This window comes from Dermacentor variabilis, unplaced genomic scaffold, assembly GCF_050947875.1.
Source record: "Dermacentor variabilis isolate Ectoservices unplaced genomic scaffold, ASM5094787v1 scaffold_13, whole genome shotgun sequence".
Classification (NCBI taxonomy): domain Eukaryota; kingdom Metazoa; phylum Arthropoda; class Arachnida; order Ixodida; family Ixodidae; genus Dermacentor; species Dermacentor variabilis.
The window spans coordinates 29,510,437-29,798,794 of record NW_027460291.1 but is presented as its reverse complement, the minus strand read 5'-3'; the positions used below and the strand labels follow the sequence as shown (position 1 = coordinate 29,798,794).

Sequence of the window (288,358 nt, the reverse complement as noted above, 5' to 3'; positions counted from 1 at the left end):
GTCCCAGTGAATTGTCCCACATTGATGAAAAATCCTCATTTGAGACATTTTGGCTTCTCTGGATCTTTCGCTTTCGTTTCGCCTTTGTTGTGTATGTGCTTGAAAAGTCCTGTAACCGCATTACGGCTAACAGCTTGCACAGCGCGAAATATGTCTCTGCAACATTCACCTCTAGTTTTCGAGGCGCACCCCGTTTAGATTCGAAGACGCGTTTGTTTTCTTCTAGGCTACTGCATATTCATCGCGAATGTTTCACAAGTCATGCAGAATCACAGCTGGACAGCTGCTAACATTTAAACAGTGCTGCTTATCACCGTGCAAACCGGGGATGTTTAATATTATTGTTGCTGACACTTTTGTAGGCCTTGAGGTGAGTTTATTACCTGTGGAAATTATTAATTTTCCTTCAGATTTCGTTGCCTATCACAAGGAGCTTCAAGGCGGCTTTGATTTTCTTCACAAGCTGCCCGCGACAGGGACGGAAAAGGCTCTCCGCCGAAAGCTTTGCTAAGGAAACTTCAAGTGGATTAGAGACGACCGAGACTGCGTGAATAGCAAATAAACTGTATTAGACAGACTAATCGCAGCTAATTTAGGATATTCGTCATCAACTTATTTCCACCTGTAAGAAACATAAAATTATTTGATTTGACTTGAATTTCAATGCTCAATCCAGGCATTCTTGATGCCGGGTGCACCTCTCTGCTATGTCAGACGGTAGCGGCCTGCAACGAAGTTTTGACGAAGTTTGAGTGATAGCGCATCACGGCAAAAACTATAGTGGCCGGTCGCGGCATATGTCTGACAGTACCAGCATCTGCTGCAACTCGCCTCGACGTCTGCTTTCATCTCTCGTCGCGTTTTTTTCGCCACGGGGCGTTTCCGAGTGATATTGGGCCGCTATTTTGTAGCGATGCCTTATGCCCTATGCTATTCTTATCATCCACAACACATGGCCGCCTGATGCCATTGATAATGCGGGCAGACCGTCGCTCTGACCACTGGCCAAGCGCGAAAAGCCTGAAAAAGCATAGAATGGGAAAAGGCATCGCTACATAATACCGGCCCAGGGCCGACTTTTGTGCGCTCCCGGTGCGCGCGGCTTCGATATTGCCTGGATTTAGCGTGGCAATTCGATGAATAATAATAGAAATTATGACTGATTTTTAAGATCCTGAAGAGGCGTGCTGAAACAAAATGTGACTACTTCCAAATTTGCCCTTAATTAGGTGCATCTAAAGCACTCATAAAAAAGATAATCCACAAATGTAAGCTAAAACGCTTTATTTTCCTCTGACTACTACTGTTATCATGAACAAAATTTCTCAGAGTGAACCAATTGCCTATTCCAAAAATGCATTACTTCTGCTGGCAACACTGTCCAAATAAAGAAACATTGCTACGACACGACCACAAACATGGCTACGGCTGCTCTTTTGCTTGGTGCTGTGCGCACGTTTCTCGTTTCTGGCGTAGAATCAGATTGTTTCGTGGAAGCTTTAAATGTCCTTGCTGCTTATTACCTTATTTTTTTCGGTCTTAAGGGTTTCAACCACGAAACCGCATAAATCTCTACGCTGTGTGTGCAAACGTCCAGCCTGGCTAGTGAATCACATCAGTCTTTTTCAGAGACAACGAGCCACTCAAGCGAGCCGGAGGTTATAAATGGAAGCGCTTGTACAGAGCGGGCCTCCGACAGGTGCAAGCAATTGTTCGCGGCGTTGCTCTGCTGCTGCAGATACGGTGCTTGACTGCTTTCGACCTGCATAGGCAACTCCGCGCTATCACTCAGGTTGAAGTATTATCATTTTGATTTCGTTTATTTGCCCCTTTCTGTACAGGAACAGAAACTGGAGGAAAAGCGAACGGTTTAGTAGCCTGACAGGGCGGCACGCAGGCCAGCCTACATACTTTGTCAAAAAGAAACAACGCATATACAAACGTATGTCAACACAGGAGAAGAAAGAAATATCTTAAAAACATTAAATATTTTTTGAAGTTTGTACCTGTTTCAAAAACGGTAAAATGAATCAGTGCATCTAAAATGGTGACCTTGTATACAGCTACACGCACTTTTACAATACAACACTTGTACTGTGAAACCAGTGATAATTGCACCAATAAAATATAATCATCACACGTAATTGAAGAAAAACCAGCAATTTACATGAAGCACGGGAGATAATGAGGAAGATATATGCAAGTATAGTATCGCGTAATGCTCTCGAGTTTGAAAATTCACAAGAAAACATGCACGCTTTTAAAAAACATTTAAAATAATAAATATTATTTTCCACCAAAGCCATTTTAACATTTTTTTTATAAGTTGTGCTGTCTACCTAAGAAGCAGTCGATTTTATTTAGCAAGGCGGAAGGCAGCTGATATGCAGTGTGCGGCCGTCCATAAATAGTTAGTCCAATGGGGGTGTTCGCCTAGCAGCACTAGTTTAGGCTTGTAGCGGTAGGCAGAAACAAGTCGGTGCTACAGCGAAACGGGCAAGCAAGCGTTTCTTGTCGTCTTCCTCTCTTCACCAGCACCATGCCCACTGGCCAGTGCATTCAGTACAATCACTGCCCACCGAAACAGTCGCCATCCTGGCGACTTAAGGACAGCAGAACACAGGGGGGGCCATGGCACTGCTTCAGCACGGAGACGTGCACAATTTCCTGCCCACGACTACGCTGGTCGGAAGACGCTTCCACTGGCTCGAAGAGGTAGTTTACCGCGGATGTTTGTTTCAGTACCCGGTAAGGACCGTGGTATTTCAAGAGCAGCTTGGAGGAAAAGCTGGGAGGAATAGACGGCACCCACAACCAGACGAGCGAGCCAGGAGCAATGCACGTAGCCGTAGTAGATGAACCGTGGTGTTGCTTTTGGCTGGCCAGTGGTCCTGGGAACGAACGAGCGAGCTGGCGACATTCTTCGGCGTATGCAGCCGCTCTAGAAACCATCGCCGACTCCGAAGCATCTGGGCGGTAAGGTAGAATTGTGTCCATAGTGCATGAAGATTCGTGTCGTAAAGGAGGAAAAAAAAGGGGAGAATCCCGTGATGCTTTGCGTGGCAGTATTGTAAGCGTAGGCAACGAAAGGGGCAGAAAGCGATCCCAATTCAAGTGGTCAAATGAAACATACATGGCCAATATGTCTCCAAGGGTGCGGTTAAAACGCTCTGTCATCCCGTTAGTTTGAGGATGATATGCCGTGGTAGTGCGGTGAATGATGCGGCACTTCTTTAGCAATGCTGAAATGACGTCGGAGTGGAAAACGCGACCGCGGTCGCACAGTAATTCTCGAGGTGCTCCACGGCGTAAAATCAAGTTTTGAAGCATAAAACTGGCGACGTCTTTTGCTTTGGCAGAAGCTAGAGCTGAAGTTTCAGCGTATCGTGTGAGGTGGTCGATAGCAACAATAACCCAGCGGCTGCCGCTTGGAGTGCTGGGAAGCGGACCGTACAGGCCAATGCCGACGCGGTCGAACGCTCGCGAGGGAACTGCTAAAGGTTGCAAGGGGCCGGCGGCATGTTGAGGTGTCGTCTTGCGTCGTTGGCATATATGGCATGACTGGGCATACTGGCGAACAAAATAGTACATACAGCGCCAGTTGTACTGAAGCTGGAGGCCATAGTACGTATTTAATAAACCAGCGTGGCCGCATGTTGACTCATCTTGGAACGTAGCGCAGATGTCGGAGCAGAGTTGTCGGGGAATAACAATCAACCACTAGCGGCCGCTGTTGTTGTGGTTGCGGCGGTACAGCAGGCTATCCCGAATGATAAAGTGCGCGCAGTGGCGTAGCAACAGGGAGGGCCGGGGGGCCGTGGGCCCCGGGTGCAAGGGGCCAGTGGCATGGGGGGGGGGGGGGTGTCATATGCCTGAAGACACCCCTTTTTCCGCCGACTTGACTGGGCGCAAATGGCAAAGGATGCTCCGGTATCTAGTAGCCCGAGCTCATGTACCCGATGCGTTGCGCCGCAGAATTGTCGGCTGCAGCTCTATGAACACCCCCCAAAATAATTGCATGAATGTGCGGGCTAAGAAATTTAATGCCCAAAATGGTCGCTAAACTATTCGCCTTAGCGGAATGTTTCATGTGGGGTGTTCCTTGCGTTCATGCTGGGAGCAGGAGTCGCTAAACATACAGTAAGGCGTTGAGGCTCTTCGGTCCCTCTTCCGTTCAGAACGCGCAGCGAAGACGAACAAAGACAGCAGTAAGAGGGCCTTCAACGAGCGCGCCCGGCGCTCTCGTTTACGGCGAAGCGTTCGTTGGGAACGACGTTGCATAAGCGCGGCCGTCAAAAGTCGCGAATGAGATTCTCTGGATCGTCTTTAGACTCGGTGCGGCCGAAGTGTTTGGCGGCGTATGACTCGACAGGCTGTATATAGTCGCGGGCGCCGCGATGTTCTCGCTTTTACTTGCCCTCTCCCGCTCGCTCCGAGAAGCCGCTGCGACACCTGCCGCTTTGTTTCACGCTTTCCTTCTTACCCTCGAAAGTTTCAGAAAACTGTTATTGTGTGACTTCATGTCAAGTACAGTGTCTGTGTCAGCAGCACAGAATTAAAAAAAAAACGTGAATTTTGTAAGGATATTTCCGGATATTCTATGAAGTTATGTGTCAGTGATTACTAAGGACTCGGTAGCTTGAAAAATATGGCAGGTAAGTAATAACCATATCCTCAATATTCCCCTAATTAGTACTTATAGAGGAAGTACTTCAATTCCGGAATTGAGGATTCAAAATCATATTATTAACTCAACAAAAACTTCTTAAACAAAATCGTTTTGGGTGCTACAACCTACAATACTTTGGCACTGCGGGCGGCGCCTCGTATGGCAGTAGCGAAAGAAATATGAAATAGTGGACCAGTGAAGTTGATCCCTCAACCCTCTCCATTGCGAGTGCAGACCAACAGGTTTCGCTGGCACGGGCTTCATCGAGGTCCTTTTTTTTTTTTTTTATGGTGACGCCAAGAATCGACGCGAAGCGTGCTCTATTCTGTTCCCAATCTTTTGGTGGTACCGCAGCTAGTATAATCGCGTTTGTCCGTATACACCAGAACACCGTGAATTCAAAGCGCGCCGCCATATTGATGAGCGCTGGTCGCGCCATCTATCCCAAGCGCCGCGAAGTAGCAGGTCTGGGCTGCCACGCCGGGAGATGCGACCCAGCGCAAAAGCGAAACTTGGGCTTTTCAGCTGGGCGGAAGGCATGTGTCGCGTTTTTTCTAACCTGTCATTTTCGCTGTCTCGATCCAATCAAACTTCAAGACCTCATGCAAGTCCGCAATGGCCACACTGAGTGCTGTGCAGGCTGCAGAAGCGAATACATCGGGCAAGTACGCTATTACGTTTGTACAAACTGCGCGCTATATGCTAGAACACGTGTGAGCTGTAATATCTCCGCATTTTTGGCACGTAACCTGTGAAAAAATATACAGCACTGTGTTGGTGCCATATATTAATAAAGCACGCAGAACATTGTCCTCGGCACTTTCAGTTTGGTCTTGTTTGTCATGGTCACTACTGGGTTGGCCGCGCTTGGCAACCAACTGGCGAGGTCGTATGACAGGGCTTATAGACTGCCTGATTAGCAGACGCCTGCCCTTCACCACCTGCACATTGAAAACAATATATATGTTATAGTAAGAACGGCTGTAGTTCTTTCCCATGCCATCACTGTTGCGAAGATATAAAGTCCTCTCAAAATGAAAAATACACCAGGCCAATTGTATCGTGCAACCACTTAAGAGTACAACATTCAGAACACAAGCCTACAGCACTCGAACAAGCAGTATATGAAGCTAAACCGGCACTCAATGGAAAATGAGGAACTACAGTAGTTATAATGCTCAACTACATGTGCAGTCAAAGCCCGTATAACAGGGTGAGCATGACAGATGCAGGTGTTGTACAGCTGCTGCAAAAACCATGACAGGGCACATAAAATTACCATCCCTACTTAAAGCTGCATCATCAGGGACCCCTTTGTACAATACAACAACCACACCTGCATTAAATTAGCCCCACCAACTGCAGCTACCTGGTATCAGACCTGTTTCGCCTGTGCGAGGCCATATCGCATTGTTGGCGCTCCCTTAGAAAAGAAAACAGTAAAAAAAAACTGCCGAGAACGAGCAAAATTTTGTTACAACATACAACAATAACTAACCATCTTATTTTCCTCGCTATATGAACGGAAAAATCAAGCGCTTTACCCCGCATAACAGCCCGCACGCAGTTTAGAGCTCAGGAAGCTCAAATGAATTCGTTACGAATGACACCTGCAACACCGGCTCGCAAAGACAGGCGCGCTGCACGAACACCTTCGGCGACGAGCAGTTGTCGTTTACGTTTTTGTGGACGCATGCTACGTGACGAGTAGACTTCGGTTTACTTTGATAGCAATAACGCTCACCAGCAGGGCAACATTCTATTGCCTACAACTTGTCATTCACGCTTAATGGTCATGCCGTGCACCAGCTGCAAGTATCGCTAACCGCAAACTCAACTGTTCCGCTTAACCGTCGGGAGCTCTGCATGACTGAAAACACGAAAAGGCCTGTCTTTTTGTTATAGCCAAGGCGAACCACCGGCACGGAATTCTGCTCTGTATGCTTGTTGTCCAGAAAGTGTTCGGAGCAAACCTGCGTGTTATACATATTACGTTCGTAGGGCGCAAAGTTGAACGTGGCACCAAAATATACACAGATCGAATACTCACTCGTGCAATTTCACTGGGTTGGTAGTTCTTCCTATTCACTGCAGCTATCCACCGGTGGCGCAGCTTGGCATTCTTCGTTGCGGATGGAAATCGGTGCAGGCTCAAAACACCGCACCGGAACGATTCCCTACGTGTGTTGTGCTCTTCGCAAACAGCGCTAAGCAACCTGCTCCTTTTGCGCTGGTTGATTTGACATCCAAACACGACGCAATGATGCCCAGATGACTTCTTGTACTTTGGATCCGCGTGAACGGGCACATTTCCGCACTTTGGAGTCCTAGAGCTGACGCTTGCCATGTGTGCCGGTCGCCGGCGAACACACTTCGGCAGCCCAGTACAAAATGGCGCCGGTGGACCGGGCTACCCGGGTGCGAGAGTATGCGTTTGGTTAGTCTGGGCGCGAGGCTATCGTGTTCTTGTCTATACACCTCGTGAACCGCCTATAGAGGCGCCACTGAAAGCCACCTAGCGGACGCTTCCAACAGTACACGCGGGAGCAGTAGCAGACGACAACCCTCTGCAGCAAGAATGGCTGAAGTTCGCGGCTGCGATTTCTCCTTTGTTCGGGTGCCAAGCTGCTGCTTCCGCTGTGACAGCTGTAGGGAAGATGCTGCCCTCTGTGCGAGCGGTTATGAACACGATGTCACCGGTGTTTGGGACAACATGGTCCACATACGTGCAAGGTGTGTCCCGCAGACAAACGCCATGAACTCCACTTACATGACGTGGAGCTCATGTTCACTAGCCGATAAATTTTGTTGAGTGGTGCGATTTCTCAATGGTTTTTTTTTATTCTACCCTTGCCACAATGCTGCTTCTGTGCTTGAATAACAAGCACCCGTCGTTAGTGCAGACTTATATCAAACAAATCCGCACGGTGCAATCTCTGCATATGCCGTTGTGATTTTTCTGCCGATGAGTACATGTGACATAGCCGAATAAGTGCAGTCGAAGTCGCCTCAAGAAGAGTAATTGCCAATTTATTGATGGAAACGCGTACACTAGCCAACGAAGTCACCAAACACACGGGTTAATAAAAGCGCGTGTTAGTGCTGTACCGCCGATGCAATGCTGCTGCATACGCCGATGAACTACCGTTCCCGCTGCAGTTTGTGCAATTTTAAATTCCCCAAGGGAGCTGCTTGGAAACGTACAAATCTAAAGACTGACTAACTTTTCAGTACTTTTTTATATTACTAGAGAGAGGTACCACATGATATATTTAATGGCAGAGCAGCGCCAGTCAAAGTAGATGAGCGCTGGCGGCAAGGCCCGGTTTAGTCGTCTGCAGCGTAAGTATAAGAAAGAATTCAGTTGAGTGCAAACTCACATGCAAGAAGGGACTACGTTGTGAAAAAAACAAATAACTCGGCGTGTTAAGTTTGCTCAGGCACCATCGAGGTGTGATGACTTCCCAAACGGGACGCGAACTTTTCAGCGAGAAATGGAAGAAAAATACCATATGCAGCAGCTATTAGCAATTCTCGCTCTGAACTACCTATTTTCTAAACACATTTCCAAAAACGCAAACAATATCTAAGATGCCCTCGGGCGAAAAGAATAAAGCTGTTAAAGAAGCACTTCCTTGGTATCATTCCGAAATGACACAGCGTGATTTATACCCTTTAGAAGCAAGGCAGGGTGAAAACTTCGCAGCTCAAAAGAATCGACAAGAGTTATGCATGGAGCAACTAGCAACAATTAAACATGTGCAAAGCCACGCGAAAATAAACGTAAAAACATGAAGTGCGCGACAGCTGGTGCGAGGATTTACCGCGCCACGTGAAACCAACCATTTCAGTTCTTGCAAACTTCAGTAGCTTTAGCATACGACGCAATGCGCTCGTGCAGTCGTGCTGCCTAGCTAGCGCAACGCGGTAAAGAAGCAGAAAACAATATGAGCGGCAAACAGCATTCCGAACTTTAGCGAAATGCCTTTAAACCTCATGCTGCACTGCAGACGAACTTCGTTGGTCACGCGTCTAACTATGATCGAGGGGAAAAAAACACCGAGGAGACAAAGGAAAGGATGAGAACAAGAAATTTGCCTTCGAAGCGACGATCCATTTTTGCTACCGTTGCTCCCGCTGATGAGGCTTTGCCGGGAATTATTAGAACCGTATCCCCGGCACGTTTTCACCGCTATTTGAGCCCCCCACCCTGCAACAATTCTTCTTCGACATTCCCTGAAGCTTTGGCCACGCCACACGTGCGAATGGTGTTGCCTATCTTGCTCTGAAAACGTGAATAAGACAGAGAAGCACGATCAACGACACAACAAACTACGGCGCGCGCCAGGCTCCTCTCCCGCGTGTTTTGCGCAAGGCCGCCACCAGTGGCGCGTCCGTCCGCGTGCACGGCGCCTATAGCAGCAAATAAAAACAAGGCTTTATTGATCACAATAAAGAGAAGTCGTAATTGTCATAACATTGGCGGCCGCGCAGCAGGGAGGCAGGTGGCGTTTTCCTTTTTTCTAATATGGTGGGGAGATCAGCGTCACTGAGCCACAATTTAATTTTCGTTTTCGTTCAGGGCAGCCCACAGCCAAAATACTGCGGGCCTTAGTACCTACCACGATTTTTGTGAAGTTGTTGTTGGGCAAGATATGAATGTCGGCCTTAAATTTCGCAAATGCAATGTTGCCGCAAAAATTGGTCATTAACATTTTATAATTTCTTTTTACTTGTGACGTGAGCCGTATTTGCCACGATGCCGAATTTGTATTGGTTGCCAAGCCTTACAGTCTCACAGAAGTGCACATGCGCTTATCACAAGTTATCAGTGCAGCACACTGTGTTATTTGGCGCAGAAAAAAACAGCGTGTATTGGCCTCGAGCTCCACTATGGTATAGCTCCACCACTGGAAAAGCTGACGCCACCGTCGGCGTGACATGCTATTAGGGATCACGTGGACATAGCGGCCGCGTCGGCTGCTTCGGGAGCGCCGAAGCTAGCTGAAAAGGAAAGTTTAAGTGCCCTCGCACGCTGCGGTCCTCATTTATTGGCGTGATTTTCCCGCTTCGAGTGTCTCCTTTACAACAATTGAAAGCACTAGAATAGGTAGTGGCTGCCATTCAAGGTGCGCAACATGGTAGGCTACTGCTCGGTGCCGCAGTGCCGGACGTACGCAATGGAGCCCGGTGTCAGCCTTATTCATACGTAGCCGCAGGACAAGAAGCTGCGTGAAGCTTGACTCGCCAAACAAAACCGGCAAAACAGTCATCGGCTACAACTCGGGTATGCAGCAAGCACAGACGCGAGGAAGATTTATGCTTCGGCGCCGGGTCGGCAATGTTCGAAAAACGCGCACTGAGACGCTCGCCCGAGTCCGCTGCCCGACTAATGTCATGACGTTTTGGTCTATGAACTTGTCGATGCCATACACACTGGAAAGTTCACTGGAGTGGATAGGGAGCGGTAAGAAGCACAAAAAAAAAACGCATGGCATATGGCCATGTTTGTGTTATGAATTAATGCACTGGATTACAAAAAAAGAAGCAGCAGGAAATCGCACGCTGAGAACACCGATAAACATATAGTGCGACGCAACTCGAATCGTCACGACGTCCGGCACATCAGTCCCCGTAGGCGTTGAAGTCTCTACAATGAAATTATTTTTGAACAGGGGCCCTATAACGTAAAACTATTCCAATACATTTCTATTTCAATTTCCTGACGTCAAATTTGCGTAACCATCGACGCAAGCACCGGGCGCTCACGCGCAGGGTTGTCTAAACAGACCAATCAAACGCTCTCCTCTTTCATAGGAGGTCACTTTTGTTTGCTTGAAAAACGAATAACATTGCCTACACTGAGCGGCTTGTCGTATCTAATTGGCTGACAAGATGCGAGGACAACGCTCAAGTGGAGAGGGACTCACTGGGGCTGAGCCAGTGCACTGAAAATCGATAACCGGATGAAGAGGGTGGTTCCGGCGCCTGCGATTGGTCGGCTTTCCCTTACTTAGCTTGTGATGGCTGGTCGCAAATCGCGGCGGCATGCAACGGAAGGCAACGCTAAAGCATGCAACGCTAAAGCTGACCCCCAGCAAAGAAGAGTTGGCAGAATGAGATAGTAAACGTGCCAAAAGTGCTTGAAAACGTTACACGGTCACGCAAGAAGTTTCATTATATGCAAATACACCCATGCTCTCCGGCAGGTGCGAGTAGCCAGCGTCTCAGCGATCTGCGGCAGCCATCTTTTATTCCTTTCGGAACGGTACAGCTTGTGGCTATTCCGAAAAAAAATTCAGTTTTGTTCGGCATATTAATGCATCTTTATCGCGTACACGTCACTTTGACGCGGTGAGTTTGTACAGTTTTTTGACGTCGCGTGACAGGCAGATGAAGTGGGTGCAGCCCGAAAACTTTTTTACCAATAGCCGAGGGCTAATGGCGAAAAGGGGTCGAATCAGAAATAACTGTTTTTCTTTTTCAGTCAAATCATGCATAATCGGTGTGTACACATCATATCAGATGGGGAGGTATTGCGGCTTTCGTGACGTCGCGTGACAGACAGGTGGAGTGGGGATGGTCGAAGAAAGTTTTCGACCAATCGCGGAGGACTGATAGCAGAATTGGGGTGCTATGCAGGATGCGCCGAGTTTCTCGTTCACCCGAGTTTTACCCGAGTTTGCTCGACGGCAGTCAGTGAACGGAGATAGCGTGAAACGCGCCGAAGCTGTAGGCAAAAAAATATGTAGACAAAAAGCCGCGTATGACAACATGAGCGCACCCTGCGCGGCACACTGCTTCCACGTTTCAAGCGCAGAAGGCTGCACAACGAAACGCGCCAGCGCCGCGTATTGTTATCAACGGATTATCGCAACTCAGCGATTCCGTGACTGTCCCGCTGTCTGTCTGCACACTTGCCGTGAGCCGCTTGCCACGCCTTTCCCGGGCGCGTCAAGGGCGTGCCTCCTCTTTCTGATGCTATCTTTCTTTCCTCCGTCGAATGCGAACAGGGTACATGCGGTGCATTTTCGCACCTACACTTCCACTCAAACGAATACGTTAAAATACAACATATAAAATAACGAACATTTTTATTTCTTTAGGTATCTGTTTTTCGTTTTCAACGCTAGAAATTTGTGATGATAAACGGAGATCGAGCAAATTATTAAATTTTGCACTTCTTGCCGCGAGTGGCGACAGTGAGGCGAAAGCTTAGAAGCGGTACATTGAAGCGGGTCGCACGCACCAGGGCGTTCATACGGGGATAAGTCGCCTAGGGGCGCTGCAGTGCTATTCTCAATAAAGTCCGTCATGATACATGAAGGGTCATGGCCACTCTTTCTCTATTAGGGGAATAGACACGCAGCGCCGCGGTACGGCTGTTCATCGCAGGCGCTTCACTAGGCTATTAAGGCCCCCGCTTTACCAACTAAAAACGACACAACGGCTGTCGCTGCAAAATGGCGGCATGTTATTTTAGAGTGCGGAGTGACGCAGTTCAGTGAAAATGTACCAGTTTATCTTTGTGCGCGAAGCCTCTGCGATACTTTGCGAAAAGTGCGTGCTTCCCAGCGACAAAATTCATCGCTTGTCATCGCTTGCCCAGTGAAGGTGCCTCTGAGCGCATGTACGCAGTATATGAGTGTGTTGTGCAGTCGAACGTGCTTGCGGATTACCACTGCTGGAGCCAGCAGCGATCGCAGATGGATATCGTAACGACACCGCAGCACTCGCATTTTGGCAGGTGAGGGCTCTTGTGTGCAGTTATGAAATCAGACTTCGAACGGAGAAAGGTGTTGGAACTGTTGAGTGCGCAGTGCTTGTGAAGAAATGCCATTGCACTGGGTCTAGGAGAGCGAGTGATTCTCGGACGCTGATCGTTTTTACGACGCTGTGGCTCCGTTTCATCACCGATGACAGAGCAGCCATCTCAAACGACTGCTGCAATACGCACTCCTCAGCATCGTCGTCCCCATCGGCGCATCGACGCCTTGCAAGCAGCTACAGTGACGTGCCGATAATTATTTAGTGTGTGCTACGCGCCACAATGCAGGCAATGAAACCGTATTGTGGGGCCATCTCAGCCCGAGAAGGTGTATGCATAAGCCAGCGACAGTCAACGCTTTGTTTTTGATAGTGGTGCTCAGTACATCACCGATGACAGTGCGTTGTGCGTGTTTTATGTCGGCGGTCAAGATTGTTGATGCCTCTCAGCTCGACACCGCGTCGCTGTTGCCGGATGATAAGTTGGGTGTGGCCCAACTGTAGTGGGTGCGCGCACAAGAGTTACACGCCTCGCGCGGGGCGTGACCTCTGGTTTTGATTGACAGGCGAACTCGTGCTAAACTCGTACATCGCGAAACCCCCTCCGAGTTCAACTCGGGAACATGGCGGCGGCAGCAGCAGCCTGTTTCATTGCATCCAGCGGCAGCAAGCGGCAGTATGACCGTCCGGACCCGTTCACCTACATGACCGACGGGGAGTTTCAGCGTCATTTTCGCCTGTCGAAGACATCAGTGCGCTGGCTGTGTGACGAGCAAGGCGAAGACTCTCGTCTGCGGAGACAGCGTGGCGGGCTTCATTCGCTCACCGTCGTAGAGCAAGTCATCTGTGCCCTCCGTTTCTACGGGACTGGGAGTTTTCAGGGAAGCGTCGGCGCCGAGCGTTGCATTGGACGCCATCAAACTACTGTTAGCCACTGTGTCAGAGATGTGTCTGACGCGCTTATCGATGCGGCAGTGCGTAAGCGGTGGCTAGCTTTCCAGAATACTGCGGCTGAGCGGGCATATATAAAAGAATGCTTCCTACTTCGTGGGAACATTACAAACGTAGTCGGGTGTGTCGACGGAACGTACGTAGGAATTAAGGCGCCTTCAGTGTCAGCGTTACTGTGATTAACATTGAAGCAATGTTTAGACACGCCATATTGCCAAATTTGTCACTTCTGTGTTGCCGACTTAAATTTTGTGTTAGCGACATCTCACATGCGGCTGCTTATGATACTTTTTCGCTGGTTGATGACTTTTTGCCGATTGTACTACTTGTCTGTCAGGGTGCCTTCCAAATGGCTCATTTTCTTGGGAAAGAGGTTAATTAAGTACAAATAGATAAATGGATATCACAAATTGTGTGAAGTAACCTGTGAATCCTAATCTCATAAAGAACTTGGGGTTCTTCATTGGTGAAGTTACTTAGTATGCACAATGCTGAATTTTGGTTATGCGTAATCTATCGGCCGCACTATGAAACAGCGAGGCATTGCACAATTTGTTGCAGCGCGAGATGTGGATGTTGCACCAAGCCTGTTGTGCCTATGCATGTGTGGCGAAATGAAAATGCATTGAGAATCTTAGTGTGTTGGCTTGCATGAAGAGAATACTTCAGATTGTTTGCTCTGTTCATTGTCGATGCATGTGCCAGAGGTTCAGTGTATCTTCATTTTTTGGGGGGGCGGCGTTATTCTGGATGGATAAATTGTAAATTTTCGTCTCATAATGGGGCTCTAATTCTTAAGCAGTAGAGCAACGCACACCCAATGCTCTGCAGAACTCTCAGTACGTGAAGATGTCATGAACCACCAAGGCAAAATTACATATCGGGAGAAATGTGGTGCAGATGCCAATGAAAAGTGGGTGTTTAACCCACCATGATAAAAATAAAAATTGCAGAGCAAATAGACCATTTGTACAGCTTTAGAGCAATGATTACACAAAACGTGATATGCTCACCACAGTGCCAAAGTAGGATGAGTGTCATGCAGCATATATTGGCATTGAACATGTCTCGTAACCGTTATTTTTATTGTAAGCCCTCGCTGTCACACCTTTCCCTTCGGCACTCCCTTTACTGAAACGTGGCACTGTCTTTCCATTGGTGTCATGATGATAATGGTAACGGCAGCAGCAAGGCTGGTTAATGCTTGCCCCTTTGATTCCTGTGAGTTTAGTGGTAAAGAATATGGCACGTGCGTACATACACCTGTGCTGCAAAATTTAACACTTGTGATTTTTTGGAGAGCTAATTTGTGTTAGGAAATTTCAAAGATGTGCACCATTGTGGCCTAATAACTAGAGCATTGGTGAGGTTGAAGACTGGGTGTATTGGTATGGAAGCTTGAAGTTTAATTACACAACAATTCGATGGGACACAAAGAAGAAAAATACACAGCAGAATGCTCTGCTGTGTGTGTTACTCTTCTTTGTGTGCCGTTGAATTGTTGTGCGATCCAACTTGAAATATAGCATTCGGCTTCTTTGGTGCAGGACCGAGAAAGTGTGAGCTATTCGACAACATGCCAGTGCCTTGCCACACAATTATGGAAGTCGGAAGGTTTGCAAACAAAGCTTTGCTTTCAAATCCACCTGCTCATGTAATACAAGCACTGATTGAAAGAACCATCATACAAAAATAATGGTGAAATCAATGGCCCGTGAAAAGTGTAATTTGTATATTGACGCTGTTGACATAATAGGTGCCATACCGGCCTCAAAATTGTACTGGACAGAGGAGTTTGTATCCTATGTGAAGCACAACCTCCCATTACATGCTGTGCAGATAACCAAGCTCAGTTTGTTTTGACGTGCTACAGAACATTCACTGTAATCTGTTTTTGATTCTAAAGAAGTGCCAAACACCACCTCTTTTTCAAGAAAGTCATGGGAATATTTGGCGAGACCTTTTTACAGCCCCTCATAATGGAAGTGTGGCCAGCCAGCTTTGCTGGGATGCCTTTATAGATTTCTGCTCCTGATCATTGTGTGCTATCAAGTTGCAGAAGCCTATGCAACTGGTGCTAGGCATTACGTGTTTCTATAGTCGGATACAACTTTAGGAGGCTGCGGAATCTGCACTTTAAGGCAGGTGAACACAAGCTTGCACCAATGGGCACGCACTCTAGACTGATATCGTGCCGCCAGACAGACTAATACCTGCTCGTTGGAGAGGGACTATTTCTTTAGACGTGGAGGCAATCAGCTGCTGCGCTTTGGTCATCTGGGCGGGGCCTCTCTTGTCTTCTGAAGTTTTATCCGACTGTAAAGGATGCTGCTTTTCATACAACACAAAAGGACAAAGTGTACAATTATTTGGCCTATAAAATGGATACATCAGAAGTGTGCTATTGAAGGGCTTAAGATGTGTGAAATATAGTACATGCAATTATAAGACAATGTTAAAGAATATGTGGTATCGAACATGCATGTAATGGCACATTTGAATCGGGGAGTGTTGCAGTCATATGCACAGTCTATAGGTGATAGCATTATTAAGCTCCTGCTGTTTCCTGTCTTCATTGTGAATTACACACACCGTTCATCTTGTGGCTAATCAACACACACTGTATTCTTGCACATAGAAAGAACAAACAGCACAATGTGTATGCTGCATTAGTGTATTTTTTATTTACATGGTCCAAGAGTGGCACAGGTTGTCTTATGTTTTTGCCTATTTTGAAGGGACACCAAGTGCATGTTACAAGTCTCCTAATATGCACAGCACAATGTTTACTGCAATAATTTTATTTTCGTTCTTGAATAATAAACAAAATATTAAACTGAAAGCTCCTTTATAAGGTGCCTTTTGTGGTTTCAACAGGAGAGCAGTGAGGGCACCGATACTACTGTTGCAGAGCAGCCCTTTGGACCTCTGCCACACTCTCAAGAGCACGTGCCTGGCGCTCGCCTACTGCCACCAGGCAGTTGAGTGCCACCAGGCAGTTGAGTGCCACCAGCAGCAGAATGTTTTGCTGCAAAAAAAGTGTATTGGAATGAATCGGCCGCATACAAACCATTATTTACAAAGAAAAGTGCTCGTTGCACTATTAGTACTAAGTGCCCTTAACTGTGGAAACCTTTATGTAGTATGCATAATAAAACAATGTGTCGGGACAACGTTGCTTTATTTGTCATCACTGGGGTTTTCTTTTTCAGAGCCAATTGTCATGTTGATTAGTGTGCCAGCAGCTAAGGTGGCCCTGCACCTTCACGAGTCTCTACTGTCAGCACCACAAACCTATTTTTGCTCGCTGCAAAACAAATGCCTCACCCTACAATCGCGTCTTATGCAAGCTGATTGCATCCTATGCCTACAAACATCATATTTTTGTCCCATTACGCAATTTTCTACCACCCTCGGCTGTAGTTCTCTCTCCTTGACATCCATTCTGTCATGCTTATGTAATCACCTGTTATGAATTGGCAACAAGTGATCGAATACGTGCATGGCCTGCCTGCCGATTCCTTTCTTTTTTCTTTATCTCAACTAGCATATCAGTTGCCACGGTTTACTATGCCACTGTCTTGCTGCCTTAATGCTATCTCCAACAATTTTTGTTGCTTCGCTTTCTGCACAGTCCTTGACATCTCAAGTTTCTTTGTTAACCTCCGGGTTTGTGTCCCATATTGCATAACCGGTAGAATGCAATGATTCTAAACTTCTTTCAAGGATATCGGTAACGTGGCGATCACGATTCGGTAATGCCTTCCATGTGCTGTTCAACCCATGAAACTTTTGTATAAGTTTCCTGCTTTATATCAGTACCTGCTATTGATATTTCACCTGGGTAAAGATACTCTTCCATAAATTTTGCGCGCTTAATGTCACTCATGAATTTCTGTTTTCTCACCAAGTTAGTGAAGGTTACCTTCATCTTTTCCATATTTTCGCGGGCCCACTTGCATGTAAAAGCACGAACACTCATTGGTTCTCACTGCCTTCCTTAAACTGCTTTAGTTCGTTACTACGAAAGTGACTTAATCCGTGCACTCTTATTATGCTAAATATGAAACAGTAGAAATATACTTATCTGCAGTTTGTCGATGTCTCCTTCACTGTGTTGGTAGCGAGATCTATCGTCGCTACCACCTCCTTGTCGCATCGTAGCTATATAGGGTGTCTGCCTTTTGCCCACACTATGTAATGTTCGTGACGCTCGCAGTCACGCAGATTGGAGGAACTCGGCGCACTCGCAGAAGCAACACCGGACAAGTTGTTTGTTCAGCACTGCGTCGTGAACAGTAGGTGCGCGTTGCGATCTGTAAAATCTCCGAAGCTATTGGGAGTCTTACGGGGTGCACGGAAAGATTGCTGACGGAGGAACAGAACTATCCAAGAAATAGTGGTCATCGTCAAGCCTGATCACTAAGTCGCGCACTGCAAGCTCGTACGAGTTTGTTTACACTGGGCCTCTTCGATGTTTAGCCGCCATGCTCGCCCGGTGAATGGATGTGATGACGCCACCACAGCGTTCCCTCGCGGTATAATGCGAAGCGTACTAAATTACAAATTAGTCTAATGCACATTCAGTGTAATGTAAGTTTTAAAATGCTTCTAAACCACGTTAAACTAACTAATAATATTGTACTAAATGCGTTTGTTTTATAACTCGCTTGTGCATGTAATGCACTCGGTGGAACGACAAACAAGTGAAAGAAGGCTCGACCATGCACCGACGGTATGATCACGTGAGCCCCAGTTTGTCGACCGCCCAGAAGGCAACGCCCAAGGAATGATAGCCAGCCAGAGTGAATCTAGATAAACCAATGAAACTGGAGGCTTGTCGAAAGATAAACTGTGTCTCGGTGCCATTTGTGCTTTCATCTTGGGGTGTCGCCAGAGCTCGTGAAGATCCCGAGTTTCGCCAAACTCGGCGCATCCTGCATAGCACCCCTGGAATAGAAAAGTTTGGAATAGTTTTACGTTATATCGCCCCAGCTCTGATAGCGCTCACGCAACATTGGTTGCTTGTATACTGTCAAATGCTCATATTCTGCAGCCTAAAGCTCATGACACGGTGCGAAAACGCGCACGCGACGAAAGTGAAACAGTGCGCGGACAAGCATGCAGACGCGCAGTCGGTCGCTGCGAAGCTGCACGATCGTTGCATTGCGGCTTCATTCTATTACGCTCCATTTAGATATACAAACACTATAAGACCATATTTCACATAGTTTGGTCTCGGCGTTTGCCTACCTTTCACTCAAGAAGCCGGTTCGGGAGACTAAATCGCGGCGACCGCGCGCAGTGGCGTTCACTGTACGTATTCGGTAAAGAGGTAGCGTCTGTAAACGATTCTGTGCTTGCAGTTTGCCCCAGATTAGTATTTAGACAGTAAAAAAACTTCTCTCGTTTCAAAAGTACTTACAGAAATTTCGGGGAGAGCTCCGCGTGGTGTTTTCAGTGAGCGCTGACAGCAAAACCTATGGGGAGCGCGCCACGTGATCCCTCATACTACGCCAGCGACGCGCTTCCGATAGATGGCGACTCCGTAACTCCTCGCCGCCAATACCTGCTGCATTCGCGACCTCTGGGAAAAAAAGCGAAGGAGAGGGGGACCCGGGGGACGGGCGCGGTGTCCAAGGCGGCTGTACTGGTGCTGAAACCCGGAAATTGTTGATATCCTCGCCTTCCTCGACTACACCCGGGGGCGGAGGGCGGTGACAGAAGACCTGTGGGCCCCGGGTGCCAGACGAGCTAGCTACACCACTTAGTGCGCGGCTTGGCGACGCAGCATCCGAGAGATCAGTGACAGCGACTGACTAGACAGGAAGTCAATGGGCGAAGAGATCAATGGGTCTTTGCGCTGCTCTGCTGGCATGACGGAAATGTTGAGGACGAAGGCACCGCAGGTGGAACTAGACGAGTGGACAGGACCAGAAAGCAGGGGGGACCGGGATAAAGCGTCCGCGTCTGAAAGCTTTCTGCCTGAGCGATAAACAACGCGGATGTCGTACTCTTGTAGGCGCAATGCCGAACGGGCGACCGGACCAGTTGGATCTTTTAGTGAAGATAACCAGCATAGCATGATGGTCGGTCACGATGTCAAATGGACGCCCATACACATAAGGACGAAATTTTTCGATAGCTCAAATGATGGCCAGACATTCCTTCTCAGTAACTGAGTAGTTCGTCTCGGCATTGGTAAGGGTGCGGCTGGCATACGTGACGACGCACTTTTCGAAGCCATCCTTGTGTTGTGCAAGAACAGCGCCGAACCCGACACCACTAGAGTCCGTATGCATCTCAGTTGGAGCAGAGGAATTGAAGTGTCGCAGTACTGGAGGCGAGGTGAGGGTGCGTCGCAGTTCTTAGAATGCGTCGTCGAACGCCGGGGACCTGGCCTATAGGCCAGAACTCTTGTTGAGAATCTGTGTCAAGGGGGCGATGAGGGAGGCAAAGTCACGAATGAAGCGTCGCAAATATGAGCATAGGCCGATGAAGCAGCGAAACTGTTTAATGGCGGCTGGTTTAGGGAACTCGGATACGGCGCTAAGTTTTGTAGGGTCCCGGAGGATACCGTCTTTTGAAACTACATGGCCAAGAATAGTAAGCGCGCGAGTGCCGAAGTGGCATTTCTTCAAATTTAGTTGCAGCCCGGCAGTGGAGAGGCACGCAACGATTTGCTCGAGGCGGCTGAAGTGCGACGCAAAGTCGCTGTAAAAAAAACCACAATGTCATATAAATAACGCAGGTATGTTTTCCACTTCAGCTCTCGAAGAATGGTGTCCATCATGCACTCGAAAGTGGCAAGCGCGTTGCAGAGGCCGAACGGCATGACGGTAAATTCATATAGCCCATCAGGTGTTGCAAAGGCTATCTTTTGGTGATCGTCCTCTGCCATTGGCACTTGCGAGTACCTGGAGCGCAGATGCAGTGAGGAAAAGAATTCCGCTCCCTGTAGACTGTCCAAGGCATCGTGGATGCGCGGCAGAGGATAGACACATTTGCGCGTTAATTCGGTTAAGGCGGCGATAGTCGACGCAGAACCGTATGGCGACATCTTTTTTTTTTTTTACGAGGACAACCATAGATGCCCAGGGACTGTTAGAGGGCTGGATGATGCCACGCTCCAGCATGTCGTCAACCTGCTTGTAAGACGAGTGCAGAGGAGGATCATGACGCGGAAGTCGAGCAGGCCTGTAGCTCGAGGTAAACGGAGAACTGTCAGGTAAACGGAGACTCCAATGGCCGCAGAATCGTGCTACGTTGCCGGGAAAATGGCAGGAATAGGATGTTGGCCGGTTATCAGGTATTCGTCACGGGTTGGGCTCCAGCGACAGAGTAAGGTACGAGAATCGGACGTGAAGGTGGCGGCGGCACATGAAAGGTGCCGGTTGCCCGGTAGGCGTCAGGAGCCGGAGGAGCGTAAGGCCAGGCGACAGCGTAAGCGTAAGTTACCGGTCTAACAGCAGGCTGCGGAGGAGGCGCAGATGGCAGCGCCGCGGCAAGTTGCGTCTGAATTACGTGACGAAGCGAAGGAGCCAAGGTTGTCGACGACTCGGGTGTGCTAGTCGCCAGAGAGCGTTGGCGTACGACTTCCTGGCAGATGAACTGCTGTGTATTCGGAATTTAAGCAGAGATGCCGGCAGCGTTCCTGTCTAAATCCAAGGGAGATATATCCGCGGTGTCCTGCTGAGCGGCGCGTGTTGAGGCACGCTGCTTGCGCAGCTTATCGCACTGCTGACAGAGCTGTATGACCTCGGCAATCGTCGGGGGACTCTTCGCTACGAGCATCCGGTAGGCATGGTCATCGATGCCTTTCATGACGTGCTTGATTTTGTCAGCCTCGTCCATAGATGAGTTGATTCGCTTGCAGAGCGAGACCACGTCTCCAATGTGACTGGTGAAGGTCTCGTCGAGGCGTTGAGCTCGACCACGCAAGCGCTGCTCAGCGCCAAGCCGGTGAACGGCAGGACAGCCGAAGACCTCTGCCAAAGTTCTCGTGAAAGCCGCCCAGGTGGTAAGATCAGAACCATACATCTGCCACGTCAGTCGGGTCAAAGATCACATTAGTGAGCTTGGCGCGGTCGTCCCACTTATTATAGGCACTTACACGGTCATATTCGGCGAGCCAGTCCTGCATGTCTTGGTCGTCTGTGTTGCTAAACATAGCAAGATCGCGCTGCCGGATGACGTCAGAGCAGACGATGGCCGAGAGCACGGAAGCAGCAGCCTGGGATGGCCCCGGATCGCCCATTTAAATAGCTGATGGTAGCGTCCGACTGCGGAGTTCCAGGATGTCGAAGAGAAACCCACCGCCTCGAGCAAATCTAATGGCGGTGTTCGCCAAGCAGCGCAAGTTCTAGGTTTTCAGCGGTAGGCTGAAACAAGTCAGTGCTAAAGCAAAACGGGCAAGCAAGCGCTTCTCATCGTCTTCCTCTCTTCACCAGCGCCATTCCCACTAGCCACTGCATTCAGTGCAATCGATTCTTTGGACTCTTTCTAACATGGATGCAGAAATGATACGGAGAACCGAGAAAGCGTTGCAAGCAAAGAAGGTTATTGCATTTATGCACTGGAACAATTTCAAATAGCCTTTTGATTGGCTTTTAACATATGGTGCTTTACATAGAGCGTTATTCTCTGCAGCTCATGTATGGGCTCATAAGAGTCTTAAATATTCTCATCATCTTCTTTTTTTCAAAACAACGAGTTTGCCATAATTGGTCTACATTGCTCCCACGATAGCGCACAATAAAAAAGTCGAGAGTGAAAGACAGTATACCAGAGCGTGATTTTGAACCACAGCTGCATTCATGAATATAATATTGTCGCAGCACTGCGCGACTGCGGCAGAGAAAGAAGTAGAGTGTGCGCGCGTGATCTCGGGGTACTCTGCGCTGGCTGGGCCTGGCCTGTAGCTTCCCTCTCGGACCTCATTTCACCTTGCAAATAAACATCATTCGTAACATCTTCGGTGGAGGTACGGGGTAAATCTTGGACGATCCTGGACGGCCCAGCTCTACCAACTGTCCGACGGAGTAGACGCTTGGCCGGTTTACGACCACAAGTATCGGACATGGCCGATTCTGGAGAAGGCAATGATGACCCTACCTGCGGCGGACCAGACAGCAATCACGCTGGTCAGGCTTGCTACTGTACACCGCTGCGAGAGCCACCCACCTTTTCGTGGAAGACGAACGAAGACGCCGACGACTGGCTTAAACACTACAACAGAGTGAGTCGCCACAACCACTGCAGCACTACGAAGCAGCTCAATAACGTGGTTTTTTTTTCTAGCTGGAACCGCGCTCCTCTGGTTTAAAAACCACGAGAACGTTCTGACAAGCTGGGATAATTTCGTTGAAGAATTCACCAACTGCTTCGGGGACCCGATCTCAAAGAAAAAGAAAGCTGAGCAGGCTCTTTCCCGACGAGCTCAATTGCCTGGTGAAACGTGTACAACGTACATAGAGCCTGTTGTGAAATTATGCGGAATCGTCTGCGCTACCATGACAGACGAACTCAAAGTAGAACATCTGCTTAAAGAAGAGCTTGAACGCCTTAAAGTTGTTGACGACGCTCATGTGTGACATCAGTGTGCATTTGATCATCGCTCTCGTGTGCCACCGGCCACCTGGGCACCTGAGAGTTACCGAGAACCCGGCAGGACCTATGCTGATCGTACGGAGAGCAGCGACTTGCCACCGCAACCGACAAGTCTGGGACGCCGACAAGATGCACCACAACGATTTGTTCCGCGGGCTCTTCCCTCCTACATCCAGCCTGAGAGCACCTTCAGTAACGTGGAAAGTTGGGCTAGTTGGTGAGTGATCATAGTACCTTGCTGGTGAAGCAGCGCACAAACACGGACACAGTGGAGACAAGCAGGAATAGACGACACTCGCTGCACTCGCAACTATTTTTTTTTTTGTTGCGAGTGCAGCGAGTGTCGTCTATTCCTGCGTGTCTCCACTGTGTCCGTGTTTGTGCGCTGCTTCACCAGCAAGGTACTATGAGCACCTTTCTACCCACGACACCCATGTCACCGGTGTCACACGCGACGAGCCGCGACTCCCGCATTTGCTACAGCTGCGGTGCGCCTGGACACAATGCTAGGTATTGCCACCGCCGCCAGCAGCGTGCTCCACGGCTTAATTCCTACACTTCCCGCGCGCCCGCTGACGAGTCCTGGCCGTATCCCAGTTCCTTCCAGCGGCTGCAGCAGGGACGCGCGAACCGCTGCTATCTTTTCAGGGTCTGGTCGTATGCCGTCTTTGTCGACCAGAAAGCCTAGTACGAGGGCTTGACGCTCTCGTGCTTCTCCTCGTACAGGTTAATGCGTTCAAGAAAAATGTGATAGTCTCTCGCTCCCTCATTGTCACCACTGATGGTTGTATTCGTTTGTGGACAATGAACGTTTCAACCCAATTCATAACATTGCCGCTAGGACTTAAACTGGCAAGTTTTGATGAACAAGCCATTGTCAGCATCGGAACGGTCGAAATGTCAACTTCTGAAAAAAGATCCAACCCCGATTCCAACCCTGACAATTCTGCTGACTTTAACCGCATGATTAACAAGTCGCTGTCTTCTAGTGAGCAGTGTCTGCTGGAAGCTGTGCTCGCTCGCTACGCCACAGTGTTTGATTTCGCTCAAGGCCAACAAGCGTCCAATACACCACCGGCGTCTCGTATGCAACACCGCATTCCTACAGGGCAAGCAACGCCAATTCGTCAGAAGCCCTACCGCGTTTCACCTTCAGAGAGAAAAGCCATCGCCGAGCAGGTCGAAGAAATGTTACAGAAAGGAGTGATCCAGGAATCATGTAGCCCTTGGGCTGCTCCTGTGATCCTAGTCAAGAAAAAAGACAACTCATGGAGATTCTGTGTGGGCTATGGCCGTCTAAACACTGTCACAAAGAAAGACGTGTACCCCCTACCACGAATAGACGACGCCGTCGACTGCCTACAATCCGCGTCGTATTTCTCTTCGGTTGATTTACGGTCAGGATATTGGCAAATCCACATGCACCCCTCAGACGAGAAGAAGACAGCCTTCGTGACACCTGACGGTCTCTTTGAGTTCAACGTTATGCCCTTTGGCTTATGCAACGCTCCAGCGACATTCGAGCGATTTATGGATACTGTGCTCCGCGGACTCAAATGGGAAATTTGCATGCGCTATTCAGACGACATCATTATCTACGGCCGGACATTTCAGGAGCACAATCAGCACCTGTCGATCCTTCTTGACTGTATCCAGCAAGCTGGCCTTATTTTAAACTGAAGAAATGTCATTTCGGTGAGCGTCAAGCCCTCGTACTAGGCTTTCTTGTCGACAAAGACGGCATACGACCAGACCCTGAAAAGATAGAAGTGGTTCGCGACTTCCAACAGCCACAAACGGTGAAAAATCTGCGAAGCTTTTTACGCCTTTGCTCATATTTCCGGCGCTTTATCAAGAATTTCGCACAGCTCGCCTCTCCCCTCACGTCTCTCCTTCCCAAAGACACCCCAAACTTGTGGACTGCTGACTGCGAGTCGGCGTTTCAACAGCTGAAATTTTTGTTGACTTCTGGACCGGTACTGCGGCATTTTGATCCGGAGGCGTCAACTGAGCTGCATACTGACGCCAGTGGTGCGGGAGTTGGCGCTGTGCTTGTTCAGCTCTGCGGCGGCCGTGAGCATGTGCTAGTCGGACACTTACAAAAGCGGAGACAAACTGCACCGTTACTGCACTCGAGTGCCTAGCAGTCGTCTTCACTATTCAGAAGCTCCGTCCATATCTACATCGCCGCGCATTCACGATAGTGACTGACCATCATTCTCTTTGTTGGCTGGTTGGGCTGCGTGACCCATCTGGCCGGTTGGCCCGCTGGGCTTTGCGCCTTCAAGAGTACAGCTTTTCCGTTAACAACAAAAGCGGAAGCTGTCACACGGATGCTGATTGCCTATCCCGTCTCCCTTCGCTGCACACTAAAGCTGAGGATGATGACTTCGATGACTACCCAGTTTCCATCTCTTCCGACTTTCCAGACCTGCGTACCTTCGAGAGCGAGCAACGTTGCGACCCTACCTTGATATCCCTACGGGCAGCTGCACGTGAGCCAGCAGGAACAACACCGTTTACTTTTCGTAATGGTTTGCTGTACAAAAAAAATTACTCGGCTGATGGTTCCCCATTGCTTCTAGTTGTGCCCGAAAACCTGCGCCCAGCTGTCCGCTCCATGCATGACGATATCACGTCCGGGCACCTTGGCTTTGCACGCACACTACACCGACTTAGACAGAGATTTTTCTGGCCCAAGCTCTGGAAAACAACGAAACAGTATGTCGTAAAGTGTATAATAATAATAATATAATATTTGGGGTTTTACGTGCCAAAACCACTTTCTGATTATGAGGCACGCCGTAGTGGAGGACTCCGGAAATTTTGACCACCTGGGGTTCTTTAACGTGCACCTAAATCTAAGCACACGGGTGTTTTCGCATTTCGCCCCCATCGAAATGCGGCCGCCGTGGCCGAGATTCGATCCCGCGACCTCGCGCTCAGCAGCCGAACACCATAGCCACTGAGCAACCAAGGCGGGTGTCGCCAGCTGTACTGTTTTCCAGCGCCACATGCACACGACGACGGCCCCAGCAGGCTATTTACAACCAGTTAGGCCCCCGACGTTACCCTTTGAATAAGTCGGCATTGACTTGCTTGGCCCGCTCCCAAAGACGTCAGCTGGATACCGATGGATTATAGTATGCGTAGATTACCTTACTCGCTACACGGAAACGGCGGCACTTCCATCTGCCACTGTAGCAGACGTATCTGCATTTTTTTTGCATCACATCATACTCTGTCACGGCGCTCCCCGTGTTGTCATCAATTACAGTGGACGGCAATTCACCGCCGACGTCGTTGAAGAACTTTTACGGCTTTGTGGTTCTGCATATCGTCATTCCACTCCTTACCACCCGCAAACCAATGGCCTCACGGAGCGAACGAATCGAACCCTTACCAACATGTTATCAATGTTTATCGCCGCTGAGCACAAGACTTGGGACGCCGTCTTACCTTTTGTAACGTACGCGTACAATAGTGCCAAACACGAAGTTACTGGATATGCGCCGTTCTTTTTGCTGTACGCACGCGCTCCCCAGAGCTTTCTGGGCACTATTCTACCTTTATCGTGCCAAGAAGATCCTTCCCTCGCCCAAACTCTGTGTCGTGCTGAGGAAGCACATCGACTGGCGCATCTTAGGACGTTGTCCTCACAAGGCAACAGCAAGATTCGCTATGATGCGCGGCATATCCCCGTCAGCTTTAGTGACGGCAAGTAATCGTCGTTCAGGTGCGACGCAAGTTGTTCACGTGCCCAGACTCAAGCAGTACCATCACAGGTCCCTTTAACTCGCTCAGCGAGCTTCGTCTGCCCCCGGGGAAAATGTCGCAGCGCTGCGCGACTGAGGCAGAGAAAGAAGTAGACTGTGCGCGCGTGATCTCGGGGTATTCTGCGCTAGCTGGGCCTGGCCTGTAGCTTCCCTCTCGGACCTCGTTTCAACTCGTAAATAAACATCATTCGTAACAATATGAACATGCATCCAATGCCTCTGCTTAATTTGTCTTTAGCTTTGCTATGTGTTCGTTCCAAGATAAGTCTTCTTGAATCCACACTCCCAGGAATTTATGTATCGTAATCTGTTCTAATATATGACCTTGGTAGGAAATGCTCATTCTGAAACTTTGCGCCTCGTTGACAGGAGCACCTAGTATGTGTTTTGTTTTATTGGGGTTCACGCATAACTTAAGTTCAACCAAGAAGACAATTGATTCAGAAAAAGATTCACATTTTCGTCAAGATCGGAAATCGTGCACCCGCAAAAAAGATATTTGTGTCGTCTGCGTACATTACTAGTTCCGAGCAAACTGGAAGGCGGCATAGGTCAGTTGCGTATAATATAAATACGAGGGGACTAGGGGCGGGGCGTAGCCAGGGGCGGGGCTTATGGGGCTTCAGCCCCGCCCCGAAATTTTTTCGTGCTGTCATGCGCCGCCGACTAAAACAACCCCCGGCGCCGAAAATCATGCTCGATTTGGCCTAGAATGTCCTTTCCATGCCCGAAAAGACATTTTACAGCAAACATTGAGAAATCGCGCTGGATTTCGCGGCAACGCCCATGCACCGGGATTCACACAACGCAAGGAGCCCCCTCTGAGCACAAAGTCTCAAAAAGCCTTGGAATCTAGGGATGGGAACGCTTGGATTTCAATTCTGAAACTTTATGGGTATAAAGTTCTCGTAAACTTTTGACACGAAAGGTGCATTGATATTTCCAAAGTCGAGTTTAGATGTTCGATTCCGGAATTTTGTGAGTTTAGTGCTGTTATAAACATTTGACGCCAAACATGCATTGCCTTTTCTAAAGTCGTACATTGGGCCATATAACGAGACAAGCCAAATCAACACACTATCAGACAAGCTGACAAAGCACGCAGCGAGGTCTGGTGAGATTTTCCGTCATTTGTTTTTCCACGTGCGCCAAAGCAAGCATGTGAAGGCACTGATGCCAGCAAAGGTAACTACATCGTCGTTTTTTTTAGTTTGACTTTTATTCTAGAGGACAGATTGAGCCTCTTCAATTTTCTTGTTCTCGCTACCCGCGGGCTGCCAGATACAGCCAGAACGCATGCGTTTTTCTCGTGTTGCCCCGACCAACGAGCAGCGCATTTCGGTGCGCGTTCTTCTTTCTCTGGTCGAGTGGATTTTAGCTTGGCCGAGTTTTGGACGCTTTGTAGCTAACAGACCATGAAAAGAAACAATGGTCGCTCGTCGCCATCACTGTGGAGACTCAACGGATTGCAACGCGTTCGCTTGAGCGCAACCTCTCCGGAACGCTTCGTCTCGCCGGTGTAGGATACTGAGCAGTATGAGTACGGTTTCGATGGACCAAGTGTCTCACGTTTTCTTCGATATTAATTCTGTAGCCCAACTAGGTGCCCATTGTAAACATTCGAGTGCAGCCAACATGCTTTCCTTTCCGTTATTCCATTTAGGTGCCGCCCGCAGCACAAAAGAAATAGAAAGACATTGTTGCGGCGCAGCGAATTGTCGCATGGTGAAAGTTCGATATCGTTAGTTCATTTGCGGAAAGTAATGGGCCACGGGACACTTCATTTGCCGGATATCCATATTATACCATTGCGATAGCAATTATATGGACACTCCAGGCGCATTCCTGCTGTCACGGTCGCCCTCATGTTCCGTATAATTTCCAAGGGCGGTAACATCGTGACCGCACACCGCATGCTGTATGTGCGACTGAAAGGGCGTGGGTGGAGGCGGCATGGGTGAGCCGGCGATGGTGGCTCTGTCTTGTGTGCGCAAGGAAGAAAAGCGGGGAGGAAGTGCACCGGGGAGGAAGTGGAGGGAGGGAGGGGGGGCTATGATACGTTAATCTGTTCTTGCGCAACATGTTTATTTGCCTTGCTTGACGCATCATATATAGTGACTTTTTCTTAGATACGTAGATTTATTCGAGACTTATACGCATATTTAAATATCTTTTGGCCAGGTTTTGTGTAAATGTGCACTGAACTTTGTTTCCAGCGACACTTTTTTGCCCTTTATCAAGCTATATGTTCGCATTCTTATATTCCATTGTATCGTCGCCTTTCCAATGTACGAAGGCGAGTCAAATGAAAGTGAGCCAACCCGCCCCGCGCAAAGATGCTACGGTTCATTACGTGCGAGGCATGCGCGTGGCACAGAGGCACCTCTCATTTACACAATCGACACGCAGGTCTGATGATCAAGGTTTTTTAATGCTTTTATACACTGGGTTGAACATGGTTGCGTAGCATAATGGACACTTGAAAAGTTGAACAACGTGGTGTCGTGAGGTTTTCGACAGATGATGTTTACCAAAAAGAAATTAGTCACATTATGGCTTCCTTGTACGTTGAACATTGCATTTCATTGGTCACTATGAAGCATTGGAGCAAACGGTTCAAAAAAGCACGTGAAAGTTGCAAAGACGATACAAGACCGGGCCAAAGTCACCGTGCAATCACCCACAACCCAATTGCAAAGGCTAATTACACAAGAACGGAGGATAAGCAACGATGAATTCGCAGGGCGTGTGAACATCAGTCACGGTTCGGGTCACACCATAATTCATGAACATCTCGGTTATCGGCTCTTGTGTGCTCAATGGATGCCCAAGATTTTGAACCACCGCCAGAAGACGGAGGTTCAGCGCTGCCTTGACTCATGAAGTCCGGTATCATGATGAGGATGATGACTTTTTGTCTGCGATTGTGACCGGGTATGACCCACGGTACCACTACTGCGAGCCTGAAACACGATGGCAAAGCTTACAGTGGAAACATTTAAATTCAACACCCCCAAGGAAAGCAAAGGCTGTCATTTCTGCAGGAAAGGTGTTGTTGACTTTCTTTTTCGATGACCAGGGGCCATTATTGAACGAATTTGCTAAACCTGCAGAAACTATCAATTGTTTCCGATATTGTGAAATATGGAATCGGCTGCGTGTCGCAATCGAGAACGAACGACGTGGAAAATTGAGGAATGGAGTCATCTGGCTTCACGACAATGCCCGTCCCCACGTCGTTGATATGGTTAATACAAAACTGGCAAAGTTCAAGTGGGAAACACTGCAACATCCGCCATACACCCCAGACCTGTCGCCTTGTGACTTCCATATTTTGGAGCATTTGATAAAACAGCTCAAGGGAATCAGATACAAGTCGGACGATGACGTGAAAGAGTGAGTTACAGACTTTTGAAACAGCAACCCAAGGAATTTAATGAGACGCGAATCACGCGACACGTTAGTCAGTGGGACAAATGTCTAAATGCTCCTGGAGACTACTTCTAAATAAAGTACCCCGTTTGTCATATATTCGCATTCGCTCACTTTCATTTGACACGCCCTCGTATATTTTGCAGAACTCCTGCTTTTTATATCTTATCCTCTGTTGCAACTTTTCGGAATTTCGAAGCAATTACACAAAATACACGACCGGTTACAGCTGCTTCTACGCAATACATTCTAACAAAGGACGGCGTCATTGATATTTTTGTCTGGTCGTTGCATTGGGACGAATTGTGTTCTCTGGTTGATGACACTGATGCTGACATAATAGCGATAACTGAAACTTGGTTGACTAACAAAAAGCCAACGAGCAATTCTTTCATAGCCGTCAAAAATACGTTGTCTATCGGAACGACCGTACTGACAGATTTGGGGCGGTGCATTGCTTTCTGTTAGTAAAAACGTTGAGTGCTTTAATGCACCGATAATCAGTGAAATTGAATCTGTCTGGAGTTGTTTAACAATTTATTTCAAAAAAGTTATATTAGGCGTCTGCTGCCGGCCACCCTCGAATAATTCGTTTTGTGATCACCTGCATGACTGTCTAAGTCAATTAACAGTAAGATTCCCCGGAGCAAAGCTAATTCTTATGGGCGACATTAACTTTCCTAACATAAATTGGTCGAGCACATGTCCCTTGGCTAATCCATCATCCAGTGAGGCTAATCAGTTTATCCCTATTTGTTCTGACTTTACCTTAGTACAAACGGTTGTTATTCGAACACAGGGGCCGTATAACGTAAAACTATTCCAATATGTTTCTATTCCAATCTCCTGACGTCAAATTTGCGTAACCACCAACGCAAGCACCGGGCGGTCACCCGCAGGGTTGTCTGAACAGACCAATTAAACGCTCTCCTCGTTCATAGGAGGTCACTTTTGTTTGCTTGAAAAACGAATAACATTGCCTACACTGAGCGGCTTGTCGTATCTAATTGGCTGACACGAGGCGAGGAGAACGCTCAAGTGGAGAGGGATTGGATGGGGCCGAGCTACTGCACTGAAAGTCGATAACCGGATGAAGAGGGTGGTGCCGGCGTCTACGATTGGTCGGCTTTCCCTTACTTAGCTTGCGGTGGCTGGTCGAAAATCGCGCCGGCATGCAACGGAAGCTCAAGAATGACGCTAAAACGGACCCTCAGCACAGAAGAGTTGGCAGAATGAGGGGGTAATCGTGCTGAAAGTGCTCTAGAACATTACACGGCCACGCAAGAAGATTTATTATACTCCAATACACCCATGCTCTCCGGCAGGCGCGAGTAGCCAGCGTCTGAGCGATCGGCGGCAGCCATCTTCTATTCCTTTCGGAACGGGGCAGCCTGCGGCTATTCAGAAGAAAATTCAGTTTTGTTCGGCATATTAATGCATCTTTATCGCGTACACGTCACTTTGACGCGGAGAGTTCTTGCGGTTTTGTGACGTCGCGTGACAGGCAGGTGAAGTGGGTGCAGCCCGAAAACTTTTTACCAATAGCCGAGGGCTAATGGCGAAAAGGGGTCGAATCAGAAATAACTGTTTGTCGTTTTTTCTTTCAAATCATGCATAACCAGTGTGTACACTTCATATCAGATGGGGAGATATCGCGGTTTTCGTGACGTCGCGTGACAGACAGGTGAAGTGGGGGTGGTCGAAAAAAGTTTTTGACCAATCGTGGAGGGCTGATAGCAGAATTGGAATAGAAAAGTTTGGAATAGTTTTACGTTATAGCGCCCCAGATGGCAGGCACTACGTCATCATTACTTGATCTCGTGCTGACATCATCAGCTGATATTATATCCCGAGAACGCATTTACCTGGCGTAACGACGACGACACATTACATTTTACAATCCCGATATCACTGCCACGGAAACCTAAACTATTAAAGAAATAAAAGATTATAAAAAGGCTAACTTCTCTGCAATAAAGAACGAACCTGCTTGCTTTGTTTACACGTTTCTACTCTGCCATCTGGATCGTTTTGTCGAGGAAAATTGGCGGCTCTTTAAAGAAAAATTATCTGATCTAATAAATCGTTATATTCCTGTCCGACGTATATATTCAAATCGTAACGCACCGTGGTGTAACCGATACGTTAACAGACTAAGTAACAAAAACAAACGCCTATGTCGTGTCACTAAACGTTCACTAAATCCTCAACACTGGTTCTCATAGAAATCTGCTGACGCCACGTGCTTTTGAAACTTACGGTCTGCGAAGATTTCCTACTACAACGTTACCCTTCTCAAGCTGCTGAAAACTAACAGTAAGGCATTCTGGAACTCCATGAAGGGAGATAGCACCAGAAAGATCACTGTAACATCACTAACTGGGAAAGCAATCGCCGACCACGCATGCGCTGACGTGCTAAATGACACATTCGCACAGGCCTTTTCACCATGTTCGCATGTTACTCCTTCTCCCGAGATACGACCGAAAAAATACCCCCACATGGATCCCATAGCATTTAATAGTAACGGTATTAAATCAGTGATCAATCAATTAGAATTGAAATCGTCATGTGGTGTTGATGGAATGAACATTAAGTTTTTACACAGTACTAGTGAGTGTTGTTCAATAATTTTACAATTACTTTTTCTCAGTCGCTTTACAACGGCACATTGCCTTTAGATTAGAAAACGGCTAAGATTATTCCAATTCATAAGTCTGGTGATACGCATAACCCTTCTAATTATAGGCCCATTAGTTTGACTTCAGTGCCCTGTAAGATAATGGTTGGTTGGTTGGTTGGATAGTTTGGGTTTAATGGCACAAAGGCAACTAAGGTCATGTTGCGCCAGACACAAGATAAAGTTAAACGTAACGTTAGAGCAGGTGAACCTGTATTACATTATAGTTGGTCTAAATCGACGGTGTTTTCTAAAAAGTCGAACAGGTTAGCAAATGGCACTAGGGGGTCATCTGTTAGTAATAGGGCAGGGTGTAAGGGAGTGTGCAAATTATACAGGCTGTGTAAAAACCTCCGTTTCAGTGTGTCGATGTGTGGACGTGTTATTAGGATGTGCATGACTGTAAGAGGTTCATGGCATTTTTCGCAGGTTGGCGGGTTTTCTTTTCGGAGCAGGAAATTGTGCGTCAGATGTGTGTGCCGAATTGAAGTCGACACAAGATCACCTCGTAGAACCGTTGCTGGAGACTGCATGATTTCCCCTCGCCAATTACAGATTCAATAAGATGTAGCTTGTTTTCTGTACAATAATCCCATTCGTGTTGCCACTTTGATGTTAAGGCCTTCCTAATGGCACCGCTACTATCTTTATATGGAAGTGTTGTGTTTATTATGCTCTTTGTACGCTGCCATCGATGCGCATCTATCCGCTGCTTCGTTACCCGGCATACCAACATGGCTTGGTGCCCAGTAAAACTTGATTGACCTGCCGTATATGTTTATTGTTATCATGTTTAAGGTATCCTCTATCAGGGGTTCACATTCGGATTTCATGTGAAGAGCCTCCAGCGTGCGTAATGAATTAGTGTATATGATTGTGTTTTCGTGTTTTTCAGCGATGATGTTTTTAACCACAGTCCATATTGCATAGACTTCAGCTGTGTATACAGGGACGTGCTGTGGCAAACGTATACTTCTTTCCCAATGTTCTGTTACGGCGCCCACACCCACGTGCTCTTTTGTTTTAGAGCCATCAATGTAAAATTTCGTGTAATTTTTATATTTGTCCTGTAGAACGCAGAATTCTTGTATAATGCGTTCTTGTGGGGTGTCTTTCTTTTTTAAATGTGTCAATGTCCAATCACATAACGATGCGAGATCCTGCCACGGGGGCTAACGCAGTGGCTTTCTCGCAAGCTGAAGGACTTCGCGAGGAATGCCATAATCCCGAATATATTCCTCATATCGTAGGACAAGTGGCTTAATCATGTTTGGTTTGTTTGTATAGTGTAAGCGTGAGTTACACTGTGTGACAATGTTGAAGCATATGTGTTGTGGTGAGGACTGAATTCTGAGTACGTAAGAAAAAGTTAGTAGCACTCTGCGCTGCTGTAAAGGAAGTTCATTAGAGTCAATATACAAACTTTGGACAGGCGATGTTCTGTAAGCACCACTTGCCAGTCGTAGTGCAAAGTTATGAACTGGATCAAGTTGTCGGACGTAAGACTGTCTGGCTGAACCGCATATTATGCTTCCTTAATGTAATATGCTGCGCGCCAAAGTACGGTAGACGCGTAGCAGGCATTCACGGTCAGAGCCCCAGCACTTCCGGGACAGGACTTTGAGGACGTTAAGTGCATTGTTCGCTTTTATTTTAAGGCTCTTTATGTGAGCGCGAAAGTTCAACTTTTTATCAAACAGAGCACCGAGAAACTTGTGTTCTTGTTTTACTGGAAGTGTGGCTTTTTGTAGCTTAAGGGTGGGATCTGGTTGTAGCCCTCTTTTTTGTGTAAAGACAACACTAATAGTTTTTTCCCTTGAGAAACAAAAACCGTTTTCAGACACCCACTGTGTTAGTTTGTTTAATGTAATTTGAATTTGCCGTTCGCAGGATGTCAGGTTCCATGCACGACACGCAATTTGTAGATCATCCACATATAATGAATGCATTACAGAGGCTGGAATTACCTTATTGACCGAGTTCATTTTCCCCACAAACCATGTTGTTCTTAATACGCATCCTTGTGGCACGCCATTTTCCTGAATGAATCCACGTGACAGCACCGTTTCTAAACGCGCCTGGAATGTTCGGTCCACATGAAATCGGCTAGCCATCTGAGCATTCTACCTCTGATTCCAAAATCTGCTAAGTCTCTTAAGATACCAAACCTCCATGTTGTGTTGTACACCTTTTTTAGATCAAAGAAAACAGTGAGACAATATTGCTTGTATAGAAAGGCCGCACGTATCTCGTGTTCTAGCCGGACTAGGTGGTCCGTTGTCGAGCAATCTTTCTTGTACCCACACAGATGGTTATCTAGCAGGCTCTCCGTTTGAAGGACGTATGTCAATCTTATGTTTATAATGGCTTCATAAGACTTTGCCAGACAACTTGTGAGTGCTATGGATCTATAACTAGTTGCTGTTGTGGGAGCTTTTCCAGCTTTCAAGAAAGGGATTATGATGGCTTTCTTCCACTCTTTCGGCATTTTTCCCGTTTCCCAGATTATATTAAAAAAAACGAAGCAAGGTTTCAATTGCATTAGGCGATAGACAAGCGAGCATTGCGTAATGTACTCTGTCCGAACCAGGTGCTGTTTTTTTCTTGTCACTGGTGACCACTCTATTGATTTCCGGTAGTGTTAAGGGGGCATTATACGATCTCTCTGAACTTCCAGTGGTCGGAAGCTTTAGTCTTTCTGCTGATGGCTTATATTTTAGTAATGCAGCAGAATAGTTTACCGAGCTTGATATACCATGAAAATGCTGCCCTAATATGTCTGCTCGTTCTTCTATATCTGTTTGCGTGCCTGGAGGTGAGAGTATGGGGATAGTGTAAGAAGCATAGTCGCCTCTAAACTTACCAACCTGATACCACATTCGTTTGGTTGTTATTCAGCTATATATAGACACCCGTCACATCTGGCGTTCCACAAGGTGCTGTGCTTGGGCCGCTGTTGTTTTTGATCTACGTTAACGATCTACCTGATAACATTTCGTTCAAATTTTGTCTTTTTGCACATGACTGCGTATATATCGCAAAATTACTAATGCCACTAATATTTCATCTCTTCAAGACGATATAAAAACACTGCACAACTGGACTATAAAATCGCACATGCAGCTTAATGTCAAGAAATGTAAATCGATGCGAATATCCCGTACTAATGAAGCTTGTACTGCCTATTTACTTGATAGCATTCATTTAGAGAACGTAACAAACTACAAATATCTTCGAGTCCATATAACCTATAACTTATCTTGGAAGTACCATATCGACTTAATAACGAGCAAACCTAATCGCACACTTGGGTATCCTAGCAGAAACTTCTCGCTCGCACCATTATCACTCAAACATTTCTTATACACGACATATGTCCGTCCACAGTTGGAATATACATCATCGGCATGGGACCCACATCCTTCCATCTCAATTAACAGCCTTGAAAGTGCCCAGAATCACTCTGCTCGGTTTAGACTAGCTAATTACAATCGTACGGCAAGCGTAACACAAATGAAGACTACACTGAACCTACCTTCGCTTTTAACCCGCAGGAAACAATCGCGATTGTGCTTATTTCATTAGATTTACTACCAGAACGCAGTGCTTCGGTCGGCATGGATTAATCCAGCACCATTCATCACCTCACGTAGACATCATACGCATAAGGTACATGTGCCTCACTCTGACACACTAACACATTCGCAATCATTTTTACCCAAAACATGCAACGAATGAAACAGTCTGTGAGCATCTATCGTTAGTATAAGTCATCATCATCAGCCTGGTTACGCCCACTGCAGGGCGCAACTAGGGCGTGTGAGTAGTCATGTACTAATTGTGGCCATGTAGTCCCTGCAAACTTCTTAATCTCATCCGCCCACCTAACTTTCTGCCGCCCCCTGCTACGCTTCCCTTCCCTTGGAATCCAGTCCGTAACCCTTAATGAGCATCGATTATCTTCCCTCCTCATTACATGTCCTGCCCATGCCCCCATTTCTTTTTCTTGATTTCAACTAAGATGTCATTAACTCGCGTTTCTTCCCTCAACCAAACTGCTCTTTTCTTATCCCTTAAACTTACACCCATCATTCATCTTTCCATAGCTCGTTGCGTCGTCCTCAATTTAAGTAACACCCTGTTCGCAAGCCTCCAGGTATCTGCCCCGTACGTGAGTACTGGTAAGATACAGCTGTTATATACTTTTCTCTTGAGGGATAATGGCAACTTGCTGTTCATGATCTGAGAATGCCTGCCAAACTCCCCCCTGCCCATTCTTATTCTTCTGATTATTTCAGTTTCATGATCCGGATCCGCGGTCACTACCTGCACTAAGTAGATGCATTCCCTTACCACTTGCAGTGCCTCGCTACCACCTATCGTACACTGCTGTTCTCTTCCGAGACTGTTAAACATTGCTTTAGTTTTCCGTAGAATAATTTTTAGACACACCCTTCTGCTTTGCCTCTCCAGGTCAGTCAGCATGCATTGCAATTCTTCTCCTGAGTTACTAAGCAAGGCAATATCATCAGCGAATAGCAAATTACTAAGGTATTCTCCATTACCTCTTATCGCAAATTCTTCCCAATCCAGGTCTCTGAATGCCTCCTGTAACCACGCTGTGGATAGCATTGGAGAGATTGTATCTCCATGCCTGACGCCTTTCTTGATTGGGATTTTGTTGCTTTCTTTAGGGAGGACTACGGTGGCTGTGGAGCCGCTACATACGGCTCACCTATATCCTGACCCTGATTTCGTAGTGCCTCCATGACTGCTGAGGTTTCGACTGAATCAAACGCTCTCTCGTAATCTATGAAAGCTATATATAAGAGTTGGTTATATTCCGCATATTTTTTTATCACATGATCGATAATGTGAATATGGTCTATTCTTGAGCACCCTTTATGGAATCCTGCCTGTCCTTTGGTTGACAGAAGTCTCAAGTGTTCCTGATTCTATTTGCTATTGACTTAGTAAATACTTTGTAGGCAACAGACAGTAAGCCGACGGTCTATAATTTTCAAGTCTTTGGCGTCTCCTTTCTTATTGATTAGGATTATGCTAGCGTTCTTCCAAGATTCCCGTACGTTCAAGATCATGAGGCATTGCGTATACAGGGTGGCTAGCTTTCCTAGAACAATCTGCCCACCATCCTTCAACAAATCTGCTGTTACCTGATCCTCCCCAGCTGTCTTCCCCTTTTGCATAGCTCCCAAGGCTTTCTTTACTTCTTCCGGCGTTGCTTCAAATTCCTCTAGACTATTCTCTCTTCCAGTATCGTCGTGGGTGCCACTGGTACTGTATAAATCTCTATAGAACTGCTCAGCCACATGAACTCTCTCATCCGTATTAGTAATCATATTGCCGGCTTTGTCTCTTAACGCATACATCTGATTCTGGCCAATTTCTAGTTTCTTCTTCACTGCTTTTAGGCTTCCTCCGTTCCTGAGACCATGTTCAATTCTATCCATGTTATACTTCCTTCTGTCAGCTGTCTTAGGCTTCTTGATTAACTTCGAAAGTTCTGACAGTTCTATTATAGCTGCAGGTTAGAGGCTGTCATATATTGGCGTTTCCTAATCAGATCTTTCGTCTCCTGCGATAGCTTACTGGTATCCTGTCTAGCGAAGTTACCACAGACTTCTATTGCACACTCCTTAATGATGCCCATAAGATTGTCTTTCATTGTTTAAACACTAAGGTCCTCTTTCTGAGTTAAAGCCGAATACCGGTTCTGTAGCTTGATACAGAATCCCTCTATTTTCCCTCTTACCACTAACTCATTCATCGGCTTCTTATGTACCAGTTTCTTTCGTTCCCTCCTCAAGTCTAGGCTAAATCGAGTTCTTACCCTCCTATGGTCACTGCAGCACGGCTTGCCGAGCACGTCCACATTTTGTATGATGCCAGGGTCAGCGGAGACTATAAAGTCTACTTCATTTCTAGTCTCGTCATTCGGGCTCCTCCACGTCCACTTTCGGCTATCCCGCTTGCGGAAGAAGGTATTCATTATCCCATATTCTGTTCTGCAAAGTCTACTAATAACTCTCCCCTGCTATTCCTAGTGCCTACGCCATATTCCCCCACTGGCTTGTCTCCATCCTGCTTCTTGCCTACCTTGGCATTGAAGTCACCCCTCAGTATAGTGTATCTTTTTTAACTTTACACATCGCCGATTCCACGTCCTCATAGAAGCTTGCGACTTCCTGGTCATCATGACTGGATGTAGGGGCGTAGACATCTACGACCTTCAATTTGTACCTCTTATTAAGTTTTATAACAAGACCTGCCACCCTCGCCTTAATGCTATAGAATTCCTGTGTGTTACCAGCTATATTCTTATTCATAAGGAATCCGACTCCTAGTTCTCGTCTCTCCGCTAAGCCCCGGTAGCACAGGACGTGTCCACTTTTTAGCACTGTATATGCTTCATTTGTCCTCCTAACTTCACTGAGCCCATTATATCCCATTTATTGCCTTCTAATTCCTCCCTTAGCGCTGCTAGACTCGCCTCACTAGATAACGTTCTAGCGTTAGCATAAGTAGTACTGTTCAATTTAGAAATGGTTTAGTTAACTACATTTAAATCATGAAACTTGCGTTCAATATATGATGTGACTTTTTATTGTATAAATAATATATTTGCAACTTAACTATGTATGTATTGACTTATCATTCCTAACTTGTGTATTGAAAAGTGTATCATGAGCTTTCTGTGGTGAACTACCACTATTATTTGTTTATGATGTGTAAATTACCTAGCATAATTTTTCATTGTTACTTATACTGTGCCTTTTCTGTATATCATTTTGCCTCGTTTATGTAGCCTCTCCTCGCTATCATGTATACTTACACTGAAGGTACTGTAAATAAATATATAAATAAATAAATGTGTACAAATACGTAAACAAGGTTCTTGAATGACAGAGAGATGCAATTGAGTGAAAGACAGGGAGGCTAACAAAGTTTTATTAAAATATTTCTCTTCAACTTGTTCATTTCCTGGCCTTTACATGTTTCATATCAGCGGTATGCACTGATTTGCTGGTTTCAAACAGATATAGTTCTAAAGTTCGTGTGATATTTGCTCTATTTATTAAATATACAGAAAACATAGAAGCATTTATATAAGTTAAGTTATTTCGGGGACAATTTTTGAGTCGTACGAGTATATTGTTTTATGAAAATTACAAAGAATTTGTTTGCAGCATCTTTGCCAATGGCAACGCAGGTATTATTAGTGTTTAATGTATTTGATCCTTCGACAATTTCTGTAAGGAGGAGTCCGAGCTGCAAAGTGAGCCCCCCCCCCCCCCCCACGATACGAAATTTATGGCTACGCCAGTGGAGGGGACCCAAATGGAGCCCTACAGAACTCCTTTTTTCACGTCAACGTAGGCTAGTGTCTCCTTATTGATTCCATGTATTGGTACCGACTGGTTAAGTAGCTTTGCAACAAGTCACCTGCAATGCCTGTATACGACATGAGCTTAGTTTGCCTAAAGGAACGTACGTTATGACACACGGTGTCAAACGCTTTGCGTAGGGCAGTAAAGAGTGCAACTGTGTATAACCTTTTACAGCCAAGCTGTATATGGCAAGTTTCCAGCGGATCGATGTTCGTAGACCAAATGCCGTGGGCTGCCGATCGCGACGATAGTGCAATACCGGGACGCCTCACGCCGGAGGGAAAGCAGGCTTCAAGCACTCCGCAAACTTGCAAAAATAAGTTACATATGTTGGGTCCAAACACAACCGGCATCTTATATTAGGCTGATAAGAAGGAATGCTACACTTAGACCCGCGTCGGTGATGTTTACGTTCGCAACGCCTTCTCTTTGTCGGCGTTCCAAGCGCTTGCGTATTTCTTTTTCCTTCCGCTCTCACGTGGCCGTGGCCCCTTTGAAACGTCACGCGTGTCCAGCTTCCTCCGGCTCCTCGGAGCGGTGGTCATGTTGTCCACGGTAAACGAGTCCGTACCTATGTACAAAATTCTGTGTCACCTGTGTGTCGTAAGCTAAACAGCTTCGTTGGTCAGTCACCTTCGCAAAGTGGTATGGCTCATGATTTCTTTCTCACAGTTATCTATTATATGATCCTTTATTTTAAGTAATGCTAGCTCAGCAGTTTCTTTTTAAGCCTAACTGGACATAATTTATAACATTATATTTTCAAGCAATAGTTGCGCAGCTAGACATTTATTGCGCTTTCATTTACTTTGGCCAAAACACGCAGAGCATATATTGGACGATAACAGGACATTTCTTTTTAGTTGCCTGCTTTAAAGATAAGAGATACGCGAGAAATAATCTACTTATCTGGAAGAATGACTGTAGTAAAAAATAGGTTGATAACATGTGCAAGAGAAGCTGATATTACGTGGGCTACATACTTTATCGGTGCGGGTTTTACTTCGTCATATGCAGCAGCTCAATTGTTCTTGATACTGTTAACAATTTCTTCAATTTCACAATATGTAACACGGTTTATTAAAATGCAGTTGCACAGTGCTGTAATTACTTAACATCAGATGACGTCCACCTCGGTCACAGCTAATGTGGTAATCGCAGCTAGTCACAAAATAATTGTTCATTGGCGCTGCTGCATTGTGGCGCCTGAGAACGCCCGTTTTTGTCTATAACTGCTGTGCGCTTTCTGCCCAACACCCCTCTAGCCACGTCCCAGATTTTCCTTGAGCCTACTATACCGAAGACATCTTCGTTATAATTCATTTTGGCCTATTTCAACTCGCGACCAAGCTAATTTCTTAACTTCTTGAACTCGATTAATATAGGAATGCCACGCGATTTTATAAAAGCATGAGACATGTGATTTTCTTTCGTAACATTTTTACGTAATACATTGGTAACCGATGGCTTCCTTTTTTTTTACTTTGAAGAATTTTAGCAGCTCCAGGAAAGCCAGACTTTTTTTAGTTTTACGATGAATAGGTTATATGCCAAGTTTGGGTTAACTTCCTCAAATATGCATTCCCAGTTTTCCTCAATAACTCGGTGACGAATTAGCTCCAACGTGCACACGTCGATTTTACGAAATATGGCCGTTTCCATTTTATTATCCAGTTAGTGACCACGAGACGACAGCAAAGTGCAGAACGTGGGCAAGTGATTGCTTATCTCTAGTGAAAGTAATCCAACAACGCATGATGGCGAGCACATGTTCATGATATAAATATCGAGCAAAGTTCCTCTTTCAGCCGTCAATCCTGTTACTTCCGTGATATCGTTTTCACAAGCGTTTTCATAATTCTTGATCTCCGTTATCTGCCTAGCTGGGCGTCTAGCGAAAGCATAGCAATGTTGTTCTTACCCTATTACCGCGAAAGGTAATCCAGAGCCACACAGGTAATGCAAGATACTTTCTAGTGACTCCGAAAAATCATACTTACTACCCGAGGGTAGCCCGTAAAGCACAGTAACTACTGCCATTTGAAGGCGTATCACGAGACATTTTTTGTTTTTGTTAAATAACACCGCAATGTTGAATGAACACCGCAGCTCGATGAGTTCTAGCTGCACCGCGGAGTCGCATTCTTTGGGTGTAGCCGAGAAATGGTCTTCCAATAAATGATCACACTGGTTTTCGTGTTGAAATGATTTTAGACGCTGTTGGAGCCACACCAAGAAGTTGTCGACCTGCATTTGTAGGAATGTTTATCCGTGAATTGAGAAACGTTTCCCGACGTTAAAATTATTGAAAAACATAGAAAACCGCATTTCCCATTGCAGTCTTCCAATATGATGCGGATAAACAAGGTTCCATTCTTTACTATTACTTAGAATTCTTCTTGAAATCCAATATTATGAGTTATGCTATATCGTCACAGCGATAGATAGCCTTGGTCAGTTTATTACGACATCATTAAAATGCGTCACATAAGAGACGCACGGTATTGTATCGGCCCAGTAGAAAGTTTCGCATTGCGCGAATATTACTGCTGCTAGATACACATCACTGAAACTTAAACCGGAAGCGCTGTCATTAGAGCAAATATTTCTTATGTTTCAAACTAAGGCGAATATCGACAAAAGCATCGGTTCGCAGGCCTTGGCATCCGCTGCCATTCAATAAAACGTACTGTCGAAGTGGCTCTTCGACCGAATTATGAACGCTGATCCAACAATGCGGTATTTGGACTGGCGGCTTGGAGGCAACTCTTAGCGGTAGCGCGCCTTATCTCTAACGACGGATAAACCCCACACTCCCACATCCTATTTTATGTGCTTGCCGCCGCATTACGTTATGGCGTGTATCGTGTCTAGAGGCAAACCTTTTTTTTTTCTTGGTACGGTCATGCGCTCATTGCAACACGAGCTATCACATGACTCTGGAATCAGCCGCAGGGCGTTAAACATCTGGTGAAGGGCAGCATGCCGTATATTTTGCTAGTTTGAGCAGACAATGCGCGGAGACCTCTAGCGACAAGGAGACAACGATTGCGTCCGCAGCTTTTCCCCAAAGCTAACAGGTGGCGCTTGACGCTGTGTTATCACAAACCGCCTATTCGAGTGTTTAGGCGTTGGCTGGGGCGGCTAGCAACGCCCCTCGCGCTCTCCGGTTTCGCGCACTGTGCAACCAGTGGGAAGTATCTTCATTGCCGCAATTAGAGACCGCGTCCGCTCTGATCCGCTTGTCTGGCTTGTCGCGAGGCTGTCGAGACAGACCGGGAAGTGCCGGCTTTAGTTGGCGCGCGGCGACGAGGTCGTGCGTAGTTTTCCTAAAGAAAAAGGCACCGACCAAGGAAAGGACTCACTCTTCTGCATATCATGGAGACTCGACGACCGACCTACAAACGTCACGAAGCTACGGGCTGGGTCTTTCCCCGGGACGGATTTGAGTGGTCAGAGTTCGAAGGTGCCTGCAGCTACCAACCACGCTGCGACGACATACTGCTGATGACGTACCCGAAGTCAGGCACCACTTGGGTCCAGTACATGCTGTACCTGCTCGTCCATGACATGAAACCCGTGCCTCCGGGAAGCCGACTGGACAGCTTCGCTCCCTTCCTCGAGAAGGGGGGCCTCAACCGCATCGGAACCCTGGAGAAGTCGCCTAGGCCCATCAAGACCCATCTATCGTTCGATGTGATGCCGTGGCGTGCCGAGCCCCGTTACGTATGTGTGGTGCGAAATCCAAAGGACGTTTGCGTGTCTCTGTACCACCACGTACGGGGCTTCGAAAAGTACTATCACTTCACGGACGGTAGCTTCGACGATTTCTTCGAGGCTTTCCTGGAAGGCCAAGTGGACTCCGCCGACTACCACGACCACCTGCTGTCACTTTGGCACCATCGGAGCAAGGAGAACGTGCTTCTACTGACTTATGAAGACCTAATGGAAAAAACCCTGCAAGAGGTCGGTAGGCTCGTTGAACACGTCAGGCCGTGCTTCCCCGCCGACTGGAAGGCTCCCGACTTGGGTTCTCTTGTGGCCGCAGCGAGCTTCGACACAATGAAGGCGCAGCGTCCCGAGCAGTGGGCCAGCACCAGACCGGAAAACATGCCGGCTTTCATACGCCGCGGTCGCGTGGGAGACTGGCGCAACTACCTCACCGAGGATCAGAACGAAAGGCTGCAGAGCAAGTTCGCACGCAAATTGGCTGGTTCGGGCGCCGAGTTGCTCTGGCCAAAGGAGATGGAGGGACGTGAAGGCGCGTGAAATGGCAGTGGCCGTGTGTTTTGTTTGAGACCGGTTGCATTCGGTGTTGGACGTGAAAAATTAGGGGGCGAAATGCGACACTAGTCCACACAAAAGCCTTCACTTTTGTAGTCAATGCGTGGTTGCTTTGGCGAAATAAATAAATTAGGAACCGAAAGGAGGAAGTTGTGTGCGCCTGAAATGCGTGCTTTATTCACGATAAGATGTTCGTTCCTAACAACTGTTTCTCATCAGCAAGTTAGCTTTGTTAATAGTAGGTTGCGTATCAAGATTATTCACTTTTTCTTGGAGTGATACTTCCGTATCAAGATTATTCATCACTTGCTCTTAGAGTAGTACTTCCGTAGAAATTGTTTTGCGAATATTGGTCAAAAATTGCAGCCATTCTTTCTTTGTTTGACTGATGTACTCATTACCGCTCTTTTCGTCGTGGCTGCTCGGCGTAAGTGCGTCAAGCATTCACGAAGTAAATGTTGTAACCTATGATCAGATTTACTTGTCTGCGACTATCACGAGCCCCATATGTGCATGTAGTACGATTGCCGCCCTGCACGCCGTCCATATGTTGAACTCACTGCGAACAATAAGTACCAGGCGTAACAGAAGTACTTTAGGCAGTTGTGTTCTTGAAAGTTGGAGCAATACCGAAGTTAAAACAGAATATTACCCAGGCGTCTTCCAACAGGTCGGCACTCCACGCTGGGCAAGGAAAGCGTCCAAAACTCAAATCTCAAATGGTTTGTAGCGAAGGACGCAAAATCGTAGCAGAAAGATAAAAACTTCGAGCTCGCCCTGCACACCACCGATCTCTACTTCAAGGGGCAGGGCATAGTACAGATCAATGCTGTACACTGTGTTTTTTGTTATCGTCTTTTTGGGATACGCTTCTCCACTATACCAAATGCGCTTACTTTTCTTCAAAAAGTAATGCCGTACGCTTTTAGTCTTCTTTATTGCTAGCGTCATGGATCCTTTAGCACAGACGGTTGTCCCCAACGTTAAAAATTATTACATAAACTGACCCTGCCTCTTGCGAGATATTTACCATCCATAGCGCGTATTTTCCGACCACTACGTCACTGGCTTTGGCCATTCGTTGAATCATCCTTGAGGTGCCTCCTGTGAGGACCACAAAACACGATATCTTAAGCGTAACAGAGACATCCATTATCACAAAGCGATTTTCAACGAGCGCCAATAAATGATACGCAAACAACGACAGCCGCTATAGGCCCCGCAGAAACCTGCACTTCACGCCAGGCTCGAACCTAACGATGCGAGCTCGAATGCACAGTGCCTATTCCTGGCTACATTTTGGTAAATATTAAACTCGCAGCGTGCATTCTTAAAGGCATTCGTGCGCGTCTGTGAAACTCTACGGGTGCTTCTACTTAAAGGAGTGCTACAACTCTGCAGCGGTGGCCTGGTCCCATCTGTAGAGCCTTGTGGTTAATTTAAATATTTGTGAGTGATTAGTCCTTGATATCAATTTAGTTGAGTCAATTTGTTTTATTCCGTGTCTAGACGTGTGCCCAGTCGATTCATAGTCGGGATGGTTATGAATATGGTCTGCACTTAGGCCACAACGAACCGACCATATATATTTCGAGAATGATGGCATGCGAGTACCCGCATCCTAGTAGAAGGGCAACACATTAGGCGAGACTACATTTTCTATCACGTGTACATAATGATTTGGACAGTTTTCTCACTCATACAGTGATTTTCAATGACTGGTCAAATTTGACAATGAAGTAAGCGTTTGGTACTTCAGCCTTCGAGGTAAACAAGATTATTATTTATTTTTTTTTATTTCGGAATACTGCAGGCCATTGCTTGGCCCAAGCAGGAATGAATTTACATTTTTACATAACCAAGAGAATAAAATTTATACAATATTAGCAGCCACGCATATCAAAAGAATAAACCAAAAGAATAAAATTGTACAATATTAGCAGCACACGGATACCAAAAGAATAAAATTATACAATATTAGCAGCACACGGATTCAAAAGATACATATTATCAGGTCAGTAGACGATGTAACGCATCTTAAAGATTTTGTGAGGAAATAACAGATGCCGGTAATGAATTCCAATCTTGCACTGTTCTAGGGAAAAACTGTATTTACAACTGTTAGTTTTGGCGAAGAAGGGAGCAAGTGAATACTCATGAACGCTCCGATTCCTTCTCACTAGAGGACGCTTAATGCACCCTGAAAGCTGGAGCTTATTTTTTTCTGTTAAACTATTGAACAAGAATTTCAATCTATTAATCTTTCTGCGGGTTTCTAGTGTATGAATGTTATTTGAGATCATTAACTGCGAGGGAGAGTCTTCCCTTTTGTATTTTCCGTATATAAAACTAACCGCTTTCCTAATGACTTTTTCAAGGATCATTATATCTTTTTCCGTGTATGGGTCCCGCACTACTAAAACATATTCAAATAAACACCGCACACAAGTTCCGTAGGCCAATTTTTTATGTGTGTAGGGGCAGTTTCTAGCTTTCTATGAAAACCCATTGCTTTCGAAATGCAGCTGTAGAAATATTAGTAATGTGAGCCGACCATTTTAACTTATTGTCAAGTGTTATACCTAAATATTTATATTTCACAACTTCCAAAATCATGTTGCCGCAAAGAAAGTGAGGAAGCAAACTGGGCGACTTTTTTCTAGTTATACGTAAGAGAACAGTTTTTTTTTCACTATTAGGTTCCATAGCCCATTTCAGACACCATTCTTCAATGGCAAAACCTGCTTTTTGTACAGAGCTGTGGTCATGTTCTGAAGAAATTTGTTTAAACACAACACAGTCGTCTGCGAATAACGCAGTAGTCATTATCGATTCTAACGTTTTTCCCCTTTAGTTTAGATACATTGCTCCAGACTGCTTGCTTTTCCCTATAGTCCTGAAAGTACATTATGACAGGGCGATTAGAAGAACTTTTCCCCAGTCTATGGATTCGAGCTACATATGAACACTGCACTCCCAATTTACCAGAAAAGAGATCATTGATAACTTTTCTGCGCAAGTCCGACTCTGATTCAATATGATCTTCCTTTACGCCAAAAACAAATAAATTTCACCTCCGACTTCTATCTTCTAAATCTTCGAGTCTGGCCTGATGCCCTGTAAGTGCATCCTGCACACCATTCAAAGCTATGCTTATGTTGTCAATCGCATCTGTTTTCATCTGCAGATCTTTTATGTTTGCCTCTGTGTTATTCAAGTGATCAGCAAAGTTCCCCAGTGCCCTTTCTGGTGCCTCTAATCGAGACCTAATGTCTTTCTGCCCCTCAATGAGTGTCTGAAACATTTCATCAACTGTTGGGCCTCAATTCATTTTTATATCTCCACAAACAAGCAGCATACATGAGCAATAGCACCTATAGGCACAGCCTAGACATGTGCGTGGGCATGGCAGGAGAACAAGAAACCTATCGTCAGATCGTATGGTGCACACATAACTAACCTGTACTAGGAAAAGACGTAGCATTTTGAGCACCTTGCCCGCAGCGCTTTCGCTTTGCCCACTGAAGACGGACGAGTGTGGTGCCGGATTTATAGGGTCAAGGGCTGATGACGTCACGGTCTGTGACGTCTGATATCCATGTACCTGTGGCGTCCCCACGGTGACGGCGCTGCCAGATGTACTATCTTTGGGGACGAATTCTTCTGTTGAAACTTGATGAAGCTCGGCGATAGTCTACGAAGGTGCATGCGTACTTGACAGCAGCAGGACCTGCACCAGGAAAAGGCGTAGCATATTGAGCACCTTGCCCGCAGCGCTTTCGCCGGGCCCCCTCAATGCATTTTGAAGTGCTGTGCAGCAAAACACTTAAATGTAAGTAAAAGTAAGCATTCATGATGAGCAACAGGCATGTTCATGTATATGGAGCTTCTATATCTTGCAAACCCCTGCTCTTTTACATGTGATCTCTATTTGTAGTATTTTGGTGTATACTGAAGAACCATTAAGTATTAATGATACAAATCTAGAGGAGAAACTGATAAGCTCATATTAAGACTGCAACCAGTAGCTCTATAATTACAACAAATATAATACGAGCTCTGCATAGGGTTGTGCGATTATTTCATGTTTTGAAAACGAATAGAATAGTACCTGCTATTTCATTCAAGACTTCGCTGTTGGCATTTGTGAAATGTTGCTTCTTGTCCCAGTATAAGGGATAACACATTTACGAGTCTCGGGGAAGACAGACTGAGGCAAGCGGGATTCTTGCGAATGCTACTGCTTGAGGACTACTGCGAATATTGCAAAGTGGCTACACTATCACAGTAAGCACACAGAGGAACCAACATATCTACATTAACTCGCACTTTTTCAAAAGGAATAACTGGCCTTTAGGCTGCTATGAATTCATTGTTTTGATTCTACAAAGTGAGAGAGAAATAAGTGTTTATTGATCAAAATAGTGTCTCGAGCGAGGCCCGATACCATCTTAAGGCGAGATTGCTCTTTAGTCCAGGAACCCTATGGCTTCGACTGCTTTCTTGGCGCTGGCGACGAGTTTTCGTTGATGCGTTAAAAAGTTAACCTCGGTAGCGACCATTACATCATTACCACCACACTACAATTCAAACACAAACTCTTTGCACCCAAACGCCTCAGCCTTACCAAATGGGACAATTTTCGAGAGGCCCACCAGATATCAGCTCCCACAAACATTCAAGACATTTCAGAATGGGTTCAGCAACTACACTCCGACGCCCCAGACGCACACTACCACTCTGCCCCCCGAAACCGCTCTCACTACGGTTGATTCCAAGCTTCTACACATGTGGGAAGCCAAACAGTCTCTTCTCAAACGGTGGAAGAGGCAACAGTTCAACCAAAAACTAAGACTCAGAATTGCCAAATGAGACCTCCACATCCTGGAGCACGCCACACAACTAGCCAGCCAACAATGGGGCCAGGTACGTGAAAGCATGCATGAAAACCTCGATAACAAGCGCACATGGCAACTCTTGCGACACTTATTAGACCCTACCACATTGTGCACAAACCACAACCATAGCTTAAACAAACTGCTACATGCACACGAAAACAATCTCAACGGCTTCTTCGACGACCTCCGCCATAAAGATCTGCCTCCCGCTCAGAAGTATGACATGCCAAAATATACTGGCGAACCCAACGAGCTACTTAGCGCCGCTATCACGGAAGCAGAAGTTTGCCATGCCCTCGCTACCCAGCGCACAATGTCAGCACCAGGCCCCGACCTTATTAACAATAAAATACTCCGCAATCTAGATGACAACTCTGTCACAGCCATCACGGCGTACTTCAATCACTGATTTGACACTGGCACCCTCCCTAGTTCGTGGAAAGATGCCAGGGTAATTATTATCCCAAAGCCAAACAAACCACTCAACACTTCTAATCTCAGGCCTATATCACTAACCTCTTGTCTAGGTAAAACACTCGAACACGTTAATCCTCAACCGACTCAGTAAATACATGGAAGACAACAATCTTTATCCATCAGAAATGATAGGTTTTCGAAAATGTCTCTCATGCCAAGATATCATGCTTCGAATGAAGCATGACATCATTACACCCAATAGCAGTCTAGATACGCAAGCAATTCTCAGTCTGGACCTCCACGGAGCCTTCAATTACGTTTCACATTCCGCCATCCTCCGAGAGCTTAATCTCAATGGGGTTGGCGGAAAGACATATGACTACATATGTACCTCATTATCCAACCGTACCGCAACGATACATATAGGCACAGAGCAATCCCTTTCGTACGCTTTAGGTAGCTACGGCACGCCCCAAGGCTCAGTGCTGTCCCCTTTTCTTTTTTATCTTTCTATGATGCCGATGGCGCAAGCATTGCGGTCTATTCCCAATCTCAAGTTTTCACTCTACGCCGATGACATCACTCTTTGGAGCAGACGCAGCAGACGCCGTCGTGGCTCATGCCGGGGCTATGAATCTCACATGCTCCCCTCAAAAATCCGAGCCACTTCTGCCATCCCACCGGGCGGGCTGGAAAACACATGTCTAGTATACAGGTCATCCCAAACCACATCCCCGTTACTAGAGTGGACAGGCTCCGGGTGCTCGGTTTGCACATTCTAAGCAACCAGCTCAACACATATACCCTACATACACTCCACACCACAGTCGATCACACCCTGCGCCTTCTAGGGCGAGTCTCCAATAAAAATGGCGGACTAAAGGGGGCCAAATTTCTCCGCTTGATTCAGGCCTTCGTTATCAGTAAGATTACATTCGCCTCACCATATCTACATTTCCTTAAATCAGAATCGTATAAGACTGACACTCTTTTACGCAAAATATAAAAATTCGCTCTGGGCGTCCCCATACGTACCTCCACTGAAAGGCTCATGCTTACTGGAACTTTCAACACGCTTACTGAACTCACAGAAGCCCACCTCACATCCCAATATATCAGACTTTCTAACACCGCAACAGGTCGACACATTCTACAAACTGTTTCTATCACTCCGGCACCCATCATCAAGAGTAAATACACCATTCCACATCACATACACGAGAACATCTGCATCCCCCCACTTCCTAAAAAACATGCACCCTGTGCACCACAAAGAGCGCAGGAGGCAGTGAGCAACGGTTCTCCAAAAACAGTTCTCTACCTCAAAAGACGTGCTCTATGTTGATGCCGCCGAATATGAGAACAGAAATCATTACGCAATATCAGTGATTAACTCTCACGGCCAGGCCGCTGGGGCCGCCTCCATTCTTAGCTCTTCCTCGGAGTAGGCGGAGGAAGCGGCCATAGCCCTGGCCCTCACAAGTCGAAATTCATCATTTAGCGTTAGCGACTCCAAACCAGCCATACATATCTTCGGAGCGGGTAGAGGCTCTAAGCCAGCCATTTCTCTCCTCTTGGCCCATCCTTTCAATCAAACTGTGGCATTAATCTGGACTCCCGCGCATGCGGACTTGCAGGAAATGAGGCGGCTCATGCCAGTGCCTAAGGATTTACAGTGCGGGCTCAGGTATCAGATGTGTCGGACCTCGCCACGCAGGAGGCGCCGTTTACAGCGCGCGAACGACTTATTACTTACCACGACATCTGCACACACTACCGATTAGACCGCTTAACCTTTCCGCCACTTATGGGCAAATCCACGCGCAGGCGTGAAGTTCTGTGGCGACAGCTGCAGACTCGCACCTTTCCGTCCCCTTACCTCCTCCACCGCATTTATCCCGCCATTTACCTTTCTCCCTCTTGTAAATTCTGTGTCTCTCCCAAAGCAGACTTAAAGCACATCATGTGGGGGTGCCCTAAGCACCCCCTTTCCTCAAGCAATTAATATCTAGTGAGGAGCAGTGGGACGCTGCCTTGCGCAGCTTCAGGCCCGATCTTCAGGAGGCCATCCTGGAGTGGGCTGAGATGATAAAGGAGGCCTACTTCAAGTAGTTCCTCCCCCACCCTCTATTCCATTGCCGCCTTCCCTTTAAAGAGGAATAAATAAAGTTTTTCATCATCATCATCGTTGATGCGGCGAACTTCGGCTCCCGCGCTTCGGGTAAGTGGTCTTCGTTTGCTTGTGGTGATCGGGTTGTGTCAGATTCTGGTAGCATTTCGCGGTCTTCACGCCATGGGAAACGCCGTTTTTTTTATTTCAGCAATCTCTTTTCGGTTGCACAAACGACGTGCGGTGCTCAGGTGTTGTAGTCGGTTCCTTCAACAAACACAGCACTCAACGCGCGTGCCATTACTTTCTGCCACGGTTATGCTGCTGCAGAGAATTGAAAGCAGTTGTCATTGACGACCTCAGAAGCTGACCGGAAGCGCAGGTATTAGCTGCATTGCATGCAAGTATCAAGTCCCAAGAGTCATCTTACTATACTGACTCAACGCATTCTTTTTGTCTCACCTTGTGTAAACATTAGGAAATGTTCGACATTTAATTGGGAAAGTTCGCTATTTGCGCCCATACAAGTTGGCAGAACGAAGAACAAGGCTTGAACTCTTCGGTGGCCTCATCATGGTTAGCTTAGGCAACGTATCATCAACTAGGTGAAGGTTCACTGTCTTGCACGATGGGCCATGCTTGCGTCCATTTCTTATAAATATAAAGCCAGCGAACATAAACTTACAATGATTTCGAACTGTGGGCCGGCCATGCGCGCACCAAGCAACTTCACAAACTTAGCAAAAAATTTTCTTCTTTCTCTTGTATGTGTGTGTGTGCGCGTGAGAGAGAGAGTTTGCACGGTGAGTGTGGAGTTTCCTCGCAACTGGTTGTTCCGTTATTGGAGAATCATTCAGGAGTGCGTGGGATCTCATGAGTCAAATCCCCCTCTCCCACTGCCTCGAGTAGCTGCGTGCCAGCTTCTCATTCAACCGCATTTATGAGGTGACGTCCAAGAAATCAAAGCCGCTGAAGTAAAAATGGTTGAACGCGAAGCTTTCCCCCAGTGCAAACTAAATCAAAGTCTTAAGCCAATGACCGCGCAATGAACCCAAGAAATGCTTAGCGATCCGATGCTATGCATATGTGGTAGGATTGCATTTTTTGAACGTTGAATTTGAATAAAGACACATTTCGTTAAGTTGCGTATCCTTTAGATTATCTAGCCATTGATTACACGCACATATTCGCTTTCACGGACGACTGTATACTTGCGCAGTATTGCCTTGTGATCGTTGTGGCCGCGGATCAGAGACTCTGCCATCGCAACGTGACAAAGCCTGCTTGCAAACGTGAGATCAATGCTGGAACGGTATTGCGTCGTGCATGGGTCCCTATAGCGACTTCAGTTTCAATGAGTAGCGATCTAGCATGAAACTCTCAATCCCTTTGCCGTTCTCTTTCGCCACATCGATGTTAAAATCAGCGCAGAAGAGAATCGGCGTGCTATGCGGCTTTAAGGTCTTCATCGCTTCTGCCAGGAACGTTTCCGCGTCACAACGAGATGTGTTCTGTCTGATGTACACGATGACGGTCACAAGACTAGTCATCACGACTGCACAGGCGTCTCCCACGCGGCTTCTCCATGCCATTGCCGATACATGGGAACGGCCTTACGGGCAAGACCGCGCTCGCGCCTACGTTCCCGTACGGCGGCCTCTTCTTCTGGCGTGCGCTGCATCCGCAGCCTACCCTTGGTGACGGCCGGGAATGCATTGCGTGACGCGTGTAATACAGCGCAGGTATATAAAAAAAAATTGAAGGGGTTTACGTGCCAAAACCACTTTCTGATTATGAGGCACGACGTAGTGGGGGGCTCCGGAAATATGGACCACCTGGGCTTCTTTAAAGTCCTCCTAAATCTAAGTACACGGGTGTTTTCGCATTTCGCCCTCATCGAAATGCGGCCGCCGTGACAGATATATACTTTGCCTGGGTAGCGTTGCGTTGAATCATTTCTTTAAGAAAGGGGCTTTTTTTTTTCCCCAGATCTTAAGACGAGCCCCTGTTCACGCGCACTTGTCGTCTCCGATAAGCAGGGAAGCTCAGTTAATCGCGACAGGGGTGGTGTCATGCCTAGCAGACGCTACTTGCGCTTCCAGTGAACTTTGTGCGCATGCGCTACTCTTGCTCAGCTCGTCGCTTCGTGCCATTATCAGGCGCTGACCGGCCGGCCAGTCAACGCTGGCCCGGTACTGCGAACGTAAACTGCAGGTTTGTAAGTTGATTTCCGTGCAGTGCGTTTTCGGCGCTCACGGTCGAATCGGTGAGACATAAATGTTTGCGTTAAAACGCTCGTGTACGTAGATTTACCAGTGGCTTAAAGGGAAGCTGAAACGGTTTTCAATTTCCATGAATTGCTGGGATTGGGAAGAACATACCTAATAATTTACGATTCCGAAATTTTTTTTCTTCGTTTTGTTAATATAAGGGGCGGAAATCGCTTTCTAAATCACCCCCGCGGACACGCCCCCCTCGCTTCCCGGAGCGCTGGGTGAGGTGGTTGCCAGAGGAGAGAACCGGCGAGAGTGACGCCATTCGCGGGGACCGAGCTGCCGGAACGGCGTGCTGGCATGTGCTGGCATGCCTCTTTCCGTCCTGCGCTTTACTGAACGACGCTACGAGAGATCTGCCGCCGCCGCCGCTCGCGTTTGTTTTCTTTTGCGATTTTCGTAAACTGTTCTTTCCTTCTGTGCTGCGTGAGTGCCTACAGCCAAGGGCGCCCAACATGCTTCCGTTCTGTGCAGCCTTCGGCTGCGCGAACACAGGCGGGCGAGACGATGTGGTGTTTCACAGGTTCCCGAAGGACAAGAAGCTTGCAGCGAGGTGGGTCCGTGCGGTGAGGAGAGATAAGTTCGGGCCGACGAAATCAACTGTGCTGTGCTCGGACCATTTCCGTGATAGCCGGATAGCCTTACGACAAATGCGGAAGCGCGTTGTTGCTAGCGTTGCTACACTCCGTTTCAAACATCAGGTGCAACGCTGTGGAGGCTTGAGATACATCTTGCAGTGGCTGCGTTCGCACTTAGAAGAAGTTCGGTGTTTCTTGACCCAATTTTTTAGAAAATTTTCCATATATGAAATGAAAAAAATGAAATGAATGAAAAATGAATGAAATGAAAAAATATGAATGAAATGAATATGAAATATATGAATATGAATGAAAAAAAAAGAGTTTACCCATAGAAATAATCCGTGTACTTATACGGCTGCTAACACGTTCTTTTAAATCAATTTTCTTTTCGGCATTTTTTAATTGCAGCCCGTCGCGGCAGCTTCACGTGCATGCTCGCGCGAGCAAACGCCGCTGGCACGCTGCGAAGCATAGACGGGAACGCGCGCAGTAATAAATTTTGGTGACCGGACTTCGTGCGCAGCTTCTACAGCGTTGCACCTGAGGTACGAAATGGAGTATAGGCTTGCCTAGTGACATTCGACGTACAGTTGCAGTTATCGTGTTTACCACACGGCGGTGCTAAAACTGCCTAATATCTTTATGTCAACACTAGCATGGAGCACGCATACCGATTCTTGATCGAGCCACAATCGCAAAGTCGTCGAACCATAGTATGAATATCGCACATATAATACCTCTGGCCATCTCTGGATGTGTAAGATAAGCAACTTCCATGACTGTACCTCCCAGCATTGCATGTGCGCGCTTTGAAACGCGGCACTTATGTTCGCGATCGTGTATCAACACTCAAAAAACCACGGGACTTTAGACAAGCAGCGGCAAGGTGCTTGACATCGCGGAATTGCACCCGTGTTTACAATCTAATGAGAAGTTAGAGCTTCGGCATTCTTCCAGCAGCATGTTCTCAGTGACACTTTAGCTCATTTTTTGTCCCGTCATTGGAACGTGCAGCTACATGAAAAAAAAAACATACCTACCAGCTAAGATTTCCAACGCGCGAGAAGGTGCACACATCGCTCTCGCTGTTGGCACACTCAACATCATCGTTGCCGCCATCGTTTTCTGTATCGGCTGTCGGTTCGAACATGTACGGCGAAAATACAAGCTGTCCGAGACAGCGAGAACGTTCCATAATGCTTACAACTCAGCTATGAAGCCAGAACAGAACAGCGTGCTACGCCATGCTATGCTCTGAAACGGCAGCGCCGACCGGCGACTGCCGCGAATGACGTCACAGCGGCCCCGACCAATCACGGGCAACAGCGGCGTTCGTGCGATGCCCTGAGGCGCTGGTGCGCGTTTTTATGAAAAAACAGCCGCTTGGGTTTGTTTCCGTCATTTTTGAACCAGATATTCGTGTTCAGGGAACTCAAAACTGTAGAATGCCGCAGAGAACTCATTTTTTTTTCGAAAAGTGTTTCAGCTTCCCTTTAAAGAGTCCTAAGTGGCCAAATTTATACCACCGCCCTCCGCTATGTCGTCGCTCATATAGAGCGACGACATAAGCTTCGGGGTGTTAAACTGCAGGATTTAATCAATAAATAATTTTGCATTGTCCACACCACAGCCTAATTAGCGGGCATATAGGCCTGTGATCCGCTGATTGTACACAGAGCACGAGCAATTGAGAGACTACAAAAGAAATTTGCTAGAATATCATTCCATCTGGGTCAGTGTGCCATCGCGACATAAGTGAAGTTCTCACTCACTAGATTGCCTTGTGCATGTCAATTGCAAAGGAATCTCTTTCTAAAAAAAATTCTGCGATGATTGCGATACTCCTTAATGCAAAATTTGAGCGCAGCTTATAGGTGTTTCAATTTCGCGATTTATTGGCTGGCGTGGACAATCTGTCTCGTGTGGCCCGTTGCAAACGAAGGGAACCGTCGCGAAACAAGTAACACTCAAGCACAAGGATAGCGGTGAGCAGAACCAGCGATAGTCGAAAATCTCAACTGCGGGTAAAGCGCTTCGGCTTTTATACATGACTCGTCGAAGCTTCCAGAGTAATCGTTGGTGCCTACGTGGCTTCCGGAAAGTACTACGCAATTCGCGTCGCGCATACTGTCAGATTACGAAAAGCTTTGGTTACAACAGCCAACGGATACAACTATGGACAGCATTCGAGATTCTTCTGATAAATGCAGGCCGTCGTGCGTCCAGGGTTAGCGTTTAACATTTGTTAGCCCATGAAAAGCAGTGACCGAATTAAAATATGGAATTGAGCAGACGACACGTGGTACTCTGGCACCATCTCGTAGCAATCGTCGTAGAACACGTCGGGTGCAGCACCACGGTGCGGTGCGCCAGGCACTACTACCACAGACAAATTCAACAGCAGGTAACAGTCGGCAAAAACTAGCAACAGGAAAAACGTTACGCTTAGTGTTAATCGCATCCGTTAGCTGACGCGAGCATCAATGCAAAAAGAATGTGAAATTAGCATAGACAATGTTTTGTTCCTTTTTATTCTTTCCCGCTTAAACTGAAAAGTTTTACGTATAAATGAATTTATACGTTGCGATTTATTTTCCTGCGTTACCTGGCAGCAAGCTAATAGCACGCTAGACGCTCCATACGCATGCCTCATGCGCCAGACACGCCGCCGAAGCGAGCGAGGCCGGCTGTGTTTGTGAAGTTGGCCTGTTACGCGACCGTTTCTTTTGGACGTAGCCTGTTTGTTGGGCTCCCGGCGTATTCTCGCATTCCTTGTGCACTTCGGCATGGCGCCACTGCACTATTGGACTACGGCTAGGTGAGAAATATTGTTTGACAGTCTGTGACGCATTTCAAGCAATTTAGCCTTCTACGGCACGGAACCAAGACTTGTGACGCCGTTATCGACAAGCAGCTTGGCCGTCCTGGCGTACCTAATGTGAGCTAATGGCTCGTACTGCGAGATGTTTACGACGCTTTCTATGAGGCCAAACATTATTTCAATTTTTTCGGTAGCTTTTGGGCAGGCTCGCCACAACCGGTTTCGTAACGCACTTAGTTTCGCGTCTACTGAATCTTACTGGGACAAGTTCGTGACGCATCTCGGTCCCCCAATATTATTATAATTAATTTCGTTACTTTTTGGGATACATTTGAGGCACGCTCGCCGGATCCGGCTTTGCCACGCAGTTAGCGAAAAGCAGCTCGCCCGTGTAACGCAGTTAGTTTTGCGTCTGCTAAATCAAGTTCGTGACGCATTTTCTGACTCCCAATATTATTGTACTTTCGTTACTTACTTTTTCGGGATACTTTTGAGGTACGCCTACCGCACCTGGCGTTGTCACTCTGTGGGCGAAAAGCAGCTCGGTCGTGGTGAGAATGTAAGTTAGGCATGTACTGAATCTCAATGGGGCAATATTGTGACGATTTTTCTGTCCCCGCATCAACGCATACTTCTTTTCGGGACTCACCTTGCGAAAACGTTAAGACAGATTGGCAGGAGTGATATAACTGGAGTGTGCTGCTTGCGCCGGCAGAACGCGCAAAAGATAACGCCGAGAAGCTCAAAGATCAAGAACTCGAAAATTCTGTCTTCTGAACGACTACAAACAGGCTTTGCACCCACGCATTTGAGTGCGAGTAGAAGGAATTTTTCTAGCATCTAACATGGTCTGGCTGAGACCCAGTGTTGTCGTCACTTCTGTGTGTGTAGCTCACCATCGCGTCGGATGAGGTCAAGCTCTTTCGGAAACGCGCAGTCGATTGTGTGTTTGTGTTCTTAAAGTGTAGGAAATAATGTCAGGGAACGGGGTATGCTTGGCAAATCAGATGGTTTCATATTTCATGGTATTGCTTGGGACGAGTCAGGTATTTTCTACGCCATGTGTACGTAGAAGCGAATTGCTTTGGTTTGTAGTGCCGCCCATTCCCTACTCTCGCACGCTTAGCCTCTACATGCGCTATTCCTATAAGGTCTAAGCACCAAAATGACACTGCTTGTAATTTTTTTCAGCTGATGCCATTCGGTGGAGCTTCGTACGAGTACTGCTGCTGCTTACCTGGCGCCACAACATTGGATGAACGCACAAAAATTTCGGAACGAGCATTTACATAATTAGAGCGAAATAAACATTTCCTCGAGGCGTCTTGCGTCTACTTTATGAAATGCCATGTGGTACAGATTCGATGGAGGCTTGTAAAGATCGTTCGCAATCCTTTTAATTTAACGATTCGCACTAAGACCGCGCGAGTGAGCAGCAAAAGCAAAAAAAAAAAAAAAAGGCGCCGAGTAGAGCAGCCGCCGCAACGCGGGCCCGCTACTAGCGTCCAAAACGCGCGCGCCCTAAACCATAACCGTAATAATAAGGAGTTAATCCCATCCGCTTGGTGCGCTACAGTGAATTGGGCCGCTGCAGGCTCTATGGGAGTGTCCGCTCTTGTTGAGGGACTTTCTCTATTGTTCTACATTTTCTATTTCGTCCTCCGCTGTTGTGCGCGTTCGCTCGATTACGCCGCCGCTCACCGCAGGAACGGGCTATTAAGAGCTGCGCTCTACAATCCTCGGCACAATCTCGCGCAATATTATTTCCTTTCACGGTCGGCGCGTACGCGGCGTAGCGCTCATTATTGATTTCCTTTCCTCAGCTAGGTTCCTTATCTTAAGGGTGCATTTAATCGTGTGACTGTTAGCCACGTGCTTATCTCACGCGGCTTCGGTAAACGTCGCTTTCTGCGCACTCGAGAGGCCCGATAGACTCTTATTGGTCCCTGTCATCTGGCCAAAAGTGCTTGTAGAGAGTTCCACTTCATTGCATTCCTGTTTTCTAGATCTTGCGCGCCGTATTGCTTCAGTCATGCACCTTCGCGCCGAAAAGAACACGAACACCAAAAAACGAACAAAATGTAGCAGGCGCATATGTGACACATTGCCGTCATTAAATTCCACGTTCCCATCCACGTTCACATATTCGTCGTTCCTCTGTCTTGCGCCAGGCGACAGCGCCGCATATGCCTACTAATTTTATAATTTCAACTTAACGTCTAATCTTCTGGCGCGGAATTGTTTCCCTGCAGTTTACAAGCGTTCTGTCGCCCTTACTCTCCACGGGTTATCTGCTTTACGCACTGTATGTCCTGCCGGCTTCTTCCTCTCAATTTCAACTATAGGCGCCTACTACGCGATGCCTAGCATTCCCCCTTTCCCCACCCCCATCCCATTTACCGAAATTTGTCATTGCCAGGCTTTTGTCATCGACATGTGAAGTTTGTTTTAAATGATTTCTGAACCTGCCTCAGGCTCGGTGAAAAGAAGAGTCGGCGGATAGCATACGCTGCTGGGGAAAAGAATTCTGAAACTGCACGTGTCAAAACCATGAGCTTACTTTGAGGCAGGCCATAGTGAGGGACTCCGGAATAATTTCGACTACCTGGGCTTCCTTAACGTGCACCCAATGCACGGTAGACCGGTGTTTTTGCATTTCGCCCCCATCGAAATGCGGCCGTTGCAGCCAGGATTCGATCCCGTGACTTCGCCCTTCGCAGCGCGATGCGAAAGCAACCACGGCAGTTACGCTGCTGTGAACATTTCCGCCAAATTTTGCAGTCGCGCACGCCGCGTAGAGCTCGCAAGCGGAGCGCCCGAAGTCGCCTTTCTCTCGAAAGCTCATTTCAACAGAAGCCTTCTCCTCACTCTTTTCGGGCTGCTATATTTCGTCGTATAGCAGATGGCCATATGCAGCTGCTATTGGCCAATAGCTGACATCAATCAAGAAGGGCGTTTGGATTAGTGTGCTTCCTTCTACAAAAAAAAATAATTAAATCATGTGGTTTTACGTGCCAAAACCACGATCTGAATAGATGCACGCCGTAGTGGGGGACTCCGGAAATTTGGACCACCTGGGGTTCTTTAACGTGCACTTAAATATAAGTACACGGGGGCTCTAACTTTAGCCAGAGTTTAAAACTATGCGAAAGCCACGTAGCTGGACAGAACCAAGGTAATGTCTGCACTCGCTTGGAGATGCTCAGGTTACTTTTTCATTCCGCCTAATGAGATAGTCCTAATTAATTAGCCAACTTCAGTAATATAATTAAATTAAAAGTGTCAATGAGAAAATTGTAGAGCAACATTAAAAACTCGTGATACAGCTTTCTGTTCATCAATACGTAATACATAAAAATGTTTTTACGAGCATGAAAGAGCCCGCGAATACACGCAAAGTTCGTCGAGTGATCAGTCGCGCGGCAATTTTGCGTGCATTTACGGTGCGCCAACTTCGCTTCCGCTTTGTTCTTCGGCCAAATGAAGAAATGCTTAAATTCAATGTTTATTGTCAAGTGAAGTAAAGCCATAATCGCTGTTTATTCTTAACAGGTTTCAAGCTCAATTTCCGAGTTGCAACATACATTATGTGGCAGTCATTCGGCAACATCACTTTTAACAATGGCCCCCGTATTTCCCGTACGTAGTTTCAAAATTTTACTGTTAAATGAATGATTTTTACGTGGCTTACAATTTATGCCGTTTAATGTCGTTGCTCTCCTATCCTGTCCTTGGTTTTTACAAGGGGCGATCTTTTATGACCATTTTTATGTGGTATATGAAGTGACCTCTAGACACTATGGATGTGGCCTCATCTTGAAATTCATTTAGACCATGCATTCTCTGCTCTACACTGAGGTTCTATAATTCACAGCGAGGGAAAAAAAATGCAACAAAAGAATGCCACAGCTTATCATGCTGCACCAGAGCGACTTTAACTTGTTAACATTGCCTGTCCGTGTGATTCAATATTTTTCGTCCAAAATTCTTATAAACTCCTCTTCTGTCGATGTATATCCATTAACTTCCCAGCTTTATCTGTCTTCTGGTCCTTTCTATTTTTATTTCTTTTTTTCCTTTGCTTGCCTCTGATTGCCTATATACCTTTCCCTCACTCTGCTTTCCGGTGTTCACATTCCTTTCAAATGTTGCTAATATATGCGTGGCAGCTTTGTGCCATGTGAGTAGTGTCCCAGTAAAATCCCGAAAACTAGTGTAGTTAAAGCAACAAAACCGGATTTGAAGGGCAGCGTAATAATGACTAACCACATTCGCTCTCTTTCAAAAAGATCAGATGGACCACTTCATCCAAAGGTACTCGACGCGCGTGCGCCTTGAGTAGTTTTTGCTTGTGTCAGTGTTGTTCCCGTGCAGTTACCGCTCCATATTGGGCAGTTCATATTAAGCATAAATCGTCTGATGTCCGTGTGAAGCGTCTCCGTCTTTAAAGTTAGTAATTTCTCACTCAAGTAAAACAACCTTCTACCTTTCTGCGTCAACCAAAACGCACAGTTCCTCCCCACCTTTCCCACTATGTCCGATGGGGGTGACGGGTTCGATTCTTGACCGCGGTGCCTGCATTCTGATGGGGGCGGAAGGCAAAAGCACTCGTGTATTGTGCTGCGGGCCGCATCAAAAAACCCAGGCGGTCGAAATTAGTCCGGGCTCCCTCACTATGGCTCCCTCCTAACCGACTGTTCTCGATGATGGGAACTGGTTTCGACGGTGGCAATCGCCTTTGTCGCTATATTGATTTATTGCGAGAGCATTACCCTCGTCGACAAACATCGTGACATGGGTTCCGTCGCGTTTTTTTAAGCAAAGTGAACATTGTATATCTTTCATAATAATGTTTATAAGATTCGACAAGGTAAGAATAGCGAAGAAGTGAACTGAACACGCTGCTATAAGTTAGGCGTTGTACTATGCACCGAATTCAGCACGCGCTGTCCAGCTATGACAGGCTTCGTCAAACTTGAGCTATGACTCGGTTCCTAAATATTCAAACGATGCACGTCTGTAGTTATAGGCCTACATGTCTTCTAATCTGAGCTTCGTTCACTTTAAGCTTCATCGATACTTGCGCATGAGGTTGGCATCATGCGGCTACCAAAGCGGAGGGGAAATTTCAGCCCAAGCGTTTGGCCAACCGTACCGGCTCCATACCCGTGTCGCGGAAAGGTACTCGTAGATATCTGATACTTTGCATCTGAGTATCGATCTTCAGCGATATTCTTCGCAAAAATAATGCGTGACGAAATGTAAGAAATTAAATTACGTGTTTTTACGTGCCAAAACCACGATTGGATAATGAGGCACGCCGTAGTGGGGTACTCCGGAAATTTGGATCACCTGGTTTTTTTCACGTGCACCTTAATCCAAGTACACGCGTGTTTTCGCATTTCGCACCATCTAAATGCGGCCGCTGTGGCCGGTATTCAATCGCGCCACCTCGTGCTTAGGAACCCAACACAACAGCAACTAAGCCATAACGGCGAGTGAGGAAACATCACCATGACAGCCTTATCAATACTGCACAATCAACGAACTGCTCGTGAAACAATAGGCCACATTTATCCAGGCCAATAGATTAGTGCTGCCTTGACGGCTGTCCTAGAAATCTGTATTTTCTGAAGCCTAGTGCAGCGGCCCAGCGTGCTTCCTTCCTGCGGCGAAGGTATTTAGTGGATCTTATCCTTTCCATTTTGTCGTGATATCGCTAGCGCTGAACTTGGTTTCACAGGGTAGCAGAGTTTTTCAACTTTAGGAATTCGACCTCACGTACGTGAACTGCATCAGATGTCGCGAAGACCATGTATCAGCATGCCTGAAATCACCATCCAACTGAGGAGAGCCTAATTTTTTGCGCTAAAGTTATATTATAACCAGCTTACCACAAGAAATTCTGCCACTAGCATCGCTCTGAACTCTGAAAACGTTCTTTCTCGCGTTCCATATTTTCCACTTCTGACTAACCCATAAAAGCTCGATGACCATAGTTTGATGTTCTTTCTCTGATTATGGCGTACTGTTGGTGAAAACAATGCCTCGACTGGTGATTTCTGTCAGAATGAAACAAAGCTCGTGCACTTATATTTAAGGGCCTCGCACGACATCGATGTTGCAAAAGATAGTCTGGAACTGTCTAATGTCACGTCTCGTAACGGACGCGTTGCTTCGAAACTTTAAATTCAATCCATTGCTGAATTAATCAATTAATTTATCGATTAATCTGCCGAGAGATGTTGCAGCGATTTGAGAGTTTTTCTTACCTTGAATAAGCTTCGTCTAAAGCGAAACGAATCACTACATTAACGAATGTCAAGCTTTATTGTAGAGAAGGTATCATTTTGAGAACTCTTATTCAGGTGAATGCAAATGGATACGTTAACAATGCTCTGAAAGTTTTCAAGTTACTCACCGTGTTTGCTTAGTGCATGTGGCATTGCGCTGCTAAACTCAAGCTCGCGAATTCGGTCCCAGCCGCGACGGATCCATTTCGATGAGGGCGAAATGCAAAAAAAAAATAATAATCGAGTACTTTGAATTACGTGCACGTTAATGAATCCCAGCTGGTAAAAATTTATCAGGAGTCCCTCGCTACTACGTGTCTTATCATACCGTGATTCTCGCACATAAAACCCCAGATTTTATTTTTTTGCATTTACAATTTGCCGACTGAACCTATTGCTTAAGGATTAGGCAATCTCCGATACTGTAGGTTGAACGAATTGGTTGGTGTGTTCCATCATCCTTTATAGGTAGAAATTTAAAAGTTCTAGTCATGGTCATCCCACTATTTTCAGTTCATCATTGAAATTCAGAGCAGAAAAACCAATATGGTCATACACACAAAAGAAAAAAGCTGGGCTCTCCGCAGGCATCCTAATTTGAAATTTCAGTTTGAAATCACTTTCTTTATGCCCCTCGCTCCGACAGTGACCGCCATTTTGGAATGGATTGTGTGACGTCTGTGAGGTTCGAGGCTACCACTGTAACGCCTGCTCCGGATGAGTCTGAAACCACATAGAATGCCTTCCTCCGCATACTCTGGCACTCAACGGCGAAGCAAGAGCGCGTCGTTGAATTGCGCCAGCAATTCTTTTACTCGCGCTATAAAAACAGCTGAAACCAGAAGACGCCTGCAGAGACTACATCGACCTGGCCGCCAAAGCGAACATGCAAAAGGCTAACCGTCGCTTAGAGACCGTGACGTATATGCGGCTCCTGCAGTTGCTTTCGGTTTTTGCAGTTAGTAAAGCACCACCTTCGAGAGTGGCTTCGCTTACTTCGAGGAAGCCGTTATGGAGGTGCGATTTCATTTCGACATAGTCAGTGTTGGCATGGTGTTGTACGGTTCAACTACGATGTAAAACTTGCAAAGAAAAATATTTCAACACACCGAATGCAGTCAAGCTTTGCAGGTTTACTGTGGGACGCGTAAGCATTAAATCCACTGCAGAATTCAAGCTCGAAAGTTTAATGGCATGATCACTTTCATTTGTTGCTTGTCTCCTAAAGTTTAGCTGGTCTAGCTATTTTATTTATATGGTAATTCAGTTTAGCCCCGTCAGCCTTAACCTGGTACCGCATTAAAAGTCAGTGAGCCTAACTAGATATTTGCCGAGCACCACAAGTAGATGCATCATATGTAAATGGCACCGACGATCACGTAATTTAGCCTTAAAGATACGCAGTCCTTAACTAGTGCGCACAAGCTTGAGCTTCCAACACTAGACCAAGGTTTATGAAAGGCGTCACACAAATTTTGGATAATTTAGCCGTCGCATTATTTGAGAGGCGAAAAATAAACTGTATGCCCATGGGTGAATAATAGTGCTTTTGCAGCCTTGAGAAAACAGACCAGGCTCGTGTCTACCGACATACGACCAACGAATAAGCGGCGAATATTGTTCGTTCTAAGGACCGCTAGAAACCGTCTAAATGCTATGAGCGACAGAAAACCTAGTGACCATGTATTTCTTTTTTTTGCGCTGCATAGCATATATGTTAATAATAGACACCAAAATAAGCGTTAAATTTCTCTTTGTTTAGAAATCAAATAAAAAACAACAGATGCAATAAATAGCAAGAAAGTGTTATGCGAATAACGACATGTGGAAAGAACACAGCAATACTGTGGTAGACGAAACTAACTTTTGTTGGGCGAACCTGTGCCCACAAGAGCAGGCTACACTTAAAGAACGGCGGCAAACATAGTCCGCGATCGTCAAAATCTGGTCGGCGGATCAAGCGCGTCGGCTTTTATACATCAGTCATCCAATGTTCCAGAGTAATCGCTGGGACCCACGTGTCTTCAACAAAGTTCAAGACTATTCGCGTTGCGCATACATGCAATCAAATTACACAAGGTTCGGTTACAGACAGCGGATGGAACCATCGATGACATTCCGGAAACTTCCGATACATGCAGGCACGTCCTGCGCTGTGCGATAACATTTGCTGGGCAGTGAAACGTGGTCGCTCTGTAAAGATAAACAAGTACACGTGTCAATACCCTCCTCTTAAAGAGCATCGACCCGATGCTGCAAACAAACGAAAGTAATAAACAAAAACACTCGTAGCAATGACAACACAATTAGGAAGTTCGTCAGAGTGGTAAAAGGGCTTAAGGCGCACCACGTGGACCACTTCAGATCGTGCGCGGCGCCGCTGTGAATGCGAAATGCTGTCTGGCACCACCTCATAGTCCAGTTCACCAATACGTCGGATGATCTTGCAGGATCCGATACAGCGTCGCAATAGTTTCTCACGGAGTTCTCGTCGGCGTATCGGGCTCCAAACAAACACGGTCGTCGGGCTGGTACTCGACGTAGCATCGTCGGAAGTTGTAGTGTTGGCTGCCGGTACGCTGCTGGTTCTTTATCCGTAGGCGGGCGAGCTATCGGGCTTCTTCGGCGCGCTGGAGATAGGTGGCGACGTCAAGAATCTCTTAGTCGCTGGTTCTTTGTCTTGCGTTGCAGTTAGGTCTTGGAGTTGGATCACGGCTGCATCGAGTTGACCTGTGGCTGGTACGTGGCATCGTCAGGTCGTCTTTCGTCGACGTATTCTTTGCTTCCAGATTTCGTCGGGACGGGGGCGTATGGTTATGTCGTCGAGATAGCCTCTTCGGCGTCTTCGTCGGTGGCGGAAGATCTTCGTCAGTTCGACGAACAGCAACCGCACCTCTATCAGTTGCTGCTTTTAGTTTTCCGGATACGGGCTCGCAGAGTGGTCCCCGGGCTGGGCCAGTGTATGGACGGCGCTGCGACGACACGTAGCGGCCTCGCGATGTCGACGGGACGGTCGTCGGCAGCTCCACTGCGTAGTGGCGAGGTAGTCGGCGGTATCGCGAGGTCGCACCTTCCCCAGATGTCACGTGGTAGTGAAGTATAAAGAACACGGTAGCAATACTGTGGAAGAAGAAACTAACGTTTATTGCGCGAACCTGTGCCCACAAAAACAGGCTACACTCGTTCTTCTGCCTTTTATAGCTATACAGTCGACGTCGCTGCTTAACCTGTTGGAAACTCAGACCACGAGCTTCGCACTGCGGCCGTGATCAGCGCATCGTAAACCACGGTGCATCGACGCAGCTGTCTAGAGCGATCGCTACGGACGGCGCTTGCGTCGACTTCTCGCTCACGTGATACCTCATTCGGTACCCGCCGGCGGCGATCAGCTATATAAGGGCCCTGTGGATTGTGCATCGTTGGTATTTGCGGCGGTTGTGAAAAGCGCTAAACATCGTTATTCTGCCTTTGATATCTGAGTGCAGGTTGATAGCGTTGTAAACATTATCTCAGTGCACGCCGCAAATCCCAAGCCCAGTGCCTATGATTATATGTGCACAGTATGGGTGTAGACATTGTTACATATCGAGCGTGGATAGGTAGCCATAGCCAAAGACTACAGTGTAGCTGTAGTGAAAGGGTTCGTTTTTATGCAGCTGCTGGTTTATTCATTACATGATGCCCGAGAGGGCGACTGATTGTTCTCATGTTTTCTGCGGCTCATCTCCGAATCTGCTGTGGTGACATTGAAGTCAATCCCGGCCGTGACAAGATCGACAAGGTTCTTGATGATCTAAACGATGCCGAATCTGCGCGTGAAAATTTTCAAAAGGAAATTAACAGTGAGATGAAGGACATTTTATCAGGTATAACTGACCTTAAGAAACGCCTTTCGAAAGTGGAAGATTTGCTAGACGATTCTTTGAGAAATGCCACAGTGTTATCCGGAGTCACTAAACGTGGCAATGACATCAAATGCGATCTTTCATCCTATTCTGATAGGCGGGATTCTGATCCTAACATAGTTGAACTTGTTGATGACATCAACAATCGCTTCCGCAGAAAAAATTGATATTCAAAGGCTTGCCCGAGGCACAGAAAGAAGACTACGAGGCTTCTCAAGTTGTCATTGAAAGCTTCAGCAGAGATCACTGTGGCCTCGAGGTAACGGATATTGAACGTGCACATCTCATTGGATCTCGCAGGCAAGGGTAGCAGCGGTCAGTAATAGTGAAGTTTCTAAACACAAGGCAAAATGCAGTATTCGGGCTAATTCCTACAAGCTACAAAATTTAAAATTAAAGGTTTGGATAGATGACGACTTTTCACCTCGAATACAATTCATGCGCAAACAGCTTCGCCACTTTGCTCGAGCGAATTGTCAACCCGATGAAAGGTTTAAGCAATATTTTGATAAGCTAAAGATAGGCAGAAAATTATATCGGTACCAGCATTCCGAGGGCAGGGTTATGGAATGGGTCCAGCGAAATGCAAACTCATGACGCAGTTGCCACGCACAGAAGACAGTGGGACACCTACATTTTCTATAATTTCCGCCAACTTTGGTAACATCCCTAACAAACAAGATCAGCTTACTTCGCTCATTCACGCTTGTAATGCAGATATTATAGTCGGAACGGAAACGTGGTTAACTCCTGAAGTTAGCAATTCTGAGTTACAAATTTTAAATTTATTCACTATTTTTCGTAAAGGCCGTGTGGATAAAAAGGAGGCGGTGTCGTAATAGCGGTACAAAGCATATAAAGGTAAAACCCATTTCTACCGAAAGCATTCTTGAAACTATTTGGGTTGCATGCTATTTACCAGCTGTAACTTTGGTTACTGCAGCATGCTATAGGCCACCTGACTTTCTACAAGATATTTCTGAGAAACTGCAGTCTGTGTTAGGCTCCGTACAATCCGAATATAATACCTTTTGGCCGGCGATTTTAACTTTCCAGGCATAGAGTGGTCGGCTTTAAAATCCCCTAGCATGCGCCAGACACGCGATTGTGCAGATTTTGTTCACCTTTTAGAATATTTTCAGTTGTCTCAACTTATCAACATTCCTACGCGGCACAATGCTATTCTTGATCTGCTTCTAACACACCCCGAACGTGCTACCATGGATGTACTAGAGTAGGTTAGGGACCACCGTTTCATACATTGCACCTTTAAAACGCGAACCCGGAAGAAACCGCGACAAAAAAACATTTATGACTATTCCAAACCAGACCCCAAAGGCTTCAACTCTGAGCTGTTTGAATTTTACCTGTCATTCATGCAAACGTATGAAAACTGTTTGTTGCAAGATAACTGGATTCGTTTTGAAGACGAGCTATTAAGACTGCGGCAGAGACACATGCAAAAAGATGGACCTGTGAAACAACAGACAAGCTGTGGTTTACCGGAGAGATTAAGCGATAGTTGAGTAAAAAGAAACGTGTGTTTCGAAAAGCAAGAAGCGCAAAATCTGTTGAAGCTAATTCAGACTATTTATCGCTTTCTAAGGAATGTGCATTACATATTGAGGACGCCAAATGTAAGTTTTTCAACCAGGATATTTCGCAATTTCTAAAAACAGATTAAAAAACCCTTTGGAAGTTCATTTCTGCCGCACCTACAAAGAGTTACCTATTTTTGACACTGAGTCTGGTGCTGCAGTTGATGTCATGTATGCTGCTGATCGGTTTAATTTATTCTTTTGTACTGCATTTAAAGACGAGAAGCCTCTAGATATGTGAACACAGTTTTCTGTTGGTTCTCCATTTATGGAATATATACCTGTTACAAGTGATGCTATTGTGAAAGCTATTGAGCATTTACCATCGTTTTCTAGTCCTGACCCTGACGGTACTTGTACTAAGCTACTAAAAATGACAAAGCACAATTCTACTTTTTATTGTTTCAACAGTCTCTCGACACTCTCGACATTCCAGACGACTGGAAATGGGCACATGTGATACCAATATACAAAACGGGCGACAAAAAGAAGCTAAGAAACTATTGGCCTATATCCCTTACGTCTGTTGTATGCAAACTATTTGAACACGTCTTCTCAAATCGTGCAGTACATGGCCAGCGACCACATTCTATTTGCAAACCAGCATGGTTTTCAACGAGGCCGGTCGTGTCAATGCCAGCTTCTTGAACTAACTACAGGCATTCACCTTAACCTTCACGAACTTACACAAACTGATGCCATATTTATAGATTTTGCTAAAGTCTTTGACCGTGTGGCTCATAACCGCCTCATATATAAAATGAAGCTGATTAAAGTTGACGAAAAAGTAATAAACTGGGTTAAGAATATTTAAGTAACAGACGACAAGCTGTCGTAATTAATAATGCCCGTCCATCATTTCAACCTGTTCAGTCCGGTGTGCCTCAAGGCTCCGTTTTGGGACCCATTCTGTTTTTAATTTATATAAATGATATTCATCAAAGTATAGCCTCGGAAAACCGGTTATATGCCGACGACTGTGTTCTGTATCGGCCATTAAAATGTAAGGCTGACTGTGATAAATTACAAAATTCTTGAACAGATTGAAAGATGGTGCTTAGACTGGCAAATAAGAGTAAATACCTCGAAAACTAAACTTATGAGATTTACTACTTGCAGTGAAATTACGAAACACACATACTTTCTTCATGGTGAGGCTGTAGAAGCTGTAGAATCATTTAAATATCTAGGTGTTCATTTTTCTTCGACTTTGTCTTCGCATAATCATGTGGGTTGTCTTGTTTCCGCTGCATGCAAATCTCTTGGGCTTCATTCGTCGAACGCTTCGTCAGGCTAATAGTGATACCAAGCTTCTTGCATATACCACCGTACTTCGTTAAAAGCTTGGGTATGCCTTATTTACATGGAACCCGCACCAAACGCATCTTATTAACAAATCAGAATCTTTTCAGAACAAGGCAGCGTGATTTATTACAAGTAACTATTCACAGCATTCAAGCATCACCAAAATAAAACATCACCTAGGACTCGTCCCATTGCAGACTAGAAGAAAGATATCTCGGCTAACTTTCTTCCATCAGCTTTTTCATCCCCCAAAATGTCTTCTCTCAAGCACACATGTTACCAGCCAAAAGGAAATTCCCACGAATTGATCGCGACTTTAAGGTCGAACAACCATTTGCACGTACTAAACTATTGCGGTTTGAATGGCTGCTCTTAGCCATTTCAGAATGGAATCATCTCCCAAGTAATATAGCCGAAATAACTGTCCATATTACATTCAAACAAGGACTTAATGAAACATACGGAAATTAATAATATTAACATTTCTTCCTGCATTTCTTCAGATGTCAGCGGATGTAAGATTATTCTTTGTGTAATGTGAGAATAATTGGCATATGATGTTGCCGAATGAGAAGTGATCTAAAGGTTGCATAGCATGTACGACTTCATATAGGGACATTCGACATACATGCACGTTGCCTTATACCTCTGTATATCATTTGTTCCCCCCCCCCCCATGTAATGCCAAAGCTGGGCCTTTAGGATAAATAAATGAAAAAAAAGAACGGCGACAGCGGCGAACATAGTCGACAACCGTCAAAATCCTATCGGTGGGTCGAGCACGTCGGCTTTTATACATCAGTCGTCGAATGTTCCAGAGTAATCGCTGGGACCCGCGTGTCTTCCACAAAGTTCTACACAATTCGCGTCGCGTATATATGCAATCAGATTACAGAAGATTTTGTGACAGACAACGGATAGAACCGTCGATAACAATCCTGAAACTTCCGATACATGCGGGCGTGTCCTGCGCTGTGCGATAACATTTGCTAGGCGGTGAAACGTGGTCACCCTGTGAAGATAAACAAGTACACGTTTCAATATATTCCTCTGCATGTCAATGGTGCCCTTTTAGTCATCCTATTTCACTTTGTGCTTGCAGTAAACAGTTTTTAAGCGCGCAGTGCTCCAGGCTTTCACTAGTTTTGCGTGTAATGTCGGCCAAAAAAGTAAACGGACCACGGCTGAAGTGGCCGGAGCGGCAGCTGGGCCACACCGAGGCGCTGCTATCGCGCTCCGCGCGCTCACGGCGAGAGTGTCCCGAGTGACGCCAGACTTCGTCCTCACTCTCGCGCGGGGCCTCGTCACGCTTGATAAATTTCTAGTGCACCGTTCGGTTGCTCTGCTGCTGACGCTCGCGACGAAGGGGACCTTGCGTCGCCGGTAGGCCAGCACATGGCGCTGTCGTGCAGTAGCGGGCGGCCGCAGCGCATCAAAGCGCGGCACTCAGACGGAACGAAGACCCGTTCTGATTGTTCTTTTGCTTATGTTCACCTTCTCTTTCATATTAGGGCATGTCGCCGGCGTCCACCGCTGCTCGATTTTAGGCTGCATAACACAAGTAGCTGCAACAGCGGTTATAGTGATGCGCGCTTTTTCACGCCAGCCCGATAAGTTACAAGCGCAAAGCTTTACTCAGGGCACGGCTTTTCTGTCAAGATTACTTTTACGGCAGTGTTTGCAGCAGTAGGTTTACTATTTACATGAAGGACGCCTCTGAAAACTGATTTAGTTAGCTACTACAATGCGTAGGCTTTTATGAAACTTAACAAAAGTACGGCCAGGAAGAGATAATTGGGAAGACGAATCGGAGAAGCTAGTTAGTCGTGACAGTTCATTCACGGAAGCATTCCATGGCTTGAAGGGGTCCTCAGTGCGATGAAAATTTGCCGTCGACCGCGATGACTTGGCTTACTCGCCTTGGCATCGAGTCGTAGAGCGCCGCCTGGCGCCGCCGCTATAGCTTCGGACGTCCGCGCAGCGCTTCCTACTATCTAACTTATTGCGCCGACGTGAAAGAGCGCGCGTCACCGTAGCCGCCGTTGCGGCTACTTGCGTTATGCTGCCTAAAATCGAGCAGCGGTGGACGCCGGCGACATGCACTAATATGAAACATTAGGTGAATATAAGCAAAACAACAATCACAACAGGTCTTCGTTCTTTCTGAGTACCGCGCTTTGATGCGCTGCGGCCGCCCGCCACTGCACGACAGCGCCTTGTGCTGGGCTACCGGCGATGCACGGTCCCCTTCGTCGCGAGCGTCAGCAGCAGAGCAACCGAACAGTGCACTAGAAATTTATCAAGCGTGACGAGACCCCGCGTGAGAGTGAGGGAGAAGTCTGGCGTCACTCGGGGCGCTCTCGCCGTCAGCGCGCGGAGCGCGATAGCAGCGCCCCGGTGTGGCCCCGCAGCTGCTCCGGCCACTTGAGCCGTGGTCCGTTTACTTTTTTGGCCGACAGTACATCCCGGCCGCGGCTGTGGCATTTCGATGGGGGCGAAACGTGGAAATGTCTTTGCAACGTGCATTTGGTTCCCGTTAAAGAACCCTAGGGGGCTGGAATGAATCCGGAGTCCCCCCTCCCCCATTGCGTACCTCATAATGTGATCGTGGTTCTGGCAGGTAAAACCCCACAATTAATCTTTTTTTGCGGGTATATTGCTGGGGTCATTCCTCACGTAAACATTTCTCTAGGGAATGTCATTAAAACTGCGGCGAGGCAAAGTGGCCTTACTATGACCTTGTAACAAGGGATCTTATACTGTCCTGTGACTTGCGCAGCATGGCCTCAGTCGCTTTTGCGCCATTAAACCCGAATTAACTAACTAATAGGACCTTGTACAGGAGAATTTGTTTATATGTTCAAGTAGTTTATTTTATTTATTTATTTGTTCAAGGTACCCCCAAAGACCCTGATGACGAGAGTATTACAAGGGGCAGGCATTGTTCACAGATCGTACTAGTACAACAAAAAGTCATTTGACTTAACAGTTCTGCGGAAACCCGCAAGGTGGAGAGAAGTAATTAATAAGGAGAAAATCAGACATCCACCTTTCGTAGCAATTTCTACGAAAGAAACGCAAACGGGTTCCTCGAAAGAAAAGCCTCACAGTTGAAAAAAAATTCGTCCCGGTCCGGGGCTCGAACCCGGGACCACCGCCTTTCCGGGGCAGCTGCTCTACCATCTGAACTAACCAGGCGGCTAGCAGACGGCAGAACGAAGTCCAATTTGTCGACAACACGAAGCAAAGGATTATTATTATTATTATTATTATTATTATTATTATTATTATTATTATTATTATTATTATTATTATTATTATTATTATTATTATTATTATTATTATTATTATTATTAAAAATAACTTAAAAAAGAGCAAAATAACAATGGAGTGAAAATGTAGGCATTATACAAGATGAATCACAAATATTGCACAGAAAACACTGGGGCATATTAGGAGAACATAAGGTAACTGTAATGAAAAGCAAACCTCCACAGATTGGAAACGAGAGAGAAAAAAAGAAGCACTGCGAAGTCCCAAAATGATAATAATAATAATAAGATTAAGTGGCAAGTCGTGAGCGAATTAGATCTTGAAACTTAGTTAGGTCGGGCAGAGTGGCAATGTCTGATCGCAAGGCGTTCCATTCAGTTATTGTGCTCGGTAAAAATGAATATGCATGTTGCGATGACTGGCAGTTAATGTGTTTGGCTTTATATGAATGGTCATCGCGTGGAAAGATAACTTGTGGTGACTGAAAGAAATCAACATGAAGGGAAGAATGGTGATAAAGCTTCTGGAAAAGTGACAGGCAGGAAATGTTACGACGAAGTGATAGGTTGTCCAACTCAGCTTTATTCTTTAAGGAGGCGAGGCTGGTGTAACTAGCATAATTTGAAAAAATATATCGCGCAGCAGGATTTTCTAACGCTTCGATGTTACTGATGATAGTAGTTAGGTATACCAAATGACAGACGCGTATTCTAGTTTGGGATGGATTACTCTCGTGTACGCTAGATATTATTATGCATTAGAGCTTTTCTTTAAATTTATGTTGAAGAAGTCCGAGAGTACGGTTAGTGTAGGCAAGGCTAAGGTTAATATGATTATTCGATGATAAGCCTCACTGAAGATTGATACCAAGTTACTTGTAGCTTGTGGCGAGTGCTACAGCGTTGTTATCAAAGGAGTAGGTGCTTGGGATTCGTGGCCTATTGGTGAAAGACGAGTTTAGCTTTGGAAATATTCGATGACATTATCCAATTAGGATACCATGCATATATCGCATCTAGGTCCGTTGGTAGTCAGCGGCTATATGTGTTATGTGTTACACATCGATAAACTACACAATAATCTGTAAATAGACAGATTTTTGGCGTCACGCGACTGGCTAAATCATTAATATAGATTAGCAAGAGTAAAAGTCCATGTACGGTACCTTGAGCAGCTCCAGACGTAACATCAGCATAACATGAGTTAGAATTGTTAACTCATGTAAACTGAATTCTAGCTCAGAGAAAATCGGTTATATATTATATTATATTAGGTGATTATATTAGGTGAATGTTAAGTTCTGTAAGTCGAAGTAACACCCTCTGGTGTGGAGCGCGATCAAATGCCTTAGAAAAATCTAAAACCATTGCGTCAACTTGAAACCCAGCATCTATCAGTGCGCGTATGTAGTTATGAAATCCTGCAAGTTGGGCGTCGCATGAGTAGCCCTTGCGAAGACTTTGCTGATGCTTGAAAATAAGGTTGTGGTCTTCAAGGAAATTGATGACTTGACTGTGTATGATATGCAGAACAATGAGTGTTTTGTTGATTACTGTAATAATTCACCGGGTTAAATAGCAGCGTGTTGTGCACATCTGTAGCACTGGAGGGTGCCTAAAAATTACAACTTGTTCTAACGTCAAAAAGAAGCAACCTGAAGCTGCAAACCGCGAAAGCACCCGTCATCCCCAAAAGAACACTTTTACCTGCTGAACAACGCAACAACACCGCTAAATTTAGCACCAGGCTCACTATACTTGCTCCAGTGGTTAAGTGCCCACTCGCAGCTGTGCTGCAGCACCCGCGGCGAAAACTTCGCGCCATGATCAGTCTACCATCGCACTTATCTTTTAGGATCGCGTGACCTCGAAACTGGATGTTGCAACAAAAGTATAGGTAAAGTACCAGCGAAGCTTCTGTAGGAGCGCACATCAAAATCTATCCACGTAGGTTGCAAAGCACGGACCGAAAAGCGTGCAAAAACTCATTGCCATGGACATCATCCAGTGCAGCACAACTGCAGCACAACTAGGTTAAGAGGGGGGAGGGAGTGAGATGAACACTCCAGCAAGTAAGCCTATGGGAACCACAATGTTTTCAAAAATGTTGAATGAGAATAGTACAAATGAAAAACAACAATTGCGTTAGAAATGCTTTTGGTGAAGTGTCCTTGTGGTTTGAGTTGTCGGTTAATTCACCATCGCGCTGCGTTCTGCTGGCCTCCTGGTTAGGTCAGACTGTAGAGCGACCACCCCTGAAAAGCATTGGTCCCAGGTTCGCATCCCGGACCAGGACAAATTTTGCTCTAAGTACGAGGCTTTGTTTCTGAGACACACGTATGCGTTTGCTTTGCAGCTTCGTGCTACATACGGGTGGATGTCAGTTTTCCTTTAATGAAATGGATTAGTTTTCCAAAAAAGAAATGTTGGTTCTTTTTTCTATTGGAACATTCTATTGCCTGTAGGACTTTACAGGCAACAAGACTGGTAGGTCGAAATATTTTCTGAATGATAATATCGTACAACGCCGTCTTATTTGATAACTGTTGGATATGAACACATGGCGTCGTAGGCAATCGTGCAAGCTTCACTCTGCGCAAAGGTTTCGCATATCTTGGCGCTGCCATAGCACTTTCCATCTATTGAAACTCATGTTTTTTTTTTCGTCGTTATATTCAGTGCATAATTCTAGGCAAATAAAAGTGAACTTGTTTTGAAATCTCACCGGCACTGTCATTCATTTCCATCCTATTCCCTCAGTCTCAACGAACGTATAAAAGCGATTGCCGTGATTAACAGCCTAATTATGTTTGCCTTAAATACAAGCCACTATAATAAATTGTTGACACGCTGGGGCCTCAGCTGAGGCTCGTCGTAAGCTCAGAGATGAAAAATAACTGCTCGAGTGCAGTCGAAATACCAGACCCTAAAAAATTGAAACGTACACACCAAGCAGTATAAGATCCCGACGTCACTTTCATTTCCAGGAGTGAAGTCATACGCTGAAGACACGCTGGAGCCGTGTCACAAAATATAGGACTGCCCTGTATCTTAAGCTGAAAATAATTAAGATGTTATTGACGGCTATTACTTCTCTACGTTTCGAATAGGATGGCAATGTATGACAGGCCAGATAGGTTTTAAAAGTAACGTCACTTTTATTCGCCTAGAAATATGCTCCTAATATACATGACTAACAAAACCTGTTGGTGCGACGAAATGCGAAAAAGATACGTGGAGATCAGAAAGGAAAGAAGAAAAAAAATGACGAAAGCGGTCATTCCTTCTGCTCGTAGCTGGCTTCAAGGCTTAAATAAACATTTTCACTGTGCTCGTAACAGTTTCGTAGAGGTGCGGTGTACATCTCCTAATGCCGCAGGCTAGGTTGCTGCAACTTTGCCAAAGCCGCCTATCTACTGGGCCTCCGCCGCCCTCATTTGACATGCCCGATACGTCAGCGTCTTCAGGCCAGATTCATGTAAGCACTACCGGGAGCTGCACACTTTTGGAGAAGCCGGAGAGAATATGTCGACGAGTGCCTCACGAACTACGAAAGGGTAAGCCGGTCGAATACTTGGGCTCCACCGCACAGGTGTTCAATGCATGCTGTGTTTTTCCTTACCGACACAGCGCTGATTTCTTACGAGGACCAAGATGACACGCTCACTTCATGGGACTTTTACGTTCAGAAGCTCAGAGCGCTTTTTTGAGACTCAAGGGAGAAAAAAGAGAATACGCCCAGAATAGACGCTTTCCCAAAGGGTCCAGGTTCCCGGTGAGGACTGTTCTACATATATTCAACAAGTGCTAAAAATGTTCGATATAGTCAACTCTCAAATGTCTGAAGACGGTAAAGCTGGGCATTTGCTGAAAGGAGTAGCTGAAGACGTGTACAATTTCTTGATCAGCGAAGAAAGTTTGAATTACGTGTCTGACGTCATTCCTCACTGCAGAACCTTTGAGACGCTGAAGATGAGACGGATAACACCGAAGTTTGGTCGGTTGTCTAAATTCATTACGGTGGAGAGTGTGCATACGAGCTCACGTATTGACCTTCCGTCAACCATACGGCAGACTGTTCGGGAGGAGTTACTCTGCCAAGAGATATCCCGCCGCACACCCGGCCTCATTGCTGCGTACTCACTCCACGAGATGATAAAGACGGTTATTTCAACCCAGTGGAAACCGACGGTTCACGCAGCGACCATTGAGAATAAGTCTAACTCACAGTCAAGAGGGACCACCAGCTATCAGGCACCTGATTACGACCAATGCTCTCGCCGCATGTACTCCTCCCGGCGGCCGATGCCTAGCCATGATGAACGTAACCCATCTGCTGGCTACGCGGTCGACATCAACGTGCCTGACTTCATTGAGAAGCATCGAAATTTTGGGCCTCTGCCGGTATGTTTCCAATGCGATGTGGTGGGCCATATAACGAGGTTTTGCAATCGTTGCTGAACACGGTCCAATGGTCGATCCAGGTTTTCAACGGGGACACATTTCCTGTGAGGACCCCTTTACTGTCGTACTGCACCTCTTGGTCAGCTGGCGCTCTTTCCGGCAATTATTACTGGCGCAGAAGCTTGCGGAGCCGCTCGCCGGCTTCTGACTAGAGTTTGACGCTACCAGAATCTTCTCGTGCACCCTGTTTACCTCAATCTCCATTGCCACTTCGCCGCGCCTTCGCGAGCGGAAAACTAGGTACCGCGCCTGATGTGGGCGAGGTCGCTCGGCGCACACTATCGACAAAAAGGTCCCTGCAGTTTTTATGACTAAGAAAAAAGCGCAAGTACGTGTTGGCGTTTCTACAATGACTTTAGTGGATACAGCAACTGTACGTATAATGAGCCTCGCTTTTAAAGCTTTCTTAGGGCTTGACGTTTCATTTCGGTGGGACCAGGCTGCCTCGTTTCAAGGAGTCAGCGGCAAGGTGTTGAGCCCTGTTTGTGTGTGCACTGCCCACGCATCTTTCAGTGGTGCGTTTTCGGATTGACGTACGGCGTGATTTTCAGTAGGGACTCTTTTGCAACAGTGTGGTATGGCCATTGACTGCCACACGGAGGAAGTTTTCGTCGATGGCCATGCTTCAGCCGGGCTCTTGGAGCCAACGGGCAGTCAAGATGAACTTCGAGACTGTACAGGTATTGTTGTGCCGGCGTCACCGCTGTGTTCGTGACCGATGTCTGTCTTTACCTACTTTAATCCACCATTATGCTTGGGTTAAAGTGCAATACCTACATGTGCTATCTTGACGTTATTTTCGGAAGAACATTCATTCAGCACTATAGGCGCCTGGATATTGTATTACGCTGCATCAAAAACGCTGGCCTGGCCCCTAACTCAAAGAAATATCAATTTGGTGACTGTGAAACCCTTGTACTAGGTCACCTTCTTGACAAGGGCGGTATTGAGCCTGATCCCCTCAAGGCGGCAGCTGTTGAGACATTCAGTGCACCGCCATCAGTGGAGCAACTTCGTGGTTTTCTGGGTCGTTGCTCTCATTTTCACCGATTTATTTCTGGTTTTGCTAAGGTTGCCTATCCTTTGACAAGTATTCGGCATAGGTGTGTGTGTGCTAATATTGGAAACTTTCGAATAATGAATCGAACAGACTGCTATAGAATTTGGTCTTTGAACCAAATGGTCACTATTCATAAATATGAATATTTTTTGAATACCTTTCCAATATTTCAAAACGTGAACTGCACCATATTAAACATAAAATTGGTGCAAAAGTGAACTACATTTTCATCCCCGTGGGCATAGTATAGACATGAAACGTGAAACTTGTGCAATGGAGCAGGCTACGTCACTTAACTAGTTATACTTTACAGATTGCACAGCGATCATTCGCGCTCTCTGAAGAGCCCTCTACATTCGAAGGAACTACTTGTTTGGTTCCAATGCTCTATTGGCGCTTTGAATAAGCAACACTTCATAACGTACTACGTAATGTTAACTTTAAAAATACTCGGAGTAAACATTGCGCTAACGACCTGTTTATTCAAAAGCTCTTCGAAAACTATTCGATATTCTGTTCCCTTCTGCCACTATTCGAGTTACGTTCGATTCAATCACAAAAATCACTATTTGCAGACCCCTAATTCTGTCGAAAGACGCCCGGTTTGAGTGGAAATTAAAATTAAATTATGGGGTTTTACGTGCCAAAACCACTTTCTGATTATGAGGCACGCCGTAGTGGAAGACTACGGAAATTTCGACCACCTGGGGTTCTTTAACGTGCACCTAAATCTAAGTACACGGGTGTTATCGCATTTCGCCCCCATCGAAATGCGGCCGCCGTCGCCGGGATTCGATCCCGCGACCTCGTGCTCTGCAGCCCAACACCATAGCCACTGAGCAACCACGGCAGGTGGTTTGAGTGGAAATGTTAGTGCGATTGCGCATTTCGCCAGATGAAATTCCTGCTAATATCCCGACCTATCCTCCCCCGCTTCAATCCTACAGCGCCGACTGAAATGCACATAGATGCTAGTGGCCTCGGTCTGGGTATCGTCATGGTCGAACGCTATCATGACCGTCAGATCGTGATTGCTCATGCAAGCCACTCATTAAGCAAACCTGAACGCAATTACACGGTGAGAGAGCAAGAATGTCTCGCTGTAAACTTTGCGGCTTAGCGATTTCGTTCTTGTACGGACGCCCATTCGTAGACGTCACTTACCACCGTTCCTCTTGCTGGCTCATGAACCTGATCTACCCTTGCGGGTGCCTTGCGCGCTGCGCTCTTAGGTTACACGAATGTGGTTTCACTGTTTCCTACAAGAGTGACCGAAAGGATGCTGACGCAGACTGTCTTTCCTGGATGCCGCTGACCACAACCAAAGACAACGCAGACGATTTTGATCATCTAGTTGCCTCGCTGGCATTCGCTTTTCCTTATATCGATGTCTTCAAAACCGAACAAAGGACACATACCGAATTGGAGCCACTCTTCACTACGGCCCACTCTATTGCAACAAGCAGCTACTGTGCATGTGACGGGCTCCTGTAAAAAAAGGACGGGTGAACGCCTCCTTCTAGTCGTGCCAGATCGTCTCCGGCCGACAACCCTTCAGGCTGCACATGATAACTCTACCTACGGTGTTTTAGAAACAGTGCGGACCCTTTATCGCATTCAAGCAAGCTATTTCTGGCTGCGAATACGAAATTCGGTTAAGTTGGATGTGACCAGCTGAGCGCGGTGTCAACGTCGGAAACCTCTAAACACTACCCCATGTGGTCTTCATCAACCTGGGCGGGCTCCCAGCTTGACTTCAGCGACTTGCCATTGATGTGTTAGGCCCTTGACATCAGTGTTAGAATGTGAACCGCTGGATAATTGTGTGCAGTAACTACGTCACCCAATACCGCGAGGCGGTGGTCATACCATCAGCCACTGCCACCGAAGTGTCGCTCTTCCCACTTTACTTTATTTTTCTGCGACATGGATCACCTTCTGTTATTTTAACCAGCTGCGGGCCGCCAATTCACAGGGACATCTTGGAAGAGCCCCTACGGTTATGTGACTCGTAGTTGAGGCACTCGACGCCGTATCATCCATAAACGTACGGCTTCACTGAGCGCACTAATCGAATGATCACCTATACGCTTTCAATGTAAGTTGTGTTCGATCACAAGAAGTAGAATTTGCCAAGTAAATTTTACCTTTTATTACTGACGCATAGAATGCCGCCAAACATGTGACCACCGACTACAGCCCGGTCTTCCTTTTATATTCTCGCTCCCTCCGGTATGCACTTGGCACTGTCCGCCCCTTTTTATCACAATGACAGCCATGCGGTCGTGGACACACTACACCTCGCTGAACTGGCTCGGCGACTTGCGCATCTGCGGACTTTGGCGTCGCGAAAAAAATGCTAAAGCATGCCACGATGGACGCGATGGGCCTGTTACTTATAATTCCTACGTTATAGTTCGGATTTGGAGTCCCACAAGGAAGCTTGGTGAGTGATAATAGCTCGTGGCAGTCTAGGGAGGACCGTATGTTGTCCTTAACAAGATGAGCTATGTGAACTATACCCTGGCGCGCATTACGAACTCTGGTAGACGCTCCGCTGGGGCACAAGTCGCGCATGTTGCCAGGTTGAAATCATACAGACTACGACAATTCAGTCGACTCGCCAGGTGGGCTTTGCCTGCGAGCAAAGGTATGTTGCGACGAACTATGAAAAAGAGACGTGGAGATCTGAAAGGAAAGAACAGAGAAAAAAAAACGAAGGCTGTGCAGCGGCATACCTGCTGTTCGTAGCCGATTTAAGGCGTAAATATTTTCCCGTGCTCGCAACAATATGTTTCAGTGGATGAAAAGCACTATGGCCAGAATACAGCATCATATCTCAAAGTTTGGGAAACATTTTTTCTTGAATCATTGAAGCTCTCACAATTGAAACCAACACCTTGTATATATATCCCGCAGAAAAGACAGCGTTGCAGCACATTATTATCTATAAAGCATTTCAAGCTACCAATTTTACTGCCTTTAGGGCGCCTAGAGCTTCTGCCATGGAGAGTGAACGAATCTAACGTGACTTCTGATCGCGTGGCTCTCCGTATTTATCGTCATAACTGTTTCACTGGCCTAGCGCAACGTGAAACATGAGCAGTACCTGTTTTATTTTTAACTTCTTGCGCCCTAAAACTCCTTTCAATTTACATGTGACACGTTAAGCATGGAAGCATATCTCATTCATAACAAATTATGATGGACTGTGAATCAATGTGTCGAAGGTACATAGGTTCGTTCCGAGGCTCTGCCGACTCCACGGAAAGGAGGGAAGGTGGTAGGATGATGTTTTGTTAGTCCTTTCCAGTGAGTGCTCTAATCATGGAATAACTATCCTCTGATTGTACACAGTCAATTGCATTGTGGATTTGTATTATAAGAATTGAATCACTTGGTCGCAGCATTTTCACAATTAAATTATTTGCTGAAAGCGTTACGAGGAAGAAAACACTATACCTTCGCTATTATTTACGCAACGCGCCACATACAACATACCGTCAAACACGCCAGTTCCTTGAACAAACTGGTCATGCATAGCAGTACTCAGCACATTGAAATCAAAGGAAGCAACGTGGAAGTGTGCGATCAAGACGGGTGACCCAGAATGCCAAGTCATGCTGGCAGAATTGGCTAACCGCGTCGCGGCCACATAGCAACCACGCTGGCTCCTCTGCCAGGGACTCAACAACTTATTTGCCCTTCCAATAAAGTTTACTTCTCTCTCTCTCTCTCTCTTGACTATGCATGTCACTTAATGTACCCGAAGCTCAATATGTTTTTTTTTTCCTTGCTATCACTGTACGGAAGTTGCAATATAAAGTGAAGCGCGCAAATGCCTGCGCCAGACTGAAGGGCATATAGAAACCGTTCGAACGATCCCGCATTTTACTTCAAGAAAAACGACAAGTTACTAGAAAATAACAGCCTTTATTGAAGTGCCCGAACTGTTTCACAATGTTCAAACATTCGCTTTCGTACAGCTTCAAGTGTGCGTAACGCTACGATCAAAACGCTGTTCCGAAAATTTATCTCTTGATAACTTACCTATATATTCAAGTGCAATAATAATAGATATGTCTCTCCGTGGAAAATCACTTCTTTGGTGCCGCGACTTAGCAATTTTGGAGGCGTCAGATCAAACATCAAACGTAGTAGCGCCAAAAATTAGCCTAATGTATTACGGCAACTAATCGCGAATCGGTGGACAGCCTCAAACAGAAAAAAGACAAGGACATGGGATAATTGGTTCTGCATAATTCTGAATGCGACAGGCCCACTTGCGACGAAGTCAAAAACCGAGGAACTGACTAAGTTGACGCGTTTGTCGCAAGTGGCGCTGCTGCGTTTTACAACTCATTTCGCCAGCTGTACTCGCGCGCTTGCCGAATCTTTGTTTTGCCGTGACTCAGCCCACTTCACCAATCAGTCACCTGCAGTGAACTATGTCACTGTTTACGTCATCGCAGCGTGGTCGAACATATAAAGCGACGGCACATCGCACGACACTACAGCGCACAAACTCAACCTAATACACACGGTATAGAAGTGGAAGCGTTTTTGACAAACGTATTTATTTGTTTACTTGGAAAAATTGCAGCGCTGTGCAGGCGTGGTTGCAGGGAGAATATAGTAAGCATACAAATACATAAAAGCCATGCGCGTACAGCATAATATGTTTGGGAGAAGGTAGTAAAAGCACGACATTCTTATTAAATAACATTATTTATAAATGGCAGCTACATTGGACATCAAGTGAGCCACTTCTGCAGAACCCTTGAAGGCGTTCTCACCTTCCCAGTGGCACAAGCGTTTTCTGTAAAGCTTCAAATCGCGCTGTAAAGCACCGCAACTGGCCTTTAAAATGGGCAGGAAGCTTACAAACCACGGTTACATCCGCTCATCAGGCAAGCGTACTTCATTTTTTTACTGGGCGTTCAGCATTACATTTCTGCTTTCTTCTTTTTTTTCCAGGCACATAGCGTCCAGCGGCTTTGCGATGAAGACGCTGTTGATACCCTTGCTCATTTTGCTGAACTCCTTTTCCTCCACGACGGCTGACTTTCATGGTTGGATTCGCAAAGTCCGCGAAGATCCGCCTGTGTTCGAGATTGTCGAAGGGGAGCAGGAGGGCACTAGCCCTGTCTGGGGATCATTTGTAGACAAATACTCAAGTCAAGGGTATGCACATTAAAGTGTTCATTCATTCATTCATTCATTCATTTATTCATTCATTCATTCATTCATTTAAACTTCAGCACCTGCAGGAGTTGAGATTTCAACAGCAAGCTTAGTTTCAAGCTGGCAGCTTGTGTTGCTACAAATGAGGTGAAAGTTTGTAGAAGCCACCGAGATTGTGCGCATGAACAGCATGTGTTCGATATTAATTCCAATTTCCTGAGAAGTAAAGAAACGGAGGATATTCTCATCGGACGATTGTAGCAACTATTTTCTCTGCTGTGGTATGGTGACCTTGCATTACAGGTGTGCACAGCGCTAGTCTCCGGCGATATGATGCAGCAAAGACACTGATGGCTATACTCGAGCTTTATTATTAATTTCATATTTCTTGTGTGTTCTTGTCTATAGTTTGCGTCCGCTTCAGAAGAAACTATTCATTTGCAAGTTATACGTTTTTTATATGTGTGTATACGCATACACTTCGCTTGTGGCTTGTTGTTTTTGAGCTATCCATCGTTAAAACAGAAGTCTGTTTTTTCTGTTATTAGTTGTATAGCAACTGAGCAGGAACACTTCGCCTCCTAGCTGTGTTGTGGGGGAATGGCTGAGGGAGAGGCTTTTAAGAATATTTTATCCAAAATTGTATGCCTTGTAATATAGGGGCTCTCAGTCCCGCATTGATTTCTACAAGCTAATATATGTAGTCGCAGTACTGGTATAAAAGAATGGTGCTTCTACTGAATCTTTTTTGTGTTAGCTGTAGAAATATGTAAGAGGTATTTTAATCAACAGAATTTCTTTTCTTCATCACTGCTCATTCAGCACTGCTTCGACCATGTTGCTCAAATACGCATGGCTTGCTTTGCAGATTCGCTACGACTGTTCTTTACCACAATATCGTTCAAGTGATCCTTTTCTTGTTGTTCTGCCGCTCCCAAGCAATTGTTTTGAACTTTTGAGTACATTGTGGACGTACTTGACGTCTATGCTTTCCGGTGACGTTGAGACCAACCCAGGCCCTACCATAGATGAATTGCTGCTATTTTAGAAAAGCATGCGCAAATTGAAACTCCGCTTGCCCATATCGAAGACAAACTTGAAAATTTCTCTGAGCCATGGGTGAAAGTGGGAAATGTCGAGACCGCAGTTCAGGGCAATGAATGCATAATTCAGCATCAGTAGCAACGATTGAACGAACTAGAAGATATGTCACGAAGAAATAGCCTGATCGTTTTCGGCGACCCCGAGAGCACCTACGAAACGCAACAAGATGGTGGTAACAAAGTCTTAAAAGACATATTCGTTGGGCGTCTCAGCATGACATTATCGTCCGTGGAAAATATTCACAGAATCGGCCAGAAGAAGGGCGGCCAACTAAGACCAGTAATCATAAGGCTGTACGATTAAAGGGAGAAGGTAGCCATCTTTAGAAACTGTAAGAATTTGAAAGGAACCAAGATAAGTGTATCTGACGATTTCTCGAGGGAAACACTTGAGAAAAGGAAATTGTTCTGGCATTCTGCTGAGGGCGATAAGGGAGGTGGTGTGAAGATGAAGCTTCTTCGTTATAAGTAATACATCGATGATGCAGTCTACGCATGGGACATGCAGTGAAATGTTCGCATCAATCGAAAAAAGTACAAAGAGTGCTCCATTTTGCACTAATTGACGTATGGAGACAGATTTCACGCTGTCACATGTGAATGCACGAAGTGTCCTGAACAAAATTACTTAACTGGGAAACTTGACACTAACACGAGCCCGATTTGCTCACGGTAACATAAACTTGGCTACAACATATTATTAATGATTCCGATGTTTTTCCATGCTCGTGCACTGTAATGCGATATGACAGAGCAACGAAAGGCGGAGGCATAGCAATATTAAGGAGGAAATTATTGAGATATATGCAGCTACCCTACATTGATGGAACTGGAACGTGCGGTGCAAATAATTTATAAATGAGACTGCCTTAATTGTTCGTGTTATTTACAGAGCCCCAGGAAGTTCTAGCCATTTCTTTGAAAAACTTGATGATTACTCAGTTCAAGTTACTAACACTAGGTGGAGGTCAATTATTACTGGAGAAATTCATTTGCCTGGGTTAGATTGAGATTCACGCATTTCAGGAATTAGAAACAGAAAAGCAGCTAAATATATGCTAGCTATTATGCTTAAGCATGACTTAATTCAAGCAGTCGATCGAACAACACGAATACAAGGCCAATACCGGGAGATACTAGATATGTTATTTTTGTGTCGGGATAGTTTTCACTGCGAAATTGACGTAACAAATGGAATTTCAGATCACAAGCTAGCCGTAGTTGCTTTAGGTTTTAGTGATAAGTACTTACAAGAAAACTCAAAAGGTTACCTGCACAACTTCAATAACGCAGATGACACTTCAATAATCGACCGCTTGGAATTGGCCTATGATGCTATGCGAGAAACAATGATGTAGATGCTCTGTGCAACCACTTCACGACTGTTGTAAGGGAATTCTTATCACTTTTTGTACCGCTGAAGGTGAAGCACTCACAGATATCTAATCGCTGGATAACCGGCAACTTGATACACTTGATGTGGTGACTACGACATGCCCGGCCGAAAATCCCAAGAAATCCTGAGATGGCTGATAATCTTAGTAGCAATGTTGGAGCAAAATTAAACGCATCGCAAAAGCACTTTCTATCTCGAACATTGACCGAGTATATGAAAAGCTCGCCTCAGAAGATCTGGATATATTTGTGAGGTTCCAAATCAGTTATAACAGAAGTTAACATAAACGGAGCTACATGTAATGATTCCGCTTTACTTGCCTTCAATAATTAATTAATTCAATAATTCAATAATTACTTGAGCTCAGTATCTACTCGACAGTCAATGCTCCGCTTCTAATGGCGTGCAACAGACAGAGTATCAACTTCATTGTTATTACGACAGAGGGCATTTTGTCTTTGTTGTTACAATTAGACACCAAGAAGTCGGTGGGTCTTGATATGTTGCCTAATGAGTTTTTAAGACGATACTGTGAATGGGTCTCGCATTTTCTGCTAAGAATTTTTAACGCATCACTGTGAGAAGGAACAGTGCCGGGTGACTGGCTGATAGCAAGAGTTGTGCCAGTATTAAAATCAGGAGATAAACTGACGGTTCTTTATTATTGCCCGATCTCGATCACATACACCACGTGTAAAATATTGGAACACATAATTTAGAAGTAATTGGTCCAATATATTATAAGACAACAATCTTTTCTACGCGAAGCAACACGGTTTTCGCAAACGCTTCTCAGCGGTTACCCAACTTCCTGAAACAATCCACACCTTCGTCACTGCAATTAATTGTAGAGAACAAATTGATATAATTGGAATAGACTTGTCAAAAGAATTTCACACGGTTTTTCATGGCCAACATATTGAAAAGAGGCGAGAGCTTGGTGTTGATTTGGAGATAGCCAACTTGGTTGAAGCCCATTTGCCCAACAGGCGCCAGTCTGTAGAGATTTCCGGTGCACGTTCACTTACGTTGCCTGTGACGTCCAGAGTACCACAGGGTTCAGTCTTGGGACCTATTTTGTTTCGGCTATATATTATTGATATTGCAAAAGATCTTCATTCTTCTGTTGATGTGAGACTGTTCGCGGATGACTGTGGGCTATTTCCTCGCGTGAGAAGTGTCACTGACCAGGTCTTGCTAAATGCTTCCTTGAGATCTGTTGAGGAGTGGCGTGAAACACGGGATATGAAAAATAATTTTTGTAAAGCCACATCTATGTCTGTATCAAATAATGAAGAACCACTGGAGTTTGCATATAAATTGAAAAATAAAGCCGTTAGGTTGTCTTGTCAGTTAAAATATCTCGGTGTTTCAATTACTTCGAATTTAAATTGGAACAAGCACACTGAAAAAAAAACTTGCGGCACAGCTGAACGCAAGCTGGGCATATTAAGGCGAAAATTAAGAGACAAGCCTGATACAAAGCTGATGGCTTATAGAACAGTAGTATGTCAAACCTCAGCGTATGCTAGCATATTATGGGATCCGCGCAGTCAAAAGCAAGCTGATGAGTTGGAACGGCTCCAACAATTAGCAGCCAGGTTTATTTACTCATGTTACCATATGACTTAGTAAGTGACCGCGTTACGTCACAGGGCTAACCTCTAAAAACTGTCTGCACGTAGACAGGTTGCACGTTAGAAATTGTTGTACCAGCTGTATAATAAAACACTAAACTTAGATCCTAGTTTGTATTTGCGCATTCCGGGACGATTGTCAACGCGTAATAATCACATTTATGGCATTTTACCCCACACTACAAGAGTACATGCGTTCAAGATTTCTTTTCTGCCAGGTACAATTTCACAATGAAATAAACTCGATTGTGGTGTTTTTGTGGACTGCCAATCACTTGAAGCGTTTGAGTGAAGTTTAGAGCTGCTTGCTTTATATATACCATTTATAATCTTATCCCCACTCCTGTAACAGCGCGAAAGGGCTAACAATATTGTAAATAATAATAATAAATAAGACTAATAATCAGGCAGCTGCGTTGACTCATGAACAAGAAAGGTGGTATCGACTGGAACCACCCCAAACTGCCCGTTACTGTCAACATTTTCCCCTATACTTGTAAACCTAACGTCAATACATTGCCCGTATATTGCGAAATGTGTCAGAAAACTACTTTCCCTATGGTCTGAAATGTTACCAAGTTTCGGAGCATTTATGAACAAAATGACCTACTACCGGATTGCAGTGTCCAGAATGCCTGCTGCGGTGAGCGTTGAGCGGGTGGCAGTTATTTTATATCGTGATGCACCGGAAATCTCCGGACGTTCACGCTATGACGAGGCATAAGGCATAAACCGCGTAGAAAGATTTTGCGCGCAGAAAACTCCACATAGAGATTACACGTTACAACACGCCATGGTTCATAAATCAATCAATCACTCAATCAGTAAATATTTAGTATTTCTCATAGTTGTGTACCAACTCATTCTTATGCAGGCAGAACCCCATAATCCCTTCAAATTTTGTAGCGGGTGTCTGTTAGTCCGGCATTCATTACTCATATTAAACATCGCAGTTGTGTCTGGTACTATGTCGCCGAGACCTTCTTGAGCTGAAAGCAATAGCTCGACATCAATACCAGCGCAGATTACAACTGTACACGTCAAATTTCTACCTTTGCCAAAAGGCTTCACGAAGGGTACGCATGTGTTGCTTTACAAGGTAGGCACTGGAGCGGCGCTGACGGACGGTTTTCTTGTAAAATGGCGTGCCTAAAAACCAAGAAGGGGACGCCCACCAAATATAGAAGCAGCTGGTGGCAAGGAAACTTCAAGACTCGAACAACGGCAGTCTTCAGCAGAGCACACCCTGCTGGCACCGATAATACAGACTTGCAAGTTAAAAAAAACACAGCACTTGGACCTCTTTATCCCGTTTTCAGAAGCCTGGACTACATACAGCCAGGGAAGACACATAAACAAGAGACGGTCCAGTCTTTGTGTGTGTATGAGCGTTTGGCTCTCGTGAACCGTCGAATGTGAAGTTTGTGTGTGTGTGTGTCCATCAAATTCTCTATCGATATAAATGTATCCATCAGGAAGTACGAGCGCTCTCTAAAAAATACAGATATTTGGGATGAAGCAGCGACTCCCTTTAAAAGGAGTTGCCAATGCTCCATTGTGCTCAAAATATGCAAATGCTGGCGTATACCATGAAGCACGAGTTCAATGCAGTAATAGCACTTCCCCTGCATCAAGCACTACATTGTCTCCTTAGAGCATTTTTTTCGTATGATAGTCTATTTATACCTTTTTCCGAATAGAACTAACGGTACACGACCACTGTCAACTATAAGTGGTATAAACGCTATATTGAGCGGCCGTGTACTGCGAAGGTGAAGAAGAGAATATCTCAGAATGCCAGAGAAGCATGCGCTTTCGTTAACTTAGTAAAATGTAGACTTCATTCACTCGGTTCTCCACTGTGTTTACTAAGCTATCGCGTATTGAATTAGACATATGATGCCAGAAAAAGCAAAATCAGCACTCGTATAAGTTGTCTCATCTCCTCTTTGTTGATGCTCTTTCGTTCGCGAGGTCCACAACATAGTATATCATGTACACCCACGGCTAGGCAACCTCCACTAAAGAATACCAAACGCATCAGTGATACTATTGTTACATTTTCGTAATCGCGGTTACTATAGCGGCATGGTGCTTCCTTCCCACGCAAAGCTGTTGACGCATAGCCCAGTTTGCAGTATTTCATTCCTGTCACGTATTTCATATCGAGGGAATAGTGAGCCCCACTTAGCATTACGTCTCTTCTCCTTAACCATTGCCACATATAGGCCTCAAAGCACCATTTAAATATATTGGAATATATTGGAGGACGACGAGGTGCGCCTATCGAGATTGCTGTTGAGGCGCATACTGTTGAGATTGCTGTTGAGGCGTATACCTACTGTTGAGGCGTATAGCCGCTGCGCACGTAAGAATATCACAATATTATTCTCTCTTGATTTTCTGCAGCTACGGTTTTCTCGAGTTGTACACCAACGAAAGCTACTCAGACCGCGACCAAGCATTCAGCGCGGGCATCTTCGAAGGTTATGCAACGGCAGACAGAGCGCTGATGCACTACGACAACTTATGGAAGCAGTACTGCGCTCATCAGGCCGACGGCTGCGTCAAGCTGTTCCAGTTCATAGGTGCTACGCTGAACTTCATGCAGCAGCAGGTCACAGAGCTAGCGGAAAAGGACCCCTACTGGCACCAAGTAAATAGCAATTTGATTGTTTGCTTTTCTGTGTGTATTTCAAAAACCAAGTTCACGCGAAATATCTTGCACTTATTTCGCGTGACAGGTGTGCATTACGGAAAAAAGTGTTATCGTGAGCATTCATTAGCCGTGTTACTAATATCAACGGACAAAGGAATGAGTCAAAGCAGGCAAGGAAAACGGTGTTCTCTTACAGGGACACAGAAGATAAATACTGAATCAGTTTAGATTTCCAAATTTTGTTCTTGAACAACTCTAGTTCCCTTCATTTTGCACGTAAGAGGTTGATTATGACAAAATAAACTGTAGGCCGTTGTTTCAATTTTCACATCTGCGTGGCAAGCCCAGGGCCGGTATGGTTGTGTGACTTCAAGGATTGCAAAGTAGTCCTCCCGTATTTCTGCAGCAGTGCTCCTTAATAGTTCTTGAAACTTCCTAAGCTCCGTTTCTGACTATTTTAGAATACAATGTAAACCATGTTTATCAATAAAATTTTACGTAATACCGAGCAAAATGTATGATCATTTCAAGATGGCGTCGCTTTGAAATTCGGGCTTGCGAAGCGTGTTCTCGCGGTAAGACTGGCATTTTAATAATGTGGAAGTGAAATGTTCTAACACAGTTAAAATCATTTTTTTCTTAATTATGCCCTTTATGTAATGAAACCAGTCAGCGACCTTACCGCCAGAAGCATAAAATCAACAGGAATCCACGAAGTTGGAATGCGTTTCTCTTTCGAGGAAATGAAAACAGGTTAGAGCCCTCCTTCAGGCGTTGTAGTTATCCACAACAAAAATTTCAATTGCCTTCCTCAAGGACTATAGTTTTTCTGAGGGAAAGTGTTCTGTGAAGTCACTTTGCTTCTTTCACAGCTGCCATGGGTTCGTCGGAACTTAAGGACGGGACCGGCGAAGGCCTCTGTTCTAAAAGTTGGGCTAATCGTGTTCTCATATTTCCTCAATGCCTCCGTTCACAAAAACGACATGAGCCTGTTCCCCACTGAACTTATCCTTATGTAGATTGGTCACGCCAGTAAAGGCATTGCCTGCAAAAGAAATGATTATATATCAAGAGGACAAGAGTACATCATCGCTAACTGCATTTAGCAAAAATATTCACTTGTACATGCATCAAATAGAAGAATACGACTGAAGTGGCACTGGGACCGTAAAGGATAGTTTATGTTATTTATTTATCAAATACTGCCGGCGGCCCATTAGCGGCCAAGCAAGGAGTGGGTACAAGTGGAAAGTAGAGCAAAAGCCAACACACGACTAGTGGTAGCATAAAGTTACAAAAATAATACTGTCCATGACACAAGGCAAACAACGTTGACAGAAGTTTAGCAACATTTGACAATTCACCAATGAGGACAGCATATATAGTTTATGAAAAGTAAGCAAGAATACTGTTTTCATCATTTTTCTTTTTTGTTTGACCACTTCGACAAATCGAAGGTGGTAAATATCTCAACTATACGTCTTTCCAGTTTGATTACTTACACAATTTGATAATATTGTTGCGATGCAGAACAGGACGTGCGGACAAGAGACGATGACGAAGAAGTGTTGTGGTTGCTGGGGCACTTCGACCGCCATGTTCTACTGTCAGCGTGTGCCTTCACGTTCGCCTTGCATAGACAACATTCGTGCTTGACTCCGCCTGGCAACATTTCGGATGCTGGGTACCAACGGGTAGCTCCGCAGCAGCCGCCGCGTGAGGCCTGACACGATGATCGACAGCCAAACCGCCACAATGACCGACCTCCCACCTCCGGTGCCGCAGACTCTGACCTCCGTCGTGTTGTCCCAGCCGAGAGACCCAGGGACCTTCAACGGCATTGATGGTACGAACGTTGAAGACTGCAGTTCCTGGTATGAGCGTGTAAGCGAAAATAATCGGTGGGACGCAAAGCTCTGCTAGCGAATGTGATATTCTACCTCCGAGACACAGCGCAAGCATTGTACGAGACACACGAGCACGATATAACGAGATGGGACTTCTGCAAGTAGAAGCTTTCAGACCTCTTTGGAAAGCCCTTTGGCTGCTAGCTGGCAGTGAAAAAGGAGCTATCGACCCGTACTCAAACGTCGACAGAATCTTACGTGGTATATATACAACACGTCCTCGTGCTCTGTCGTAAAGCTGACAAAGACATGAACGAGACCAGCCAGATTGCCCCCATACTGAAGAACATAGGAAATGACACAATTAACCCGCTTATCTGCGAGAACGATGATTCGGTGGACAGGATCATCAAAGGGTGCCGCAATTTCGGATTGATAAAGAGTCGCCGCATTACGCAGCACTTCAACAGACTACCAAATACGGATTCGACGTCTTCGTGTGTAGGAACCGCCACATGGAACTCGTCTGTCTGGACAAGAAAATTTGACGCGGCAAATTCGTCGCGAGTTCGAAGCCATGTCTCCCGCCATTGCTCGTGAGCCAACACATGTTCTCTCTCGCTTATACAGGCCGTTGGCACACAAGAGGTAGCGAATTTAGGCCTCTCATCTCTCTGCCCCATTCGTGTTGCCGCTGTCAGTCAGGACCGGCCCCACCCAAACACTACTTCCCCGTTTTCAGCGTATTCAACTCGCCGTCGTAACCTGGCCGACTAGAGAAAACTGTACGATAGGCCGATTTGTTTCAATTGCTCGCGTGTTCGGCATATCGCTCGTCATTGCTGCCGCCGTTGGTCATCGCCCCCTATCATCCCTTCCCGTTCGACCGTCCAGATCAAGATGCTCCTCGTTTCTGCGTGCTTCCTTCATCTACCAATACCGCCAACGTAGCTCCGACTTTCCGAACCAGCCCGTCACCATCGGCCCTAAGTCAGCGGTTTCCTTCGCCGCAGGCCCGCCGTTCTTCTTCCCTCGCGTTCGTACCACAGGAAAGCTATTCGGTGCCGCTCTCGGGGGTGACGCTGCATCAACGACCCGGCTTGCAAATCCTCTGATCACATTGCCTACCCTTACAAGTATGTTAGACGTTGACGTAGATAGAGTCCCAGTCAAGTCCCTCATCGACACTTGTGCGCACATGTCTGTAATGAGTGCCGCCCTTCGCTAAAGACTCAGAAAGGTCCTCGCGCCTGCCTTACCGTGCACAGTACGGATTCATACCGATGACGCAAGTCCCGTCCATCGCCGCCCCTACCGCGTGTCTGCTGGAGAGCGCAACATCAAAACGAAGTCGCTAAGATGCTGAAGAAGAACATCATCGAGCCTTCTGCAAGCCCACGAGACTTACCAGTTGTCCTGGTCAAGAAAAAGACAACATCTGGAGATTTTGTGTTTATTATCCCCATATCAAGAAGATCACCATGAAGGACGTGTAACTATTGCCGCGTATCGATGATGCACTTCCCTGTCTATCTGGGGCGAAATATTTTTCATCGATTGACTTCCGCTCGGGCTACTGCAGATCGCTGTTGATGAGAAGGATGGCGAGAAGACAGCCGTTATTACGAGTGATGCTCGTAATAAAGTCATGTTCTAATAAAGGCGTAATAATTCAGAGTCATGCTCTTCGAGCTTTGCGATGCCCCAGCGACGTTTGAGAGAATGATGGACACCCTTTTCCGAAGCTTACGGTGGGCCATCTGTCTGTGTTATCTCGATGACGTAATCGTCATCCCTCCACACTTTCGAACCCACGTTAAATGTCTCGCGACTGTCCTTGCTGTGTTCCGCGCTGCGAAAGCTCAGCTCAACTCGTCGAAGTGTCACTTCGGTCGTCGTAAAATAACCGTTCTCGGGCATTTTGTAAACGCCACCGGAATTCAACGTGACCCGGCCAAAGTTCGAGCCGTGCAAGACTTTCCTGTGCCGTGCTCAGTTAAGGAAGTTGGCAGCTTCATAGGCTTATGCTCGTGCGTTCGACGCTTTGTTCAAAATATCGCTTACTTTGCGCGCCCTCTCACCCAGCTTTTAAAGAACGACGTCGCTTTCGCGTGGGGACAGCGGCAGGCCGAGGCCTGCACAGCACTCATCAGAATCTTGACGACCTCCACAATTTTAGCCCATTTTGACCCTTCAGCACCTACTGAAACCTTCGCAGATGCTAGTGGCCAAGAACAGGGCCGCTGTTCTTGGCCAGATTCAGCGTGGCCAAGAGTGCGTTATCCCTACCGAAAGTCGTCTTCTGTCCACGGCCGAGCGCAACTATCCCATCATGGAGTGACAGTGCCTAGTGCTGGTTTGGGCGATAGCGATATTTCCACCGCACCTACTTAGTCGCCACGTACGCGTAATTATCGACCACAGAACGCTCTGCTGGCTCTCCTCTTTGGAGTACCATACAGAGCGTCTTGGGCGTTGGGAATCGCGCTTGCAAGAGTACACTTTCTCTGCGGTGTACAAATCCGGCCTTCTACATCAGGACGCTGACTGCTTGTCCCGCCACACTGTTGACCCACCGGAAGCCACATACCTCGAATCCGACACGAGCGTTATGTCCATCTCAGGTTTTCTCAACATTGGCGATGAACAGTGCCGTGATCCCTTTTCGCGAACCATCATAGATCGGTTAAGCTCGCTACCGCCTTATCCACCCATTCGTATCTTCAGTATTTCTGTGAAGTCTTGTACGAACGCAACTTGCGTCATGATGGTGCTGACCTACTGCTGGCCGTACCGGGGCGCCTTAAATGCGCGATGCTTCAACAATTCCGCGACACGCCCACTGCGGGGCATCTCGGTATTACCTACACCTTTGACCGAGTCCGGCGCCGTTTCTTCTGTCCTGACCTCTACTGCTCTATGCGCCGGCATGTGACAGCTTGCGACCTGTGCAAACGCCGTAGCCCATTCCCATGTCTCCAGCTGGGCTTTTACAACCCACCGATATTCCTACAGATCATTTCTTTCGCGTGGACCTACTTGGCCCTCTATCTTTCTCAACTAAGGGCAACAAATGGGTTCCGGTTGCAACAGATTACACCACGCGCTTCGCTATTACGGCAGCTCTGCCTACAAGTTGTCCCACTGACGTCGGGGATTTCCTCCTACACAACGTCATCCTGCACCATGGTGCTCCACCTCAGCTGCACACGGATCGCGGACGTCACTTGTTGTCAAAGGTCAGTGATGATATCCTCTGCCTATGCTCTACTGAACAGCAAATAGCCACTGCTTACCGCCCACAGGCTAACGGTCTCACAGAGCGACTGAACAGAACGCTTAACGACATGCTAGTTATGTACGTTTCTCCGTACCACTATGACTGGGACGTCGCTCTGCAATATGCCGCCTTCGCGTTCAATTCGTCCAGCCATGACACCGCATGTTACTCACCGTTTTATCGACTGCGTGACCATGATTCCGGTTGGCCCCTGGACACTGTACTTTCACAAGTCACACAGTCGCACACTGCTTATGCCCGCGATGCAATTTCTGTGGCAGCCCAGGCCCGTCAGATTGCCCGCACTAGCCTCACTAATTTCCAGGCTGCCGAGAAGTCCCGTTACGATAGGCATAATAGGGACGTGCAGCAATTACCTGGCTCTATCGTGCTCCTGTGGTCACCATCTCGTCGTGTAGGCTTATTAGAAAAACTTCTGCCGCCATATTCAGGTCCCTACCGAATCCTGTGACAGCTTTCGGATGTGACGTACGAGATTGCTACCAAAGAGCGAGGCCCGTCGTCCGTACAGCGAAGTACCGATGTTGCTCATGTTTCCCGTTTAAATCCCTACGTGCGTGGCTTTGCCAGGCCATAATCGCTTGTGCCGGGTGGGCGTTCCAACTCCAGCGGGGTAGTGTCGCGATGCAGAAGAGGACGTGCAGGCAAGAGACGATGACGAAGAAGTGTTATTGCTGGGTGCGCTTCAGCCGCCATGTTCTAGTGTCAGCTGGTGCCTTCAGCATTCGCCTTGCATAAACAACATTTGTGCTTGTCTCCGCCTCAAAACAATATTTTCGCTGGGGATCACATTGCAACTATATATAATCATCATGATAACACTATTCCCTGGTAATTACTTTATGGCGTGATTATTTTCAAGTGTGTACGTCTTGGAAGCGCACCGGCTACAATTCGTAAATTGCATTATTTGACGAAAAATATTTAAGAAGGTAATTGAGAATTTTTGTTAATTAATTGAATATGTGTTTCCATTTCCCGTGCTGTTAATGTCCACCTATTCGAATAATCCAGTTGAAGGACAATAATTATGCTATGTTCCAACGGGGATCTTTAGAAATTCCGGGAAAGCTATGAATGATCACCCCGTATATGGCACACGTAGCAATTGTGTAGCCGACGCGGGTCAGTGCTGAAGGTGTTTTCATATAGCAAGAATGCTGACGGCCTGCCCTAATTCTGTAAGAGTGATGCTCTTTAAAGGGGTCCTAAAACATTGTTCTAAAAAATTATAGAATGACATGCTGAGATCGGCACGGGCAACGTCGTCGGCGTGAGCATTCGTAGTCATCATGTCGTCTTGATCGGCGTTAGCATTCGTCGTCGTCATATCGTTTTCGTAGGGAGCAGGGGGGGTATTTTTGGCGTCTCGATACAAGGCAACCTTCCCCCTGGATGTCGCTGCCATTAGTTTCCCTGGTGCGCACTAGGGGAGCGACCAGCTCTGTCGACGTCAGTGATGAAAGTATGGCGGTTTGGTGTAGTGACACACAGGTTATGGGGACTGCCAGTGACGACGTGGTGAAGCTGCTTGGCGGGGTGACAGCTGATCACTGTTTGAGACACGACGATCGTCGAAGTGCAGAGAAGCGGCAGGCGAAAAGGAGCAGGCTCCAGCATCTGGATGGGAGCAGTAACGGGCAATGTGACCTGGTTTGCTGCAATGGAAGCAGAGTGGTCGACTTTCGGCCACGCGCCACAAGTCGGTACGGCAAGCTGGAGGTGTTCTCACCGACTCCAGTTTCGACCACAGCACGGGCACGGGCCCCCGTGCCGTGGCTGAAATGGCGTCACCGGCGGTGAAGGGGGAGGACGTCGGACCATGCCGGCATAGGTCGGCGGACGTGTTGCTGGACATGGGGCTGGTGCGATGCCTTGCTGCAACTCCTCGCGCACGACGTCGGCAACAGAAACGATCGGCGACTCTGTAGGAGGACTGCCGAGGGCTCACAGCTCTTCCCGCAGGATGTCTCTAATCATGTCCCGTAAATAAGTGCGGTCAATAATCTGGGCTGCGGAGCTGATGGGCGTCTTGTTTGGTTGGCGGTCGAAGTGGCGGCAACGTTGCTGAAACGCCCGCTCGATGTCAGTCACTTCGTTGATGAATTCGTGCACCATTGTTGGCCGGTTTCGTACAAGACCGGCAAAGAGTGGTTCTTTAACTCCCCGCACCAGATGACGCACTTTCCTTGACTCGGTGATATCGGGGTGAGCTCGACGAAATAGACGGGCCATACCTTACGCATACATGGCGATGGTTTCTTTTGGTTTCTGTACCCAAGCCTCAATAAGTTGTTGCGTGTAATTGCGCCGGTCCAAGCTCGAGAATGTATTGAGGAGCTGACGACGAAGATTGCTCCGTGTTTGGAAGCTCGCTTCCCTGTTCGCATGCCACGTACCAGCGCTGCTTTCTAGCGCGAAATAAGCATGGGCGAGTTTTTGTTGGTTGTTCCAGCGATTTACCAGAGCGACGCGTTCGTACTGGTCAAGCCCGTCCTCGACATCTTCAAAAGCATCGCCGTGGAATAATTTGGGGACGCGAGGGTGTTAAAGAGTCACAACGGAAAGGCCAGCCGCCGTCTGTGAAGGAGGAAGAAGCGCCGATGATGTAGTCATGCGGGTGGGAGTCGGAACGGGAGGGAAGTCCGGGCTCAGGCCGAGCAGGCGCCGACTGAAACGGTGCACAGGAGTCGTTACGAGAAGTGGAGATTCGGAACTGGGCGTAAGGTTCCGAACAGGGGTTGCCCGCATGGGGTTGCCAGCACCTCTGCCAGCGTCGCAACGTCAAAAACAGGGGTCGTAGAGCGCTATTCAGGAGGCACACCGGCGGTTCGCCTTTTTAATACCGAGCGTAACTGCAGCTTCTCCTTCACAGCGCCTTGACAAAACGCTCATGCGTACTCGCGTTGTCCTCTTCTTTATGGAGTACTGGCGCGGCAATATAGTGATTCCAGGACTACAGAAGAAGTCAGATCTACCGGCCCCTGCTCTAAAACAACTAAGCTTACTCCTCTTGCATGGAAAGTACAGCAACCACGTGCACATCTATACCGATGGATTGGCTACGTCGTCCAGTTCTGGTGGTGCGGTAGGTATACTAGCGCGAGCAATGACACTGCGGTTCAAGACATCGCATGTCATCGCCTCAACGGAAGCAGAACTAACGGCTCTGCGTCGTGCACTGGAATTCATTGATTCTGTAAGACCTGCAAAATGGACTATGTTCTCTGACTCAAAACCGGCATTACAGTGCATGCAGTCACTTCTTCGACGCCGATGTCATGAACAGCTGACATACGAAATCGTGAAACTTTAACATCACGTTTAACAAAAAGGTCATAAGGTTGTCTTTCAATGGGTAGCTGGCCATTGTGGAATCAGTGGCAATGATTCCGCTCATAACGCTGCTCACGCATCACATCAAGAAGAGCACAGCGTTCCATTTCCGTTTTCGAAGATAGACGCCACAAGGCAACTTTGACACCTGGCTCGCAGTCTCTCACTGGCCGAGTGGAACTCGCCAAACATAGGACTTACACGACTGCATCGATTAAACCCCTCACTGCAACTCCGACCTCCATTCGGACTTCTTCGACGTGAAGTTACGCTTCTCGGTCGCCTTTGATTAGGAGTTGCCTTCACAAAGGCATACTCTACATTAATTGGAGTGACCGACAGGGCACCATGCGAGGTCTGCAGCACCGAAGAAAATAAACCATCTGCTGTGCCACTCTCCACAATATTCCCCAAAAAGACAAGAACTTGCTAACGCTCTCCAAAACCGGACAGTCGGCCTCTTTCCGTGCAGGTGCTGCTGGAACACCACCCTTATCGTTCATCGGCCGATAAAGCGGTGAAGGCACTTTTGTGCTTTTTGAAGACGACGGGCTTGGGTGAATGTCTGTGACTATTAGTGCAATCAATAATAGCCCACACGCGTCAGGGAACTCAACGCTAAATTCCTTCTTTCCTTCCCTTCTCTCTCTCCCTGTCATCTTTGTCTTCCCCTTTCCCATTCCCCCGGTGTAGGGTAGCCAACCGGACGTTATTCTGGTGAACGTCCCTGCGTTCTGCTTTTCTCTTTCCTTCCTTCCTTCCTTCCTTCCTATGTGAAAACAGTCGCAGAATCCACTTTTGGGCAGCACCTCGAGACATAATGTGTTGACGTAATTTCGTTAAAAAAATCGTTTGACAGGGAATTTGTATATAAACTAGCTGCATAATGTGAATTCCAATACGAGCACACTATTTCCATGTTCACGTAATAAGCACGAAGGCGCGATTTTCATAGCTGCCTTGAGTGATTCAAGAAAAAAAGTACCTTAGAAAAAAGAAACAGAAAACGGAAGTACTTGGCTATGCACACCAGCCAGTTTCCTTCGTTATCAAGCTTTACAAATAAAGAAGCTTAAAACACCTCGATCGGAAGAACCGTAAACATGGAGTACTCTACAAAACTGCCTGATGACAGTGCTTGCAAGTATGCCACAATCAACTAGGCGCACGCGACGTGTCCATAGAATGTGCGCACTCTTATGTCTCGACTGGTGCCTGTGCAAGGGCACATCGCCGACTCGAAGGAGCTCAAAAATGAACAACTATCTTTTTCAACAGCAACTTTATTATCTGAATTAATACAGCGGGCTGATGCATGGCCTCGGCCAGGTAACTTGCCGGCAAGGTTCGCAAACCCGGAGAATCCACGTGATCTATAAGGCGGCCGGTACACTGTAGGCATGGCTTTGATTACGGAACGAAGACGAAGACAGCGTTACTTTCTTACTCGGCACGCACTGTTCTCATAATACGTCCTCGGTCATCGGTCAAATTCCACCGGAGCGTTGGTTTCGGAGCGTGCTAATCTTGGAACACATTTGAACCGAATAACTTTATTGTGCGCGCTTGGACAAGTAGTTTACTTCGTCTATTGGCACTAGTTCACGTGACTTGAATACGCACATTTCGTTCATATCTCAGTTAAATCACGAATTCCGAGTTCGTCTCCATGCGCTCACTGGAAACAATCTTCTGAACGTAGACGTGACGAAGCTGATAGCGTCAAGTCCTTTCTGTTTATGGTGGCGATCCAAAGCGGACGCTCCTCCGCGGAGTCACCATAAAAAAGCGGTGTCTAAGGAGTCATCGCTCAACATGCACTTCACATTCACTTGCCCAAGTTATTTTTGCAGCCGAATACAGCGCAGTTTTAACCATTTAGCTTGAGTAATCTGTCATCGCCGCAATCGCAGCCGGAACACGTTACGATCGCACTACTTCGTAATGACCCCGCTACCACTCCTAACTGCCGCGGGAAGAAACAACGATCCGCACATACCAGTGCGAGGAGGAGAGCGGCGCGGCCCTCTGGTTCGAGGGTACGTTCCTCCTCGCCTATAAAATGGTCTAAGCCAAGCTAGCGTTTTTATGAAAGAAAAATATTCTCTTTAAGCGGCGCAGAAAAAGGCATCGTGGAACAAATATATAAGCTAAAAATGCATTCACTCAAATTTTAAGCATTACTTAAAAACATTTTGTGCGCAAACAAACAAGGACAAAGAAGAGGATCAACACAAGGGCGAGGGCTTTCTAACAACTAGTTTTATTTTCGAAGAACTTCCTGCTTAAATTCCTTCCTGAAAGCGCTCGTCCTTGTGTTGATCCTCTTCTTTGTCCCTGTTTGCGCACAAAAAGTATTTAAATAATGAATCTATTCCAACTAGGCTGACTCGCAGTTATGCTTCAAATTTTAAGCCTTTATATTCATTTGTTTGTTTATTTAAAACATGAGGAGCGGGCGTTTACATCAGTGGAAGCGCGGGTCGTAGGGCAGCCTTGAAACATTGTAGATTGCAGTGGAACACGGTGTCGGTGAAAAGGTCATTCTAGTCCCGGACAGTCTTAACAAAAAAGGAAAGAAGACGTGCACTACACTGAGCAGACCGGAGTACACCTTTTGGTTACTTATCTGGGACAAAATATCTGCACTGCACTGGTACAATGGCTGAAGTACTAGAAGAATAACGATAAACTTTGGAATCCAGACACAGCCGGAAAACAAAACGAGTTTCTTCTGGGTTAAGCATTCAGGATTTCAATTTTAGTTCAGAGACACGCCTACGATATCAATAGTCCAAACAAATTAAATGAGCTGCGCGTTTTCGAACGCATTTTAGGGTGTTAGGAAGGGCAGGTTGGTGCAGGCACCAAACAAAACATGCGTATTCTAGCGTAGGCCTGGTGAATGTTAATTAACCTATTACAAGAATAAGGCGGGGTGGGATTCATCACGAAACTGATGCTGTAGCCACACTTTCTTGTCGAATGGGTATGCTTTCTCTACTTGCTCACCTGAGTATTGCAATTACAGTTACCCCACAGAGCCGTTATTTCGGTTAATTAGTTAATTTATCTAAATATTTTTTTAATTCTCGGTCATCATGTCTACGCACACGTCCACCGCCGTTAATGTTGTGTTACCAACAAAATGTTCTCCTACTCTCAGTTCCACTGACATTCTCGCTTAAAGCCTCATGATACACCCCACCGTGTAAAAGAACGGTCTTTCAAAAAAGAAGGATGCTAAAAACGTAAAAGGAGCATGATGTGTGAGCACGCACTAATGACTGCTTCCTGTGCAGCTCTGCCTTGTTTGCATAACTAGAAAACGAAACAATATTTTACGAGTAAATAGTCATTTCAACCCTAATTATTCACGCTCTTATTAGAGGTAGGTTAGCTTATGACGTTGGCTTTATGACAAACACAAATTACTGTCTTCGCAGGTTGACATGGTTCTAATACAGCTCCACGCCATTAGCGCCGGCATCAACGCTAAGAAGCAAAAGAAGCGCTTCCTCTCAGCGCAAAACCTCAACAACGTCGATGCCAGCGTGGTGTTGTAAGTCCACTGTTCCTCCCGCACCCAGAGACATCAAAACGAAAAGCAAAAAAGAAAGTTAGAAAAATGCAGTAATTGCTTGGTTTCGTCCCGTCTTTAATTGTTCACTTACTTTAAATATACCTTTTAGTAGCGAGAGGAGCAAGCAATCAGTGTGGGTGTTCAGTTAGTAAGCCCACTAAGCCGATTAAGAGTGAGACTAATTAAAAGTGAAGCGTTACTGTTTAGACATAACAATGTTTTTGGCTGATGACCATTTTATAGATCGGTGCTCATTTCCTGAACCCAGTATAGCCAACAGTTCCAAAGATAGAGCACATGACATTCAATACTCGTGAGAGAGAGAGAGAGAGAGAAAACTCTTTAATGAAAAGCAGGGTGCGAGACACTTATGCGCTCACTGTCCCTATCGGTGTTCTTGAGATGGCACCTAAAATAATGTTGAGGAATCCGCGGCACTCACATGGTCCCGTAAAGTTGTTGTTATTCTCTTTCTTGCTGTGATTACTTGTGCTGACCCATTACGATGCCGTACTTGGTGTAATCGCGGTTCATTCGGTGATCGTCTGATAAAAAAAAACTGCGCATTGTACGTATGCAACCACTTATTACATCCTACTGTATGACTAGAGAAGCGGATCCTCATTGGTGCAGCGAGCTTGCCTATCAGTTGCTTCGTTTTAGCATTTTAAGCTTGCCATTACTAGATGCACTCTACTTAGAACAGAGCAATGCGTGCGACATGGAGCTACTAGTTTAATGTTAATCGGTGTTCGATTTTGGTCAACGGCTTGTATGAAATGAAAAGTGCAGGTAAGAGGCAAGCGCTACATAGGCCATATTATTTCCTCCGCCTTCTTTGTGCTCCGGCACTTCCGCGCGAAATACACCTGTAAAGGCCAGCCTGGTCATAGTATATTGTACTACAAAATTCTCTAAAGGCAGACCATTGACTTCGCGACCACAAGAAAAAAAAAAGGTCAGCCGCCTACACCACTCATAAACGCGACTAGAAAGCGCGCGCCATTAAAGAGCTCAACTAAATAAGTATTTCTACTTTTGACGTATTTCAACTTGCTCGTGCTTGCACGTCAAGCGCGAATACGGTTTTTCACCTTTTTCGCCATTTAATAACTTAGCAGTCAAATTTATTTTACCATATCAGACCGCATTAAGTCGGTGAAATATTTACTCAGGCTAATAATCAGATTGGGGTGCCGTTATTTGGCATCGCATTATTATTTGTATCGCGTCGCTATGTTTAGGCGCACAGAAGACTTGCATTTATATATATTGAGAAAGAAAGACAAAGCGGTACAGAAATTGCGCCGCGCACTGTGAAAGATGCCGTATGGTAGATAACTACTTAATAATAACCTCATGGTATTTCTAAACGGCTCCTGAATATAAATACGTAGAATCTTTTAGCCGTTTCTCAGTGCAGCCGCGATACACGGCAGCACCGCACATCTTATACTACGCAGTCGAACGCCATAGCTTCTCATAGCCACTGGGGCAGATAATAAGCAATCCTGAATTTTCATGCTTCATTCCAATCGCAATAACGATTTCAATAACTGATTTAAGTCGGTTTTGCTTGGCAAACGAGGGCCGAAAATCATGTTCCTGGTATTCCATGTGTATTATCATAAAATAAATTATATGTGCTCTCATATGGTCAGTTATATAAATTATCATATAATATATATTATGATAATTTGGTGTCAGCCTATTGTGTCATTCGTTGCATTGTTATGCACATGTCCACGTTTATATGTAATCAAGCGTCGGCCAAATAAATGAAATGCAAGTGTCCGTTTGTGTGTGTCCTTTCTTAGTCCATGTTTAATTTTGCTCTCGAAACCATTTCTAACTTATGTGATCATTATTTATTGCCCTTTTTGCAATAAACCCCATTGGGAGTAGCAACATGTTTTTAGAAAATATGTACCTTGTTTTGGACAAATTCAAATCCAAGTTCATTTGTATAAGCAATGATCGCAGGTAGCCAAAATATGTACTTATCATATTCTCGGTTTAACTAAGAGAGTTAGCTGTAACGAATATATTGGGGTCGTCGGCGTGCCACATTAAATCGGGCGAATTTCGAAACTTAGTAATGTCATTATTAGGTATTACTAACAGCAATGGATGGATGGAAACAACTTTCTTGTACGTCCGGCAAGGTTTAACGCGACCCGGGCTCAGGTCTCCCACGGGGGAACGTCAAGGCCCTGCGCCAACGCCGCCTCACGGGCTTGCTGGACTGCCCACGTCTAGATTCCGAGGTATGAGCTGCGCCGAGCGTCGGCCCACCTCGATGACAGGGTCTCCGAAGCAACTGCCATCCGTCCTACAACTACAGTGCACTCCCACAGCATATGTTTGAGTGTTGCTGGTCCTTCCTGGTACAATTTGCGCGCGTCGTCCTGATGTTTATCTGGGAAGATACGTTTCAGACGGAATTTATTAGGGAAGGTGTTCGTCTGAAGCTGTCTCCAGGCGACAGCCTGCCTCCTGTTCAATTTCGGACTCGGAGGTGGGTATATCCTTCAGGCGTTTTGATATGCGTTGGTTATGTCATTGTATCTGGTGAGCCTGTCCCGTTCTGCGCGAGGAGTGTTCGCTATCATGCGAAAGGCGTTGCCCTGTTCGGCGCGGCAGGTCATGTCTCGCGCCGTCCGGTGCGCCGCCTCCTTTAGGTTCGGGAGCGCGTCGCCTTCCGTGGTGACGTGCGCCGTGGTGACGACCCTCGAGCTTGCAGTTTTGGATCTGCCCACTTTGGCCAGAATACTCAGGGCTTCCTTGGAAATTCTACCTTTGGCTTAATTCTTTACTGCCGTTTTCCAGTCTCTTAGTACGACTTCGCATTCCTGTTCTGTTAGGGCCAGCCCTATCGCTACTTCCTCCGCTATTTCCGAGTGGTCGGTGTATACACTGCATGCGATTCTGATTTTGGAGTCTATGTCCATGACTACAGCAGTGTATTTATGGTCGTTTGGATTTGCGGCTGCGTCGACAAAGCGCGCGTTTCTCTCCGTGCCGAATGAACGCAGCAGAGCCTTGGCTCTTGCATTTCTTCCGCCTCGGTTGTAATCGGGGTGCATGTTTCTTGGAATTTTTGTCACTGTAACAGTTCCTCTGATTTTGTTGGGGATTTGCATTTTCTGGCTGCGCTGGTTGTGGTACGTTATGTCGAGCTTGTTCATAATGTGCCTTCCCGTCGTGGTGGTCGACAGGCGTTCGAGCTGCGAGATGCGTCGTGCTTCGGCTATTTCTTGTAGGCTGTTGTGTGTGCCCAGCTGAGCCAGGAGCTCGGTGCTCGTCGATTCTGGGAGGCCCAGGGCTATCTTGTACTATTTTCTTATGACCGTGCTGATCTTTTCCGCGACGTACCAGTTGTGGTAGGCGGCTACGTAGGCGATGTGGCTGTCAACGAAGGAGTGGATCAGTCGAATGCCGTTTTCTTCCTTCATGCCCGCGTGTCTGTTGGTTATCCTCTTTATGAGTCTCGTGGCACTAGTGACTTTGCCTTCGATCTTCCTCACGGTTTCACCGTTAGCTCCGTTGGCCTCAATGATCATTCCGAGGATTTTGATCTTGTTTACTTTGGGGATTGCATTTCCGTCTTGTGTGTACAGGCCGATTTCTTCGTACTCTCGGGGTCCCGTGTAGCTCGTTGGTGGTATGCCTCTGTGTGTGGGCCGGTAAAGGAGCTCTGTGGTATTTCACAATGTGAGTAATGTCATCATTAAATATTACGAACAGCAATAGTCACAAAATGGAGCCATGTAGGACTCCACACATTACTGGCAACCGTTCAGAGGAGACTTTATGATATATATCGTGATATTTATTGCGTTAAAGGAAGATGTGAGTTTGAAAGCAAGCACTTGCCACCGCGTTTCTCTGACGCCCTTAATTTGCAAAAAATAAAGGCTGTCCGAAGGGTGCCAGCACATCGCTCGGGAGTGGGACCCCTTGACTGCACAGGTGGTGTATCACAGGCTGGAGCGACTTCCCCCGGCCCAAGCGTGCCGTCTCGCACATTCTTCGACATGTGGAGCGCCATGCCCACCGGCAAACATCCCGCTTTTGGAGCACGGAACTAAATCGTGTTTTCTCACAAGATGCGTTTAATTGACGACGAGGATGGGATTCGAACCGAAACTAGAACGCATGGCTCGAACACCCTCAGAGATCTACGAGGCTCATGACTTCACCTTCCCTAAGAAGACGCGCGCTCTTCTACTCACGTCTTGTGGTGAGTCCGAGTTTGATATTAGACGAGCCCTGCTCGCACGACAGCGACATTCAGAAATCGGGTTTCAGGCCATACTTCAACGCCCTAACGAAAACTTTCATCCGAAGCCCAACGAGCTGTCATGCGTCGAGACAAACAATTTCTGAATACTTTGCAGTCCTATACAACACAGTACACGACTGTAACTTCTGAAGAAGCCTGATATGGACACTGCCAGCTTACACGTCGCCAGCAGCAGTGGGCACGGCCACAGTCCTCGACGCAGCCGCGTCAGCAACACGATCTAGGTTTAGTGGGAGGTGTTTCCCACTGCCTCCGGCCTTCGCGCTCCAAGAACGCTTCATGTGTAGAATGCGAAATAGTAATCTCCAGCAATTGCTGCTGGTTGAATTGCCTTGTAGGCGCCCTCGCCTTGTAAGCGCAATCAGCTGTACAACAGAGGATATTTGCCAGCCGGCAAATGAGAGGGCACAGTACATAGCATTAGGTTTTTAACTCCAGGCAAGCGAAACGTGACCAACAAACCGTTTTTCCGATGCACCGGAATGCATTTGCTAGACAATTACGAAAAACAAACCGTCCAAGTGCGTGTATTGCTCAAAAATGACCGCGCCACCGAAACTTGCTTCCGGAGGAAGAAGCATTTCAAGTCTACAACACCGCAAGATTAAGGGCACGCATCCAAAACACTTCAGGGACACAAAAATCATCAACTGGTGTCCCAGATCAACTCAGTGGTTTATTTTTTCAACACGAACAGTAAGCATCAGGGTTCGTCAATACCAATCATGCTCGAACTTGCTGTGAACGGGCGGCCTCTGCTAATGGAGGCAGAACGCGGCACATATCCTTCGGTAATCAGTGATGCCATTTTCCACACCTATGGCCTGCATGCTCTGCACAGCTGCAGCCTAGAGATCTTGCTCTACACGTATGGACAGGACAAATAAATGAAGCACCCTAGGGCACTGTTGAGTGAAAGCTTAGTTGAATGCAAAGACGGAACAGTTGTTTGTCCTTGCACGTCGTACAGGAAACTAGGCGCCTATGACGACTGTTTCCAGGCTCTGGACATTGTAATCACCCGAATCGAATCCTTGGCTCCATCAACACCGGGAGAACTTCCTCAGCGAGAGGACGACGTGTTCAACGGCCAGTTGGACGGACATATCGGGGAGCCACTGCGCATTCACTTGCAACCGGAGGTTCCACCAAAGTGTCTAAAATGTCCTAAATTACCGCTAGCTCTTCGCACAGCCGTACACGAGGAGCTCGACCGACAAGGGGCGCAGGAAATTCGATAACCCGTGACATCATAACCCTAAACAGTCACCGGTAGTTCTCACAGAAAATCTTATGCTTGACAAAATGCCTTTACAAGTTGTTGAGTCTTTCAAAACACTTGGTGTACACATCAACAAGCATATGTCCTGGGACACGCATATTAAACACATTATTACCAAACTTTCGAGGACTATGGGCATTTTGGCTAGATTACGTTTTTTTCTACCACCCAATATTAAACTACTGATTTACAACGTGTTATTTTTGCCCAGCTTAAACTACTGCTTTCTTGTATGGGGCAAAACTACGTCATCAAATTCACAACAATTGTGTGTACTTAAAAAAAAGCCCTTAGACACATAGCTGGAGTGCCCTTCAATGCACATACAGAACAGCTTTCAGTCGGTTTAATGTAGTACCTGTTCGTAATCTATATTGATATATGCAAAAATGTGTCGCAGCCGCAATGGTAACGGTGTTCCCAGCAACCGGCGAGTCCATCACGCGAAAGCCTTGGCGGTGGAAGACGCCCTTTCAGAAGAGGAGAACAGCGATAGTGCGCACATCTGGACGTTGGCGTCAGCACGAAAGAATGCTCTTCAGCCACCAATTAGACGAACGTTTAGTTGGGGAGACATGGATTTATCCATGGAAGTAGATACCGGTCCCCCGGTGTGCGTAATATCGCGACAGCTTTTTGATAAACATCGCAAATGCTGGCCAAGCTTGCAACCTTCACACGCGAAGCTATCCTGCTACAATGGAAGATTACCGGTGGTGGGCGAGCTTCAACTTTGTGTAAAATACCGCGATATTTCTGTTAACTGTGCCCTTGTAGTGCTAGACTGCCCCGGACCAAGCTTATGCGGCCGAGACCGGCTAATGCTCCTGGAACAAGCGGGCGTTCCGGTACTACAAATGACGGGTGAAGGCGAGGCCACGACGAATCAAGTGAACTGTCACAGGATCCATGCCATCCGCGACACATACCAGGACGTTTTCTCGGAAACCTTGGGGTTGATCAAGGGACCACCAGCCAGCCTCCTGCTGAAGGGCGACGCTGTTCCCAAATTCTGTAAGGCGAGACCTATTCCATATGCTCTACGTGACAAGGTATCGCAAGAACTTGACCGGTTAGTGTCGCTGGATGTAATATCGCCAGTCAAGCACTAGAATTGGGCGACGCCTATTGTACCCGTTCTGAAGAAAGATGGCTCGGTCAGAATTTGCGGTGATTTTAAAGCTACTCTAAATCCTGCTTGCGCCACGGAGCAATACCCACTTCCGGTAATTCAAGATATCTTTGCGTCATTAGGAGGAGGCCAGTTGTTCAGTACGCTCGACTTGCGGGATGTTTGTAACCAGTGCTTTTGGACGAGGAGTCTCGGAAGCTTTGCGTTATTAACACTCACAAAGGCCTGTTTTGTTACAATAGGCTTCCGTTCGGCATTTCCTCGGTTCCAGCAATTTTCCAAATAAAACTTGATACCATACTGTCTGGGTTACCTGGCGTTCGGGCTTACTTGGATGACGTTCTAGTCGCGAAAAAGGTTGAAGACTGCGGAGCTCGATTGCAGATTGTCTTAGAACGGTTCAGAGAGCACGGCGTGAAGCTCAAATACGATAAGTGTAAATTTAGCCAGCCATCTGTCGCTTATCTTGGGCATCGTATTGATCGTACCGGCCCTCACCCAACTGAGAAGAATGTAGATCATGAATGCCCCTAGTCCCGCAAACCTAGGTGAGCTGCGTTCGTTCCTTGGCATGATCTCGTTCTATTGAATGTTTTTGCCGAATATGTCAGATACATTGTTCCCATTGTACCAGTTGCTAGAAAAAAACGCACGCTGGCAGTGGAAGTCATCACAGCAATCTGCATTTCGCAAGGCAAAGCAGCATCTTAAGGACGCCGAGGTCCTTGTGCATTTTGATCCATCGAGGCAACTGAAGTTGGAATGTGACGCATCGGCTCGTGGTATAGGCGCGGTTCTTTTTCACACAATTGGAAGCACCAACAGACCAGTCGGGTTCCGTTCAAGAACCCTGACAAAAGCCGAAAGAAATTATTCTCAAGTAGAACGTGAAGCACTGGCACTTGTCTTTAGAGTGACTAAGTTCCGGGATTATCTTTTAGGTCGAGAGTTTGTCCTGATTAGCGACCACCAGCCACTTCTAGGACTGCTGAGGCCCGACCGCCAGACGCCTGCCATGGCTGCAGCTCGCATCCAACGCTGGGCCCTCTACCTGGGAAGCTACCGTTACAAGCTCGAATATGCTCCGGGAAGACTGCTATTGAATGCGGATGCACTGAGCAGACTGCCGCTGCAGGGCTCCGATCTCGTTACGGAACCTGACCCTGAAGAGTACGTATTTTGTTTGAAAAGCCTGGATGAAGGGATAGTCACAACACGTGAGCTGAAGGACGTGACCGCCAATGACTCAACCTTAGCTCGCGTAAAGCAAAACGTGTTACACGGGTGGCCGAAAGGCGCAAAACGACTTGACCCTTCCTTGGTCCCCTTTGCTGATCGCATGTTGGAGCTATCTCTGGCACACGAGCTCGTCTATTGGGGACACCGTCTCGTCATACCTGTCGCAGCGCGTAAGCGCTTGCTACAATTATTGCATGAAACGCAACAGGGGTCCTCGGCAATGAAAACAGTGGCGCGGTCCTTGTTTTGGTGGCCAGGAATAGACCGCGAAGTAGAGCTAATGGCAGCGCAATGCGAGAATTGCATTGCCAATTTGCCTATTCCACCAGCGGCCCCGCCGTTAAATTGGTCTCAAACGCAGGAGAGATGGTCGCGGGTTCATGTCGACTTTGCGGGACCAATAGAGGGTAAAATGGTTTTCGTAGTAGTAGATCCCTACACTAAGTGGATAGAAGCAGTGCCGCTGAACCAGGCTACTTCGGCAACCACCATTGACTGCCTACGGGATATATTTAGCCATTTCGGGGTGCTAAGAACCCTCGTATCCGACAATGGAACACAGTTCACCAGCCAGGAATTTGCAACGTTTGCTGACAGGAATAACATTACACACCTAAGAACCGCCCCCTTTCACCCCCAATCAAACGGAGCGGCGGAGACGGCAGTACGGACAATCAAGGATGGTCTCCGGAAGATGCCACGCGGAAAGCTGGAGCATAACCTTATGCGTTTTTTGCTTAATTACAGAAGGACTCCCCAGAAAACCGGAAAGTCGCCAATCGGAAATACTGCTGGGGTACCAGATACGATCGCGCCTGGACACCTGCTTCCCTGCGGCGACTGTGTCTAATTCTAAAAAGGAACACGACGAGTGGTTGCCTCCAACAGACTGTAGTGTACATGTCCGCAACTACGGGTCAAATGGTAAATGGATACCAGGACGGGTAACAGAGACATCGGGAGGACGGATGGTCACTGTGGAGACTCCTCAAGCAATCGTGCGGCGTCACATCGACCAAGTGCGCACCCGTACTGAATCTTCTCTAGATGAACCACCAGGAACCGACCCAGGCTCGACCAGCAGAGACAGTACTCAGAGCGCACCGTCACTCTGCCAAGAGCCATCCGCGAGCTCCGACGACGCGGGAGAATCTTCACCCCAAGAAGTGTTTCGGGACTTGGACCACCAGGTGCCTGTTCCAACACTCGTGGCATCCGGGGCAGACCAAGTAACCATGCAACCTGTTCGACGCTTCACAAGATCCCGCAAGCCAGTGCAGCGTTTTTAAGAGGGAAGAAATGTTGTAAAATGTGGTATCAAACCGCCGCATCATGTGCGCGCTGGCAATACGCAGGTGCCACGTTCTTTTTCTATATTCACTCCTCATTTTCCCTTTCCTCTTTTTGCTTTATATATACGTGCATTAAACTCTTGTGCGTTGTTCTCGGCTAACCACTGGGTCGTCAACGTCTCCCTTCTTACATGACGGCAGCAACGATGCCGCTGCTATGTTACAGTTTCCATAAAACCTATCAGCGAATTCGCAGCCGCTTCTCTTGGCCGAGACTTGCAACAAGCGCAGCGAAACACGTGGCTTCCTGTTCGCTCAGCCAACACCGCAAACGACTAAAATAACACCGGCTGGACCGATCCAACCTGTCCCGTGTCCTGAAGCTCCTTTCGCAGTCATTGGTATCGATCTCTATGGACCGCTACCCTTAACCACCGGCGGTAAACGATGGATCGTCACAGCTGTAGACCACTTGACACGGTAGGCTGAAATAGCCGCACTATCTTCGGGATCCGCAGAGGAGGTTGCAGCCTTTTCCTTGGAAGCCATCTTTATACGGCACGGAGCCCCACGTGTCCTTTTGAGTGACCGCGGCAGGACATTTCTCTCTAAAATTCTCCACTACGTTCTCCTTGCGTCTAATACCACCCATAAAACGACTTCCAGCTACCACCCTTAAAATAATGGTCTCACAGAGCGCTTTCAAAGCACGGTGCCCGACATGATATCTATGTACATCAACCCTGACCACACCAATTGGGATGCCATTCTACCATTCGTCACTTTCGCATACAACACGGCCGTCCAACGCACTACGGGGTACTCGCCCTTTTTCCTAGTGTATGGTCGCCAACCACTCACTATCCTCGACGTTTCTTTCTTCAGTGCCCCCGTGCCTTGGTCCACATCAGTGTGTGAGCAGTTCGTTTCGCGCATTGCCCGGAGTCGCGAATGTGCCCGCCTCAACACCGACGCCAGTCAACAAGACCGCAAAATTCGCTACGATGCATCTCACCGTGTCGTTTCCTTCCTCCCAGGAGACGAAGTGTTACTATGGACCCCAGCTCGCGCTCCTGGATTGTGCGAAAAATTTCAGTCCTGGTTTATCGGGCCCTACATTGTTCGGGAACAGACCTCGCCAGTTAACTATCGTGTCACTCCAGTTCCGCCTTTGGACGGCCGCTGCCGTGCCACAGAGATTGTGCATGTTTCGCGTTTAAAGCCTTTCATACGGCGTTAAATTTCCCGTCATACCCAGCGTAACGAGCGGCCAGGTTGGCCACTTCAATGCGCGGGGGACATTGTGTGAGCATAATTTTACCCCTTCATCTTCTTCATCTGTATATATTCATCATCATGGCCAGCGTCATCGTCTTCCGCGCGCGAGCTGCGAAATAAACTGTGGAGGCTTAACATCGGTCTCGCAAGATATATATATATATATATATATATATATATATATATATATATATATATATATATATATATATATATATATATATATATATCCATGCATATGTGTGTGCGTTTGTGTGTGCGTGTGTGTGTGAAAGTTTCTCGGCGGCGTAAAATCTCTGAAGCGTGTCTGTTACTTGCGCATGTATAATTTATGTTCGATGAAGTCCTACATCGTTTTATGGTGCGGACTTTAAGTCCACAGATGATATGAGAGGGAGAGGCTTGCAGCCACAATGTTTACCGATAGTGGTGCCTTCATGAGCGCAGTCGAGGAATTTTTTTTAATTTTATTTTCCTGTTAGCAGCTTTTAAATAGCATCTAACTAGGTGAAGGGTGTACTAGTGGTATGCACATATGACGCGTACCGCAACCATCACCTCAGAAAATTTGTGCGCGCCGGGAGCACCACCAGATTTCAAGCGCCATGCCTTATAGTCGCGCTGGTCCTTAATGTTGTCGGTTCTGCGCCATTAAGAGGAAGCTTTAGCTCGGGTGCCCCAATCTAAATACATGTAAAAGGAGACTTCGTTTTTCTCGGCAACCACTGCACCAAATGTGACTAGGTTTGTTGCATTTAAAAGAAAAACTTAAAATTTAGTGACTGTTGGTTTCGGAATTGTGACTTCTGTCCTCATTTTTTTATTAAAAATTGGCAAATATCGAAAATTTTCAAAAACGAAACTATCAAGTTTACAATTCTGTAACTCAACAACGAAAAACGACAACACACGTCTGTGAATTACATCTAATAGTACATCTAAGGCGGATAAAATTGATATGTTGAAGAAATAAAACGAAGGACACCGACCAACATAGAAGTGCTAAAAATGAAAAAATCTAAAAGACGTTTCGGCTTCGCTACGGAAGCCTTGTTCACAATGGGAAGGCTTCCGTAGCGAAGCCGAAACGTCTTTTAGATTTTTTCATTTTTAGCACTTCTATGTTGGTCGGTGTCCTTCGTTTTATTTCTTCAATGCTTCATCCCGACCAGACGGGCTTCCGTCGAACTCTCGATTTCATAAAATTGATATGTTGCACATGAATCTAAAAAAATAGTAATATGTAAATACAGCTTTTGCAGAACCTTCGTATACAACGTAACAAATTCACGTAAGCTGTAAAATGACAAATAGAATTTGTCCGCTTTTAATGGTCTAATGGATTCCGTTTACAGAACCGTGATGTCTGCTCTTGATGCGGAGCTATAAATTTGTAAGCTTCGTGCTTGTATTTTTTTCATACTTTGGAATATTTGAAAATTATTTTAACGAAATTCAGGGCCTAACTCGAAATTCCGCTCCCAACAGTCACTAGAATTTAACTTTCTCTCTCACATGCAACAAATTTCATTAAAATCGGTCCGCGGGTTATCTCAGAAAAACGTTTTTGCGTTTTACATGTATTTGAATAGGCCGCGTCGGAGTTGGGCCCGAGCTAAAGCTTCCTCTTAACGGTGAACGGTGATGCTGCCGTTTTCTTTCTCACTTTTGGTATTGGAAACGTTTGCTTCTCGCACTACCTTTGTGATGCATTCATTCGTTCATGCTCCTTTACGCGTAGCTTGCACTATATCATCGATATTTTAAGCTACGTTTCTTTTTTTACCATGTCTGAAATTTCGTTGAACTTGGCCTCCGATGCTTCTCATTACGAAGATGAGAACACTCAAATAACTTATTTTGGGGGGGAACATGCTAAGTTGAAAGTAAGGTTTGTTACAGCGCAACCCAAGACAAGGACAAAAGAAGGTATAAAATGACGAGACGGCGCTGTGTTATCATTTTATACCTTCTTTTGTCCTTGTCTTGTGTTGAACTGTAACGAACCTTACTATGAATCCCAATCAACTGGCCCAACTTGCCGTCTTGGTGCTAAGTTAGCAGGAAAAGTGCAGTTCCCAGATGTGAGCATGAGTTGTTGCAAGCACCGTTTTATGCCCGCGATGTGGCAAGCTCATGCACGACGGTGCTCGCCTCATCCGGCTCGAAATTATAGAAAATACAAAAATAGTCTAGCCATTTGTACGGATGCCAGATTGTGCGCGGTTTCATCAGTCAACCTGCACTCTCTTTTCTTCTCACGTTCGTTCTTACCCGCCAGGTTTGTGAACCTGGACGGCGAAGTGGAGGATATAGAAGCCCGCCTACGACCGGTGGTCACTTCGGACGTCCCCGACGACGAGCCAATGGCCGGGCGACGCGCCGACTCAGCGCTGGTCAAACTGCTGCCCGGAAACAAGGATCTCCTGCTGTCGCACGTCAGCGGCGGTCCGTACGCCGGCATGACCAAGGTCCTGAAGAAGTACTCGCTTAACTTGCACACCACCGCTAAGTCTAGTAAGCTGATGCTTCCCATCTTCATTTGAAATCCTTTCCAGAGCGCCATGAACATTTTCTTGCCTTTAGCTTACAAATTATTTTGCCAAAGTTCGCTTTGTGTTGACATAGTGGCCTCACTTGTGTATTTCCCCGTGTTATCGTTTTCTTCTATGCCATACGTTCTAGTATGCCAAGTAGCAGCCATAACTATTTTTCTGAGGAGGCTACGGCGTTCGTGTGTGCGTTCGTTCTTGTTTTACTGCCCGACACTGTAGCTCGGCGAACGGGTTCGCGGGTTCGACTGCAGCCGCGGCAGCCGCCTTCCAACGAAGGTGGAACGCAATGAAGAACGCCGTGAACCGCATGCATGGGGGGCGCTCCAGAAAAATTCAGGTGATAAATTTTAATCCGGGGTCCCCCACTACGCCGTACCTTACAAAGGGAGTTTGGTTTTGGCACACGAAACGACAAATATTTAACCTCATTTTTAGCCCCATCACAACGTCAAGTCGCTAGTACATATTTCGTAGGTGGTCTCCTTGTTAATATACAATGGATAGTAGCGCTCGTCCTTTGTTTGGTTTGTTGCTTGTTTCTGTCAGGCACATCGCGCTAGGTATTCACGACGCTCGACTTTGACGCTCGAGAAGTAAATGAACTTGGTGAATTCTGCGTAAATTCTCAGGCCGTTGCCGATAAAGTGCTTTGTATGCAGTTTCTTAATCCATGAAATTCTTAAGTTGAACAGCACAATATCGTCAATAATACAATGGCTGTTCCTTCCTGTTTTTCTTGGTTTTTATATCTCATTACCGATTCGGCCAGTGCACTGTTCTCGGTTAATTGCTGTTTGACATGCAGTTATTTCTAACGTGCTTTCAAATCAATTCGTGGTGGTATGCTTGTTCGAAAGATTCCCGAAATTTCCTCTAGTATACATTTCCTTTATGAGAGATTATTTTTTTAAGCTTACTCTATGACATTTACACGCTGAGGAGCACTTGTCTCGTCTGGACGATATGCCGGCCTATACTTGAAGCACCGCCAAGGTGAACGCTCAATTTTAGCACCTATGGTGCTCAGTCGTCAGAGGTTTAGCGCCCGAACACACTAGCTCTTAAAATTGTATCTTTCTGGGGTTTTTAAATATTTTTTTCGCTGAACAGCTTGAATAAAAGTAGCTGGGACACCCTGTGTCATAACGAGATTGACAAAAAGCAGTCCAGTGAAATCACGAGTACAGATATATTGACCGTGTACTTATCTTTATCGGGAGACCACGTTTTGCCACCTAACAAATGTTATCGCACAGCGCGGGACGCGCCTGCATGTATCCGAAGTTTCTGGAAAGTTATCGATGATTTTATCGGCTGTCTGTTGTCGCCGAACCTTGTGTTATCTGATTTCATCGCGTGACGCGAATGGTGTAGAACTTAGTGGAAGGCACAAGGGTCCCAACGATTACTCTGGAACATTCGACGACTGCTGTATACAAGCCGATGCTCTTGACCCGCTGATCAGATTTTCGACGATCGCCGAGTGTGTTCGCCGCTACTGTTGTTCTTTGAGTGTGGCCTGTTTTGAGGGCAAAAGTTCGCCCAATAAAACGCTCGTTTCGTTAATCACAGCTTCGCTGCCGTCTTAACCATCACTACCACGTGACATCTGGTGGAGTTGCTGGGTAAGGCCGGTCATGAACGGTAATTCTTGCCGGGCATATTCCAGTCGGGGTAATGAGATGTCTGAGTTTGGGGCCCTCCCGTGCAGTATTAACCTTCAACTGGGCGGCGATGTGCCCACTCATGACGGAGTAATCGGCCCCTGTGTCGACTAAGGCAGTGATTGCGTGGCCGTCGAGAAGCAGGTCGAGGTCGGTGGTTCTTTGTCGTGCGTTGCAGTTAGGTCTTGGCGTCGGATCACAGCTGCGTCGCGTTGACCTGTGGCTGGAACGTCGCGTCCTCCGGTCGTCTTTCATCAGCGTGTTCCTTGCTGCAAGATTTCGTCGGGACAGCGGTGTGTCGTCGTTGTTGTGTAGTCGAGATTGTCTCTTCAGCATCTTCGTCGGCGGCGGAGGATCTTCGTCAGTTCGACGAACAGCAACCGCACCTCCATCGGTCGCTGCTTTTAGTTTTCCGGATATGGGCTCGCAGACCGGCCCCGGGCTGGGCCAGTGTATGGTCGGGACGACGGAATTGTGGCGTTAAAGGTCCCTGGCGTGGTCGTGCAGGGGGGCCTTGGCTGCGGGGGACGGCGGCGTTGGTCATCGCTTCCGGCTGGGGCTGCGGTGATTCTGGTTGCACCTCAGGAACTCCAAGGGATCGCTCAAGCTCATCTTTAACGATTTCGGCGATTGAGGCTACTTGAGGCTGCGACCTAGGGTTACAGCTTCTGCAGCTCCTCCCGTACGACCGCTCTGATAGTCTCGCGCAGATCGTCGGTGGACAGCGATTGAATTCCTGTGTAGTTGGTAGAGTTCGTGCGGCGGTTGAATTGCCGGTTTCGCATTTCGAGTGTCTGCTCGACGCTGGTGGCCTCGCGAAGGAACTCTTCTAATGTCTTCGGTGGGCTTCGTATCATTGCGCCGAAAAGTTCTTCCTTCACACCACGCATGAGAAGGCGGACTTTCTTCTCCTCGGGCATATCTTGGTCGGCGTGGCGGAACAGACGGTTCATTTCTTCCGTGAAGATGGCAACGTTCTCGTTGGGTAGCTGCACTCGGGCGTCCAGCATAGCTTCGGTCCTTTCCTTGCGCACGACGCTCGTAAAGATGCGCAGGAAGCCGCTACGGAAGAGGTCCCATGTCGTCAAGGTCGACTCGCGGTTCTCAAACCACGTTCTGGCGGCGTCTTCTAAGGCAAAGTACACATGCCGCAGCTTGTCGTCGGAGTCCCAGTTGTTAAAAGTCGCGATTCCTTTATAGGTCTCCAGCCAGGATTCCGGTTCTTCAGTCGCTGCTCCATGGAAGGTCGGTGGGTCCTGAGGTTGTTGTAGGATAACGGGGGACGCTGGGGCAGCCATTGGGGTTGTTTTGACCACGATCTTCTTTGTCGACTCAGGTAAAAGTCCGTGCTCTGGGGGCAGTCCTTGCAGTCTGCGGCTAGCACGCTGGTCGTGGGCGATGTTGGTTTTGTCCTCGGGCTTCGGGCTTGGATCGCGGCTGTGCGGGGGCGTTCTGTACATGAACGCACTAGCACCTCCACCAGATGTCACGTGGTAGTGACGGTTAAGAAGGCAGCAAAACTGTGATTAACGAAACGAGCGTTTCATTGGGCGAACTTGTGCCCACAAAAACAGGCTACACTCAAAGAACGGTAGCGGCGAACACACTCGGCGATCGTCGAAAATCTGATCAGCGGGTCAAGCGCGTCGGCTTTTCTACAGCAGTCGTCGAATGTTCCAGACTAATCGTTGGGACCCGCGTGCCATCCACAAAGTTCTGCATCATTCGCGTCACGCGATGAAATCAGATAACACACAGATAACGCAGCGACAATATTTTAGTCGCTGCCTTAAGAAATGCGTGACGAAATCAAACGCGAAAAAATCCTCCAACGTAAATGCTGTCAGTCTTCGGCGCCAACTTTTTGTTGACAAAGAACGAAGCTTTGCCAAAGCGCTTTTGTAAAGCACAGGCTTGTGCCATTGACTCCAATGGTCGTTTGGATGACGCAGCCGTGGCGCTGAAGAATATGCAGATCTAACGATCGGTAAAATGATAATTAAGAACACGCTTTATCTAGGGAACTCTTATCCAAATACATGGCAAATGAGAAACCTTTTTCTCCTCATCCACTGCACACGTTACGTTCAAGCTTGTTGTAATTAAAGAAAAGTTAAATATACTGACTGTAGCGAGTGAGTTTTCTATTTATTTCATCAATTGTTTTATGTGCCACAAATTATTTGTTGAAGCCACTCCTGGCGCAGCTGTTTTCTGTTACTCAGATTGGCCTTGTCGAGGTTAGTGTTGGATTTACTTACTTGTGTCGGTTGTGTCTGGTTTCTTGCTGAGAAACCAGACAAGACGGAAAACTAGAGAGAAAAGTTCTTGAATATCGCAAAATAAAAAAAACAGAACTACCAAAACAGTAACTCTGTAACTCAGCAATAAAAAAAGATATCACAGTTCTGTACACTCCCCCTAATATGCATCTTAGGCGGGGGTAATTGGTGTGTCATGCACCGCTCGCATATATATCGATAATTTGTGAGGAGGATTTTTGAAACCTTCGTAAACACTGTTATAACTTCACTTCACCTGTAAGTTCACATATAAAATTTGCCTGCTTCAGATGCTCCACTACAAGCAGTTTACAAAACTACGGTGTTTGCTTTTGGTGTAAAGATAAGCATTTGTAAACGTCGTGCTTATACTTTTTAAAACTTACGCAATTTCAGTAATTTCTGTAGCGACTTTGATGTCTTGTTGTCGTTGCTTGTGTTCTGGAATTTAAAATTCTCTACCAAATTCACCAAGGGCGCTATATTGTAAAACTATTCCAAACATTTCTATTCCAATTCTGCAATCAGCCCTTCGCGATTGGTCAAAAACTTTTTTGGACCACCCCCACTTCAGTTGTCTGTCACGCGACGTCACGACAACCGCCTTCATGATCAAGCTACGTCGCGGAACGCAAAGCGGACTGCCTATTCCAAACGGGATGCGTTGATTACAGCTGGAAGTCAATATAGATTGCGGTGGTGTCCTTGTGCCGGCTGTGTGCGATTTCCCATCTGGTACGTAATGCTCACAGTTAAAGCGTTGTTGTACTAGCGGAGATACCACTTTAAAAGAAATGCTCTGGTGATACCTTGTGACACTTTGTTCAATCCAAATGAGTACAAATTACGGTACAATGGGTTGCGATAATCACTCATATTCTTTCCTCAATACTTCCGCAGCAGTAAATAGTTCTTTGAAATATTTTGCTACATTTTGTTAATTTGCAGGGTCGTGTGAAAGAAATGTTTCGACAAATAGGGCTTCTTAAGAGCGTTTGCGGATACCGCTATCAGCGCTCTTTTTTTTTTCTTAGGTGTAGTTCCTGCATCACAATAATGCAGTGATGGTGATGCTTTACGGCCTGGTAAACGTTCATGTGACAGTGAAGCTACCGGTTAATGAGATGACCGGCAATTACCTCCTGTTACGTTTCGCCTACGACGCGCGGTTTAGCCGGCGCGACTACAACAAAGCGGCAGACATTTTGGCCCGTTCGGCGTCGCCGCTACGCCTCCCCGCCAAGCGCGTCCAGGCATGTTCCGATGCCACGTGTCTTCATGTGCGTGTGTGAGTGTATGTGCATATTTGTGCCCGACCGGCGGCGACACGACAGTGTGAGCCACCTGCTCCTCCCCATTGTGCCCGACCGGCGGCGACACGACAGTAGGAGTCACCTTCTCCTCCCCATTGTGCCCGACCGGCGGCGACACGACAGTAGGAGTCACCTGCTCCTCCCCATTGTGCCCGACCGGCGGCGACACGACAGTGTGAGCCACCTTCTCCTCCCCATTGTGCCCGACCGGCGGCGACACGACAGTATGCGTCACCTTATCCCATTGTACAGTCACGTGCTCGTCTATAGAGGGGTTCCTTCTTGCCCTCAACTGCGAGAGTATAAAAACATCTGCCCCCGGACGCCAAAAAGAGGGCTCCGATTTCTTCTGTTGAGTAAAGTGCTCTCCCGTCTCTCTACTTCGGTCAACCTGACCGCCAACTCTTTGCGATGTTAAAATAAACAAGTTGTTTTGTTGTTACCAGTCGACTCATGCTTTGCCGGGACCTTCGGATGCTTCCAGTTGTACCCCAGGCCGCCAGGCCAACGCTACCCTTGGGGCTTGCGACCCAGGTGCAACAACGGGCGTCAGCGCCGAGTTCCCAACAACTCGCGCCAGCGGTGCGACCACAACAACTGTCTGCCAGCGGTGAGATCGCGACAACGGAGGCCAGCAGCGAAGATATGCAGTTGACTGTATGCTGAGCAGCTCAACGACGATCCGGGAGCAGTGCAACGAGCCCTGTGTGATGACTGGTTGCCTGCAGCGGAACGACTGCGCTGAATTCTTGCTGCGAGGTTTGGTGAGTGTGGGACTTTCTTCTTCTGAGCTTTGCCAGGCTTTTGTTAGTGTCAGAAACGGAGCTGGTAATTGTGGTTGTCGTTGCTGCCGGGTTAGTTTGCGGCAAGACAATATTAGGCAGTAGAGAAAGCAGCATTCAGAGCAGCCATGGATTTGAAGTCGTTGCGCAAACCGAAATTGTTGGAGCTTGCAAGAGAGTTGGGTCTGGATGTCTCGGACAAACTCAGAAAACCAGAACTGCTAAAGGCTATTCTTGAGTTAGAGGCTGAGGATGACGAGCTGTCGGAATGCCTTGAGACTATTGAGGAGAGGTCAAAAAGACATGAACACGAACTTAAAGAGCAAAAAGAGAGACAGGAGCGCGAACTTAAAGAACAGAAAGAGAAAGAAGAGCGTGAACGTAAAGAAGAGAAAGAAAAAGAAGAGCGTCAACACGCTTTGGAAATGAAGCGTCTCGAGATAGAGATGGAACGCGCTCGTAATGGAAGTCAGGCACACGGTGCAGGAGAACGCGTATTGTTCAAAATGACTGACCTGATGCGGCCGTTTAAGCTTGGAGAGGACATTGGTTTGTTCCTGGTTAACTTTGAGCGAACGTGCGAGAAGCAGGGGTTCTCTCGGGAAACGTGGCCACAGCGCTTGCTCACTTTGTTACCCGGCGAGGCGGCCGACGTAGTCGCTCGCTTGGATAGAGAGGAGGCAGAGGATTTCGACAAAGTGAAATCGAGTCTGCTAAAAAAGTACAGGCTGTCAGCGGAGGCGTTCCGTCGGAAGTTTCGGGAAAATGAGAAAGGCAGAAGTGAGTCATACACAGAGTTTGCGTACAGGCTTATGTCAAACATGCAGGAGTGGCTCAAAGAAGAGAAAGCGTTTGGTGACCACGAGAAAGTTCTGCAGTGTTTCGGGCTAGAACAGTTTTATAGTCGGTTACCGGAGAACGTGCGGTACTGGGTCTTGGATAGGCCAGACGTTTGTACGGTGGCTAAAGCCGCTGAGCTAGCCGAGGAGTTTGTGACGCGTCGGGCTCGCGGAGCTAAGGACGGTCAAAAGGGTGAATTTGGCTCGAAGTTTGAGAGGCCGAAGTTCACACCCAAGAGAGCAAAGGGGAACACACGTAGTGCGGATGCGAGTGAAAGCAGTGCGACCGAACCTAAGGAGACGGCGGCAGCCGAAGCCGAACGCAGAAAGCGGTTCGAGATGAGGCAAGCGCGCGTTTGTTATACGTGCCAGAAGCCGGGTCACTTTTCGGCGCAGTGTCCGGAAACAACACCAAAAGTTGTGTTTTTTTCATTGTGCAGCACTGACGAGAACATGAAGCTTCTCGAGCCTTACATGCGAGACCTCCTCGTGAACGGGAAAGAGTGCCGAGTGCTTCGCGATAACGCAGCTACGATGGATGTAGTTCACCCCTCTTACGTAGAACCCCATATGTTCACGGGCGAGTGCGCATGGATCAAGCAAGCCGTGGAAGCTCATAGCGTGTGTCTGCCGGTAGCAAAAGTGCTTATTGAAGGACCTTTCGGAGCGCTTGAGACGGAGGCGGCAGTGTCATCTATGCTGCCCCCCCAGTACCCGTACCTATTTTCGAACAGGTCCGATCACCTCCTGCGCGAGAAGGGGCTTTTGTTTGGTGAGGCTAGCGTTCAGGCCTTAACCAGATCGAAGGTTCGGGAGCTCGCTGCAAAGGCGGTAGTTGCGGGGCCGACGTTGGCGAACAATGAAAAAGGGTCAGAGGTGCAGCAAGCTGATATTCAGAGCACGCCCGAACTGAATAAAATTGAGCCTGTAGCGTTGAAGGCGCCAGATACTGGAGAGGAAATGCCCGATAAGGGAAAGTTAGAAGAGCTATCTGCAGATTTGCTCATCGCGCCTACGTCAGACGGACTTGATACGTTGCTAAAAGTCAGCCGGTCGGCTTTGATAGCCGAGCAAAAGAAGGATGGCAGCCTAGAAAACATACGCTGCAATGTCAAGGAAGGTATCGCCAGGAAAAATGCGCGTTTTGTGGAAAGAGGTGGAGTCCTGTACCGGAAGTATCTAGACCGCAGAGGAGTGGAGTTCGATCAGCTGATCGTTCCTCAATGCTATCGTCAGGATCTGTTGCGCTTGACGCATGGGGGTTCGTGGTCCGGACACCTTGGAGTTAAGAAAACTAAGGACCGTCTCTTGCAAGAGTACTATTGGCCAGGGTGTTTTCGGGACGCAGACCATTTCGTGAGGACATGTGACACCTGTCAGCGGGTGGGCAAACCAGGGGACAAATCGAGGGCGCCGTTGAAGTTGGTACCTATCATTACGGAGCCTTTTAGACGGCTCGTTATTGATACAGTGGGACCTCTGCCGGTAACAGCCACGGGGTACAGACACATTTTGACTGTGATCTGCCCAGCGACAAAGTTCCCTGAAGCAGTGCCGCTTAAAGAACTCAGCTCAGTTGAGATAGTCAATGCGCTACTGTCCATATTTGCGCGAGTTGGTTTTCCTGCGGAAATCCAATCAGATCAGGGCACAGTGTTTACTAGCGCTTTGACGACAACTTTTCTCGAAAGGTGTGGGGTAAAGCGGCTACACAGCTCAGTGTACCACCCACAGTCGAATTCCGTTGAGAAGCTCCACTCCGTCATGAAGCGCGTGTTGAGAGCATTGTGTTTTGAACATCGAACTGACTGGGAGCTGTGTCTGCCTGGGGTGATGTTTGCATTAAGGACCGCGCCGCATGCAGCTACGGGGTTTTCGCCAGCTGAACTGGTGTACGGTCGCTCGCTGCGATCTCCGCTTCGCATGCTTCGAGAATCATGGGAAGGCAGGGGCGACGACCCAATCGTGGTGGAGTACGTGCTTAAGCTCCTCGAACGCTTAAGAAGGGCACAGGAGTTGTCAGGTGAAGCAATGGCAAAGGCCCAGCAGAGGGCCAAGGTTTATTATGATCGGACAGCCAGGGCCCGTCGTTTTGAGGTGGGCGATGAGGTCATGATATTGCGCACATCGCTAAACAACAAACTAGACGTGCAATGGGAGGGCCCAGCACGAATTGTTCAGAAACTGTCGGACGTTAACTACGTGGTAAGTCTTCCAGGAAAGCGGAAAGCACAGCAAGTTTACCACTGTAATCTGCTCAAACCTTATAGACAAAGGGAAGCAGTGGTGTGCATGATGGTAAACGTTCCTGAAGAGCTTCCGGTCGAGCTTCCGGGACTAGGCTCAGTGACGAACAGGGAAGACACCGGTCAAGTCATTAGTGACTTAGTCAGTGGAGCATCGCTGTCGCCTGAACAGAAAACCGAACTACACCAGCTCTTACAAGAGTTTCAAGGTCTGTTCTCTGAGAGGCCTGGTAGGACTTCTGTCCTTACTCATGACATAGAACTTACCTCCCCAGAGCCAGTACGATCCAAGGCGTACCGGGTGTCACCCCGCCAGAACGATATTATGGAGGCTGAGGTAAAGAAAATGCTACAGCTCGGTGTTATTGAGGCAGGTGAGAGTGATTATACCTCCCCTTTGATTTTAGTTGAGGTACCGGGCAAGGAACCTCGTCCTTGCGTCGACTACCGCAGGCTTAATTCCATCACTAAGGATCAAATTTATCCGATCCCTAACATCGAGGAGCGCCTTGAGAAAGTTAGTAGCGCTCAGTTTATTTCCACCCTAGATCTTGTCAGGGGTTATTGGCAGGTTCCACTTACAGAAGAGGCTAGTAGGTATGCGGCGTTCATTTCACCAATGGGAACATTCCGTCCTAAAGTGTTGAGTTTTGGTTTGAAGAACGCGCCATACTGTTTTTCAAGCCTCATGGATAAAGTGTTGCGGGGACAGCAAGAATTCGCTTTACCGTATCTAGACGTCGTAGCGATATTCTCCGCATCCTGGTCTGAGCATATGGCACACTTGCGGGCAGTGCTAACCCGCCTGCGCGAAGCGGGCTTGACAGTCAAGGCTCCTAAGTGCCAGTTAGCACAGGCCGAGGTTGTCTACCTCGGTCACGTGATTGGTCAGGGTCGTCGCCGCCCCTCTGAAATAAAGGTGGCCGCTGTGCGAGACTTCCCGCAACCGCGCACGAAGACCGATATTCGGTCGTTCTTAGGTGTCGCCGGCTACTATCAGAGGTACATCCCCAGGTACTCTGATATCGCGGCTCCCCTGACGGATGCTCTAAGAAAAACAGAGCCTCAAACAGTCGTCTGGGACGAGACAAAGGAAAGAGCTTTTAGCGCCCTAAAGAGTGCCCTAACAAGCCAGCCTGTGCTACGATCGCCAGACTATACAAAAGGGTTCGTTGTTCAGTGCGATGCTAGTGAGCGAGGCATGGGCGTTGTACTGTGCCAACGGGAAAATGTTGAAGTAGAACACCCCGTCCTGTATGCTAGTCGTAAGCTGACCAGTCGTGAGCAGGCGTATAGCGCCACCGAGAAAGAGTGTGCATGTCTCGTGTGGGCCGTTCAGAAATTGTCATGCTATCTAGCCGGCTCGAGTTTTATCATTGAGACGGATCACTGCCCTCTCCAATGGCTGCAGACCATCTCTCCCAAAAATGGCCGCCTCCTGCGCTGGAGCCTCGCTTTGCAACAATATTCCTTTGAGGTGCGTTACAAAAAGGGGAGTCTCAACGGTAACGCCGATGGCTTAAGTCGAAGCCCCTAACGTAGGAATCAGCCTCAAAATTGTTTGTTACTGATGTTTTTCTTCCTGAGGCAGGATTTTTAACATATTGCTTTTGTTTAGTGTTTCAAAGTGATGACATGCTTTCTAGTGCAATTTTCCAATTTGTGGACGCGTTCTAAGTGCTGCTAGACTACTGTAAGGAACTAGGCAGTGGTATAGAAGGGGAAAGAGCCTGGCAGGGCTTAGTGAGGGTTGTGCCGTGCTTGCTGACTGAGCGGTTGAGTTTCAGCGTAGTTCTAACGCTTGCCGGGAACGAGAACAAAAATGTGAACTCTCCCGAAGTCACTTTGCAGTGACCTGTGCGGACCTGAACGAGAGAACGAGGCCTTCTCTGTGCGCTGCGCTCAAGAAACGTCGAGGGACGCCCGACTTCGGTTATGAGCATCATCGAGCGACATCCCTCCGGACAGCGGATGCAGTCCCCTGTCCATCGGGATCTCCTTCCCCCGGCGGGGCGGTCTGTTACGTTTCGCCTACGACGCGCGGTTTAGCCGGCGCGACTGCAACAAAGCGGCAGACATTTTGGCCCGTTCGGCGTCGCCGCTACGCCTCCCCGCCAAGCGCGTCCAGGCATGTTCCGATGCCACGTGTCTTCATGTGCGTGTGTGAGTGTATGTGCATATTTGTGCCCGACCGGCGGCGACACGACAGTGTGAGCCACCTGCTCCTCCCCATTGTGCCCGACCGGCGGCGACACGACAGTAGGAGTCACCTTCTCCTCCCCATTGTGCCCGACCGGCGGCGACACGACAGTAGGAGTCACCTGCTCCTCCCCATTGTGCCCGACCGGCGGCGACACGACAGTGTGAGCCACCTTCTCCTCCCCATTGTGCCCGACCGGCGGCGACACGACAGTATGCGTCACCTTATCCCATTGTACAGTCACGTGCTCGTCTATAGAGGGGTTCCTTCTTGCCCTCAACTGCGAGAGTATAAAAACAGCTGCCCCCGGACGCCAAAAAGAGGGCTCCGATTTCTTCTCTTGAGTAAAGTGCTCTCCCGTCTCTCTACTTCGGTCAACCTGACCGCCAACTCTTTGCGATGTTAAAATAAACAAGTTGTTTTGTTGTTACCAGTCGACTCATGCTTTGCCGGGACCTTCGGATGCTTCCAGTTGTACCCCAGGCCGCCAGGCCAACGCTACCCTTGGGGCTTGCGACCCAGGTGCAACAACGGGCGTCAGCGCCGAGTTCCCAACAACTCGCGCCAGCGGTGCGACCACAACACTCCCCACTCTAGAATTGCACGCGCATGCGTGCAAAGACGAAGCTAGAATGTGGTAGCATAGTGTGGTGCTTTAACGAACTACGGTAAGAGGAAATAAGAAAAAGAAGAACCACGAGCGAAATTTTTATCTTATCTCTCTAGTCGCGTTCGGGTTCTCATCGTAGAAATGTTTCGTCTTAATTTACCGAAGCTCGCGGACTGCCAGTGAAATGCCGATGCGGTGTTTTGACTTTAGCTCTTGAAGAACTTTTAAACATTACTGGCCAACTGTCCATTGTTCGACAAACCTATAAAGGCCCGTTTATAGTCCGACGTTATCGGCGCGCGGGCGAGCGTCGTTCGCGGTCAGTCACGCTACGTCGGTTGCGCTGCGCCAGCCGAGATGCCATCCCCTCTATACTTCAACGCGCGTGCCGTCGGCTGTTATCTTTGGAGCATGCGCAGAACGTTCGTCAAGTCGCACGGCGTCCGCAAAAGCCATCTGCGGAGTTGTGTTGGCGCCTTTTTCTTCGCGCGCAATGCATTGTGGGTCGACGCGGTCGGCGGCGCCGGCGCGTGAATGGAGCATGAGCAAAATTTGCGCCGAGCCCGTCGGGGCGCGCTGGCAGCCGCCGGTTACGTCGGCGCTGCAGTGCGTCGGACTTTAGGCCTTTAGGTGCCGTGCACGCCGACGGACGCGCCACTGGTGGCGGCCTTGCGCAAAACACGCGGGAGAGGAGCCTGGCGCGCGCCGTAGTTTGTTGTGTCGTTGATCGTGCTTCTCTGTCTTATTCAATAATAATAATATTTGGGGTTTTACGTGCCAAAACCACTTTCTGATTATGAGGCACGCCGTAGTGGAGGACTCCGGAAAGTTTGACCACCTGGGGTTCTTTAACGTGCACCTAAATCTAAGCACACGGCCGTTTTCGCATTTCGCCCCCATCGAAATGCGGCCGCCGTGTCTGTCTTATTCACGTTTTCAGAGCAAGATAGGCAACACCATTCGCACGTGTGGGATGGCCAAAGCTTCAGGGAATGTCGAAGAAGAATTGTTGCAGGGTGGGGGGCTCAAATACCGGTGAAAAAGTGCCGGGGATACGATTCTAATCATTCCCGGCAAAGCCTCATCAGCGGGAGCAACGATAGCAAAAATTGATCGTCGCTTCGAAGGGAAATTTCTTGTTCTCATCCTTTCCTTTGTCTCTTCAGTGTTTTTTTACCCTCGATCATAGTTAGACGCGTGAGCAACGAAGTTCGTCTGCAGTGCAGCATGAGGTTTAAAGGCATTTCGCGAAAGTTCGGAATGCTGTTTGCCGCTTATATTGTTTTCCGCTTCTTTACCGAGTTGCGCTAGGTAGGCAGCACGACTGCACGAGCGCATTGCGTTGTATGTTAAAGCTACTGAAGTTTGCAAGAACTGAAATGGTTGGCTTCACGTGGCGCGGTAAATCCTCGCACCAGCTGTCGCGCACTTCATGTTTTTACGTTTATTTTCGCGTGGCTTTGCACATGTTTAACTGTTGCTAGTTGCTCCATGCATAACTCTTGTCGATTCTCTTTAGTTGCGAAGTTGTCACCCTGCCTCGCTTATAAAGGGTATAAATCACGCGGTGTCTTATCGGAATGATACCAAGGAAGTGCTTCTTTAACAGCTTTATTCTTTTCGCCCGAGGGCATCTTAGATATTGTTTGCGTTTTTGGAAATGAGTTTAGAAAATAGGTAGTTCAGGGCGAGAATTGCTAATAGCTGCTGCATATGGTATTTTTGTTCTATTTCTCGCTGAAAAGTGCGCGTCCCGTTTTTGAAGTCATCACACCTCGATGCTGCCTGAGCAAACTTAACACGCGTAGTGATTTGTTTGTTTCACAACGTAGTCCCTTCTTGCATGCGAGTTTTGCACCCAACTGAATTCTTTCTTGTACTTAAGCTGCAGACTAAACCGGGCCTTGCCACCAGCGCTCATCTACTTTGACTGGCGCTGCTCTGCCTTTAAATATATCATGTGGCACCTCTCTCTAGTAATATAAAAAAGTACTGAAAAGTCAGTCTTTAACTTTGTACGTTTCCAAGCAGCTCCCCTGGGGAATCTAAAATTGCACAAACTGCAGCGGGAACGGTAGTTCATCGGCGTATGCAGCAGAATTGCATCGGCGGTACAGCACTAACACGCACTTTTATTAACCCGTGTGTTTGGTGACTTCGTTGGCTAGTGTACGCGTTTCCATCAATAAATTGGCAATTACTCTTCTTGAGGCGACTTCGACTGCACTTATTCGGCGATGTCACATGTATTCATCGGCAGAAAAATCACAACGGCATATGCAGAGATCACACCGTGCGGATTTGTTTGATATAAGTCTGCACTAACGACGGGTGCTTAATATTCAGGTACAGAAGCAGCATTGCGGCAATGGTAGAATAAAAAAAAACCATCGAGAGATCGCATCACTCAACGAAATTGATCGGCTAGTGAACATGTAAGTGGGGCTCATGGCGTTTGTCTGCGGGACACACCTTGCACGTATCTGGACCATGTTGTCCCAAACACCGGTAACATCGTGTTCATAACCGCTCGCACAGAGGTCAGCATCTTCCCTACAGCTGTCACAGCAGGAGCAGCAGGCTGGCACCCGAACAAAGGAGAAATCGCAGCCGCGAACTTCAGCCATCCTTGCTGCAAAGGGTTGTCGTCTGCTACTGCTCCCGCGTGTACTGTTGGAAGCGTCCGCTAGGTGGCTTTCAGTGGCGCCTCTATAGGCGGTGCACGAGGCGTATAGAAGGAGTTTTCGCCAACGTAAGGTAGCGTGCGCGAGCGCGCGCGCGCGCGCGCGTTGCGCCGGACTATATTTACACCTTAACAGCTTCAGAGAGACACGCTTGCGCTAGCAGTGTTTTGCAACGGTTCGAACTGATAGAGAAGATATTTCTTTCCAAGAAGCAAAATAGCGAATGAATTAGCCAGGATTGCTTCTTCAAGGCGATCGTGTTGAAGTGTTTGAAAGAAAAATAAGAAAGCATTATTGACCATTTCTTTACATATTGTTTCAACCTGTGTTTTTCCTCTTCTAGTTGAAATGTTATTTGTTAATTTCTACATATGTATTTACCGTCTCTCTGCATTTTTAACCTACTAACATCCATGATGTTAAGCAAAAGAACAACAGTAACAATACATAAATAAGCTAAATGGAGGAGAAAATATGAAAATAAATTGGGAAAAGTTATTGTACTTCCTGTTTGCGAATACTCTGATGGTCAATTTGCAATCTGTCTCCCGATTCCAACTGGCCAGCGACATTTCATGAGTGCCATTGCTTATAAGCCAATATATCGGCTTGTACACGGTGCGGTGTCAAGCTTGGCCCCAAAGCCTTAACATTAGTAACTTTCTCGTTCTTGCTAAAGCTCCGAAATACAGTCACATACATTTGTTATACACAGGTGAAATGATTTCGGGCAACGTTCATGCGACATCATCTACTCCCGGAAAGCTCGCCTCAGGGGATGACTTCTACCTCCTCTCCAATGGACTTGTTAGTATCGTGCAAGATCTTCTTACAGTTTAATTGTTATCATACGTATCTGGCATAAATACGTGAGTATTCTGTGTTCCTGCAACTGGCTAATGTGGGTGAGGGAATTCGGCATGTAATGAAATGTTATAATGAACGACCCGCGTCGCGCTGGAACCTGAGCCACTTAAACACGTCTGCAAATGACACTGACGGCTTTTTCAGCGAAATTGTACTAACATTACCAGAAAATTGAATGCTAGTGTCGCGCTTCTTTTGTGGCAAGCCTTCGCAGGATATAAAGCTCACATACCGATAAGCGAAAGTAAATATTCCTGGGCATAATTGGCAGCCCTCTTCAGTAAATATGAGTATATCATACGAATGTTAACTATGCATGGGTGAAAAAGAGACTGGGTAATTTAAGGCAGTTCATTGCGACCATACCACGTTCAGCCCTTCTAAGGGCGGCCATTATCTTCACGCCTGTCAGAAATGACATACTCTCACTTTGCTGTTATCTCACGGAGGCTTGGAACTAGAAGCATTTGACCGTGGAACAGATTTGTGTGTTAGTTATCGGGAATATTGCACAGCGGAGGCAGAGACGGCGTCATATGTGAACACGTGGTTATTCATTTTCATACGGTCACCATTCAATTTACAGGGCAGATTATTAGCTTTCGCGTGAGCTTCCTGGCGACACGTGTCCCAAAACATTACTCTACGCGAACTGCGAACTGAGTGCCTTTAAACTTTAAATCATTTTCTATTACACGCTGCTTATCCTTGAAGAAGGCAAATTTCCCTATTACTGGTCTGCATTTATCGGGAATCAAACGGCCGAGATGATGAGCACATTCAATTTAGTTTGGTTCGACAGCGGTGCTGAGGTCTCTGGAACACGTTAATAATCTTGGTTTGAGCGGATGACTGGGTCTCATGCTTCTATGACGGTTTGTAAGGTCTTTGTAAATAAATAAATAAAATTCGTCCGGAATGCCAAAAAATACAAGACTAGACCGGGGAAGTGAATACGACAACGAGAGTGAATAGCTTTGAGCTGGCTAGAAAGGCTGAGGTGATACTCAGACGTTCCCGACGCGGACGCTGGTGCGGCAGTTTCAAAGGAAACAAGGTCCACTTCGACACCGCGAATTCTTGTGGACAGTAGCTTCAATTCAACATCGACAGAAACCCGCCAGTTTTTAAAGCTTTCATTTCATCGCATATTTCATGTTGACTGTTTTCAATAGGTTAACAGTTTCTAGGACAGTCTTAAGTGTTTCCGGTGCGGGATTTGCTTCGAAATCAACGGAGAGGAGTAATATTAGTCTGTCAATACATCTGACGTGGTTGCACATATAAGGCTTAAACATATACGTCCATTCGTCGGGGCGCGACACCGCAAAAAGACAGCATGATTACTGGTCTTTAGACAAGTACTATCATTGAGATGACCAACGTGAAACAACAAATGAGGTGAGTGCTTTATGTTTGATGCGGTGTCAAGCCCGAGTGCCATGCTCCGTGGAACGCCTGTATAGGGGGTACATCCCTTCTTGACAACGAAGTGACCGGAGCCTACGCGTTTAGCCAGCCGAAGCCACGTAGCAGGTCAAGTAGCGGTGGCGGCAGCCAATATTCGGATCCGTGTGTTGGCCGCGGCTTCTCCAGCCAACGGCGTGGGTGCCGATTGTACTGATCCGTGGGTTAACAGGTTGGCTTTCGCGTAGTTCAGAGTACTTGAGGCAGTCGGGGAAGAAATCAAAAGGGCGACCTGCCACAACAAATGGGGTGAGTGCTCCATGTTTGATGCGGTGTCGAGTTCCAAGAAGTTATGACAAGTAGGGGAACTTTTACGTTTGTTTAACAATAACAAATTACCACTTCCAGTTAGTTCAGAAGAACAGGCACCTTTCAATTGTAATAGTGACGTTACAATCAGCGAGTACGGCCACACAATATTAGAAAGCTCTTGCGAACTAAATTGCTGGCGAACTCAGGCAGTGATTTAACATTAAGAAATGGCTTTGCTGCGACATTGATTCCTTGCCAGAAATTACTTTTGAAATGGGAATGCGCCATTGCCATCACTTATTTATTATTGAATAATCAGCTGCGACATAAATTGTTAACTGGTTTCTACACTGATGTTCACGAAAGGGAAAACTGTCATCCACCCCCGAATGTAGCTCGAAACGAACAAACTGAGCCCATAAGGATTTCTCAGAAAGAAAGGTTTGCAGTTGAGGAAAAATTTCTCTTGGTTTGGGATTCGAACACAACACCAGCACTTTCCTGGGGCGGTCGCTCCACCATCTGTGTCACCCAGGTGACTGCCAGATCGCAGCACGAATTAATTGACAACTCGAAGCCCAGGGATGCTTAATGGGGGAAATTAGTTCTGCGGAAGCCCACTAGAGGGAGGAAAAATCATGAAAGGACAAAACTGTCATCTACCCGAATGTAGCACAAAGCTACGAAGGAAACAAAAACGGGTTTCTCAGAAGGAAAGCATCCCAGTAGAAGAACAATTCGTACTGGTCCGGTATCCAATTAAAAGACCAGCGCCCTTCCGGGGCGGTCGCTCTACTATGTGAACTAACCAGGAGGATAGCAGATCGAAGCATGTGGGCGAATTAATCGCCAACATGAAGGAAGCACAGGGGCGCTAAATATGGCAAATTATTTCTGCCGAAGCCCGCAAGGTGGACGAGGGTTCATTAGAGGTAAAATTGTCATTTCACCCGAATGTACAGAGGAAATCGAAATCTGAGGTCTCCTTTGCAGCTTCGTGTTCTTTGCATTTTACTTTATATTTGACTTAACATTTTCACTTTACTTTTTACGTTAGATTTTACATTTACACATCGCTTTACATTTTACACTTCTTTCTACATGTTCTGTTGCCATATATTCAAGTGTGATTTGTCAGAGGTCCTTAGTAGATATTGTGAATTACTTGCAAATACCGGGACTACAGAGCCGTATTACGGACATGGTCCATCGCGGCATATTTGAAAGATATGGGGAAACGGGGCCAATTTTCCCGATATGAAAATGAATTGCATTTAATGGCCCTCCGAAAACGTCTAGTCCGGCAGCAGGTTGTTCAAATTTCGATGGGGTGCTGTGCTGGCGCCTGTACTGCAGTGAGGACCACGTTCTCAGCGTCTGTGCTGACGCGCATCCCAGCGTACACAAGCATGACGATCTCTACTAGAATGAACAAGCAGGCCGTACCGAATATACCCGACGAAAAGGGTCTGGTACAGCCGGAATAGGAAATGAGACAGGCACCACATCATACCGGCCAGAAAGCGATATATTTCAGTAAGTGCAGGTAATTTTTTATTACCATGGTAACATACTTTCACCATAACATTCCACGGTAAGAGACAAGGCCGAGGCATCCGTGGCGGGTCTCACAGCAACGAAATTACATTGCCATCGAGAGTAATTGGACAGCGACACATAGGCTTCCGTGTTAGACAGGTCATGTATCGCACAGAGCGTATAAATGGTGGTCTAGTAGAGAAACCAAGTGGGTGCCTGGGGAATCGAAACGCCAATCAGGGATAAGGTTATGTGATGAAATTTGCAAATATACAGGCACGCGATAGACGCACTTGTCGCAAGACTGGTGCACTTGGAGATCTGTATGTGCGCTCATCGTTCTCAAGTGGACGTAAAATAGGTGGATGATGACCGTTTCAAGAAAAAAATTATGCTGTGCCGCTAGATATTAGCATTAGCTCGGATATTCACCGCCGCTAAGAAATCAGTGCGTGCTGCCTTCATTCGTCCTTATCTCGTCCATGGCAGGCACTCATGTCGACGGGCATCGAGGTCCACAACAACTCACTTTACCGCTTCGTCACACCAAATTGCGTGTTCGAGTTCGTGCGTGCCATTGTCGCCAACCGACTAGCCACGTCGGCCAAGGACTGGATGGACATTTACAGCAAGAACCCCAGCGGCACGTAAGCACGCTACTACTGCACGCCCTCCACATGAAAGATTACGCATTTTCTTTTGCATTTGAGCGACTGAAGTGCTGCAGCAGTTCTGCACCATACAGTTACGCCACGCAAAAAGAAAAAACGCCTGCGTCAGCATCGTCTTTTCGCACTATAATCAATACAGTGAACTTCAAGCAATATTTATTTATTTTAGACGAAAAGCGTATGCTCTTAAGAAGAAGCTTTAGCTCAGGCCCAACTCCGAAGCGGCCTATTCAAATACATGTAAAATGCAAAAACGTTTTTCTGAGATAACCCGTGTACCGATATTAATGAAATTTGTTGCATGTGAGAGACAAAGTTAAATTCTGGTGACTGTTGGAAGCGGAATTTCAATTTAGGTCCTGGATTTTGTTAAAATAATTTTCAATTATTCGAAAGTATGAAAAAAATAGAAGCACGAAGTTTACAAATTCATAGCTCCGCATCAAAAGCAGATATCACGGTTCTGTAAACGGAATCCATTAGACCATTAAAAGCGGACAAATTCTATTTGTCATTTTACAGCTTACGTGAATTTGTTACGTTGTGTACGAAGGTTCTGCAAAAGCTGCATTTACATATTACTAATATTTTTTAGATTCATTTGTAACATATCAGGTTTATCCGCTTTAGATGTACTATTAGATGCAATTCACAGAATTATATTATCATTTTTTGTTGTTGAGTTACAGAGTTGTAAACTTCATAGTATTGTTCCTTGAAAATTTTCAGTATTTTGCCAATTTTTAATTTAAAAAATGAGGACCTAAGTCAAGAGTTCGAAACCAAAAATCAATATATTTTAAGTTTTCTTTTAAATGCAACAAACCTCGTCACATTTGGTGCAGTGGTGGCCGAGAAAAGCGAATTCTCCTTTTACATGTATTTAGATAGGAGCACCCGAGCTAAAGCTACCTCTTAATATCAATTAATATATAATGCTGGTTTCTGAGAAGGCTAAAGGATGTGTATATACCAACTGCTAAGATCGGTAGTTCATCGTCTCCCATTCACGTTATATGAAACCTGCTTTCGTTTCATCTGGTGTGGATTATCCTCAAAAATTAAATGTGTCATACTGAAACACCAGCCACCTACTTGTCTCAAGCTAAGCATTGAATGGAAGCAAACAACTTTCTCTTTTGCTGTTATGGCTAATATAAATCGCTTTTCTAGAGTGCTTTTTATTATTACGTAAGAAAATGCACCTCCCCACACTCTTGGCTACCTACTTTTGTTCAATTTTCGTATTTATGTTTCGCTTGTATATTGCTGCAGTATTGTGCTCTGTTACAGGTATAGCTCTATACTGCGATGGGCTGCATTATTGTTATAGTTCCTTCTTAAATTACGGCCCTTCCTTGTGTTTCACATCTCTACGCCTTACCTTCGTATGAAGCAAATAAATGTTACTACACGGATAAAGACTTGAACGATCGAGTTCTTAAATTGTTCTAGCTGAAACAATCCCGTAAACTGAGGAAATATGAGGGCGCGAAGAACTTGCGTATATCAAAAGATGCCTTCTGTTAAGGTCTAGCAATTTTTTGTTTTAATATTTGCTGCTCTCTCCCCACAGTAACTATTTATCGATAAGTCGTGGAAATAAATTCAATAATGTGCGGTAGTATTTATCTATGAAACTTTTCACGTTCAAGAATACCATTGCTATGGGATATGAATGAGAAATGCCTCATGTCGTATTTTACTATTTGCTTGCTTATGTCAGATTAATTCCTCTGTACTGCAACTACTTTGGCGTCTGACGGCCATGGTTTATTCCAAGTGCTATAGTCGCTATAAGGTGCTCCTGCTGAAAACACCTCCAAGTCATGGAGACTTTGCACATGAAGTGGTGAATTATAAAACCTTAACGAAGTATTCATTTGCGCTTGATATTAGAACATGAAACTCCAGCTATCGTCATCAGCCGATTTTTATTCGCCACCATTTCTTTAGCCCTCATCATATCTTCTCGCACAAAGCTCGGACAACAATGCGCAGTTTCCAGCATGCTGATCTTGCAAAATACCCAATCCTGAAAAATCATGAACAAACTGAGAACAAGGTAAATGCGGGTAAATGCCAACGGGTAAATGCCAAGGTAAATGCCAACGTTTGGTCAAGTGGACTTCTCATTTTCAAGGCGACATACGCTTTCCTCGGCACAGCATCCATATGTAGGGTTCTTGTATAGGGGAGAGGGGATAATGCGGGTGAGCGAGGCAAAGAACATGGGCTTGTTAGCGGCGAGGGTGTAGAATTGAAAAGGAAGGTGTGCTATTAGGTATACTTTGTGGCGCAAAATACATTTCTTGAAAAGGGACAGAAGAAAGGGAGATCCCTTTTCAAGAAATGTATTTTGCGCCACAAAGTCTACCTAGGAAATCTAAGCACCAACTTGCCCAAGAAGAAGTCCTTTTGTGTGCTATTAAACGCCGGTGGAGAAAGGTAAGGTAGCACTTTGGGGGGGATCAGCCAGCCATGTGCTTTTTTTTTTTCGTGCAAGAGGTCTAGACGACAGGAGGGGGCGGACGATTATCTGCTCCGCTGGAGGTTACTGAGCTATCGTCTCTCTGAAAGAGAGAGTAAAAGAAGCGGCAGAAAATGGTGCTCGTGGAAAAATAACACTAAAATGAAATATATATATAAATAAAAGGGAAAAAGAAGGGGAGGAAAAAAGGAAAAACAAAAACCTAAACAGCCCAATGAAAAATGAGTAAATGTTGTTGCCTATAGCTTGAAATGTAGCATAGCGAATAGATTCTAAAGCTCCCTTGAAACATTTATGCCCATTGGTTGCAGTGTCTTGGACTTGTGGATGGGGCATAATTTTCTGTATTTTCGTGCAGAACGGAAATTTGACTGTAGGATGTAGAGTTCATGTTCGTCAAAGTTATGACCTGGTTGGTTAAAATGCTCGGCGACGGCTTTGAGAAACTTTTTGGCTGTGTCCACGCGGCGTCCGCTTAACTTCTTTCCGCACGGCGCTGTGAAAGAAGGGAAGTTTCTTGGCCCATTATGTCTCTCTTCTACCTTTGACCTACTGGGATAGTGGCCTATCTCCAAGAGTGCGTACGAGCGAGTATTACCAAGGATCCGCATCCACATCTACATTGGCTGCCACTCACCACGGTAGCACAGTGGCTATGGCGTAGTGCTGCTATGCTCGAGATCGCGCGTTAGATAATGGCGGCGGCAGCCGCATTCCGATGAAAGCGTAATGAAGAAGCATCAGGTGCCGTATTTTGTAACGGTTCGCTTTGGAACCGGTTTGGTCTGGCTGTTACGTCAAGGTGACGTCACTCGCAGAAAGAGTGTAATGTCGCGATGCGTGGGAGACCAATGAACGAGCGGCGTTTTGTCGCAAGGTCACGTCATGATTTTGGTTTCTACTTTGGGGCCGACATTGTAATTGATGGATGTTGCTATTTCGGTAAAAAAAAATATTGCTTTGTATACAACATTTGTACATATAATTTCCAGTTATAACTGAGCTTCCGACGCAGACAGCTTGTCGTTTAAATTTAGCTGAGTTGCTTTATTTATTTATTTTTTGTCGCTAGGTTGTGCGCCATACGTTAAGAAATCAAAGGGTTTCTCTGTGTGTAGGCCGTGGCTCTAATAGGGTTTCGTTTAGCTGTGGCTGAACTGCTTAGGATGGATGATTCCGATGAGAGTTCCCTCCACACATCCCACAGCTTCCAGATTCTTGCCGCGGTCGAGGAAGCGTTCTTGATTGCGGCTTTCTCCTGCAGCGTGTAGAGAAATCTGACACCCCTTTTTCTTTTCCCTCAACCGTAATGACCCTACCGACGGCGGTAATGATGCGATTGACTGACGGTTGCGACAACCGGATAGCTTCTACATTCCAGACGCGCTGCTGAAAACAACCTGTAGCAAAAAAAACAAAAAAAAACGAACCGTAGTGCGCACAGCACTTAGGTAGCAGTGTCAACGCTACTAAATCTTGTGGTCCGTGATATTCCGGCTCGTCACAAATCTATTGCATTCGGGGTGCCTAATTACCTCCTTCGGAACTTGCCTTCGCTCACGTCGTACGCGTCGTAGCGCTGTCTCTCGTCAAGTCGTTGTCTTAGGCCAACGCTTGCCCGCAACACAACCAAAGAAGCCACTATTGGCGTCCCTCTCGTCACGCCGGCCAGCGCGAGACTAGCAGATGGCCACGGTTGCGCTAGCAACTATGAAGGTTATACTCGCCACCGCGTGCGACCACACAGGTTCTGTGGGGGTCACAACCTGTGTGACGACAACAAGATTTGTTGTCACGCCCACCAGGGATGACGACAACGAAGCGTCGACCAATGACATTCGTGAGAGCCAACCGGTTCAAAAGCGAACGGTTACAGAATTCGGTCCCATATTTCGCACGGACGAACTACGACAGAAATTAGGTGTTTTAGCTTGTCCACAAACACTATACATTAAGTCAGCAAAAATTTTATTTTCAAGCAGTAAAATTCACTTCGAGCATGTCAAATTTGACGAACGGCTCCTCGATGTCTTCATCATCTTGAGGTTCTTTAGTTCCTGTGCAAAGTTGACTATACTGAGCTGCAAATATACCGTGAAGGTGCAGCACTGTCTTAGATACTGTCACAGCATTTTATATTTGGACAGTTATATTTACATGAACTGCGTATATTCCATACACTATCCCTAGATGCTAGAATGAGTTAGAAATGTGACTCGCGTGCAGCGACCACCCTTGCGAAGCTGAGTTTTATATTTGATTTAGCACGAGAAAAGCTTCGAAATGAACTTTGGACTGATATTCAAGCGCGCCTGCGAGCATATGAAATAAAATTAACACAGGATCTTTTACATGTCGAGACCATGACATAATTATGAGTCCCACCGTAGGGCGGCTCCGGATGGGTTATGACCACGTGCGGTTTTTTGCCGTGCACGCAATGCACAGTACTCGGGCGTTGCTGCATTTTGCCCCCATCGAAGTGCGGAAGCCGCGGCGAGGCATTGATCCCGCACCCTGGGCTAGCAGCGCGAAGCCATAGCCACTAAGAAACCACGGTGGGTAATCTACAAATTTTGTCGCTGACAGAGAAATGGAAACATCCTCTGTAATAGAGCTTGCGTAGGAACTCACAACAGTGACACCTGTTCTGCCCGATGGCGGCATTGAGCGGATAACTGTGCCGGATTTTTCACAAAATGCGTTCAAAATCCCTGACAATTAGGGAAGCTGAGGTAACTAAATAATTTCCTTTAGGTTACTTTTACCACAGAGGCACACATTTGAAAATCATTGGATGTAGTGATTACACAAATATTTATGTAAATTAGATTATTAACTTTCCAGACCAATGTGGTTGGTCCTAATGCAAGGCTTCCAGCGGGCCATCCGAGAAGCTAATTACCCTTGCTAGAAAGAAAAGAAATTGACGCCGCTAATTTTTATAACCTTATCAATTCGGGCTGATTTACAAAGGAAAGAGCAGCTGAACAGCCGAAAAGCGCCACTGTCATGCCCTTAGTAGACGTCCATCCATGAGTGACGTCACTGCTTGCACCTCGCCATCGATCGACCATCAAGTGGCCGTGCTTATCAAGCCATGATCGCGCTCAATACACAGCCCGGTCTTATAGCTTGCCAGGCAGCGGCAGGCGTAGTCGGATACGTATCGCAGGCGATGCCAGCCAGGGACTCTATTCTGCATATTGCGTCATTTTAGAGCGCAGCTTTATAAGGCTAGGCTCTTGGGAAAAATGCGTGCGTCTAGCGAGCCGTGTAGATCGAGAATTTCTCCCCATACGTGGGCCGATCCCGAAGACAGTGCAATGCCGGGCCGACCCGTGGCCGAGGAGAAGTAAACTTTAACAACTCCGCAAACTTGCAAAAGTGCGTTTATTATCTTAGGTCCAAATACAACCCATATCAGATATTAAGCTGATAAGAACAGATACTGCAGATTGACCCGTGTCGGTCATGTCTACCTTCGCACCGCCCTCTCTTTGTCGGCGTTCCAAGCGCTTCCGTGTCTCCTTTTCTCCCTCTCTCCCGTGGTTGAGAGGGGAAGGAAAGGAAACCGCGCAGGTGGCCCCGATCCCGCAAACTTCGAACGTTTCACCGGAGCATGGCCAGGTAGCAGAGGCAATCTGTGGGGAACCAATTTTGTGTGGCCTGTGTTGCGTGTGACCGCATGTGGTTTTCGAGTGATCTCACAACCATTACTGCACTGCGGGACGTCGAGCAACGCACCATCGGCTTAGCTACGGTGAAGCAGAGTGTGTCCTCGGAATGCGGTGAGTTGAGATGCGTGTCTGTTCTAGGTGCCGGGATTCATAAGTAAAAGATGTGCCGCGGTTCGCAACAATACATGGACATGTAATCAGACGGGACCTCATCATCGCCCGAAGTTCAACATCGTGGTGAAGCGACTAGACACACTGCGTCTTCCATTTATGTGCATGCGGCGTTTGACGCACAGCAGTAGACAGTTTGCCATTAAGGGGCCCACATACACAGCTTCGCCTTTGAGGCTAATACACGCCTTTGCTCTCTGTCACTTCACTGATGTGGCTGGATTATTCAAATGGAAGCAGGCAGAACTTAACAAACCTAACTTGATGCTTACGAAGCTCGTTAATGTAGCCCTAGGGATACCCAGTAACGCTGCAACCGACAAACTCATGAGTCTAGGGGTGCACAACGCGTTGGAAGAAATTGCGGAGGCCCAACGTCTAGCGCAACACGAAAGATTGACACAATCACGAGCACGCAAGAACATATTACAGGCAATAGGTGCAGAACTGAATACATCAAGGAGCCCCAATAGAGGCTGAAGTAGAATTAAGGACTGACGTTAGGAACAAGATCAGAACCAACTCTCTCCCCAGAAACATGCATCCAGAATATTGACACGTGTACGTATCTTCATCGGGCGACCACGTTTCGCCGCCTAACAAATGTAATCGCACAGCGTGGGACGCGCATGTATGTATCCGAAGTTTCTGGAAAGTTATCGATGCTTCTACCCGGATGTCTGTTGTCGCCGAACCTTGTGTTATCTGATTTCATCGCGTGACGCGAATGGTGTAGAACTTTGCGGAAGACACGCGGGTCTGAATGATTAGTCTGGAAAATTCGATGACTGCTGTATAAAAGCCGACGCGCTTGACCCGCTGATCAGATTTCCGACGATCGCCGACTGTGTTCGCCGCTATTGTTGTGCTATAAGTGTAGCCTGTTTTTGTGGGCACAGGTTCGCCCAATAAAAGTTAGTTTTGTCTTTCACAGTATTGCTACTGTGTCCTTCAACGTCCCCACCCCGTGACATCTGGTGGAGGTGCTTTTCGTTCATGTACCGGACGGACCCGATAAGCCGTGATCCAAGCCCGGACCGCGGAGAGAACACCAACGTAGTCCCGGAGCATCGAGCAAGCCGCCGTCTTCAACAGCTACCCCCGGAGCACGGACTTCTACCTGAGAAGACCAAGCAGACTGTGACCAAGGCAACCCTAATGGCAGCCCCAGCGCCCCCCATCGTGCTGCAGCAGCCCAGGGAACCTCCGACGTTCCGCGGTTCAACATTCGAGGACCCGGAAACCTGGCTCGAGACGTATGAGAGGGTCGCCGCATTTAACAGCTGGGTCAGCGACGACAAACTGCGACATGTCTTCTTCGCATTGGAAGACACTGCCAAGACATGGTTCGAGAATCGAGAAGCCACCTTAACGACGTGGGACCTGTTCCGAAGCGGTTTCTTGCAACCATTTACAAGCATGGTGCGAAAAGAGCGAGCCCAAGCTTTACTAGAAACCAGAGCGCAGTTGCCAAATGAGACAATCGCGATCTTCACGGAGGAGATGGCCCGTCTTTTCCGGCACGCCGACCCGGAAATGTCAGAGGAGAAAAAAGTCCGCTTCCTGATGCGGGGCGTCAAGCAAGAACTTTTCGCCGTACTAATTCGCAACCCACCGAAGACTGTGGCTGAGTTTTCTGCAGAGGCATCTGTGATCGAGAAAACTCTGGAGATGCGCACCCGGCAATATAACCGCCAGGGGCTCACGCCGCAGTACGCCATACAAGGACTGGGTTCGGACGACCTTCAAGAGACCATCAGGGCCATCGTGCGCGAAGAACAGCGCAAGGTCCTGCCTTCGTCGGAGCCTCAAGTAGCTTCGATTGCTGACATCGTGAAAGATGAGGTTCAGCGATCCCTTGGGGTTCCTGAGGTGCAACCTCAATTAACGCAGCCCCAGCCAGAAGTAATGACCTACGCCGGCGTCGCACGCCGTCAAGGCCCCCCTCCGCGACCGCGCCAGGGCACTGTCACGCCACCGTTCCGTCGTCCGCCGCCGCCGCCACCAGCACGACCACCGGTCGCCCAGCGCACCTACGCAAGGAAGACGGACATTTGCAGCGCCCCCGACCACCACCCGCTCTGCTATCACTGTGGAGAAGCCGGCCATGTGTACCGCCGATGCCCATACCGCGACTTGGGACTGAGAGGGTTCGCCGTCAACGCGCCGCGTCCACAGCTTGGAGAGCGCCCACGTGACATCGCCGACTACCTCGCCGCTACTCAGTGGAGCTCTCGACGACTGTCGCGTTCGCCATCACCAGGCCGCTACCTGTCGCCGCAGCGCCTACCATAGACTGGCCCAGCCCGGGGCCGGTCAGCGAGCCCATATCCGGAAAACTAAAAGCAGCAACCGATGGAGGTGCGGTTGCTGTTCTTCGAACTGACGAAGATCCTCCGCCGCCGACGAAGACGCCGAAGAAACTACCTCGGCGACATAACGACACGCCGCCGTCCCGACGAAGTGTGAAAGCAAAGAATATGACGACGAAAGACGACCTGACGACGTCCCATACCAGCCACAGGTCAAAGCGACACAGCCGTGATCCGACACCCAAGACCTAACTGTAACGCAAGACAAAGAACCAGCGACCTCGACGTGCTTCCCGACGGACACGCAGCCACCGCCTTAGTCGACACAGGCGCTGATTACTCTTTCATGAGCGGACACATCGCCGCCCAGTTGAAGAAGGTTAAGACTGCATGGGAAGGCCTTCAAATTCGGACCGCTGGAGGACACCTGATTACGCCGACTGGAATCTCCACGGCGACAATTACCGTTCATGACCTGACTTACCCTGCCACCTTCGTTATCCTCCAACAGTGTTCACGCGACGTCATTCTCGGCATGGACTCGTCATCGACTTGAAGTCGAAATCGATAACCCTGTCTGAAGATCAAGCGATACCGCCGGCGAGCTCTCGTAGGCATCATGCCTTAAGCGTGCTCGAAAGTCAAGTCAGCATCCCCCCTCGCTCCAGCATTGTCATTTCCGTCGGCACCAAAACACCTGCCGACGTACAAGGCGTCATCGAGGGTGACCAACGTCTACTGCTAGGCCGAGAAATTTGCGTTGCAAGAGGGATCGCTCGACTCCATAGAGGGAAAACGGAAGTGATGCTAACCAACTTCAACCCGCCGTGGTTGCTCAGTGGCTATGGTGTTGGGCTGCTGAGCACGAGGTCGCGGGATCGAATCCCGGCCACGGCGGCCGCATTTCGATGGGGGCGAAATGCGAAAACACCCGTGTGCTTAGATTTAGGTGCACGTTAAAGAACCCCAGGTGGTCAAAATTTCCGGAGTCCTCCACTACGGCGTGCCTCATAATCAGAAAGTGGTTTTGGCACGTAAAACCCCAAATATTATTATTATTATTATTACTAACCAACTTCAGCCAAAAGTTCAAGCACATCAGCAAAGGCACGACAATTGCGTACATCGAGGAAATTGTGGAAACGAGCAATGCCTTTGTCCTCTCAGATTCTGCCGAATCTACTCCGCCGGCCATAGTCCCTGAACCAGACTTCGACGTAAATCCAAGTCTCCCCATGAGCAAGCAACAAAAGCTCAGATGACTTATCCGACGATACAAGGACTGCTTTTCGACTTCATCGAAGATTCGACAGAAACCAGTTGCAAAGCATCGCGTAATAACCGAAGAGTGAGCTCAACCACTCCGCCAGAGCCCTTACCGAGTTTCGACGCGAGAACGTGAACGTGAACGTGAACGTGAACGTGGCAACAAGTCGACGAAATGTTCCGCGATGACATCATCCAGCCGTCGAAAAGACCGTGGGCATCACCTGTTGTCCTGGTGAAGAAAAAGGACGGAACCCTACGTTTCTGCGTCGATTATCGTCGTCAGAACAAGATCACGAAGAAGGACGTATACCCCCTCCCACGAATAGACGACGCATTGGATCGGCTCTGCAACGCTAAATACTTCTTGTCGATGGACCTCAAGTCTGGCTACTGGCAAATAGAAGTCGACAAAAGAGATCGCGAAAAGACCGCCTTCATCACTCCAGACGGCGTCTACGAGTTCAAGGTTATGCCGCTCGGACTGTGCTCGGCGCCTGCAACGTTCCAGCGCGTCATGGACATGGTTTTAGCAGGATTAAAGTGGCAGACTTGTCTCGTTTACTTGGATGATGTAGTCATCTTCGCCGGAAATTTCGGCGATCACCTTAGGCAGCTTGCAACAGTACTAGAGGCCAATAAATCATCAGGACTCACTCTGAAGCCAGAAAAGCGCCGCTTCGCGTGCGACGAGCTTCTGTTCCTAGGCCACATCTTCAGCAAAGCCGGAGTACTCTCCGACCCGCAGAAAACAGCTGCCATCGCAAAGTTCCCGCCGCCCATCGACAAGAAGGCAGTGCGTAGATTCCTTGGCACGTGTGCCCACTACAGGCGCTTTGTCAAGGACTTTTCACGCATCGCTGAGCGGCTAACACACTTAACCAAATCTGATGTCGAGTTCAAGTGGAAAACGCCACAGGCCGACGCATTTCAAGAACTCGAACGACGCATGCAGTCGCCGCCCGTACTTGCGCACTTCGATGAGCACGCCGATACCGAAATCCACACTGACGCCAGTAGCTTCGGCCTCGGTGCCGTCCTAGTCCAGAGAAAAGATGGACATGAAGACGTGATATCTTATGCTAGCCGGTCGCTGTCAAAAGCGGAAGGCAATTATTCTACGACTGAAAAGGAATGCCTCGCCATCATTTGGGCTACAGCAAAATTCCGCCCTTACCTATGGCAGGTCATTCAAAGTCGTCAGCGACCATCACGCGTTGTGTTGGCTAGCTAACTTAAAGGACCCTTCAGGACGGCTGGCGAGGTGAAGCCTCAGACTGCAAGAATACGACGTCACGGTGATCTACAAGTGCGGACGAAAACACTCAGACGCCGACTGCCTATCACGCGCCCCCATCGATCCCCCGCCGGAAGACGACGAGGATGACGTCGCCTTCCTCGGAACCATAAGCGCGGAAGACTTCGCTGATCAGCAACGGGCAGACCCGGAGCCAAAAGGCCTCGTCGAGTATTTGGAAGGGGAGACCGACGTTGTCCCTAGGGCATTTCAGCGCGGATTATCTTCGTTCACGCTTCAAAACAATGTACTCCTGAAGAAGAACATCTCACCAGTCCGCGCCAGCTACCTTCTTGTTGTTCCGTCAGCGCTACGTCCAGAAGTACTGTACGCTCTACATGACGATCCAACCGCTGGGCACCTCGGATTCTCCCCAACGCTGTCGAGGATACAGGAAAGGTATTACTGGCCGCGTCTGACCGCCACGTCGCTCGTTATGTCAAGACATGCCGAGATTGTCAGCGACGCAAGACACCACCGACAACGCCAGCAGGATTACTAAGCCGATCAAACCTCCTTGCCGACCATTTCAGGAGATCGGGATGGACTTACTGGGACCGTTTCCGACATCAACTTCCAGAAATAAATGGATCGTCGTGGCGACGGGCTATCTCACCCGCTTCGCTGAAACTAAAGCTCTACCGAAAGGCAGCGTAGCCGAAGTGGCGAAATTATTCGTCGAGAACATCCTCCTGCGACATGGTGCTCCAGAAGTCCTCATCGCCAACAGAGGAACGGCTTTTACAGCAGAGCTCACCAAGCCATGCTGCAATACAGCCACACAAGCCACAGGAGGACAACTGCCTACCACCCGCAGACGAATGGTCTCACGGAGCGCCGGAACAAGACCCTCGCCGACATGCTAGCAATGTACGTCGACGTCGAACACACGACGTGGGATGCGGTCCTGCCGTACGTAACATTCGCTTACAACACGGCGGTGCAAGAAACAACCCAGATCACGCCATTTAGGCTGGTTTACGGCAGGAACCCGACGACGACTCTCGACGCCATGCTGCCGCACGTCACCGACGAAGAGAATCTTGACGTCGCGACCTTTCTCCAGCGCGCCGAAGAAGCACGACAACTCGCCCTTCTACGAATCAAGAACCAGCAGAGGACCGACAGCCGACACTATAACCTCCGACGACGCTTCGTCGAGTACGAGCCCGGCGACCGTGTTTGGGTATGGACCCCGATACGGCAACGAGGACTCAGTGAGAAACTACTGCGACGCTATTTCGGACCCTACAAGGTCATCCGACGTATTGGCGCACTGGACTATGAGGTCGTGCCAGACGGCATTTCGCATTCACAGCGGCGCCGCGCACGATCTGAAGTGGTCCACGTGGTGCGCCTTAAACCCTTTTATGGACGCTGACGAACTTCCTTATTTTGTTTTCTTTGCTACGAGTGCTTTTCTTTATTTCGTTTGTTTGCAGCATCGGGTCGATGCTATTTAAGAGGGGGGTATTGGCACGTGTACTTATCTTTTCGGGCGACCACGTTTCGCCGCCTAACAAATCTAATCGCACAGCGTGGGAAGCGCCTGCATGTATCCGAAGTTTCTGGAAAGTTATCGATGCTTCTATCCGAATGTCTGTTGCCGGCGAACCTTGTGTTATCTGATATCATCGCGTGACGCGAATGGTGTAGAACTTTGTGGAAGGCACGCGGGTCTGAACGATTAGTCTGGAACATTCGACGACTGCAGCATAAAAGCTGACGCGCTTGACCCTCTGATCAGATTTCCGACGATCGCCGACCGTGTTCGCCGACCGTGTTCGCCGCTATCGTTGTGATATAAGTGTAGCCTGTTTTCGTGGGCACAGGTTCGCCTAATAAAAGTTAGTTTTGTCTTTCACAGTATTGCTACTGTGTCCTTCAACGTCACCACCACGTGGCAATATAATATCGAAAGGAGAAAGGCAGGAGCTAAAGCCGTCTTGCTGGAAATAGAGCAGCAGAACCAACTGGCAGCTATAGTTGATGCTGCCTGGGTGAAAGGTAAAGAAGCATATACGGCCATTGTGTCAAATTATCAAGGAAAGGTGCAAGACGCTATCACTATTTATACCAATGACCCTATGGTGGCAGAACAAGCGGCAGTTACTTTAGCCATCAGGAGAAATAAGTGGGCCTGCATATACAGTTATTCGAAATCCGTTATAAATTGTTTTGATAAAGTCTACGTAGCTCGAGTTCCAGCTAAACTTTTTGAAAACATTGGGATTATGAGAACTGAAATCCGATGGTTTCCTGCGCATATGGGGAAAGTGGACCAGACTCGGGTAAACCTCAATGAGGTGGCTCATGACTTCGCACGAGGACTTGCTAACCGTGACAGTCACAACCGAGCCGTTCACCATTAAGTCAGGGAATCTAGAGATCATTTAATGACATAGAATAACATTACGAAATATTACTTGCTAGGACGCAGGCAATTCCCATTGCCACATTCAAAACTGAGGAAGGCTCAGGCAGTCTCGCTGCGCTTATTACAAACAGGTACATATCCGACACTGTACACCATTAATAAAATATATCCAGAGAGGGAGAATAAGATGGACTGCAACGATTGTAATGGCATCATTGGAATCACACATATGCTGGCGGGTTGTCTCGCGACTCTCCCCAGCCTCGTTGAAGAATGGACACAGTGGGAGAAAAGAATTCAAAGCCCGTTGTTTCAGGATCAACTAAGAGGTACGTCCAGAGGGCCCATGATGTCGCTGAAAGGCTTGGCCTGACAGTGCCAACATGGGAGCATGCCGCCTTGGCTTAAGAAGTCTAGCCTCCGGACCTCATTACAATAAATGTTTTCACGCACACACACACACACACACACACACACACACACACACACACACACACACACACACACACACACACACACACACACACACAGCTTCGCCGGTTATCTACCTTCGCAGGGTGGAATGACACTGAATTTTGATTGAAGCGCGGCGTGGCGCGATGCGCACAATATGGTGCTGATGGCCCCGCTTCGCTTTCGTAACGTGGCACGAAATGCACATTTTCCTTGAGAAACTGAAATGCAGGTTATGGAACTAAATGTCCCTGATAACAAAGCTTTCCCCCTCAATAAAAATAAAGCAACCGGCTCAAAGCGTAGTATCATTCCGCCGAAAAGGTCTCCCGCTTCCATCGTCTGCTGCGTACAAGCCCCAGTGTGCTCCATTCACCAGGATGCGCGTCTCCGAGAAACTCAGTGAGTCATCGTACATCGGAGCCAACACGCTTGCTTTCTGCCTTGAGACCATGGTGTAAGATATATACGCTATCTTACACCGTGCTTCAGAGAGCCTGAACAACCGAGCTGCAGTGAAGAACGCACACTGCAGGCCGAGTTATCGCTATCTTGTGAAACGCAAGACACTCAGCCCGACTCGGTTGGCTGAGAAGCGGTCGAATGCAGATAGCAACGCGGCCACAACAGATGACCGCTTGAACGACGCAATAACAGCGCTGGGGCTGTCGTCTCTGGTTCGTTTCGCTGCTTCCCGCGGGATGAAGTTTCAAGGCGCCGCCTTCCGTACATTTAATTTTATAAGGGTCATTCATTCTAAAACTGTCTCAACAGTGGCCGTCGAGTAATATCCTTCTCTCTAAAAAAAAAAATATCTGTGCATTACTTGCACAATATGTTCACAAAGATTGCTGAACGGAAAATATTTTTTGCTCCCGTGATCACTGTATGTATTCCACGAAACGCTGCAAAACGAGGCGCGAAACGACCGTTTGCCAGAAATCGACCGTCTTGCGCATTCTTTCAAAATTTAAGTTTTTGCTGTGTCTGAACATTGTACTTTCGTTATAAAACAGTTTCACAAAATGCTTTTGTTTTTCGATCCTAGCAAAGAGGTAAAAATGCGCAAGAAATAGCGTTCTAGGGAAATTTTTCACAAAAGACGGTCATGAATGGAAACCTGGAAATGTTTTATAGAACTATTCCTGAAACGTGAGATCGCGTAAAATGTAATTTTCGCTGATGGGCTGCGCGCAGGCTCTAAGATACAAGCATGACTTTGGCAAAAATGCTATTTTGGCCTTTGATTCGAAGTTAACACACTCAGGTGCGAGATCCATACAAAAATAGACAGAAAAGACGATATAATTGCGAAGCATAACAACTTTTGTCACGGAAATATTAATCGAATTCATTTGCGTTTCCACTGAGAAAACGATTTCTTTGTTGTTGTTTTTTTAATTTGTGTCGCACGATTGCTATATTTAAGGTCGGAGCTTCGACTTCACCACATAGCATGTTGGGCGGACACACAATCCAACTGAATTTGCTGCTTAAAAATATGGGTCACGTATTCGCAGCATATGGCTTTTGGGCTTTTTTTCGTACTTTATTCTTTGTATATTATACGGGGGGATCGTTTGTCAGTTTTACGTAAATTTTAAGGACCGCCTGCGCCATATAGCGTAATTTGTCTCCTTTAGCTGGATTATTTGGAGAGACGGACATTCATCATCATCATCATCAGCCTAGTTACGCCCACTGCAGGGCAAAGGCCTCTCCATACTTCTCCAACTACCCCGGTCATGTACTAATTGTGGCCATGTTGTCCCTGCAAACGTCTTAATGTCATCCGCCCACCTAACTTTCTGCCGCCCCCTGCTACGCTTCCCTTCCCTTGGAATCCAGTCCGTAACCCTTAATGACCATCGGTTATCTTCCCTCCTCATTACATGTCCGGCCCATGTCCATTTCTTTTTCTTGATTTCAACTAAGATGTCATTTACCCGCGTTTGTTGCCTCGCCCAATCTGCTCTTTTCTTATCCCTTAACGTTACACCAATCATTCTTCTTTCCATAGCTCGTTGCGTCGTCCTCAATTTCAGCAGAACCCTTTTCGTAAGCCTCCAGGTTTCTGCCCCATATGTGAGTACTGGTAACACACAGCTGCTTTACACTTTCCTTTTGAGGGATAGTGGCAACCTGTTGTTCATGATTTGAGAATGCCTGCCAAACGCACCCCAGCCCATTCTTATTCTTCTGGTTATTTCAGTCTCATGATCCGGATCCGCGGTCACTACCTGCCCTAAGTAGATGTATTCCCTTACCACTTCCAGTGCCTCGCTACCTATCGTAAACTGCTGTTCTCTTCCGAGACTGTTAAACATTACTTTAGTTTTCTGCAGATTAATTTTCAGACCCACCCTTCTGCTTTGCCTCTCCAGGTCAGTGAGCATGCATTGCAATTGGTCTCCTGAGTTACTAAGCAAGGCAATATCATCAGCGAATCGCAAGTTGCTAAGGTATTCTCCATCAACTTTTATCCCCAATTCTTCCCACTCCAGGTCTCTGAATACCTCCTGTAAACATGCTGTGAATAGCATTGGAGAGATCGTATCTCCCTGTCTGACGCCTTTCTTTATTGGGATTTTGTTGCTTTCTTTGTGGAGGACTACGGTGGCTGTGGAGCCGCTATAGATATCTTCCAGTATTTTTACATATGGCTCATCTACACCCTGATTCCGTAATGCCTTCATGACTGCTCAGGTTTCGACTGAATCAAACGCTTTCTCGTAATCAATGAAAGCTATATATAAGGGTTGGTTATATTCTGCACATTTCTCTATCACTTGATTGATAGTGTAAATATGGTCTATTGTTGAGTAGCCTTTACGGAATCCTGCCTGGTCCTTTGGTTGACAGAAGTCTAAGGTGTTCCTGATTCTATTTGCGATTACCTTAGTAAATACTTTGTAGGCAACGGACAGTAAGCTGATCGGTCTATAATTTTTCAAGTCTTTGGCGTCCCCTTTCTTAAGGATTAGGATTATGTTAGCGTTCTTCCAAGATTCCGGTACGCTCGAGTTTATGAGGCATTGCGTATACAGGGTGGCCAGTTTCTCTAGAACAATCTGACCACCATCCTTCAACAAATCTGCTGTTACCTGATCCTCCCCAGCTGCCTTCCCCCTTTGCATAGCTCCTAAGGCTTTCTTTACTTCTTCTGGCGTTACCTGTGGGATTTCGAATTCCTCTAGGCTATTCTCTCTTCCACTATCGTCGTGGGTGCCACTGGTACTGTATAAATCTCTATAGAACTCCTCAGCCACTTGAACTATCTGATCCATATTAGTAACGATATTGCCGGTTTTGTCTCTTAACGCACACATCTGATTCTTGCCTATTCCTAGCTTCTTCTTCACTGTTTTTAGGCTTCCTCCGTTCCTGAGAGCCTGTTCAATTCTATCCATATTATAGTTCCTGATGTGCGCAGTCTTACGCTTGTTGATTAGCTTAGGAAGTTCTGCCAGTTCTTTTCTAGCTGTAGGGTTAGAGGCTTTCATACATTGGCGTTTCTTGATCAGATCTTTCGTCTCCTGCGATAGCTTACTCGTTTCCTGTCTAACTGCGTTACCACCGACTTCTATTTCGCAGTCCTTAATGATGCCCATGAGATTGTCGTTCATTGCTTCAACACTAAGGTCCTCTTTCTGAGTTAAAGCAGAATACCTGTTCTGTAGCTTGATACGGAATCCCTCTATTTTCCCTCTTACCACTAACTCATTCATCGGCTTCTTATGTACCAGTTTCTTTCGTTTCCTCCTCAAGTCTAGGCTAATTCGAGTTCTTACCCTCCTATGGTCACTGCAGCACGCCTTGCCGAGCACGTCCACATCTTGTATGATGCCAGGGTCAGCGCAGACTATAAAGTTTATTTCATTTCTAGTCTCGTCATTCGGGCTCCTCCGCGTCCACTTTCGGCTATCCCGCTTGCGGAAGAAGGTATTCATTATCCGCATATTATTCTGTTCCGCAAACTCTACTAATAACTCTCCCTTGTTATTCCTAGTGCCTATGCCATATTCTACCACTGCCTTGTCTCCAGCCTGCTTCTTGCCTACCTTGGCATTGAAGTCGCCCGTCAGTATTGTGTATTTTGTTTTGACTTTACCCATGGCCGATTCCACGTCTTCATAAAAGCTTCCGACTTCCTGGTCATCATGACTGGATGTAGAGGCGTAGACCTGTACAACCTTCATTTTGTACCTCTTATTAAGTTTCACAACAAGACCTGCCACCCTCTCGTTAATGCTATAGAATTCCTGTATGTTACCAGCTATTTCCTTATTAATCAGGAATCCGACTCCTAGTTCTCGTCTCTCCGCTAAGCCCCGGTAGCAAAGTACGTGCCCGCTTTTTAGCAATGTATATGCTTGTTTTGTCCTCGTAACCTCACTGAGCCCTAGCACAAAAACTAGCACAAAAATCAAAACACATATTCAACAGATTAACAAAGATCACTAAGTAACTTATTAATTACTTTACAGTGTATATTTCAATTTACAAACCGTAACCGGTGAGCTTGCAGAACGTATCCACGTGAAATGAATTTCTAGGATGACACCAGCTTCGAGATAGCCTGTAGCCTGTCTAGTGATTCGTCGGTACGCGGTAGCGGATAAACGTCTTTCTTTGCGATCTGGTTGAGTTTTCGATAGTCGACGCAGAAGCGCAGGCTGCCGTCTTTCTTTTTCACCAATACGACACGCGATGCCCAAGGACTCTTAAAGGGCCGAAAAACTCCGTCCTCAAGCATGGTCTTCACTTGTGTTTGTATTGCCTACCGCTCTTTAGGTGCTACACGATAAGGATTCTGCCGAATCCGTCTGGCGTCGGCTTCGGTGACAATACGGTGCTTAGTGAGAGGCGTCTGGCTAACTCGTGACGTGGATGAGAATCCGCTCTTAAACTCATTGATGAGTTCAAGAAGGCTGTTGCGTTCCACGGGCGATAAGGTGGGACTGATGTCAACCACAGGGGCAGGCATAACCACGGTGGACGTCGCGTGGTCCACTGAGAGGCAGTCCTGTATTGAGGTAAATTCGTCGAAGTAAGCAACAGCCGTGCCTTTAACAATGTGCCGACGTTCCCTGGTAAAATTCGTCAGCAGGAGTTCAGCATGTCCGTCGTGTACGTTAAATAAGGCCCTGGCGATGGAAACGCCTAGACTCAGTACCAGTGCGTCGATGTGTTCAGCGACGCCAGTCCCGGTGTTCAAGTTGTCGCAGAATACAGGAACGAGGGAACAGCTTCGCGGTGGAAGCGTGACGTCGTCGTCGGCGATACGCAAGCGGGGTCGCTGGTGTTCCGCAGGGTCGACGTTGTCGGAGCTCGTACGAAACGTGACGACGAGGTCACGGACATTAATTACTGCACCATACTCTCTCAAGAAATCCATCCCAAATATAAGCTCCTTACAACACTCAAAGAGAATGACGAGGGTGGTGACAAAGTTTTCACTGGCGATTACTATTCTGGCTGTGCATTTTCCAATCGGCGTCATCGACTGGCCGCCGGCAGTTCTGATGTTGGGCCCGGTCCACGGCGTCTTCACTTTTCTCAGCCTATCGGCCAGCTTTTGACTTATTATCGAAAAATGTGAACCAGTATCGACGAGAGCGGCCACTTGGTGGCCGTCAATGCAAACGACAAGATCGGCGCTTACGGCCTCGGTTTCAGGAGGTGTGGTTGGAGTCGTCGGAGTTGTAGAGTCGTCGATCGTCGGAGATGGGGGCTCTTGGGTAGCTAGCCGGTTTGCAACCTCACCCCGGGACGTCGCTGCGTCTAGTTTCCTCGGCGCGGGCTAGGGGACCTGCCCCTATAGGCGTCAGAAAAATCGCGACGGGTCGGTGGGGTGTAGCGAGCTGGAGAAGGGGAACGCGATCGAGGCGTCGCTGAACCTTCTGGCCGAAGGTTTGTAGAATTTCCGTCGCAGCCACGTGCGGCATCAGACACAGGGTAATTGCCGTCGGCAAATCTTGGATACCCAGCCGCGCGGTAGTGGCACACGCGGTAAACATGTCCTGCTCCGCCGCAATGAAAGCATAGCGGCCGGCGGTCAGCGCTGCGCCACAAATCGGTCTTTCGAAGCGGGTAGCCGGCAGGGCATTCACCGTAGAAAGGAGGCGCAGCGATCGACTGGCGGCGATACGGCATAGTTGACGGCGACTGTGACTGTCTAAAATAGGGCGTCGGGGGTGGTGGTGATGGCTACGTCATAGTGGTTGACGGTGTCAACAGCATCGAAATGGCGGGAGGTGGACGACAGACAGCTTCCACGTAGGTTAATCGTCGCGGCACCGCCTGCGAGTCAGGCGACGAAAAGGCCTCTCGAACTCCCTCCCGAACGATATCAGCGACAGAAGCCACCGCTGGTGCCATGGGAGAGATCCTGAGCTGCCGGATCTCCTCTCGCACAATCTCTTGGATGACTTCACGCAGAGACGTGCTGCAGCTCTCAGGTAGAATTGAATCATTCACCGGCGAGCTCTTGCGATCATATTGGCGGTACCGTTGCTCTAATGCCCGTTCTACAGCGCTAGCCTCCTTGGTAAATTCGGCCACTGTCGTCGGTGGGTTCCTCACGAGCCCGGCAAACAGTTCCTCCTTCACTCCGCGCAAGAGATAGCGCAACTTCTTTTCTTCGGCCATCTCAGGGTCTGCTCTGCGGAAAAGGCGGGCCATATCTTCTGCAAACATGGCAACGCTCTCGTTTGGTTTTTGGATACGGGATTCGAGAAGGCGCTGCGCTTTGTCTCTTCTGTCGCTACTAGTGAATGTGTCCAGCAGCTGGGTGCGGAAGGCATCCCACCTGGTCAAATTTCTCTCCCGGTTCACCAACCACGTACGCGCACTGTCTTGAAGCGCAAAATAGACATTAGACAACTTTTGCTGGGAGCCCCCGTCATTATAACTGGCGACACGCTCAAATTGGTCCAGCCAATCTTGGACATCTTCAAAAGCGTCACCATGGAAACTTTCTGGGACCTTGGGATTCTGCAGCGTCCCCTGCGATGGAGCTGCAGTGGCCATGGCGGAAATCGGTAGACGCGTTCTTGCAGCGTCCTGCAAAAGGTTGAGCTCGGGCGTCAGGCCTAGCAGGCGGCAACTGTATCGGTGAACAGGAGTTTCGACGAACACAGATGATTCCGCGTTCGATGTATGGCTCCGCAAAGGGGTGCCGATCATGAGACAATCCTACCCAGCACCTCCACCAGTGTCACAGCCTAGTAGGAGACGGGAAAGCCGGTGTCGAGGACGTGTAAAAGCACTTTATGAGAGCAGTCAACGCGACGTCGTTGTCGTCTCTGTTTTTCTACTCGCGCGCTACTTCAGCGTCGTTCTCATCACCTGGCACATACCTGCGACGACCATATAGCATGTGGCAATATTTCCCAAAATGTGGGACCAAGTATGTGGGCATTGAAATTACTTTTGTGCCAAAATGCATAAAAGAGCGTTTTGGTAAAAAAACTATGAGTAACAACAGTGCGTTACTGCGTTGAGTTTATGGCAATATCTTGAAAGTAGTGTCATTCAGGAAATTCATTCCAAGTGGATTGGCTTTGTAAACTCATCGGCTACAATTTATAGTACAGCATGTGCTGTAAAGTAACTATTTAGGAAGATAATTAGTCAAACTTAGTTAATTCGTTTAATATGTGTTTTGATTTCTCGTGCAAGGAACGTCCGTCTCTCTGACTTATCCCACTCAAGGACTAGAATTGTGTTCTCTGCAACAGGCTATTTTTTTACATCCTTAAACTTAAACATGGACACCACGTATGTAAATGCGATGAAAAAGACAGCGAAAAATATAATACTATCATTGACTTAGGTATCACAGTGTTCCCAATAGTAGACAGCTGTACTTATCTGTTTCTTAAAGCTTGACATCCTAATTGCTCTGTGCTGCGTGTCCCAACAAAAACATTGTCGACTATTGTCTATCTGGCCCCTAAGAACTGGAATAATACTAGAGACGTATGACGGAACTAGTGAAACACGCTCAATATAGCTGCCTATCAACAATATTTACCAAATGCATTCGTCTCTTTTCGCTGGTTTCATGGTGACTAAATAACGTGTGTCGTGCAAGTGGTGCTCCCAGTTCAGGCTCATGAGAGCGATTTGTGGCCAGCTCTACCACTTCACGCGTAAGCGGCCCCATTTGTGTAATTTCAGTGGCACGGAACCACCCAATGTCGACCTACTTTAACTACGCATATCTTCGGCGTTCAAGTTCTTACGAACTTCTGGGTGAACACGGCTTTTATTCCTCTCTGCACGCACCTCCACCTGAACCAGTATGATTTGCTTTTCCCGCTAATATGATATGAGGCGAAGTCGACACCCGAACCAACATACTGCAAACTTCAGACTCAAATTCAAAGACGATTTTTTATTCGCTGAAAACGCAAATTACATTGCTTACAATTTCCGTAGCAAAAGTAGTTATGCTTCGCAACTATACCCACTTTTCGGAGCATTATTTCATGGACCACCTTACTGCGTTATCAACGTCTGAACAAAGACTAAAATAGCGTGTGTTTAACTGTCAGGCTTTTCTTTAGATCTTGTACGCAGCACAAAGGCGCACATAATGTTTTACAAGTAAGTACGTTTTAGGGAAAGTTGTTTGATAGTAATCGCCGGTTTTCTTCCGCAACCATATTTTTTTATTTACATGAAGCGCTACAATTCCTGCATTTTTACGTCGGGTTTAGGTGTTAAAGAACGTGAAATTATTTTGCGGAACTGTTTTTTAATGAAATAAAAATGGTCAGACAACGTAAAAGCGGGAATTATGGATAAAGTGCGCGACACGGCTCATTTTTGGCAGATCTTACGCACTTGGTTTCTACCCTTTCGCGAAATACGAACGACCCTCACGCGCCGAAAAAGCTTTTCGCACTCAAGATACATTGGGATCACACCGTGTAAGTAATCCATATTATATATACACACACACACACACACACACATATATATATATATATATATATATATATATATATATATATATATATATATATATATATATATATATATATATGGACAGTGATCGGTTGGCGACCATACACAAGGAAAAAGGGTGAGTAGTAGTGCGTTAGACGGCCGTGTTGTATGCGAAAGTGACGAATGGTAGAATGACATCCCAATTGGTGTGGTCATGGTTGATGTACATTGATATCAGGTCGGACAGTGTGCAATGAAAGCGCTCTGTGAGACCATTAGTTTGAGGGTGGTAGCTGGAAGTCATTTTATGAATGCTATTGGACGCACGGAGAACATCGTCAAGAAGTCTAGAGAGAAAGGTCTTGCCGCGGTCACTCAAAATGACACGTGGGGCTCCGTGCCGTAGAAAGATGGCTTCCAAGAAAAAGGTTGCAACCTCCTCTGCGGATCGCGAAGATAGTGCGGCTGTTTCAGCGTACCGTGTCAAGTGGTCTACAGCTGTTACGATCCATCATTTACCGCCAGTGGTTAAGGGTAGCGGTCCATAGAGGTCGACACCAACGACTGCGAAAGGAGCTTCAGGACAAGGGACATGTTGGAGCAGTCCAGCCGGAGGTGAGGTCAGTCGTTTGCGGTGTTAGCAGAGCGGACAGGAAGCCACGTATTGCGCTACGCTGGTTGCAAGTCCCGGCCAAGAGAAGCGGATGCGAATTCACTCATAGGTTTTATGGAAACCGAAGTGACCGGCAGTGGGATCGTCGTGAAAGTTCTCCAGTATCTGGGCCCGAAGTGATCGGGGAACGACAGGCACACAAAGGTGTCCTTCGGAATGAAACACGTACCTGTACAATATCGAATTTTCGATGTTGAAGTTTCTCAACTGCCGACGGAGCCGATCGTTCGGTGTGCAAGATGATCCGGGAATACGTTCCATAACGGAGTGGCAGTTGGAGTCATTACGTTGGCTAGAGGAAAACGTATGAGAATGGCGGGATGGGAGCCGGTCGAGAGCTGCCAGCGAAGGGAATGCAGGCGACGTGCCCTGCGGTTCCCTCACGGAAGGTGGTAAGCAAGCAGCGTTTGAAGACGGTGGTAGGGGACAACGAGAAAGAGCATCGGCATCCTGGTGTTTCTTTTCAGACATATAGGTGACGTCGAAGTCGTATTCTTGTAAATGAAGTATCCAACGGCCGAGACTTCCCGTTAAATGCTTTAGCGTCGCCAACCAGCACAAGGCGTGGTGATCAGTAACGACCGTAAAGCCACCCACCTCGTATGCTCAGGTTGCGGCTATGCAACCAGCGTTCGTTCGGACAGCGCCTCCTGCTCCTGCTACTGCCCCAACCATCTGGCTACTCTACCAACCCGTCCGCCTGCCAGAGCATTTTTCCCTACCCGGCCTACGCCCCGCCCCATTTGTTATTATTGTGGTATTCGCGGGCACATATCGCGTTTTTGCCCCAGACGACAACAGGACGAACGCCGTGGCTACGATATTTATAAGAGAGACCCGTTGCTTCCTCCAAGTCCTTACCAGTGCCGGCTCTCCCCACGCTCACTTTCTCCACCTCCCGAAGCGCCTCGCAACTACCGTCCAGGGCGCCGCCGCTTGCCCTCCCCTCCCCTCTCCGACGCTCGACATCAACCCTGCAACCGGCTACCCGCACTCCTGACTACCGATCGGAAAACTAGATGGTGCAGTTTTTGAAGGGAAAGCTGCATGGCTCGCACAGACTACAATTCCTCCAGCGTGCGTGGCCGATACTTTATTCGTTTGTGTAGAAGGTGTACCTGTCCTATCATTGATTGATACGGGAGCAGCTATTTCTATTATTCACGCTGACTTGTGCTCTCGTCTACGCAACGTTACTACGCCTTACACTGGAGCTCTTCGTGGTGCAAATAATGTTGAGATACGGCCATCGGCGCAATGTACCGTTAGAGTTTCGATCGACGGGATACGCCACCATATCCAGTTCGCAGTGTTGACTTCCTCTGCTCCCATGCTTATACTAGGGTGGGACTTTCTCTCTTCGGCGTCTGCTTTCGTCTCATACCGTCAACGCCTCGTTAACTTGACAGAGACCGACAATTCCGACGACGTACACGAACCACGCCTTCGTTTACAAACTGCTGACGATTGTATGGTGCTCCCTGGCCTCGAAGAACTCCTTGTAGTTCACTCTGACATCACCGATGGTGACGTTTTAGTTGTACCGTCAGCCCGTTGCTTATCCAAAGGAATTGCTCTGGTACCCAACACCTCCACCACTTAGGAGACAGCTGTTAAGCCTCAACAGTCTATTTCGCAGGTAGCGTTCTGAAGACGATGACGCTGGCCATGCTGATGAATGTATACAGATGAAGGGGATAATATCTTGCTCACTGTATATATATATATATATATTGCATCCACCTGGTTCTTTCCATAGCTCCTTGCGTCGCCCTCAATTTAAGTAGAGTCCTTTTCGTAAGCCTCCAGGTTTCTGCCCCGTACGTGAGTACTGGTAAGGCACAGCTGCTTTACACTTTCCTTTTGAGGGATAACGGCAACCTGCTGCTCATGATTTGAGAATGCCTGCCAAACGCACCCCAGCCAATTCTTGTTCTGATTATTTCAGTCTCATGATCCGAATCTGCGGTCTCTAGCTGCCCTCAGTAGATGCATTCCCTTACCACTTCGGACGAGCATTTCGTATCACTAAACTTCTCTCTCTCTCTCTCTCTCTCTCTAACCACTTCCAGTGCCTCGCTACCTATCGTAAATTGCTGTTATCTTCCGAGACTGTTAAACATTACTTTAGTTCATTCTTATTTTTATTCTGATTCTTATTCTGATTATTTGTCTCATGATCCGAATCCACGGTCACTACCTGCCCTAAGAAGATGTATTCCCCTACCATTTCGGACGAGCATTTCGTATCATTAAACTTCTCTCTCTCTCTCTCTCTCTTACCACTTCCAGTGCCTCGCTAGCTATCGTAAACTGCTGTTATCTTCCGAGACTGTTAAACATTACTTAAGTTTTCTGTAGATTAATTTTTAGACCCACCCTTCTGCTTGCCTCTCCAGGTCAGTGAGCATGTGTTGCAGATGGTCCCCTGAGTCACTAAGCAAGGTAATATCATCAGCGAATCGCAAGTTACTAAGGTATTCTCCCTTAACTCTTATCCCCAATTCTTCCCAATCCAGGTCTCTGAATATCTCCTGTAAACATGCTGTGAATAGCATTGGAGAGAGCGTACCTCCCTGCCTGACACTTTTCTTTATTGGGAATTTGTTGCTTTCTTTACGGAGGACTATGGTGGCTGTGGAGCCGCTATAGATATTGTCACGTGGTAGTGACGGTGAAGAAGGCAGCAAAACTGTGATTAACGAAACTAGCGTTTTCTTGGGCGAACTTGAGCCCTCAAAAGCCAAAAGCAGGCTACACTCAAAGAACGATAGCGGCGAATACACGCGGCAATCGTCGAAAATCTGATCAGCGGGTCAAACGCGTCGGCTTTAATACATCAGTCGTCGAATGTTCCAGAGTAATCGCTGGGACCCGCGTGCCTTCCACAACATTCTACATTATTCGCGTCGCGCACACATGCAATCAGATTATACAAGGTTCGGTAACAGACAGCGGATGGAAGCATCAATAACATTCCAGAAATTCCGATACATGCGGGCGCGTCCCGCGCAGTGCGATTAGATTTGTTAGACGGCGAAATGTGGTCGCCCGATAAAGATAAGTACACGTGTCAATACCCCCCTCTTAAAAAGCATAGACCCGATGCTTCATACAAACGAAAGTAATAAAGAAAAACACCCGCAGCAAAGAAAACAGCAAAATAAGGAAGTTCGTCAGCGTCCGTAAAAGGGTTTAAGACGCACCACGTGGACCACTTCAGATCGTGCGCGGCGCCGCTGTGAATGCGAAATGCCGCCTGGGACGACCTCATAGTCCAGTACACCAATACGTCGAATAATTTGTAGGGTCCGAAATAGCGCCGTAATAGTTTCTCAATCAGTCCTCGTCGGCGTATCGGTGTCCATACCGAAACACGGTCGCCGCGCTGGTACTCGACGAAGCGTCGTCAGAAGTTGTAGTGTCGGCTGTCGGTACGCTGCTGGTTCTTGATCAGTAGGCGGGCGAGCTGTCGGGCTTCTTTGGCGCGCTGGAAATAGGTAGCGAATTCACGATTCTCCTCGTCAGTTACGTGCGGCAGCATGGCGTCGAGCGTCGTCGTCCGGGTTCCTGCCGTAAACTAGCTTACACGGCGTGATCTGTGTTGTTTCTTGCACCGCCGTGTTGTAAGCGAAGAATACGTACGGCAGGACGGCATCCCAGGTCGTGTGATCGACGTCCACCTACATTGCTAGCATGTCGGCGAGGGTCTTATTCAGGAGCTCCGTAAGACCATTCGTCTGTGGGTGGTAGGCAGTTGTCCTCCTGTGCCTTGTCTGACTGTACCGCAGAATGGCTTGGGTGAGCTCCGCTGTAAAGGCCGTTCCACTGTCCGTGATGAGGACTTCTGGGGCGCCATGTCCCAGCTTTCGACGAAAAAGTTTGCCAATTTGGCCGAGCTACCTTTCGGCAGAGCTTTAGTTTCAGCAAAGCGGGTGAGGTTGTCCGTCGCCACGACGATCCACTTATTTCCGGGAGTTGACGTCGGAAACAGTCCCAACAAGTCCAGCCCGATCTGCTGTAAAGGTCGGCAAGGAGGCTTGATCGGCTGTAGTAATCCCGCTGGCCTAGTGGCTGGTGTCTTGCGTCACTGACAGTCTGGACATGTCTTGACGTAACGGGCGACGTATGCGGTTCGGCGCGGCCAGTAATACCTTTCTTGTATCCTCAATAGTGTCCGGGAGAAACCGAGCTGCCCGGTGGTTGGATCGTCATGTAGGGCGCGTAGTACTTCTGGACGCAGCGCCGACGGAACAACAAGAAGGTAGTTGGCGCGGACTGGTGAGAAGTTCTTCTTCAGGAGTACATTGTTTTGAAGCTTGAACGAAGATAATCCGCGCTTAAATGCCCTAGGGACAACGTCGGTCTCCCCTTCCAAATACTCGACGAGGCCTTTTAGCTCCGGCTCTGCCCGTTGCTGTTCAGCGAAGTCTTCCGCGCTTATGGTTCCAAGGAAGGCGTCGTCATCCTCGTCATCTTGCGGCGGCGGGTGAATAGGCGCGCGCGATAGGCAATCAGCATCAGAGTGTTTTCGTCCGGACTTGTAGTTGCAGTGATGTCGTATTCTTTCAGTCTGAGGCTCCACCACACCAGTCATACTGAAGGATCCTCTAAATTCGCTAGCCCACACAACGCGTGATGGTCGCTGACGTCTTTGAAGGCCTGCCATATAGATAAGGGCAAAATTGAGCTGTAGCCCACACGATGGTGAGGCATTCCTTTTCGGTCGTGGAATAATTGCCTTCCGCTTTTGACCGCGACCGGCTTGCGTAAGCTATCTCCTGTTCGACTCCGTTTCTCCTCTGGACTAGAACGGCACAGAGGCCTAGGCTACCGGCGTCAGTGTGGATTTCTGTGTCGGCGTACTCGTCGAAGTGCGCAAGTACCAGTGGCGACTGCATGCGTCGTTTCAGTTCTTCAAATGCGTCGGCCTGCGGCGTTTCCCACTTGAACTCAACATCACATTTAGTTAGACGTGTCAACGGCTCAGCGATGCGTGATAAGTCCTTGACAAAGTGTCTGTAGTAGGCACACATGCCAAGGAATCTACGCACTGCCTTCTTGTCGATGGGTTGAGGGAACTGTGCTATGGCAGCTGTCTTTTGCGGGTCTGGCCGGACACCAGATTTGCTGATTACGTGGCCTAGGAACAGAAGCTCACCGTAAGCGAGCCGGCACTTTTCCGGCTTCAGAGTGAGCCCTGATGACTTGATGGCCTCTAGTACTGTCGCAAGCAGCCTAAGGTGATCGTCGAAATTTTAGGCGAAGACGACGACGTCATCCAAGTAAACGAGACAGGTCTGCCACTTCAATCGTGCTAAAACCGTGACCATAACGCGCTGGAACGTTGCAGGTGCCGAGCAGAGTCCGAATTGCATAACCTTGAACTCGTAGAGGCCGTCTGGGGTGATGAAGGCGGTCATTCCGTGATCTCTTTCGTCGACTTCTACTTGCCAATACCCAGACTTGAGGTCCATCGACGAGAAGTATTTAGCGTTGCAGAGCCGATCCAATGCGTTGTCTATTCGTAGGAGGGGGTATACCTCCTTCTTCGTGATCTTGTTCAGACGCCGATAATCGACGCAGAAACGCAGGGTTCCGTCCTTTTTCTTCACCAAGACTACAGGAGATGCCCACGGGCTTTTCGACGGCTGGATAATGTCGTCACGCAGCATTTCGTCGACTTGGTGCCCTATAGCTTCACGTTCTCGCGTCGAAGCTCGGTAAGGGCTCTGGCGGAGTGGTCGACAGCACTCTTCGGTTATTATGCTATGTTTTGCGACTGGTGTTCGTGGAGTCCTTCATAATGTCGAAAAGCACTCTTTCTATCGTCGAAGCAGACTTCTGTGCTGTTGCTGCTTAATCACGGATAGAAATTGGATTTATGTCAAAGTCTGGCTCGTGAACTACGGTCGTCGGGGTAGATGTGGCAGAATCCGACAGGGCAAGCGCATTGCTGGTTTCCAGAATTTACTCGATGTATGCGATCGTCGTGCCCTTATTGAAGTGCTTGAACTCCTGGCTGAAGTTTGTCAGCAACACTTTCGTGTATCCTCCATGCAGTCGAGCGATCCCTCTTGCGACTCAAAATTCATGGTCGAGCAGTAGACGTTGGTTGCCTACGATGGCGCCTTCTACGTCAACGGGTGTTTCGGTGCCGACTGAAATAACAAGGCCGGAGGGAGGCGGGATGCTCAATTGATCTTGAAGCACACTCAACGCGCGGTGACTAGGAAGGCTCTCCGGCGGTATCGCTTGATCTTCCCACAGCGTCATTGGCTTCGACTTGAGGTCGATGATTGGGCCATGTTGGTTCAGGAAGTCCATGCCGAGAATGACGTCTCGTGAAAACTGTTGGAGGATAACGTAAGTGGCAAGGTAAGTCCGCTCGTGAATAGTAATTCTTGCCGTGCATATCCCAGGCAGCGTTATGAGGTGTCCTCCAGCGGTCTGAATTTGACGGCCTTCCCATGTAGCCTTAACTTGCTTCAACTGGGCGGCGATGTGTCCACTCATGACGGAGTAATCAGCCCCTGTGTCGACGAAGGCGGTCACTGCGTGGCTGTCGAGAAGCACGTCGAGGTCAGTGGTTCTTTGTCTTGCATTACAGTTCGGTCTTCGCGTCGGATCACGGCTGCGTCGCGTTGACCTGTGGCTGGTATCTGACGTCATCAGGTCGGCTTTCGTCATCGTATTCTTTGCTTGGAGACTTTGTCGGGACTGCGGCGTGTCGTTATGTCGTCGAGGTAGTTTCTTCGGCGTCTTCGTCGGCAGCGGAGGATCTTCGTCAGTTCGACGAACAGCAACCGCACCTCCATCAGTTGCTGCTTTCAGTTTTCCGGATAAGGGCTCGCTGACCGGCCTCAAGCCAGGCCAGTGTATGGAGGGGCGCTGCGGCGGCAGTCGGCGATAATGTGAGGACGTTCACCTTGCTTCGGGCGCGGAGCGTTGACGGCGAACCCTCGCAGTCCCAGCTCCCGGTATGGGCATCGTCGGTAGATGTGACCCGCTTCTCCGCAGTGGTAGGAGAGCGGGCGGTGGTCAGGAGCGCGTCAAACGTCTGTCTTCCTGGGGTGGCTGCGCTAGCCGACGGGTGGGCGTGCTGGCGGCGGCGGCGGTGGTCGACGGAATTGCGGCGTCACAGAACCCTGGAATAATCATGGAGGGGGACCGTGACAGCAGGCGACGGTGGCGCAGGTCATCGTTCCTGGCTGGGGCTGCGATGATTATGCTTGCACCTCGGGAACTCCAAGCGATCGCTGGAATTCTTCTTTGACAATTTTGGCGATTGAGGCCACTTGAGGTTGCGATGACGGAAAGATCTTCCGAAGCACCTCTCGTACGTCTGCCGTGATAGTCTCACGCAGGTCGTCGGTGGCCAGTGATTGAACTCCGTCGTAGTTTGTTGACTTGGTGCGCTGGTCGAATTGCCGGTTCCGCCTATCCAGAGTCTTCTCGATGCTCCTCCTCTCACGAAGAAACTCGTCGACGGTCTTCGGCGGGTTTCTTGCCATTCCGGCGAAAAGTACCTCCTTTGCACCACCCATCAGTAGGCGGACTTTCTTCTCTTCGGACAGTTCCGCGTCGGCAAGGCGGAACAGACAGCTCATTTCCTCCGTGAAGATCGCGATTGTCTCATTCGGCAGCTGCGCTCTGGTCTCCAGTAGAGCTTGGGCTCGCTGTTTTCGGACGACGCTTGTAAATGTTTGCAGGAAACCGCTTCGTAACAGGCCCCACGTCATCAAGGCGGCTTCTCGATTCTCGAATCACGTTCTCGCGGCGTCCTTCAATGCGAAATAGACATGTCGCAGCTTGTCAACGCTGTTCCATCTGTTAAACGTAACGACCCTCTCATACATCTCCAGCCAACTTCCCGGGTCCTCAAATGTGGAACCGCGGAAAGTCGATGATTCCCTAGGCTGCTGCAGAATTATTGGGGCCGCTGCGGATGCCAGTGGGGATGTCTTCTTGGCCGTCCCTGGACGATCTTCTTGCTCGTATCTGGTAGAAGACCGTGCAAGGTAAATATACCTGGTAGCGAAGCTTCCATAGCAGCCCATACGTTCAAAACATGGCGGTCCATCGGCGGTTCATGGGGCTTAGCGCCATCTGTATGTGGTGGGAACACTTCCGGCGGAAGAAAAAAATAATGTGACGCCATGTTCTTTAAAAGCAGAAGTGACGTCATTTTGTTTTCGAAGGCGCGAAATTTGTTTTGTTGTCCTTCCTTTGGAGCTATATATTCAAATGCCCCGCCATTCGACTTGATGGGCGTTTCGAGCTTTCAGCGTGGAAAGCGATGCAGGAAGAGGCCAGCCGTACGGTTGTCGAAATCGCATCCCTGCAAAGAACATACTTTCTTTGGAGGCCGACGAAAGCTTTAGGTGTAGAGTGCTGATCCTACTGTCGGATGCCAAGCCCGTCGGCCAGAGCAGTCTCACGAAAACAACTACACAATTATCTGGCGGTCGTAACCCACTCCTTTTAACTGAACAGATTAAGAAGCGATGAAGCTACCCGCGTCACCAAATTCAGACAAACTTCGACAAGCAAGAAAGCACAAACTGTGAGGGGGGCGTATTTCAACAGGTGAACTTTACGAGTGCGCCTTTCTGCCCATTTCAAGACGTGCATTGCATTGCGAGTGATAGCGGCGTCAACGCCCCCTGTAGCGATGGGCGCTGAAAAGAAATGCATTTATCAATAATAATAAAATTAAACTTGTATTTTCTTAACTCGTCACGAATATATAAAGATGACTAGGGATTTTATTTTCGTTGAATGAGTCTAACTGTGTCTCGCTTGAATTAAAAAACGCGTTTTTCTTTCCCAATGTTTGTTCCCTCCAAACATAGTCGCGCTTCAATCGCTGCTCCCATAACCCCCCATGCTGATGTCGGTGACAATCTGTACTGAACCGCTTTTCGCCCGAAGCTTCGCGACCTATTTGAATCGACCTTGGACCGTGTTCTGGGGACAGCTGCTGTAACGGGCAGCGTGCTCGATGTTCCGGGACGACTCTGGCTCGTAGCTCTTCAGTGGACACGGCAGCACCGCCGTGGCTATGTCGCCTGACACTCCGTTTTTTGTGCAGGTGCTTTTTTGGATCCTTTCTTTAGGTGCCGCCTGTGGGAGCAACGCTTATCATCGTCGCGGGCCTGCGTACAACGGGCCTACGGTAGTAGTGTGTGCGGACGTTTACGATCATTCAACATGGATCAAGACTGCGTATCCACTGCACGTGGATACATCGTACGGCGCAGCTAGTTCGAGCACATCGACATCAACTGGAGGCCACGTGAGTCTGGCTGGCAGCTATAAAGGACGGTTCTGGCTCGTCGCTCTTCAGTTGACACGGCAACACCGCCGTGGCTATGTCGCCTGACACTCCGCTTTTTGTGCAGGTTGGTGACCGAAAATACGGCTTTCGTAGTAATTATCCTTGCATAGTGGTGTGGCCGTGTCCACACACGCTTGTAAATTGCGCGAGTGAATGTTTCTCAGTAGCATGCCTACTTCTAAAGCTATCAGGAGATGTTTAAGAGAATCCTGGGCCTCTTGAGGATATGGTGAAAGAAATGCTGAACACGTAGAAAGAAATCCTTGCTAAAATTTCTGAAATTCAGGTGAAGCAGTTAACCTCAGAGACAGCCATTTCGGTTGTCCAGAAACGACTGGAAACAATCGAATCTAAACTACAGTGCGTTGAAGACACCAACACCCGACTTGTTACTGTTGAAGGTTGTGTGAAAAATCTTGATGATCAATTCCTTCAAATTTCGGAACGAATCGACGATCTCGAAAATCGTTCAAAGCGCAATAACATTATTGTTAGAGGAATAGAAGAGGCCAGACTTGAAACTGAGGAATACTCCTGCGAAAGGTTAATGACGAGGTGTTTGGAAACATTTTAAAACAAGAACTTAACTCTATCGAAAGAATTCATCGGTTGGGCAAGAAGGTTCCAGGAACCCCATGTCGACCAGTGATACTCCGAGTAGGAAACGTCAGGGAAAAATCTAAAATATTTAAAAACTGCTCAAAATTAAAGGGAACTCCGTTCAGCGTGTAAGATTTTTCTAAAAGAGTTGCTACTGCTCGGAAAAACTTGTGAAAGTCGACAAATGAGGAGAGGAAAACCGGAGCCAAGGTGACATGGGCTTTTGACAAGATAAAGGTAACAATGTGCTCTACGCCTGGAATGGGGTTAACAGCCGCCGATACGCGCACCAGGCTCCTGCGGCCGCGCTTCGTTCGGCTTCGGGTGCCGACTGACTCGACCAAAATGAATCTGCATGCTTTAAGATCATTAACCTGAAGGCAAGGAGCGTACTTAACAAACAAGATAGCCTAGAAAGCATTGTAATAGAGCACGATCCTAATGCAATGGTAATAACAGAAACATGGCTGAACCCGGATGTGACCGATGTTGAGGTAACGCCCTTCGGATATTCCATAATAAGAAAGGATCGGCGCACTAGAAGTGGTGGGGTAGCTCTACTTTTCAAAAGCGACATTCCTTTTACGGTACTTAATGATCCAAGCAATCTCGAAACAGTCTGGATTAAAACTACCTTGAATGACCGTAATGTGCTAATCGGTGGCGTGTACCGGCCTCCCAACTCCCCTGTAGAAGTACTAGAAAACTTGGAAGCCTTTATGAACTTGCACATGCATTCAGATGACAACATATGCCTTGCGGGCGATCTTAATTTGGCTGGAATTGATTGGGCGTCGAATTCTTCATGAAGAACCGAAGTACGGAGTTCTGATCAGTTATTAAATATTGCATTTATTTTAACCTGACTCAAATTGTGTCTGTCTTCACAAGAGTGGGCGCGCAAACTTCAACGATTTTAGATCTTGTTTTCGTTTCAAATCGCCTATGTTCTTTTATTATGAGCTGTGACATCGAGGACGGTATTTCGTACCATAAAATGGTAGTGACGTCTTTAAATTTGTCTGTGCGCAAACACTTCCGTGCATCAAAAATACCGTTCTTGAATTTTACATTAGCCGATGATGTATTTATTTTAGATTACCTCGAAGTCTCGTTAGATAAGTTCCTAGGTCTTGTGCACTCTGGCGCAAGCGTGGACGAGCTATGGAATTTCTTTTCTAACGTGGTCGAGCACTGTGTGGGAAGCTATGTCCCAAAACGTTTAAAAACAACTAAACGAAAAAATCCCTGGATAGCCAGAGAGATAATTCATGCAAAAAGAAAGCTAAAACGGAAGCGAAAGTCGTCTTTAAAGAATTGCCAGCCAATTGACAAAAGCTGCATTTCTAGTATGAGTCACGAATTAAAAGGGCTAATCAAAGAATCTAAAAATAGATTCTTTAATGTCACATTACGATCTTTCCTCAAAAACGCTTCCGGAAAGTTTTGGCGATATATTAACCCCCCAGCTGCTTCTCGTTCGCATGAAACTGGAGAAAGCGCTCTAAAGAAGGCACAGGATTTCAACTCTTTCTTCTCGTCGGTTTTCACACGCGATAACAGCTTCCTGCCCGATTTTACAGATGAATCTCAAAGGCCGCCTTTTCAAGATAAAAAAATTGACGAGCAGGGTGTATTTAACCTCTTACTCCACATGAACGCTAAAAAATGTACGGGGCCTGACGGAATTCCTAATGAATTTTTACAAAGGTACGCAGAGTCGGTTTCTAAATTTCTAACTGTAATTTTTCAGGAATCTGTTAACCAGTGTTCCTTTCCCAGGGCATGGAAGCGTGCTAAAGTTATCCCAATTCATAAAAGTGGCAGCAAGTCAGACATTAAAAATTATAGGCCGATCTCCCTTACTAGCACTTGTTCGAAATTACTTGAACATATCATATCTAAGCAATTATTAGTATACCTTGACAACTACCATATATTAAACAAATGCCAACACGGGTTCCGTCAGAACTCTCTACAGTGACTCAGCTAATAGAGACTGTTCACGATCTCGCATATTCAATAAATAACCAAGGCCAAACAGACATAATATTCTTAGATCTGGCCAAGGCTTTCGATAAGGTGTCGCACCCAAAGTTGCTATTAAGAATTAGAACTATATTCAAAAACCCTCGCTTATCTGAATGGTTTTCGTCCTACCTAAGCCATAGAGACCGATTTGTCGCATGGGAGGGATACCGGCCTTCCTTTTCGCCTGTAGAGTCTGGAGTACCCCAAGGAAGTGTATCAGGCCCCCTGTTATTTCTATTATTTATCAATGACATGCAGCACGACATTACAGTTCCCATCAGACTCTTCGCAGATGATTGCGTATTATATAACCGTATCGAATCACCTGCCGACCAGACGAATTTAAATTCAAATTTGCAAAAGGTAAAAAACTGTTGTGACAGCTGGCAAATGGTTCTGAACTCTGCCAAAACGATTTACATGTTTATCACTAGAAAACGATGTAATATTGATTACGATTATTCCATTGAAGGTGTCGCGTTAAAAAAAAGTGTCAACATTTAAATACTTGGGTTTAAAGCTTACCTCGGATTTGCGTTGGAATGAACACGTTGATTACGTATCTACCAAGGCCCAGAAAGCCTTGTGGTCGCTTAGAAGAAATCTGTATAATGCTACCCCTGAAGTAAAACGCCTGGCATATAAAACTTTGATTCTACCGGTTATGGAGTATGCAAAAATAGTGTGGGACCCATACACTTCATCTAATCAGTCTAAGCTGGATAAAATTCAGCGGCTTGCTGCACGGTTTATTTTTAACAAATATCGTCGTTCCCACTCTCCTACCCAGTTATGTAAACTTGCTGAACCTCCTTCTCTAGAGTCTAGAACTGAGTGTGACCGTTTGAAGTTTCTTTTCCTTATCATTCATGGTCATGTTAAAATTGATAAAGATGACTATTTTGACTTCTCTCCTAGTGACTATTTTCGTCATCGCCACAGTATGTATATCCCTCCTCCAATTACTCGCAATGATTCTTTTAAATACAGCGTCTCTCCGAGAGCAATAAAACAATGGAATCTATTATCAGACTCAATAGTAAGGACGTCATCTTTACGCGATTTTCTTGAAAATGGCAAAAGCACATGTGTACGCATACCATAACTTGGCCTCATGGTTATAGTGTACACCTGGATATTGTATTACATACCGTATTTGTGATGGTGCTATTATCAGTGCATTCGCCAAAATGTACTTTATTTTCTTTATCGTATATATATATATATATATATATATATATATATATATATATATATATATATATTTGCATGCATTGTGACCTACCACTCCTGTAATAGACCAAAGTTGGGCTGACGGTATCAATAAATAAAAGGAAATGAAAGACATTGGTGTTGTCTTTGCGGTCCGGGCTTGGATTACGGCTTGTCGGGGCGGGGGGGGGGGGTCCGCTACATGAACGTAAAGCACCTCCACCAGATGTCACGTGGTAGTGACGGTGAAGAAGAAAGCAAAACTGGGATTCGCGAAACTAGCGTTTTATTGGGCGAACTTGTGCCCTCAAAAGCATGCTACACTCAAAGAACGGTAGCGGCGAATACACCCGGCAATCGTCGAAAATCTGATCAGCGGGCCAGCCAAGTCGGCTTTTATACATCAGTCGTCGAATGTTCCAGAGTAATCGCTGGGACCCAAGTGCCTTCCTCAAAGTTCTACATTATTCGTGTCGCGCACACATGCGATCCGATTACACAAGGTTCCGTAACAGACGGCGGATGGAAGCATCGATAACATCCCAGAAACTTCCGATACATGTAGGCGCGTCCTGCACTGTGCGATAACATTTGTTAGGCGGTGAAACGTGTCGCCGGATAAAGAGAAACAAGTACACTTATCAATATCTCTCAGTATATTTACATACCGCTCATCTACACCCTGATTCCGTAATGCCTCCGTGACTGCTGAGGTTTCCATAGAATCAAACGCTTTCTCATAATCAATGAAAGCTATATATAAGGGTTGGTTATATTCTGCAGATTTCTCTATCACCTGATGGATAGTGTGAATATGGCGTATTGTTCAGTAGCCTTTACGGAATCCTGCCTGGTCCTTTGCTTGACAGAAGTCTAAGATGTTCCTGATTCTATTTGCGATTACCTTAGTAAATAGTTTGTACGCAACTGACAGTAAGCTGATCGGTCTATAATTTTTCAAGTCTTTGGTGTCCCCTTTCTTATGGAGTAGGATTATGTTAGCGCTCTTCCAAGATTCCGGTACGCTCGAGGTCATGAGGCATTGCGAATAGAGGGTGGCCAGTTTCTCTAGGACAATCTGCCTAAGATCCTTTAACAAATCTGGTGTTACCTGATCCTCCCTAGCTGCCTTCCCCCTTTCAATAGCTCCCAAGGCTTTCATTACTTCTTCCGGTGCTACCTGTGTGTTACCTCTCTTCCATTATCGTCGTGGGTGCCACTAGTACGGTATAAATCTCTATAGATTTCCTCAGCCACTTGAACTATCTCATCCATATTAGTAATGATATTGCCGGCTTTGTCTTTTAAGGCATACATCTGATTCTTGCCAATTCCTAGTTTCTTCTTCACTGCTTTTAGGCTTCCTCCGTTCCTGAGAGCATGTTCAATTCTATCCATTTTATACTTCCTTACGACAGCTGTCTTACGCTTGTTGATTAACTTCGAAACTTGTGCCAGTTCTATTCTAGCTGTAGGGTTAGAGGCTTTCATACATTGGCGTTTCTTGATCAGATTTTTCGTCTCCTGCGATAGCTTACTGGTATTCTGTCGAACAGAGTTACTACCGACTTCTATTGCACACTCCTTAATGATGCCCACAATATTGTCGTTCATTATTCAACACTAAGGTCCTCTTCCTGAGTTAAAGCCGAATACCTCTTCTGCAGCTTGATCTGGAATTCCTCTATTTTCCCTCTTACCGCTAACTCATTGATCGGCTTCTTATGCACCAGTCTCTTCCGTTCCCTCCTCAGGTCTAGGCTAATACGAGTTCTTACCATCGTATGGTCATTGCAGCGCACCTTGCTGAGTACGTCCGCAACTTGTATGATGCCAGGGTTAGCGCCGAGTATGAAGTCAATTTCATTTTTAGTCTCGCCGTTCGGGCTCCTCCACGTCCACTTTCAGCTATCCCGCCTCACGAAGAAGGTATTATCTATCCGCATATTATTCTCTTCCGCAAAGTTTACTAATAACTCTCCCCTGCTATTCCTACTGCCTATGCCATATTCCCCCACTGCCTTGTCTCCAGCCTGCTTCTTGCCTACCTTGGCATTGAAGTCGCCCATCAGTATAGTGTGTTTTGTTTTCACTCTACCCATCGCCGATTCCACGTCTTGATAGAAGCTTTCGACTTACTCGTCATCCTAACTGGATGTAGAGGCGTAGACCTGTACAACCTTCATTTTGTACCTCTTATTAAGTTTCACAAGACCTGCCACCCTCTCGTTAATGCTATAGAATTCCTGTATGTTACCAGCTATATCCTATATCCTTAATCAGGAATCCGACTCCTAGTTCTGGTCTCTCCGCTAAGCCCGGATAGCACAGGACGTGCCCGCTTTTTAGCACTGTATATGCTTCTGTTGGCCTCCTAACTTCACTGAGCCCCATTATATCCCATTTTCTGTCCTCCAATTCCTCCAATAGCACTGCCACACTCGCCTCACTAGCTAACGTCCTAGCGTTAAACGTTGCTAGGTTCAGATTCCGATGGCGGCCAGTCCGGATCGAGGGATTCTTAGCACCCTCTGCTGCGTTACAGGTCTGACCGCCGCCGTGGTCTATTGCTTCGAAGCTGCTGGGGACTGGCGGCCGGGGTTTGATTGTTTTGTTCACATAGGAGGTTGTGGCTAAGTACTGCACCAGAGTGGCCAATCCTACTCCGGTGAGGGACTGCATTACCGGTTCTGGTCACCAGTATCAGGCCGCACTCCATGCCTGTTTATGCAATATTATAGCCCGCAGGGGCGTCTACGTCAGCTGGCGTTTGGTGTGTTGCGACACGACGTACCCGAGCACACGAGGGTTGGCCCCGCCCGCGTGTAGCCACGCGCGGCTTAGCCGTGTCTGGGGAAGCATGGATCCTGGGGGTTGAGCCGATGCTGGGTGTTTGGACGTTTTGAGGCCCCCCGGCGGAGGCAACACACCTCTTCGCCCTCGGCTTCACATAGACGGCACCTCCAGACTTACCCACCTGGTGGAAACCGGCAGTCGCCTTTTCCTATCCTCCTCTTCAATCTTCGTCTTTCTCTCCCACTTTTCCATGTTTCCTGTCTTCTCTTCACTTCTTATTACTTCCGAATTTCATGGCGGCTAGGGTTAACCGTGTGTAATATATCCAGCCTTGGGTATATATATTGGGTTATAGCGGCGATGCATTCCTGGCGTCTTCAGGTATTCTTCCTTGTAGCGTCCCCTTGTTGGCCTCGGTGGTGGGTGGCCACCATCGCCGCCGAAATTTCCAAAGCTATATGGCAAGCGACTTTCCACCATTGCCTGATCACTCCCTCAAGAGGGGGCGCACCGATGAAACTTTCACGTTTTTCGTGAAATCAAAGCAATCTTTTCCGAATTACCACGTTGTACACGATCAGCACGATACCAAAACAGTCAGAATGATCACACCATTTGTTGTAGCAACATCTCTCACGGAAGCAATTGGTCCAGGCTATAAGGTAACGTAGATGGGAAGTGGCCATCTTCTTGAACTTCACGACAAAGCACAATATGACAAAATCTCGAAAGTTGTAGCATTTGGGGAAATTCTAGTCTCAGTGGGCCCGCACAGATCCATGAACACAGTGCGCGGGGTCGTCTAAGAAGATGACCTCCGCGAACTGAGCGAAAGCGAACTGCTTGAAGGATGGCAGGACCAGAACGTAGTCAAAGTACAAAGGATAACATTGAGGCGAGGCTGCAAGCAAACACCTACTAAACGCGTAATCGTTACTTTTGGAACCTGCAACCTACCTGAAGCAATAGAAGCTGGTTACTGTAAACTTCGCGTCAGGCCGTATATTCCAAATCCGCGTCGATGCTTCAAGTCTCAGCGCTTTAGGCATGGGTCGCAGAACTGCAGAGGACGTGCTACTTGTGCTAAGTGTAGTTCTTCTGAACACGCTTCAGACATCTGTACTTCAACAAACCACTGTGTCAACTGTGAAGGCGATCACCCCGCCAACTCGCGATCGTGCCCCTCGTGGAAAAAAGAGAAACAAATCATAGGACTGAAAGCAAAACTCAACCTATTTCTTCCAGAGGCACGTAAGCCTTTCTTACTCCACGATCCGTCAAATCCTTCACGAATCCTCCTTCACGGACGTGGCGGGCCGGGAGGCAGCGCTACATCACTCGGCGGTCGCCCAAGTCACACGGAATGTGACGTCACGCCATCAGCCCCCCTCCCTCCCCGGCTGGAAGAGCCAGCCCTGTTCCGGTCCCCGCAAAGGAGGACCAGCAGACCCTCGGGCCTGTTGGACCCAGGGCCACTGCCCGTGCAGATCGGCCCAACATTCCCGCGAAAGTGCCCGCCACACGGGCAGTATCCACCGCCTCAGACGAGGTGATGGATACCAGCACAACTCCGGCGTCTCAGACGCCCAAGGAACGGCGCAGCTCCCTCGAGCACGCCGGGAAGAAATAGAGATCTCGTATCATGGGGCCTGGAAAGTTCTCGTGAGCTAATATAATCTCTATTTCTTAGACACACAGCACAAAACACATACATTATGGATACACAGATAATACAATGGAATGGCAGGGGTTTACTCCACAACCTCGACTACATTAAAGAACATTTACATTGGTACACTCCAAAGGTGCTGTGTGTCCAAGACACACATCTTAAACCTTCACAAACAAACTTTCTCCGGCAGTATGTCCATTTTCCACTTTAAAAAAACTAAAATCAGAAAGTAGAAGGACGCACCGCCGTGCCAAAAAGGACAGTTGGCAAAAATACATTTCTGGCATTAATTCTTATACTGACGAAAGAATAGCCTAGAACAGGGTAAACCAAATAAAAAGCGGCGAAACTCATCCTCTACCATTAGTAAACACGCAAACAGATACTCTTGAGGACCAGGCTGACAGTTTCGAGCACATTTCCAGTACATCTCATTACACAGATACATTCCTAAAGAATAAAGGGAAAAACAGACCGTATTCATTACTTCTCTCTACTTTGCGGGTTTCCGCAGAACTAATACGTCAAATACATTCCTAAAATACCGGCGAGAAGCAGAACAGATGACTCTGGGTCGGAATGGCACATCCAATGAAGTATACAATCGTCCGTTTAGTATGGCTGAGTTCCAGACCTCACCGAACTGTTCCAACAAGTCCGCTCCATTAAGCGACAGAATAATGTACGAGATGATCAGACACTTACACCGTGAAACCCAAGAAACATTACTGTCACAGTTCAATTCCATGTTCTCTGCCGGCTACATTCCTTCTATCTGGAAAGAAGCAATCGTAATCCGTATTCTCAAAGAGCGCAAGAACCCTTCCTCACCCAACGGTTATAACCTATAGCTCTGAAAAGTTGTCTATGCAAACTATTTGAGAAAACGATTAGCCGTCGCCTCATCCATTTTCTTGAAAGCAACAAGATACTCGATCCCTTACAGTGCGGTTTTAGGGAAGGTAGATCCACAACAGATCACCTTGTCCGCATCGAGACAAATATCCGTGATGCCTTTATCCAGAAACAGTTTTCCTTTTGAGTATTTTTAGATATGGAGAAGGCATACGACACAACCTGGCGCTTTGGAATCCTCCGTGAAATGTTTGAAATAGGAGTTCAAGGCAACTTGCCATACGTCATTCAGGGTTACCTCCCAAATCGCACGTTCTGGGTTACAGTTGGTAACGTTCTGTTTCGTCCATTTACGCAAGAGGCTGGTGTTCCACAAGGAGGTGTGCTGAGCTGCACTCTTTTTATTGCCACAATGAACTCGATCCAGACTGCCATACCACATACTATGTTTTATTCTGTATATGTGGATGACGTGAAGATAGGTTTCAAATCATGTAAACTAAGTATCTAGGAGCCACAAGTACAGATTTGCATAAATAAATTATTTAAGTGGGCGGAAAAAAGCGGTTTCAAGCTAAACCCACAAAAATGTACATGCGTCCTGTTTTCTAAGAAGAGAGGCATAGTTGCTGACCCTGCAATAAATCTAAATGGAGAACGACTATCTGTGAGCCATCAACATAAATTTCTAGGAATCTTTTTGGCTGTAAGCTGACTTTTGTACCACACCTGAAGTATCTGAAATCAAAGTGCCTTAATACTATGAATCTGCTGAAACTCTTGTCACGCACATCTTGGGGAAGCGACAGGCGGTGCCTTTTAAAACAGTACAAAAGTCTAATATTAACACAGCTTGACTGCGCAGCAATAGTCTTTAATTCTGCTGCACCTAGCGCTTTGAAAATGCTAGATGCTATTCACCACTTAGGTATCCGCCTTGCTACAGGCGCCTTTAGGACTAGCCCTGTGCAAAGCCTCTACGTTGAATCAAACGAATGGTCATTGTACTACCAAATGACATATTTAACTTTCTCCTACGGCCTAAATGTTAGCTCAGATATTAAACATCCTTGTCATTCTACGATATGCGACTTGTGCACTGTTAGGCTGTTTCGTAACCGCCCAGCCACTAGGTCTCCTCTGTCCCTGCGGTTGGAAGCACGCTCAGAAAAACCAGGGGGCCTTCTTTTACACACTCTCCCAATGGCCCCTACATGGCTTCCACCGCCTTGGGAGTGGCAGACCATCCAATGTGACATCACTTTCTTAGATATATCGAAACGAGCCCCGGAGGCACACATATATTCGCATTTTCTTGAAATTAAGGAGAAGTACTCCTGTGATAAGTTTTATACAGATGCTTCGAAGTCTCCTTATGGTATTGCTTACGCAGCTCTAGGACCCTCATTTTTAACATCTGAAGCACTAAACCCACACACCAGTATCTTTACAGCGGAAGCATACGCTATACTTAAGGCTACTCAACACATGCGGCTCACAAATATCGCTAAGGCTATTGTCTTCACAGACTCATTAAGTGTAGTGAGAGCCCTAATTAGCCCACGAAAACACAAGAACTCCGTTTTCAATGAACTATATACCTTGTTGTGCTCTGCAAATATGTGTAATCAGGTGATCGTCTTATGCTGGGTGAGTACCTGGCCACAGGGGTATGGAAGACAATGTGGCGGCTGACGAAATGGCCACGTCAGTGAATTTTAGCCACAAAGATGGAAATAGCCCCATCCCTGCCACAGACCTAGAGCCTTTTCTGCGCCGTAAATTGAGGAATCATTGGCAAGGCGAGTTGGATACACAAGCAATGAATAAACTTCACATTGTAAAACCAAAACTGGGGAACTGGATATGTGGAAAAACAGCACCATACAAGGAAGTACTTCTTTGCCGATTAAGGATAGGCCACACATACGGTACTCACTCTTACCTCTTGACTGGGGGCGATCCTGCAACTTGTATTAAGTGCGGCAATAGCCTCACAGTCATCCATGTTCTTATTCAGTGCCCTGCCATAGAAACAGAGAGGAAAAAGTATTTCCCTGCTGCATATCGCGAGACTATACCCCTTCACCCTGCATTTTTTCTTAGCGATGAACTGATTTTTAATTTACAAACAGTCTTAGATTTTTTAGCCGAAACCGACACCCTCAAAATCATTTGGCCAGACAACTTTTAGCATATGACTAACAGTCCTGCATTCGAGGGCTCTCTTGAAACTCTGGTGTCAGTGTTATTAAATCATGTGTTAACGAAACCCCATTGCCATAGCCCACATCACATCCTAGTCACCGTTATTATTTTAGCACCTATTAATTCTACGCCACTTACAGGTTTTAGGCCCTTCTACAGCCATGTCACATCTCCCATAAGGAATTCATTGTGCACGCCATCCATAATACATTGTCAACATTACCACTTGTCATGGCGCTGTTTGGCCAAGCCTGGCCCTTGCGCCATAAAACACCACACATCATCATATGCAATTTTATAAACACGCGGATTTTTTTTAATCCGGTGGAAAATTTGCGGCAGCGGGATTCGAAGCACATCCTCTTGCACGCGAGGCGGACGCTTTACCTCTACGCTACCGCTGCACCTATATATATGTATATATACATATATATATATATATATATATGCGTGTGTGTGTGTGTGTGTGTGTGTGTGTGTGTGTGTGTGTGTGTGTGTGTGTGTGTGTGTGTGTGTGTGAATTTTTTCTACCTAGAGAGAAATGGAGATTGATCGAGCGCCACGTTTGGGACCGTTGGCATGGAATGTCTCCTAAATTAAAAAGCCGCCGTTGTCATAACCTTTGATGAAGACAAAAGTCTTTAATGATGATTACATCTCCAGGCTTGGAGTGGCGCCTGACACCTGCAATAATGCTGAGAGCAAGTGGGGCTATACTAATCCAGGTAAAGACAAATTAGGAAGACCCACTAAACTTCAACAATACACTCCCTCACCTGAAGAGGAATTGGACTCCCTGGTGCAGTATTCGGCCACTTCCTCCTGAATGACTCATTCAATTACCCAATGGCCCTCAGTCTCCAGCAGCTTCGGAGCTCCTGACCAAGGCCGCAGTCAGACTTCTAACGCAGCAGAGGGTGCTAAGAATCTCTGAACCGGGACAGGCAGCCAATGGAAACTGACCCTTGCAACGTTTAACAGCCGAAATCTGTCGAGTGAAACTAGCCTAGCAGGACTCTTTGAGGAACTATCTCACTTTGTTTGGGATATGATTGGCCTTGTCAGGTTAAAAATGGTGAGGCTTATACAGTGCTGACAAATGACCATGTCCTCTGCTATAGAGCACTACTAGATAAGAAGCAGTTCGGAGTAGGATTCCAAATCGATAAGGACATAGAGGGCAACATTGACGAATCATACAACATTAATTAGAGGGTAGCAGTAGTCCTAATAAAGCTGAATAGGAGTTATAGAATAAATGTAGTACAAACCTAGGCTCTAACTTCCAGTCACGATGATGAAGAAATAGAACAGTTTTATGAAGATGTTGAATTAGCAATGCGAAAAGTGCAAACTCAGTATACTGTAGTCATGGCCAACTTCAATGCAAAAGTGGGGAAAAAGCAGGCTGGTGAGCAAGCTGTCGGCAACTAAGGTGCGGATTCTAGGAACACTCGAGGCGAGATCTTGGCAGAATTCGCGGAAAGGAATAAGCTGCGAAAAATTAACACCTTCTACAGGAAGCGTTGGAACAAAAAGAGGACCTGGAAAGCCCTAATGGTAAAGCAAGAAATGAAACTAATTTCATACTTTCTGCCAATCCAAGCATATTTCGAGATGTAGAAGTGTTAGGTAGGGTAAAGTGCAGTGATCCTAGGCTAGTGAGGGCTAGGATTCACCTCAATTTGAAGAAGGAAAGGGTAAAATTGGCCAAGAAGAGACAGGCAAACTTAGACACAGTAAGGGTAAAAGCAGACCAATTCAGGCTAGTTCTTGCAAACAAATACGCAGCCTTAGACCGGAGAAATGAAGATGCCATATAAGTAATGATTGAAACCATAATTAGGCTGGCTTAAGAAGCAGCAATCGAACACGGAGGTAAGGCACCAAGGCAACCAGTAGTTATGCCCTCCCAAGTAACAAAGGACCTAATAAATAAAGACAAATAATGAAAATGTCCAACTCAAGAGATCAGACACAATCCAGAGTACTGTGAAAACTGATTAAGAAGCAGAAAATACGAGATATTCAAAATTATAACATGAAAAAGAGTGAGGAAGCAGTAAAAAATGGACGCAGCATGAAATCAGTGAGAAGGAACCTTGGCATAGGACAAACCAAGATGTACGCACTGAAAAATAAGCAGGATAATATCAGCAATCTCGAAGATATGGAAAAAGCAGCGGATGAATTCTATACTGACTTGTACAGTACCCAAAACAGCCACAATACCTCCATCCAAAGTAGTAATGAACAGGTTAAAGGGGCTCTTTCTATAACTAGCGGTGAAGTTAGAAGGGCCTTGCGACATATGAAACTAAGTAAAGCAGCAGGAGAAGATGGACTATCAATAGATTTAATCAAAGATGGTGTAGACATAATGCTTGAAAAACGAGCGGCCATTTATTCGAAGTGTCTATCGACTGCAAGAGTCCCAGAGAACTTGAAGAATGCCAAAATTATACTAATCCCCGAAAAGCAAGACGGTAAAGAATTGAAAAATTATAGGCCTATTATAGCATACTTCCAATATTATATAAAATATTCAGCAAGAAAATCCCCAATAAGGGCAACACTGGACTTCAGTCAACCAAGGGAACAGACGGGTTTCAGGAAGGGATACTCTACAGTCGATCACATCCATGTCAGCAATCCGGTAATCAGGTAATAGTGCAATCAGCCTCTCTAAATGGCTTTCATAGATTACGAAAAGGCTTTTGATTCAGTCGAGATACCAGCAGTCATAGAGGTATTACGTAAGGAAGGAGTACAAGACACTTACGTAAATATCTTGGAAAGTATCTACAGAGAGTGCACAGCACCTTAATTCTCCTCAAGAAAAGTAGGATTATACCTACAAAGAAAGGGGTCAGACAGGGAGACAATCTCTCCAATGCTATTCACTGCGTGGAAGTGGAAGAATATTTCGAATGTTAAACCAATATTATTTCAAATAAAGCCGTTTTCTTTATAAAAACGATGGCCCAACACACAAATGCCAACACCGCTCGAAAGCGACGCAAATTTTATGAGCACACGTTATGAAACATATATATATATATATATATATATATATATATATATATATATATATATATATATATATATATATATTCTTTTTTTTCATTGCACCGAATGACGGGGAAAATGCTGCGATGCACGTGCCTCTCGGCCGCCATCAGATATGGCCATTCATTAGCATAATTCGTGCGGCTCGTTGCGCCACAAATTATGGCTGAACACCTGTGCAAGCGAGGCCCAGCGAAACGTCACTTTGACGTTTACTAAACGACTCTTCCTGTGACGCTCCTCATATGATATACCTGTAGCCAATCAACAAGCTGACATAGCACCTATCTTGGAAGGCCACCACATATTCGCGAAAATGTAGATTCAGTGCCGCGGGCTTGTGCACGCTACCGGTCACTTACATTTTCGAGCGCTACATCGCTGTACAGCTGCCAACGATCACAGAAAAATTTTATTCGAAATAGTCTGCAGCTCCTCAGCCTGTTTCCTCATCTTGGTGAAAACGTAAAAGTGCGTTCCGCAATATCTCCGCTTCGCGGCAGAAATTTCTGCCATGGTGACCTTCCGACAGCCAATCAGAAAGCCAACATCGCTGATATTGACCGCAGTGCTGCCGCCTGGCGTGTCAAGAATAGAGCCCAAGGATCACCAAAAATTAGCCCCTGGTATAGTCCGGCGCGTTAAACGTGACTCGCAGCTGCGTGAGAATCACGTGTTGCCTCACGTGGCAATCAGTGCGAGCAAGCACTCTCTCGTTTGCCGAAGCCGCAAGCTAAGCTCAATCTCTCCAGTCGGCTCTTCAATCACTTCAGCTAGTCTGGCCGGCAGCATGCCGGCCAGACGAGCTAGCGCTTAATTCACTCAGGTCTAGCGGATGGGACATGGAAAAGAACATGGTCTACTGCCACGCCGGCCGCGTCCAAGCGCCTATTTTTCACCGGTGTAGCGTAAATGCGCCGCGAATGGCGCGGTTCTGCGTTGCGCCGGGCTGCCCTTTCAGGCAACGTGCTGCTTCTAAGGAAACGCACGTGAGAGCTTGAGCATTGCCACGTCACCACAAGGATTGCGCTACGGTATTGTCCTTCCCTATTACCGTAGCGCGGTGACCGAGAACGTTTTCGCTCGGTGTGTACGGTTAGGTGATGCTTGCTACCTTGCCTAATATACAGGCCTTGCAGAAAAACAGAGCTGCATGCCCAGTGCGATCTAAAGCTTGTGGTGAATAGTAGCGTGTTGCGGGTTGCGCTTACAGACAGTAAATGTTCGCGGAATGCTGGGTTACCGGGCGCATAATCATGGTGGCGCCATCTTGTGGCGCGAACTTTATCAGCGCGTGTTCTATTTCTCTGTCTTGTGTTGCCGTGATTTTTGCGCTGCTTTTACCGTGGAAATCAACCAACTCGCCCTGTTTTGCAATTCTTTACCACATTGGACACACGAGTTATTACTGCTATATCCGATCAGTTGCTACTTATCTGCTGGTGTAACGCTTCGGCAGTGGTGCGAGGGCGAACTTGCAGACCCTTTTGATTTATATCGCATCGACAGAAACACCGATATTACACAAATAATTTCCATGTTGTTGGAGAAAGCATCACATAGCGTCATTATGCATCGCTGTGTGCTGTTGTTCTGTGTACGTCCGCATCGTTAGACTACATGGCTTTCCCCAGTTCACTTAATAATGTGTTAAAGGGCTATGTGTACTTCTCGACCATTACGGGTCCATCTATCTATCTATCTATCTATCTATCTATCTATCTATCTATCTATCTATCTATCTATCTATCTATCTATCTATCTATCTATCTATCTATCTATCTATCTATCTATCTAGCCTTTTTCACGCCTACCTTAATCACTGGGCAGTTTATTGTTGGATGGGTAGCTCATTTGGCTGCTGTGCGGAGTTAACAGTGTTGAAACCAATGATCGAACCAACTTGGGTCACTGAATATGTGGCGCAGTGTATATACGTGCCGCTCTTCAACGAAACGCACGCCGGCGTAGGCCATTGTACACACAGGACTGGGTAGCTACTGCTGCTCGAAAAACAAAAGCCGAGTACACCTAAGCGCTTATGAATTAATTCTGAACGCGAAGGCAACAATTTCCAACTGAACGCGGCTGAGCGGTCCTTCAAGTTATGAACTGCTTGTGGGCGAGCGAGCGCGTTGAGACGCAAGGTCAACGCCTTATAGCACAAGGCCGGTGCATTTCGATCCCTGACGTTATCCTACCTTGCCCAAGAGCCATATATGGCTGTCGGGTAAGGTAGGATAGAATCTATTGGGGACGCTCCCAAGTAAGCCACAGTGATTTTCACGTCGCCGCTTGGAAATGGTAATTTCGATCCAAGTAGCATGGTGTAATATGTCAGAGTGCACAGGCCTCCTATCTAGGAGGCGCTGGTTGAGCCCAGTGGCTAAGATACGCGGCTTCTGAGTGCGTGTGGTTGTAGGTTCGAAACTCACTACCGAGAAGGCATTTCCTTTTGAATTTATTCTCCTTTATCACACATTAATTCCTGCATAGCGATTGCCGAGGAGGGGGAGGAACAAACATTTCATTTAAATAGCCGAATGAGGTACTTACGGGTGGAGCCCCTATCCTAGGGCCACACTGGCTCTAGTGGGTCGTTCGGCCTGGTCCAAGGTTGCCTGCTGGCTTCCCAGGTCCTGCCATGCGAGTCGCGCCTACGATGACCATTCAGATTAGTTGCGTGGGCCGAGGGGCAAGTTACCCTCTGCCGGTCTTTGTTTGCAATGCCAAGTGATATGTTTGAGGGTTGGTGTGTTGCCGCTAAGGACCGCAGTCATCGTATTGGGGCGGGCGTATTTTGCTCAGTGTGTGTATGTTGGTATACGTGTTTGTATGTAGCCATCTGCAGCCCCTGGACTGCCAGCCTGTGAGTTTAGGGTGCGGCGGCGCCATTGTCTGCCGGGCACGTATTTGGCTGTCGAGGTCGAGGATATCTAGCGGCAGTGCAGGTGTCAGCTATTCCGCCCGGGTCGCTGTGTCCGCGGCACGGAAAATTAGTCCTTGAGCCAGGCGGTCCGCGCGTTCGTTTCCCTGTACACCTTCGTTTGTGAGACACGATGCGATGGCGTGGTCTGCTCGAAGGTTGGTTTCTGGTATGCCTAGAATGCTCCGAGGGAGGACGCCCCTGAGTGTCAGTCGTAAGGCTTCCTGCGAATGCGCGAGAACATGTGCACATTCCCTCTTTCCCTCTGCCGCTCCTATGGGTAGTGCTTTGGCTGTCGCCTCTGCCACGGCCGTGCTCTTAGTGCGGATCGTAGCCGACGTGATCGCTTGGGTCCTTCAACTGACGACCGCCGCAAATGATCTCTGCCTTGAGGAGTAGGGACTTGCGTCTCTATAGTTTGGCTTTGGGTGGCTGCGTAACCTTGTGAGAGCGGCCGCTTGCCGCTCGTCTGCGGCCGGCGTTATAACCATGAGGTGCATGTTCTTGGGCATTATGTTCACGTGTATGTGTTCCCTTTCTTGTCTGGGTACTTGGTGCGTCTCCTCCCCGTAGAACTGGGCCGCCAAGTGGTAGTAAAGCATTTGTAGTAAAGCTCCCTTAGGTTGTAACTTGAGTCTCTCTCTGCGCTATCAAGACTGCCGCGGCTTGTTTATCATATGTGTTGAAAATACCAAGACTTTCCATGCGCTCTGTGCCAGTGCAGTCAGGGAGGCCCAATGCAGCCTTGTAGGCCGTGCGTATGAGTGAGAAGTTAGAGTGCTGACGAGAGCTTGCGCGGAGAAGGAACGCGTGGATAACACAGACTTGTGGGAGCGAGCGTGTCGTGGTGCCGCGGTGATACACTCTCCCCTCGCGCAACACCTGACGCACCATCGCGGCAGCAGGCCTTCCCCTTCACGCGCTCTGCTCTCTTGAGGCGCGCACGTGACGTGGTGTTGCAGCTAATAGGAATTTAGGCGCCGTTTCGCATCTACAGACGCCGGCTTTTTTGCTCCAATAGGTGATTTGATACTTTCTTATCAAAACTCGTCGACACCAACTTGGAGCACTAGGTATGCGCCACTCGTTCTCTGCTGGTCTCCAAAGAACGCCTTTGACGTCAACTTGAGTAACAAGGGGCGCCATAACGTAAAAATATTCCAAAATTTTCTATTTCAATTCTGCAGTCAGCCCACCGTGATTGGTCAAATACTTTTTGGACCACATCCACTTCACCTGTCTGTCACGCGACGTCACAAAAACCGCTACAGCTCCCCATCTGATATGATGTGTACACACTGATTATGCATAATTTGACCGAACAAAACAAAAATAGTTAATTCTGATTCGACGTCTTTTTGCCATGAGCCCTCGGCTATTGGTCAAATGTTTTCGGGCTGATCCCACTTCACCTGCCTCTCACGCGACGTCACAAAACCGCAATAACTTACCGCGTCAAAGTGACTTGTACGCGTTAAAGATGCATTAATATGCCGAATAAAATTGAATTTTGTTTCTGAATAGCCGCAGCCTGCCCCGTACCGAAAAAAAAATAAAAGATGGCTGCCGGTGATCACTCCGGCTCTGGCTACTCGCCTCTGCCGGAGAGCATGGGTTTATTTGCGTGATATAAAACGTTTTGCGTGGCCGTATAACGTTTTCGAGCACTTTCGGCACGTATACGACCTTGTTCTGCCAACTCTTCTTTGCTGAAGATCCGTTTTAGCGTCATTTTTAAGCTGCCGTTGCACCCGCCGTGGTTGCTCAGTGGCTATGGTGTTGGGCTGCTGAGCACGAGGTCGCGGGATCGAATCCCGGCCATGGCGGCCGCATTTCGATGGGGGCGAAATGCGAAAACACCCGTGTACTTTGATTTAGGTGCGCGTTAAAGAAACCGAGGTGGTCCAAATTTCCGGAGTCCTCCACTACGGCGTGCCTCATAATCAGAAAGTGGTTTTGGCACGTAAAACCACGTCATTTAATTTTTAAGCTTCCGTTGCATGCCACCACGTTTGTAGACGAGCCACCGCAAGCTTAGTAAGAGAAATTTAGCGGACCAATCGCAGACACCAGCACGACCCTCTTCCTCCGGTTCTCGATATTCAGTGCAGTGGCTCGGCCCGATCGAATCCATCTCTACTTGAGCATGCTCCTCGCCTCTTGTGAGTCAATTAGATAAGACAAGCCGCTCAGTGCAGGCAATGTTATTCCTATTTCAAGCAAGCAAAAGTGACCTCCTATGAAAGAGGGGAGCATTTGATTGGTTTGTACAGACAACACAGCTGGTGACCGCCCGATGCTTGCGTCGGCGATTACGCAAATTTGGCGTCGGGATATTGGAATAAAAAACATATTGGAATACTTTTACGTTATACGTCCCTAGCTATGCGCTACTCGGAAAGTGCCGCCCTGCAATGACGAACAAGTTCCTCTAAATTTCGCCGATGTTCAGCGGAATCGAAACCATGTCACAAGGTTTCTTGAAGGACAGCAACCCGACCCATTTCGAGGCTGCGTCACAAAATACGCCGGGTATGTGCCGCTTTTCGCACCAACGGTTTAGCGAGCGGCGCCATCATGGCAATGACGCAGCTCTTCAATGAACGGTTCGTTAGCTTGGACCATTATGTGCCAGTGAGTACGCGACAAGCGAGGGAACAATTCTGAGCGCTCGCAGGAACCGGCGCACTACGCTTCTCATCTCTGAGGTCTCGCGCGGACTTTTTGGCAGCTTCCCGTGATGGCGCAGCATGTCCAGAAAGAAGCGCGAGAGAGGAGCCAAGTTGTCACATGACCCGTTTCTCAACGTTCGCACTAGAGAATACAGTCGAGAGGAAGGAGCGGCTGGTGGTGGCGCATGCTTTGCAGTGAGGCGCGCAATGACGAAAAATACTGCGACCGCGCTACGATCGAAGTGGATATGGCCGTATCAAGGTCGAGCAGTTGCAAACTGCTAGCGGTACTTCTCGGAAAGGTCATTCTTACTACTTCGCGCGCTGATATATGCATTCAGACCGCTCTAACGGTGTTTATAATTGCATATGACATGTCTTTATACCTTAGCAATGGATGTCTTTCTTTCTATTCTTTATTTCATTTGATTTTTTTAACGACCCTCGTTGTTTCCAGTTGCATTGCGACCGCAGTGTCGGCTTTTATTCTACAATGTTATTCCATGGTTCCCTTTGGACAACAAATAATTTTCTTGTTCTTCAAGCAGTATGTATCCCTCGTGTGGGTTTTTGAACATACGGTTTTCCATGAGGCGGTTTTTCGAAACGCAGGCGGAAAAACACATCTAAACTTCCTGCTTGCGGCTTCACACAAATAAAACATGTCTGCCCTGTACGGCGCCTTGTACTCATATTAAAAGGACGTGTTCTTATAGAAAAAAAAATAAGTTCAGTGCAAAGTTCCATTCATGTCTCCGTCTTCTTCGCGTAACAGAATGCGGAGTAATTGATAGGGTTTTTTTTTTTATTATTGCGGTCCGACCTCGCATGCCGAAAACAGTTTTAGGTAGCCATTGTACATGCTAATCTTTGGCCCGTAAGCCGTGCGGAAATTTTTTGTCCAGTCGATGCTAACAAAAAAATGGCGCGGTAGCCTGATTAGTGGCAACATAGTAGGCATGGCACTACGCTGCTAAAAGTAAGCTCACGGCTTCAAACCAGGTCGCGGAATTCGATGGGGACGAAATAGAAAAACACTCGTGTGTTGCTGTTTAGGTGCACGTTAAAGCTCCCCAGGGGATGAGAACTGAACAGCGGGGTGCCTCATAATCATGCTGCCAGACGCAAAACGCCAGACTTTGCACAATTAAAAAAGAAAAAAAAGAGAAAGTAGCCGCGTCCTCCGGCTTTTTTCTAGGGGTGTAAACGAAATAAATTATTATCGAGTCTCATTTCTGAGAAAAACATGTAGCGCTTATCTTATATTTCATACCTGCCGTTCCCAACTACACGTCCGCTCAACTAAGCAGCTTCTGTATTATAAACGGTTGTTTTTAGTTATCCGGTGCACTATCAGTTAAATTCCTTTCCCTTTGTCCTCTTGTAGCTTCAACGCTAGTCAAGGAGGGAACGTGTTGACGGTGCGATGTCGGCGCCCCTCGATGATTCGAGTGCATGGTGGCAGCGCGAAGGAAGAGCCGTTGTCCGACGAAGTGACGTTTTATTCAAACGCCGAAGCGTCTGTCCGAGTCCAAGTCCGAAGCTCCGCTCCCCCTTCACACAACCAAACATGACTTTTTAAGCCCTCAGTTGTACAAAGGATTCGCAAACCAGCCAGTCACACATGCGAGTTCACATCATTGTAACCAATAGCACAACTACCTTCGTGCCGCACACGGCATTGGTGGAAACCGTGGCACTCTTTAGAACACGCCACGGGATAGGATTTCTCAAAGACACGTGCCATCTCCCTCTCCCCTACGTCGGGCTGCGAGTATCGGCCCCTGATGTCTTCCCTCTTTTCACCTGCAAACGGCCGCCATGCAAGCTGCCGAGAATGTTCCGTGAAATCATGGACTATTGACTGCATATGCGCCGGACAGCAGGCTACCCTGCCAGTACTGAGGAATCTGTCTCCCGTGCAGCTGTGTGCCGGTTCGCTTGAAATACAAACACCATAATTGGGACCCGATGGCAATCGCACAAAAGCATTCATCGGCCATAGCCGGCTAAGTGGTTTAAAGCTACCGCCATCTTCACGGGCATTCTCAGAAGGCGCACGCGGATGCCAAACATCAAACTGGCTGGGCAGCGTCGCGTCGCCCAATTTCCGTGACCGAGACGGACGACGGGACATTCCAGAAGTGCATGGGCATTAACGGTGGCATGACCTCAAGCACCCCCCAACTTTCATCTTCACGCTTGAGTGTTGCCCGCGTCCCCTCTTCGCGGAACCCACATGCGTGGCTCATTTCCGGTTATTGGCCGATACAGCAGGTGTGAGCTCGTCCTGCGCTTTGCTGTAGTCGCCTAAACTGGGCCACAATATAACAGCAAGGTCAAGTCCCTAATCTCATACTGACTCTATCATAAGAACAATAATGAAGCAATTAAAAGAACGGCATGCCTCACATACAAGTAATTACATTTGTAGGGCAGCTGTGGCCCTTGGAAAAAGTAAGCGTGGTACTACATTGGGCACCCAGTTTTAATGGGTTGCAGACATGCTGAGACTGTAAAAATTTTTTTCCCTTGCCTGTATCAAATTAGCAGATTTACAGGCTGCCCCAAAACGGGGTGTTTATATTGAATGAGAACTGCGAACGTGTTCAGCAGAAACCGATTAGCACCCGTGCATTAATTGTCTCAGGAACTAGTGCGCCTCTGCGCAACAGCCACGACTCTCCAGCCGCACAATCATTCGGTATAAGGGTCCTCACTTACATAGGCTCCTCACCTTCGAGATTTCAAAAGCGCTCTTATGCGTTACATTCGAACGGACACGTGTGTTCGATAATTTTAATAGTTAACTCTGAAGTCGAATAAGACCTGAGTAGGAAATCCTATTCCATTAGACTATATGTTTCTACTTCATTTCGCCTGCTGGCACGTTGAAGGATATCGCCAGACAAGCCACGGAGATTACATTGGTAAAGACTTCCCGGTCTCCCTGATGCAGTGTGAGTACCATATGCAATATATTTTCCCTAACACTGTTGTTCATATTAACGTCCATTAATTGCATTGGTTCCTTTCGTCGGAGAGTCGATTGGTTCACCTGGGGCTACTGCAGCTTTTAAAAGGAACGCGTTTAATCCGGTAGAGAGATTTCACTTTTTCAATTATTGCATTTAGACTATTTGATAATTTCCTCTTACATATACGTCGTGGATATATATGCTTATTTACTCTCAGATTTACCTAGAAGTGCATTGGTCATCTGGATCTCCTCGCGCCACGCAGTTAGTAAACCTGTTTTATTGCGTTATAATATTGCTACCTTTGATCATTGTCCCTGATCAATATACCACTAACAAGAAGCGTGCCTAAAATGACACGATATCAATAATGTTTTCCTACGTAGCTTCATGCTGCTGATAGGCGACTTCTGTGGCAAAAATTACGCGTTACTTTTAGAAAACAATGTTAAAAGCAGCAATTCTGGCTAACACTACAATTGGTACCGGCCGATAAGAGTCGCGGGTGCACAAAAGCAAGTAAAACCATACAAAGTTTACTAAACAGACTTTGTGCACTATAAGAAAAGAAGAAGTGGCCATTGCTCCATTAAGGGAGAAACGGTGATGTTTCCTATGTTCGTCTTTAAATGGAGCAACTTTCCTCCTTCATTCATGGGAGGAATGGTTTCTCCCTTCCAAAACCAACATTGCCGACTCCAGGCAAGCGAAACGAAGCGATGGATGCGACTAGGCCTACCAACTTTGCTAGTTCGCAGCTGGAAAACAACGTACGCGTCATAAGCAGAGTGTACGTTACTGATATCTGCAAAAAAAAAAAAACATCTCGCTAAGCTTTTTTTTTTTTTTGGTGCATACAAGGAACCAGGTGCAAGTACGACACAATATTGTAGCTATGCCTTCCGCTCGTTTGCCACTCATATCACCCGCCGTTCACGGCCGGCTGATCATGTCAGTAACGTGGGCGGAGCGTCGCTCTAGCGATTGTAGAAGCGCGAAAAGGAATGCAATCGGAAAAGACATCACTATAACATCGCGGTGTTGAACTTAACGTAAACATAGGGATATTCATACATCAACCCGTTGCCCACGCACACACACACGCACACACACACACACATACACGCGCATGATTATGTAAGCAACGCGCTTAGGGCCACCTGAAGGGGCATCAAATTATTAAACCGTATAGTTACTGAGCGGCCCGATAGATGGCGGTAAAAGCCAACAGAAAAGCAGTTATGAAAGCAGCGGAAAAATTTTTAAATGATAGACGAATACCAGACAGTTGGCGAGAAAGTAGAATGAATTTAATCTATAAAGGTAAGGGGGAGAAAGGCAGAATTCACTCGTATAGACCGTTGACCATTATTACATCGGTAATATACAGGCTAGCAATGCAGGCAATCAAATTAAAGCTTCCAGCATGGGCAGAGAATAATGGCATTTTGGGAGAGCTTCAGAATGGCTTCAGAATAGGTAGGCGTTTGGATGATAACTTATTTGTTCTTACTCAGTGTGTTGAAATATCAAAAGCAGAAAGCAGATCGTTGTATGTGGCCTTTTTAGACATTGCAGGAGCCTATGACAACGTAGACCACAATATTTTGTGGGATATTCTGGAAGAGGAAGGCTTAGGTGACGATTGTCTACAGCTTTTGAGAGCGATTTACCTAGAAAATACCGTTTGCGTTGAATGGGAAGGGATGAGGAGTGAAGAGAAAGTTCATATCAACAAAGGACTGAGGCAGAGGTGCCCTTTATCCCCACTGCTGTTTATGATGTATATATGAGTGAATGGAGAGGGCGCTAGAAGGAATTAATATCGGGTATAATCTCTCATACAAACATGCGGGTACAGTAGTAGAGTAGCAGCTCCCAGGTTTATTTTATGCCGACGACATTGTGTTGCTAGCTAACAAGCAAAGTGATTTGCAACATCTTGCAGATATCTGTGCACAGGAAGGCAACAATTTAAGTTTGAAATTTAGCGTTAGAAAATCAGGTGTCTTGGTATTCAATGAAAACACCGAACAGACAGTGGAGATACAGGACCAGGAAATACCTCGGGTAGCAGAATATAAATACCTTGGTATATGGATAAACAAAGGCAATAGATATATGGAAACACAGGAAAAAACAATAACAGTGAAAGGGAAGAGAAATTCAGCCATAATGAAGCACAGAGCGCTATGGGGATACAATAGGTACAAGGTCCTCCGACGTATGTGGAAAGGTGTAATGGTTCCAGGACTTACTTTTGGAAATGCAGTTGTTTGCTTTAAATCAGGGGTACAATCAGGACTCGACGGAAACCAAAAGTCAGTGGGTCGCCTAGCATTGGGCGCTCACGGGAAGACTACAAATGAAGCTGTGCAGGGTGATATGGGCTGGACTAGTTTTGAAGTGAGGGAAGCTCGCAGTAAAATTGAGTATGAAAAACGGCTGAGGAACATGGAAGAAAGTAAATGGGCTGGGAGAGTGTTTCCAAGTATCTGTAGAGGAAAAACATTGATTCACAGTGGAGGAAGAGAACTAGGAAGCTTACCAGCAAGTATGCGGCCTGTAGGGTGGGCAACACAGCAACAAAGAAGGTCAAGCGAAAGTCAGAGAGGCTGAAATAATCTCATGGGTGGCGGCAATGGAAAAGAAACCTGCCATCAGTAACTACTTATGTGGAAAAAACGAAATCAGGAAAGAAACAACTTATGATAACTCAAAGGGAAGCTCATTGCTTTTCGAAGCGAGATCGGGATGCCTTAGAACACGCACCTATAAAGCTAAATATAAAAAGGACGAAGAAGCATGTGCTTGCTGCGGTAAAGCTAGGGAAACGACGGAGCATGTTTTATTAGAACGTGAAGACGTCTACCCAGCGGTCGATTTAGGCACCACTGACCTCCTTAAAGCCCTTGAGTTCAGCGGGAGCAGTGGTAAAGTAAACATGTCCGCAGTAGGGATTAGTAAGAGGCGATTGGCGGATTGGTGGAATAAAAGTAGGAAAATGACAAAAAACGGAGACGTACAAAAGCACAGTTCGCAATAAGGGATCAGAAATTTTGGGTGTGGTAGTTCATAATGTTTTTTTGTTGTTGTTGTTGTTGTTGTTGTTGTTGTTGTTGTTGTTGTTGTTGTTGTTGTTGTTGTTGTTTAACCTAGGTAGGACATTAGGCAGTATAATAGCAAGAGCTTCGTGGCGCAACGGACTGCCCCGTTCCAAAGGGGATGCTCATAACTTCCATCCATCCATCCATCCATCCATCCATCCATCCATCCATCCAAAGAACTACTGAAGAATACGGAAGAAAGTAAATGGTCTGGGACAGTGTTGAGGTATCTTTACAGAAAACATTGATTCACAGTGGACGAAGAGAACTAGGAAGCTTACCAGCAAGTATGCGGCCTGTATGGTGAGCAACACAACAATAAAGAATGTCAAACGGAAAGTCAGAGAAACTGAAATAATCTCATGGCTGGCGGCAATGGAAAAGAAACCTGCCATGAGTAACTAGTTAAGAGGAACAAAACGAAATCAGGAAAGAAATAACTCAAAAGGAAGTGGTGCCTCTTTGTTTTCCCATTTTTCGTCTTCTTATTGGCACGTGTTGCATGCATATCACAATAAATAACGTGTCACAATGTGATTCCATGCACCTTATGACAACCTGCCATTATCTTTCATTCATTTTTTTCAGCTTTTTCTGATATTTCTGTTTCATGTAAAGTGCTCCTTATCAAATTTGTACGTGTTATTTCTATGCCCATCCCCTCTGCAATGCTGTAAAACCTTGTGGGTACAATAAATGAACACATAGTTTCAATTCAGCACTAAGTCGAAGCGACGTAGTGTCTGCGCCCACGGCGGAAACCAACGTATGTGTACAACGTATGCTCGCGGCGCCCTCGCACAATTTCCCACACGCGGCGCCTCAGCAGAAGAGTGCCGTTTGGCCCAGTCGGCCATTTTCTAGTGCACTCTAGTTTGCACGCACCGCCGCGCAATGCATTTCGAAGATGGCATTGCGCCGAGTGTTCTTAGGGGAACGCGAAAGAGGGGTCCCGCTGCAATGCACGTCTCATACAAAACTCGTTTCGACGGTGGCAATACCTTGAGTCGCTATGTTGATTCAATGCTATAGCGCAATACCTTCGCCATATATCGCCAGGGAAATTTTTATGTGTTTTTCGTTACTGGCGTGGCCTATATAGGCTGCAGCAAGCGCAATGTGGGGATAAGCTGAGCGGGTTATAATTCGGTAGCCTCGAAAGGGCCATCCGGCTGACGCCATTTTCTTACCGAGTTTGACTCGTATTGGCTTAGCCAATCAAGCTTCTCACACAGCTACGGTATATCCTCATTACTGTCCAGTAGACCATACGGAAAGACTTCCCAGACGGTAAAGTGCACGCATGCGCACGCCTCGGACTTTACGGTATTACCGTACTTCCCGTACACATCAGAGCTAAGACTCTAAATTATGATAATGTATTCATGCGAAGAAAACCACGCATATTCTATGCTTTGCTCCAAGACTGATGGCTTTTGAGATTTAATTTCAGTTGTGTTTTCTGTATTTTTTTTTGTGCGCAGCAACAGCAAACAATGGATGATCGTCGACTATAACAAATTCAAATCAGGACAGCAACTCCCAGATGGACTACTCTGGATTCTGGAATCCTTGCCGTGGGTGTTTCTTTTTCAGCTGCATTGTCTTTAAGTTCTGCAAAAAGCAATTATTGACACTTGAACAGTGATATGATTTAGACTATAACAGAGCGAGCTACGTTGCTTAATCGTCAGTGGCAACTTCCCACATCGGTACCGAAATTCGCAGTGCCTCCGTGGTCTGTCGCCACCGCATACGATATTTGCTGAACCGAGCTGCCTATCTTGGGCTTCCTAAATTACACAGCACATAATTTCCAGCGTCTGTAATGCACTACAGAAGCAGGGCATGATATGAGTGCTGTTGGCTGCCTTATGGAGCGTGTCACAATATTTTTGTTTAGATATATGTTTCTAAAGAATTATTCAACGACTTGGTAAGACTTCCATTTGCATGAAAATTTCAAATGAACATGTTGTAAAAGGTTCCGGGAAACGGCTGTTTCAGCACATTTTACCATCCTAAACCTCAAGCAGTAAGCACGCGAAATATAAAAATCCCATCCTTATCCACTTGTGAGCCGTAATTGCAGCGCTCAAAACTGCACCCTGCATATATAAATAGTACTTTAACTCGCGTGCTGATCGTGACTAAATCACAGTGCAATGCCTGAGGAATTGGATGCGAAATTTAAGCCAGCAGTGAGTTTTTGTTTGCGCTGCGGTTAGCAACAGGCGCGTTGTTTCATCATAGCTGTGATCAGACTCATGCGTCGCAAATCTTGCTAATCTGTCACTTTCTAAGCGCCAGCGCAGTATCGGTCAAATGCAACGTTTGTTCAAACGCGGCACTTTCCAGAGCTGTGCTGCTGGAGAAGAAAAGCAGATAGTCAGGGGATTTTCTCTTACTTTTATTTTGTGGTTTCACTTTGCGATGGTGCAAAAACATAATATATTGCGTTAAGTATTGCTTAATTTAACGTTTCTGCGGGTGGTCTACAATTTACTCTTTAGAACTCTTGCCCTATTACTTAAAATCTCAAATTTTGGTTGAGTGACCTTGACTAATTTTGCTACCGACTGGATCGCAAAACACAGCATGACATGCACCTTGAAGCGGTCAGCAGCAGGGTTTTTAATAGCGTCCTCTATATACTGAATCGGCTGAGCTACAAATCTTTGCTCGTTTCGGTGGACCAGCCGGCATACACTTTCATTGCACTGAAAATTGCTGTAGTTGGTTCTGTGCAGATATCTTTTCTCTTTGTTTTCCCATATTGTACCTAACTGAATTGCATAACACAACGAATTCGCGGTTTCTAGACTCCCAACCGCAGTGTCAGTATTCCTCACTCAGAATACTGCGGGAGTACTTTTTCAGTGACACCCAGCAAACGGGTTTTGAAAACTTTCCACTTTCCAAAGTGTTTTTCATAATACAAAAAGCAAAGGAGCACTCTCTCCGCTGGGATGATTACGTTTGCTCATTTCAATTCTACTTGCATCTTAGGCTGTTTTAGTCGAGTTTGCCTACGCACGCCAGGCGTGCGCTGGCCATGCAGTGTCTAGACATGTTATGACTAAACGCTTACGTTTGTCTAATGCGGTGTAGTCGTAGAGCCGTAGGTTATGGTTGAGACACGTCGCCCAGGTGCTTTACGTGTCCCCCTCTTTCCTGTCCAGCGGCTTCATCCACACGGAGGACGTGACGGCGGTGCTCCGCAAGGAGTCCTACTGGCCAAGCTACAATATCCCGTAAGTGTCAACAACCCACGCTGTCGCAGCGGAGCACTGAGCACTGCAGCAAAGTAAAATGCCAAGGACAGCTCTGTGTATATTCCCGAAGAACAGCGCTTGTGCCCATGTGTGCCTGTCTTTTGAGCCTTTCTCGACTGTGCGCGCCGATGTCTACAAGAAAATGTATTATCGAAGAAAATGCAACGGCGATATAAGATTTGTGTTATAGACAGCGCCCCCCCCCCCCAATCTGCACTTTATTTCTCCAGAAAACCCGTGAGTTAAGGAATTCTTGTTTTTTACGTTACAGAACCTGTAAGCCCTACATGGTACTTTATTTCTCATGCAAGTTTTTTCGGATAAGCATTTTAGTACAGTGGTAGTGGCGCTATAGTAGCTGGAATGTAATTAATTTGCATATCAGCGGTATTTCTAACGTCTTCCTCTGTATAGACATGACCTCCTTATCTCCGTGTAGGCACGCAAGTATGGTGTAATCAACAAAAACCTTTATCGCCAGGACGAAATCCAAGTTTGACACTGATCGATTTAATCCAAAGACAGGAGATTGAGTAAACGCCTTGCTTTCTCAACCGTGTTTCGAGAACCTCCAGTGCATGCCTCTTTTTGCAATTCACTGTTTGCCCATTCGCCATTAACGTCGTTTCCCCAACTGAAGTCCCTGCACGCGATCCACTTTCTCTTTGCATGCGCACGTGTCTAGAATATACAGAGCTTTAAAGCAAAGCTTTCATCGTGAACCCCCCGGCGGCTGACTTGTTGATCGTGGCTGCCACCTGCTGTTGCTGTTCTCGCCAAACAGCTCACTCGGATGTGGGGCGGCCGCGTATGTAGGAGCGATGGCTCGCACTACTTCACCCGCATCAGTGGAAGGTATTACATCCGGCCTGCGCATGCGGGTCGTTGGCCTCTGGTGGAGAGGGCGAGCAGGACATGACGCAGAAAGCAGCGACGAGATGGGACAGAGGGTACTGGATCAGATGCCCTCATTGTCGTGCATGCGTTGCGCAGCCTGACAACGGCGTGGACGGTCGCATCTGCACCTCCAAGGGCAGGTTGGGTACCCCAAACGAATGGCGCCAAAAGTTTTGCTCCTACTTCTGCTCCAAAACACCAAAGTGAGCACCACGATGACATGCAATTAACGCTTATATCACACGTATGTGTTTTGTTTACAAGAAATTGCATTTTGTCTATAATATGCTTGACTAACGCGTGCCATTTCACTTTGCACGCGCATTGAATAAACACAAACAAGTGCTTCAGCACTCCTTATGCATTTAGGGAAAGTTTCGCTGTATGTGGATTCCAACAGGGCACGTTGGATCTGCTGCATTTTTTAGAGAATACAGACTTTTCATAAATAAGCTGTAAAAGCAGAGAACATGGTGTTATTGCAGAGGTGTTTGCAAAAAGTTAAATTTTCCCCTAATAACGCGAGCTTCGAAAGAATGAGTAACGAAAGGTAATATATTAACTTCTTTATTAGTGCCTTAGGGGCAGTTGTTTAAACGGTGAATTTGGAAGCAGACACATCTGGTAGCATTCTCAATTTTTATAGATGTGGAAAGGAACTTTGAGGAACTTTGAGATAGTTAACATAGAATTTCAACGGTAAAACCAGGCAGCATGGAAAGTGAGCGCCGCTGGAGCGCTCAAAAGGCGGCCCCTCTATCGCATGTGACCGGCATGCCTCGTGACGACTTATGGGAGGAAGTTTGATGCCGGAAATTGTGGTCAGTCACAGCAGAAACTGATGCGCCATGCTTTGCCTGGTAAGCATGTGCGGCTGTGTAACGGCTCAGGATTTGCCGCGATATGCTATCATTCAAATTTCAACCCACCCTGTTTGCCCTCCTGCGAGGCACGGGGCTCATTGCCACCTGGTAACAGACCCCGGATCATAATTGTCAGCAATGTCAGTCTCGATATTGCCTCGATTGAGTTTTGGAATTTGGTGACGAATATCTCGAATTAGGGGAGATTTTCAGGATGTTTAAATCATGAGTGTGCATAAAAATGTCACTGCCTCCAAATTTGCCGTTTCGACAAGAGCCCGCAGGCGCTAAGAAAAAAAGGTAATTATTGAAATTTTGATAATTACTCTTCAGAAGCTTAAGTTAATAGCGTAAAAGTATGCCTGCGTCGCCAAGGAATGCGTGTGGAAAAACCCTACATTTACTGCTCTCCTTATGCTTTTATGAAAAATCTGTATGTCTAAAACAAAACAGCCTGTACAGGAAGCTCCGTTCTGATTTCTTTCAACAGGTACTCTCCCTTCATGTTCCAGCTGAGTGGTGCACCGTTCAACGTACAGAAGTACGGCGACTGGTTCACTTACGACAAGCACCCGCGGGCCCAAATTTTCAAGCGGGACCACGTCAAAGTTGCCGACGCACTTTCTATGGTCACGTTAATGAGGTAATACGCGTTTAATTCACTCAACGCAAGGTAGCAGCTATAGAATGGAGTAATCTTAGGGTCACGGGGCATCTTTTTCGACCCAAATAAGCGGACAGTGGCTGTCCCGTGAGTGAAATTGTCTTCATAAATATTAATTAAACTCGGCGGTTTTACGAGCCAAAACTGCTGTCTGATTATAAACACGCCTTAATGTGGTATTCCGAATTATATTGACCACCATGAGTTCTTTAATGTGCATCTAAGCCGAAGTGTACGAGCGTATTGAAATTTCGCCGCCATCGAACTGCAGCCGCCACGGTGCGATAGAGCAGGCGACCTCGTGTTTAGCAGCGCAACGCCATAGCCGAGCCAGATGTGAACCTAAGAAAATGAGTAAACTTAAATGCTTCAAATAACTCCAACGTTGTCTTGTGATGTGGATACTTGAATGACGGATCTCTACTTATCAATAGAAGTGTCACTCACGCGTTCCTTAAGCCTCTATTTGATTCGGCATGTAAGCTCTGAATTCAGTGGAATTTATTTAGCCTTATGAAGGCAAATTCATTGACGGGAAGTGCTTTAGGCAATCGATTACTTTGCAGAATTAATGCAGGGATGACAACCAGCACAGGGATGCCTATCCTGAATTGTGGGGTGGGGGGTGGGGAGTGGTTCTGGCTTGAGTTACGGGTAGCCTGTGGCTTGGTGTTCTATTTCACGGAACTGCATGTAATGAATCGCGGTAAAGCAAATATATTTTTGGCCGGAGTCCTAAGATTCCCTTTGCTTTCATCCAAATGTCAAATAGGCTGTCAAAGACATACTAATTGTAATGGGGTGTATTGCACAGTTCAGATGGTAGCTTCTGTTCATAATCGAGAAGGCAGGTGACGTAGCGCAGGAACAGCTGGTTCATTCATTCATTCACAAAACTTTATTAGTGTCCTGAAGCCCGGTCTTTTCAGACCGAGGCCGGCCGCGTCCACGTCGGCACCGCCAGGCTGAGCCTTATGGCGTCATCGTGAACCCTCTGGACAGCCCGTAGCTGATCTTGATATGAAGAGCTTGTTATCAACTTGTGCCAGTAAAGCCATTTTTCTTCGCGGTCGGCGAGAGTCGCGGGACAGCCCGCCAGCATGTGTCTGATGTCAATGATGCCATTGCACACGTTACATTCTTTCCTAATTTCTGTTTCGGGGTGAATTTTATTTATGAAATACGGAGTGGGGTACGTCCCGGTTTGCAGTAAACGTAGCGTCACTGCCTGAGCCCTGTTCAATTTTACGTGTGGCAGAGGGAATTGCCTACGCCCCAAGTAGTAATATTTAGTGATGTCGTTGTAAGTTAGTGACTGATCTTTATGCTCCCCGGAATGGTAGTGGGCGTCGGTTCGGTTCTGACCGGCACGGCAAGCAAGTCCTCGTGCCAGGTCGTTCGTCACCTCGTTGAGGTTGGGCCGAGTCTCGTCCACTTGTCCCATATGTGCAGGAAACCAGCGGATTTCAGTTTTGATAGTTTCGACCTTGTCGATAATTTTAGCCGCAGTCCCAGCTACATAGCCTTTGTCAAAGCTCTTAATTGCTGCTTTGGAATCGCTATAGATGAAAGACCATTTACGGTTCCTGATGGCTAGAGCAATCGCGGCTTGCTCCGCCACCGTGGAATCCTTAGTGAAGATGGTGACGGCGTCCCGTACCTCGCCCCGGCTGTCGACCACCACTGCGGTGTAGGCCTCTTTGCCTTTGACCCAGGCAGCGTCTACAAGGGCCGCCTGCTGTCCTAGCTGTTCAATTTCTTTCAAGAAAGCTTTCGCTCTCGCTTTTCTCCTGCTAACATTGTGTTCCGGGTGCATATTTCTCGGGAGGGGGGTGGTTCTGATCGCGTCTCTAAGTTTCGCGCCCAATTCTACCTCAGATTCCTTCGGGTTCATCGATCTATTTGGGTCTGTCCCTATCACTTTGAGTATAAGCCTGCCCGCTCGCGTTTTCGTCAGTCTTTCCTGCTGCGCCATCTGTTGCGCTTCCGCCATCTCTTCTATCGTATTGTGTACGCCTAGGTTCATGAGCTTCACGTTCGAGCTGCTGATGGGTATACCTAGGGTAGCCTTCACTAACTTTCTGATCAGAGTGTTTAGCTTGTTCAGCTCGGCCTGCGACCATTTAAATAGACCTGCCACGTAGGTGAAGTGACATAGAGCGAAGGCGTGCACTAGCCTTAGAGCGCTGTCCTCACCCAGGCCTCTGTGTCTGTTGCTGATTCTCCTCAGTAACCTGATGACTTGGTCCGTCTTGTTTGAAATGTGTTGAATGGCATTCAGGTTGGTACCTCCCGCTGCTATGTGGAAGCCTAAAACTTTAATCTTTTCCACCTGCCTGATCGCGGATCCGTCGTGACAGCGTAACATAATCTTGGGTTCCTCCCCGGGGACGTAGCCCCTGGGTGTTCGACCCCTGCGTCGATGTTTTAGGACCAAAATCTCCGACTTTGCCGCCGAACAGTTGAGTCCCATCTCACCTAGCGTGCTTTCCACGGCGTGTATGCTCTCCTGCAGTCTGGTCTCCGTTTGGCCTACGTTACCGTTGACGCTCCATATGGTTATGTCATCGGCGTATATTGCAAAGTGTATACCTTCTATACTTTCCAGTTTCCTCGCGACTCTGGTCATTGCTAGATTAAATAGCATGGGCGAAAGTACGGCCCCTTGCGGGGTGCCCCTGTTTCCCAGGTTCATCACCTTCGATTTTAGTTCACCTAGCGTGAGGCTCGCTTGCCTACCGCCCAGAAACGCCTTGACTACACTGTATAGCCTCTCGCCCAACCCCAGCTCGGACAGGACCTCGAGGATGGCCTTGTGCTCTATGCGATCAAAAGCTTTTTCGACATCTAGACCCAGAATCGCTCTCGCGGGCACCGGGCTAACGTGTATGAGCTGGTGTTTGATCAGGAGCATGGCGTCCTGAGTCGATAGTCCGGGGCGGAAACCGATCACGTTATACGGGAGTATGTAATTTTGCTCGACGTATCTAGTGAGTCTGTTAAGAATAACGTGTTCTATAGCTTTACCTATGCACGATGTAAGCGAGATTGGACGTAGGTTATCCAGATGGAGTGGTTTGCCCGGTTTTGGTATGAGGATGGTGTTAGCTATCTTCCATTCCTCCGGATAGTCTCCCTTTCTCCACAACTCGGTGAAATGATCCGTCAGGAAAGTGATCGACTCGTCGTCTAGATTCATTAAGAGTTTATTGGTAATACCGTCGGGTCCGGCTGCCGATCTACTAGATAGACCATGGAGGGCAGCCCGTACCTCACCCTCGGTGAAATCGCGGTCCATTTCCTCGCACGGTCTTCCCAGTACTCCACGCGTTCGTCGCTATCGCCCGGTTGTTCGAGCGGGAGATATTTGTCCGCGAGCTGTCTCATGACTACCTCCTGAGTCGTGCACTGGCTGACTTGATGTACCAGTTTTGTAATTGCTGTTCTCTTGTTTGACTTAGTGTCGCTCTCGTTCAATAGATGTTTGAGGATGTTCCAACTGCCTCCATGTTTGATTCTGCCGTCTGCCAAGTGGCAAAACTTCGTCCCACTGCTGTTTCACGAGCGTTCTCGAATGCTCCTCGATCTGTCTGTTTAGCAACGCTATCTTTTTCCTGAGCTTTCGGTTCAGTCTTTGCGTTTTCCATCTTTGCAGAATGGATTGTTTGGCCTCGATCAGATGCGCGAGCCTACTGTCTATACTATCTATGTTTTCTTCGGTCTTAATTTCTTTAGTGGCCTCCCTGAGGTCCTCTTCGAGCTGGTTGATCCACGTCTGGAAGGACTGTCTGCCCGCTTCTATCGGTTCCGATTCTAGTCTCTTCGCTCTAACTTTCCTAAAAAGGTCCCAGTACATGCACCGAAAGGTTCTAGTCTCTTGTTTCGGCATGCCTATACCTATGTGTATGATATAGTGGTCGCTGCCTAGATCGGTGCCCGAGTTTTCCCAACTAGCTTGTTTCGAGTTGTTGACAAAAGTTAGGTCGGGCGTAGAGTCCCTGCACGTGGACGTGCCACAGCAGGTGGGGAAAGCCGGATCGGTGATCAGGCACAGTCCCAAGTCCGCGGCAAGGTTCCATAACCTCTCACCTTTCTTTGTATTCCAAGCGTATCCCCACGCTTGGTAGGGGGCATTAAAGTCCCCTCCGATGATGAGCGGGGAGCTCTTTGCGACTGCGAGTGCCTTGTTGAAAAGTGCCCTAAAGCTTTGTTTCTTGTAGGTGGGACTGCTATAAATGTTCAGGCAGAAGATACTCTGCGCCCTGCCCTTGTGCCTTTTGAGTACGACTTCTACTAGGATATACTCGATTTTACTCAATCCGAGATGGATATCGCGTTCGATAAAGGGTAGCTTTTTGTCAACGAGGGTGGCCAATCCCCTCCCGCAATCTTTTTCTCTACATACCGATTTGTACCCGGTTAGCTTTACTTCGTCCGCTAAAGTTTCCTGCAGCATATTTACTTTTGGTTTGACCCCCATCGATCTAGTTAATTGGCGCAGCGATGCCTTTTTGTTGTGGAATCCCCGACAATTCCACTGCCACACACTAAAACTGTGGGCGCTATCCATGATTATTGAATGGGTCAATTTTGCTTTTACCCGCGATCGATCTTTTTGGAGCGCCCCCTGACGTTCCGGAGAGCGATTTTACGCTTTCTGATTCTGACGGCAAGAATTCGTCGTCGTCGCATTTCGTTTCGAGTTTCTTGAATCGCTGTTCGGCCGTTAACCTCCATTTCCATAGTTTATCCACTTTAAAGTTAGTCCTTTCCGTCGTCTCTCTAATTTCTTTGATTACCTTTTTCAGCTCGCTGAGCACTGAGAAAACCGAGTCAGTTTCGGGGCTTACTGCTCTTTTTTTCGGGGCCGGGGAGTTATCTCCCTCGCTTGGTTCGTTGCTTTGACCTACTGGTCTGGCTACTGCTACGCTGGCAGGGCTCGGCTGTGCCTTCTTTTTCAGTTCTGCTACCTGTTTGGTCAGCTCTTCATTAGCTTTACGCAAAGAGTTTACCTCCCTAATCAACTGTTCTATTCTGGCATCATTGATTTCAGTCACCGCCGGCGTAGTGGCGCCACCAACGATTCTCACCGTACCTTTGACTTTATCCGCCCAGGTGGTCCCAACTGTCGGCTTGGCACCAGGTGTTCCATCTTCTAAGCGCGCCTGCGCTCCTCCCGACTTGGAGCGGCTTCTCTCCCTCGTGGCCGATCGTGACCGGGCGCGTTCCCTTCGGCGAGCTCGTACCACATAGGGTGTTTGAAATCTCTGCTTGCACGCCTTGTCTCCGGTGGGATGGTCTCCTCCACAGAACTTGCACTTGGGCGTGCAAACGTGGTCCGCTCGTGGGTTGGGGGCTCCACACCCTCTACACTGAACAGAGTCCGGCGTGGGGCACACGTCCGAGCGGTGTCCTACCCTACCACAAGTAAAGCACACATCAAATTGTTTCCTGTAGAGATAACATCTCAACAAGGTCGGCCCGTAGCGCACAAAGTTTGGCACTTTCAGTCCATCGAAGAGGACGATGACTGAGCCCGACGTCTTGATGCGCTTGGCGGCCAAAGCGAGCGGGTTGCGCTCATGCACGATATTCCTTGTGATAGTAGACTGGGAGTCCCTGATGTCGACTTGTCTAATCACCCCTTTGCACGTGGCGTGCGGGGCCGTCTCGTACGCATTGACCTCGTACTCCGTTTCCACGATTTTGAAGGACTTCAATCTCACGTACCTTGCCGCATGGTCTGATTCAGGCGTGCTCACCACCACGATATTTTGCGTGAAGTTGGGGCACACCATGTCTTCACTTGCTTCCTCTGCCGTTAGGCCTGAAGCCTCGATCACTGCAGTTCCAATAGCGGTGGTACTTACTTTGCTCAAATTTAGTCCTCCTCGTGGCCTGATTATAATTTTCCGATGCTCCTCGGGCAGTTGGGGCATCCTTGAGGCCTTGACTATACGGTACTTGACCGAGCCGGTGTTGGTGGCGGGTCCCTTGCTGCCGCCGGTAGCGGCGTCTCCACCGGACGATTGCGAGGTACGTGGCGTCGCGTTCGCCGCGTTGCTGCTCTTCTTTCCAGCACGGTATCGTCGTCCGGTAGCCACTTGCCAACCGAAATCTTCCTCGTTGTTGTCCTCTTCCTCTTCCATACGGGAGTCTGCCATGTCCCCCTGGCACGTAGGTTGGCAAGGCCTAATGGGCCCTGCTCCTCTCTAGGGTTAGCTCCGCACGTAGAGGGATGAACAGAGAAAGTCCAAGAAAATTGTCAAAAATTGGTTCCCACCTCGAAACTTCGTATCAGTCCAGTCTGGGCAACTTCACGAAGCTGATGATGTGCTTGAAATCGTCGTACCTCGAAAAATTGGCCAGTGGAACACCGAAAAAGACGGAGCCGATGTGAGAGACCTGTCTGCTCCGTGCTCTTCGTGCTCCGTGCTCCGTGCTCGATGGGCTCACACTCGTGCTACGCACTGGCGATCCGGCTGGCCCACTGGTTGCACTGCAGGCATGGAACAGACGATCCGGCTAGCCTTGTCCTTGTGCTCTTCTTCTTCATTACAATAACCCCCGGTGCAAAAGCGGAGCCATCCTGGCGGCTTACGACGTGCAGACGAGTGGGTCATAAAATTGTTTCAGGCGGCGAACGTGAACAACATCCCGTCCACAGCGGCGCTTGTCGGATGTGGGTGTAAGTGGCTCTATGACATAGTTGACCGGAGAGATGCGTTCGACGATGCGGTATGGTCCATCATACTGCGGGAGAAGTTTTGTCGAAAGTCCAGGCGTGGTAGAAGGCACAGACAACCGGACAAGTATGCCGGGAGCGAAGTTCAAATTCGTAGCATCCCCATCATGATTGGCTTTTTTGTCGTTATTGGTCGGCGGAGGTGAACTTTCGGGCTAATTGACGGCATTTCTCGGCGTATCGGGCGACGGCTGAAACGGGAGCACACTCTGACGTGTCTGGTGCATAAGGCAAAACCGTATCGATGGTATGGGAAGGATCGTGACCGTAGAGAAGAAAGTATGGAGAAAATCCTGCAGTATTTTGTGTAGTCGTATTATACGCGTACGTGACAAATGGGAGGATGATGTCCCAGTTTGTATGTTCCGATGAAACGTACATGTCGAGCATATCACCAAGGGTGTGTTTGAAACAATCCGTAAGCCCGTTAGTTTGAGGGTGGTACGCCGTGGTGGTACAGTGAACTATGCGGCATTGAGCAAGCCGAGCTTCAACCACCTGCTACAAAAAAATCATGGCCTCTATCACTCAACAGCTCCCGAGGTGGGTCATGACGAAAAATGGAACGATGAAGCAAAATGGATGCAATGTCACTGGCGGTCGCTGCAGGTAGAGCAGCGGATACCGTGTAAGGTGATCAACCGCAACAATAACCCATCGTTTGCCAGCGGGAGTACAGGTCAATTCCCACACGGCCGAAGGCACGAGCAGGTCACGGAAGCGGCTGTAATAAACTGTGGGCCGGATGAGGCGGAGACATGCGGCGTTCTCATTGCGGGCGCGAGCGGGCAAACTTTTGGATAAAAGTAAACATTCCTCGCTAGTAGAAACGTTGCCGCAGGCGCGCATACGTCTTCAAAACGCCTGCATGTGCACATTGTGGGTCTGTATGGAAACACGCGCACATGTCGGAACGCAAAGTCCTAGGGATAACCAGGAGCCACTTGCGACCATCGGGCTGGTAGTTCCGTCGATACAAGAGGTTATCCCGGACAGCAAAATGGGCAGCCTGGCGACGCAGGGAGCGGGAGATGGGAGACGCAGGCGAGCCAGAAATGAGATCCTAAAGAGAGGCCACCCAAAGATCCTTGCGCTGTTCTGATGCGAAGGTGTCGATGTCGACCGAGAATACCGCCTTAATGGTGGAGAGGGAGGCCGTCAGCGTCAGCGTTCTTGCGACCCGAGCAGTAGATGACGTTTATGCCGTAATCTTGAATGCGCAGAGCCCAGCGGGCAAGGCCTCCAGATGGGTCTTTAAAGAGGATAACCAACAAAGGGCGTGATGGTCAGTAACCACATTGAAAGGCCTGCCGTATAAATAAGGGCTAAACTTCCCGAGTGCCCAAACGATGGCCAGGCATTCTTTTTCTGTGACGTTATAATTGCGTTCTGCTTTGGTCAGCGCACGACTGGCGTAAGCAATGACGTACACGGAGTAGCCAGGCCGCGCTGCGCAAGGACAGTGCCAAGGCCAATACCACTGGCATCGGTATGCACTTCAGTTGGGGCGGTGGGGTCGCATTGTCACTGTATAGGCGGAGACGAGACGGCATAAGGTCACGAACGCGGTGTCGCATGCAGGAGACCAGGAGGATAGGTCGTTGGCACCACTTAAGAGTTCTGTAAGAAGTGATATAATCGAGCCAAAATTGCGAACAAAGCTTCTGAAGTAAGAACAGAGGCCGATGAAGGCACGGAGTTCTTTGAGTCTCTTAGGTTTAGGAAACTCTGCCACAGCTCGAAGTTTTGATGGTTCGGGGCAAATGCCGTCTTGTGATACGAAGTGACCTAGAATCATGAGCTTGCGCGCGGCGAACTGGCACATTTTCAGGTTCAGTTGCAGGCCTGTATTGGTCAAGGACGTCAACACTTGCCTAAGGCGAAGAAGATGCATGCTGAAATCAGGGGCGAACACAACGATGTTGTCGAGGTAGCATAAACACGTGCTCCATTTTAGGCTGCACAAGATATTGTCCATAATTCATTCAAACGTAGCAGGCACATAGGCCAAATGGCATCACATTAAATTCGTATAAACCATCTGGAGTAATGAATGCAGCTTTAGGGCGATCAGCTGCTGACATCGGGACTTGCCAGTAGCCCGAGCGTAAATCAAACAAAGACAAAAATTCAACGCCTTGCAAGCTGTCGCGAGCGTCGTCAATGCGCGGTATAGGGTAGACGTCTTTTAGCGTTATCTTATTAAGACAGCGATAATCGACACGGCACCGAACGGAACCATCTTTTTCTGTGACGAGAGCCACTGGTGATGCCCACGGGCTATTGAAAGGTCGAATGACGCCGCGCTGAAGTATGTCGTCCCCGTGCTCACTGATCACCTGACGCTCCTTGTCGGAGACGCGGTACGGGCGCTGCCGCAATAGCGCGTTGGAGCCAGTGTCGATGTGGTGGCTGACGGTTTACGTGCGACCCAGAGTAGGCTGAGCGACATCAAAAGAAGAACGGAACTGGGCAAGCAGGTGAAAAAGCTGAGAGCGCTGCCCGGAAGTAAGGTCGTCGGCAATGAAAGGTGTGAATAAGTCAGGTTATGGCGGAGCAGAAGTGGAAAGTGCACGGAAGTCAGTGAGCTCTGCATACGAAGCATCCGGCACGTCGTTTATAAACATGTCATCAAGAGGCTGAGCACGGCCAAGTGCTTCGCCGCAAAGAGCCTTCAGGGCTGTAGGAAGCGGATTGCAGACAACTATGGAGCTGAAACCGGCTGAAATGTCCAGCGTTGCGAAAGGGAGGGGGTACATCTTTGCGGTTATGAAGAGTTCCGAAGGTGTGAAGAGGACAGGGCCTTCAGAGACAGTGTCACAGAAGACGGGAACAACGGCAGCCGAGTACGGCGGCATGGCAGTGTCTTCCCGAAGGACTAGCTTAGCGGAAAGAGAAGTGGCGCCGACTAGGGGCACGTCACACAGAGGCGATAATTCGATTTCTGCACATGCACAATTGATGACGGCGTTATTTACCGAAAGAAAGTCCCACCCCATATCACGTCGTGAGAGCAGGACTGCAGAACCACCAACTCCACAATATAGAGAATGCCCTGAATAAGAACTCTAGCTGTGCATGCTGCTGAAGGCTGAACTGGCTGGGCGCTTGCTGTGCGAAGAGAAAACCCAGAGAGTGACGTCGTAACTTTTCGTAAAGCGCGAGAGAGGCGTTCGTTTAGGACAGACACGGCTGCTCCATTATCAATTAGCGCAACGGTAGGGACGCCGTCAACAGCAAGGTCGACAACGTTCGAAGGCGACAATGGAGGACATGAACAGATCGATGGCGACGCAGATCCTGCCTCCTGAACTGCGGCGCTTAGTTTTTCTTTTGCGTGGGTGTAGGGCGCTGACGTATGGGGGACAACGAGCGGCGACGCGGTGAAGGTGAACGGCGTGTAAGGACCGGGTACTCGGCTGGTGGCCTGGTGGACTGCCGACAAAAATAAATGTCGTGGAAAGATTGCGCGTCGGCGTAGGGAGGCGACTGCACAAACCCACCAGAGTGCAGCATGTGGCGGCGGCAGAGTCGTGCAACATGGCCGGGAATAGCACAGGCATAACATGTCTGCAAGACAACAGGCACAGGCCTGTTGTCTTGCGTGCGCCAAGGATTAGCAAAGGTAGGAGCAGGTCGATGAACGGGATGATGAACGGGTGGTAGCGGCCGTGGATGTAGTGCAACGAGTGCTTGACGACGAGGCTGCGCGGTGACAGGGTACAGCTGATGCTGCATTGGTAGAGCCTCAGCAACTTGGTCTTGAATAACCCGCCGGAGCGTAGGGCTGAGCTGTGTAGGAGGCTGTTGTGGCAGCGGCTGCTGTTAGGGTAGCTTAGCGAAGGGTAGTAGAGAAAGGTGACGGTAAACTTCCTCCCGCATGAAAGCTTGGGTTTGTGTGAGCAATGGGGAACGATCAGAGAAGACCGTCATGGAAGAGAGGGGCTCGTCCACCACTGAGGGGCGCCTGGTCTAATCGCGCTGCCTCCTCAACTCGTAGCTTTGGCACAAGTTTGTGAGCTCTCCTACAGTGCGCGGATTCTTGGCTATCAACATTTGGAAAATGTCGTCGGCGATGCCTTTCAAAATGTGCTTCAATTTGTCATTTACGGGCATAGGAGCATCCACACGCTTGCCAAGGTTGAGAACCTCTTCGTTATAACAGGCAGTGGCGTAGCCAGAAATTTCGTTCGGGGAGGGGCTCATGTTGCAGCTCGGCCTCCTCCTTAAGAGGAAGCTTTAGCTCGGGTGCTACTATTTAAATACATGTAGAAGGGTAATTCGTTTTTCCTCGCAACAACTGCACCAAATTTGACGGTGTTTGTGGAATTTAAAAGAAAAACTTAAATTCTTGTGACTGTTGATGTCGAATTTTTCATTTAGGCGGTAAATTCTTTATGAAAAACATGCCAAAATCGCAAATTTTCCGAAAACGGAAATATCAAGTTTAACACTTAGTAATTAAATGATAGCACAATTCTGTGAATTACATCTAATAGTACATCTACACCGGACAAAATAGATATGTTACACAGAATCTAAAAAAAAATTAGTATTATAGAAATACGACTTTTGCAGAACCCTCGTACACAACGTAACCAATTGAGGCAAGATACAAATTGACACACCAAATTTGTCCGCATTGACTTTCCTAACAGTTGCCGTTTACAGAACCGAGCTATCTGTGCTTGGTACATAGCTATTATTTTGTAAACGTCGTGCTTCTATTTTTTCAAAATTTGAAGTTTTAGAGCGCAGCTCTTTGGCGTCCGTTCCTGGGTTTCGCGTCGTCGTCGGCGTTGTCGTCGGCCTCGTAACCAGCTCCGCCCCCCTTTCATCCCCCCAGCGCTAGCAGCGACCGACTGATACCGCTGGATGCCGCTGACGCCGCTAGAGAGTCAAGATAACGTGACTGCATAGAACACCGTCACCGCCATGCAGAAAGAGGAGGAAAGGGTCCCCCCCCCTGTTCTTGTGTGGCCGATAGGGTGCTCTTCAGTTGCCGACGCGCCGGTTATTTCACGTAGGCCCCGGCACGTCGACGAATACGTGACCACCTTCCCACGGCTAGACCTGGTTCTTAGCGCTGCGGAAGCGAGGGTATCATATTGTTTGTGTCGGCCTCGGCGGCGTTGTCCCTGAAACCAACTCCGCAGCTGGGGTTGACTCACTATCGGCGTCAGCGGCATCAGTCAGTCGCTGCTATCTCTTCCCTCCTCCCTTTATCGTGTTGTCCGCTTGCTGCGCGCGCTTCTGCCCCCATCGTTTGCCGCTGGGTGTACACGCCGCCCCCCTCCCCCCTCTTCCTGCGAGTCTCCGGTTGTCAAAGCGCCGGCTCGAACTTAATTCCTTTCTTCGCTCCTCCTCCAATGCAACCCCTGTGCGGTGGCAATCAGAGAGCCAGATCGGTGGCGGCGGATCTGTATATGTGCACCGCCCGAGCCGGAATTGCCGCTGCCGTTCGCCCTGTGCGGTGGCAATCAGAGACCCAGATCGGTGGCGGCTTGAGATAAAGACAAACAGCAATTTCCTATCACTTATGCGGGAGAACATCCCGTTCCTCTCGCTCGTAACGCGTCCCACGGCTGTGACAACCTCGCGAGGCACTTGTATAGATCTCGTCTTTGAGAATCAAGCATTGGTGTACCAAGTCGAACATATATCAGTCTATTTCTCCGACCACAAAGCTTCCTTCATGACTGTCAAGAACTGTTAGTGGAGTCTTTGTTAAAGGAATGCGTGTGAAAAATAAAAAAAAATTCTGTGATAGCGCATACATGTGTTGCTCGATTTCTTTGCCTCAATCTATCGAAAAGGTGAAACAGCTTATTTGCTGCGCTCAAATTTCGCATTAGGAAGTAACGTAATCGTCGGTAATTTTTTTTGTCTGTTTAATAAGTAAAAAAAAAATATCACACGAACTTTAGAACTGTATCAGTTCGAAACCAGGAAAGCAGCGCATGCCGCTGATATGAAAAATGAAAAGGCCATGAAATTAACAAGTTCAGGACAAATACGTTAATGAAACTTAGTCATTCAAGAACCGTGTTTACATTCTTGTATATATGCAATGGCCAGTGAAAATCTCCATGACGCTGTCATTTGTTCCAATGTATTACGCAGGAGCAGCTGTCACCGGTCGTGAATCGTGAGTAATTGCACCGAAATTATAGTCGCAACAGAGAGCACGTATAAAAAGCAGGAGTTCTGCAAGCTATACGAGGGCGAGTCAAATGAATGTGAGCCAATGCGAATATATGACAAACGGGGTACTTTATTAAAATGTAGTCTTCATGAGAATTTAGACATTTGCCCCATTGACTAACGAGTCGCGTGATTCCCACCTCATGAAATTCCTTAGGTTGCTGCTTCAACAAGTCTGTAACTGACTCTTTCACGTCATCGTCCGCCACGAATCTAGTTCCGTGATGCTGTTTTTCGGTTGCCCCAAAATGGGGAATTCGCAAGGGGACAGGTCTGAGCTGTATGACGGATGTTGCAGGGTTTCCCACTTGAACTTTGCCACTTTTGTATTAACCACATCAGCGACGTGGGGCCGGGGCATTGCAGTGGAACAAGATGACCCAATTCGTCAATTTTCCACGTAGTTTGTTCTTGATTGCCACACGCAGTGGTTGCGGCGTGTTGCAACACCTTTCAACACCTTTCCGGTGAAAATGACGGCTTTTGCGTTCTTTGGTCGCGGTAAATTCGAGTGTTTCCACTGTAAGCTTTGCCGTCGTGTTTCAGACTCGTAGTAGTGGCACCGTGGTTCGTCCCCGATCACAAGAGCAAACAAGAAATCGTCATCCTCATTGTGATACCGGATAAGATTAGTCAAAGCAGCGCCACACTTTTCCGTCTTCTGGCGGTGGACCACAATCGTGGGCATCAATTGCGCACACAAGAGCCGATAACCGAGGTACTCATGAATTATGGTGTGAACCAAGCCGTGACTGATTTTCACACGCTCTCCGAGTTCATCGATGCTTGTCCTCCATTCTTGTCTCATCATCTCATCAACCTTTGAAATTGTGCGGGATGTGATTGCACGATGTCAGTGGCCCGGTCTTGGAACGTCTTTGCAACTTTCCCATTCTTCTTTGAACCGTTTGCTCCCACGCTTTACAGTGGCCAATGAAATGTAATGTTCAACGTACAGGGCAGCCATACGGCGATTAATTTCTTTCTAGATCCTGTATGTGGGCGTTCAGGTCACCATTTCGGCATCATTCCCGAAAACCTTAATATCAGCACTCATGCACTGCACTAACGCTTGATTCTTCTCTGTGCAATTATTCCCGGTCTACAAGCCAGTCAGGTAGTTAGCTGTTTCCACTCATTGTACCTGATAACCAAAGATGTTCTTGACATACTGAATTTACTTTTTTCCATTTAGCTCCCTCATGGATGAGTATTCCGACGTCCCCTCCGTTTCTTTCCTGCTTAGTTCTGTTGAATCCTTGCCGAACATAATTCTGAATCACTGGCGGCTCTTCCGAGTCTCTAAGGTGCGTTAAAGTAACCGCACACACCCGTATTTGTTCTCTGTTTAACTGCTCCTCAATCTCTTCCCACTTTTTCTTTATTCAGCCGCTCTGCCTGTTTGTGTAGCCTATTGCATGGCGAGCTCTCTTTCTTGCTTTCCTCATTTTCCTGTTAATGAGAGCGATGCTATTCTGAAGTTCCCTTACGGGACCTTCTTCATTACTAAATACTCTGGCTTCCTGAGCTTCCGTGGGCCCCCTCAAAAAGCAACAATGCGACCAGCAAGTTGCTAGCCCCCTTCTCGTCTAAGCCTGTAATTGAAGTGGATCCTGTCTCGTTCAAAACAGCACACCTCCTCACGTCCCTGTTTATTTGGACAACCTCGAAACTTTTCCCTCGGCTGATTTTCCATATCGCCTCATTAGCATGCACTACGGCTCTTTGTGCGTGACTGTCGCGTACAGGCACTTCCGGCACCATGCACACCCCCATCTGCACCTGATGGCACGGCTCGCGCAATTCGTGCACCCCCTTCGCAAAGCGCTGGGCTAGTCCCGCCCCTTTTCTGTTTAGAACGTCACTTAGCCAACCTGTTACTATGACAATGTTGCGCGGGTAGTCATTTTCGCGAACTTTGTTTTTGCTCACTCCATGACATAACCCAGTGTCCCCTCGGGAAATGTCCCTACGGCCACTCTTTTATCGCCTTTAATCCTCTCCACAATTGCTTCTGAGCACTTAACTAGGTTTGTGTCACCGGTGATAATCACTATTTCACTCTGCCCTACCTCTCACTGCTTCCCTTCGTCCTTTTTCGTGTGATTCGCACTTGACAAGGGGCATTGACCCCTGCCCTTCCAGCTACCTCCTCCCCACGTTGCACGCATTCCACGTAGTTGCTGATACTCCCTCTCCTGTCACATGGGGGGACTGCGTTCCATTGTCATGACCGTTCTCGTTCCCAATGGCGACGCTGTTCAGCTTTTCCTGACTGCTTGAAGTCTTTTTTCCGCTACCTTCCGTGCATCACGGTCCACATTTAGGGCATTTTTGAGCTCTTCGACCTGTTTGACAAGTTCATCCTGGAAAGCCTCCATTTTCCTCAGCCTAGCATCGGCATCACAGTGTGTGCCGATTGACTCGATTCCCTCTCCATTCTCATCTGTCCCCTCACCTGCCTTGAGGGACCCCCCACACACTGCACGCTTTCCCATATTTCTTGCCATGTATTGCACGGCTTTTTCTAATGCAAATACTATAATAATGCAGAGCATTTGCCTTCTAGCAAAAACCGATACGTACAGTATCTATATCCTTAAAATGCCGCAAAGTAATTCTCACCAATATTTTAAAAGCAATCAATGCCGCGCAGACTTCAGGTATGCCAGGTTTTGGACGTGTTCAACCACGCGGCCATGCTCTCACTTTCCTACCAAAGCAATATTCCCGATACCAAAGCGCACACAGTAAAAAGACTAATAGCTACTAGTCTTGCCACTTCCAAGCTACTATTTAAAGGTTATAAAGACATAACGTGCCACCTGGTTGCACGTGTAGAAGCATTTGGCGCGAGAGGACTCTCTGACATTCCTGCAATACCAAATATACACGGAACACACCCGCGCACGCGAAAAAACAGAAAGGAAAACTACCCATTTATTGCTTAATGGCTCAAAAAATCAGCAAAGCAAAAATAGAAGCAAGCTCAAAGCATGGATACAAAAGACATGATTTCGTCGCCGCCACGGAGTCCTCGAGAAACACGTCCATCCGCCACAAAATTTCCGCCACCACAGTTTTCTTCGTTAAAGTCCCTCAATAATTTTAAATTACAGAAAGGCTTTGATCCAGCCGAGGACGCCAGCGATAGGCTTATTGGTGACATGTGACCTTGCTCCGCCCCTTTGCCGCCATGAAAGTTGCCACGCGACAGGCGAAGAGCGCGCGTTTCGCCTGTCGTGCTATGCACATTGCTGCGATAATTTCGTTCCGGGAGGGCCTAAATGCCTTGTTGCTGTGCGGTTGGCTGCGGAAACCGGACGGAGGGATGGCAAGAAGTTATTTTGCATCCCGCGCGGCAACCAGAACTTAGCCAAAGAAGCCAGAAGCCAGAAGTATGGTTGCACACAATTTGACGGAAGGACTGAACCGTCAATAATTGCACGACTATGCGAAGAAAGTAACGTACAGCGATACGCAGGTGCGAGAGAAAGTATACACGTGTGCGTGCAGAGCTGCGATAGTATTTCGTTCGCGTGCATTAATGTTGACGGCCGAATTTGTGGAGATTATTGATTTTAGTACATTATGAACCCGTTGACTCAGCAAGTGCAGTATGACCTAGCATGCAAGTAAATAGCGGGGCACAAGTGCATTAACTCGCTGACAAATATCCGTTACGTTACGTGCGATAAAAAAAAATTAATTCAGCAGCGAATTTGACTTTTACACTTTCCTGTTTTTGTGCGCGCGTTGTCAACTGCGCTTTACAATATGTCCAAAAGTCATTTCCAACTCTGCATATCCTAATCGTATTTTGTGCATTGCATATGTGAATAAATATATTCCGAAGTGTCTGCATTACTCTACTTTTAAAAACAAATATTGCATAGCCACTGCTACTCGCCATCAAATAATAAACTATAGTAAAATACATAAAAGTACATTACATGCAGCTGCGAGCTCCTTCCTTCCAAGTTTCCCTTACACTCGAAGATGTTTCAGTAATCGGCGGTGCCATTTTACTAATTAAGAATACAGAACTTCAAATTAGCGTAAGAAAAACGCCAGTAGCGATACACGGATTGCCAGCAAAACACAGTGCAGTAATAGCTAGGCCAATTCGCGAGCGTTTCGTATAAGGGTCCTCTAATTCTTCAGGGGTTTTAAGGGTGCGCGGAGGCGAAAAGGCATAAACACAGGAATGCGCGTCATGATTCAAGTTGAAGGCCCTTCGCCTCCGCTCAGGGGTCCGCGAGCCGCGACCAGCACGACAAAGGACCAGTGGCGCAAAGAACAGAAACCGCTTTAATTTATGATGTACCAAAGCACTGAAACAATTACCGCAGTCTCGCGACCAATACCAGAAAAGAACAAGGCGAAGAAGCAAGCAGCAGAAGAGCGAGACAACCAAATGTACAGGTGAAAGGGAGCGACCAAATAACGGTCGTTACAAACCATCAACCACCACAATCTTACGGTCGATAACAGAATGCGTAACGCGAAGAAAGCAAGCAAGCACCGAAGCAGGCGCGCTGACACAGTCCCAAAAGCGAACAACAAAGGTACTCTTTGAAGCGGACACAATGCAAAAACGATTTTCCCCAGCTCTGCAGCACGCTCGAAAAAAAAAAAGAAACCTAGAGGGGCCACCCCCATCAGCACCTCCACAGGCCCGCGCCCCCCAAAAAAGTCCCTAGTGCCGTCTCCGCTGCCTTCTTATCCGGCAGCCCCTTTCTCGGCAGCCCCCGCGCGAGTTCTTATGCTAACGCTATCGGTGCGCATGCTCTATGCAACGAGTGGTGTTCTGGCGCGCGTTTCGAAGGCTTCGCCCGTGCGCGCTGTAAAGGAGGGCCCAAGGGCCCGACACTCCCCCCTGTACAAGACCGGACACCGACCTGGGTGTCCAACAACACTACGTCCAACAACACTATTTCCAACAACACCACGCATCGTCCTAGTCGAGTACACCACTGGTGTCGCAAAGCAAAAGGTTTGGTGCCGTTGGCACGCGATGGTCCCGAATGAGGGCTGGAGCAATCGGCACCACATGCGGTGTCTGGAGTCGTTCGGAGCTCTATGTGGCTGCTCCAATTGGCTTGCGTTCAAGGCGTGCGCTCTTTCAGAGACTATGCACTTTTCGCCCAACAGACGCCAGCGCACATCGGTTGCCTCGGTGAGAGGCCGACGACGTAGGTGGTGATGTTTCGATGGGCCACCGTAGCAGCCAGGGTGGTCACGCTCGTTGGAGTGGTAGCATATAATTCTGCGTAAAGCGAGGATATTCATGGATAGCATATGTAAAACGTCGCGATTAACAGATAATGGATGTAGGGCAGAGCCGCGTTAACTTCTGAACTCGGGTGATGACTGAAGCACGGCTAGCTGTCTGAAGGGCGCTCGTAGTACGCTTTGAGGGCGTGTACGTTTACGGTCCCTATTACTCTGCTACCGTGTTTTTCCCTCAGAAGGTTCGCCAAACTAGAAATGCGTTTCGCGATCACGTAAGGGTCATCCCATCTAGGGCCGAGGGAAGTAGCAAACTCTTTTGCGGCATCGCTGAGTGGGTGCCTGCGGCGGAGCACTTCGTCGCCAACCACGAACTCCAGGGGCTGCCTGCCCTTGTTGTATTGGTTGCCATGTTCGAGGCGGGCAAGGTCCAAGCTTTCCCTGGCCTCCTTCAGAGTGTGGGCCAGGTGGCTGGGAAGATTTTGTGTGAACGTAGAGTAATTGCAAGTTGGCAATTGAGAGCCATTGGTGAATGCATGCTAAAAGAAAAATGGAGCTCGCGACCGAGAATAGCCGCTGGTGTAAACCCTGTCGACCGGTTTACCGTGGTCCTTGTGGCAAAGGCCATCTCCTGGATATGAACGCCCCAGTTATTGTGCCGCTCTGTGAAAGCCACGACCATTGTTTTGAGTTTTCTGTTGACACGCCCTGTGATGTTGGCTTGAGGGTGGTAGGGTGTCGTCCTTTTGTGCTGCACGCCAAGAGATTTGCAACTGTCAACGAGTATCTGGCCTGTGAAATATGTGGCATTCTCTGTGATAAGCTGGGCTGGGAAACCGAAACGGGTGAATGCTTCCGACAGCCTATCCAAGGTTATCTTAGAATTCACCTTGCGTAGCGGGTAGAGTTCTACCCATTTGGAGAAATGGTCAGTCACCACTAACAAGTCAAGCACCGATTCCCTTTAGCTGATCTGGGGTACGGGCGCATAACATCACATGCCACAATTTCCCATGGGTATCAGCTCTCAACTGGTTGCATGAAGCCCGATGGCTTCCCTCTCCTCGATTTCACGGTCTGACAGGTAGGACATGTGCGAACGTATCTAAAGACATGCTTTCTCATTTGCGGCCATGTCGCGACGCGACACAACTTCTCAAATGTTTTCTTGCCGTCGCTATGACTAGCGAGGCGTGTGTCATGAAAATACTCTAGAAAAGGCTTCCGCAGGTTCCTAGGCACAATGACACAGAATGGGGACTCACTGCGATACGTGTCGGCAGCGGCTATATACCGCAAGAGCAGGCCGTCGTCTGCTTGCATGTAGCACTCGTAGTTGCCACTGCCCGCAGGGTTGGGGCAGCCCAGTGCCTTGCGCATCAAGTTGCACTGGTAGTCGCTTAGCTGGGCGTCGAGTAGCTGCTGGCGGGAGATCAGTGTTCCCCAGGCGTCCACAGGCGCTGCCATACCCAGGACTTCGGGTGCCGGCTCGCCACGTCCACTTTCGGCTATCCCGCTTGCGGAAGAAGGTATTCATTATCCGTATATTATTCTGTTCCGCAAACTCTACTAATAACTCTCCCCTGCTATTCCTAGTGCCTATGCCATATTCCACCACTGCCTTGTCTCCAGCCTGCTTCTTGCCTACCTTGGCATTGAAGTCGCCCATCAGTATGGTGTATTTTGTTTTGACTTTACCCATCGCCGATTCCACGTCTTCATAGAAGCTTCCGACTTCCTGGTCATCATGACTGGATGTAGGGGCGCAGACCTGTACAACCTTCATTTTGTACCTCTTATTAAGTTTCACAACAAGACCTGCCACCCTCTCTTTAATGCTGTAGAATTCCTGTATGTTACCAGCTATATTCTTATTAATCAAGAATCCGAGTCCTAGTTCTCGTCTCTCCGTTAAGCCCCGGTAGCACAGGACGTGCCCGCTTTTTACAAATTATACAAGAACCTTATTCGGATGGATGGTGGATGGATGTTATGAGCGTCCCCTTTGGAAGGGGGTGGTGAGTTCCGCAACCAAGCTCGTGATATTATACTGCCGAAGGTCCTACCTACGTTAAACAACAAAAAAAAAAGAAACACGATGAACTCCCACAACCAAATTTTCTGATCTCCTAATGCGAATTGTGCTTTTGTACGTCTCCGTTTTTTGTCGTTTCCCTACTTTTATTGAACCGATCCCCCAATCGCCTCTTACTAATCCCTTTTTCGGACATGTTTACTTTTCCACTGCTCTTCCTGAACCCAACAGCCACAAGGAGGCCACTGGTGCCTATATCGACCGCTGGGTAGACTTCTTCACATTCTAATAACACATGCTCCATAGTTTCCCTAGCTTTACCGCAGCAAGCACATGCTTCTTCTTCGTTTTTATATATCGGATTATAGGGGCGTGTTCTAAGGCATCCCGATCTCCCTTCGAAAAGTAATAAGCTTCCCTTTGAGTTATCATAAATTGTTTCTTTCCTGATTTAGTTTTACCTCTGATGTAGTTACTCGTGGCAGGTTTCCTTTCCGTTGCCGCTACCTATGACATTATTTCAGCCTCTCTGACTTTCCGCTTGACCGCCTTTGTTGCTGTGTTGCTCACCCTACAGGCCGCATACTTGCTGGTAAGTTTCCTAGTCCTTTTCATCCACTGTGAATCAATGTTATTCCTGTACAGATACCTGAGCACTCTCCTCAGTCGTTCTTCATACTCAATTTTACTGCGAGCTTCCCTCACTTCAAAACTAGACCAGCCCACATCACCCTGCACAGCTTCATTTTTAGACTTCCCGTGAGCTCCCAATGCGAGGCGACCCACTGACCTTTGGTTCACATAGAGTCATTATTGTACCCCTGATTTAAAGCACACAACCGCGTTTCCAAAAGTAAGTCCTGGAACCAATACACCTTTCCACATACCTCAGAGCACCTCGTGCCTATTGTAACCCCATAGCGCTCTGTGCTTCATTATGGCTGCAGTTCTCTTCTCCTTCACTGTTATCGTTTTTTCCTGTGTTTCCATATATCTATTGCCTTCGTTTATCCATACACCAAGGTATTCATATTCTGTTACCCTACGTATTTCCTGGTCCTATATCTGCAGTGTCTGTTCACAGCTTTCATTTAATACTATAACACCTGATTTTGTAACACTAAACTTCAAACTTAAATTTTTGCCTTCCTGTCCACAGATATTAGCCAGATGTTGCAAATCACTTTGCTTGTTAGCTAGCAACACAATATCGTCCGCATAAAATATATAGGAAGCTGCTGCCCTACTACTGTACCCGCCTTTTTGTATGGAAGAACAAAGCCAATATTATTTCCTTCTAGCACCCTGTCCATCCTCAACACGTACATCATAAAAAGCAGTGGGGTTAAAGGGCACCCCTGCGTCAGTCCCTTGTTGATGTGAGCTTTCTCCTCGCTGCTCATCCCTTACCATTCAACGCAAACGGCATTTTCTAGGTAAATCTCTCTCAAAATCTGTAGACAATCGTCATGTAAGCCTTTCGCTTCCAGAATATCCCACAAGATGTTTCGGTCTACGTTGTCATAGGCTCCTGCAGTGTCTAAAAAGGCCACATATAATTGTCTGCATTCTACTTTTTATATTTCAGTACCCTGAGTAAAAACAACTAAGTTATCATCTAAACGCCTACCTATTCTGAATTCATTCTGAAGTTCTCCCAAAATGCCATTATTCTCTGCCGAGGCTTGAAGCTTTAATTTGATTGCCTGCATTGCTAGCCTGTATATTACCGATGTAATGGTCAACGGGCTATACGAGTGAATTCAATCTTTCTCCCCCTTTCCTTTATAAAGTAAATTCATTCTACTTTTTCACCAACTGTCTGGTATTCGTGTATCTTTTAAAGTTTTTTCCACTTCTTTCGCCAGAGCTCCCTTACTTTTTGATCCTAGTTCATTAATCAGCCTAACGGTAACCTCGTCTAGCCCTGTGGCTGTGCGCTTAGGAATGTTCTCTTCCGCTTTCTTCCAATTGAAATTTGTCAGCACCAGCTATTTTTCCACCTGGGTCTCTTTCATGCTCTTTTTTTCTTCAAATACACCCTCGGCATTGCCTTGGAAAGATTCGGCTGTTATTTTTCGGATGTAATTGATTACCGCTTCTCCATGCAGTCTGTTTTCATCTTCGTCTAGGATATGTTGTTGTATTGTTGTTGACTTCCTGCCTAATAATTTTATGTGGTTCCCAAATATTCTAGGTGCAGCCGTCTTTTTCTCGCGTATTTCTGGCAGCCAACGTTCACTTTCACCTTTTAATTTTGCTTGCACCAGTATTTGAACCATAAACTTTTTCTCCAGGTATATTTCCCATTTACTGGCTACTTCATCCTGCGGCAACTGCGCCTTCTTTGCCTGCCTGAGCTCTTGAGATGCTTTCTGTCGTTCGGTGATCGCTTCTTCTAGCTCTCTGTTCCACCAGCTTTGCGGTTTATTTTTTCCTTTCAAACGAACATGTTGTTTCTCTTTCCATATTTGTGTCGTTATTACACTTAGAAGCTCACTATATTCCCACTCTTTATTTGGCCTTTTGCCAAGTTCTTCCTCGACTCTAGTGACTATATTTGTTATTTGTTCAGCGTTCAAATTTGGACTGGCCATTTTGGAATCCTTGCTCTCTTTCCCAACTACATATCCCATTTTCAAAATGGTGCGTTTATGCTCACTCCCTCTGCTGCTATACCCTTCCTCATCAATGACGATTTCTCTCCACGTATCATTAATTCCTTCTGTCATGAGACAATAATCAATGGTTGATTGCCTGTTTCACAATTCCCACGTGATCTACCCTTCACACTTGTGCACTCTGTTCACGATAACGAGGTTATGTTGCTCAGAAAGGTCTAGCACTGACTTCCCATTGTTGTTAGTACAGCCATCTAAATCCTGTATGTGGGCGTTTATGTCACCTAATAGGACAATTTCAGCACCATTCCCGAAACCCTTAATATCAGCGCTTATGCATTCCACGAACTCTTAATGTTTCTCTGTGCAATTATTCCCGGTCTACAAATACATAACGCCCAGCCAAGTTTCTTTTTCCACTGATTGTACCTCATAACCAAAGATGCTCTTGACATTTTGAATTTACTATTTTCCATTTGGCCCTCTGATGGATGAGCATTCTAACTCCCCCTCCTTTTCTTTCCGACGTACTTCTGTTGCACCCTTCCCAAACATAATTCTCAATCACTGGCGGCTCTTCTGAGCCTCTAAGTTGCGTTTCTGTCACAGCATACACTCCTATTTGTTCTCTATTTAACTGCTCCTCAATTTCTGTCCACTTTTGCTTTCTTCTGCCGCCCTGCATGCTTATGTAGCCTACTGCATGGCGAGCTCTCTTTCTTGCTTTCCTCCTTTTTTTGTTATCGACGGCGATGCACTTCTGAGGTTCCCCTAGGGGACCTTCTTCATTACTACCTACTCTGGCCACCTGAGCGCCCGTGGGCCCCCTAAAAAAGCAACAGCGCGAACACCAAGTCGCCAGCCAACTTCTCATGCCAGCCTGTAATTGAAGTGCATCCCGTCTCGTTTAAAACCTCCACACCTCCTCATTTCCCTGTCTACTTCGGCAACCTCAAAGCCTTTCTCTCGGCTCATTTTCCATATCGCCTCATTAGCAGCCACTACGGCTTTTTGTATCTGACTTTCACACACAGGAACCTCCGGTACTGTGCACACCACGATCTGCACCTGAGGGGATAGCTCGCGCAAGTCATCCACCCCCTTCGCCAACCGCTGGCCTAGTCCTGTCCCTTTCCTGTTTAGGACGTCATTTAACCCATCTGCTACTATGACAAGGTTGCGCACGTGGGCATTTCCCGCGAGCTTTTCTTTTTCTCGCTCCATGACAGAACCCAGTGTCCGCCCTGGAAATGTCCCTATTGCCCCGCTTTTGTCGCCTTTCACCCTCTCCACAATTGCTTTTGAGCACCCAGCCAGGTTTGAGTCACCGGCGATAATAACCCTTTCGCTCTTTCCTGCCTCTCCCTGCCTCTCTTTGTTTTTTACCGCATGATTCGGACTCGACAAGGGGCATTGTCCCCTGTGCCCTGCATTTGCAGCGTGACAGCCTCAAGGTAGGTGCCGCTCTTTCCAGCTAACCTTTCACCATGTTGCATGCATTCCACGTACTTTACAAATACTTCCTCTCCTGTCACGTCGGGGGACTGCGTTGCAATGTAACGCACATTTTTGTTCACAATGGCGGCCTTGTTCAGCTTTTCCTCGGCTGCTTCAAGTCTTTTTTCAACTACCTTCCGTGCATCACGCTCCCAGTTTAGCTCGTTTTTGAGCTGTTCCAACTGTTTGACAAGCTCTTCCTGGAATGCCTCCATTTTTGTAGCCTATTATCAACATCAGAGTTTGTGCCGGCTGGCTCGATTCTCTCTCCATTCTCATCCGTGCCCTCATTTGCCTTGAGGGAACCCCCGCGCATGGCCTGTTTTCCCGGTTTCCTTGCCATATATTGCACGGCTTTTTTCTGATGCAAATACGATAATAATATAATAATGCAGAGCACGTGCCTTTTAACAGAAACCGATAAGCACAGGATTCAAATCCTTAAAATGTCTAAAGCAACTCTCACCACCGTTTCAAAAGCAATCAACGCTGCGGAGACCCAAGATATGACACGCTCTCGCACGCGCTCAACCAAGCGCCCACGCTGTTACTTTCCTACCAAAACACGCACAGTAAAACCACTAATAGCTATCAGTCTCAACTATTAGTAGTCTATTAGTAGTCAATTCGACTATTAGTAGTCTTGACTATTACTAATAGCTATTTGACTCTCTAATAACTCAACATCCCACCCGGCTGCACGTGTTGATGCATGTGGCACGAAAGGGCGCTCTAACCAACCTGCAAAACCAAATGTACACGAAATACGGGAGTCAATAAAAGGAAAAAGAAAACCACCCAATTGCTTTTTAAAGGCAAAAAAACCCGGTAAATCAGACACAGAAGCAAGCTCAAAGCATGCACAAAAACCTATGACTTCGTCGCCGCCACGGAGCCCCGAAAAGCACGTCCTTTCACCACAAAATCTCAAGCAATTCAATTATTCTTCGTCAGCTTTTATCGCCATCTATCGGACCGTGCAATATATATACTGCTTAGTAATTTGAAGCCTCTCCAGGTGGCGCAAAGCGTGTTTAGTACAGTAGAACAGCAGTAGTACAGCAGGGTACATAGTAGACAAGCAGCTTCCAGGTTTATTTCATGCCAACGACATTGTGTTGCTATCTAACAAGCAAACTGATCTGCAACGTCTGGCTAATATCAGTGGACAGGAAGGCAAGACTTTAGGTTTGAAATTTAGTGTTAGAAAATAAGGTGTTATGGCATTCAATGAAAACATCAAAATTAAATTATGGTATTTTACGTGCGAAAACCACTTTCTGATTATGAGGCACGCCGTAGTGGAGGACTACAGAAATTTTGACCACGTGGGATTATTTACCGTCCACCTAAATGTAAGCACACGGGTGTTTTCGCATTTCGCTCCCATCGAAAATGCGGCCGCCGTGGCCGGGATTCGATCCCGCGACCTCGTGCTCAGCAGCCCAACACCATAGCCACTGAGCAACCACGGCGGGTCAATGAAAACATTGAAAAGACAGTGGCAATACAGGACCAGAAAATTTCTCGAGTAATAGAATATAAAAACCTTGGTATATGGATAAACGACGGCAATAGATTTACGCAAACACAGTAAAAAAAGAACAGTGAAGGGGAAGAAAAATGCAGCCATAATGAAGCACAAAGCGCTATGGGGATACAAGAGGTACGAGGTTCTCCGAGGTATGTGCAAAGGTGCAATGGATCCAGGACTTACTTTTGGAAATGCGGTTGTTTGCTTTAAATCAGGGGTACAATCAGGACTCTATTTGAACCAAAGGTCAGTGGGTCGCCTCACATTGGGCGCTGACGGGAAGAATACAAATGAAGCTGTGCAGGGTGATATGGGCTGGACTAGTTTTGAAGTGAGGGAAGCTCGCAGTAAAATTGAGTATGAAGAACGAATGGGGAATATGGAAGAAAGTAAATGGGCTGAGAGAGGGTTGAGGTATCTGTACATGAAAAACATTGATTCACAGTGGATAAAAAGGACTAGCAAGCTTACCAGCAAGTATGCAGCCTGTAGGGTGGGCAACACAGCAACAAAGAACGCCAAGTGGAAAGTCAGAGATGCCGAAATAATCTCATGGGTGGCAGCAATGGAACAGAAACATGCCATGAGTAACTACTTAAGAGAAAAACGAAAGCAGGAAAGAAACAACTTATGATAACTCAAAGGGAAGCTTATTACTTTTCGAAGGGAGACCGGGATGCCTTAGAACACGCCCCTATAAACCGATATATAAGAAGGAAGAAGAAGCATGTGCTTGCTGCGGTAAAGCTAGGGAAACTATGGGGCATGTGTTATTAGATTGTGAAGAAGTCTACCTAGCGGTCGATGTAGGCACCACTGGCCTCCTTGAGGCCGTTGGGTTCAGCAAGAGCAGTGGAAAAGTAAACATGTCCGAAAAAGAGATTAGTAAGAGGCGATTGGGGGATCGGTGGAATAAAAGTAGCGAAACGACAAAAAACGGAGACGTACAAAAGCATAGTTCAGAATAGGGGATCGGAAAATTTGGTTGTGGGGGTTCATAGTGTTTTATTTTATTGTTTAACCTAGGTAGGACGTTAGGCAGTATAATATCAAGAGCTTGGTTGCGCAACTCAACGACCCGTTCCAAAGGGGACGCTCATAACATCCATCCATTCATCCGAGGCGATTGGAAGTTTGGTGGAACTAGGCAAACGACAAAAAAACCAGACGTACAAAAGCAATGTTCACAATAGGGGACCAAAATTTCGGTTGTTGGAGTTCATCATCTTTTTTTTTATTTTTGTACATTTTTAGCCTCGGTGGGACATTAGTGAGTATAATAACAATAGCTTGGTGGCGCAACCCACCGCCACGTTCCGAAAGGGATGCTCATAACATCCTTCCGTCCATCCACATAAGCGCGCGCGTATGTGTGTGTGTGTGTGTGTGTGTGTGTGTGTGTGTGTGTGTGTGTGTGTGTGTGTGTGTGTGTGTGTGTGTGTGTGTGTGTGTGTGTGTGTGTGTGTGTGTGTGTGTGTGTGTGTGTGTGTGTGTGTGTGTGTGTGAGAGAGAGAGAGAGAGAGACAGACTGATTAAAGTATGGATAATCCTATGCTTATGTACGTTCAACCCCGCGATGTTCTAGCAATGCGATTCCTTTTCGCGCTTCGACAGTGGTTAGAGCGACGTTCTGCCCGCATTATTAACATGATCATCCGGTCGTCAACGGTGGGTGATAAGCGGGCTAGTCAACGGAAGGCATCACTAGAAAGTCATGTCGTACTTGCACCTTATTCCTTGTATGCGCCAAAGAAAGTTTAGCGATACCGTTGTTGTTTTTTTTTGCAAATATCAGTTACGTACACTATGCTAATAACGCGTACGTTGTTTTCCACCTGCAGAGTAGCACAGTTCGTAGGCCTAGTCGCATCCATCGCTTCGCTTGCCTGGAGCCGGCCATGTTGGTTTTCGAGAGGGAGAAACCGTTCTTCCCGTGTATGGGGCCAGAAATTTGCTCCACTTAAAGGCGAAAATAGGTGACATCGCCCCGTTTCTGTCTTAATGGAGGAAGGGTCACTCTTTTTTTCTTAGAGTGCAGCAGCTCTCAGTCACAACGATAGCGGCGAGCACAGTCGTCAGTCGCCGAAATCTGATCTCACGGATAATTACCGGCAGCTACTTGTACGTGCATTCTGTAGATCTCAAAGAAATTGATGGTGCTCGCCTAATTATATATATATATATATATATATATATATATATATATATATATATATATATATATATATATATATATATATATATATATATTCTAAGGAAGATGACGAACGTGCGCGCAGTCAGCAGCATCGGCAGCATCACGCGCGCAGCAGAGGCTCCAGCTCGGAGACTGTGCTCGGTGCATCGTAGAACCGGCGGTCGCTACGAACCCCAATAAACCTCCTTTATAAGTGGTGGAGGTGCGGAGTAACCTTCCACTCTGCCATCCTGGAACTCCGTTCTCGGACGCTACCCTCTGCCATGCGGGACGCCGACCAGCAGACACTTCCATCGCCCCCCGTCCCTTGCGCTGGCACCGCTCGCCAGCGGGAGCCTCCCATCTTCAGTGGAACCGACGACAACGGTGTTGAAGAGTGGCTGTCGTCCTACGAACGGATGAGCGTTCACAACAAATGGAATGACTCGGACAAGCTGGCTTACGTATCATTCTACCTCGCGGGCGTGGCCAGTCTCTGGTTCAGAAATCACGAAAGGCATATCCGAACGTGGTCGGCGCTCAAGATGTCGATTACAGAAGTATTTGACCGATCCGCCGTCAGGAAACTCCGAGCCGAGCAGCGTTTGCGTACACGCACACCGGACACGGGTGAGACATTCACCAGCTATATAGAAGACGTTCTCGATTTGGTGCAGGCGCGTGAACGCTGCCATGACGGAAGCGGAAAAGATCAAGCCCGTCATGAAGGGAATCGACGATGACGCGTTTCAAATGCTTCTGGCCAAGGACCCGCGCACTGTTGGCGACGTCATCAGCTTGTGCCAGAGCTATGATGAATTGTGTAAGCAGCGAGCTCTGACAAGGCGACATCCCACACTAAATGCGGCATCACTCTGCAGCCTTACCACCGGCCCAGAACAAGCCTCCCTGATAACGTAAATCAAGGATTTCGTCCGTGAAGGATTTCGTCCGCGCTGCAATGGCCCATCGCAGTGTGCCCGTGCGTCGCTTCTAGCAGCCTGTGCACCGCCCTCTTCCTCCCGTCCCCTGGACCACCACTGCCGTCGCTAACCCGTGGCGTACGCCGGACAATCGCCCTCTATGCTTCGCATGTAGGTATCCCGGTCATGTCGCAAGGTTCTGCCGCCGCCGATCGCAGGCGTTCGATGACGATCGCCGAGCGCCCTATGTGCTGCCTGATGCAAATGCGCCTTACGAACCCTTCGACCCATCACCAGCTCGCTCCCAGACTGATCGCCTTCCTCGCTTCGAACGCCTCCGGTCACCCTCCCCTCGTCGTCGATCGTTTTCCCCTATGCGTCGACGACCCGTCTCTAACGAAGAGGGAAACTAGACGACGCAAGTCCTGAGGCAAGAACTGCGCAAGTGTCGTCATGCCGAAGTCTTCCTCCTTTACCTGCAAATGTCATTGATGTGTTTGTCGAAGAAGTCGCTACAGTCGCCTTAGTCGATAGCGGTGCCGCTATTTCAGTTATGGATGCCAGGTTTTGCCGTTCGCTTCGTAAGGTGACGACGTGTCTGTGCGAATTGTCGCTCCGAACGGCGAGTGCTCAACCCATTCGCCCTACCGCTGCTTGTACTGCCCGTGTGATCATACAGGACGTTTTGTACACGATTGAATTCATAGTTCTTTCATCGTGCTCCCACGCCGTTATTCTAGGATGGGATTTTCTCCCACGCCACAATGCCATCATCAATTGCGCTCGGGCTGAGATTGAACTTTTCCACCTTGGTGACCTGGCCTCGGTCGATGCTCATCCTGCCGCTAAAATTGTCGTGAAAGAAGACACCTGTATTCTCCCGTGCTCTTCAGCATTCGTACCAGTCTTCTGTAGTACCATATCCGAAGGGACGGTCTTCTTCATGCCCTCTCATCACTTTGTTACCCGAAAAGCGCTTCCTTTGCCCTTTGCAGCTCTTGACCTTGCCGCCGGTGTGAGCACGATGCCCATTTACAATCATCTTTCATCGCCGCTATCGCCGCTATCGCTGCTCCGCCGCGAATGCCTTGGTTACGTCGAGTCGGTCGATTCAACATGAATTCTCTCCGTCCTCGACGAAGTGTCTTCTACTGTCGCCCATGAACTGAGTGCCCTCTCCGTACCAGACTCAACATCGACTGGTGTGTTCAGCCCATTCATCGCCGAAGATCTGACGCCTTCGCAGCGATCTCAACTTGTCGCAATCCTTCAGCACTTCCGTCTTTCTTTCGACGTTGCGCAAACCTCTCTTGGCGTGCATCGACAGTCAAGCATTACATCGACACTGGCACTCACTCACCCCTGCGACAAAGACCATATCGCGTGTCCGCTACGGAACGTCGCGTCATTGCAGACCAGGTCAATGACATGCTCCGTCGAGGCGTCATTCAACCTTTCCAAAGACCATGGGCCTCTCCCGTGGTCCTCGTCACAAAGAAAGAGGGTTCCATTCGCTTCTGTGTTGACTTTCGACGGTTGAACAAGATGACGCTGAAGGACGTCTACCCATTACCACGCATCGATGATGCTCTGGACTGTTTGCAGGGAGCCGAGTTCTTTTCTTCGCTGGATTTGCGGTCAGGCTACTGGCAGGTTCGGATGGCAGAGGCCGATCGCCCCAAAACTGCCTTTGTTACACCAAACGGCTTGTATGAATTCACCGTAATGCCGCTCGGACTTTGCAACGCACCTGCTACGTTCGAAAGAATGATGGATAATGTTCTGCGTGACCTCAAATGGAAAATATGTCTTTGCTATCTTGACGACATTGTGGTGTTCGCCCCTAATTTCCCAACACACCTGTTCCGCTTCCAGCACGTACTCACTTGCTTGACCAACGCCGGGTTGCAACTTAACTTGAAGAAGTGCCGATTTGCTGTTCGTCAGCTAACAATATTAGGCCATGTCGTGTCAAAGGAGGGCATTCGCCCGGATCCCGAGAAGCTACGTGCTGTTACTGCGCCCCAAAACCTACTATTATGAAAGAGCTACGCAGTTTTATCGGCCTCTGCTCTTAATTCCGGCGATTCGTTCGAAACTTTGCGTCAATTATATCGCCTCTCACGCAGCTCCTTGGTGGCGCTAGAGATCTCTCATCATGGTCTCCAGAGTGCGACGACGGCTTCACAACCTTGCGCCATCTTCCGACGACGCCACCCATTCTTCGCCATTTTGACCCACAAGCGCCAACCAAAATCCATACCGATGCAAGCTGTGTAGGCCTTGGCGCTGTGTTGGCACAGCGTCAACCTGGCCACCCAGAATACGTCGTCGCATACGCGAGTCGCACGTTAGCCAAGGCGGAGACCAATTACAGCGTTACAGAAAAGGAGTGTTGGGCCATTGTGTGGGCGCTTGGCAAGTTTCGCCCATATTTATACGGCCCATCCTTTAACGTAGTGACCGACCACCACGCACTATGTTGGCTGTCGACGCTCAAAGATCCATCGGGCCGCCTTGCCGGCTGGGCATTGCGAATGCAAGAATACGACATCCGCGTGGTATACCGTTCCGGGCGAAAGCACTCCGACGCTGACGCGCTATCCCGATTATCGCTTCCCCCGAAGGCCACTCACGACTCCCCCTGCGAGTGCACATTATCCGCTCTGGACGTTGACACTATCGCTGCTGCACAGCGTAATGATCCCTGGACTGCATCTCTGCTCGACCTTGTCTCGGATACGTCGAAAGTTCCAGCGTCACGTACGCTTCGGCGCCAAGTGCCTCATTTTGCGATTCGCGACCAGCTACTATATCGACGCAACTATGCCCCAGAGGGACGCACCTGGTTACTCGTCATTCCGAGAATCTTGCGATCAGAGCTCTGCTCCTCATTCCACGTCGACCCTCAGTGTGGCCATGCGGGAGTCTTCAAGACCTACGAAAGACTTCGACACCGCTATTACTGACGGGGAATGTATAATTTCGTTCGAAAGTTCGTCCGCTCTTGTCATGAGTGCCAACGCCGGAAAGCGCCACCGCACAACTCCGCCGGTGAACTCCAGCCTTTACAATGCCCATCCAGACCCTTTGATCACGTGGGCATAGATCTCTACGGGCCACTTCCGTTGAATCCTGCCGGCAACAGGTGGATAATCGTTGCGGTAGACCATTTAACCCGTTATTCGGAGACTGCTGCTCTACCAAATGCTACAGCGCAGGAGGTCGCCAATTTCCTACTTCGCCGCTTTCTCCTTCGTCATGGAGGTCCACGTGAACTTTTAAGCGATAGAGGCCGCGCCTTCTTATCTGAAGTCATTGAACAACTGCTTGCTGAATGCGCCATTGTTCATCGTAAATGCACTGCTTACACCCACAGATTAACGGTACTGCGGAAGGCTTTAATCGAACTCTTCGTGACATGCTCGCCATGTATGTCTCACCTGATCACTCTAATTGGGGCCTAGTTCTTTCGTTTGTCACCTACGCCTACAACACCGCGACTCAGGCCACTACCGCATTCTCACCCCTTTACCTTCTTTACGGCCGTCATCCTTTGCACACCATCGACACCATTCTGCCCTACCGGCCGGACCCATCCGAATGCCTGCCAATCTCGGAAGCCGCCAGACAAGCAGAGGAACGTCGCCAGCTTGCCCGCCAATTCACCTCGGATGTCCAGAACCGCCAAAAAGCCGTTCACGATGCCCAGAACTCGACTCCCACTTTTCTCCCGGGCGCTCTCTTCTGGTTGTTAGTGCCACACCGCACGCCTCGGCTCGCTTCAAAACTCCTTCCGAAGTACGACGGGCCATACCGCGTTCTCGAGAGAACATCACCCGTTAATTACCTGGTTGAGCCGCTAACGCCGCCGTCCGACATGCGACGTCGTAAACGCGAAGTCGTTCACGTTCAGCGTCTCAAGCCGTATCACAATTCTACCGTCCTTCCAGAAAACTAAGTCGCCAGGATGGCTCCTTTACTTCCACTGGGCCATTGTAAGGAAGATGACGAACGTGCGCGCAGTCTGCAGCATCGGCAGCATTAAGCGTGCTGCGGAGGCTCGAGCTCGGGAACTGTGCTCGGTGCATCGTAGAACCGGCGGTCGCTACGAACCCCAATATACCTCCTTTATAATATATATATATATATATATATATATATATATATATATATATATATATATATATATATATATATATATATACGCACAGACGCGTGGATAGGAACAAAAACTGATGTAAACGCCGCGTAACTACATATAAAAGCAGCGTGCAATCGCTCATTAGCATGTTTCTAAGCGTGTAGTCCCAACTGTACGTTTGGGTGCCTTCCTCAGCCACTGGTACAAATTCAGCTTAGCCTAGAGACGGAAAAATGCGTTTGAGTAGTTTTGGAATTGTTCACGTTTGAACTGATGCTAACAGTAGAAAAATATTCGCGTCACGCACGCAATCTAACAAGACTTGTCTGATTGGCAACAAAATCAGTGCAACATTTAAGAAATTTCGAATACTGTAGGCGTGTCCTGCAGCGATTAGGAAATAGATAACATTGATAATGTAGTGAAACAAAGCAGTCGCAGGTAAAACGTCAAACAATGTACCACATCTCAATAAATATCTTTCTCTCGCTATCCAGAAGACAAGCAGTGAACCTTACAGCCCCCGGTGCATAAGGAGGGATAAAGATGTTGAGCAGCTTAAATGACTGCGACTACGTTAACTTGGAGTTCACCCTGATTAATTATGTGGAAGTGCTTGGAATGTCCAGAAAGAACATGGAAATACAGGAGATTGAAATGCAGCGCTATTGGAAAAAGTAATAAACAGCAAAAAATATGAGCTCTTATTCGGAAGAGGCTTCCTTGAAGGAGCGCTTATAAGTTCTAATTTTCAGTAAAATATGTTTCCATAATTTTATTACCATAATTTTCATTTGCTGCCCTCTTTGCATTTTCCAGGTATAACGACTTCAAACATGACCCCGTCTCCAAGTGTCTCTGCATTCCACCGTTCAGTGCCGTGAACGGCATATCAGCCCGTAGTGACCTCAACATGATGCCTGGCCGTTACCCTTTCCCTGCTCTGGGACAGGCCTCTAGAGGAGGCGTAGACATGAAGGTACGCACCAAATGACGCAAACCTGTCCTTTCTTGTGCAGTTCCAATTTATTTATTTTTCCACATACCAGGGCGAATAAGGAAGTCTTTGTCCCTATTTTTTAGCCAAATTCCGACTGCAAATGCTAAGTCAGCATGTCCATTCGCAGTAGTGGGCCTTTCTTGGACCGGCCCGACCTTATCTGCCAGTAGCTGCGCGGCACGGGACTGTTGTCGGTTGTTGATGATGGTGGTTGTGCTTCACGCGTCCACAACGTACGATCAACGAAGTGGAATTCATTTTCTATGGAGCAAGGGACGAACACCCATCCAAGTCCACAGTGAAATGCAGCCCACGAGTGGGGACATGTGTCTCGCTTTGAGAAATTTGATGTCGTGGTGTAGTAAGCTCGCAAAAGCCCGCGAAGACTTGCATGACAGTGAGCGTTTGATGAGGCCGCATGCGTCGCTGACTGACAACTTTCCCGGGTGGATACAATGGTGAAAGCGGATCGGCGTGTGCACCTCGAGGATATTTCCTGGGATCCTGGCATTTCGTATGGGAGTGTTTACGACATCGTTCACAAGTGCTAAGGGTACTGGAAGGTTTCCTGCGATGGGTCCCTAAACAGTTGGACGACATCATGAAAGGCAAGCGAATGATTGCTTCACTGAATTACCTGCAACAGCATGCCGAGGAGGGTGGAAGTTTTCTGGACCGCATTTTTACTGGCGATGAAACGTGGATACTGCATTTCACGCGAGAATCGAAGCAGCAGAGCATGGTAGGGAAATATAAGGATTCGCCTGTTGCAAAAAAAAAAATCCGGTCAGTGCCATCGGTTGGGAAAGTGATGTTAACAGTCTTGTGGGAATTCCGAGGACCGCTCCTGCTGGATTTCATGCCACAGTGTGCAACCGCCACTGCGGACAGCTATTGTTTCACGCTATCATGTCTGCTGGCTGCCATTAGGCGAAAAGACCGAGGGATTTTCGATGTGGACAATGCGGTTATAGTCTACGACAATGCGAGGCCACATGTGGCAATCAGAACTGCCGAGAATCTCGGATCTGGTCATTTCACTGGAAGAATCAGGACCACCCACCATACAGTCCGCACTTCACCCCTAGGGATTGCCACGTTTTTTGGTCCACTGAAGAAGTTCCTGGCAGGACAACGATTCACGTGCAACGATGAAACCAAGACAGCAGACTGACAGGGCTGGGACAAATGTGTAAATCGGTGTGGGACTATATGGAAAAATAGTGTAAGGTTCGTAGAATAGTACGTATATTTTAATTACCTGTACGTACCTTATTTTGGCTAAGGGTCGCGGCAGCAAGGCAGCAGGGGTTGCGGCAAGGGTTGCGGCAGCGAGCACGCAACTAATTCCTTCCCCATACTTCGTACAGGTTTGTCGCCTACAAACTTGTGCATTTCCTAATTCATCTTTGCCGCTGCCTTGTTGCCACAAGTGTCTGTTGTGTTTGTTTGAAGATGCTGTCGTGTGCTGAGGTAGCGAAAGAAATAGCAACACTATATGCCGAAATGAAATCAATGCAAGAAAGTCTTAGCATGTTTAATGGACTGTATGAATCCGTGAAAGTACAAAATGAGACCATTTTGAAGGAAAATGAGCTGTTAAAGGATGAAAACGCAAAGCTGTCTCAGCGTCTCATGTCTCTAGAGCAGTATTCCCGACTGAACAACGTTGAAGTAAAAGGCATTCCCGTCACGGAAGGGGAAAACTGCCTGGCTGTAATACAAACCATTGGTGAAAAGATTGGCTGTCCTATCGTCCCCTCCGCCATTGACATTGCTCATCGTGTCCCCGCAAAAAAAGACAAGAACATTATCGCATGATTCTGTTCCAGGTCGAAGCGAACTGAATTCATTAGTAAAGCTAAAAAGGCTAAGCTCACCACATCAGCCATTGGATTTTCGCGAAACAATGATTCCCCGTTTTTCGTGAATGATCACCTTACGCCAGAGAACAAGCGACTTTTCGCGCAAGCTCTCGAATTGAAGAAGACTAAAGGATGGCGATTCCTCTGGACTGAAAACTGCGCAATCAAAGCTAGAAAGACTGAGAATATCCGCGTTTATCGCATCTCAGGCGTAAGCGATCTGGCTATCTTTACATAACCAGTGCGCCTGCACTCCCGTTTTTTCGAAGTAAATCCTCACCATGAATAGAGGCATGTTTTCATGTGATCAGGTGAAAACGTTTTTACACGACAAGTCGCCCAACTTTTCGTTCATTCAGTGCAATATTCGAAGTCTGCGCAAACATCATGATGACCTTTTGAACTTCCTTACTTTACTTAACCATAATTTTTCGTTAAAGGGCCCCTGAAACGGTTCGGACAAATTTTGTAGACGCGTAGGGTACAGCTTAAGTAGAACATTCGCACCACAATTTAAGTGAAGCGTTACGTATTAATGGAGCTACAAGCGATTAGAAGTTACCCTCCTCCCTAGCCATGTTTTTCCTCCTCAACTCGTTCGCCGAGCGAGCGGGGCTAAGCTCCGCCTTCACTGGTTCAGCGTCACGATGCGACGTCACATCGTCCACTTCCGGTTGTTTTGGAGCCCGCCCCCGCCCGCGCGAGACCGCTCCGCTAGCCCCTTGGCCGTCGACCACAAGCGAGAGCTATCGAAGCAGCGTGCGTTGCGAGCATTCTGTCGTAGCGCCGAACGTGTCTTGTATTCCGGTAACCACAGGCAAGCTGGTCATTTCGGCAAATGACTGTAGGCATAAACTCAAGCTGATGAAGGAACTTTAGCGTAGACGTATGTGAGCGGCCTGATCTGTCTGCACGGTCCATACACTTGTTGGTGCAGAGCTTAACCAGCCAAACAAAGCGCTAATATTGCTGTAACCAAGTGTAAAACATTTTAAACATTTATAAAAACAACGTGTTCATGATTACACTCCTGCGAAAAATACACACCAGCAGCAAAGAAGAATACACTTCGTTGCTGCTACTGTGTATGGTTGAGCTCTGTGCCACCAGGTGGCTGCACCATGCAGACCATTCGCATTTGCCCTTCTGCCCATCTCATGGCTCATCCCGTTACGGCAGTCAAGCGGCCAGACTCTGTCCCCTTGCGCTTCCGTTTTCTCTAATACCGGACTCGCGAAACGCTATTGCGTTAGTAATCTTCCGGTGTAAAGTGACGGCCACAAACGCGCAAATCCTGGCGCCGATCGGATAGCGGCAGACCGATGCGCAGCAGCCAGTTCGCTCGTACGCTGCCTTGCAGAGGGACACGATGTCGCAGCTTGACATATTGCCAGTCGCTACGTTTGCAGTCCACAAGGCAACAAAGTCGAATCATAGTGCTCGCGAAAAGACTGAGACCGACTCTGACCGCGGAGCTCTCTTCAAAATGGAGTACGTTGTAACACAAGCAGACGACACACGCTCTGTGCCGGAAGTGCTTAAGTGTACTGAAAAATTATTCTTGTGCATTCTCTTTATGTTATTTTCTTTTCATAAAAACAAATTAACTAACATTCCAACTATTACGAAGATCATTTGTTTACCATAAAATTGGAAAAATTATCGATCACGCGCCTTTGTCAGCCAATCGGATAGCTCGCCCCACTGACGTCGTATGGGTGATTTCGGTCATATGGGTAGGGGCGGCTTAAACTTCCGCCGAGCAGTGTGCTGCGATCGGCAGCGATGTGCATATTTAAAACCTTATAATAAATTACACGCTTTACGCGGAGCACTTAGATGTGTCAATTAATGATCAGAAGGACCTACTCTAACGACTCAATACGTTTGTAGAAAATCGTCAAAAGCGTTTAAGGGTCCCTTTAATATGCCTGTCTGAAACTTGGCTAACACCGGTAGATGGCAATCTATTTGGTCTGCCCGGATATACCAGTGAATATAGTTACCGTGGGGTTCAGCGAAGTGGCGGATCTGCCATTTTTGTTAATTCGTCGATTTCGTACACTCGTCGTCATGATCTTTCGTTCCGCGATTTGTTGTGCGAGTCTGTCTGGCTGGAGTTCGACCGGAATGTCTTGTCCCTCAATAACCGGAATACAATCCTGGCGTCCGTTTATCGCTCCCCGTCATCGTCGTATTCGGACTTTTGTTCGCAGCTAGAAGAAATACTCAGCGTCTTAACCAATGAAAACAAGAACATCATTTGTGGTGACATTAACATCAACATACTTAATCCCAACTGTCAGTCATGCTCCGATTAAACCAACTGCTTATTTAGCTACGGTTTCTTTTTCTTAATCGATGTTCCAACCAGGTGCGACACTTCTGGTACTTGCACATTGATAGATCATATATTTTCCTCATCATCTTCTGATTATACCACTGGAGTAATAAATTATTCCCTTACCGACCACTATCCTCTCTTCTTCCTTCTGGGTGTCGCAAAACGTACGCAGTGTCACCAATATTCCAAAAATTCTTTCAATGAAACGTTATTTGTACAGAAGGTACAAGGCACTTGTTGGGAGAGCGTTCTTCAGGAGAACTGTCCTGACAGGGCGTACTCGATATTTTTATCAACAATAACAAACTATATCAATGAGTGCACAACTCATCTGTCCTTTCAGCGAAGATTCTCGTCTCCCAGAAATCCATGGAATACAAATGCGTTGCTGCGCTCTATAGCAAAAAAGAATAATCTTCACAAAAAGGTGAGACTGCAGTCGTTCAACACAGCTTTGCGAACTAAATTTAAGAAGTATAGCAATATCCTTTCTGGTATCCTTAAACGCGCAAAACGGGACAATTATGAAAGTCGGATAATTCAGAACGGAATGAATACCAGGCGTAATTGGGAGCTTATTAAAGAATTTCTTAATATTACAGAGTCTAACACGGGCATTAAAAATAATTTACGACAACGAGGAATGCACAGCCGCGGCTGACATATCAAATACTTTTAGTGATCATTTTGCCACTTGCCAGAACACTCTATCGCCTAGTGTTTTACGCCATCTCCCACGTTGCCCTCAGTCATTTTTCCTTCGACCGGTTTCTTCCGAAGAAGTTTTAAAGGTATTTTCTTCACTTAATGTTACTGGACCTGACCTAGATTCTATTCAGCCTTCTAGAATAAAACTGGTTGCGGCAGACATATCATTTGTTTTTGCAGATATCATTAACAAAGTTTTTAGCACAGGCATATGTCCTGATTTCATGAAACATGGTAAAGTAATCCCTGGGTTCAAGAAGGGTTCTCGTGAAAACATTAATAACTACCGCCCAATTTGCATTTTGCAGTTTTTTAGTAAGGCCATTGAAAAACTTATTTACACTCGCCTAATGCACTATCTCAATAAATTTAATCTTCTTTCTCCATTCCAATTTGGTTTTAGGCAGAATTATTCGACGGAATTGGCATTAATTAACTTCACGGATGACATTAAACGCTTTATTGACGAAGGGTTTGTTGCAGGAGCCATGTTCATCGATCTAACAAAAGCCTTTGACACTCTAGATCATATTATTCTTCTGTATAAGCTCGAATCTTTCGGTATTACTGGCCCACCTATATTTTATTCGTAGCTACTTGTCTAACAGACCTCAAGTAGTGTATCTTAATGGCCAATTCTCTTCTACTAAAGTAATTAACTGTGGCGTTCCCCAAGGCTCTATACTAGGCCCATTGTTGTTCTTATTATTTATAAATGATCTACCTAATGTACTTACCAATTGTAACTGTTTGTTATATGCTGATGACACTACCATCTACTCATCACAGAAATCGCTTACCGCACTTCAAGACACACTTAACACTGATCTTAACAATGTGTATTCCTGGTGCACTGATAATAAACTTCAAATCAATCCTTTAAGAACAACCTTTGTACTATTTCATAATCCACAAACGCCGATTTCTTCTCCAATAACTGTCTCGTTAAATACTTATGTTATACCGAAATCTGATACTGTTCAATTTATGGGTATTACTCTCGACAAACACCTTAAGTTCAATAGCCATGCCAACTCGCTAATAAAAAAGGTTTCATTTGGTATCCGCATTATCATTAAAACACGCGCATTCTTCCACCCTCATATTATTAGATCGTTGTATCTTGCTTAAATTACCAGTCATTTATCATACTGTTTATCTTCATGGGGTAATACATATGCCATTCATCTCAAACCACTTCAACGGCTTCAAAATCAGGCAATAAAATTAATGACCTTTAGCTCATTCCGCTGCCATTCTTTACCTATCTATCAACGTCTTAACGTTTTACCCATTCAACAGCTGTTCTATCATAAGTTGTCACTCATTACATTTCGTCTCTTTCATCGTGAAATAACCTTAGACAGTGTTCCTTTTGATAACCTCATCAACAAAAATAATACTAGGTTTTCAGAACGCAATAACCTTCTATTACCTAAAATCAGATCTAACTATGGTAAAGTTACACTTCGTTTCTATGGTATTTCACTTTGGAATCGCATCCCTGTTAATATTAAGTCATCTCTATCATTGCAGTTTTTTAAACACAATATGAAAAGAATACTGTTAGCAGAACCATCTTTTCATTTGTCATAAATACATTTTCATATTTATTACATTTTCTTTACATTACTTCTATTACTGTATCGTTAGGCTTCATATTTCTGTAAAACACTTTGTATTTTTCTTCGTTCGTAATATGCAGAAGAGCCAAATTTTTGTTAGATTACTAGATATTCCTGCTTATGATTATTTATTGTGATATTACTGTATAACGCTGTTTTTAATATATATCTAATTGTCTTCTATTCATTTGCACTCCCTACGAATTGTATTTCTTCACGCGTTTCTTTTGTTTTGTTTGTTCGCCCTCTACTTGCTGCTCTAATACTCTTATACACCCACTAATGATACGAGGTCCCCCTGGCAGTTTCTCACTTTGGGACCTCCTGATGCTGTATATAATATGTAAGCCCGTTTCTTGTACATGCAATAACAATAAACTTGAACTTGAAAATAAACAATAGGGGCAAACACTTTCTGATTCGACCTCATACATTAAGGGGGTGGCAACAAAAAGCAGGTAGCTCAGAAAATTCTATATATCACATGAACCCAGGAGATTATTCTAGTTTATTATCATCAGTATATTTATTGTCAATTACCCAGCGAAATCCATAAAAAGGGCAATTATTCAGTGGCGCCTATTCTTCGTGTGGTATGCCACAAACTTTGTAAGCACCGTTTCTTCTGTTACGAACGTTGTTCAGGACGATAATTTTGACAATGTGTGTCAATAGTCAATTTCAAAAGCACGTCTGATACATGAATGGTTCAAGCTTCACGGGAAGTTTCATCGTGTTCTATCCTTTATCAAAGGTACCGACGATAAGAGAAAGCGCTGCAGCAATGCTTGCTCAACTCTCCCGCAGGGGCGTCTGCGTCAGCAGGCGTTTGGTGTGTTGCGACACCACGTACCCGAGCACACGAGGGTTCAACCCTTCAGCGTCTAACCGTGCGCGGCTTAGCCGTGTCCGGGGAAAAGGGGATCCTAGGGTTTGAGCCAATGCCGGGTGTTTGGACCTTTACGGCCCCTCGGCGGTGGCAACACACCCCTTTTGCCTCGCCTTCACGTAGACGGCACCCCCGGACTGACCCACCCGGGGGAAATCGGTAGTTGCCTTAGCCTGTCTCTCTCTCCCCCTTCAACCTTCATCTTTCTCTCACTTTCCATCTTTCCTGTCTTCTCCTCGCTTCCCTTTACTTCCAATTTTTCCAGGCAGCAAGGGTTAACCTTGTCTGAATAGCCAACCTAGGTTATTTCATATTTGGTTATGGTGGTAATGTACAGTTGGCGTTTGCAGGCTGTGTTTCACAGGTCCTGTAGCGTTCCCTTGTAGGACTCTACGGTGGGTGGCTGGCGTTACTGCTGAAATTACACTCTTTTATGGCTACTTCCTTCCCCCCACTATCTGATTGCTCCGTGAAAAGGGGGCGCACCGATGAAGTCTTCTAGTTTTTTGCTCACCAAAAAGAAATTTTCCCTCATTTCCAGGTAGTCCACTCTGAACAACCAGACAAACCCATGCGAACAATCTCACCATTCCTCGTGTCTAAGTCTCTCGCCCAAGTTTTTGGTACAGGTTATAAAGCATCCAGGATGGCAAGCGGTGATCTCCTCTTGAAGCTTCGCAACAAGAAATAATATGCAAAGCTACCCAATCTAGTATCATTTGGGGACACCCCAGTAACAGTAACTCCACATCGTACTATGAATACCACCCGTGGCGTAGTCTCCGATGATGATCTCTTGCAGCTGACCGAAGCTGAGCTCCTGGAGGGCTTCAGTGAGCAGAACGTCATCAACGTCAAACGAATTAAGATGAGGCGTGACAATAAGGAAATACAGACCAAACACCTAATACTTACTTTTGGCACAAGTGTTCTGCCCGAGTCCATTGAGGCCGGTTATATCAAGCTTCGTGTTCGGCCATACATCCCTAATCCCCTGCGATGCTTCAAATGCCGGCGTTTCGGTCACAGCTCACAGAACTGCCGAGGCCGCCAAACTTGCGCGAAATGCAGTGCTAATGAGCACACCTCTGAATCTTGTGAAACCTCTCTCCACTGTGTAAACTGTGATGGGCAGCACGGTGCATACTCGCGGTCGTGTCCATTTTGGAGGAAAGAAAAGGAAATTGTTACAATTAAAGTAAAAGAAAACATAAGTTTCAAGGAGGCACGCAGGCGGGTATCCTTCCTGCCAAAGAACACCTTTGCCGATGTGACGCGTCAGGGGGCAGCGACATAACGGCTACCGGCGGCTGTCCCAACCTCAAGCAGTGAGTCGGCAGTTACGCCATCTGCCCCCGCGGCGGTTGCAGCTAGCGCTGCTCCGTCAACCCAGCAGAAGGGGCCATCTACCTCCGGGCAGGTGGCCTCAAAGGTCTCGTCCAACGTGCCGAGGATTTCACGCCAAACAAAGCGCTCGGATGAGCGCGTGTCCTGCGCGTCGCAAGAGGCGATGGACACAACCACCAGAAAGACGGCGCCAACAGCGCCTAAGGAGCGGCGAGGCTCTCTCGATCGCTCCAAAAAAGACAAAAATCCCATCACGGCGCCTGGAAAGGGCCCGTGAGCTAATCCTCGCTTCCTAAACACACAGCACTAAACACAAATAGCATATGGATACACAAATACTACAGTGGAATGTACGAGGACTTCTAAATAACCTCGACGACATTAGAGAACTACTACACAAACACAATCCCAAGTTTCTGTGTGTTCAGAAGACCCATCTGAAAGCTACAAACAGAAACTTTCTTCACAATTACGTCATCTTCCGAAAAGACCGCAATGACGCTAACGCCTCTGGCGGAGCAGCAATAATAGCGGACAAGTCTGTTTGCCGACACGTCGCCCTTCAGACTACCCTTGCGGCAGTGTCAGTTCGGGCCATCCTTTTAATGAATTAATCACTGTCTGTTCTATTTATATTCCCCCGAACCATCATCTAAAAAAGAGACTTTTACAACCTTATTATCCAGCTCCCCGAATCTTACATACTTGTGTGAAATTTTAATGCTCACTACACGATGTGGGGAGACTCACGATGCGACGCGAGAGGTCGATTAGTTAACAACTTTTTAATAAACACGGGTACATATCCTTCAATAAAAATGAACCGACCTATTATATGTATCACGATTCACATTCTTCCATAGACCTATCTATTGGCTCGGCAGATCTTTTCCCTTACCTAGAGTGGAGTGTTATTAAAAATCCTTACGAAAGTGACCATTTTCCAATACTTTTAAACTTAATTGAAGAACATCAATGGCCTTCACATACGCCTCGGTGGAAGCTAGCTTCTGCCGACTGGGAGCATTTTAAGGAATCGACTTACCTATCCCGAGATTTTATAACTGATTTAATATTGACGACGCGGTAGCGTATTTTACCGCTTTTATCATCGAGGCAGCTAATAACTTCATCCCACAATCAAGGGGTACCGCATCCAAAAGACGAGTGCCTTGGTAGAATGAGGAATGCAAGGAGGCGCGGAAAAAACAAAATAAAGCGTGGGGCATACTGCGCCGATACGCCACTGCAGAAAATCTGATAGAATTTAAAAACCTTAAATCACACGGAAGGCGGACGCGACGGCAAGCAAAGGAGACAAGCCGGGAGAGAGTCTTGTCCGGCATTAACTCCTACGCACAGGAGGCAAATGTATGGAAAGAGCTAAGGAGACTAAAGGAACAACAATTTCAGCCATTGCCCCTGGTTCACAAAGAAGGAAACAAGTTGGAAGATCAGGCTGATGCTCTCGCTGAACACTTCGAACGCGTGTCTAGCTTTCCCCACTATTCGGAGAACTTTCTTAAACATAAAGCAATAGATGAACTTAAGCCACTGAATCGGAAATGCATCCCAAACGATCCTTATAATCGTCCTTTTACCACTGCTGAACTTAAAGCTTCCTTATCAGTATGTCGGAGCTCTGCACCGGGCCCTGATAGAATCATGTATGATATGCTTAAGCACCTGCACTCCGACACACAAATCACGCTACTCACACTTCTCAATGCTATCTGGGCTGCTGGTTATCTCCCATCAAAGTGGAAGGAGGCTATTGTGATCCCTGTTTTGAAGCATGGTAAAGACACTTCATTGCTTACCAGCTACCGTCCTATAGCGCTTACGAGCTGCCTCTGTAAGCTTTTCGAAAAAATGATCAATCGCTGTCTTGTACATCTCCTAGAGTCCAGTAAAATGCTTGACCCATTTCAATGTGGTTTTAGGGAAGGGCGATCTACAACCGACCATCTCGTGCGAATCGAAGCGAGCATTCGCGATGCCTTCGTGCACAAACAATCTTTCTTATCTGTATTTCTGGATATGGAAAAAGCGTACGACGCAACCTGGCGGTACGGAATGCTGCGCGGCCTTTCCGCGCTGGGCATCCGCGGCAATATGTTAAATATTATAGAGAGCTACCTAGAGAACTGTACATTTCGGGCGAAAATAGGTGCTGTACTGTCGCGTACATTCGTACAGGAAACTGGGGTACCCCAGGGTGGCGTACTCAGCTGCACGCTCTTTGTCGTAAAGATGAACACGCTTCGTGCATCATTACCACCAGCTATTTTCTATTCTGTCTACGTAGACGATATACAAATAGGTTTCAGATCCTGCAACCTCACAGTCGGCGAGAGACAGGTACAGCAGGCCCTAAACAAGGTGTCCATGTGGGCAGACCAAAATGGATTTAAACTTAACCCCCACAAAAGTTCTTGTGTTCTCTGCACATGAAAGAGAGGCCTGGTCCCAGATCCGTTTCTAGAACTGGGCGGACAACAAATTCCTTTTAACAAAGAGCACAAATTTCTAGGGGTTATAGTTGACTCCAAGCCTACTTTCATTCCACACATAAAATATCAAAAACAAAATGTCCAAAAACAATGAACTTACTTAAAATCCTATCCCACACAACATGGGGTAGCGACAGGAAGTGCCTGTTGTTTCTTTACAGCAGCCTAGTTCGATCACGAAAGACTATGAAGCCGTAGCATATCACTCTGCCGCCCCGAGCGCGCTAAAGATGTTAGACCTCATTCACCATCTGGGAATCCGCCTGGCCACTGGCGCATTTAGAACAAGCCCTCTTGAAAGTCTGTATGCCGAGTCAGATGAGTGGTCACTCCGTTTTCAGAGAACATACATCAGCTATACCTATTTTCTGAAAGTGCGCTCTAATAAGGAACATCCGTGTTTCACAACCGTTAACGACTTGACGTGTGAAACACTTTTTCGTAATAGACCCTCTTTGTAGTTACCTTTCTCACTGCGTGTAAGACAACTTAGCGACGAAATAGACGTCCCATTTCTCGAACATCGCCTAATTCCTGCAGCTAAGCTATTAACGCCCTGGCAGTGGCAGGTGACAGCATGTGACGTATCCTTTGTAGAGGTCACAAAGCGCGCTCCTGAGCTTGAAACTGCCATGCATTTCCGTGAGCTTCGATTGAAGTACTCCTGCTCCGAATTTTACACAGACGAGTCACCATCACATGCTGGCATATCCTACGCTGCTCTTGGTCCCTCTTTACGCTATCTGACGTGTTGAAACCCCTAACAAGTATGTTCACTGCAGAAGTCTATGCAGTATTTTGTGCAGTAAAACATATAAAGAAACTGAAACTTGACAAAACAATCATATTCAGAGACTCGTTAAGTCGTGTAAAAGCACTCATTTCTTCCCAAAAGCATACGAATCCTGTCTTCAATGAACTCTACTCACTCTTATGCAACATGTATTTATCACATAGACATGCAGTAATATGCTCGGTTCCTGGCCATAGAGGAATCGAGGGAAATGTGCTTGCCGACGAAATCACCAAATCAATAGCAGCGCAAGGTATTCGTTCTGCTACTGTCCCTGCCATAGACATGAAGGCTTTTCTAAGAAACAAACTACGAAGCCACTGGCAACGCTTGTGGGACGCACAAACGAGTAATAAGCTTCACCTAATTAAGCCGAAGTTAGGTTTCTGGCACCCAACTACGAAAACACGAAGAACAGATGTCCTATTCACCATACTGAGAATATGACACACATTTCGCACTCATAACTTTCTCTTGACCGGTAACGAGCCTCCAACCTGTGGTAGATGTGGCAACCGGCTGACCGTCCTCCATGTCTTCCTGGAGTGCCGGGAAGCCGAAAGAGACAGGAGAAAACATTTTCCTTTTACATACAGCCATCACGTCCCCCTGCATCCAGCTATATTTCTTGGTATGGTATGGTATGAATAACTTTATTTAGGTCCTGAGGGATCAGTCTGGGACTGATGCGGGCCGCTCCCACGTCGGTGCAGAGAGGCCGAGCCCCTCTGCCGTCACACGGGCCCTCTGGACAGCCCTGAATTGGTCCGCCAGCACTTCACTGTGCAGCATCCGCTGCCACCACTGTTCACCTCGAGAACCATCACCGGCCAACGCCAAGCAGCGCCGAAGCATATGTTCTAAATCGAGCAAACCCCCCCACTTACTACAATAGAGTGAAACCCCGCAGTCCGGATTAATTTTGTTCATGATGACCGGGTTAGGGTACGTACGTGTCTGCATAAGCCTTAATGTAACCGCCTGTGGCCTATTTAATTTAGAATGTGGCAGGGGGAATGCCCTGCGCCCTAGGTAATAGTGCTTGGTGATTTCGTTGTAGGTTAACAGCTGGTCCCTGTACTCAGGAGCGGGAGATCCAGCCCCTTCAGGGAGTACACGGCACACTAATCCTCGTGCCTCCCTGTGCGTCACCTCGTTGAGGTTACGCGGGGCTCCCTCCACTGTCCCCATGTGCACCGGGAACCAAGTAACGGTATGCGAAGTGATATCCCTACCCTGCAGCTGTCTGTTAGCCGGTTCCGCAACAAATCCTCTCGAGAAGGCTTTAATCGCAGATCGCGAGTCACTAAACACCAAAACTCTTCTTGAATCAATTAGTGCTAGAGCAATAGCCACCTGTTCGGCAACCCCCGGATCTTTGGTATAAATGGAAGCAGCATTTCTAACGCTCCCTTTGCCATCTACCACCACCACCACCGAATAAGCATTTTTACGATTAATCCATGCGGCGTCAACAAAAGCAGACTCTTCCTCCTGATCCTTTGCCTCTCGCAACAAAGCCCTAGCTCTCGCGACCCGCCTCCCTACATTGTGCACGGGGTGCACATTCCGCGGAGACGGACGAACCATGATATTTGCCCTAAGGTTCACGTTCAACTCGTGTAGCGGCGCCCTATCGTGCGACACAGCCACCAATTCTTCAATTGACTCTAAAATATACCTACCCGCTTGTGTACCTAGCAACCGCTCCCTCTGTGCAGTACGCTGAGCCTCGGCAATTTCATCTAAAGTATTATGCAAACCGAGTCGTAACAACATATCGTTTGACGTAGTCATAGGCAGACCAAGCGCAGCCTTGACGGCTTTTCTGATTAATGCTTCCAATTTATTTTTCTCCCCCCTATTCCAATTTAGCATAGCTGCCACATACGAGAAATGACACATAATAAATACGTGAACTAAGCGCATCGCACCTTCTTCTCCTAAACCCCTATGCCTATTAGAAATCCTTCTTATAAGTCTTATCGCCTCCTCCGTCTTCTTGGTAATACGCCGAATGGTTCTAATGTTCGACCCGTTCGCTTCAAGTACAAAACCCAGGACCCTGATTGCTTCAACTTTGGGTATCACCGACCCTCCCCTAGTATGAATTCTAATGCAAGGCTCAACTTCCGGTATCCAATCCTTCGGCCTACGACCTAGCTTCTTAGATTTTAAGATCAACAACTCCGACTTTTTAGTGGAGCACTTGAGCCCCATGAGACCCAGATACTCCTCCGCAAGCGTTACCAACTTCTGCAGCCTAGCCTCAAGCTCTCCATCACTACTACCGATACTCCATATAGTAATGTCATCCGCGTAGATAGAATAGCCAATATCCTGGACAGTGTCCAGTGTATTAGCCAACTTCGACATCGCCAGATTGAATAACATAGGCGAGAGTACGGATCCCTGCGGAGTACCACAGCAACCCAATTTAAAGAATTCCGACTTTATCTCCCCAAACTTGAGACATGTCCTTCTATCCATGAGGAAAGCCTTGACAAAATGGAAAAGCCGCTGCCCCATGTTCAAGTCCGATAGCGCCTGTAGAATGAAAGAATGTCGGATTTTATCGAAAGCTTTTTCCACATGAAGTCCAATTAGTGCCTTAGTATCCCTAGTCCGCCGGTCAAGGAGCTGATGCTTAATCCTGATCATAGCATCGTGAGTCGAGAGGCCGGGCCGAAATCCTATCGAGTGCGGAAAGACCCCATTGCCCTCAACATAACGCGTTAGCCTATTTAAAATGACATACTCTGCGACTTTCCCCAAACACGATGTCAGGGAAATGGGTCTGAGATTTTCAAGCCCTATGGCCTTCCCCGGTTTGGGTATCAGAACAGTAGTTGCAAGTTTCCACTCTTCCGGGAAAGAGCCTTCCTTCATCGGTAATTGATCTCTCGCGTAAGGAACTCAACTGACCCGTCGTCTAAATTCCATAACATTTTATTCGTAATGCCATCCGGCCCTGATGCCGATCGACCATTAAGATTCTGCAGCGCCATCCTGATATCACTTTCAGTAAATTCCTCATCCATAGCTGCATTTTCGTCCCCACTATATTCCAACATCACGTCAGGTGTATCGTGCCAGGTCTCCAACGGAAGGTATCTCTCAGCCAAATCCTTCAGCAACTCCTGCTCCGTGGAGTCCCGACACGCCTGATGGACCAGCTTGCCTATCACAGTCCTCTGATTAGATTTAGTGTTTGTCTCGTCTAGCAAACGTCTGAGCAGACTCCATGCGCCTCCCCTCTTAATGCGACCATCAATAGAATTGCATACTTCATCCCACTGCTGCTTGCACAGTACCCGACAATGGTCTTCAATTTCCTGATTAACCACTGCTATACGCTTTCTAAGCCTTCTATTCAATCTCTGACCCTTCCATTTCGCTAACATCGACTGTTTCGCTTCCAACAAATGCGCCAAGCGACTATCCATGTGTTCCATGTCAATATCGGTCTGAACCTCTCTAGTGGACGCCTCAACGTCACTTTTAAGCTGACTGGTCCACTGCTTCAAGGTCAACTCATTTCCCTCATCGTCGATCCTCTGCGCTCTTCGTTTCCTAAATGCATCCCAGTCAACCATCCTGCATGTGCGCTCCTTTTTATTAGCCACTACCAAAGTAATCATAAGTATGTAATGATCGCTACCAAAATCTATGTTAGAATTGGACCAGGACGAATCCACCACCCCCCGAACAAAAGTGAGATCAGGTGTCGAATCTCTACATGTCGACGTGCCACATCTGGTGGGATACGAAGGGTCTGTAATCAGAGTTAAATTCAAGTCTAGTGCCTGCTGCCATAGTCTCTCCCCCTTAATAGTGCTATAAACATACTTCCACACATGATATGGTGCATTGAAGTCCCCTCCAATAAGCAACGGTGCATCCTTAGCCAGATTGGTTGCCTTGGTCAAGAGAGATTTGACACTCTGCTTCGTGTCCCGGGGGCTACTGTACAGGTTAAGCAGGTAAACGCTCCTCTGACATGACCTTTGCCGACCTAAAATTACCTCCACCATAATATATTCAATCTTGCAATCCGCCATGTGAAGATCATGTCTAATATACGGCAACCTCCTATTAATAAGAGTAGCGAGTCCTCTGCCCTGTTCATTATCCTTAACCTCCGCTTTGAAATCCGTTAAGGTAACGTTAGACGTCAGTGTTTTCTGTAACATGATAACTTGAGGTTTCACACCATGCGTTCTAACAAACTGCTGCAGAGACGCCTTCTTATGCTTGAACCCCCTACAATTCCACTGCCAAATACTAAATGAACTATTTAATAGATCCACCTTGACCACGGAAATTTGGTGAACTAGTTTTGAGCTCAAGTCCACTCGGCGACTTAACCTGCTGGGCTAGCGGCCGAGTGCACTCCCGCTCCATAACAGGGACCACCGTCTCGTTTAGATATATTTCAATTTTGCCTAATCTTTGATCCGTGATATTTTCCCGTTCTTCTATCCGCTCCAGTCTACTAATGATCTGATTTACACTTTCTTGCAATGTCGTCATCACTGCTTTAAGCTCGGAACCGACTTTGCCCTGAATCCGCACGGTCGAGGATAGGGCCCTCTTTTTCGGAGCAGGCGTCTCCTCGTCCGCCATGGTCTCTTCTGCGACCTCCACAGACCTTGGTACCTCAACCGAGTCATCATGTTTCCTAGCCTGTCATAAGCTACCGTTGTTACCGGAAGGCAAGCCGTTCCTAAGTTCAGCTATCTCTTTGATAAGCCCGTCAATGGCTGCTTTTAAGCTAAGATTCTCTCTCTCCAATTGCGCAATGCTATCCCTATCCCTATTACCATTCACATGCTCCTGGCGCTGCTCGCGCGCTTGGCCGGCGCTGGTGCCGCTCTTGACCTTGTCAGCCCAGGTGGTCTGGCTTCCAGCTGCGCCGCCGTCTCCACCAGCTGCAGGAAAGCGCAACCGCGCCTCCCTAGAAACCGATCGGCTCCTGGTCGTTGGAGTCCCAGTGGATGGCCGCTGCCTCGACCTGGAGCGGCTCCTAGAGCGCGAGCGTCCCTTAGAGCGTTGGCGGGCGCTCACCAGCTGCACCATCTCGGCTGTCTCCTGTTCCGCCGTTAGCTCCGCCCTGGCTCTCTCCTGTCGTCGAACACGCACGACATAGGGAAGCTGGTATCGTTGTCTGCATTGTTTATCCGCGGTCAGGTGTCGTCCGCCACAAAGCTTGCAACAAGGCACACAGTTGTGATCCTCTTCAGGGTTCCGAGCTCCGCGTCCTCGGCATTCAAAACAATCGGGCGCCGGGCAGACATCCGCCCGATGTCCAAGCTTGCCACACACATAACACACATCCAACTGCTTTCGATACAGGAAGCACCGGACCAGAGTTGGCCCATATCTGACGAAATTGGGCACTTTTAACCCGTCGAAAACAATGATGACTGATCCTGTGTTTTTGATTCGTTTGGCCGCCATAGCCAGCGGGTTGCGATCGTTAACAATGTTCCGCTCAAGTGCCGCGGGGCCATCCATAACGTCTACATTGCGAATGAACCCTTTACACGTAGTGTGTGGGGCCGTCTCGTACGCACTGACTTCAACATCCTTGTCTGCCACTCTGATTGACCTGAGTCTCACATATCGTTCAGCGTTGCTCCTTTCTGGCGTACTAGCCACCAAGATATTTTGCATAAAGTTAGGGCAAATGACATCTTCCCTTATCTCCTCAATACTGAGGCCTGCCGCCTCTACGATTGCCTTGCCCACCGCTGTAGAGCTAACTTTCTCCAAATTCAGTCCACCCCGTGGGCGAATGACTATTTTGATGTGTTCTTGTGGCATCGGTGGCATGCGCGACGCCTTCGCAATGCGATTCTTGATTACCGAGCCTCCGCGCCGTTCACCTGCGCCCCGCCGTTCAGGGATCTCGCTTGGCGAACCGCCGTCACCCAGTCCAGGCCTCGTCGTAGCTCTAGATTTCCGGCTGGACACTGTCCGCCATCCCAGGTCTTCAGTAAAGTCCTCCGCCGGGAGCACTTCCCCTTCAACGTGCATTGCTGCCATGCCGCGCTAGGTCTACCAGACGCTAGCTCTCGGCCAGCGTGGCGTGAGCACAAAAGTTCCAATAAAGTCCAAAAAAGGGGTGGCCCACCTCAAGGTCAGGTATCCGCTGACTCTTCTCGTCTTCACGAATCCGATGATATCAAGTTTGCACCACTAGATGACCAAAAAAGGCTCGAAAGCTTCGAAAAAGACGGACCCATAAAAGCCCGCAAGCCTCCTTCGAAGTTCGTCGTCTTCGATTTCTTGGTGACCAACCACTTTTTAAGACCGAAGCAGTCCTCGTCTTTTTGAAAGATGTTGTGCTCCATGTCACCAGAGCATTAATTTCGTAGCGCATTCTCTTTCCAGAGGATGCCACTACAATAGTTTTCTTTGTATAGCACATGCCTCTAGGCCCTTGGATTTCAAGGGCTCTGGTGAGCCAGTAGTGCTCTAGACAATTTGAGCACCTCACAGATTTTATATATTGAATCATTCTTTCGCCCTGCATTCTAATGTTCACAGTACACGTCAATAGTCATTCTCATTATTTTACTACACGTAGATTTTATGGAATTTGCATCAACTCCATTAAGGCCCTTTACAGCCACTTCACATTAAGTTCACCGAACCCTTCAGTCCACTGCGAACTCATCAACACTAGCATGGCGCTCTTTGGCCACACCTGGCCTTTGCGCCGTTAAACATCATATATTCATTCATTCATTGCTCAACTGAAATATTAAGCTCAAATAATCATTATTTGATTAGTCAAAGTGGTGTTTCTGCGAAGAAACTTCGAGAGTGCTTTCATCCATCCTTGGCTGCGCGCTTTGCATGCAGATGACGAACGAGTCTCTCGCCGCCGGACTTGGGTTCATTGCTGTGGCTGGGCCGACGCACGACCTGCAGCCGCCGTTCCGCTGGTCCACATCTGGGTTCCACGACCTCCATGCGGGACAGCCGGACCTGTGGAACTTCGCTCCGTTCGTCTGCACTTGGGGAAAAGGCAACTGCCAGCCATAGGCTGGCAGCGCTATAAAGTTTTCTTTCGTTTTGTTTGCTTTCTTTGCTGCTGGTAAGATTCATTATACGCTACTGGTGTCACGCACTGCCTCAGCGCCGAGTGCGGGGTCCACTGGAATATACACACAAAACGCAGAACGTGTCAACAATTCCGACGAGAAAAACAAAATCATGTGTCAAAGTGTGACTGCACACTGCCCAAGCGTAGAAAGTGACCATATAAAGCAAATGTTAGAACGAAAGTATGCAGCCAATGCATTATCACACACTTGTACGAATGAGAGCGAACACAATATTAAGGAACATGATTCATGGTAGTGTAAACAAATATTGTTAGCGCAATAATATAGCAATGTCTTATTCTCCATGAATTACTTAAGGAGGTTTGTTTTCCAAGTCATAGGTCGCATAATTCGGCATTACATTTACTATAGACTATACATTACATTACATTACATTACTATAGACTAGAACAATGTCGCACTACATAGCTATACGCCATAGATATACGCCGAGAGTCGCATTTCTACACCGACGTCTAATTAGACCGAAGAGAAGGCTTTTATGTCCAGAACTTTATTTTTTAACGAGATTCTGCTTACCTTGCATGGTAGTATTTACTACACCTAGAAATAATTGTTACGTGTCAGCAAAACTGGAATTGCGAGAATCTTTAATAATTATGGCATATATCCGACAATGAGCTTTCCACATTACGTTTAACCAAAAAAAGTAGGAAGTGGAGAATCATTTCAGGCGAGGGATCTTAAAACCAGTTCCTGATCAGAATAGGTAATCAAAACGACATTCTTTTGTTTAATGCCGAATACGAAATTGAAGTTTTACCGCCAAATACATTTCAAACCACACTCCAAGAAAAATGTTCTCTTTTTTTTTGACGTTCCTATTCACAAGTTTTCTTGTTACAACATGTGAAAAAACGCAGGCTTTTCTTTGTTATATTATGCCGTCGAACACAAAATTCAAATTGCACCCGGGTAAAGACACTGGTTTTCTTAAGTTCCACAATGGCGATAACTATCCTGTAAAGTTTGCTTCGTTCCTTGCAATAGGTTATACGATACGCGAAATTACCTAGATCTCTGGGGCTCTATTTTTTTAGTTACAATCAGATGACGAAAACCGACAATCACACCATGAAAGACGCAGGAGAAATGAACTGTTACGCTTGCCTCCAATTGTAGAAATATTAACAAAAGGGAAATAAAAGTGGACGAAACGGGAATATGCCGCAAGCGAGCGCTGAACGCACGTTTTCCCCATTACGCTTGCGGTGCTTTGCCAGTTCAGCTATCGCGGCAGCCATTCTCCCGTACCCTCCCATGTATGCGCAGAAGATTATCTCTCGAAGTGTTAGCTAAGCATGGGCATGGAGGGTGATGTAAAGCATTTCTTAACCCCAGGCGTCACGTGTTACATAAACTTAGAAACGGGTATATTTACCAACTTTGGAGAGCACGTGTATGATAACAAATAAGTAGACGGAATGCACTGTTGCAGTTCATTTGACGCAACGATTTGGCGCCGTTTTTTTTAAGTTTTGTTTAAAATTTGATGTATTGTACGAGCGTACTAACCGCAGTTATGACGCACCTCGATTACCGGACTGAACTATGATTACCGCCAACTTAGGATGGACATGTGTTACACGGTGAAACCTGTCCTCAGTTGGTGCCGCTCTTGTGCTGGGAGCAGGTCTCGTGATACTCCGTACTGTGAATAAAAATATAATTGTTTAGCTATCTTTCTTTCGAGGGTCCCACTACAGTTCTATCACTTTGGGACCCTCGTCTGTATATTTGTCATGTAATTACTTCTTTTTTTGGAACGAATAAATCTGAATCTGAATCTTACTATATTGACATAAACACTGCACTTCATTTATAATATATTCGGCGTATTAGCAACGGCACTCACTGAGCATATTGGTTCATTTGCTTTCCGGGCGCTTGGCGGAAGTTAAACCAGTGTGCCAATTCCTGACACAATTCTCGTTCACCGTTGGTACGAAAGCCAAGACAATCCACTGCCAGTTTAGCATTTTTGCCCAAGCGTGTGCGCTGTTATTAGATGTGAACCATGTTAATGGTTCGTATCTGGTGTGTTTTTGTTAGACAATGTACGTTATTGCTTGTTTGTTTTTTTGTTTTATCGTACCGGCTTATTTGATCTTGTGACGCGAACTCTGCGGTGGCGCTGAGTAAGGCTGTACCATGGGATTGGTACGATATGATCTCGGCGACTTCTTCATTATGTTTGCCGCTCAACATACAGGGCTCCACGGTAAGTAGACGGAAGTACTCCGCGTACTACAAGACACTGAGACACTCGAACAGGAAAGAGAAAGCGCCTAAAGACCGTGTCATCGACTCGTGGCCGCGGCTGTTCGGCTTTGTTCCCATGAGCGGCATGTGTGGTCGCACACGCGGGCGCAATCGTGGTGTGAACAAACGTTCCCGCACTTTCCCGAAAGTGTACTTAAGGAAAACTTCCGACTCAATCGGTGCACGTTCCGATATATTGTAAGTGTGTGCAAATATATGGTACGGCAAGACACAAACTTGGGCAGAGCCATCTCTCTGGAGAAGCACGTGGTGATTGCGTTGTATCAGCTGGCTACATCCGCTGAAGACAGAACCGTGGTCAATCTCTTTGGCGTCAGCCGTTCGTCGGTTAGTATAATATTCCGCTAGTTCCGCAACGTTGTAGTGCGGCGCCTAGAACCGCGGTACGTGTTGTTCCCTCCGGCATGACCGCTGGCATAGCATCTGTGTTAACGGACCACGGCTCAGGCGGCCGGAGCGGCTGCCGAGCCACACCGGGGCGCTGCTATCTCGCTCCGCGCGCTGATGGCGAGAGTGCCCCGAGTGACGCGAGACACCGCCCTCACTCTCACGCGGCGCCACGGCGCGGGGCCTTGTCACGCTTGATAAATTTCTAGTGCGCCGTTCGGTTGCTCTGGTGCTCACGGTTGCGACGAAGGGGACCGTGCATTGCGGGTAGTCTAGCACATGGCGCTGTCGCACAGTAGTGCATGGCAGCGGGGCATTAAACCACAGCACTGAGAAGGAACGAAGGTCCGTTCTGATTGTTGTTTTGCTTATGTTGGCCTTATCTTTCATTGCATGTCGCCGGTGTCCACCGCTGCTCGATTTTTGGTAACATAACGCAAGTAGGCGCACCGGTGGCTATGGTGATGCGTGCTATTTCATGCCGGCCCGATAAGTTACAGGCGCCATGCTTTACTGAGGGCACGGCTTTTCTGTCGACATTACTTTTCCGGCATTGTCTCCAGCAGTGGGTTTAATATTTAAATTACTTTAACTCCTTTAATTAGCTACTACAATGCGTAGGCCGTTATGAAACTTTACAAAAGCACGGCCACGAAGAGATAATTGGGAAGATGAATCGGAATAACTAGTCAGTCGTGAAAGTTTATTCACGGAAGCATTCCATGGCTTGAAGGGGTCCTCAGTGCGATGAAAAGTTGTCATCGACCGCGATGACTTGGCTTACTCGTCTTGGCATCGAGGGCGCCGCCGCTACAGCTTCGGACGTCCGGCAGCACCTCGCACTCTCTAACTTATCGCGCCGACGTGAAAGAGCGCGCGTCACCGTGGCCGCCGTTGCCTAAAATCGAGCAGCGGGGGACGCTGGCGACACGCACTAAAATGAAAGATAAGCTGAATATAAAGGAAACAACAATCAGAACGGGTCTTCTTTCCTTCTAAGTGCCGCGGTCTGATGCCCTGCGGCCGCCCACTACTGCACGACAGCGCCTTGTGCTGAACTACCGGCGATGCACGGTCCCCTTCGTCGCGACCGTCAGCAGCAGAGCAACCGAACAGCGCACTAGAAATTTATCAAGCGTGATGATGTCGCGCGTGAGAGTGAGTGCGAAGTCTGGCGTCACGCGGGGCACTCTCGTCGTCAGCGCGCGGAGGGAGATAGCAGCGCCCCGGTGTCGCCCCGTAGCCGCCAATGCAGCCGCTCTGGCCACCTAAGCCGTGGTCCGTTTACTTTTTTGGCCGATAGTACATTTCGCTTTTCAGGTCAGTGAAACTGGTGTGCGAGGAAGCATATCATATTGACACGTGAACATGTTTATCTTTTACGGGTGAGCGCTTTCAACGTCTAAGAAATGTTATCGCTCAGCGCAGGACTCGTCTACATGTATCGGAAGCTTCTAGAATGTTATATCCGCTTCTATCCGCTGTCTGTTGTCGCCGAACCTTGTGTAATCTGATTGCATGTATGCGCGACGCGAATGGTGTAGAACTTTGTGGAAGGCACGCGGGTCCCAGCGGTTACTCTGGAACATTCGACGAGTGATCTATAAAAGCCGACGCGCTTGACCCGCTGATCAAAATTTGGCGATCGCCGACTGTGTTCGCCGTCGCCGCCGTTCTTTGGGTGTAGCCTCTTTTTTGTGGGCACAGGTTCGCCGAATAAAAGTTAGTTTCGTCTTTCACAGTATTGTTACTCTGTTCTTCTTACGTCACTCCACGTGACAATATCCTATGTGGCTATTTCACACCAGTAGTTGGGGGTGGTATACAATTGGAATTTCGCAGGTTGCTGTTGACATATTTGTTGATCCCTTCTTTTGCCAAGTTGGAGCGTTTGCTTTTTGACGCGCATGATTAGTAGGTAGTGTACAGTCGCGCTCATAAATTTGGAGACGATGCGAGCCCGTGGCCGTGTGCATGCGCGCGCCGTCTGGCGGCTCGGTGCCTGCTGTCGAGAGTATCGCAGTGCCCATGTGCGTCCATCCTATCTCGCTGGCCTGCGTGTTCGCTCGCTGCGCACCGGCGCGCGGGCCGATTATTGTAATTTGCGTTCGTTGTCACCAGGGGCGCGATCGGAGATCTTTGTTCGTTTCGCGTTCTGTCCAGCAGGCGGCATACTTGAAGAAGACTAAGCGGCAATACGTAAAATGCGCTTATACACTTTCACAGTGTAAGACTTCTCAAACAACGTCTGTGTCCGCCAATAGGGAGGCGCGATAACGCAGTGGAAATATCTGAGCATAGCAGCGTGAAAGCCTGACAATGACTAGCGCTTCTTCGAACGTGGCATTCTGCCGACGATAGCACTACGTTTCGGGAGAGCCCGGCTCCGCAGAATGCGCGAGTGGTGTGTATCGGTCACGGTCCAAGATTTGCACTCCTTAGGTGGGGAATCTTCTCGGCTTGCTGAGACGCGATCGACCAGCTAAAGTTGCAACGGCGCGCTTCCATCGGCCCGTTGACGGCAGCGGATGCCTATTGGTGGGACGACGCAACTTCAGTTAGAACGCAGGCGGTGGCTTGCGCGGACAAGGGACGCTGCATAATACAACCAACCACAGAACGGCGTCTGCAGGCGGCGACGCGTCGCCGTATCTGTTCATTAGCCCGGCAATGCCCTCTCCCCCACCATCTCCACTCACCATGGTGACCTGCAAATATATATAATTATACTTTAACGCATCACTCAATCACATCGGATTTTCCGCGAAGCGCCATTGCCATACCAACGGGACACAAAACCAATGAAACATCTGTCTTGAAGTTGCGTCGTACCGCTGATAGGTATCCACTGCCATCGATGCGTGCGGTTGTACCTAAAGAGTAGATATCTTACATCGTGGTATCGGCCAGACAGCCGTGACAGAAGCGGGGAAAGCAGGCGCTTCCGTAGTTGAAAAACATCGCCGAGGTTGGACCAAGGCGATCGAAGATGACGCGCCGCTGCTTCGCGAACAACAACTCGAACTCGAACAACGAACTCGCGGCGGCGGCTCCAAATTCCTGTGAACGGGTGCGCTGCGAGCGAGCGAGCAGGCCAGCGAGATAGGATGGACGCACATGCGCACTGCGATATTCTCGACAGCAGGCACCGAGCCGCCAGACGGCGCGCGTATGCACACGGCCACGGGCTCGCATGGTCTCCAAATTTATGAACGCGACTGTACATGCACTCTGTCCTAAACACGCGTTGGGCCTTCAGCAGACGGTCTCGCGAGCTCTGAGGGTACGGGCGGGAGCTTTCTGTGTGGACAGCGACGTGGCATGACCGCGTTTTGTATGTCCGTGTGCAAATTCCGAATAAATTTCGCAGGCAATATAAGCTAGCTTAGTTAAAACGGGGCACGCAGAGCGAGAGCGCGACGTTTACTGCACTTTGCGAACACGTTCAATACCTAGAAAAAATTCTGACAGAAATATTTTATTGGGTTCATCTTATTGCATTACGAAACGAGAAACCTGATAAAAAATGAGAACGATACCCAGCATTGTGTCATTGTATTATGCTATAGACCTGATACACTAATGAAACTGACAGCCTGTATTGGCTATAAAATATTATGAAATACTACAAACAAATACGCTGATACACTGGTAAAACCAATAGACTATATTGGTCCGTTAGCATACAGGTGTAAGTAGGAGTGCTGTGTACCAAAGTGGTTTGTTCTACAAAGGTGCAATAAACGTTCATTCTAAATTGAATCTTTCTACGTCAAACCTTTCGGATTTGCTGATCGGCGTTGCTTATGCTGCCTTGCCATGAAGCTCACACACAGGACCGCGCTTGCACAACAAATCGTGGCCATTGTATAGCCACTTCTATCCTACTCCTACAGATGTGCTTACGGCCAGCTCTTATCTCTACGAAATTACGCAGTAAACGAAATTACGCAACCGGTACCTAAATATCCTCGGTGCAACGAATTACAGCTTAGAACACACAATTCCTTTATTAAAGCAACGCCTTTTCTGCCTTCATTCTCGATGTTTGGCACGTGTGTTTGGTCGACTTCTTTCCAGCAATACTACCAACACAAGTTTATATTATGATAGTTCTATTGCTTCAATAGGGACTCATAAAGCATTTGATTTGTTTTATAAAACACTGTGTTGCCCTGATGCAGGGCTCGAAAAAAATCTTTATCGGACCTGTACACTTCGCTATGGAACCAGTAGATTGTGCTATGGGGCCTGTAGGATTTCCTATTGAATCTATATATTTCGCATAAGACCAACAGATATGTCTATTAGAATTTTTTCTAGGGTATGCGCTGAGGCTACGATTCCAATATGAATGCCTTAGAGGCTGTGTCAACGGCGTTGTCTCTGAGAGTGCACCATTTCGAAGGCCACGCTAACGAATTCGCTGAGTAGGGGGCTATCTACGATTAGCTAGGAGTATACGACGGCTGCCAAGAAAGTGACTTCCGATCCCGGTGCTTTCGAACGGCACCTCGAACAGTCCCCGACAGCTGGATCACGTGACTGTTACGCACTCTTCTGTCAAGGCTAGTCAAACCGGAAGCGGCAGACGGTTTGCGAAAAGTCTGGAACTGCGTAGGGACTGCTGTCTCGCATACGATTTTCTCGAACAACTTTGAAAGCTCCCCCTACCAGTCTTAGAGCTGCCAGAATCCCATTCGTTTTTCACGGATCGAAAGTCGCGGGCTGTCAGCAGCTTTTTGCTCGCAGAAACTCAAGCAGCTTGCAGACGATGGCTGTCTTAAAAAAGATGTGCGCGCCGTTTGACGACATGCTGTGAAAGATACCATGAACTTCAGCGTATTTTGAGCATTGCCGACGGCAAATACTGCGCACTCAGCTGTCGCTTGTTAGATCGGCGCTTTGTGTACCATCATGTAACTTTTTCACAAGTGGTCTAATTGCTGCAGCTTTAGTCGTCGTGTTTTAAGCATGAAAATATTTTAGCTCCTGTTGTCGGCGACATTGAAGTGACCTAGAGCCAAAAGCCAGAGCCCTTATCCGGCCACTCAAACAAGAACATCCGGGCAAGTTGCGAGAACAAAACGAGATCATCCGGGCAACTGGTCAAAACTTAAAGTACGGTCCCTGGCCCCCAACCCTTTGTACAGGACCGCATTACATACGCTAGTTACTGCCCAAATACGTTACGAAAAATATTTCGTCTGAGTTCTTCCTGATGTTTGTTCAGAATATCACTTAAGCTGTAACTTCTCGTACGCTGAAATTTTGTTTGTCATTTCCAATAGCAACGTGCAAGAAGCAGATACAGTGCGCCATACACTTGAAGGTTATCTTACGGCGCTGAGACAGGGTTTCCTGTGCTCTTTTAAACACCAGTGGTCCGTGAGTTCCCGGGTGTGGGTTTTGCGTCGCTTCGAGAGATGGCACCACGCTGCGTGGCGCCTCCTTCAGGTGCTTTTCTTCCAGCTAGGGAGTGCGCTCTGTCTCCCCGGCGTCTTTCGCTGCCTGTTGTGCCGTTTTCAGCAGGTTTTCTTCTAGTTAGGCAGCGTCCGTATGGACCAGTGCACAGTATGGCATGGTGCAGTGTGGTGTGGTAGGGTGTGCCGTTGACCCGCCGTGGTTGCTTAGTGGCTGTGGAGTTCGGCTGCTAAGCACGAGGTCGCGGGATCGACTCCCGGCCACGGCGGCCGCATTTCGATGGGGGCGAAATGCGAAAACACTCGTGTACTTCGATTTAGGTGCACGTTAAAGAACGCCAGGTGGTTCAAATTTCCGGAGTCCCCCAGCTACGGCGTGCTTCATAATCAGGAAGTGGTTTTGGCATGTAAAACCCCATAATTTAATTTTTTTTAAGGATGTGCCGTTGAGAATATGCACTACACACATTTTAAGATTGCGGCTAGTATCATTTAAAATCAATCTGCTTGGTTGGTTGCCATTTCATGCTTTCATCTACTGCCGATTTGGTGCTGTTGCCTAATTAGTGGCAACATAGTGCATATGGCATTGCGCTACTGTACTCGAGCTCACGGGTTCAAACGAGGTCGGTGAATTCGACGGAAACGAAATGTAAAAAAAAAACAGTCGTGTACTTCTATTTAGATGCACGTTTCATAACCCCAGGTGGTAAGAACTGAACCGTCTAGGGCCCCTCACCAGGCCACGTAGTAAATTTCAGTTATATGCTGGAAGTTGTTACGTGCCCTCTAGGGAGCGTTCTGCCGGAAGAATTTTTCAAATTGTTTCGTTGATAGCAGAGATAGAAATGTTTCAGTGCCGCGAATGATGTTCCGCCCGAGAGAAAGCCTGGTGACAAAGCACAGCAAAAGAATAACGCCGGGAAGACGGGTGGTCCCGGAGGCGGCTAGCCGAGGGCTGGTCGTGAAAGGTAAGCGCCATGCTCCAGGCCTATCTCATACTTTAGTTCAGCATGGCTCCTAATCCGTCGCTCACTATTGCCACACTAAACATGAGAGGGTTGGCGGCCAAGCGTAGGCAAAGCTAAGTCCTACGGTTGGCCACTGACCAAGACGTTCTAGCTGTCCAGGAGACAAAGGTTGACGGAGAGGAGGAGACCGGAAGCATGGTGCGGCGTTTCATGACTAGATATTATGCAGTCGTGAGCCGTGCGGTAGGGACGTCCGCCGGTTGTGTGCTGTTTGTTAAGAATTTGCCTGGCCTTGTTGTTAAAAATGTATTTTCATGTCAAACCGGAAGGATCGTTTTTTGTGATTTTGTTTTTCGTGAATTGGAATTCAGAGTCATGTGCGTATATGCACCGAATGCTGTGGAAGAACGCGCCTCATTTTCTGCGAACTTTTTTCAGTATGTTAGCACTGATAAGTGCATGGTTTTGTTGGGGGATTTCAATTGTGTTTTGAGGGCTCGGGATACAGTCAATAATGCTGGTATTCGCGATAAAAGCAGCAGTGTGTGGACTAAGCTAATTAGTGACAATTAACTGGACGATGTCTGTGAGTGCCTGGAGGGGGAGGGGGAAGTCATGTACACACGATTTCAAGGTAGTAGTCATGCGCGGTTATACCGCATATACGTATCACAAGACATAATTACAAAATGCCATAGTTATTCGGTGGCACCAGTATCGTTTTCAATAATAATAATAATAATATTTGGGGTTTTACGTGCCAAAACCACTTTCTGATTATGAGGCACGCCGTAGTGGAGGACTCCGGAAATTTTGACCACCTGGGGTTCTTTAACGTGCACCTAAATCTAAGCACACGGGTGTTTTCGCATTTCGCCCCCATCTATCGTTTTCAGATCACTGCATGGTGAAATGTCATATAGGCACGGAGAGAAAGAAACAAGATTTTAATTGGGACCTATGGAAAATGAACGCCTTACTACTAAAAGACGAGCCATTTGTAGAGGCAGTACGCGAGGCCGTCAGGAAAGTAAGTGAAGAAAACAGTGAAACAATAGCAGGGAAATGGGAATACTTCAAACAAAACGTAAAAATGAAAGCTTTAGAAAGATCGAGCTGCTTACGTTTTGAGAAGGAAATGAAAGAAAGGGGCTTACGAAAGACATTCAAGCAGCTGATAGCGCTTGAGTGCGAAGAGCCTGGGGCGTATAATCAAGATGTAGGAGCCAATAAAGAAAAAATCGAGCAGCTTGACAAGGAACGGTATCAAGGTGCGATTGTGCGAGCAAAAGCAAATGCATTAGTAGCTGGTGAAACGCCCACTAAACGGGCGCTGGGACTCGAAAAAGCGAAAGGACGACGGAATCATATCGACAGGATCTTATCGAACGGCTCAGTTGCCGACGATAGTAAGAGCATAGGCCGAGCGTTTCTAGAGTATTACCAGTCGCTCTTTGCGTTTCAAGAAGTGAATATAGACGAGTTCAGAAAGGCCTTTGTATCCCGCATGCCGCGATTGAGTGACGATACGAAAGAATGATTGGAATGGAAAATAATAAATAAATAAGTTGAATAATAAGTTGAAAAATCGATTGATGATTTGAACCAAGGCAAATCACCTGGACCTGACGGGATGGGCGCGTGTCTATAAAAGCGTTCAAGAAAGAACTGTCGCCGTTGCTAACAGAGCTGTTTAATGATGCGTATGATAACAAAACTTTGCCGCCTTCTTTTGGAAAAGCTCTTACCATACTCATCCCTCAGAGTGACCAAGTGGAGAAACTTAGACTAGTAACATCTTTAACCAATGTTGATTATAAGATTTTTATGAAAGTTTTGGCTGCCAAACTTCAAAGCGTCATAAATGACATAGTCGCAGATCACCAAACGTGTGGTGTCAAAGGAGGGTCCATTTTTTCGACTATTCACACGATGCGGTGCGTGCTGAAGTGCTGTGACGTCACCTCGGGTAGAGTCGCGGTGCTCCAGCTGGACCTCGAGAAAGCGTTTGATTGTGTCTCTCATGATATTTTGTTTCCCATTTTGGATTACGTTTATATTGGTTCCATCATCACCGAGGGAGTGACGTTGGCGTACCAGAACTGCACAACACGCTTAATTGTGAATAAATCATTGGGGGCTCCCATTAACGTCATGCGTTCTGCGTGTCAGGGTTGCCCTCTAATTCCTCTTTTGTTTGACATTTACATAGAGACTATGTGTTTGGCAATAACTGAGAATGAGCAAATACGCGGGTATAGCTTGGCAGCGACACAAATCAAGCTCTTGGCATATGCAGATGACATCGCGGTGTGTTGTAGAAGCAAAGAAAGTGTGACGGAAACAATAAGGGTAGTGAAAAATTTTTGTGATGTGACGGGCAATAGAGTGAACTGGGGAAAGTCCCTCGGTTTGTGGCACGGAGAGTGGTCTTCGGCCCCGGACAATTTTGCAAATGTGAGCTGTATGAAAACCCCGACCAAGTATCTAGGTGTCCCCATGGACAGTTACAAAAATAGCGACGAATACTGGACGAACCAAGCAAAAGAAACAAGAGAAAAAGCAGACAGGTGGAAAGGCATCAACCTGTCGATTTGCGCGAAAGCAGCTGTGTGTAACATGTTTTTTTATTACGAAGTTGTGGTACGTCATGCAAACGTTGTACTGTTCAAGGGTAAACGTGCAAAGGTTGCACAGAGTGTTCGCGGTTTTTATCTGGTGCTCTACCTGGGAAAGGTTTAGCCGAACCAATCTGTTCCGGCACGTGAAGAAAGGGGGGCTGGGCTTGGCGCATCTTTTTGTACGCCAGCATGTCAACAGATTTTTTTTTACGGGATGTGCGTGATCCGTTTCTGCGCACTGTATGCCAGCTCAGGTTGAGAGGCGCTTTACCGGCACTTATTAGTAGAGATAGTATGCCTGGAACGCTTCGTGGCTATCTTAAAGAAGTTGCAGATAGTGTGCGCTTTCTTTCTGTTCGTTTTTCTTTTGAGTATTTATGTGACGTTAAAAAGAAAACATTGTATAAAGATGTTTGCGACATTGTATTTCCAGTGCCATTGTACAGCAGTTGTGCTGCATTGCCATTGTGCTGCAGTTTATAACTGTGGGACCTCTTTCTGTATAACTTCTACTGCATATATGTACTACTAATGAATGAAGCAATAAAACTTGAAACTTGAAACAGAGCGCTGTACAGTGGGAAATCAGGACTGTATGTCCTTAAGCGAGTGAAAAATATGGAGGTGCCTACTGGGGTAAAGACATTCTTTTTTAAGTTACACACAGGAACACTCTCAGTGAAGACATTCATGGAAGGACATGGCTTCCTTGTACCCCGGGGCTCGCACTGCTTGATTTGCAAGCAACCTGAAACAATAGCCATGTCTTTTTGCATTGCTGGGCCGGGGTGTTCATCTGGGATGTCCTACAAAGAACAATGAAGAAGGAGTTACCGTTAAATCAGCGTGGGATAAGGTACTTAGCGGTAAGAAATGACGACGGGGTTCCCTTCGACCTAATAATGCTCAAAGGCCTTCATAGTTTATGGCGTGCAAGGATGTCTCGGTACTACTGCGACCCGGGCGCTAGGCCTGCGCATACTTATTTCAAAGAAAGCATGTCTAGTTTTATTGAAATAAAGAAAATACAAAAATGTGTACCCGAATGGCTGTCGAGGATAGAACCTCTGACAGCATTGAAAGAATGTTAATTCGACAACGCCAGTCTTTATAGGACTGATGGCATGTATATCCTTTCAAAATGTTTTGTATTCGTTAATTGTGTATCGTAATTTTCTTATGTATACATAATACAGAAGAACAATGTACAAGCTCTCTACAATGTCGAAGACCAGCAATAAATAAAAAAAGGCAGTCGCTTCCGTCGATAGCTCAGTTGGTAGAGCGGTGGACTGTAGGAGTGATGCATGGGAAACAGGTATCCATAGGTCGCTGGTTCGAATCCGGCTGGACGGGCTTTTTATTTGCAGCCATTCCTCGCGCTTTATCATATGCATTGTTTATACCTTCCCCTTCTTTTTTTTGCGGCTTTCTTAAACACACCTTTGTTTACGCAACTTCTTGCTTGATCTCCTTCATGAACGCCAATAGTAAATACTCAAGAAATGAGATCGAAAAGTAGCGGCAGTGTCTTCCGTCGATAGCGAATTTCCACTTCCGGCCACCGCAGTGAACGGTCGCGGAATGACTTGCTCTCCAGAAGCGATTACAGCGGCCCTTGGCCGCGGTTCCGGGTCAACGGAAAAGCCTTCTCCGGACTACCAGATGGTTCTACCACAACTTCCTCTAGGTGCTACTGTTTCGAACACTGTTTTTATCCACGGCGAAGTTAAAGCACGGCCTTACCGTATTGAGCACTTCAGAGACGCGCTTTCAAGACTGATGCTGCTGCCGGAAGCGCTGGCCCTCGGGGCTTATCAGATGAATCATGTGTGGGCCGTAACTTTTTCGAACGAGGCGGCAAAAAAGAAGACACTTGACGCTGAAGCATTTTTTGTTAAAGAACATCGATGCGTGGTAATTGACCCGTGCAATGAGGGTGTCAAGCTCAAGCTCTTCTGGCTGCTGCACGGTGTTCCTGATGAAGACGTACGAACAGCGTTGGCACCGTTCGGGAGAGTAACCGAAGTGACGAGGGAGAAGTGGAAAGTACAAGGCTGCAACGACAAAGGAACCACGACACGGTCTGTGGTCCTGAAACTCAAGCCCGGAATGACAGCGGACGACCTACCACATCAGCTTCGGGTCGCGGAAGACCTGGCTCTCGTCATTGTCCGGGGCAGAGCGCCCCTCTGCCTCCGGTGCCGTGGCACGGAACACATTAGACGAGAATGCCGGATTCCACGCTGTGGGCTGTGTCGTCGCTTTGGCCACGACGAGACCCAGTGCGTGAGAACATACGCCAACGTTGCTGGTCCAGGCAGGCGCGAAGACACATCGGAGCCCCTTATGGATCAAAAGGATGCCGAGGAGGCTGCTAACGAAGCACCTGAAGGGGCGGATGCTCAGTCTACATCTCTGGAAATGAAGACCGAAAAGGTAAACTCAGAGGAGACTGATAAGGGCAACGTGCCGGATTCTGCGCCTCCATCCGCCAAGGTTCAAGTCGAGGAAAGTGGTGTTGAGGCGACGAGCGCGTCTTCAACTATCCAAGCAACCCCAACCACCGCGGTTGACGAGACAGTCAGCATCTCTGAGAGCATGGACATGACTTCTGACGCTAATCGTGCCGGAAAGCGGTTGCGCGACGATGTTGAGGGCCACAACCGAGACACCGACGGCGCGGGTACCGAAAGACCGGCGCAGAAAACCAAGACAGGCCGACGGTCTACGTTGAAGGTCAAACCCAACGGGCCGCCAGACAGACGGCTGCCACACGGGCCACCTCCGCCTTAGCGGAGGTAGTGTCCCGGAAAGAACTCCCAAAACCCGATATTTGATCTGGAATGGGCCTGCGACTACGTGGGTTGGCAGTCGTCGGCTCGAAAGGGAGGGCCATATTCAACGAGCATCACTGCATACCAGAGTCCGTATGTTTCCTAAGAAAAATTGTGTAGGGGCGTACCCTAAATATAACTAAAACAATGGCAGACACCATTAACCTCACCAGTCCGCTTCGTTTGGCGACATTAAGCGTCAGAGGGTTGTCGCAGAGGCGAAGACAGTGTCAGATAAGTCGCATGTTACTAGAAAAAGACATTGATTTTATTTCTCTCCAAGAAACAAAAATTGAATCAGAAGAAAAAACGACTCGATTGGTTGAAATTTTCAGAAATAAGTACAATGTATGCGTTTTTCACGCAAGTGGTACTTCTGGGGGCTGCGTTTTGATATTAGAAATAGCATTCGGATAACAGAGCAACAAGTTACTTCATGTGAGGGGGGGGGGGGCGTTTACTTATTTGTGATTTTTCTTTTTCTGCATTGCTGTGGCGGGCGGTTTGTGTATACGCCCCTAATAATGCTCGAGAACATGAACAATTTTTTGTTTATCTGAGGTCTTTCTTGCATTGTGAAAGACACGTCTAATGTTTGGCGACATCAATGTTTGTGGCGGCCGATAGATCGATCGAAAAAGCAACTAGTGCCGCACTTCTGCATGAAATTTTGTGTGATGTTGATCTGGAGGATGTTGGGACTGTTCTTGGTTCTTAGTCATGTGTAATATACGCATTTTCAAGGAGACAGCCACTCAAGGTTAGACTGCATCTATGTTCCTGTTCACTTAGTTCTGCTACTTTCTGAATATGGTGTAGAATGTATAAGTTCCAGTGATCATTATTTGGTAATGGTTACGATAGGTATGAAAAAGAAAGAACAGAAATTTAATTGGCACCTATGGAAACTTGACAACCTTTTGCAAGATGAAGTATTTCTTAAAATAATCAAAGAGAAATTAGACGCTGTTCTCCTTGAGGATGCAAAAAATGTTGTAGAAGCTTGGGAGATGTTCAAAACCGAAGCGAAAACAATTGCTTTAGAGAGAGCATGCGTGTTGCGACAGAAACAAAAGCAAGAAGAAAAGCAACTGCAATGCACGTTAGCATACCTGTTGAACATGGAAAGCGGCGCGGCTGGTATATTTGCATATGATATCAAAGAACCTTAAGCGAAACTTGAAGTGATTGATGAAGAGAGATATCGTGGCGTGGTTTCAAGAGCACGCGCTGAACGTGTATGGCTGGGTGAAACGCCCACCAAGCGAGCTTTAATGAAGAGAACAGGTACGCTATGACCAAGGAAGTAAAAGAAATCGTTTATCAAGGGCAGCTTCCAAATGAAGAGGAAATGATAGAACGCGCTTTCGTTGACTACTATAGCACGCTGCTAAGCAAGAGGACAAGAGATATCTCTGCGCTTAAAAGTGAATATTCACCTCTGATGCCGAAAATTGATGGCGAACTTAAGGATGCCCTTGAGAGGCCGATTTCTATAACATAAATTGAAAAGGCTATGATGGTCTTAGTGCAAGGAAATCGCCTGGACCGGACGGACTTGGGGCAGCGATATATAAAATTTTCAAGCTTGAAATGGCTGAGGTTCTGCACCGCGTCATAACCAAGTGTTACGAACAAAAAATGGACGCCGACCCGCCGTGGTTGCTCAGTGGCTATGGTGTTGGGCTGCTGAGCACGAGGTCGCGGGATCGAATCCCGGCCACGGCGGCCTCATTTCGATGGGGGCGAAAAGCGAAAACACCCGTGTGCTTAGATTTAGGTGCACGTTAAAGAACCCCAGGTGGCCAATATTTCCGGAGTCCTCCACTACGGTGTGCCTCATAATCAGAAAGTGGGTTTTGCACATAAAACCCCACATATTATTATTAAAAATGGACGCCTCCTTCTTTCCGACAGACACATGTAGTACTGATACCGAAATCAACAGACCACATCAAACTTCAATCCATAGAGGCCTACCGGCCAATAAGCTTACCAAATATTGATTATAAAGTATTTATGAAGGTGCTCGCCCATCGGCTTCAGAGTGTAGTGAAATCCCTAGTAGGTACACATCAGACATGCGGTATAAAAGGCAGGACTATATTCACAAATATACATATAGCGCGAAGCATACTTGAATGTTGCGATGCGATGGGAGATCATGTAGCTATGCTACAACTATATTTGGCCAAAGCTTTTTACAGGGTGTCACAAAAAATCCTGTTTATGCTTCTTGATTATGTTAATGTCGGATGAGTCATTTTCGACGGGGTGAAAATGATGTATGATGGTTGTACCACAAACTTAATTATTAACAACAAACTGAGCAGGCGGATTGGAGTAATGTCTAGCATAAAGCAAGGCTGCCCGACCTCGGCGTTGCTCTTTGCACTTTATTTAGAACCTTTCTGTTTAAAGTTACTACATAGCCATAATATTCGCGGGTACACATTCCTTGGTAGAGAAATAAAAGCTTTAGCTTATGCCGACGACATAGCAGTGTTCTGTCGCGATAAAAAGACCATTGCAGAAGCTATGAGATAAGCCCAAGCTTTTTGCAATGCTTCCGGTAGTGCCATAAATTGGTCAACATGTTTAGGGTTTTGGCGCGGGAATTGGCCACATGCACCAGAAGTCTTTTGCAAAATGCAGTGGAGTGTATTACCCGGCACGTATTTTGGGGTTCCGCTCAGTTCCTACCGTGAGCCAATCGAATATTGGACGAGCGAGAGAGACAGAATGAAAGAGCAAACTAACAAATGGGGAGGCCACAACTTTACGATGTTTGCTAGGGCCAAAGTATGTAATATCTTTTTAGTAGCTAAAGTGTTCTACGTCCTGCAGCTGCTACGCATGAGCCGATCATCAATTAAAAAAATACAGAGTGTTTGCAGAGTTTATTTCGGGTTCGTTGTAGGAAAGCACGAGCAGAAGTAATTTGTTTCACACATTGCGCAATCTTGGTTTAACGCATTTGTTTCTTTAGCAACTTGTGTCGAGATTTCTTTTCTTCCGCGACCAAAGCGATGGGTTTCTGCGGACGGTAATCCAAGTGAGATTGCACGACGCTTTGCCCGATTTTGTTGTATCGTCGCACGCAATCAAAGCGATGGTACTAAAGGGCTATCTGCGTGAAGTTTCCATGGCGATACGTCTACTAAACGCTCGTTTTTCCAAAGACTACTTGGTTACAGTGTCACGAAAACAATTGTATAAGGATTTTGTCGAAGTGTTTGTACCTACACCAGTGTATCGTTCTATGTATTACTTAGGGCCTGAACGAGATGTTTTCAAACGAGTCAATAATATGCCTGTACGAGCTAACGCAAAATCATTCTTTTTCAAACTGCATACCGGCACACTGCCTGTTAAGCCATGGCTAAGAAGGAAGCGCTTGTTTGTCCCATGGTCAGACAACTGTCTTATGTGTAAGAAGGAAGAAACTGTCCTACGTATTTTTCTTGACTGCCACGATGGCCGCTTTCTTTGGGACATCCTGCAAAGAACATTAAAAAAGGAGCTTCCTATCACTGCGTTCGGAATAAGGTTTTTGCCATGTGCTGAACCTGACGGTGTGCCGGTAGACATGTTGATGTTATTGTGTATGGCGAACTCGCATGGCTGTAAGCAATGCCGATGTTCATGCGAGGTCAGCAATGTATTATTTTATTGAGAGTGTTAATTATACAAGCGAAGTGTTGAAACTGCTAAGTGATCCAGCAAATTGGCTTTCAGTGTGGGACAGTTTGGCTTCGATGAAGCCATTTTAACATGACACGTCAGTCTTACTAAAGACTAGACGTTTTAACACTTTTTATTTGACAATATTTGTATGTACTTGCCATGGCGGTAATAAAAGAAAGCTTCCGTCGATAGCTCAGTTGGTAGAGCGATGGACTGTAGGAGTAATGCAAGGGAAACAGGTATCCATAGGTCGCTGGTTCGAATCCGGCTCGACGGACTTTTATATTTGCAGCAATTCTTCGCGCTCTATCACATGCATTGTTTATACCTTCCCCTTCTTTTTTTTTGCGGCTTTCTTAAACACACCTTTGTTTACGCAACTTCTTGCTTGATCTGCTTCATGAGCGCCAATAGTGAATACTCAAGAAATAAGATCGGAAAGTAGCGGCAGTCGCTTCCGTCGATAGCTCAGTCATTCTGCATCCGGCAGCCGAGTTGTTCGGATCGTAGGGTCATGGCCTCTTCTGGGGCAGCGACAGTGGCGACTGTTGGTCGCGGACACAGGATTACGAAAGATGATAAGGAATATCCGTTCATTTTGCCTTAACTGCCGAAAGGACGAGTTGTGATTAACACCGTGTTTTTGCACGGTGATGTTCGCGCCAGACCTTAGAAGGTCGAAGATTTCAGGGACGCCCTAATGCCGACAGGCCTGCTGCCTGACGTGGTATGCATAGGGGCGTACCAGATAAACCACGTCTGGGCGGTCACCCTAAATGATGCGACAGCGACGAAAAGACTAGTTTCCCTTAAGGACCTGCAAATGAAGGGACGACGGTGCGTCATCGTCGACCCGCAGGACCAGCAGGTGAAGCTTAGGCTTCGCTGGCTGCTGTACGGCATGGCCGACGAGGATATCCGGTCAGCGTTCGCGGCTTTCGGCAAGGTAGATGAGGTGAGCCGGGATCGGTGGCGAGTCGAAGGCATGGGAAACAAGACGTCGACCACCAGGACGGTGCTCCTCAAGCTAAAGAGCGGTGTCGAAGTTGAGGACCTTCCTCATCAGGTTCGCGTCGGCGGAGAGTTGGCCTTGGTGGTCGTGCCCGGTCCACCCATGCAGTGCCTGCGCTGCCAAGGCACGGGGCACGTCCGCCGAGAGTGTAAAGTCCCGCCCTGTTCCAGGTGGAGACGTTTCGGCCACGTTGACGCTGAGTGCGTCAAATCCTACGCCGCCGAGACAGTACCCGCAGCGACTGAGGTTGCTGATGAGCAACATCAAAGGAGCCGGAGACTTGGTTTTAACAGCGACACTCAAAGGGTCATCTACTGCCGGCGCTGAAGGTACGGTGGCTGCCGCTGCCGAGAAGGAAAAGCCGGTACAGGTCGTGCCTGCAGCGAGCCTTGCTACGGGGGGCGTTAACGAAGACGCACCCACAACGACACGACGGCAATGCTGCAGGACAAGGACGTCAAAGACGGCGAGCGGTCTGTGACTCTCGGTGCCCCAATCAAACGTCCCCATGACGAGACCAAGGACAGGGACGGTGGTGCCACCAGCACCAGCGAGGGGCCGCCGACGAAGGCGCCTCAAGGAAGGCGGATGGGCTACAAGCCCAAGCCTAATGTGCCACCTGAAAAGAAGCCTGGGGGAAAAGGGGCCTCGCCTAACGACACAAACAAGCCGGGAGGTCCCGGAGGCGGCTAGCCGAGGACTAGTCGTGAACGGTAAGCACCATGCTCTGGGCCTGCTTTTCCCGCTAGTTGAAAATGACTGAAACACAGTCCCTTATTATTGCCACCTTGAACGTGCGAGGGTTGGCGGCTAGTCGTAGGCAAAGTCAGGTGCTACGGTTGGTCACTCACCGCAACATAGACGTACTAACCGTCCAAGAGACTAAGGTTGACGGAGAGGAGCAGACCGGGAGCATGGTGCGACGATTCACGCACAGATATTTTGCGGTGGTTAGTCATGCGGTAGGCACATCCGGGACGTGCATTCTATTCGTCAAGAAACTGCCTGTACTGCAGATTCAAAGTGTATTTCCTGCGAATCTGGAAGGATTCTTTTTTGCGATGTTTTGATATGTAATGTTGAATTCCGCGTCATATGCGTCTACGCTCCGAATTCAGTGGAGGAGCGTGTCTTGTTTTTTTCTAACCTTTCTAATCATGTCCGTTGTGATAAGCGCGTTATTCTGTTAGGCGACCTTAATTGTGTGTTGAATGCCACAGACCGAGTGAATAATGGCGGTGTGCGGTGCAAACGCTGCAGCGTATCATCAAGACTAATAGGTGTAAATGAACTTCATGATGTATTCGAGTGTCTGGAAGGGGGACGTGAAGTGACTTTTACTCGTTTTCAAGGCAGTAGTCATGCACGACTGGATCGAATGTACATGTCGTTGGACACGATTCCAATATGCCACAGTTATTGTGTAGTGCCCGTGTCGTTTTCTGACCACTGCCTCGTAAAATGTCACATAGGTGTTGTGAAACATGCTTTTGATTGGGATCTCTGGAAAATGAATGCCTTGTTACTAAGTGATCAGTGCTTTGTAAAAGCAATAAGGGATGCGGTTAACGAAGTATTCAATGATGAAACGGAAACAATAACGGAGAAGTGGGGATGTTTTAAACAAAAGGTTAAAATAAAGCCATAGAAAGATCGAGTTGCATAAAATTCGAGAGGGGAATGAAAGAAAAGGGCTTAAGAAGACTGCTTCAGCAGCTGATAACACTTGAGTGTAGAGAGCCTGGTACGTACAAAGACGACGTGCGAAACATCAAGGAAAAACTTGAACAGTTCGACAAACAGCGGTATCAAGGCGCCATCCTGCCTGCGCGAGCAGATGCATTAGCGGCAGGGGAGACGCTCACTAAAAGGGCGCTGGGTCTTGAGAAGGCCCACGGACGGCGAAACCACATCGATAAAATTCTCATGAAAGGGACTGTCGTTGAAGACAATGATAGCATTGGGCGCGCCTTTTTTGAGTACTACCAGTCGCTGTTTGCATATCAGGAAGCGAATGTACAGGGTTTTAAAGCGCATTTTCTTAATCACATGCCGCGAATAAGTGATGATTTCAAGGAAGGATTAGAAGCCAAAATAACTGAGGGGGAAGTCGAAAAGGCAATCGACGATTTGAACCAGGGAAAGTCGCCTGGACCTGATGGCCTCTGCGCTGGGTGGTATAAGGCGTTTAAGAGAGAATTGGCTCCATTGTTGGCAGAGGTAATAAACGACGCGTATCAGCAGAAATGTTTGCCCCTTCCTTTGGAAAAGGGCACACCATACTAATAGCTAAGAGCGATCAAATGGATGAACTAAAATTAGTGTCATTCTACAGGCCAGTATCACTAACAAATGTAGATTACAAGATATTTATGAACATTTTAGCTACCAGACTCCAAGGCGTCATCAAAGAAATAGTCGGAGACGATCGAACTTGTGGCATTACAGGGCGAACTATCTTTACAAACATCCATAAGATGCGATGTGTGCTCGAGTGCTGTGACGTCCCCGAAGGCGGCGTTGCAGTTCTTCAGTTCGATCTCGAGAAAGCTTTCAATTGTGTCGCTCATGTTATTTTGTTTACCATCTTGGATCACGTTAATGTCGGTTCTATCATCACTGAGGGCGTAGCCTTGGCGTACAAGAATTCCACAACCAGATTAATTGTTAATAATTCACTGGGGGCCCCCATTAACATTATGCGTTCAGTGCGTAAAGGCTGTCCCCTCAGCCCACTTCTGTTTGATATCTATATAGAGGCCATGTGTGTGGCAATCAATCAAAATGACAAAATACGTGGTTTTAGATTAGCAGCGACAGAAGTGAAGCTACTGTCGCATGCAGACGACATTGCAGCGTATTGCATAGATAAAACAAGCGTAACCGAAGCAATATCTGCAGTAAATCATTTCTGCGAAACTACTGGTAGCAGAGTGAATTGGGGCAAATCCCTCGGGCTGTGGCACGGGGACTGGCTTTCCGCACCGGACAATTTCGCGAGGGTGAGCTGGGTGAAAACTCCGACGAGGTATCTCGGTGTTCCTTTAGACAGTTACAAAAGCAGTGATGAATATTGCAGGAACCAAACAAGTGAAATGAAAGAAAAAGTAGACAGATGGAAAGGTACTAACCTGTCTGTTTTTGCAAGAGCGACAGTTTGTAACATCTTTTTAATCGCCAAGTTATACTACGTTATGCAAGCGTTGTATTGTGCTAGAGTAAATGTGCAAAGAGTGCACAGAGTGTTTGTGGTGTTCATCTGGGGTTCCACATGGGAAAGGCGCAGCCGAACAAATTTGTTCGAAAGAGTAAAAGACGGGGGTGTGGAATTGGCCCATCTTTTGTTCGACAACTGGTCAACCGATTTTGGTTTTCCGCGATGTGCGCGATCCTTTTCTGCGCACCGTATGTCAGCTCAGATTGAGCGACGCATTGCCGGCCCGTGTTGTTAGTACGGCAAGCATGGGCGGAAGACTTCATGGCTATCTTAAGGAAGTGGTCGACAGTGTAAGAATTCTTTCTGTTCGATTTTCAATGGATTACCTTTGTGAAGTGAAAATGAAAAGATTGTGTAAAGATGTGTGTGATATTGTCTTCCCAGTGCCACTGTACAGAGCCACATACAGTGGAGGGCCAGGACAGGACGTTCTTAAACGGGTGAAACGCATGCAGGTGCCACCAGGGGTTAAATCGTTCTTTTTTAAGCTCCACACTGGAACACTTTCCGTGAGGACATCTTTGGAAGAGCGAGGCTGTCTCGTACCGTGGGGCTCTCACTGCTTGATCTGCAAGAAGCCCGAAACCACAGATCACGTTTTCTTCCACTGCTGGGCGGCTGTCTTCTTCTGGGACGTCTTGAAGCGAACCCTGAAGAAAGAATTACCTGTAAACCCCCCAAGGATCCGGTATCTGCCATTTGAGGATGAAGTGGGAGTTCCATGTGACTTTACTATGTTGAATGCACTCCACTGTATATGGCGGGCTCGCATGGCAGGGTACCATTGCGAAGCCGACGCCCGCCCGGTTCATATATATTTTAGAGAATGTATGTTGCGGTTCGTTGATGTACAGAAAATGCAAGAATATGCGCCGGATTGGCTGTCGAGGCTAGAAGCTCTGACAGCCATGAAGGAATTTTAATTCGACAACGGCGGTCCCATACGGACAGTCGGCATTGTTGTAATTTTTTTCTTTTTTTCTTTTCCCCCGCAAGCTTGTATTCGTGACATGAGTGTAGTATTTGTATATTCGGTGTTATGTCGAAGACCAGCATTAAATATAAAAAAATAGCTCAGTTGGTAGAGCAGTGGACTGTGGGAGTGATTCAAGGGAAACAGGCATCCGTACGTCGCTGGTTCGAATCCGGCTCGACGGACTTTTTTTTTGCAGCCATTCCTCGCGCTTTATCACATGCATTCTTTATACCTTCCCCTTCTTCTTTTGCGGCTTTCTTAAACGCACCTTTGTTTACGCAACTTCTTGCTTGATCTGCTTCATGAGCGCCAATAGTAAATACTCAAGAAATGAGATCGGAAAGTAGCGGCAGTCGCTTCCGTCGATAGTTCAATTGGTAGAGCGGTGGACTGTAGGAGTGATGCAAAGCAAGCAGGTATCCATAGGTCGCTGGTTCGTATCCGGCTCGATGGACTGTCTTATTTGCAGCCATCGCCCTTTATCACATGCATTGTTTATAGCTACCCCTTCTTTTTTTTTGCGGCTTTCTTAAACACACCTTTTTTTACGCAACTTCTTGCTTGATCTCCTTCATGAGCGCCAATAGTAAATACTCAAGAAATGAGATCGCAAAGTAGCGGCAGTCGCTTCCGTCGATAGCTCAGCTGGTAGAGCGGTGTACTGTAAGAGTGATGCAAGGGAAACAGGTATCCATAGGTCGCTCGTTCGAATCCGGCTCGACGGACTTTTTTATTTGCAGCCATTCCTCGCGCTTTATCAGATGCATTGTTTATACCTTCCCCTTCTTTTTTTTTGCGGCTTTCTTAAACACACCTTTGTTTCCGCAACTTCTTGCTTGGTCTCCTACATGAGCGCCAATAGTAAATACTCAAGAAATGAGATCGGAAACTAGAGGCAGTCGCTTCCGTCCATAGCTCAGTTGCATTCTGCTTGCGTCTCCCGAGCTGAAAGGATCGTAGGATCATGGGCTCCAATGGAGCGGCATATGCGGCTGTTAGCCGTGGCAACAGGCTATCGACGGAGGCAGATAAGGATTTCCAAATTATTTTGCCTCGGCTACCTACAGGACGCATCGTGTTCCGCCATCCTCCGAGAGCCTAATCTTATTGGGTTTGGCGGAAGGACATATGACTACATATGTACTTTCTTATCCAACCGTACCGCAGTCATACACATAGGCACAGAGCAATCCATTTCGTACGCTTTAGGTAGGTACGGCACGCCCCAAGGCTCAGTGCTGTCCCCTTTTCCTTTTGATCTTTCTATGATGCCGATGGCGCAAGCATTCACGTCTATTCCCGATCTCAAGTTTTCACTCTACGCCGATGACATCGCTCTTTGGACGACTGGCGGCTCAGATGGAGAGATTCAAGACATTCTACAGGCCGCAGCAGACGCCGTCGTGGCTCATGCCGGGGCTATGAAGCTCATATGCTCCCCTCAAAAATCCGAGCTACTTCTCTGCCATCCCACCGGGGGGCCGGAAAACACATGTGTAGTATACAGGTCAGCCTAAACCACATCCCCGTTACTAGAGTGGACAGGCTCCGGGTGCACGGTTTGCACATTCAAAGCAACCAGCTCAACACCTATACCCTACATACACTCAACACCACAGTCGATCACACCCTTCGCCTTCTAGGGCCAGTCTCCAATAAACATGGCGGACTGAAGGAGGCTCGACTTCTCCGCTTGATTCCGGCCTCCGTTATCAATAAGATTCCATTCGCAACACCATATCTACATTTCCTTAAATCAGAATCAGATAAGATCGACACTCTTTTAAGCAAAATATATAAATTCGCTCTGGGGGTCCCCATACGTACCTACACTGAAAAGCTAATGCTTACTAGAACTTTCAACACACTTACTGAACTCACAGAAGCGCACGTCACATCCCAATATAGCAGACTTTCTAACACCGCAACAGGTCGCCACATTCTACAAACCCTTTCTATCACTCCGGCACCCATCATCAAGACTAAATACACTATTCCATATCACATACACGAGAACCTCTGCAACCCCCCAGTTCCTAAAAACATGCACCCTGTGCACCACAAACAGCCCAGGAGGCAGCGAGCAAAGGCTCTCCAAAAACAATTCTCCACCTCAAAAGACGTGCTCTGTGTTGATGCCACCGAATATGGGAACGGAAATCATTACGCAATATCAGTCATTAACTCTCACGGCCAGGTCTCTGCGGCCGCCTCCATTCCTGGCTCTTCCTCGGAGGAGGCGGAGGAAGCGGCCATAGCCCTGGCCCTCACAATCCCAAATTCATCATTTATCGTTAGCGACTCCAAAGCAGCCATACATAACTTCGGAGCGGGTTGGGTCTTTAAGCCAGCCCTTTCTCTCCTCTTGGCCCATCCTTTCCATCAAACTCTGTCATTAATCTGGACACCCGCGCATGCGGGCCTTCCCGGAAACGAGGCAGCTCATGCCAGTGCCCGAGGATTTACAGTCCGGGCTCAGGCATCAGATCTGTCGGACCTCGCCACGGAGGAGGCACCGTTTACAGCGCGGGATCGAGTTATTACCTACCACGACATCTGCACACACTACCGATTAGACCGTTTAATCTTTCCGCCACTCATGGCCAAATCCCCGCGTAGGTGTGAAATTCTGTGGCGACAGCTGCAGACTCGCACCTTTCCCTCCCCTTACCTCCTTCACCGCATTCATCCGTCCATTTACCTTTCTCCATCTAGTAAATTCTGTGTCTCTTCGAAAGCAGACTTAAACCACATCATGTGGGGGTGCCCTAAGCACCCTCTTCCCCTTTCCTCAAGCAATTAATATCTAGTCAGGAGCAGTGGGAGGCTGGCTTGCGCAGCTTGAGGCCCGACTTTCAGGAGGTCATCCTGGAGTGGGCTGAGAGGATAGAGGAGGCCTACTTCAAGTATTTCCTCCCTCCCCCCCCCTCTGTTCCGTTGCCCTCTTCCCTTTAAAGAGGGATAAAGTTTTTCATCATCATCATCATATTGTTAAACATAGTTTTTTTGCACGGCGACGCTCATGTTCACCCGTTCCGTGTAGAAGATTTTCCGGACGCGCTTCAAACTGTTGGTATCTATTCTGGCGTCGTCGCCCTTGGAGCGTACGAAATCAACCACGTATGGGCGGTAACGATGGAGACAGCCGAGACTGCTCAAAAGCTGGCGGTACTAAAGGAACTGCAGGTGAAGGGGCGTCGCTGTCTGGTCATCAGCCCCAAGGAACAACAGGTGAAGCTTCCTATACACTGGCTTCTGCATGGGGTGAATGACGAAGACGTGAAGACCGCGCTGGCCTCCTTTGGCAAAGTGACGGAAGTGACCCGGGAGCGCTGGCGAGTGGATGGCGTTTCCGACAAGGGCTCGACGACCCGAGCAGTGCTGCTACAGCTGAAGGCTGGAATGAAAGTTGACGACCTGCCCCACCAGATCCGCGTCGCCGGCGAGCTTGCGCTGGTGGTAGCTCCAGGTCGCCCCATGCAGCGCCTGCGCTGCCGGGGCTCTGGCCACGTTCGACGAGAATGCAAGGTTCCCCGTTGTTCCCGGTGCAGGCTTTTTGGATACAATGACGCGGACTGTGTACGCTCTTACGCAGTAGCCGCGGGCTCGGCGCAGAGCGAGCCGTCGACATCAGAACATATGATGGACGTGACCGAGGCGGAGGAAGCAGCCAAGGGTGCTGGAAACAGCAACGTGGAGGCAGAAACTAGCGGGACGACCACGTCGACTGAAGGACGACGGAATAATGTTCCTTCCCCCAAGGAGCCAGCAGCTACACTCGAGTGCGTGAGGACGGCCCCGCAAGAAAAGGTGAGCCGCCAGCCGGCTACGGATACTACCCAGGCAGAGGGAGACGACAACGCGACCCCTGCTAGCGCCCGCGTCGAAGGCGTCTCGGCACCGGTAAAGAGGTCCTCGCCGGCCGGACAGGCCGGCGGCAACTCCGAGGCACCGCCTGCTAAGACGCTTCCAGGAAGGAGCTCCACGCTCAAGCCTAAACCAAACTGGAGGCCGACCGCAGGCCCACCGCGAAGCCCACCAAAGACGCACTCGTGCGACGGCCACCGGATGGCCACGCTCATGAAGAAGGTCAAGCAACAAGTTGCGTAAACAAAGGTGTGTTTAAGAAAGCCGCAAGGAAAAGAAGGCGAAGGTATAAACAATGCCTGTGACAAAGCGCGAGGAATGGCTGCAAAAAAAGCCCGCCGAGTCGCATACGAACCAGCGACCGATGGATAGCTTTTTCCTTTGCACCACTCCTACAGTCCACCGCTCTACCAACTGAGCTATCGACGGATTTTTTTTATTTATTGCCTGTTAGCGATACAATACGAGAAAACATGGAATCGCTCAATTCACAATTTTGAATTCAAAGGAAAACCACATTCACAATGAAAAGAAGGCGATAATAACACCGGCTGTATTATATAATATTCAGTTTGGTTAAAAGTATTTTGTTGTCGTGAGGTGGTCAAAGATCCATAGCCATTCTGGGGGCTCCCATATATATCTATATGCGTCACGTACATATACAATATTTTCAACAAAATACTCTTTTGCTGGTCGCGCAACTTGGTCTGCATTTCTGACTACCATTCGCGTCCTCCAGAGGCTGTGCATGCACAACATTATTATGTCATACGGCACCATCTCTGTTTGCTCAAAAGGCAAAAACGTTATACCGAAAGGCGTTAATGGGAAATCTTTTTTGAGAGTTCTCTGTAGGCTCTCCCATAAGAACATGGAATCCCAGCAATTCAAGAAAATGTGCTCTATTGTCTCTGGAATTTTATAAATGATGCAGTTGACGCTCCCAGGCACAAAGGTACTTTTTTCTTCGAGCCAAGGTTTGACAGGGAGTGTGCCGCAATGTGACATAAAGAAGAAAGTTTTGGTAGAAGCCTTCACAGAGAAACCTTTTACGCGTTTCAGCACATTCGCTCTTGCTCTAATTGATATGCTGAACGATAAATTGGCGTAGGGCACATGACATAAATAATGTCCTAGTAAAGCTCCTTCCTGGAAACATCTGAAAGATTATCTACAGAAAATGCGCTCTGAGAAAGCGGACACTATCCACAACTTCACGCATATATCCTTTCACAGCTACATTACGAAGCGTGTGTGACGTAACAATTAAATCAGGCACTGTATCAGACAATCGCACTTGCATAACAGTGCGCAAGAACGCGTCCCTTTGGTCGCGGAAAAACACAAATCTCGGCACGACCTGTTTCAAGAACAAATGAGATAAATCTACACCTCCATTCCCCACCGCATGAAACAAGTTCACAAGACTCATCCTTTCCCAACCAGATGCCCACAATAAAGCAAATATTCTGTGCAATTTCTGCACACAGATCCTTGACATACACAACACTTGTAACATCGAAAGCACTTTCTCTACCAAAAACAAGTTACACACCGTCGCACGGGTGAAAATAGACATCGTCCGCCCCACTTTGATGTCTGTGCTTTCATTTTTTTTTCAATTGGCGCTGCCCACTGGCTCGTTGCATCTTTATAATATTGAAGCGGAACACCAAGGTAGCTGGATGGCCCAGTTGTGAACTTTATGCTTTCATAGTATTCTGGCTTATCTTCCCATGCTCCGTGCCAGAAACTTAAACACTTCTGCCAATTTATGGCACAGCCAGTGAAACTACAAGATTCTTTTGCATCTTTTACGGCTTCTTTAATGCCACAAAAATGGTAATGTCATCTGCGTAAGACAAGATTTTAATTTCATGTGTGATGAAACGGGAACCTCCTATATTCTGGTTGTTTTGTACTTTAAGACAAAAAGGTTTCAAGAACATTCCAAATAATAATGCTCAAATCGGATCTCCATGTTTCACACCAGTTACGACTGATATTTGATCAGTTAATGTCTTTTAATTATTATATTGGTAGTACAATCAGTGTAAGCCATTTTTACCCCATCTAGGACCACCTTGCCAACGTTAGTATATTCCAGTAATCTAAAGACCGCCTCGTGTGCTACGCTATCAAAGGCTTTCTCAAGGTCCAGCTGTACCATCGCCACGTACCCACATACCATATCACAGCACTCCAGTACACTTCGAGCTGTATGAACATTTGTAAAATTGTCTTCCCCTTTATGCCACATGTTTGGTATTTACCAACTACCAATGTTATTACACTTTGCAGTCTTTTAGCTAACACTTTCATGAATATCCAGTAATCAATATTTGCAAGATTTATCGGTCGATGTGCTTCCACTGAAAGTAATTTCGAGAGGTCATCTGTTTTAGGCATTAGTACAATATGGCTTCTTTTAAAAGGTGTAGGTACCCGCCGTGGTTGCTCAGTGGCTATGGTGTTGGGCTGCCGAGCACGAGGTCGCGGGATCGCATCCCGGCCACGGCTGCCGCATTTCGATGGGGGCGAAATGCAAAAACACCCGTGTACTTATATTTAGGTGCACGTTAAAGAACCCCAGGCGGTCAAAATTTCCGGAGTCCTCCACTACGGCGTACCTCATAATCAGAAAGTGGTTTTGGCACGTAAAGCCGTATAATTTAATTTTACAAGATAGAGGCATTCCATGGCTGTCATACGCTTCATTAATAACATAGTAGAGTATTTCAGCCAATTCCTGTTTAAAAGCTTTGTAGAATGACGCGCCAAGGCCATCAGGCCCAGGCGACTTTCAAACAGTTAGCTCCTTTATTGCTGTTTCGATTTCATTAATACTAATGGGAGCTTCCAATGTCTTTTTCGCATCATCGTTCAGCCTCGGCATTAGTGGCATGAATTCTGTAAAGAAGCCTTCGTGTACTGGTGTCTTACACCCCAGCAAACCCATGTATCTTTCAACAAATGCGTTCTGGATCACGTTTTGATCAGTAGTGACTTCATCACGATAACGAATTCTTTTGATTTCGTTCTTTGCGCCGCAGCATCTTTCGTCTCCAAGTCCACGCTTGGTTGGGGTTTCCCCCAGCCAGAGCCGTTCAGCCCGCGCTCTTATCACGGCCCCTCTATATTTTTCAGCTGCCATAGCTTCCATCTTGCTTTTAACTTCTTTAATCTCTTTTGAGAACAGTCCAGGTATTGTGGTTTTAGCATTTAAAAGATCGTCCAGAGTATTTTGCAGTTCTCTTTCTTCTTGTTTAGATTTGTGCCGCAGTGCGCATGCTCAGTCAATTGTGGTAATTTTAACATCGATTTTAAATTGTTCCCGTAACGCACCAAAACCGCCAGACTTATCAGAGTTAACAGCTTCAATTTTTTCAGTCACTGCCCGCATAAAAGTTTCATCATGTAGCAACCTTTCATTAAGCTTCCGAATATTCCAATTAAACTGTGAAATTTTTCGTTTTGTGCCTATTTCAAGCATTACCAGGCTATGGTCACTGAAGCTTACATGTTTTACCATGTATTTGCAGCATAATGGCATAAGGCTTGCTGAAATGTATGCGCGATATAACCTGGCATGACTCGCACCTTGGAAATGCGTATACTGCACACAATTACCACGGAGTACATCCCCAACATCAAACATATATTTTTCTTGTATAATTGTGTTCAATAGACCAGCGCTCACATCTCGAATAGGTACATTTTTTACTGTGTCCTCAGGCAAGCATACACAATTAAAATCACCATGAAGCACAACTTTCCTTTCACCAAACAAATACGGTTCAACATACTCAAAGAAACCCTTGCGCTCCCTCTCTCTATTCAGTGCGTAGATGAACAAAAGGCGCCACTCAGCTTCATTAAAGAAAAAATCAGAGGACTAGCCGACCATTTTCACTGGTGAGGACTGCTTCCTCTAATATCCCGATACTATTGCGCAAAAAAGGGCCCACACTTCGGATTTGCCAGCAGCAAGGCACACACAAACGTTATATTTTGCTTTAAAGGTTTCGACCATCCGGTCTGTTGCTTCGTGACTCTCGATTTTTGTCTCCTGAATAGCCAAAATATCTATGCTTTTCGAGCATTAGGCGACTAACTTGCACTTGCCGTCGTCTTGCTGTCAATCCCCGTACATTCAACGTTGCAATACGAAGTGCTGAAAGATTTGGGTCCATTGTCTCAAATTTTTTTTACAATACCTAATACGCTACGCAAAGACAGGAGAGGGAGACTTACATCACTGGTCAGTGTGCACAGCACGCGGATTCGTCCACACTGGTAGTTAGCCCGGCTTCTACCTTGAAGACAATCGACTCAACCAAAGTCTCTACATGATTGTCCCCGTATATACAGTTGAACAAGAAGACAAAAAAATACCCCCGCTAGCGCGGAAGCAATCGCGACCCTTGAAACCGGTCTGGTGGGACCGTTGGCTTTGGCTTGAAGCTGCTCCTACGAGTGGTCGTTGACTTCGGCTGCGGCGGTCCGTCCCACAGCGCTCGTTCGGTCGGAGCAATCCTCGTCGCTAGCCACCATCTCATGAGGTCTCTTGGTAACAGCTGCTGGAGGTTGATTTTCTTTTTCACTTTTCGGGTGTGCCTTGCTCTCCGAGCCGTTCTGCGAAGTTGATTCGCCACCTCCAAGATTTGTTTCCATCTCGGGAGTGCTTTCGGGTGTGCTTGAGTGGGCCGGCTGTTGTTTTTCGTTCTCCGTTCTTAATTCTTTGTCCTTTACAGAACACGCTACAGGCGGGTTCTCTTGCCTGCTCGCCTGATGCCCACTTCCCACAGAAGCTTCTTCGGCGTCGGCCTGGTCCATAAGGTGCTCTTGCAAAATGCCGCTTACACCTGTTAAGGTTACATTGGCATAGCTGCGTACACACTGGCTCTCCTCGTGGCCATAGCGGCGGCAGGCACAGCAGCGCGGTATCCGGCACTCGAGCTGTATGTGACCGGTGCCGTGGCACCGAAGCCAGAGCGGCGCTCTACCAGATAAGAATACAAGTGCGTTGTCTTCGCCTATGCGCAACTGCTGCGGCAGGTCTTCGACCGTCAAATCGGTCTTCAGGCGCAAGGACACCAAACGTGTGTGGGAGCCCTTCTCGTAACAGCCTGAGACACGCCACTTCTCTTCGGAAATTTCAGTAACTTTGCCAAAAGGTGTGAAAGCTGCTCGAACTTCGTCGTCGGGCGTGGTGTGCAGGAGCCAGTGAAGCTTCATTCGCACATCCTGTTTGCACGGGTCAATAAATACGCACCGGTGCTCCTTGACGCTGAACGCCTCGAGTGAAAGTATCTTTCTTTGCGTCTTCATCCTTGAAGGTTATCGCCCACACATGATTCATTTGATAGGCCCCAAGGGCCAGCACTTCCGGCATAAGCTGTACTCAGGCAAACGCATCGCGAAAAAGTTCTACGCGATACGGTCTTGCTCTTAAGCCTCCGTGCAAAAACACTGTCTTAGAAACCGTCATACCTGATGGCAGATGAGGCAAAACAAGCTGATATTCCTGCGTAGTCGTATCCGTCAACCTGATTCCACGGCCCTGCTGGGCCGCTTCAATCGCCCCAATGGAGCAAGACATTCTGCGACCGTACCGTACGGTAACCGGAAGTGGAGTCCCTGAGCTATCGACGGAAGGGACAGCCGATACTTTCCGATCTCATTTCTTGAGTATTTATATTGCCGCTCATGAAGGAGATCAAGCAAGTTGCGTAAAGAATGGGGTATTTAAGAAAGCCGCAACAAGAGAAGGGGAAGGTATCAGTGGCGTAGCCAGAAATTTTGTTCGAGGGGGGGCTCATGTTGCAGCTCGGCCTCCTCCTTAAGACGGAGCTTTAGCTCGGGTGCTGCTATTTAAATACATGTAGAAGGGTAATTCGTTTTTACTCGCAACAACTGCACCAAATTTGACGATGTATGTTTAATTTAAAAGAAAAACTTAAATTCTAGTGACTGTTGGTCTTGAATTTTTCATTTAGGCGGTTAATTCATTATGAAAAATATGCCAAAATCGCAAATTTTCCGAAAACGAAACTATCAGGTTTAAAACTCAGTAACTCAACGATGAAAAACGATAGCACAATTATGTGAATTGCATATAATAGTACATCTACAGCGGACAAAATAGATATGTTAAACATGAATCTAAAAAAATAGTATTATGGAAATACGACTTTTGCAGGACCCTTGTACACAACGTAACCAATTCACGCAAATTGACACACCAAATTTGTCCGCATTGACTTTCCTAATAGTTGCCGTTTACAGAACCGAGATGTCTGTTCTTGGTACAGAGCTATTATATTGTAAATGTCATGCTTCTATTTTTTCAAAATTTCGAATTTTTCAAAATATTTTATACAAAATTCAGGCCGTAAATCGAAATTTCGTTTCCAAGAGACACTATAATTTACCTTCTCTCTCAAATGCAACAAATTTTATTAAAAGCGATTAGCAGGATTATCTCAGAAAAGCGTTTCTGCGTTTTACATGTATTTGAATAGGCCGCGTCGGATTGGGCCCCAGCTAAGGCTTCCTCTTAAACAATTTGTCGAGGGACCAAATACATAAATAATAACTGCATTACCATTGTCAAAAATGCTGTAAACGAATCCCTGAGCGCTACGCACTGTAGAAACAAGTAAAATGTGTATGTTATATTCTCGTATGTGCCAAAGATTGTACACAAAGTAACTGATATCAATGCTTCCATGCTTTTGTCTATTTAATAAGTAAAGAAAATATCGCACGAACTTTAGA

General features: G+C 47.2%; 2 protein-coding genes, 4 non-coding genes and 1 pseudogene across 9 annotated transcripts; 6 read left to right on the top strand and 1 right to left on the bottom strand.

Annotated features, from left to right (window-relative positions):
* Window positions 1-43,405: 43,405 nt before the first annotated feature.
* LOC142566853 (sulfotransferase ssu-1-like) lies at window positions 43,406-44,730 on the top strand. Its single transcript, XM_075677754.1, has one exon. The coding sequence runs from the start codon at window positions 43,672-43,674 to the stop codon at window positions 44,560-44,562; it is 891 nt and encodes a 296-aa protein (XP_075533869.1). The 5' UTR covers window positions 43,406-43,671; the 3' UTR covers window positions 44,563-44,730.
* Window positions 44,731-63,267: 18,537 nt separating this feature from the next.
* LOC142566835 (putative phospholipase B-like 2) lies at window positions 63,268-254,249 on the top strand. 4 transcript variants are annotated; one of them, XM_075677729.1, is made up of 12 exons: window positions 63,268-63,354; window positions 84,552-84,758; window positions 91,304-91,550; window positions 103,484-103,599; window positions 116,431-116,666; window positions 132,040-132,131; window positions 135,939-136,096; window positions 196,749-196,841; window positions 198,447-198,518; window positions 200,790-200,942; window positions 234,894-235,053; window positions 254,029-254,249. In XM_075677729.1, exons 2-12 carry the CDS (start codon window positions 84,577-84,579, stop codon window positions 254,209-254,211), a joined length of 1,692 nt encoding a protein of 563 aa, XP_075533844.1. In that variant the 5' UTR covers window positions 63,268-63,354; window positions 84,552-84,576; the 3' UTR covers window positions 254,212-254,249. The 4 variants fall into 4 exon arrangements, with proteins under 4 accessions (XP_075533844.1, XP_075533847.1, XP_075533846.1 ...); XM_075677732.1 differs by lacking the exon at window positions 84,552-84,758; XM_075677731.1 differs by lacking the exon at window positions 200,790-200,942.
* Window positions 141,908-142,087, bottom strand: LOC142566898 (U2 spliceosomal RNA; annotated as a pseudogene).
* Window positions 254,250-267,240: 12,991 nt separating the features above from the next.
* TRNAY-GUA (transfer RNA tyrosine (anticodon GUA)) lies at window positions 267,241-267,335 on the top strand. Its single transcript has 2 exons — window positions 267,241-267,277; window positions 267,300-267,335. It is a non-coding gene; the product is annotated as a tRNA-Tyr (tRNA).
* Window positions 267,336-272,685: 5,350 nt separating this feature from the next.
* Window positions 272,686-272,780, top strand: TRNAY-GUA (transfer RNA tyrosine (anticodon GUA)). The gene is made up of 2 exons: window positions 272,686-272,722; window positions 272,745-272,780. It is a non-coding gene; the product is annotated as a tRNA-Tyr (tRNA).
* A 5,287-nt stretch (window positions 272,781-278,067) lies between these two features.
* On the top strand, window positions 278,068-278,162 carry TRNAY-GUA (transfer RNA tyrosine (anticodon GUA)). Its single transcript has 2 exons — window positions 278,068-278,104; window positions 278,127-278,162. It is a non-coding gene; the product is annotated as a tRNA-Tyr (tRNA).
* A 176-nt stretch (window positions 278,163-278,338) lies between these two features.
* On the top strand, window positions 278,339-278,433 carry TRNAY-GUA (transfer RNA tyrosine (anticodon GUA)). The gene is made up of 2 exons: window positions 278,339-278,375; window positions 278,398-278,433. It is a non-coding gene; the product is annotated as a tRNA-Tyr (tRNA).
* Window positions 278,434-288,358: the final 9,925 nt, after the last annotated feature.

Excerpts from the sequence above, each read along its gene's own strand:
- LOC142566853 (XM_075677754.1), top strand. The coding sequence starts at position 43,672 with ATGGAGACTCGACGACCGACCTACAAACGTCACGAAGCTACGGGCTGG.
- LOC142566835 (XM_075677729.1), top strand. The coding sequence starts at position 84,577 with ATGAAGACGCTGTTGATACCCTTGCTCATTTTGCTGAACTCCTTTTCC. Across the intron at positions 116,667-132,039 it reads GCACACCACCGCTAAGTCTA|GTGAAATGATTTCGGGCAAC; the intron begins GTAAGCTGATGC and ends TGTTATACACAG. Across the intron at positions 235,054-254,028 it reads GAGGAGGCGTAGACATGAAG|ATGACGAACGAGTCTCTCGC; the intron begins GTACGCACCAAA and ends CTTTGCATGCAG.